The sequence below is a fragment of the Lissotriton helveticus genome, chromosome 9, assembly GCF_964261635.1.
Source record: "Lissotriton helveticus chromosome 9, aLisHel1.1, whole genome shotgun sequence".
Lineage (NCBI taxonomy): Eukaryota > Metazoa > Chordata > Amphibia > Caudata > Salamandridae > Lissotriton > Lissotriton helveticus.
Window position 1 is genome coordinate 933,769,397 of NC_136070.1, and position 288,358 is coordinate 934,057,754.

Genomic DNA, 288,358 nt, shown 5'->3' on the forward strand with positions numbered 1-288,358 from the left:
TTTAATTAATTATAATTAAATTACTTCCCACCCTATTCCCCTATAAACCCACAACCCGCTACAGACATATTACACAAAAAATAAAAATTATTATTAACTTACCTTAAATTCGATATTTTTGTTGGCTATATTATGTCTAGTCGATATTATGTCCATTCTATATTTTTGATTCGATATTATGTCCATTCTATTCGATATTAATTTTCTCTAGTCGATATTTTTGTTGTCTATATTATGTCTAGTCGATATTATGTCCATTCTATATTTTTTACTCGATATTCTGTCCAGTCGAAATAAAAGACTCGATATTATGAGTGCACACCCTGTAGAGGGGGCGGCGAGGCAGAGGGGACAAAAGGGAAAGGGTGCAGGCTTATCAAACTTCAGCAATCCCTCCTCAGTATGAGATCCGGGAAAGTCAGAACAGATCCCACAAACAACCGGAAAAAAAGAAACCAACAGCACTGCAGAAACATTAGCGAAGGAACAAAGAAAACTGACGAAGATCCAGGAGACGCGCAAGACAATATTGTCAGGTCCCCCACCGTTAAGATGCTACAGTCAATCTCAGGCCTTAAAAACTCAAAGATCACAGACTTCCTTATTTCCTCTACATCACCGGCGCTCTTAGCACATAATTCACAGTCTGTTATCGGCATCAAAAGAATGTCCTAGTCAGTGGGCTCGTTATCAAAAGCTTTTCTGCCTCGTACCACCATCTCACGTGTGATTAGTCAAAGTCAAAGTCCAGGGAAAACTCCAATCAAAATATCCAAGAAATTAACGGTGCAAGCACAAATAAACACAAGGGAAGTACCAAATAATGGTAATGCCGAGAAAGAGTCCTATGCTGAACGCTCGGAAGTCCCGGGCGCAAAAACACCAAAAGCGTCAGAGATGCGTCGCTCCTTAAGCTTGGGCTCATATTTCGTCTCCGTGGAACCCGACCATGCGGCCGACTATGTGGCAGACAATTTACCAGCACTAAGTACGGACATCAAGGACAAATTGGACAAGGACCATGCGGCTGACAATTCGCCAGCCCCAAGAACGGACACTATGGGGTCGATTCCGATTCGGGAATAAACACATCCGTACGATTTGTGTCCGGAGCCCTCGCCGTACGAATCGTACCCGTCCGTCCGAGTCGCGAAGTACGATCTGTATTCCGTGAATCCGTCCGAATCGTCGCGATCCGTACGTATTGAAAGGCTGAAACCGTGAACCGTACGACTCGTACACATACCGTACAACTCGTACACATGCCGTACGACCCGAAGAGTATGATCCGGACCGGGGTATGAGGACGCGATTCGTACGGTCCACGTCAGGTAAGGGCGAGTCGCACAGAAAAGTACACAAACACATACACACCGTACGGTCCGTACCTCCCATGATCGCAGGCGTACGCACCGTACCCCTGCAATCATGGGGTGTACGAGCCATACCCCCATTGTACGATCGGTGTATGAGCCGTACCCCCATTGTACGATCAGTGTACGAGCCGTATCCCCATTGTACGATCGGTGTACGAGTCGTACCCTCATTGTACGATCGGTGTACGAACCGTACACCCATTGTACGATCGGTGTATGAGCCGTACCCCATGTACGATCGGGGTACGAGCCGTACCCATGTACGATCGGTGTACGAGCCGTACCCCATGTACGATCGGTGTACGACTCGTACACCGATCGTACAATGGGGGTACGCCTCGTACACCGATCGTACAATGGGGGTACGGCTCGTACACCGATCGTACAATGGGGGTACGGCTCGTACACCCCATGATCGCAGGGGTACGGTGCGTACCCCTGCGATCATGGGGGGTACGCACCGTACCCGCGGGGGGGGCGTTCCGTACCTGTTTAGGCGCGAACTCTGCTTTTACGGCTGTTTTCAGCTCCCGTAGAAAAAGGGCCGTATGGTGCGTACCCGACACGTATCGTACTTGCTGGCACGTAAAAACCAGCCGCAAACCATACAGATGTCGCGTACAGCGGGTTCCGAGGGAGAATCGTACAGAGATTAGAGTCGTACGGTGTCTTGTACGACTCGTACGGAGTACGGCTCCTGGTACGAATCGTACTTCGTCGTACGTACGGGGGACATTGCAGGGTACGATTCGTATGGGAAAAAAGCTCCGAACGGCTATTTGGAGCGGTTTTTCACGAATCGGAATCGACCCCAATGTATAAACTGGACAAGGACTCCACAGACAAAGAAATCGCAAAACGGCAACAAGGGGAACAGATGAAAGCCAATGCTCACATATATCCGAAAGGATCATCAAGCGAAGAGGACGTACCAAAGGACGAAATAATACCAAAATGCCCTTTTGGTACAGAAACACAGGAAACATTCGTCCGCTCAAGTGTAATCAGTCCATCAATTCACCATGTGGCAAACAACCAACTTTCGAATGGCCCGTCGGGGCTATTTCCCCTTCATTACACCATTTTTTCACCAATTAAAACATTCTCCCCAAAGGGCCCTGATTTCAGGAAAAAAAGAGAAAATCAAACTCCCCCCCAGGAACTTGCCAGGGCGAAGACCCACGAGTCTCAGATCAGAGCAAACTAGGGGATAAGCCCGGGACAAGTCCCCAAACCAGCCGCCATCAAACCGCCAACTTTCTTCCAGCACAGGCTCCATTGTGGTCCCCATTCATAAATATCATGGAAACTATTTCGTCAGCTCTACTTCAACATTCTGAAAAACTGGAATCACAGATAGATCTACTACAAATTCTGGCATCCCACGTGGTGGGCATAGACAAAAAGATATTAGAGCTAAATTCCCTGATAGAACAGGTACAGAAAGACCCGCACGCAATGTACCACGAATGCCAGTGCTTTGAAACAATGAATCAAATTAAAGGGCTACCGACCATTCTAACCGACATCTTGGAGGAAGTACAAACCAACACAAAGGAGTGTCATAAAATCATTGAAACTCCTGGTATGGAAAATCCTCACGAACATTCAATAAGCATAGTTAGTGGCGATACATTAACCAGCGAGGACATAAAAGTGGACCCAATGGAAGGCAGCCTTATAAATCAAACATCAACTGTCCAGATAGTAGTTTCTGAAAACACCACAGTCCAACACAAAGGCTCTGATGATACAGTCAATTCCTGGAGAGAATACCCCGGCCCACTAACCAACGGGCAACAAAAACAAAATAATCCTTTAACAAAACGAGAACGCAAGAGAATGAGGAAAGCCAGACAAAAAAAGCACCAAGGAAAAAAAACAATAGTACTGCCCATTAGGCATCTGGATCGAGACCCCTTAACGGTTAGCAACCTAAAGACAAATTTGACCTTAGTAATAACATCTCCGGGACCAAAGGCCAAAGAGTCAGGCATAAATGATTATGAAGAGAAAGAGGATTCTCGACAGGATCCCCCACCACCATCTCTGCCCCAGACAGTTATAGCAACTGAAAACCTCAGTAGCCAAATAGCCGGCAACTCAACACAAGGTTACACAAATAAGCGACCGGCGGTTTGCTCACCGGTGCAGAATCCACAAGCAGAACAAAAAAGCATCCCGTACTACTTCTCAAAAATGGTCAAGGTGCAAAAAGAAAAATCTTTGGCAAAGGAGCAGCAACAGGGTGCCCCCTTTCAAGGCCCAGAGGGCTCAAGACTCCACCAGTCTGCAATCAACCCCGAGCCTGCAGCCCAGCCCATCCTCTCAAATCAGGGCCATTTAGATAAGATATCTAAAAAAAATATTCAAAGCAGGCACAGGGATCAAAAAGAAGAGTCAAACCCAACTTACCCCGTAGGCTCATTGAAACACGAAATTATCCCGCTCTATAGCTCCAGGGGGAAGCACGACATTCTCAACCGGAGCGCTATTTTAAAATTAACAAATTTGATTGAACACTGAGACACGTGAATTCAAACCATATAGAATGCATCAAATTCAAGCCAATATCGAAAGCAATCGGGAGAGAAATGACAGAGGTAACATGGAAGGATCCCATGATAGCCAAAGAATTCTGGCAACACAGAGAAGAATTCGCAAAATGGGCCATCGAAATCAGACCAGTAGTAGTAGAAAGATATCCTGCCCCGTTATCCCTGCTTGCAGAGGAAAGAAGTCAACCAGAGGATGGAATTCTTCGGGGAGCAGTTGGTCGCTCGGACAGCATCAAAGGAAGATGGTCCAACTTACGCATCATCCATCAAGGCTCGTCAGGAGGATCCTGCGAGAGCCGGAAAATTATATCACTAATGCCAAGCCCCCAGGTTTATATGACGGAGGAAGCATGAACACCAAACTTGAAAATATGCTCATGGAATATAAACGGACTGAGGAGCAAAACAAATGACGCGGATTTACTTGAATTTTTAAAAAAATATGAGATTATTTTAGTCCAAGAGACCTGGTCAACCACACCTGAACATATAGTTGGTTTCAAAGAAATCCAACAACACGCCATTAAAATAGGCCTTTCAGGTAGGGCTGCTGGAGGCCTATCGATTTATCTGAACACTAGTATTCCTTGGTCCTATGTCATCATTGAAACAGGACAAACATGGATTCAGTGCATCAAAATTAAGCCACCACCTGACCCAAGTCCAGGACTGCAGGGTGCACAAGAGGCTCGGTCACTGATCATCTGCAACATTTACATACATCCGGAACGCAAGAATAAATCAGAGAAAATTCTGACCCTGAAAGCACTTGTCAAATCCATACAATTCATTTACCCACAGGCAGGGCTGTTGGTGTCAGGTGATCTGAACATGTTTTTACTTCAAAAGGACCACGCACAAAACATCACACAAAACAAGCAGATGGGCAAATCCATTCCTCCAATAATAACAAACCATCGGAAAAAGGATATGCACGGCCTGCAGTGCGCCCAAATGTTCGCAGACATTGGAATGATCCTTTTGAATGGCCGTTTTCCGCAAGATCAGCCAGCATCCTCGACCAGAATCACCAAACAGGCTCAAACGGTCCTAGACTATACCATAGTGGACCTAGAGGTACTACAATCAATCGTCACCTTTAGAATAATCCACAAATTGGAGAGCGACCACAGTCTACAGTCAATCGAGCTCAGCTACCAACATACAAGGGCACCAATATGCAAAGCCCTGAGCCAATCCCAGAGTCTCTATAATCTCAAACGATTGGTATGGAATGGAAAGACTGTCGACGAAATCATGATACACGTGAAAAAAGTGCATGAAGAAATCATTGGGATAAGCCCCTCAGAACATCAGGGCAACTGGGAAAAGATGATCTTAAGCCTATGTGACAGTTTCGGCCACCAAACTCATAGTAATAAAAGGAATGTAAGTAAAATCCTGCAGGCGCCCCTGGGCTCAGTAGCGTGCAAAAAAAAGGACATTAAACCGAGAAATTGGAAAGTTATTGGGAAAAAATAAGACAAAGTGCGATGACATCGAGCAACAAATCCATAACTTAAGACAAAAATACAAAAAAGACGTTTGGTCAGAAAAGTCAAAACACCTCACACAAATTTGGCAAAAACTATTAGAATCCAGTGACTCTAGCAATAACAGGACATTTTGGGCAGAAATTAACAAAGTGGCAAACGGAGCGGCCCAGGTCTTCAATGCAAACATCCTACAAGAAGACTGGATCCTGCATTTAGAGCAAACCCAAAAGAACAAATCCCAAGCATGGAATTCAGACCATCCGTCCAACCAACAAAATGAAAAGCAAGAAGTGGATCAAAACTTTGATGAAAATTGGATCACGTCATTCCAAGTACAAATGGTCCTAAAAAAATTGAGGTCAAAAGGGGCGCCAGGACCAAACGGTTTGCCCAATGGGCCGTTCAAACATGACCAACTCTTCTGGGCGGAATATCTAACCCCAGTATTCAACAACGCCTTTCAAACAGGAAGCATACCTCCGTCATGGAGAGGGAGCATTTTGCATCCAATCTTCAAAGCAGGTGTAAGAACTGACCCATCCAACTACAGGATGATTGCTCTCATTGATGTGGAAGCCAAAATATAGGCATCAAATCTTTTAAGAGCACAGGAAGACTGGGTCTGCTCGAACAAGATCCTTCCAATCACCCAGACAGGGTTTAGGCCCGGAATCAATACGTCATGCAATCTGCTCGCATTAAACCTTCTTGTCGACAATGCAAAGGTAAAGTCAACAAAACTGTATACCTGCTTTGTCGATCTAAAAGCGGCGTTCGACACAGTACCAAGGGAGATCCTATGGCAAAAGATGGCCAATTGGGGGATACCATCGAAGCTGCTGCGGGCCATCATAAACCTATATACATCAACTTGGGTTAAAATAAAAATAGGCAATGGCGACAGAACAACAGCAAAAATCTCCCCTCACGTCGGCCTCAAGCAGGGATACGTATTGGCCCCAACTCTTTTCAACATCTTTACCGCGGACCTTGACAAGTGTATCTCGGAGATACAAACCGACCCTCCAAAGCCAGCTTCCCTCCCTCCCGTCGCCGCAGCCCACAGCCACCCGCAGTCGCAGTGCGGAGGGTGGATTACTTCAGGACTACTGGTCCCAGACGCCCCAGCGGCAGCGGAAGCCGCAACACGCACTCTTCGCGCCAGGAGGCGCACAAAAACGGGACGCAGCCTCTGTGGAGCGGGGGCCTAAGTTACACCTTGGGGGCAAGCCGAGCGTCTTATCTGCTGCCCCGGAGACTCCCGCACTTGGTTCCAGCTTCCCTCCCTCCCGCCGCCGCAGCCCACAGCCACCAGCGGTCGCAGTGCGGAGGGTGGATTACTTCAGGACTACTGGTCCCAGACGCCCCAGCGGCAGCGGAAGCCGCAACACGCACTCTTCGCGCCAGGAGGCGCACAAAAACGGGACGCAGCCTCTGTGGAGCGGGGGCCTAAGTTACACCTTGGGGGCAAGCCGAGCGTCTTATCTGCTGCCCCGGAGACTCCCGCACTTGGTTCCAGCTTCCCTCCCTCCCGCCGCCGCAGCCCACAGCCACCAGCGGTCGCAGTGCGGAGGGGGGATTACTTCAGGACTACTGGTCCCAGACGCCCCAGCGGCAGCGGAAACCGCAACACGCACTCTTCGCGCCAGGAGGCGCACAAAAACGTGACGCAACCCCCGCGTCGCCCGGGCAAAGGGCGGGCCCTCTTAGGCCAGAGGCCAGAGGAGGCCGGACTTTGGACTTGTACCCAATGAACTATATACCCAAGTGAGTCTTTTACTGCTGTGAACAGAATAAAGTGCATTTGAAGTCCTTTCCCCTATCTCAAATTTGGACTATGTCTAAACCCAAAATTGATAAGATGGCATCCGGGTTGGGCACTATGGACAATTACCTGGTAAAAAAGGTGAATCAAATTAATAGCGAACGTAGGGCTTCGCTAGGCCGAGGGAGTCATGTGGTGCTAGATGATGATATGCCGTCCCCGTCCCCAGTTGTAGATTCAGCTGTAGCTGATATCCCTGATGTGGGCAATAGGGCTGTCATAGCGGCTGAAGTACAGGTCCATGCTGAGTTCCAGGACAATGTACTCGACACATCTATTGAGGCATTAGAACAGCCATTACCTACCCCTAGACCAGTGAGATCCTGCAGAAAGTCACAGACCAAACGCGCGGGGAAGCATGGTAAAAAAAAGAGTAGAAATAGCGCAATCAGTCCCACATAGCCAAGCTAGTGGAACTGACCTACATGAAGGTAAAAATGTAGTTGCCATAAATATGAATCCGGAGCAATTTGCCCTTTTGATTAGCACCTTTGAAGCAAAAATAGAGGCAAAGATAGAAGAGTTAATGAAACCCCTAACATCTAAATTGGATACGGTGGCCCTAGAAGTTAACAGACTAGGTGGACTGTTAGCAACACATCTGGCCTCGGTCTCAGCCGTAAGACCTAAGGCTGTGGACAAGGGCCATAATGGAGATGGGCAGGGTAATGGTAGAATGAACTCACAGCAAACTAGCCAGCAAATAATTGTAACTGAACCCGCCCCACTTGATCTTGCACCTCCAATCAGTCAGAAAAAACAGGCTATAGTAGTCCCAGAGGGTAACCCGGATATTAGACAAATAAAGAAAAGTCGCTACATCAACCTTCCTCCTGACTGTGCACCTTATGTGGCTGTCCTAACAAATGTCCCGCCCATTGAATGTCAATCTGCTCAGCTTTATTTTTTTTATTTATTTATTTATTTTTATTTTTTATACCAGGCGAAAAGCAGGAATCATTTTACAATAATGTAACATAAAATACAAATACATAATACAGGTAATACAAACAATACAAACAAACAGCAGGTATTAAAATTCAAAGAGTGATTCAAAGATCATGATGAAGCAAGGAAGATGAAATAAGAGATCAAAAGTAGATACAGCACCAGACAAATAAACCCTAAGATCACTTAAAAACATTTTTTAAAGTCAGCCTGGGGACAATACAATTTTTCCATTCAGTTATTGGACGCCAAAGTATTTCCCCGCGTAGCTTAGAGTGTATTCCTCTTGTTTCGAATATAGCAATTTCATATCTATAAACTGCCAAAAAGCGTGCTAACCACATCTGGAAGCTTGGAGGATCTACCTCTTTCCATCTTGCAGATAAAATTATCCTAAATACTGCCATACCAATAAAGATTAGTCTTTCTTCAGATTTCATTAGATTTAGAGAATGGTCATGGCCGAGTAAAAATAAGGTTTCTGAATCTGGTATTTTGTGCCTAAATATTTCTTCCCAAAAGGAAATTATCATATTTTTGATTTGGATCAAATCGGGGCAAGTGTAGAACATATGAGTAAGATTTGCCGGCCCTTGAGTACATCTAGGGCATAGATCATTCTCACGTTTACCCCACATAAACAGTTTAGCAGGGGTGAAGTAGAGGTCAAAAACAGTTTTATAGAGTTGTGCTTTAAGATTACTCGCCATCAGTAATTTTTGACTCATATTTAATACTTCATTGATGTCTACATTAGGATTATTTAATTTTAAGGCCCACTTTCTTTCCGTTTTATCAAGATCATCATTCTTCATGCTTAAAAGGATATTATATAGGGTTCCAATTCTAGTATTTGATCTAGGTATTACATCCATGATTTCAATTTTAGATAGACAAATTAGGGACTCTTTGGCCTTTAATTTAGCAAATATCTGTGCAAATTTTAGAAAATCTCCATTGGGTAATGTGAGAAGTTGGCCTGGTAGGGGATGTTTCCAATTCTGGAACCACCTACTACCTGACCAAACAATCCCTTATGGTGTCTGGTTGTAAGTCAACCTTATTAGACAAGCTATCCTAGGGGTAGCATGGACTAAGCAGCCTAAAGGCTTAACTTAAGAGGTCGTGTTAAGCGAGCTGTTTTACCACATACAATCCTGTAATACCAAATGAAAGGACACCACACAAGTATATATTATAAAAATATATGTGTTTATTACTAAAAACAATCCCCAGTATTCTTTATGAATAAAGGGGCACAAGCGTTAAATCAAAAAGCACTGTTTAAACATACAAGTTGCACAATTATGGATGAGGGCGGGTGGCCACTCAAACCATATACTAAACAAGTGGTATAAGAGATGCCACTCGAGCAGTGGTTAGGCCTAGGGCCTAGGGAATCGCTGGGAGCAGTCAGGACAAGCAATGCTGAAGTCGGGAATGGCCCTCGGGATTCGGGAGATGTGCGGAAAGCGCACGCATGCACCAATGTTAACCAATGGTGCGTAAAAGTCAAAGAGTTAAAGTTTAAGGACACTTCCGCTGAACCTAGAGGAACAAAACTTAACACACAGACCCTAGAGGTGTGCACCAGTGTGGGAACACCGGCGGAGCAAAGTTACCTCACCCACAGGAAGTGGGTGCACAGGGTCGAAGTGGCGTCGGGTTTTGACACGCAGGCTCTTGGTGCTTGAAGCTGAAAGGGCTGCAGGCGGGTTAAAGATGAAGTGTCCGGTGGAGTCCAAGGGTGGACTCAAGTTGTAGAGTACCTGAAAGCAGAGGGGACAGAGTCTGGGTCACTCAGCAGTGACCAGGGTGGAACCAGGACGGAACCAGGCAATGTCGGGCGCAATCAGGTGGTCGTCGAGGAGCTTCTCTCCGCTGTCACGTGGGCTCTGGGGCATCTGCGACGTCCAGGAGCAGGTCACGATCTGTCCCACGCAGGCTCTCACCGTCGGTGCAGTCGGCTTCAAGTTTGGAGCAAACAAGCCTTGGTAAGAGCAATCCACGCAGGATCGGAAGATTGCTTCTCACTCGGACCAGGAAGGTCAGAGTCGGGGCTCCTTTTCAGGGGAGCTGGTGTGGATCTGGAGCAACCAGAATCACAAGTCTTCTTAGGTAGTTCGTCGGCACAGGGACCACAAGCCAGCTGGCAAGTGACCGGGCCAACGCGTTGAGCCAAATCGTGCCAAAGGGCCCCACGCAACACTCGTCGAGTGTGGAGGGCTGAACTTCGGCTCAGGAGTAGCTCAGGGTGGGGGCTTCTCAAACCCCGGTGCACAGCTTCGAGGATCACTCGTGGGCTGCACGGTCAGCGTCTCGTGGTCACTTCAAGATGGCGTGCCCCACGCTTCCGGTCGCCTCCACGGGTCTCAGCTTTGCAGGGACTGTGGATCGGGCTGTTAGAAGCTGGGCAGGCTTGATCTCGTCGATCTCAGTCGCTCGAGTTCCGGCGGGAACTGCAACTAAGTAGACGTCGAGGGCTGGATGGTGCCTGCTGCTGCAGGGTGGTCACTCCTTGACCACAAGGGAGATTCTTCGGGCTTCCACGTTGAGATGGAGGGCGAAGGGTCCAGAATATCGTTTCAAATGTTTCTTCCAGGAAATCTGATGTGCATTGGCACTGCTCCCACTCTTATTCGAATCTGGTGGGCGTGATTACCTGCTAGGTCCCCTCCTATGGGTGGGACCCAGGAAGTGGGTGGATACACCCCCTTCCTTTGATCCAGGCCGCCCTGGCACGAGGGCTGGAGTGCCCCAGAACCGGTTTGGCCGGATTATGCAAGGGGCAGCCTTGTGCGCCCCAGGCAGTGTCTGGTTTCTTTCAAACCTCCCTGCTACAATACACTATCTCCTGTCTGGAGGGCGGTGACACCCTCCTGTGACAGGAAGCCCTTTGTCCAGGACCCCCTTGACTGAGTTTCGGTCAGCTCCAGGGGTCCAGACATTTGTCTGTGGCAGAGGCATCCATTTTGTGGATCTTAAGGCCTTTGGAGAAATCAACCGTATTAAAGTGAAGTAACATGTCTTACCCCTCTAGAGGGGTGGAATGCCATCCCCGTCGCCAGAACTGGCGAGGGGATGGTATTCCAAAGCGTATGACACCTTACACGACATGTTTTGATAAAGCCAAACCAAAGTTGCTAAATAACCGCGAGGATTATAAGGCACTTAATAGTATATGGTATGGCATTATCCTGAAACAGCTTAGGGATTTGTTCCCGACGGCTGCAGACAGGCTCAGCTCATGCTAGAGCTCCATCTCACATAAAACCATGCACCCAGCCTCCAGGATTGGTGAGGCCTGACTATAGGAGTGGCTCACAGGTTTACATGTGTCCAGATATAGGTTTAGACATAGGTATACTATATCTAAGCAAGGGGTGTGTACACCACCTTACCCCAGCTGAGTGATCAGCCAGTTGTGTCAATTTAAGAACCAGCCAGGGGTGGCAAAAGATATGCTGCAGCCCCTGGTAGGCCTTAGTGGCTCCTGTGCCCTGTGCACCTATAGTGCATTCTACAGGGGCTGACAAGGAGTCCATTTCCAATTGGTATGTGCCTATAGCACATGTGTCATTAATTTAGTGAGAGAACAGCAGGCTGGGGGTCTGATCAGCAGGCCCACAGCCTCAGTAGTCGAAAACCAGTGAAGCAAAAAGCAAAAATTTGGGGTGACCATAGGATAGCAGACCCTACTCTCCTACACAACCCCCCCCCAAACGCAGGGACATTAAACTAACCTTGACCAGATAAGTCTTCATGTTCTAAGTGGAAGTACCTGGAGAGACCATCTGCATTACCATGGTCAGTCCCTGGGCGGTGCTCCACTGTAAAGTCCATCCCCTGTAGGGAAATGGACCACCTGAGTAGTTTGGGATTTTCACCCTTCATCTGATTAAGCCATAAGAGGGGCTTATGGTCTGTTTGCACCAGGAAGTGAGTTCCAAACAAGTAGGACCTCAACTTCTTTAATGCCCAAACCACAGCAAAGGCCTCCCTCTCAATGGCTGACCAACGTTTTTCTCTTGGGGTTAGCCTCCTGCTAATGAAAGCAATTGGCTGGTCTTGACCATCTTGATTAAGTTGTGAGAGTACAGCTCCCACCCCCAACTCAGAAGCATCTGTCTGAACAATGAACTGTTTGGAGTAGTCAGGACTCTTTAGGATAGGTGCAGAGCACATGGCCTTCTTCAGGTCTTCAAATGCCTTCTGACAGCTAACTGTCCACTGAACCTTTTTTGGCATCTTCTTGGATGTCAAGTCATTTAATGGTGTCACTATAGACCCATAGTTTTTCACAAACTTTCTGTAATACCCAGTCAGGCCCAAGAAGGCTCTGACTTGTGTCTGGGTAACTGGAGGAGCCCAGTCCTGTATGGCCTGGATTTTGCTTTCCAGTGGCTGAACCTGGCCTCCACCTACTAGGTGGCCCAGGTATACAACCTTACTCTGCCCTATCTGGCACTTTGTGGCCTTGATAGTTAGGCCTGCCTTTTGCAGGGCCTCCAAAACTTTCTTCAGGTGGATCAGGTGATCCTCCCAGGTGGAGCTAAAGACAGCAATATCATCTAGATAAGCTGCACAAAAGTCATCCAACCCAGTAAGGACTTGGTTCACCAACCTTTGGAAAGTGGCAGGTGCATTCTTCAAACCAAAGGGCATTACCACAAACTGATAATGTCCACTAGGGGTAGAGAATGCTGTTTTGGCTTTTGACTCCTCAGCTAGTCTGATTTGCCAGTAGCCAGCTGTCAGATCAAATGTGCTCAGAAACTTGGCAGAAGCCAATCTGTCAATGAGCTCATCTGCTCTTGGAATGGGGTGAGCATCTGTCCTAGTGACAGCATTGAGACCCCTGTAATCCACGCAAAACCGCATTTCTCTCTTACCATCTTGGGTATGAGGTTTTGGCACCAGGACTACTGGGCTGGCCCATGGGCTCTCTGATGGCTCAATCACTCCAAGCTCCAACATCTTTTGCACCTCAGCCTTGATGCAATCCCTGACATGATCAGGTTGCCTGTAGATCTTATTCTTGACAGGCAGACTGTCACCAGTGTCCACAACATGGGTACACCAGTCAGTTTGGCTGGGTGTGAGTGAAAACATTTGCCTGTGAGCCTGCAAAACTTGTCTGCAGTCCCTCTGTTGTTGGTCAGTGAGGCTGCCTGCCAAGGCTACTCCATCAACTGAACCATCATCAGGGTTCTGAGAAAGCAGGTCTGGGAGAGGGTCACTCTCTTCCTCCTGTTCCCCATCTGTGGCCATGAGCAAGCTCATGTCCTCCCTGTCCACAAATGCTTTCAAGCGGTTCACATGGATTACCCTGTGAGGGCTCCTGGGTGTTCCAAAGTCTACCAAGTAGATGACTTCCCCTTTCTTGTCAATAATAGGATAGGGTCCACTCCATTTGTCTTGGAGTGCTGCTGGAGCCACTGGCTCCAGTACCCACACCTTCTGTCCTGGTTGGAACTCTACCAGCACAGCCTTTTGGTCATGCCAAGCTTTCTGCAATTCTTGGCTGGCCTCCAGGTTTTTGGATGCTCTTTCCATGTACTCAGCCATCCTGGAGCGGAGACCAAGTACATAGTCCACTATGTCTAGTTTGGGCTTTTTGAGAGGTAACTCCCATCCTTCCTTCACCAAACACAATGGACCTCTCACAGGGTGGCCAAACAAAAGTTCAAAAGGGCTGTAGCCAACCCCCTTCTGTGGGACCTCTCTGTAAGCAAAGAGCAGGCAGGGTAAAAGAATGTCCCATTTCCGCCTGAGCTTCTCTGGTAATCCTTTTATCATGCCTTTAAGGGTCTTGTTAAATCTCTCCACAAGCCCATTGCATTGTGGATGATATGGGGTGGTAAACTTATAGTTTACTCCACATTCCTTCCACATTGCTTTTAGATAGCTGGACATAAAATTCGTCCCTCTATCTGATAGTACCTCCTTAGGAAAGCCCACTCTTGAGAAAACTGCAATGAGGGCCTTTGCCACCACAGGTGCTGTGGTGGTCCTTAGGGGAATAGCCTCTGGATACCTGGTGGCATGATCCACTACCACCAGTATGAATCTGTTCCCAGATGCTGTTTGGGGGTCCATTGGACCCACAATATCAATTCCAACTCTCTCAAAGGGGACCCCCACCACAGGTAGTGGTATTAGGGGGGCCTTTGTTGTGCCACCTGACTTACCACTGGCTTGGCAAGTGACACAGGAGCGACAAAACTCCTTGACATCCTCTGACATGTGAGGCCAGTGAAAGTGTGGAACAAGCCTGTCCCACGTCTTGTTCTGGCCTAAGTGTCCTGCAAGGGGAATATCATGGGCCAAGGTAAGAAGGAACCCCCTAAACTGCAGAGGTATGACCAACCTCCTGGTCATGCCAGGCTTGGGGTCTCTAGCCTCTGAGTAAAGGAGTCCCTCATCCCAATACACAGTATGGGTACCTTTAGCATCCCCAGCAGCCTCAGCAGCAGCCTGCTGTCTGAGGGGTTCAAGGGAAGGGCAATCTAATTGAGCCTGCCTCAGGTCTGCCCTTGAGGGTCCCCCTGTCCCCAGAAACTCAACCTGGTCAGGTTCAAGTTCCTCTGAGACAGTCTCCTCTTGGACTGCAGAATCAGTTTCCTCTGAAACTTGATCCTCAACCTGGGGCAAGGTGGAAGGCTGGGCCTTTCCTCTCTTGCTCCTTCTCTTGGGTTGTGGCTGGTCTATTGTCTCAAGATCCACCACTGGTTCAGGAAGGCACTTCTTAGCCTGAGCCCTTGTCATGGCAAGGACATGCTCTGAAATCCCTAGCATTTCTGCATGAGTCCTGTACTCCACTTCTGACCATGCTGAGCTTTCAAGGTCATTGCCTAACAGACAGTCTACTGGTAGGTCTGCACTCACCACAACTTTCTTTAGGCCATCAACCCCTCCCCAGGAGAAGTTCACAACTGCCACACTATGGGAGGTAGTGGAGTTGCTTGCATTGGTTACTAGGTAGCTCTCTCCTAGTACAATCTGTCCAGGGTCCACAAAGTCAGGTGTCACCATGGTGACACTGGCACATGTGTCCTTGTATGCTTGAGCCAGTTTCTCATTAATTAAGGGAGTCTGCCTGTATTTGCCCAGGTTAGTGGGACTTACTGCAGTGGGCAACTCAATGTCCACATCATACAGGAGAACTGCCTGTGTAGGGACTCTGACTAGGCCAGATCCTACTTCAATACCCAGGGTCAACCCAGCTACACCCTTGGACTGTGTTCCACCACTGCTTACTGTACTTGGGGTGGCAGTTGCTTTAGGAGCTGTAGTGGTGGGAACTGGATTTGCCTTGGTGCACTCACTGCCCCAGTGTGAAACTGATTTGCAGGTATTACACCAAGGTGTCTTTGGACCTTTGTTCTTCTTCTTCTTGTTACCATTTTGGGAACCACCCTCCTTACTATTAGTTTGGGGGCCTGAAGACTTCTGGTCTTTTTCTTTATCTTTCTGATTCTGATTACCACCCTTCTGGTCTGTTTTCTTCTGGTCACCACCTTGGTTCTGGGGTTTCTGCTTAATCCTTGTTCTGACCCATTTGTCTGCCTTCTTTCCCAATTCTTGGGGAGAGGTCAGATCAGAGTCAATAAGGTATTGATGCAACAGCTGGTTTGTACAGTTATTAAGGATCTGTTCTCTCATCATAAGATTGTACAATCCTGTATAGTCTGAAACTTTACTTCCCTGCAACCAACCCTCCAAAGCCTTAGTGGCACACTCCACAAAATCAGTCCAGTCTTGAGTCTGTGCTTTCTGGGTGTCTCTGAACAACAACCTGTATTGCTCAGTGGTTAGGCCATACCCTTCAATGAGAGCACTCTTCAAAACAGAGTAGTTTTTGGCATCCTCAGGTCTAACTGTGAGGAGCCGGTCCCTCCCTTTCTCAGAAAAGGAGTACCACAAAATTGCAGCCCACTGATTCTCAGGAACCTGCTGTACCATGCAGGCTCTCTCAAGAGCAGTCATCCATTTGTGGATGTCATCCCCTTCTTTAAAGGGGGGCACAATTTTGGTCAGGTTTCTATTGTCATAGGCCCTGTCTTTTTCTCTTGGAAAATTGCTGCCACCAGTGACATCTAAGCCACTTAATTTCTGCTCTCTTGCCAAGGCAAGTCTAGCTTGAGCCAAGGCTACCTCCTCCCTCTCTATCTGGAGTTTGACAGCCCTCATTCTGGCCCTATGCTCTAGCTTTTGAGAAGCATTCATGCCTCTCTGTGATTCTCTGGAGGCACTAGAAATATGAGAGTCCCCTGAGGGGGATCTCACTCTTCTGTTGCCTGGGAGAATAACATGTTGGGTTCTGGGGAGGTGCTGGCCCTCTCCATTCCCCAGTAGGTCCAAGTTGGCCTGGCTAAGCCTACCAACTGGAACCTGGCTACCCTGATCCTGTACTTCTAAGTCCTCAACCTCTGAGTCCTCATCCAAGTCATCATCATCCTCCTCTTCAGGGGGATCAACTGCAGGGGGGTTCCCTCCAGTTCCTGTGTCTAGGGAAGCTGCTTTTGCCTTCTCTAAGTCATCCTGTTCTAGGATTTCTACCAGGATTAGGCAGGTGGGGCTTCTGCCCCTTTTTAACCCTCTTGCTTTGCACAAGGCAATCAAGTCTCTGCGGGTTAGTTTGTCATATCCAAAAGTTGCCTGGGTAGGGTCAACTGTCACAGGACTAGACCCTGAGGCCTTTCCTGTGTCAGACATGGTTACTAGTGAGGTGTAAGTGGTGCACTTACCTACACTAAGTGTTTTCCTACTGGACCTTGCTAGTGAGTTGTAGTCAGGGGTGTGCTACTCCCTTCAACCTACAACTACTAAGTTCAGTAGAACTTAATATGCTAAGCTTTTGATTTTATATGTACCTAGAGGTACTTGATGTGATCTTTCAATTTGATATAAAGATTGCAATGGTAAAACAACAGCAAGCTCAAATCCGCACCGCTGCTCACCAATGTGAGAAGTTGGCCTGGTAGGGGATGTTTCCAATTCTGGAACCACCTACTACCTGACCAAACAATCCCTTATGGTGTCTGGTTGTAAGTCAACCTTATTAGACAAGCTATCCTAGGGGTAGCATGGACTAAGCAGCCTAAAGGCTTAACTTAAGAGGTCGTGTTAAGCGAGCTGTTTTACCACATACAATCCTGTAATACCAAATGAAAGGACACCACACAAGTATATATTATAAAAATATATGTGTTTATTACTAAAAACAATCCCCAGTATTCTTTATGAATAAAGGGGCACAAGCGTTAAATCAAAAAGCACTGTTTAAACATACAAGTTGCACAATTATGGATGAGGGCGGGTGGCCACTCAAACCATATACTAAACAAGTGGTATAAGAGATGCCACTCGAGCAGTGGTTAGGCCTAGGGCCTAGGGAATCGCTGGGAGCAGTCAGGACAAGCAATGCTGAAGTCGGGAATGGCCCTCGGGATTCGGGAGATGTGCGGAAAGCGCACGCATGCACCAATGTTAACCAATGGTGCGTAAAAGTCAAAGAGTTAAAGTTTAAGGACACTTCCGCTGAACCTAGAGGAACAAAACTTAACACACAGACCCTAGAGGTGTGCACCAGTGTGGGAACACCGGCGGAGCAAAGTTACCTCACCCACAGGAAGTGGGTGCACAGGGTCGAAGTGGCGTCGGGTTTTGACACGCAGGCTCTTGGTGCTTGAAGCTGAAAGGGCTGCAGGCGGGTTAAAGATGAAGTGTCCGGTGGAGTCCAAGGGTGGACTCAAGTTGTAGAGTACCTGAAAGCAGAGGGGACAGAGTCTGGGTCACTCAGCAGTGACCAGGGTGGAACCAGGACGGAACCAGGCAATGTCGGGCGCAATCAGGTGGTCGTTGAGGAGCTTCTCTCCGCTGTCACGTGGGCTCTGGGGCATCTGCGACGTCCAGGAGCAGGTCACGATCTGTCCCACGCAGGCTCTCACCGTCGGTGCAGTCGGCTTCAAGTTTGGAGCAAACAAGCCTTGGTAAGAGCAATCCACGCAGGATCGGAAGATTGCTTCTCACTCGGACCAGGAAGGTCAGAGTCGGGGCTCCTTTTCAGGGGAGCTGGTGTGGATCTGGAGCAACCAGAATCACAAGTCTTCTTAGGTAGTTCATCGGCACAGGGACCACAAGCCAGCTGGCAAGTGACCGGGCCAACGCGTTGAGCCAAATCGTGCCAAAGGGCCCCACGCAACACTCGTCGAGTGTGGAGGGCTGAACTTCGGCTCAGGAGTAGCTCAGGGTGGGGGCTTCTCAAACCCCGGTGCACAGCTTCGAGGATCACTCGTGGGCTGCACGGTCAGCGTCTCGTGGTCACTTCAAGATGGCGTGCCCCACGCTTCCGGTCGCCTCCACGGGTCTCAGCTTTGCAGGGACTGTGGATCGGGCTGTTAGAAGCTGGGCAGGCTTGATCTCGTCGATCTCAGTCGCTCGAGTTCCGGCGGGAACTGCAACTAAGTAGACGTCGAGGGCTGGATGGTGCCTGCTGCTGCAGGGTGGTCACTCCTTGACCACAAGGGAGATTCTTCGGGCTTCCACGTTGAGATGGAGGGCGAAGGGTCCAGAATATCGTTTCAAATGTTTCTTCCAGGAAATCTGATGTGCATTGGCACTGCTCCCACTCTTATTCGAATCTGGTGGGCGTGATTACCTGCTAGGTCCCCTCCTATGGGTGGGACCCAGGAAGTGGGTGGATACACCCCCTTCCTTTGATCCAGGCCGCCCTGGCACGAGGGCTGGAGTGCCCCAGAACCGGTTTGGCCGGATTATGCAAGGGGCAGCCTTGTGCGCCCCAGGCAGTGTCTGGTTTCTTTCAAACCTCCCTGCTACAATACACTATCTCCTGTCTGGAGGGCGGTGACACCCTCCTGTGACAGGAAGCCCTTTGTCCAGGACCCCCTTGACTGAGTTTCGGTCAGCTCCAGGGGTCCAGACATTTGTCTGTGGCAGAGGCATCCATTTTGTGGATCTTAAGGCCTTTGGAGAAATCAACCGTATTAAAGTGAAGTAACATGTCTTACCCCTCTAGAGGGGTGGAATGCCATCCCCGTCGCCAGAACTGGCGAGGGGATGGTATTCCAAAGCGTATGACACCTTACACGACATGTTTTGATAAAGCCAAACCAAAGTTGCTAAATAACCGCGAGGATTATAAGGCACTTAATAGTATATGGTATGGCATTATCCTGAAACAGCTTAGGGATTTGTTCCCGACGGCTGCAGACAGGCTCAGCTCATGCTAGAGCTCCATCTCACATAAAACCATGCACCCAGCCTCCAGGATTGGTGAGGCCTGACTATAGGAGTGGCTCACAGGTTTACATGTGTCCAGATATAGGTTTAGACATAGGTATACTATATCTAAGCAAGGGGTGTGTACACCACCTTACCCCAGCTGAGTGATCAGCCAGTTGTGTCAATTTAAGAACCAGCCAGGGGTGGCAAAAGATATGCTGCAGCCCCTGGTAGGCCTTAGTGGCTCCTGTGCCCTGTGCACCTATAGTGCATTCTACAGGGGCTGACAAGGAGTCCATTTCCAATTGGTATGTGCCTATAGCACATGTGTCATTAATTTAGTGAGAGAACAGCAGGCTGGGGGTCTGATCAGCAGGCCCACAGCCTCAGTAGTCGAAAACCAGTGAAGCAAAAAGCAAAAATTTGGGGTGACCATAGGATAGCAGACCCTACTCTCCTACAGGTAACTTATATTTTACTTTTAGAACAGGAAAGGTTGTGTCAAAATCATTTATTAAAAACTCACCAATTGTTCTAATTCCCCGCTTATCCCATTGCTTTAGGATGCCAGTGAGGTCCTGTCCTTGCATGGCGTTAGAGTGCAAAAGCGGTGTATATCGATTAATTTTCTCAATTTGCATATATTTAGCAATTTTATTCCAAGTTTTCCATGCATTAACCAGAATTTCTCCTTTAAAATCTTTATAATTTCTTGTCTCGGTCTTTCGTAATAGTAAGCCCTTAGCCTCCTGACCTACAAGAAGCTCATATATTGAAGGTATTTCAGCAGGGCCTTCTGAGTTCTCTGAGTTATAACCTCTAATCATAGGTGTAAGTTGTTTTATCTGTGCTGCCCAGTAATATAGTATCATATTGGGTATAGTAAGGCCACCTTTATCAAGAGGAAGTGATAATAACACAAGGGATCTCCTAGTCTTCCCATTCTGCCACACAAACTTGGATATAAGTGAATTAATCAATATTAATGTTTCATGTTTGATAGCTAATGGAATTGCCCGAAACAGGTAGAGGCATCTAGGTAGCGTATTCATTTTGACATAATTAGCTCTTCCTATAATGGAAAGATGAAGACTGTTAACCCTTTCAAAGTCGTTCTTGATCTTAATCAGTAATGGATCAAAATTAATTTTTGCGATTAACTTAGTGTTTGCGCAAAGTTCAATTCCCAGATATGTAGCTTTTTCAGTTCTTCGTTGGTCCATACAGGTTGTATTATCTGTTCTTATAATAATCGTTTTTCCTTTATTAAGAGAGTATCCTGAATAGGGCCCAAATTCAGATGTGACTTCCTCTATTTCACGAATAGCCTCTATCGGTTCAGATGTAATAATCGCGATGTCATTGGCGTAGGCCAGTACTTTTGTTTCAAAATGATGACTAATAACAGGTTTAATATTAGTACTTTCTAGTAATTTCAAAATAAGAGGATTAATATATAATGCAAATAGTAGGGGCGAGCATGGGCACCCTTGTCTAGTTCCTCTCGTTATGTTAATATATCCAGAAAATAATCCTGCTGCCAAAACTTTTGCTTTGGGGCGATGATACATTGATTTAATAGAGTTAATAAATTTAGGGCCAAAATTATTGCGTATCATAACTTCCCAGAGAAAGTTCCAAGTGACACGATCAAAAGCTTTCTCAGCATCAAGCAGGATCATCGACATTCGTCCCCCCTTGGCCGCCATGGCGTCAAATAAAGCAATTGCCCTGCGGATATGTTCTGTGGTTCCTTTCCCAGGAATGAAGCCATGTTGCCAAGGGGACACGAGATGTTCAACGACCCTGCTGAGTCTGAGCGCTAGTACCTTTGCATATAATTTAGAGTCCGAATTAATTAGAGATATGGGGCGATACGAGGTGAGATGTTCAGGGGATTTTCCCTTTTTAGGAAAAACGATTATATTAGCCTCCTCCCAGGAGATTGGAGGTACACCATTATACTGTATCCCAAGGAATAGATCATGCAAAATAGGAACTAATTGATGGCTAAGAAGCTTAAATAACTCAATCGGTATTTTATCGGGGCCTGCTGCTTTGCCGGATGCCAATAATGATAATGCGGCACCCACCTCTGTGAGTGTAATTTCTCTTTCAAGATCATCCTTTGTAACGTCATCTAGTAATTTCGCGGCCTCAGGATTAACAAGAAAATTATCTAAATAATCTTTTATATCCTCCTCAGAGATTAAAGCTTCCTCAGTATACAATTTCTGATAGTACCTCTGGAACTGAGAGTTAATTTCGACTGCATGAGTAAAGGTCTGCCCATTTTCTATTATAGCAGTAATATCTTTTCTTGTAGTTTTTTGTCGTGTACTAAGTGCCAGTTGTCTGCCCACTTTCTCTCCACTTTCGTATACTTGTTTCCTGTGTGATTGATATGTTTGGGCAGCTTTCTGGCTAAGTTTAGAATTTAATTATGATTTCAGTACTGCTACCTGCATCATCACGTGACTAATATCTTGTTTTTGTATGATTTTGAGAGTATGTTCTTCCTCGGCTTTAGCAAGAGCTGCTATTCTTATTTCATATTCTTTTTTTCCTTTTTTCTGATTTTGGTTTGGTAGCTGATAGTTTCCCCCCTCAATGCAGCTTTATAAGTATCCCATACGGTGTTTCTTGATGCACTAAAGCGATTCATATTAAAGAATTCCTCAGTCCAGATTTTAATATAATCAATATATTCTTTGTTACATAGCAGTTTCCTATCAAAAGACCATGATGTTTTTTGAGTAAAATTAGTACCATAAACAATTAGTAATATTAAGGGATTATGATCCGAAATTATCTTTGGGAATTTATTTATATGTGAAGAAGGTGCTAAGTCTCTAGAAGTAAAAATATAATCTATTCGTACATGTTTTTGGTGGGGATGAGAATAGTAAGTATAGCCAGGATCAGTTGGATTATTTTGCAGCCATATGTCAGTTAGTCCAAGGCTGCATATTAAACTACTAACAGCGCGATAAACCTTCGGTTTCCGGCCCGTATATTTCAGTTTAGATGAATACGGCGATAAGGGTGGTATCAAGGAGATGTTAAAATCACCGCAGAGAATTAGCGGACCTTGCCACATAGCTAGTTCTGTTTCCAAAGTTTCAAAGATTGTAGGATCATCCTGGTTTGATAAACAGTGCATATAGTGATTCCATTTGCTAATTTAGCGATCGCCCACCTTCCATGTGCATCAGATAAAAAGCGTGTTCCTTGCCCATAACAGTTTTTAACAAAAATTGCCACACCCCTAATATTGGTCGATTGTGATGAAGCTACCATTAAATTATACCCTTAAGTCTTATTAACGCTCTTTTATTCCAAGGAATATGGGTCTCCTGTATACACAAAATATCCACAGGATGTCATTTTACTAATTCCTCTAACCTTAGGCATTTATCTCTAGACAGTAACCCTCCTACATTCCAGGATTGTATACTAAGCTTACCCATTGTTGATATGGTAAAGTTGACTAATAGCATTGCTCAAATAGTACTCCATATCCATGTCCTGCTGTTTCTTCTCAAAAGTTAATTTTATTCCTGCTATTAAACCTGGTTTGTTTTTCTTATTTTCTGCCTCCCCCCCTTTCTCCACCCCCCCTCCCTTCCCACTGTCCCTCCCCCTGACCCGCCCACTGCCCCTCACCTTTTCCCTCCCCCCCCTTACACAGGCATTCAGACTCTACCAGAGTCTGTGTGATGAAGTTGCTGCACTTCTACTGAGCTACCGCTCCTTGCCATAAATAACAAAGAAAACTTTTTAAGTGAATAAGATTAACGCTTAACATAAACAAGAAAAAATGGCGTTATATATCATATATCATATGTCATAACTGTGATCATCCTGTCATCCACATCTAATCTATGCCTAATCAGACTAATCAGGCTTCTGCCTAATTTAAACCAACCAGTTTTTTAAAGTATCAGACAAGCTATCAGAAAAGAAGCAAAAAGAGAAAAAAAAAGGGGGGGAAATACTGAAATCTCATTCTTTCCCTCCCTGCACATTTATAAATTATGTAGTATGTAGTATGTATATTATTGCTGCAGTTATCGGTGACTTATAACCAAAATTGTCTAAGATATTTCGTCTAGATACTCTTTTGCTTTTATCTCAGACTGAAAAAACTTTGTCTGACCACCATGAATAATCTTAAGTCTAGCAGGGTTGTTCAAAAAAGCCAAAGCACCCTTTTCCTGAAATAGTTTGATCAGCATTCGCAACCTCCATCGTCTTTCGACGGTTGCGTGACAAAAGTCAGGTCTTGAAAAAAAGGAAAATTCACTAAAAGTTAATTTGCGATCTGGTCTCGCTTTCTCCGCCACTGCCTGCCGAAGTAGAAAATTGCCAAAATATACTAAGATAGCACGTGGGTATACCCCTGGCTTTGATGGTGGATTAAAAGGGACTCGATGAGCCCGTTGGATTTCCAGCTCCCAGTTCCAATTCTGTATTTCAGGCATAGACTCGCTAAAGAGTTTGATAATGAAAGCTCGCACATTCTCCCCTTCTATTTTCTCCGGTACCCCTAGGATGCGGAGATTATTGCGACGTTGTCTGTTTTCGAAATTTTCAAGCTTCCATTTAATATCCATCAATTCTGCCTCCTGAAGCTTGATCTTCTCATGATTTTCTGAGGAATCTTTCTCCGCTGACATCACCCTTAGTTCCATTTCAGTTACTCTTTCGCCAATATGAGTACACGTTTTAGAAAGTTTTTTGACAACCCCCTGCATTTTACGCAATGCTGCGCGAGATCTTCTACTATCTAGAGCAGTCTCTTCCCTATGGGCTGCTATTGCTTGTAGAATGGTCTCCACTGCCGTGGGAGTTATCTCTTGAGTGTCTAAGCCGGCGCCTTGATTAGACTCAAGATGACCTTTAACTAATTTATTCTGTGTGGTTCTAGAGTTTTAGGCTTCGTCTTTACAGTATTGAGATTCTGTCTTCCCTCTCCGTAGCTGTCTTCTGAGGAATATATATGTGGTTCTGATTCCTCATCATCATCCTCGCCCTCCGTAGATTCAAAGCTCTCTGACCACTCCCCTAGTACATCTACTTCGGCCTCCCCGGTTTCATCGGAAAAGGAGTAGAACTCGCTGAGGTCTTTTTCCCCCTCCGGTTGTTGTCCAGTTTGCCCAGTTTGTAGCAGAGCTGTACTCGGTAATAAATCATTAATACCTTCGCTTGTTATAATCTGTTCCGAGGTTGGTTGTGGGGATGCACATGATATCTCTTCTGTGGCTATTAAGCATGGAGTTAGTGCTGATGATATAGATGCAATCTGGTTAGTCATTAGTGTTGCTTCTGCAGTCAGATTAGCTTGATCATTTTGTACACCTAAAATATTGCCACCGGGGCCCGAGAATGACATTGTGCGGCCCTCCTCAGTTTGTTTCTTGCCATTCCCTGCTCCCACTATTGATGCATCAGTCTGCCCAGGATTCGAAATCTCGATAGCCGTAGGATTATTAACATTAATAGCGCTCAGGTCTTCCGTACTAGCTGCAGACAAAGAGGTGGCAGGAGCATTTGAGGGGCCAGAGAACCCTTCCTCTAAATCTTGAGTGTTATTTGATTGTAAAGTGGTTAAGCTATTCCGCTCGTCATTCATTGGTGGGGTAGACACAATCTCAACCTCCGTCTGTGAACTAGTTTGAATCGGTGTTTTTTTTAGCAGTAAATCAAGCACAGTCCTCCCGCCTGTATTACTTAAATTTCTGCGTGATGCTAGGATTTCTTGCCTGGAGGTGCTGACTGGGGACACAATCGCTTGCTTCTTTGCTCTTACAGACGCTGTTTTTACCTGTAAGTGATCAGAGTCTTCCCCGTCCAATAAGCCTTCTCGTTGTTGTCTTTCTGCTTCCTTTCGAAGCACCCTTGCTGCCTTTCGCGATCCTGGCTCTGGTTGCAGCAGCTGAGGTGCTTTTCGGCGGCATTGCTGCTGTTTTTGTCTCCCTCGGCGTTCTTCCCCTCACACACTGCCGCGCTCGCCAGACAAAGCCACACACCGTAGAACCGGCGTTTTGCCGTGAAGATTGCAGCGTCTGGCACACCCCCTGAAGCACCACTGACAGCGTCGATCCAGAACCCTCGGAAACGCCATGTGAAGAAGCCGGAGACCACCAAACAGGCGTGAGTAAGTTTAAACGTTGTTGTTGATTTTTCCTTGCATTGTAGCAATATATCATTGTACCAGTCCTCGTGGAACATGTGCGGGTTTATACCATAGAGCCTCGGAGCCGAGAAGCCGTAATCACTCGCAGTCAGTGTTTCAGCAGAACAGTAAATCAGCGTGTTTGTTTATTTTTGTAGAAACCCGGCCAGAGGTTTTCCCCCATCGCTCTCCGTATCTCGTAGTTTAATCCTCAGTTTCAGAAGCCGATTCTATTCAAGAAGTCATTCGGTCATTCAAAAATCCATCGGAGCTCAGTAGAGTGCTGCAATCGGTCTAACGCTTAGACCGCCATCTTGCCAATTCATTCCTCAATCTGCTCAGCTTTATGAGGAATCCCATGACTCATTAAAAGACAAAACGGTCTCATGGTTGAATAACAAATGTGGTTTTCCAATCACAAACTCTGATCAAATTTTGTCAACTAGAAGGGTGAACTGGATTGGCCCAGGAAAACATCTAGTGGGGATTGCATTATTGTCAACTTTAAACATCCGCAACATGTGGCAACAGTTCTATTAAGAGCAGCCTCCTTAGTTTACAATATGAACAGTGTATGTGTACGCCCACTTGGTTACTTTTATACCCATTTAATTAAAGCCCCACCTAATCCTAGGAAAATTAGACCATTTATTCCAATTCAGCCTCCGGCTCCTGAAGCAGCATATCTGTATAATGTTGATAGCCATTGTATGAATGGGTTCAATGTTGCAACGCAGAACAGATTTGATTTACTTTCAGGCCTGGAGGCGTGTGATTGACGCGAGGAATCTGAGGGTCAGGAAATAGACAAACTGGCTGAAGTGGGTCACACGGAAATCGCACTAGTAAAACTGAGTGGAAACAATTTAATTTTCTGGAACATTGCTGGACTGGGTTCTAAGATGGAGGATTGCAATTGGACTGGGTATATCAAGCAGTTTCAGATCATCTGTTTGCAGGAGACTTGGTCAGTTGAATGTGACTATTTTCTTGAAGGGTACAAGGCATTTTATGTCCCTACAATAGCAACAACCAGGGGAAGACCAAAGGAGGGAATGGTTACGTTAATTTCTGTTGCGTTATCATGTAAAATTCGTAGAGTCCTAACAAGCAATTCTGGTATTATTGGTTTAATTTTAATGGGAGAAAACTGTATGGCTGGTATGGTCAATTTTTATAATGCTGTCAACTCATGCTCAGTTATCAGTCAGATATCAGCACTGAACGATTTCATTAGTAATTCAATGAGGGATTGTATCCATAATCTTATGATCATGGGTGATTTTATTGTTCACCCTTGTGGTGATCCCCTTCTGAAAAGTATCTCGGATTTGCATTGTTCACGTTCCGAGGGTATGCATTTGGAACATACGACAGAGGGGGAACTTTTTAATGACCTATTGAATGATTTAGATCTATCGCTGACCATGGCACTGACGTATCCTACCAAGTGTTTTGAGGTCCCGACTTTCAAAGGGCATGGAAGGGGAACTTTTATTGATTATATATTATTAACATCCTCAATGCAGTCCTTTGTGGATTCTTTCGCCATCGAAGACAGTGAATTCAGTGATCACAACCCGCTCACTGTTCATTTGAGGGGTCCTTGGATAATTAATGAAGGCCCAAATCTTACTTCCGGTAGGGTGTGCATAGCTGATGGGAGACGGCGTCTCAGATGGTCTAAGATCACCCCAGACTTGTTGTACAAAGACATTAAAGCCATTTGCGCAGATGACATCATGGTTTGCATGCAAGAAGGGACACAGCCGAGGAAGGCTCCTAAAGCCTTCAAAAGTCTATCAAACAAGGTGACACAGCTGTTGTCGATTCCAGCAAAGAACCTAGAGACTGCGGGACCAAAGTGGTTCAACCGAGATTGCTCTAAAGCGGCTAGAAATCTAAGGTTGGCACTAGCAGCCAAACCTAGAATAAAGGCGACAGTTCAATTGTGCCATAAAAATAAAAAATCTACCGTCGCTAAACATAAGGAATTCCTAAGAGAGGAAGCATGGAGAGAGATTCTTGATCCTACTACTTTGCGGTGTAGCTCCAGATTTTGGGCGGTAATGAAGAAACCTTTCCTGGTCCAGGTACCGGATGACGGTCTGGAATGCTACATTTCAAAGGATGAGTGGGAAGTACACTTTAAGCAACTTTATTGTGGCCTGATGGATGACACGCCCAACCCTGCCCCTTGTAATAATGGACAAATGATTAGTTTTTATAGAGGGGAGGTCAGTGAGGGTATTGAGGGACTAACAGCTGGGAAAGCGCCCGGTCCCGATGGGATCCCTCCAGACCTATTCAAGTCTGATCCAAGTTTCTGGGCACCTATATTAGAGTCTGTTTTTAACGCTGCGGTGAAATATGGCTGCCCACAATCATGGGGTGTCTCCATGATTGTTCCGGTCTTCAAGATGATGCGGTTTTAATTTCTAGAACTGAGAGGGGTCTGCAAGCTTTACTAAACGCATTTAAACTGTTCATGATGGATAGAGACCTTATGGTCAATAATTCGAAATCTTTTGTCATGCAAGTTGGCCAACAACCAAGAAGGAACTTTGTATTCAAAATTGATGATGCAGTAATTCCCAATACAAAAACATTCTCATATCTTGGGGTCCTTTTTGATTCTAAACTCAACTGGGGTCCTCATCTTGCAAAAAAGAAGGGGGAATTGGTCAGGGTTAATGCCTCCATTTTTAATTTTGCAACGAAACTGGGGAAAAAACCTACCAGTGCCATGATGAAACTCTATAATGCAAAAATAGGTGGCACACGGCAGTGAAATCTGGGGGTACGTTGCCGGTGAGCAGCTACAGATTGCTGAAAACTTTTTCTTGAAGCGTATCTTGTGCGTTCCTGCAGGTACGCCCAATCTACAGTACACGAAGAATTAGGGACGCAATACTTAAGTGATATCTTCTCCTTACGCCTGTTGACCTGCTGGCTAAAATTGTGGTTGAACCAGGATATACCACTGACACATCTGATTGTGAGGGACTATATGATCCAGGATAAGGCAATGGGCTCCCCTTGGATAAAATATGTGAAATCTAGCTTTGCTAGGCTTGGTCGTTTGGAACTGTTTGAACACTCAAGTCAGATTGTAAAGGGGGATCTGGAGGTAATTAAACGGGACTTCCTCTTGGATAGGAAGATCCAGAGGGAAGAAGTGGAGCTCCAGAAACAAAGTGTGAGAAAAGTTCCTATGCTGAAAACATGTGAAACTGCAGAGCCGTACCTGTTGGGCTCACTGACCGCTCATGAAAAGTTCCTGTTAACAAGGTTCAGGTTAAATCTCTTTCATCATCTGCTGATCAGGCCAAAAACTGTTGTTTTTAATAAACTGGCAGCACCCTGCGGCTGCGACGGAAAGTCTCCGCAGGATATGCTGCATTTTATATTTTTATGTAGATTTTATGAATACCCACGCAAGCGCTATCTGGCAACTCTTTTACAAAAACTTAATTTTACTCAGATCAGACCGGCTTTAATGCATTTACAACTTTTGCACAATGACAGTATTCTCCATATTACTGAATTTTTAAAATTGACTGTTAGGCTGAGAAATTGTATGGACAAGTAATGGTCTCCTTTTTCTTTTTTTGTGATGAATGTACTAGTCCTTTTCTCTCCATTGTAAAGATGATACCGCACTTTTGCACTTCTGGCACTTTATCTGATACGTGTTTATAATTAATGTGTTTTTAAATTGTTTATCTGTACTTTTATGGTTTGTGCAAAAAACTGAAATAAATTCTTTATTGAATAGCGCACTACAAAATAAGGAGTATACAGTACGCAGATGACATCGTACTTTGCAGCAGACCCCCGTGGGTCTACAACGTTCCATCACAAGGCTGCACGAATACATCCGTGCGCACGGGTTGTCATTCAATTATAACAAAACGAGGATCGTCTGCTTCGGATCTCGGCCAGGGCGGCAATCACTTAAATGGCATATTGCAGGTAACATCATAAAGCAAAGCCTCTCTTACAAGTACCTGGGAGTAGTCGTCGTTTCAAGCTAGTCCCTAAAAGAGCACCAACAGCACAGAAAAGCCCAGTCCAACAAACTACGCTTCGCTCTAAACTTATTAAAAACAAAACTGAGGGGGCGTGGCTTGGACACGAATGTAAGCAGACGTGCCCTTTGAGAGCTCCGCAGCCCCGCTGCTTTAATAAGTGATTATAGCGGTGTTTCGGGGGCTGTGAAGGGACCCCCTACCTACTGAGGGGTCGCGGACGCTAGCGTGGTCGCTGGTGGGTTTGCAACAGACCTGAGAGCTGGTTTGAAGACCCTGCAGGGCTCCGGGCGCAACCTTCCCCCGGACCGCCATCTTGTCTTCTCCCGGCGGGCAAAGACAAAACCCTGGATGACATCTGCAGGAAGGCGCCCGGCGGCTTGATGACGGTGCCAGGATACAGCACAGGGATACCAACGGCAGCGCCTGAAGGCTGGTGAGCCCTGCACCATCCGAGCGACCGGGAGACGCTCCGGAACCCCCCGGCGGGAGGAGCGGCCGGACCGGAAGTCGAGGCAGGCCGGCCGGGCACACGGGGCCAGACCGCGGCTCCCCACGAGGCGTTAGGCCGCACTGGCTGCGGCGGATTGACAGAGACGTCGGCGACCACTGGAGAGCGGTTCTGGCGTGAGAAACCAGGAGGTGGAGCCGCGGACTGGGCTGCCTCGATCCAGGCGATTCCTTGTTTGGGGCCCGTGGTTGTCTGCATACCAGCACTCCTCCGGACTCTTGCGGAGCGCGCCCAGACGTTCCCCGGGACCCAAAATGGCGCCGCCCACTCGCCGTGACCTAGCCTGACTGCATCCAGACCCCCACACCGGCGGGCGCCCCTTGCGCAACAGAGAGGAGGGGAGAACCACCCACCCGACGCCTCAACTTGTCCAGGAGGTGAGAATCTCTGTGGAGGCTCCCCGCTGCAAGCCGGGGTCAGCCCGGCTTGCCTGACCTCAAGATGGCGGCGACCTCTAGGGTCCGCGATGGTCTCCGGTGCTGCAACTGATCACCCAGGCGCATCGTTTCAGCCGCCCCCGCCCCATCCTGCACTGGGAGAGAAGCTCCTTGATCGGCGCCCTTCTGCTTCAGTACTGAGGAACTGCCCCGCGCCTCGCTCCCATCTTCTACAGTGAGTGCCTCCCCTACACCCACAACGCGAAGTGAGAGGCCCTGTAGTCCACGCCTGCAGGCAACAACACATTGGGAGACTGCCCTGTGCCTCGCGGCCACCGCTTTGGGGTGAGTGCCAAAGACCTTCGTGGGTCCCAAACGCGGGAAGAGGAACCCCTGGCCCTGTGCTTGCAGAAGACCTGCGTCTGTTCCCACCTCCAGGCTGCCACCCAGTGGACTGTCCATCATCAACCTGTGGACTACCCTGCCCGGCAGACCCCTCCCAGCACACCCTGGGGCATCGTACAGACTGGGCGAAGGGAGGCTACCGAGGCGCCCCAGGCTAAGCCGCAGCACATCGCAGGGCACCGGGCCGCATCGGGTGCGGTGGGCAGGCAGATCCGCCCGAGGCTGCAGGTGGGCATACTCCCCCATTGGGGGCACGACGGAGGGAGTGAACAGCGAACGTGGCGAACAGCGACTGCGGCCCATGACCGGGGCGAGGCTGGATGCCTGGGAGGCCTGCTGGAAGTGCCGGAGGAGTATAACTTTGCGACCCTATCACGCGTGGGAGCTGCTGTGTGGCCCTCTGGAACCACGGGCCCCAACCTATCCCCTGGGTGCGGCGGGCCTGCGTCTGCGTAGGAACACGAGTGGGGAGGAGACTGCTGGTGACCTACGAGACCGTCCCCAAGCTACAGCGGCGCCATCGAAGACTTACACCCATTGAGACGCTCCGGGTGGCTGGACGCTGCGCCCCGGTCTGAGCATGACGCGCGGCAGAGGGGGCAAGGCGGACTCGACGGCGGCGTCCAAGGACACGTCGGTGGTTGCCATGTGGGGCAAAGCGGGTGCATCGGCGCCGACGGAGGAGACACCGCCACCTCCTACCTCCTCCCCCCCGGTGACCCAGGCCTTCATGTCATCCTTCATGGCGGACCTAAAATCGGAGATAGGGTCCCTGAGGTCGGAAGTGCACTCATGCGTCAAGGAGCTGCGCAAGGAAGTGACCGAGCTGGGAGACAGGGTTGACGGGCTCGAGAAAACCGTCGATACGCGCACGGAAGATGTGGAGCAGCTGTGGCAGAGAGTCGCAGCCCTGGAGGAGCAAAACATCGAGCTCCAGATCAAGCAAGAGGACCTAGAAAATAGGGGACGCCGCAACAACCTCCGTATCCGGGGCGTGCCTCTCGGGGATGAAGGGACGGACACCATGGCCTACGCGGCCCTACTTCTACACGAGGTGTGGGGAAACGAAGACGCCCCCCCACCACTCCTAGACCGTGCCCATCGGACCTTCGGTGCGGGAGGTCGGTCGGGCCTCCTCCCGGACATTATAACCCGAGTGCACTACTTCACGGAGAAAGAGGCCATACTGAAAGCGGCGAGAGACAAGCAGGACCTGCGCTATGGAGGGCACAAGATCCAAATCTTCCAAGACTTGGCCCCCAACACGCTGCACAGACGGAAGGTCTTCCGCCCGGTGACGGAGAAGCTGCGGGCCCTCGACATACCCTATCAATGGGGTCATCCCTTCGCTCTCATCTTTCGCTGGGAGGACAAGCGCAGGACCATCCGCTCCTACCGCGAGGCGGCGCAGCTGATTGGACTCCTGGAATCCCCGGAGCGCAGCCCCTCCCGCCCCAAGCGCCAAGAGAGAACCCCGGCCCGACCGGACTGGACCACGGTGACCCGCCGTCGCCGAACACCCCCAGTGGATGCATGCTCCGCGTCACAGGCCAAGCGAGATCTCATAGACCACATTCGCCCCCTCGAGGATGACCGCGAGGGGCGACCTGCGAAGCCCCGCACCCCGTAGCCTGCGGAGGACTGACCCTCGGCGTTTGATACTCAATGGCCTGCGGGGAAAACTCCGCCCCACCTCCTGAGGTTGTTCTACTCACTTGTTATGGCTCGGCGCTCCCCTAACAACGATAAGTCGATCCCCCCACTACGGCGCCCCTATGTGACTGCACTCCCAGACACCACAGGCGGAAAGCGCTCCCTGAACTGAACCTGCCTCCCCACGAAGTGAGGCCGACTTGACACTGGTGGAGGCCTCATCGAGTTTCTGGAGGGAGCAGGGATTGCGGGGGAAAGACCTGGGGAGTGGCTGTTCTCATGGAGAAGATAGCGAGGATTGGTCCAGGTGGGCCCGCAGTCCGGGAGTGCTCCCCTCGCCGTTGGGACTGGACGCCTCAGAGCCGATCGATGTGATACGACTGCCTTTGCGCTACACCTGTGGTAGCGACCCCCCGAATCCGCCCTGGGCAGCGGGGCAGACGGGCCTCGGGGCAACTGAGACCCATCTCTCTACCAGAACACCCCTCTTACTGTCCCTTAGGAAGTGACATTCCTGAGTCCATCCAAACCCTCGGGTAGAGGATGCCCGGAACCTGGGACACTATTCTACGGCCACGTTGGCCTGTTGTGGTTATGCACCTTCTATGTGCCCTTCCTTCTCCTACTTGTACTATTTTTCCTACTTCTCCTCTGAGCCTTCTCGGTACTAGACCTCTTCTCTCCTGGTTCAGAGTGGTGATTCGGAGACTCTCGGGGATGCCTGTGCAGCTGCGATGGGAGGGGTGGGCTGCACCCCTCCGCTCCACGGAGTGGGAAATGCTGGGTGACGGGGCGGCTCTAATCCCCTTAGTGCCATGGCGGTGAACGTTCCTACACCCCTACAAGTCCTGACGCTTAATGTCAGAGGCCTTAATTCCCCCAACAAGCGTAATCAGGTATGGCGCTACATTCACCATCACTCCCCTGACATTGTCTTCCTCCAGGAGACGCATCTTTTGCGGGGGGACACTAGACGCATGGCGCACCCCAGGTACCCCACACAATTCTGGGCCTCGGCTGACACTAAAACAGCGGGGTGGCGATACTGTGCAGGACTGGCTTTAGGCAGGGATCCACCAAACCCTACAAGAGTGGCGACGGACGCTTCCTTCAGGCCACGGTACAGGTGGGAGGGATGCAGTTCACGCTAGGCAATGTATATGCACCCAACCAGTCGCAAGATAAATATCTCCAGTCGCTCTTGCGGGAACATTTTCGGACCAGCGAACCGCGCACGATACTAGGCGGGGATTTTAACCTAGTCTGGGACCCGGACATTGACCGCGGGGACAATGCGTTTAGCGGCACGGGCGCGATGTCAGCCATGCTAAGGGAGCAGATTACGGACCTAGGACTCGTCGATGCGTGGAGATATCACAACCCCGGGATACGCGATTATACCTTTTACTCGCACTCCCACCGCACCTACTCGCGCATCGACCACTTTTTTATCTCTCTAGACCTGATGCGGGACACGCTGAAGGTTGCTATATCGGATATCTCGCTGTCGGACCATGCGCACGTCGAACTGACTCTCCAAGACCCAATGGCGCACACCCCCCGGGAGCGCAGGTGGACCCTACCACCGAGCGTCCTTCGAGACCCGGAGGATGTCAATAGCATCTGAGAAGCCATAGACTCGTACTTCGCTATCAACAATATCTCGGAAACACCGTTCCCGGTAGTGTGGGATGCCTTCAAGGCCACCATACGGGGACACATTACCTCCCTGGCGATAGCGAGAAGCAGGGCGGCTTATAAGCTGGAGGCTGACCTATCGGGCGAGATCAAGCAGGCGGAGGCGCTGGACAAGGACCGGCCTTCCCTGGCGTCCAGACGGAGGTTGACGAACCTTAGGGGACAACTTCGCCTCCTGCGCACCAACAAGGCGGAGCACTCCCTACTGGCGCTCAAACAAAAATACTACGAGGGGGGAGACAAGGTGGGACGTCTGCTGGCGGGACGACTGAGGGCGACAGCGGCTAGGGCCCATATTGCTACTATACGACGCCAGGATGGTACTAGTGCCGTCACTGAAAGAGCCAAACAGGATGCCTTTGTAGCTTACTACACCTCCCTCTACGCGAACGACCCCATGTCGGTGGAGGCGCGAGCGGCTGTCCTCGCTGAATACGAGGGGACTCCGTTGTCACCGGCATGCGCGAGGGAGCTGGAGGAGCCCATCCTGGAGGACGAGGTCTCTGCGGCTCTTAAAGACCTCCCCGCCGGGAAAACCCCGGGGCCAGATGGCTTCCCACTGACCTTCTACCGAATCTTCCAGGCTCAACTTCGCCCTCATTTGCTGAGGCTGTTCCACTCTTTCTCGGACACATCTGGTCCGTCCCCTGATATGGGAATGGCGGAAATTGCGTTGCTACCGAAGCCGGGGAAAGATCCTGCGCTCTGTCCCTCCTACCGCCCCATCGCCCTCCTAAACACCGACCTGAAGATCTATACCAAGATACTGGCCAAGCGACTTGACCCTTACATGCCGGGACTGGTGAACCCGGACCAGGTGGGGTTCATCCGGGACCGACAGGGGGCCGATAATGTACGCAGATTGGCACACCTGGTGGGCAAGGTGCAGCACTGGGACATCCCGGCCTGCCTTCTCTCGCTTGATGCGGAGAAGGCCTTCGACCGGGTGGACTGGACCTTCCTAAGAGAGGTCCTCCAGAAATTAGGTCTAGGCCCCAAAATGATAGCGAATATCATGGCCCCGTACCTAGGACCACAGGCCAGAATCAGGGTGAATGGTCAACTAACGCCACCGCTGACGATACACAGAGGCACGAGACAGGGGTGTCCACTCTCGCCGCTCCTGTTCGCCCTCGCAGTAGAACCCCTTGCGGCACTGATAAGACGAGACCCCAGAATACATGGAATTGCCCATGGGGGGAGGGACAACAAGGTGGCTTTATTCGCGGATGACCTGATCCTCACCCTTACACGCCCCCGTGAATCCCTCCCAGCGGTCCATGAGGTGCTTTGCCTATTTGAACAAGCGTCGGGCCTTAAAATAAACCACACTAAATCTTGGGCGCTTAACCTCACCGTACCCGCGGCGGATATTCCACCCCTGAAGGAGGCCGTGCCCTATCAATGGGCGGAAAGCCATATCAGGTATCTGGGCCTTACTCTCGCCCCCCAACTAGACTCCTGGTCCTCGGTGAATTGGACGGAGTGTCGCAAAGCGGTGTTGGAGGACCTTCGGAAGTGGAAGCCTCTGATGCTTTCATGGCTGGGACGCCTTAATGCGGTCAACATGTCGATCCTCCCTAGAATTTTATATCTGTTCCAATGCCTACCCACTCCTATCCCGCTCCACTGCATTCGGAGCCTACAACGCGAGCTCACGTCCTTTATCTGGGGCGGAAAGCGCCCCCGATTTTCGCAGAAGGTTCTCATGGAACCGAGGGACAGAGGTGGTCTGGCGTGCCCCAACTTGGTGCACTATTATTGGGCTGCACATCTCCGCTTCGTGGTAGAGTGGGGAGCACGCGAAAGCGACAAACACTGGTTCCATATGGACCGAGCGGTCACGGGACGTACCATATGGGATCTGCCCTGGCTACCGCGGGCGGCACGCTCCAGAAGTGCATACCTCGCGGTCCCCACAAGAACGGTTCTAGACATCTGGGATAGCATAGCCGTGTCTAGAGGTCTCACCACGTTTCCATCCCCACACACCCCGATAACGGGGAACCCGCAGTTTCCCCCGGCCCATCAATCTCGGGCGTTTGACAAATGGACGCAAGGGGACTGCAGAGTAGTCGGAGACCTTTTTCTTGGGGGCTCACCCAAGACCTGGAATGACTGCAGGGAGGAATTTAGGGTGCCTAAGACGGCTAGCTTACAGCATGCCCAGCTGCGCCACTGGACCGCGAGCGACGACATGTATCAAGCGGCCATCCGGGCATTTACACCCTTTGAGAAGTTAGCACGCTGCCTTGGGGGGCTGAGGAGGCTAACTTCGCAAATATACCACGTACTGCAACACCCTACACCGGCGCCCGCTCATCCCTATCAGAGACAATGGCAATTGGCGACGGGAACCGACATCGACCCCCCCCAGTGGCACAGACTGTGGAGGGATATACCCAAGGTGTACCGCAGCATCCCGCAGAGGGAAAATGCCTACAAACTGCTCACGCAATGGTACTACACCCCCCTGCGCCTTAGCAAAATGTTTCCCACCACTTCGCCGATGTGCTGGAGATGTGACTCTGCGACTGGTGACTTTGTGCATATATGGTGGACGTGTCCGACCCTGACTGTTTTCTGGAAGGAGGTGCTTAGCCACATCAAAGGGGTGCGGGGGTTCCCCCTGCCTGAGGAAGTGAGCACGATCCTCCTCGGCATCTATCCCACTGCGCTCAAGGCACTTACCCGCAGCGACTGGATCCTTACGCTCCAAATGCTGGGTGCAGCTAAACAGCTCATTGCCTTATATTGGAAGCGAGCAGAGGCACCACCCATAGCCTCCTGGTTCGTGCGCCTCTGGCAGGTCCTGGCGATGGAGCTACTCACAGCAAGGTTGCAGGCGCGAGATACGCGATTCAAAGCGGTTTGGGAGCCCTTAGTACGCCACCTCTGCTCTATAGAATACGCGCGACATATGCCCCCTAGACTCCGCGCGCTACACCTCTTCGAGGATGCCATTGTTCCTGCAGACCCGGCCAGGCTGTGTCCTTGATCACCATGCACACTATAGATGATCCTGATGCTACCACACACGGCTCTCTACACTTCACTTATCACCAGGCTGCGCTTATCCGTCACCCACTCTCCTTCTCTGCCTACCCTCAGGCTTCTTCGTCCTTCCTACTTCCTTCTCTCCCACTTGCCGCTCTGGCCCTCGTCTCTCAACGAGACAGTTGTGCCCTGTTGGGCAGTTTACGACAGCTGGGCTACTTCCACGCCCTACGCCTTCCTCGCATAAGCGGATACTCTCTCACGTGCGACAGTCTTCTGTGATACGCCCCCTCAAGCCACGCGGCCGGCCCTCCTTGGAGGGTTGTAGGCAAGGCGCTGTGTCGAAACCCCTTCCCCATTCACGCTGGCACTACAACACGAGAGTTATCATTTACGCGGCCGGCCTCGGCATGAGGTTGTAGGCTTACCGCTGTTTTCAAAAATAAAACAGATTTGAATTTAAAACAAAACTGAAATGTCCATCCAACTTACACCTACTGAAGGTGATCGCGGCAAAGTTTCTACCATCCCTTACGTATGGCTCTGATCTATATAGAGGCAAAGACGCAAACTTTCTGAATTTACAACAGTCAGAGCTGTTCAAATACATCTTTCAGATCCCGAGGTTTGCATCCCAAGCGCAAGTACAACTCAAATTTGGGTTACTAAATCAGCAACCAGTCAGACGAGCTGCCATACTGAAAATGTGCTGGAAACTAAGAGCAGCACAAGAGGACACGCTGATGGCTTTTTGCTGGACTGAAATAAACCACCAAACAAATGCAATAAACCTTTGCGGCATTTAAAAAAGTAGCCAACAGTGCAGCAAAACTAAAATCCTGGATGATAGATAAAGCCGCCCTAGCAAAGAAAAAACATGGCTGGATGGTGCTCGGCTCGTATGAGAGATGCGCTCCTCAACCCTACTTATTCACCCATATAACTGCACCCGTCCAACAAATGCTCCTAAGAGTTCGGCTGGGAACCTTCATTTCAAAAGATCAAACCCCTGCATGGAAGCAAACATGGCCGACATCACTCTGCAGACTCTGTGGCCAATCAGATGAAACACTGACTCATATATTGTGCATTTGTCCATCTTTGACCAATTTGAGACGTTATTATTTATTGCATATATTTCGTTTATTACAAATCAGATCATGTCGGCCTGCGGTCATGTTAGCATTGAACAGTCATCAGCTGCAGACAGCTTGCAGGGCCACCAGATTCTTACAGAAGGTGAGCCTCCTAATTCTGAAAACCGAAAAAACGGTGACCAACGGCACAAAGCAGAAGGCATGAACTGTAATTAATGGCCAAGAATATAGACTAAGCAATATTGCTTTTTATCTTTCTTTCTTTTTCCTTCAAAGCATAAGGACATCATAGAATGTAACCGCACTTTTATTCAATGTTAGTTCTAATTCATTATTAATTCTAGCAAAATTGTAAAGGTTTTGATTAACCATACACAATAAATTTACTTTACTTTACTTACTTTACTTTACTTTACCATCCTTCAGGTGGCTCAGGCAAAGATCATCACAAGCCTAACAAATGGGTGTGAGGTTCTAAAAGGGCGGGACAGCAGGCAACTAGACAAAATAGTTGCAAAAATTTACAGAACAATCTTCCAGCTTCCCCCTTACACGTCACCAGCACAAATCAGACTGGAATTCAGTATTGGCAGAAAGGCACTGGCCCGTATGGCGGTCTTCTTAATAAGCTGCCACAAGCTTAGGGCATCCAAGGAAGGCAGCCTGGCCCACTACTTATGGATTCAGCTGAACAGAAGACGATGGTCGGCAGGGCGTCACTACCTGTTCCGCAGCCTTAGTTCTCTTCGCTTGAGTAACCTTTGGACTTACAAGTCAGCCAACACAAATTCAAGAGGGTAGAAAAAATTAGTGTGAAGATACTTTCTTCATTAGACGGTTGGATGACTCTACACGCTTACCTACAGCTGAAACCCCAGAACGTACTAAGCTCTGGTTCTTAAGGCTGAAAATGGGGGTGATTTCCCTGACCTGTCACCTCCCAAAATGTAAAATAGACTGTGCCCAGGAAATGCGTTGGCTCTGCGGCGAACACAGGGAAGACATAATACACATTATATGCTTGTGCCCTAATCTCTTAGAAGATAGGAGGACCCTATTATGAAGGGGTTGGATTGCAAAGGACAAAATACCTTGCAGAGGAGCAGTGCTGGCTTGCCTTGACCCCTTGAACACTACCCTTAACTATGCCTTGGTCAGATTTATGGATCACTTTACTAAGAAGCTACAGGAGGCAAGAAGTGCGCATGACTGGTCGGGCAGGCAACCTGACTCCTTGCTTCACTGAAATTACCGTCCCCGGTCACAGATCTACAGACATGTTTTATACCCATCACTAAGGCATGGCTTTAAGCAGAGGAGCCTATTTGTCCATTCTGTCTTCTTACACAAACCCTCCCCACTCTACTAGGAAGATGCCAAACCCTCCTCCTTAATTGATCACAATCCGCAGTGTGTCATGGACAGTGCATCAAGCTAAAGAGCTTTTTATGTCACAACAACTTACTTTTTTTAACTATCAACTGTTTAAATTGGACCTCAGAGTCTTTTTAGATTAGGCCCTAACGATGCTTTAAAATTTTATATCAAAGCTAAGCACTTAGCAATGAATCTCTGTTATTGTATATTGTTGCAAAGGTTTTTAACAAATCACGCAATAAAGACATTTTCCCATTAATTGAACACCACAGTTATAGGGCGTACCCCAGATCACAACGATATTAGAAATATGTACATACAGACTAGAACACTTAAACAGCACTGTGCACCAGGGCCACACAGGTCAAACAAATGTCAAACGTAGTATTCTTTTGGCAGGGAATCAATGTGTAAAGTAACACCACCTTGCGATGTAATTAATAACAGGCAGTCACTCCCAGACACTCACTCAGTACCGATACGCTGTGCCACAGATATCAGGCAGGTCAATATTGAGCACACTTGCATACAGCACCGTAATGCGGTGCAACTGATATCCGGCTGGTCAGTTGCTAATGCACATGCAGACCCGTGGTCCAAGCCCTCCTCTACCATTCAGCAAACCCCTACTACCCTACACCCATGGGCTGGAGATAAAGAAAACCTTCCTCCTTGATTCTAGGCTGATCGCGGCTGGAGTTACACTTAGGATCTCAGGGAAGAAGGTGGGGGGGGGGTAGGTAACAGGACTAATTAGGCAGCCGACAACAAATCGGGGTTTGGCCACTACTCAGGAAGTTCACCCATGGTATGCGGAGCAGAAGCGGTCTGAGGGCGATAGTCATTCAATTAAAGGATTCCACACTGTGCCTTCCGGCACAGTCCAGCTCTGGAAAGCACAGGGGGAGTCATGCAGTCTCTTGACCCACTTCTGATCACTTTCAGAAGCGTTCCTTAGCCCAGTCAATTACTCTTGCCACCTAGGCCTGATCCAGGCAATACTACTTGGCAACACAAAGTCGTCGGGCCGGGTGAGGAGAGGGCTGTTGGTCTGCCGCACTGAGGGCACAAAAGAAACAATCAGTGAATGGAGGATGAAGCAAGGGGAGCCTCTAGGAAGGAGGCACCCCATCAGACACACGTCAATCAAAGTAGCACACAGGCAATCCGGGCACCATAGAACACAAATCCGATCCTCTGCACCTCCCTGGAAATGAGGCACGACTGTTGTGCATTGATATGAGTTGCACCAGACAATTCTGGTCATACACAACTAAAAGTTGCAAATTCTGCGCCTCCCTGGAAATGAGGCACAATGTCTGGTGCACGTTAATCCAGGTTGCACCAGACAGTTCCGGTCAAACACACAGGCACAAGTTCAGCAGTGCACACAAAGTAGAATGAGGCACTGCTATGGGTGCGCCCTTATCTCCAAGGGTCGCAATTTGTGAATCAGACAAAGCATGCAATGAGCATGCAGTCAGCATGTCGTATGATAGAGATGCAGCATGATCAACGAAGCGGGCCACGTCGGGTCCTGCAACCGGTGAATCCGCTCAACACCAACAAGACGCTTATGCATGTTGAGGCCTCACTCCTTAGATGCTGGCAGTACTTTTGGGGCTCTGCACAAAACAGCCAGGTCTCCAGGCACAATACTTAGTTCCACTCTCATTCCACGCTACTAGTTGGCATCCAGCAGATGATGTGGGCCCTTAAGAGGGCACCACTCTCCAGGGGTCACAAGTAGACGATGTGGGTCCCTTGCGGGAGGTCTCTGATGTCCCTGAGACTTCCACAAGAGAACAGGGAGCAAGCCAACAAGCCCTTGGAGAGCACACTTCAGGGTGCGACACAGTATCAGTTAGTCAGCCCAGGCCAGCACTATTCAGGAAGGGCGCACGGCCCCTTTCAATGGCAGTAATCCTCTTTGTGCACAACAGATTCCTCTGGCAGTGTACACCATGAAATTTCCGGATCTCCAGTCCTATGTCCCTACAAGTGTATCTCTACCCTGCTGGAGTATGGCACCAGTAGTTATACTGTAGTGAGTAGGGGGTGGTACAGAGGGTTTCCCTTTGAACCACAGATGGATCCCCTAAATTTCAGTCCTGTCTGCCATGGGGCCATGGAATGCAGTTCTTAATCTTTAGTTGGGGTAATGATCTGCCTTCTGAGACCAAGTGTCAAAAATCTCTCCCTCAAATCTATCCAGCCATGCCCTCAAATGGCAGAGGTCTGTCATTCCAGATGCATGCCCAATGTTCATAGCGGTCTCTGGCAGGGCCGGACTGGCCGTAGCGGGCACCAGCATTTCCCTGGTGGGCCGGTTTTGTGCCCCTTGGGCCGTTTTTTTACAGGGCTGTTATTGCAGCATAGCTGCAATATTTGCCCCAGAAACAAAATCGTCCGAAACCGGCCTTGGCAAATAGCTCGTCCACACCCAAACCCGCCAGGAGCTGGCCGAGCTCTTTGCCAGGGCTAGTTTTGGTTCCCAGTCCGGCCCTAGTCTCTGGGTAATGCATAGATGTGCTCCTCAAGTATGGAATGGAGTAAAACTAAAAGGCGCACAAAGCATTTTAGAGCAGAAAAATGCACATTTTCTAGAAGTGGCGTTTCTAAGCTATTAATGACAAATCTCTCTTTACGACAGGAGAGCGTTTGTATTGCAAATCCAATGATAGGAAACATTATGAGGATGATCCACGTACGCCACTATTGCAGCTTGAAGTAATTTCAACCATTTCCCCATGTTAACCTATGGGAAGAGTAAACCTCATAGGTAGTAAAAACACACATGGGTATTCTTCACAACCAGGGATGGGAACACAAATGTGTACCTGTCCTGCCTTTCACCTACCACTTGCTTTACCCCTTAAGACGTACCCCAGGGGTGCCCTAGTGGTAGTGAAAGGTCCCCTCAGGATTGGCCAGTGATTTAAAAAAGACCAACCTGGGCAGAAGTGTAACTGCACACACACAGGCATGCAATGGCAGACTTGACACATGTTTAAAAACCTCATAGGTGCAAGTGCGCACCCACAGGCCTGCAATGGCAGGCTTGAGGCATGTTTAAAAATATCAGGTAACAGGTAAGCATCACTTCCTAACGTGTGTAGGAAAAGTGTATGTATGTTCACACTACATTTACAGTGTGAAAGTGTCGAGAGCCCCAACGCCACTAAAAGAGAATCAGTAAAACCCCTGAGAAAAATGCAAAAAGTTTAGGGAAACACTACTTCAAGCGGGTAAAGTCTAACACTTATCAACAAGCATAGACAAATGTCTAATTTTCACATCATTCATAGCCACCATTGGCCATTTGCACAGAATTTCCCATCATCCATCTGCACAGAAAGTGACATCACAGTACCCTACGCCCCTTCCTCTTAGGACCTATTTAATGGTGGTTGAAGCATAGACGCACAGCAGATGCACCACTGGTACGCCAAAGGCAAGCCCACCTGGACCATACCTAGCACCAGGAACCCCCATTCTTGCTCTACCCACTGATACCCTGCTGCGCTCCCCCATGCTCTTACTCCCGCCCGCCACTCACCACACTGCACCATACAACACGGAAGGAACATTGAGATATACATCTTGCAAATTCTCATGCACTCTTCGACATCCCACCACTCCCGCACCAACAGTTCCCAAGACCCACTCGCTCATACTCACACAAACCAGACACCCACTCATGCTCACACAGATAAAACACTACCCAAACAACACCACACTCGCATGCACGCTCCTCAACACAAGCTCCTTCTCAAGGATCATCGCTCAGCCCCACCCTCTAAAACACATACATGATCTCTCTGGCCAACGTTATCTGCGCAAGACATTAACATCCTCTCCTACACAGATGCACGCAACTCATACTCTCCTTCTCGGACAAGACCTCCCAGCACAAGAAACAAATTCCCCACCTGCATGCCTGAAGTCGCTAACTGGATGAAAGACATCTTTCTAGCTGGTAAGACAGAAGTAGTGATCTTCGGCGAGAACGTCTCACCACGGAACTCCAACTGGTGGTCGTCCGAATTCGGACCCATGCCAGGAACCTTGGAATAATCATCGACAACAAACTGGCAATGACAGCTTAAGTCAATGTTGTAACTGCATCCTACTTTCACACCCTGAAGATGCTGAGAAATATCTTTAAATGGCTCCCAAGCAATGCTAGAAAAACTGCGACTTACGCCCTATTCACCAGCAAGACTACGGAAACATCCTCTACGCCGGGATCACCAAGCAACTCACTAAAAGACTACAAGCTATCCAGACCAGAACTTGGCAGCCAGACTCATCCTCAACCTCCCGCACAGAACTCTCACCACATCTCATGGCACTACCCTGGCGTACGTTTATTTGCACTGAAACAACTAATGTGCTTTGGAAGAAGCCTGCATGTAATATTGTAAATGTTCAAGGTTGATGTTGTTTGCTGGTTAAAAATTGTCTCGTTCATTATTTCAATTGTTTATTATTTAGTAGTGCAATGTCATTTCCCCTTGGATGTAGGTTAGAAATACGCAGAGACTTAATTTTGAGAGGGTATCTAGAATGAGCCTGTTTTACAACATTTAATTTCTATGCTGTTGATTGGTTTCTGTCAATATTTCTTTATTAGTCCAGACCAAGGTGTCATTTCAGAATAGGCAAAGGGCATGCTTCTCATCTCCTATAAACCTATGAAATGTGCTATTTTCCAGATGTTTTGCACTCTTTTGCCCTGCTCTCTTCAAACGCAGACTCTATGTAAACTCGCTTATTGGTTTCGTACTAAGATATTTTACACAATTTCTTTGCCTTTAAACTGAACAGTCCTTATGACAGCTTGCTCGTTGGCTCTGTACTTAAAATATTTTTATAGGTCGGCCTTAGGTTATCCTGCTGCTGATTTTTAATTATTGAATAACCTGACTAACTTACCTTTTTGCTCTCTGTAATGATTTCTAAATTATAAATATTCCTCCCTACTAGCACTAACAATTGTTTGGCTTTGTCACACTCATTTGCTTGCTTCTTATTCCACAGCTTTCATTGTCCCAGCTTGCCCATCTTGTGTTTGTCCCTCCTCTGCAGTATAGCATCTTTACCATCTCTCTGATTAGCTGGCTTCTGTCCTTCCACTGCTCACTTTTAGCAAACTACTTTTCAGGTCTTGCTTGCACGAGCATGCAGTAATGCAAGACTTATGTTTAGCACTGGGCTTGGAACCCGCCCACTGCATACCATTCATTGGCATTATTGTTGCTTTTCTTTGCAGCCTTCTAATTGGGCAGCACTTACCATACGCCTCCACTTTTTTTGTGGCGCATGGACAAGCACAGTTTAATTTACCTTTACCGCTGTCCGTACACTGCTCGTGCTGTTATTCAGTTACGATTTGTTTTATCCCTCCCACCCTCCATCCATTTTTCTGTTATGCCTACCACCCATCCTCCATTCGTTTTGTTTTTACCCATTACCCCCACTTGGCTGAATTCCTTTTTGTAGGCTGGATAGACAACAAAATCAACTGTTACTGTAAAGATGCAACATTCTTAGTGCAGTGCACACCTCAAATTGTAGCCCTTGTGGGGCATCTGGCTGTCCCTGCTGTTTAAGTGAATCATCAGTAAACCGAGGCATATGCTAGTATAATCAATTACAGTGCAGAGTACCATAATCAATTACAGTGCAGAGTACTTTCACGCGGACCCACTATTTCTTATTTACATGAGTGGCCACGTCGAATACTCACTCTTTAGTGCGGTGGGATAAATCCCTCCCGCTCACTCAGACTGTACTTTGTTTACTTATACAGCAGCAAAAGACAGGTATGATTGTGCACCACAGTTTTCTCTGCTGCAAGGATGCACTCAATGTCAAGTTGTCCCGGCAATGAGATGCTTGCCTACAGACTTTGCCAACTGATTGCAGTTTAGTTGATGATAGAACTTCCACCTTGGGTTGAGCGGTTACTACTTCTGAAGCTGTTGCATTGCATTATGAGGTGTACTTCACCATACCAGCGGAAGTTTGAGGTAAGTCTTATAATAAAATCAAACCTGCCAATGCTTTCAGACACATAGTTGTAACTTTTAATGGTAAGGGTTTTGTAGACATTTTCAATTGATTGATGGACTTGTTGATGATATGACTGTCACCAAGTTATTTGTTTGCTGATTATGCAACATAATAATCAATTTATAGCGTACCATAGAATTTATATTTTTTTTTATCTTTGCTATAAATCAAACCTCCCAATTAATGTACCACATGGTGGGAGCTTTAATTCGATGCTTGATCAAGTTTGTAATTTAAGTCTGTTTTTCTGAACCCTATAGTTTCTATGCCACCCAGTTTGCACCTTTCCAATTAAACAAATGTGATTACTCTATCCTGGGCATCCCTGTTTCTTCTCCCTTCCACCCAGGTCCATGTTTTATCTACAACTTCTTCTCCACCTCCCAACAGACAGGACAAAATAAAAGCTCTAGGATGCGGACAGTACTGGCAGCTTCATAGAGCTTTTTTCTAACACCCTGCCTTCCACCAACCACCTGCCCTCCTGTTCACCACCCCCACATCATTGCCAAAACCGCTAAGCCACTAGCCCACCTATAGACGAGACCTATTGGCTTTGCCAATGCTTGTTCTTTTTGCTTAAGCTCTCCATGAGAGAGCGTGTGTTTTCCAGCGGCCCCTTATGTGCTTCTCTTCCACACCCCTGTGCTGTGTGTTGCTCTCATGCCTGTGTTCTTCCCCCCGTCCTCAGTGTTTCGCTTTCCCTTGTGTGCTTCTCTTCTTGCATCTGTTTTCGCTCGTGTGCTTCGCTTCTACCTCCACAGTGATGTTGCTTTCGTCTTTTTTGTGCTGTTTTCCACTCTACCCCCACTTGCCTTCAGTTGTACTTACCCACCCATCCTCCTCCCAGCCACTCATTTCTTTCCCGCACTCTGCCTCTCCATGGTACCTAAAACCCTTTGCAGACCTATTCACTTTAAACAATAAAAAAAATATATATATATATATATATATTCTGAAGGGCTTAGCATCTACTATTTTCCCCAGGCTCCCCCGCGGAGCATTAAGATAACTTTTTATTTACTGATCCATGTGGCATCCCACATCATAGAGCGGTAAATAAAGTAAAGAAAATGACACCCACATCATGACGCTGGCACATGCAGGCCTGGTGATGTAGGCATGCATAAGTCACCACACATACACACGTATTCATATTGAGGTACACCTGCAACAGGACAGTGGGAAAATAAGGGACGGTTTTCACACTACACAGGAAGATTTTGGCATCTACTCTGTTCCGGGAAAGTTCACATACATGGAAACATCTAGGAGCAGATAAGGGAAAAATAGAAGAATTTTATTTCCCCATTACCTTGTAAAGTAGCTGAGAAGTTGTAAATGTGGCATAGCTATAACAGAGCCTTTTTGGCTATAAAATATATGGACTCTTTTGCCAAAAGCAGGAGCGTTGGACTGTACACGTTCCTGTGTTTCAGCCAGTAATATCTGTTAGCACAACATTGGAAGCTGTGAATAGCTAGACTAACATGACTGATGTGGCATCTATGAGAGTTTCCTATATCAGAGTCACTACAGTAATGCCATCTTTATATTATATATGAAGTACTTAATTGGTGTTACTTGGTATCTCTGAGAGGAATGGGCAAGGACCCCTAACCCACAATGAAATTACATAACAATTGTGGTATTGATATTCACACTATTAATTATACCATTTATTTAGAGCAATTATGACATATCAAATTTCTAACGATGTTCAGTTTTTTTAATAAGTTTTGTTTTTCTCCTGTAGGTTCATTCAGCTCTGCTCATCTTAACTTACAGCCAGCACATATTTAGCTCTAGAGTCTTTATAAGGACAAGATTAGTAGCGACCTATAATGATTAAACAAATTCAGTAGTATGGTAATACATCAAACACCAAAGAACACAGTTCCCTTTAGGTCGAAATCATACATAAAACAAATATAGAAAAGACTAATGCAATTTGACTTCAAGCATAAAAGTGCACGTTAAGCCTATGCCAAAGGAGAAGGCATGCATCATCAGTCTGACCAATAGTAATGGGAAATGAACACTGGAAGCAAATGCACGAACAAGCCACGCACAGTATTTTATTTGGGAGGAACATATTTTTATTATAGCAGTAAAATACTTGTAGACAGATGTCAGGTGTGTTAGTCTGTCTCGGGCTCATGCGCCAATGGTGCAAGAGAAGTTTTCTAGCGCCTCTTTAAGTGTCAAACCAATGTCTTTCCTCTTGTTCTTCTCACCCTATTGGAAAAGGTGTCAACTCCACAATGACTGGAAGCCTTTAATTGATGAGAACAACCCAATCGAGCCTACCCCCATGGCATGTTAGTCTCCATTTCCATCAACAACTTCAGCCTCAACAATGATTGTTCAATATAATGGTCAGGAATAACATCTTTGGTCATCCATGCGCCTGTGTTCGTAGGTCCATTCGTAAGCATCCATTTTCAAAAGTCAAATACCTACATCTTCCATATCTTTGCCGGGCTTTCTTCTTCGTTTAGTTCCATCATGGCCTCTGTGCCACTCTGCAGATACTTCCACAGGGAGAAGAGCATAGAACTAACAGTCGGTGTAGCCAGAGTCCCGTTTTCACTTCAGGCACACAATGATGTTCGGGTCATTGTCGAGACGCTCATCCAGCTCCTTGTAACTCATTCCTAAAACAATTTGAAAGAGCACATCAGGTAATCCTGGAAGACACTCACCTTAGCAAGGATACAAAGCAGTGAGGAGAAGACATCCAGTTGTTAATAAGAACTCACATAGATTTAGACTGAATTCTAGCCCAGAGACCTTTCATGCTTTTCCAAAATTCGGGCTCATACTGTGCAGGTATCTGCAGGACATCATACTAGTCTACAACTATGATACCATACGAATCAGACAGCTTTAACAGCCTCAATGGTAAAATTCAATATCCTATCCTATTCGTAAACTGTGACCCCAGGCATTAGCAGGGAAGACTTCAGTAAATGTGGCAGGTAAATGGACATTCTAGTAGAAGTTTGTGAAATCCACTACGTCAAACCAAACTGTATACATTTTGACTTTGGTATCCCATTATAAAAAAAAAGCTTCATTTATGTAGTACATTTACTGTTCACAGTTGTATGTTTTTTTCTGATGAAAGGAGAACTTTTACTTTTTTGAGGAAGTGACACTGAATCACAAATACCTTTTATAACTTACTCAGCAACAATTTGAGTGTTTAAACTCCTAAGTAGCATTACCAGCACTTTATTTTATTAAAAAGTTGGGTTTGTTTGCTGTAGTTATAAATACTTGATTAAATATTAAACAAATGTGCATCAATACTTAAAAAAAATTAAAGTTAGCAATAGGTGTAAACTGGGATATATCTATAAATAGGGCGAGAGAGAATACTTAAGGGGTAACTGTGTAATATAGGCCTGTACTGGCATAAAGGGGTTCTGGTGACATTGGCAAACTATGAGGCCAAAGGCTGAGTGCTTTTTAAATGTCATTGAACTATGCATTTTTTATATTACACAATGTATTACTTGATTACAGTAAACCATAGAAATATTTTGAATATTTGAGTGTCATATGCTTACTATTCATTGTTTGCCTGCAGTTATGTCTGTCTAAGTTTTGAGAAATGTGTGTTTTTGTTGGAGGTAATGTTCTAATATATAACAAGAAAGAAAATACAGTGCAGTGTGTTCGGCATACATTGGGCCTGATTCATAAAGGTACCTTACACTTTTGAGTTAAATTTACACTTTGGAGTAAATTTACTGCTTTCGGTATTTACAAACTCAGAGTGTAAACTTACTACAAAAGTGTAAGTTACATGTCTCCACTCAGAGAGTACTGCAAATGGTTTACTCCTTCCTAAACCAATCCACTTTTGTCATAAGTCTATCCCTTTTATTATCACCCACTCCCTCCCTCCAGTCCTACCCATGTTTACTAATAAAACGTATACTTGGGTCTGTGTAGACGCCATAATCTGGGCGGATAACTACGCCCACATAATTAGAGCTAATTGTGGACACAAACTCCACACATTGTTTGTGAATAGCACTTTGCAATACTACAAAACGCACTACAAAATGCAGTTTGTGAATCAAGTCCATAGTGTTTATGTTCACATACTTTGGGGAGATTCGTTGGTAGATGCTTACATCAAGGCAGAGCCTACAAGGGTGAGCTTGTCAAGTGTGCTGATTAATGTTCTAAGAGCAGCACTGTAAGAAAGGCTAAATATGGTGTGTGTATCTAATCAATATCTCTATCTCTAAACACACACACACACACACACATATAAGGAATTGTGAAATTTGACTGCCTTCGCTGATTAAAGTACCTCCCCTTTTTGAACGTATTGTCTATAGGAGAATGCTTATATCCTGTTGATTATGATTTATTTATTGGGAATGTAGCTTTTGTATCAAGTTCTTTTTTTATATTGCATTGAGTGGCGTATGTCGTAATGAATTATAGAATGAGACAGTACATTTCAAGATGGCTGCCACCTTGAGGCGCAATTAAGTAAAATATTTTGAACATCGTCGCTTTCTACATTGCACCAACTGTAACGTATTCCTCCAATGTTTAAATGGCGTTTGTTTTATGAGGAAACTGACATTGAAGAAGGCATCGTTCCGAAACACGTTTGGCAGTGACATGTGATCTAGCCTAATCAATTTTTATTTTTATCATCATCCGTGGAGTGCATCCGTCGATGACAGCGCGACTGCAGGAGTTCAAGTATAATAAATATACATATATATATATATATATATATATATATATATATATATATATATATATTAATAATAATTACCTAGTGGCGGTTGCTATAAGGTTGTTATACTTAGGTCAGCAATTCCATACAAAAATGTTTTTTGTGTTGCTAATAACTTTGGCACCGTTTGACAAATCTTCATGAAACGTTCCAAAAAGGTGCTACTTTTTGACTAGTTTATGCATGGAAAGTTTCGGGTTGATCCATCAAGCATGGGCCAAGAAAAAAGGTGGGTCCCAAACGCAAAATACCCATGAAAGTTCCATTAACTTCTTTAGACAAGTCTACAGCAAAAACTGCTGAACCTAATAACATCAAATTTGGCAGGACGCTTGATCTTGGTCCACAGATTGTGCCTTTTTGTGATTTGGTTTAAATCTGTTGGGTAGATTTTGAAAAATTAAGGTTGAAAAATAATTTCTTATCTGGATGGTTGAGTTTCAAGACTCTCGTGGAGCGCCAATTAAAAAAAAGAGCGTTCTGATTTTCCCAGGGAGCTTCTTTACCCTCGGGCCTTCTTGTCCAGTGATGTCAACAATTATGTCATCAGTGATGCCACAAATGATGTCATAGAACTTGTAATGAGTGGTGTAATATGTGAGGTCATAAGCAGTGCATGGCGGGCACAAGTTATAGTTAGCTTAGGTAACCTTTGTTTATTTCAGTGAATTTCTAAGGTTTTTTAAATTGTATTTCCTAACTAAAACGTCCCTGTAACCATACTAAGATCTGAGAGGTAGATATGCTCCTTACTGTGTGTAATGCTAAAGTAGTAGTTCACATAGGTAACTACAATATATCTTTTATAATAAAAACTTTTGAGAACCGCTGAGCCTTCACAGCACCGCAAACATAGACAGGCGAAACTTTGTATGGGTGTAAGTATGAGTGTGACACTATGTGTATGGATATGTGAGCGTGTGTAAGAGTGTCTCTATAGGTATGTAACTATGTGTCTAAGCGTGGGCATGAGAGTGGGTGTATGGGTATGTCAGAGAGTGTACGAGTGTCTGTATAGTTGTAAGTATGGGTGTGAGAGTGCCTGTATGGGTTTGTTACTGGGTGTGACACTGTCTCTATAATATAGATATGAGCGTGACAGTATGTGTATTTAAGAGGGTGTGAGAGTGTCTGTATGGATGTAACTGTGGGTGTAACAGCGCCTGTATGGGTATGTAAGCGATTGTGAAAGTCTCTGTATGGGTGTATGTGTGGGTGCAACAGTGTCTGTATGGGTATGTGAGCATTTGTGAGAGTGTCTTTATGGCAATGTAAGTAAGTGTAAGAGTGTGTATGTGTGTAAGTGTGGGCGTGAGAGTATGTGTATGGGTATGTCAGAGGGTGAGAGAGTGTCTGTGTAGGTGTAAATGTGGGTCTGAGAGTGCCTTTATAGATATGTAAGTGGGTGTTTAAGTGTTTGTATGGGTGTAGATATGAGCGTGACTGTGTGTGGCTATGTCACAAGGTGTCAGTGTCTGTTTGGGTGTAAGTGTTGGTGTGATAGTGCCTGTATGTGAGTGAGTGTGACAGTGTAGGTATGGGTGTAACAGTGTCTCTATGGGTATGTGAGTGTGTTTGAGAGTGTCTGTATGGCTATGTAAGTGGTTGGGAGAGTGTCTCTATGGGTGTAAGTATGGGTGTGACAGTGGGTGAATGGGTATGCCAGAGGGTGTGACTGTGTCTGTATAGGTGTACATATGGGTGTGGCAGTGCCTGTATGAATATGTAACTGGATGTAACAGTGCCTGTATGGGTATAGGAGTGTGTGTAAGAGTGTCTTTATGGCCATGTAAGCAGGTGTCAGAGTGTGTATGTGGGTGTAAGTGTGAGCGTGAGAGTATGTGAATGGGTATCTCAGAGAGTGTCTATATGGGTGTAAATGTGGGTGTAAAAGTACTGTCATATATTTTTTTTGAGTTGCGCTGGATCTGCAGAGCCTTTACAGAGTTGCGCCGGGGGCCTCGCTGGGGACTGCGAGGGTATAGCGGATCTCACGAGTGGAGAAAAGGAAAATGCATCTGTTCTTGGTATGTAGAGCTGTATAATCTCATGCTTATGCATGGATCGCCATCTAGTTTTGGGTCCGGATGTTTGCACTTAGTCACAAGTTAGGGGACTTCTCCTTTGGGTGATAGTGCGCATGGTCATTGACTCCATCTTCAGATTGTTTTCCCGCAGAGGGTGAGAGAATGGAGCAGTAGTAAAGAATAGAGATGGCCATGTGCAAGTATGTATAGTATCAAGAGAACTACAGCAGCTACAGGTACCGGGGGAGGTGGGTGGGTGCATGAGATTCTATAGCTCTACATGCCAAGAACAGATGCATACTGGGTAAGTAGCATTTTCCGTTTAAGGCATGTGAGCTGTAGATCGCATGCTTACACATAGACCTTACAGCAGCCTCCCCTAAGCGATGGCTATCCTGTAAATTATTAAGTTGTCTGAAACAGCGTTTTAAGTACTGCTTGGCCCACATTAGCCTGTTGTCTGGCTAACACATCTACACATTAGTGTTTGGTGAATGTTTGTGGTGTGGACCATGTTGCAGCTTTGCAAATATCAGTAATAGGGATGTTGCCTAAAAAGGCCATAGTAGCTCCTAGTATACGAGTGGAATGTGCTCTAGGAAGTACAGTTAGAGTCCCTTTGGCTTTCAAGTAGCAAATCTGGATACATTTAACGATCCACCTAGCAATACTTGATTTGTATATAGGATTACCCTTGTGAGGTGGTGCAAAAGCTACAAAAAGTTGTTTGGCCTTACGAAAAGGTCTGGTTCTTTCAATGTAATACAATAGTGCTCTTCTAACATCTAAGGTGTGTAGAGCTGTTTCTGCAACAGAGTCAGGTTGAGGGAAGAAAACCGGTAATTCAACCGACTGATTAATGTGAAATGCAGATACTACCTTGGGAAGGAATTTGGGATTGGTGCGAAGTACTACTCACTCTCCTCAAGGAAGTGATTGTAATGAGGAAAGCCGTTTTTCAAGTAAGGAACTGTAGCTCACATTTGTGCATGGGTTCAAATGGTATCCCCATTAGCCTTGTGAGGACTATATTAAGATTCCACACTGGGGCAGGTGGAAGTCTTGGTGGTATAACTCTTTTTAGTCCTTCCATAAATGCTTTGATTACAAGCGATAAATGTTGCCTATTTTGAAGATAGGCTGTAATTACAACGAGATGCAGTCAAATGGATGTATAGGCCAATGACGACTGCTTTAAGTGTTACAGGTAGCAAATCATGTTTTGTATGGAATCATCCAGAGGGTTGATGTTATTGTTAATGCAATAAATAGAAAATCGCTTCCATTTGGCTGCATTGCAAGCTCTTGTGGTAGGCTTTCTAGGTTCCCCGACAATGTTCATACAGATTGGTGGAAGGTTCAGATAACGAAACTCTATGACTTCAGGAGCCAGATCGCAAGGTTGAACTGTTTAGGATCTGGGTGTTTGATTTCTCCATGGCTCTGTGTGAGGAGACTGGGAGTTAAATGTCATTTTTGATGTGGCACCAGAGAGAGTTCCAACATGGTTCTGAACCAGGGTTGACGTGCCCATGTTAGAGCTACTAGTATTAGCTTGAGAGATGTTTGTCTGAGTTTCCGAACCCCTGATGGAACGAGTGGGAGAGGCGGAAAAGCGTAGGCAAATATCCCTGAACAGGTCATCCATAGAGCATTGCCTTTGGACAACGGGTCTGGATGCCTGGAGGCAAAACTTTGGCATTTTGCATTTTTCGGTATTGCAAACAGGTCTATGTGAGGGTCTCCCCAGGCTTGGAAGTATGGGTGGAGAACTTGAAGGTGAAGTTCCCACTCTTATATTTGATACCTCTGGCTGCTGAGGAGGTCCGCAATCTGATTGTTGACTCCTGGGAGGTGTTCCGCTAGGAGATAAATATTGTGGTGAATAGCCCACTTCCAGATGTCTTGGGATCAGTGGGGCAGTTGGAGAGAGCGTGTCCCCCGCCTGTTTTTGTATGTAATACATAGCTGTCATGTTGTCTGTTTGGACTAACATAGCTTTGCCAGACAGGTGATCTTGACAGGCTTTGAGAGCTGGAAAGATTGCCATGAGCTCTAAATGACTGATTTGGAACAATCTTTGTGGGTGGCTCCACAGCCCTAGCAATGAGAGTTGTTGAAGATGAGAACGGCCGTACTTTTGACAGATTTTGGGTGTTCCACCACTGCAGAGAGGAATGAGTACGGCCGCTTACCAACACAAGATCGGTTAATAGACCGTGTGACTGGTTCCACTGACTGGCTAAGCATTCTTGAAGTGGACGCATATGTAATCTGGCGTGGGGAACAATCATGATGCAAGATGCCTGTATTCCCAACAGCTGCATAACCACTCGAGCTGGAAGTGATTGAGTGGCTTAAAATTTGAGAATTAGCGCCTGAATGTTTCGAATTCTGGCTGCATTGGGAAATGCTAGAGCCCTTTGAGTATCCAGAGTGGCTCCTATGTAATTTAGAATTTTTTTGGCTGAAGATGTGATTTTAACACATTGACTAAAAATCCTAGCTGGTGAAGCAGCTGAATGGTTACGGAAGTGTGCTTGCGGCATTGTTGGTAGACTTTGATGAGCCAGTCGTCCAGATAAGGGAAGACATGTATGCTTTGTCTTCTGAGATGCGCCGCTACTACCGCCAGACATTTTGTGAAGAATCTGTGGGCAGTGGTGACTCCGAATGGGAGGACTTTGAATTGGTAGTGTTGACCTGCTACCACAAACCTGAGAAATTTGCGGTGAGCCGGATGGATTGGGATATGAAAGTAGCCGTCCTTTAAATCTAGAGTTGAAAAAATCTTGCCCTTTTGCAAAAGAGGTAGTAATGTTGAAGTGTTAACATGTGGAAATGGTCTGACTGTATGTAAAAATCTAGTTCTCTGAGATCTAATTTCGGTCTGAGAGAGCCGTCCTTTGTGGTGGTGCGGGCTCTATAGCTTGTTTTAGTAGGAGGGATTGTACCTCTTGTTTGAGAAGGTATAGGTGATCCGGTAAAAGTTTGTGCGACTTTGGGGGAATGTTTGGAGGAGTGTTGATGACCTCCAAGCAGTAACCAGAATTGATAATTTGTCTGTTGTTATTGATTGCCACTTTGGTAGAAATTGTGACAGTCGTCCCCCCACAGGTGTTAAATGGTCGGGGGGAACTATGGGCAAGTCACTGCTTTGTATTGGAGGAAGAGGTATGTGTATTAGAACCTCTACCTCTGCCCTGGTTTCCTCTATAATTGCCCCTAAAGAAGGTTTTGGAACCTGAGGGTTGGTTATTGCCCATATAGGTGGGCGCAGTGTCCGTGGAAGTATTTTCTGGACCCCTGCTCGATAAAAGGAGCGCCAAAAGGAACCACAGGTTTTGTGGAGACTGAAGGGCTCCCATGGATTTAGCCACTTCGGCACCCTTCATTTTGTCAAGTGAAGAGTCAACCACCAGCCCTAAAAGGTGTTCCTTATCAAAAGGTGTGTTTAATATTGAGGTCTGAACCTCCGGTTTAAACCCTGATATGCACAGCCAGGCGTGTCTTCTTAAAATAACACTAGTGTTAACCGCTCTGACAGATGTATCAGCAGCATCTAGGGAACATCTAATTTGATTATTAGAAATTAATTGTCTCTCACGAACCAGGTCTTGCGCTTTAGATTTGTGTTCTTGGGGTAGGAATTGAATGAGCTGTTCCATTTCACCCCAGTGCACGCAGTCATATCTAGATAACAATGCTTGAGTGTTACATATATGCCAGAAGCATCAAAGAGTTTTGACTCCTTATCTGGGGGTGGTGCATCTCCAGTAGTCTGGGAGTTTGCCCTTTTACGTGCATTAGAAACTACTAATGAGTCTAAGGGTAGTTGCCCTCTTATGTAGACTGGATCCGATGGGGCAGGTTTGTATTTTTTATCTACCCTAGGGGTAAGGATACGTGCTCTGACAGGAACCTTAAAGATGTAGTCTACATGTCTGGTCATTCCTTTCAACATGGGCAACATGTGTGTAGATTTCTGTGAGCTATTTAATGTCTCAAAAAGGAAGTTCTCTTCAAGGGATTCCTTATGGAGTTGGACACCATGGTAATTAGCAGCCCTGCCTAGTAGTTCAATATAGCCTACACTGTCATCTGGTGGAGAGGGCCTGGTAGGATACAGGTCCGATCATTGTCAGTGGGCGAGTCATCCCACTCACCTGTAGGTCCGGGCTGATTGTCATCATCATCCTCCCCATCCCCATCACCCTGATTGTCAGGTGTATGTGGTGGTGAGTACTCAGGAGAAGTTGGCACAGGCAGAGACGGGGGTAAAGGTGGTGAAGGAAGAGGAGGGGGGGGAGGATTTGTCCCAACAGTTCTCTTCTTTAATGGAATGTGGTATTCCTCTTCTGTAGTAGCACCCCTCTTTAAATTCACTTTGGTGGTAATATGTCCAGTTTTTGGATGTAGGACCAGAATTTTCTGTTTCGGATCCGTTTTTTTGAGCGGATCACCGAAAGCATGCTTTTTAGGTGATTTTTGAGTCCCAGTCTGTTTTGGCGACGAAGGTTTCGGTGCCAATGGTTTTTAGGTCTCGGCTAGCCGCGCGAAGCGCGTCTCCGCCGAGCCCCTTTTGTCGGCATGTGTGCTTCCCAGGAGACAGTCCTGGCCGCGCGCATCGCCTTGGAGGCGATTTGAAAGTGACACGCGCACGCGAACGAGCGCTGCGGCCAGGCGCTGTCTCCTGTGAAGCACACACGCATGCGCATACACACATCAAGTGCTTCGTGAAATTACAGATGAAAGTAAGTGTATTTATTCACATTGCGTGTGTCCTCTTTTCCCGCCTCCACCCCTGGGGCAATCCCTCGTCTATCCTTGCTCCCCGAACACCAGCCCAGCTCCCTCCCAAGCTCCGGCTGCGGCTTTACCTTTGCAGCGGCGCCGAGCCGGATGCGCGCTCAGATCCACGGAAATGTAACCGGGAGAGCTCCGCCGGGAGGCTGACATCGAGAGGCGCGGGGAGTGGGGCAGCTGCAGTGCGCTTCCACCGACTGCAGGGGGGCGTCACCGAGCGGCTTGCCGAGGAAAGCGGTGGGAGGCAGGGGCCGAGCTTGCGGGAGGAGGTAAGGAGAGGAGGGAGGAGAAACGAGAGCGCGCTCGAGACAGAAGCACGAGGAGGCAGGACTTCTCACGAAAAACAGAATTGAGCTCTAGGTGACACCCCCGGGGTACCAAAGAGTTGTCGGCGTGAAGGAGTAGAAACGTCTCACCCTGGGGGTATTTACATTTTAAAGCTTGGTGACGCTACTCTCGTAAGTTAATAAAACGTTGCCCATCGCAAATCGTACCCAAGCCACCACGCGTAACCCCAAGAAAACAGACCCCTCAGCTTGTGATATACCACACCCGACCCTTTAGTGAAGATATGTTAGGAGCTCAGGCTCTTAAAGTTTTAAGGCTAGCCTGACTCAAAGAATGAAGGCGGTGTTCTTACCCTTGTGCAGAGTAGTGAGTGTAGAGTGAGTGTGCAGAGTAGTGAGTGCAGAGTGAGTGTGCAGAGTAGTGAGTGCAGAGTGAGTGTGCAGAGTAGTGAGTAGTGAGTGCAGAGTGAGTGTGCAGAGTAGTGAGTGCAGAGTGAGTGTGCAGAGTAGTGAGTAGTGAGTGCAGAGTGAGTGTGCAGAGTAGTGAGTGCAGAGTGAGTGTGCAGAGTAGTGAGTGCAGAGTGAGTGTGCAGAGTAGTGAGTGCCGAGTGAGTAGTGAGTGCAGAGTAGTGAGTGCAGAGTAGTGAGTGCAGAGTAGTGAGTGCAGAGTAGTGAGTGCAGAGTGAGTGTGCAGAGTAGTGAGTGCAGAGTGAGTGTGCAGAGTAGTGAGTAGTGAGTGCAGAGTAGTGAGTGCAGAGTGAGTGTGCAGAGTAGTGAGTGCAGAGTGAGTGTGCAGAGTAGTGAGTGCAGAGTGAGTGTGCAGAGTAGTGAGTGCCGAGTGAGTAGTGAGTGCAGAGTAGTGAGTGCAGAGTGAGTGTGCAGAGTAGTGAGTAGTGAGTGCAGAGTGAGTGTGCAGAGTAGTGAGTGCAGAGTGAGTGTGCAGAGTAGTGAGTAGTGAGTGCAGAGTAGTGAGTGCAGAGTGAGTGTGCAGAGTAGTGAGTGCAGAGTGAGTGTGCAGAGTAGTGAGTGCCGAGTGAGTAGTGAGTGCAGAGTAGTGAGTGCAGAGTAGTGAGTGCAGAGTGAGTGCAGAGTAGTGAGTGCAGAGTGAGTGTGCAGAGTAGTGAGTAGTGAGTGCAGAGTGAGTGTGCAGAGTAGTGAGTGCAGAGTGAGTGTGCAGAGTAGTGAGTGCAGAGTGAGTGTGCAGAGTAGTGAGTGCCGAGTGAGTAGTGAGTGCAGAGTAGTGAGTGCAGAGTAGTGAGTGCAGAGTGAGTGTGCAGAGTAGTGAGTGCAGAGTAGTGAGTGCAGAGTAGTGAGTGCAGAGTAGTGAGTGCAGAGTAGTGAGTGCAGAGTGAGTGTGCAGAGTAGTGAGTGCAGAGTGAGTGTGCAGAGTGAGTGTGCAGAGTAGTGAGTGCAGAGTGAGTGTGCAGAGTAGTGAGTGCAGAGTGAGTGTGCAGAGTAGTGAGTGCCGAGTGAGTAGTGAGTGCAGAGTAGTGAGTGCAGAGTAGTGAGTGCAGAGTGAGTGTGCAGAGTAGTGAGTGCAGAGTAGTGAGTGCAGAGTAGTGAGAGCAGAGTAGTGAGTAGTGAGTGCAGAGTAGTGAGTGCAGAGTGAGTGTGCAGAGTGAGTGTGCAGAGTAGTGAGTGCAGAGTGAGTGTGCAGAGTAGTGAGTGCAGAGTGAGTGTGCAGAGTAGTGAGTGCCGAGTGAGTAGTGAGTGCAGAGTAGTGAGTGCAGAGTAGTGAGTGCAGAGTGAGTGTGCAGAGTAGTGAGTGCTGAGTAGTGAGTGCAGAGTAGTGAGTGCAGAGTAGTGAGTGCAGAGTGAGTGTGCAGAGTAGTGAGTGCAGAGTGAGTGTGCAGAGTAGTGAGTAGTGAGTGCAGAGTAGTGAGTGCAGAGTAGTGAGTGCAGAGTGAGTGTGCAGAGTAGTGAGTGCAGAGTGTGTGTGCAGAGTAGTGAGTGCAGAGTGAGTGTGCAGAGTAGCGAGTGCCGAGTGAGTAGTGAGTGCAGAGTAGTGAGTGCAGAGTAGTGAGTACAGAGTGAGTGTGCAGAGTAGTGAGTGCAGAGTAGTGAGTAGTGAGTGCAGAGTAGTGAGTAGTGAGTAATGAGTGCAGAGTAGTGAGTAGAGTAGTGAGTAGTGAGTGCAGAGTAGTGAGTAGTGAGTAATGAGTGCAGAGTAGTGAGTAGTGAGTAGAGTAGTGAGTAGTGAGTGCAGAGTAGTGAGTAGTGAGTAATGAGTGCAGAGTAGTGAGTAGTGAGTAATGAGTGCAGAGTAGTGAGTAGTGAGTAGAGTAGTGAGTAGTGAGTAAAGTAGTGAGTACAGTAGTGAGTAATGAGTGCAGAGTAGTGAGTACAGAGTAGTGAGTACAGAGTAGTGAGTAAAGTAGTGAGTAGAGTAGTGAGTGCAGAGTAGTGAGTGCAGAGTAGTGAGTAGTGAGTGCAGAGTAGTGAGTAGTGAGTGCAGAGTAGTGAGTGCAGAGTAGTGAGTGCAGAGTAGTGAGTGCAGAGTAGTGAGTGCAGAGTAGTGAGTAGTGAGTGCAGAGTAGTGAGTGCAGAGTAGTGAGTGCAGAGTAGTGAGTGCAGAGTAGTGAGTGCAGAGTAGTGAGTGCAGAGTAGTGAGTAGTGAGTAGTGAGTAGTGAGTGGTGAGTGGTGAGTAGTGAGTAGTGAGTAGAGAGTAGAGTAGTGAGTAGTGAGTGCAGAGTAGTGAGTAGTGAGTAGTGAGTGCAGAGTAGTGAGTGGCTGGCCCTGTTTCTAGCTCAAGCGGCACCGGCACCTGTAGTCTAAAGATAATACCTCTGCCTCAAGTGAAGTACTCTGGTACCCAAGGATGACTAGCAAACAATATTATTCACAACGTTGCTTACTATTCAGCAACATTTGACAGTTTGCAATCAGTCTTTATAAAACAATTCAGAGTTTGATAACAAATTAATGCAACACATTGTAATATACAATGCCAATAGCTCAAACTTTAATGCTGCGAGACCTATTGCATTGTAAATGCTTGTTTAGTTAGAGTTTTTGGTGCCTGATTTGGCATGGGGCTTTTCGGAGCCGTAAGGCTTTTTGGTAGGCTTCGGTGCCGAGCCTGGAGGCGGGGCGTCGGAAGCGTGATCTCAGTGCTGACCGGGGCCCGAGGGCACGGGTTGGTCCGGTGCCTTCTTTTTCGATGGAACTGGAAGTTGGGGCGAGGTAGGGACTGTACTTGTGGAAGAGGTGTGGCTCAGTGGAAGAGGTGTGGAGCAGCAGCCAGGGTGCCTGACTAAGGACCACAGGGTTCACGGTTTGTTCCCCGGCTCTGGCGGTAGGTTAGCCCAGCACCATGTGACTCTGGGCAATAGCTTGCTTAATCTTACTGACGGCCCCCAGCGCCGGGATACCTCCGTTGGACGTAGCTGTGCACTTTACAAATGCTGGCATTTACATTTACTTACAGTACGTTGTCCATGCGGGATGTCTTCATCCTGGTTGGAGCAGTCGTCGGAAAGGGAGATTTTTCCCTGTTCCTCATCGGCTCCAATGGGGTCGCTGGATTCTTCTTCCTCCGATTCAGGACCAAAGAGGTCTGGAATGGAGCCTGTGTGTTGGCTCTGCATGTCGCGTAGTCGGGCCTGACGGTTGCGAACAGTCTTTTTGGAGAGGAAAGCTAGGCACTCGTCACAGTCCTGTTCACTGTGTTCTAGTGACAAACACAGATTGCAGAAGGCGTTTGAGTCGGTGCGTGGGTATTTCGCGTGGCACCGAGGGCAGAACTTAAAGGGAGTTTGTTCCATCGACTGCGAGTCGAACCAGGGGCTAGGCCTGACGGCCTACCATGAGCTCTCCGATCGAAATGAGTTTTTAGAGATAACACGATCCGCGAAGAAAGGAGAACGTGATCGGAAACAATACTGTTGAGGGTGAATTTTGTATGCACCGGGAGGAACCGAAGGATCAACGTCGAACCGGAGCGTAGCAAGTCACATCAGAACCCGATGGCGAAAACAATATGAAGATGGAGTCGATGACCATGCGCACTATCACCGAAAGGAGGAGCCACTTACCTTGTGACTAGGAAGACTTCTTCGAAGAAAAACAAAGTGCAAACATCCGGACCCAACACTAGATGGCAATCCATGCATAAGCATGTGATCTACAGCTCACATGCCTCGAACAAATGGTTTTTGGGTATTTTGAACCCCAGTGCAGATGCTTGCCCCTCTTTTTCAACAAACACAAGGGACTGTCGTTTAGTTCCTAAAAATCAGCAGGATCTGCGCATTGTTCGGACAACATAAACAAAGGGATTGATGTCTAGACTGATTCCGGACACCCCACAGGATATGTCAACCTATATACCAGCTAGACCACAGTGCCACTATAAGCCCCGTAACCTTACTGAGGAGCGAATAGTCTCTGGCAACCACAGAACATGACAACTCTCAACCCTTCAGGGATCGTGGAAACATTGCAGTACTTTTCGCTCAGTCACACAGAGATACCGAATGAACATTGGGGACATTTTCAATAAACATTTATTAAACCAGTGTCATTCTAGTATAAAACATGTTTGCTGCGACAATTATTATACCGAAACAAATAGAAAAGATTACGAGCACCAATAGAATAAGTAAAAGGTATAGTTCTACCATGGTGCTAAACCAGTGAATATATGCAGGCATATTAAGGTATCTGTTACCAAGCGTACTCCTACGATGCTAACCCTTCCAAAGTGTACCTAGCATGTATGTGGGTGTAGCACCAAGAATACCCTAGGAAAGAGCCAACCCAATTATCTGATGGGAGAGAATGAAGGACCCTCTCTTGGTCTCAAGTTGGACACCCCATGAGGGATGTCAGACCGCTGCATGTTGTAGCTTCTGCAGGCCGGGACCTCAGTGTCTTGTGTCAGCGTGTAAGCTTCTCCTCTGCCTATCTTGGGAAGGTATGGTTCTGGTATACCATTAAGATAGCCTCAGGGTCCCTACCACAATCGATATGTTGTGAATAGAATTATGAAAATTAGCCTAAATCTATACCTGCAATTATGTAAAGTAGTTCTTTCACCCTTAGATGAAGATGACCATGACTTTTATACAGAGTATGTTAATCCTGTTATGTACGTCATGTGAAGGAGACTTTTCTGAGAATCCTAATGCTTAATAAATGAGGCTAGATATACAAATTTGGATTTTGGTTAATATCTCTAAAACTACTGCACCGATTTACACCAAACTACCCAAAGGCACTACACTGGACCAAGATCTAGCTTTCTGTCAACTTTGGTGTAATTCCATTCAGTGGTTTGTTCTGTAGACCTCCTCAAAGATCCTATGGGAATTAACATGGGCCAACACGTTTTGAGACCCCCCCTTTTTTCTCAGCCTTCACTCCACGGATCACCCGAAACCTTACAGACAGCAGCTGAAGCAAGAGTCAAATTTGTTTGGAAAATTTCATGAAGATTCGTCACCCAGTGCTAAATATATAGGCAACTGAAAAACAGCTTTTTAGTAGAAATTAGGTCCCAATTATAACTACCAACTGGCGACTGCCAATAGGTGTGAGAAAGTGCCATCTTTCTTGCATGGTATGCCCCCACTTTTTGCTGAATTGCTGATGTGCTTTGACTGAGTGTGCCCTGGGCTACTGCCAATCAGGTGCCCGGGGCCTGTGTTCCTTCCCTAAAACTGTATTGAAGCTAAAACCCAACTGGCATCCCTGGCCACATGTCAGCCCCTAGTAAATGGTACCCTAGGTACCCAGGGCATTGTGACCAGGGAAGACCCCTAAGGGCTGCAGCACTTATTGTGCCACCCTTAGGGACACAGTACCATGACACACACACTGCCTTTGCAGGCTGAGTGTCCTGGTACAGAACTAAACAAAGAGTCGACATGGCACACAGCCCACAAACCCACTGCCCTAGCATACATCAGTCACCCATCTAGCTGGGTGCCCTATGCCAGTGGTGTGGGCCCAGGTGCATGAGCCCCCCTGTGCCCCCACAGGACCCAGGGCCATTCCTGGGCACTGTAAGTGCAGTGATGACATTAAGAGTATATGGTGCTGGGAGGTTGTCATTAAGAACTCCACAGCACCATAATGGCTACACTGAAGACTGACAAGTTTGATATCAAACTTCTCAGCACATTAAACCCACACTGATGCCAGTGTGGGATTTAATGTAAAATGCAATACAGAGGGCATCTTAGAGATGCCCCCTGAAACCTAACCTACAATTCACGTCTTGTCTGAGAGGCTGCCTAGGCTGCCACATAGCAGACATGTTGTGGACTCCTGGGGGAGCGCCCCCCGCTCTCCTGGGCCTGCAACAATGCACATCCTGGGTGAGGTGCTGGTCTCCTCCCCCAGACATGCTGCCTTGTTGAGCTTCTCCAGGCCAATTGCTGTACTCAGCAACTGGCCCCCACCAGTTCTGACCCCCACTCTGGCAGGAAGACTGGCGGGAAACCCTACGTGAGGAAAGGGGGTGTGGCAGCCTGTGCCAACTCCACCCCAAAGGTGGGAGAGGCGAGGTGAAGCACAACTCCGGGCTCTGGCCATCTTGAGGATGGGGAGCCCTGCCCAATCAGAGATAGGCTCTTGCCCCCCTCCCACAGGAGAGGAGCAGGATAGGGGGTGTACTCACCCCAGGACAGGGACCTAGTGGTCCCTGCCCTTCCCTTACCTGTAACGCCCCTAAATTTAGTATTTAGGGGCATGATGAACCTTCCTTCCGCAGATCCCGATTTCGAAACAAGAAAGAAGACTGCTAACAAGAGGACGACTCCAACTGACTTGACCCAGCCCTACAGGCCTGTTGATCCTTGAACCTGCTCCTGCTAAATCCCGGCGTCTCCTGCGGACAGCAACCTCAAGAACCCCAGAGGCCCTGCCTGCCTTGACCCTCTTAGAGACTGAGACTCCCACGAGCAGTGGTTCTGCTCAAACAGCAATACCCCTGGTGCCAGCCAGGAACCGCGAATCCAGCCCACTCTGCACCCGCCCAACCCGGCCTGTGTCCGAGTGGACAAAGACCCTGAGGACGTCCCCCCAGCGATTCTGACCTGGAATCCAGTGCCCAAGGACCCTCCTCAATGACCCCGACAATCCCTGCAGCCTCAGAACCAGGGACCCCTCCAACTACGACCAGCAGAGGGTAAGATTTCCCGACGTCAAAAGACACCCCTGCACCCGGTGTCCCACGGCCCCCTGTGCCCTACTCCGGGGTGCCTACCTATCCTCCAAGATCCCAAATTACCCCTCGAAGTGTTGGTCGCTCCTGAAGATCCTCCGTCCCCGAGCCTGCAGCCTTTGTCCACTTTCCAAGATCTCCATTGAATAACATCGAGCGCCCGATGGCTCAAAAGCACCCTGCACCCAGCCGCCCCAGTGCCTCTGGCAGTGCAACCTTTGTCCTAACCTACTTCCCCATTTGCTCTGAGCAAGTGACCAGGAGCCCAGCTCCCACAGCCGCGTGGCCTGCTTGACAGCAGCCACCAACCGAAGGCCCCCTGCCTCTCATTGGATAACATTGGGCCTAACTACCTCTGCACCCGGCTGCCCCTGTGCCGCTGAGGGTGTACCAACTGTACCTACCTGACCCTGGGAGACCCCTGAGTCTATGCCCAGAACCTTAACTCTGCCAGTCGTGTACTTACCTAAAAGCCGATAACCCACTTTTCTTCCATAGGCTAACATTGACTGGTTTCACTTAAAATATTCCTCTAGGGGGCGTGGCCAGGCGCCTGCAAAGATGGCTGCCTGAGACCCGAGCTCCGCCGGGACCGAAGCTGCCCCCGTACATATCCGCTCAAAATCCTGGCCAGGGTGCTCCTACATCTGCGCCCTGACCCCCTAATTGGTAGTGCCAGCGACCGGAGCAAGAACCGGAGCACCGCGACTCAGCGCGGCCGGGTCGCGGCCGTTTTCCCAGCCGCGGCGGACCCGGAGCTGTCTGCCTGGAGCCCCGAGCCGGGTGAAGCTACACCCGAGGCCCCGGCTTGGGGCCTGCTTATACCACGAGGGCGGGAAGAGGGCCGCCGGCCTGTCCAGAGGCCTGTGGACGCGGCGCCTGGACCGCGCCATCCTTCAAGCACCCGGTGAGGCCTTAGAGCCGTGACGCAAAAGGGGGGGGCACGAAGGCCCCCCCAGAAGCACCAAGACCCGTCCTGTTTGCGCCGATGCGCGGCCCGGGTGGGGGATGGGCCCGGGAGCACAAAGAGAAGGGAGTGCATGGTGAGCTGCGCGGGCCCCCGTGAGCACCCCCGAGCGGGGAGAGGGCCCCGGACTTGAAGACAGGGCAACTGTGAACCCGCGGCTGCGGAGTTGACGACCGGCATAACAGGGCAACGTCGGCCAGGTCCTGCTGGGCAGTCCCGGGGAGACGTGTCCCCTGCAGCGTGAGGAGGGACGTGGCTGGGCCCTACACAGAGATTTGGGCCCGGACGAGGTGACGAGGCCTGGACGTAGTGTGCAGGCCAGTGGTGACGTAGTCCACATGTGGATGCAGCGGTCTGGAGCTAGACCCCTGGTGGCACACTCCCTGAAGTGGTGGCGCACTGGACCCGTGGATGGCATGATTGGACTGGTGGGGACCGGGAGAGGACGCCCCTGGCCGGTGTCCGCAAGCTGGGGCCAAAGGTGGTGAACCTACCGTCGCAATTCTGTTCCGAGTAGACAAGTTGGGGTTCCCCCAGCCACAGGAAGGCACCTTCCATACGAACTAAGGAGCGGTAACGCCGAAGCTCCCCACAGCCGTCCAACACTCAGGCGGTCCTGGCGGCTGGGCCGCGGGAGCGCCGCCTGTTCACCATGAGGCCAAAGGGAGGTACGTCCACTCAGACGAATAAACTGGATAAGTACGCGGTGCCGCTGGGCCAGGGATCGACAGGAGCGGCTGGTGAGGACCAGGCGGGCCAAGTGGAACCCTCCTTAACGTAAATAATGGCCGCGATCCAAACGCTAGCTACCAACCTCGAAACCAAAATGGACAAAATCTCCATAGAGGTAAACTTGCTCCGCACAGACCTGAGTAAGACCACTGAGAGATCGAAATCAAACGAGGCGGACATTAAAGTACTGCAGACCTCTGAAAAACGGCTGGAAGGTCGGATTAATGAACTAGTGCACCAACATCGCCAAATGGCCCTCCGTCTCGAGGACCAGGAAGGGCGGGCCCGGAGAAGTAACATTCGCGTAGTAGGTGTGCCGGAGGGAACGGAAGGGCCAAGTGTAGAACTGTTTTTCGAAGATTTAATCCTCCAACATTTGAAGCCTAAACGCTTGTCAAACATTTTCACAATTGAACGGGCCCACCGTGCACCGGTCCCTAAACCCAAGCCCGGGGCGCCGCACAGAACGATAATAGCCAAAATATTGAACTTTAGGGACCGGGACGCTATCCTCCAGGTTGCAAGGCAACAGGGCGACCTGCAGTACGAGGGGGCCACCATCCGTTTCTTTCCTGACTTCACCCTACAGGTCCAGCAGGAGCGGCGCTCATTCTTGGGGGTGAAGGCGGCGCTACGGGAACGGGGCATAAAATACATGATGCTTTTCCCAGCCAAGCTAAAGATCATCGTGGGAGGCAAGTCACTGTTCTTCACCACCCCGGCGGCGGTCCAGGAATGGCTTGACACGGCGGCGGCGGCTGCCCAGGAGCGACAGGATCAGGGCACGTGGCGAGAGGTTCGGGGCCCATCTCCCGGGTCGGCTGCGGACAAATCGGAAGGAGAAACACGAAGCCAGCAATTGTGGCGCTCCAGATCGGCGAGTCCCCGGTGGGATTCAGGCCGGGACGCAGCTGCACGCTGAGGACCTTAATGGAGAAACTGTACCATGCTGAACTGTAACGTATACTGTAATTGTGATGTTTACGACCTTTGAGTTAATGTGGGGAAGGTCATTATAATTGCCGAATGACTCCGGGACTTTGCTGCTGGCTAATGGTGCTCCATAACGGAAGGGACTTTCTAGACAGGGGGCCGCAGAGGCACGGCGGCCGGAGTCGGGGCCGGCACACGCTCTCCCTAACAGAGTTTGCTCGGGAGGGGGGGTTTCCCACTCCTGGGTCGGGGTTGGGCGAAAGGCGCTCTGCTAATTGGGGCAGTGGGCAGTTTTGAACCTACAGAGCAGGGAGCAGGGAGGGGGGGTTTGTTTTGGGGGGGTCCATGAGTCCAGTTGGGCTAGGAAGGGACGGGGGAGCGGAGCTGTGTTGGGGCGGAGGGGGGTGGAGCCGAGGGGAGGGGGGACGGAGGGAGGGGGCGGGGGTGAGAAGTTGTGGGGAGTTGAAGAAGGGGGGGTAATGTTTGTTTGGTCACAGATGAGAGGTCCTCAGCAGATCTGGTGGAGGAGAGAGGTTCAAAGGTCTACGCCGGGTGTGAACGATGGCTATGGCTAAGAAATGGGATAAAAGCCTCAAGATGGAATGTGAATGGGCTTGGGGATAAACTTAAACGTACAATGGTACTTCAGTTCATCAAGCGCAGCCAGCCTGACGCTGTGCTATTACAAGAGACTCATTTGTTGGGCAATGCTTGTCAAGCTCTGAATAGGTATGGTTACGCTTTGGCAACCCACTCTGGTTTCACCACTGGGTCCCGGGGTGTGGGCATCCTTCTTCGACGCGCCTTCCCCTTCCTCCCCGACCACACTGACATGGACCCGCAGGGCCGCTTTGCCACAATCTCAGGTAATTGGGAGGGGCGTAGGCTGACTCTAATATCCACGTATGTCCCTCCGGGTCTCCAATCACAGGCATACACTGACCTTGGTAAACTCCTCCTATCCCTCCCAGACGGGCAGTTGTTCATAGGGGGGGACTTCAATGCAGTAGTCTCCGGTATGCTGGATAGACACCCACCCAGGGAGATAACTTGGGGACAGAGGTGGTTAGGAGATTTCCTAGAGACGTTCGGCCTCACAGATATATGGCGCCTGGCACACCCCGCTGACACACAATACACGTACTTTTCGGGACCGCACCACTCTTTCTTCCGCCTAGACCACATCCTTACTCCTCTACACCGAGATACGACAGTGCGCACTGCCACGCATCTGGAGAGAGGTATCTCTGACCACTCGCCGGTTATGGCCCACTTAACTGTGGGCAGCAGGCGAGAGGGGTGTGTGGCACCGATTAATGCATGGTACCTCCGCAATGAAGACCTACGTAAGGCACTGACCCTTTCAATTACTAATTATTTTGATAGCAACGACGGTTCAGTGGAGTCGGCAATTACACTATGGGAGGCCTTTAAAACAGTTCTCAGAGGGGAGGCCCTGTCGGCAATTGCGGGCCGGCGGAGGGAGAGGGAGGCGCAACTCGTGACAATCGAGGCAGACTTGGAGGCGCTGGAGGTGGGGGCACGTACGGACGATGCGCCCGGGACGCGTCATCAGCTGTCCCTCAAGACAGCGGAATACCAGGCGATGGTGTCAGAGGCAGCGAAGAAGATGGCCGCCACCAGGGAGAGCAGGATATACGACCAGGGAGACAAGGCGGGTAAGCTTCTGGCATGGCTCGACAAAAAACAACAGGCGAGCAAGGTAGTGGCTGAAATCCGTACACTGGAGGGCTCTGTTGTAACAGAACCGCATGACATAGTCACAGAGTTTGCTCGCCATTTTCGGACAGTCTATAGCAGGGGGTCTGACCGGCCGGAAGAAGACTCGGACGCACTACTAGCGGACCTTAAGATGCTGTCCCTCTCAGACGTGGAGCGCGATCTCCTTGAGGCGCCGCTCACCACGGCGGAGGTGGAACGTGCCATCGGGGATCTCCGTCCTGGCAAGGCGCTTGGGCCTAACGGCCTCCCGATCGAGCTATACAAGCTCAAGCCGGATGGCATTAGCGCTTATCTAAAGCGCATGTTTGAAGAAAGCAGGGCCAAAGGGATATTACCCCGTGACCAAAGGATAACAACCATCGTAGTGATTTCTAAAGAAGGGAAGCATAGGGAGCTGTGCGCCTCGTATAGGCCTATCTCCCTGCTAAACGCGGAACCAAAAATACTGGCAAAAGTCCTTGCTAATAGGCTCCAGCCAGTCCTCAGCACCCTGGTTCATCCGGACCAATCCCGTTTCATGCCCCACCGTAACACGGCGCTTAATCTCCGTCGGCTAAATGGGGTGTTGGGAAGATGCCATAGGATGGGTGAGGATGCAGTGGTGGTATCGCTCGACGCTACAATGGCCTTCAATGCCCTCAAATGGCCTTACATGATGGCGGTCCTTCGCAAACTGGGTTTTGGCCCCAGTTTCATCTCTTGGGTGCGGCTCCTTTACTCTAAGCCGCTTGCCCAGGTGGTCGTAAACAACAAGGTCTCAGAGGCCTTCACTTTGGAGAGGGGGACCCGCCAGGGGTGCCCACTCTCGCCCCTTCTTTTTGCCCTTTCCCTTGAACCGCTGGCCACCTGGATCAGACAGGACGTCTCTCTTAAAGGACTACGATGGGCTGACGGCTGGGAGGACAGGATCTCCCTGAACGCAGACGACGTCCTCCTCTACCTCTCGAGGCCCAGGAAATCTCTTATCGTGGCTCTAGATATCTTTACAAATTTTGGTAAGAACTCCGGCTACAGCATCAACTGGAGTAAATCCTTATTATACGTCCTCAGTGGTGCCACCCCCGTACTTCCACGTGACTGTCCAATAAAGGTGGTCACAGAGGGCTTCTTGTATTTGGGCATCTTTGTATCGAAAGACAAGACCGCCATGTATAATACAAATCTGCTCCCGCCCCTTACGAGGCTCAAGCGCAACTCTGCTGCCTGGCAGAAGCTCCCGGTCTCCCTGTTGGGCCGAGCGGCACTTTTTAAAATGATGGCACTACCCCGATTTCTCTACGCCCTGCAGAACTACCCTGACTTGGTTCCCTCCTCATATTTCACTGCGGTTGAGGCGGAGCAGAGAAACCTCCTGTGGTCCGGCGCACCCAGAATAGCTCTGCAGAAGATGACGCTGGGGTGGTACGACGGAGGGATCGCTTTGCCTGACATACGTAGGTACTACTGGGCCGCACACCTATCGGCCATCAACCAGGGCACCTACTGCGACGGTAACAACCCCGGGTATGGCATGGACAGGTGGCTCCTGCCGGGGGGGGAACTATGAAGCGGCGCTGTACTCACGGCCAGGCAAACATGCGCTTACTGGGCCGACGCTCCACACAGTGCAATTGTGGCACATTGTCCAACGCAATATGGGCTGGTACAATAGGCTCACCCTTGCCACCCCTCTCTGGGTTTTGGTTAGACTTGGCCTCTTGGGCCGTACAAAGGGGTTCCGGAAGTGGGACCTTACCGGTATCTCCCGGATAGGGGATCTCTGGGACTCTAACGAGGTAAAATCCTTTCCATCCCTCCAGACATATGAGCTAGCAGACACTGACTACTTTCGGTACCTCCAAGTCCGTCACTCACTGCAGAAAAACATACCACAGGGCACTGTGCCACCACAAGCATCCCCCCTTGAAGGTAGACTGTTGGACGGGCACATTCAGGAACACGCAATCTCACTCGTCTACAAGAAATTGATAAATAATCTTCCCGATCTGCTCCATGACCTCAAGGGAAGGTGGGAGGCTGATGGGCTAGAAATAGACGAGGAAGAGTGGAGGTTTGCGCTAGCCTCCCCTAAGGAGGTGGCTATCTCTTCAAGGCTGCGGGTCATCCAGCTTAAAATTCTGCATAGAGTGTACATATCAAACACGCGGCTAAAAAGGATGGGCAGATACGAGGGAGACGAGTGTAGGAGGGGGTGCGGAATGACTGGCTCTTTCTTTCATATGCTATGGGAGTGCCCACTATTACAGGCCTACTGGGTGAAGGTGGTGCGATGTATGCAAGTTGTTTGGGAGATGGAGCTGCGCCCGGAGGCGAAGCGATGCATTCTAAATATTTGGAAGCCAACGGACTTACCAGTTAGAGGCAGGCTCTGGGTAACGCTCGGCCAAATGGTGGCTAAGCGTAACATCGGAAAACTGTGGGGGGCAGCCACGCCTCCACGTCTCTCTGAATGGAAACAAGATATGGACTGGTGCATGTTGCAAGAGAAGACGGTGTATGTAGCCCGAGGGTGCACCCGCAAATGGGGAGAAATATGGGACAAATGGAATGAATACAGAGGTAACATCTGCGAACCCCCCCAAACTCTGCAACCGGTACTTGAGGTTGACGACTAATTGTTATGATTAATTGCAGTTTTTGCCACAATGAAAATGTAACACTGGACCCTCTGTAGATCTGCTGTATACATGTACTGCCCTTAAATGTGACCTTGTTGGCCGCCGTTTGGTCTTAATTTCAATAAAAAGAATTTATATAAAAAAAAAATATTCCTCTAAAATCAGCCGAACAAAGAATTATGATGTATTCACCTGTTATCAGGAGAGACCTCAGTGCTGCATCTTGTAGCTCAGTACTGACCCTGAAAAGTAATTTTAACCGTACTTACCAGTAACTTGAATTTTCTTCCATAGGATATCATTGCCTGCTTTTCACTGAAAAAGTTTCTAAGTGTCGATTTTTGAAACTTTCAAATATTCTTAAAAAATAGTGCCAACGATAAAAACGTAATTATTTGCCTGTTTTAGATAGATGTCCCAGTGCTGAACCTAGGAGCCCAGCACTGGATGACAAAAGTAACGTAAACATACTTTACCTGCAAACTGAATTTCCTTCCATAGGATAACATTGGTAATTTCATCCAGAAAAGTTTCTGTCAACTTTTAAAATACAATAATATTCCTTAAAAATCCATACTGTAACCAAAAAGCTTTTACTTAACGGTTTACAGCACATGTCCCAGAACTGAATCTAGGATCCAGTCCTGTGGTTAGAAAAGTAATCTACAAAGTAAATAATTGCATTTAACTAGAAATTCCCATTGAGCTCAATGTTGCATTGCGTTTGCCTATTGCAGCAACTGTAACTATTGTATCCAAAGTGTCTATTGCCTATCTGAAAAGTATTTAACTAAAGTAATCCATTCTGAAAAATTATGTTTTGATACCTTGTTGGTTCTAAAATAAAACAACTATATATTTTGATACAAAACAATTGGCCTAGAGTTCTGTTTTTGAGTGTGTAAGACCATTTGCTGATTGAGTGTGTACAACAAATGCTTTACACTGGCCTCTGATACTGCCTTACTGCTCGACCAAGCTACCACTTTAGAGAGTAAGGTTGTAGGACTTGGCCCTCTTGGCAGGGTAATCCCTGAACTTTTTGCCTTCCTCCAATATTCTCTCTGACCTGTTTTTGTTGGTTTAATGACTCTGGGCACTTACCACTGCTGACCCGTGCTAAAGTGCATAGGCTCTCCCTGTGCAAAATGTATATGTGATTGATTTCCATGATTGGCTCATTGGATTTGCTGTCAGTCCCCAGTAAAGTGCACCAGGAGTGCCAGGGCTTGTAAATGCCAATACTGCTAGTGGGCCTGCAGCGCTGGTTGCGCCACCCACAGAAGCAGCCTTTTAAAATGTGTCTAGGTCTGCCATTGCAGAACCTGCGTGCAGTCTGGTACTGTCATGCTGGCTGGGCAAGTGCACACACTTGCCAGCCTCTAAACCTTCCCTTTGCTTCATATTAGTCATCCCTATGGTAGGCCCAAGGGCAGGGTGCATTGTAAGTGTAAGGTGGGACATGCCCTGATGTGGGTGGCATGTCCTAATAGTGAATTACAGCCAAATTCGTTTTTCACTATTGTAAGGATACCTGTTCTCTTAGGCCAAGATGGGCTGCTGGAATTATTACACTCTATAATCGCAGCAGGCTCAGGGAACAAGGTAGAAAATAAAGTTTAGTATGCCTGAACTCAGAATAATAAAATACTTCTTTTAGTAAAGTTTATTTTAATATCCTGTGTTTGCAAATGCTACTTTTAGAAAGCTAGCCTTTGCTTGCCTAACCATTTCAGCCCGCCTCTGCTAGGATGTGTATCTGACTGTCTGGGATATGTGAGTGACAGGGCTGGGGGATGACAGGTGGTGAATGCAAGGATTACACCTTAGTGGGAGGTGGGAGTGCCCCTGGACTCTGAATAGGGCTGTGCTCTGCCACCACAATGCTGGCTCCACCTCCTGTGGAGCGTCTGATGTGCCATCCCTGCTCCCTGAAAGGAGAGACCAGAGTACACTCAACAAAGTGCTCAGAGACTGAAAGAAGTTAGGCAACGGCCCCCCTGGCCTGTAAGAACAAAGAAAATGCTGTATAAAAGTAGGAGCACTGCTCCTTGCAAACTAGATCTTGTTTCCCACAACGAACCTCTGCCCAACTAGAAGGAGAAGAAGACGCTGGAAGGACTGGCCTGCTGATTGCCTTGCTGAGGATGGAGAGGACTTGCTGAAAAGACTTTGTAGACTTGTGCTGAAACTTTCTCCAAGGGCTTGATTGAGCTTGCCCCCTGACCTGAGCCACCGGACCATCTGGCTCAACCTGTGCTTTGCCCGTCTGTGATCGCCGTGAGGATTTCTTCCCCGCCGGAGCCGTGACCCGGGTGCCCCCACAGCCCCTCCTTGGCCGTGTCTACTGCCGCCTGATCGTTCCCGCCGGGAGAGAGCCCCGCTCTGTTGAGCCGCTCTTCCCCCGCTGTGCCAGGCCGCCCCTGCCAACTCGCCGCTGGAGGCTCACTGAAGGCCCCCCCCACGCTCCCGCTGATGCCCCCACCGTGACCGCGGATCCAAAGACCAGACTCCGTGAAGCTTCGGGAGCCCCGGACGCCGCCTCGCCCTTTTCCAAGAGCCGCTGTGCGCCCCGCACCCGCCTTCACAAGAACTGCGGTCCCAAGGTACGTCTCTCTCACAACGGGCTCGGGGCCCGCAACGCCTTCTTTCCCCGTGGTGCTTCAGCAGAGAACGTTCCGTATTGCTTCAACAGAGTACGCTCAGTAGTGTTTTTAAAACAGAGTACGCCCCGCATTGCTTGTGAAACCGAGTGCGCTCCGCATTGCTTAAGCGGATACGTCTCGTAGGGCTGGTACGCCTCGCATTGCTTGTTGATTGCATCGGAAGCGGACGCTCACCACGAACCCTGGTCCACCTGGGTATCGTTACTCTGCTGCATTGTGCCGCTGTATTGCTCTGCTACTTAGAAGTAATTCTGGTGCCTGCGCTGCTCGCATTGCCTCCCCAGCTGCTTCCGCCAATATAGCGCTCAATACTCAGCTGTTTTGTTTTAGTGTGCTGCTCGCTTTCTTTGACCTTAATTAAATCGCATTGCCTCGGTATTGATTTCCTAGGGCTGTAGAGATTGCCCGCTTTGCCTGCAAAGTGTGTAGCCTGATTGTGCCAGTGCCAGTGCCCCTGCCGACAGCGTAACCATGTCTGTTCCCCGACCTGTTCCGGTTTCGTTTTGCCAGCCATTTTGTGTTGTTGTGCATCGGAGCCCGTCCCCTCCACCACGATCCCGCCTCCCAGCTGCCCCTTCCTCGCCCCCGCCCCCTCCACTATCCATATATGACAGATGCCATAGCGCGCAGCGTTCACGCGCAGCGGTCGCGCCCCATGCGCGCCGAAGGTGCGCCAAAGGTAATCCCGTCTACGCCTGTCCGCGCCTGGACCGCGCCCAGCACCAGACCCCCTGGCCCTCGCATTGCCCACTCCACTCGCTTTACGTATGACGCCACTACTCTCTTTGCCCTTAACCCCGGACGCACCCCTCAATACTGCGTAGCTTCCCCAGGACACACCCACGGACCATTCGCCTGCCACTCCTGCAAGTTCGCCTGCATCAGGACCCATGCCAAACCCTCCCCCTCCAAACACAACTCAGACTCTAACCACCTAAAATGTATCCTGCTGAACACCCGATCCATCCACAAACATGCCACTGAACTCTGGGACCTACTCGACACTACATCACCGGACGTCGCCTTCCTTACAGAAACCTGGATGAACGCCTCATCAGCACCCGACATCGCCATATCCATCCCGGACACCTACAAGATCATCCGAAAAGACCGCACCAACCAAACAGGAGGAGGCATCGCCATCGTCCATAAAAACACCATCCGGATCACGACCAGCTCCGAAGATAACCTCGCGTCCGCCGAACACCTTCACTTCCAAATCCACACCGGCCCCAGGACCACACTCAGAGGCACCCTCATCTACAGACCACCAGAAACCCGCACAAAATTCAATGAAGACATCACTGATTTCATCAGCCCACATGCCCTCATCTCCGAGAACTACATTCTACTGGGAGACCTCAACTTCCACATGGAAAAGAATAACGACAACAACACCACCAACCTTCTGGACAACCTGGCAAATCTCGGACTCAAACAACTTGTTGACACCCCCACCCACCTTGCCGGACACACGCTCGACCCCATCTTCACCTCCAGCAAACACATCTCCTTCGATCACACCACAGCTCTCCATTGGACGGACCACAGCTGCGTTCACTTCAGCTACAAAAAACCACAACTCACATCCCACCACAACCTATTCCACGAAGAAACTGGAACAAAATCACCACCGACCAACTCTTCACATCGCTTAACCAAAACCCCCCCAACATAGCATCGGACCCACACCAAGCTGCCACCAATCTCACACAATGGATCACCCATTGCGCTGACGAATTAGCACCCTTGAAAAACCACCAGATCAAACCAGGTATCAAAAAGGCCCCCTGGTTCATCGATGACCTTAAGAAATCCAAGAAGCTATGTCGTACCCTCGAGAAAACCTGGAGAAAAAACCCAACCACCAACAACATGACCACCTTCAAGGACGCCACCCGCAAACACCACCAACTGATCCGATCTACCAAGAAATCAGCAATCAAGGATCGACTCGACAACAACGCCCAAAACAGCAAAGAACTATTCAACATCGTCAAAGAATTTACCAACCCCACCGCCGGCACCAACGACATCACTCCCTCCCAAGACCTCTGCGACTCTCTATCATCTTTCTTCCACAACAAAATCGCCGACATTCACAACAGCTTCGATATCCTGTCCGATGAACAACCCACTCCACCCACCTCCGAACCAAAACAGCATCCTCACAACATTTGCGCCTGGAACCCAATCACTACTGAAGACACCACCCGTCTGATGAACTCCATCCACTCAGGCTCACGAACTGACCCATGCCCCCACCACATCTTCAACAAAGCAGACTCCATCATCGCACCCCACCTCCGCGATGTCATCAACTGCTCCCTCAACTCCGCTACCTTCCCAGAAAGCTGGAAACATGCCGAACTCAGCGCCCTTCTGAAGAAACCCACAGCGGACCCCTCTGAACTTAAGAACTACCGCCCCATCTCACTCCTCCCCTTCCCGGCCAAAGTCATCGAGAAAGCCGTCAATAGCCAGCTCGCCGCCTTCCTTGAATCCAACAATTCACTCGACCCATCACAGTCCGGCTTTCGAGCCAAACACAGCACCGAAACCGCCCTCATCGCCGCTACAGATGACATCCGAAAGCTACTAGACAACGGAGAATCAGTTGCCCTTATCCTACTTGACCTCTCCGCCGCCTTCGACACAGTCTGTCACAACACCCTCATACAACGCCTCAGCAACGTCGGAATACAAGGAAAAGCATTGGACTGGATCACCTCATTCCTCGCCGGAAGAACACAGAGAGTCCGCCTCCCCCCATTCAAATCAGAGGCCACCGAAGTCATCTGCGGCGTACCACAAGGATCATCACTCAGTCCCACCCTCTTCAACGTGTACATGAGTCTCCTCGCAACCATCGCGCGACAACACAACCTCAACATCATCTCCTACGCTGACGACACCCAGCTGATCCTCTCCCTCACCAAAGACCCAAACACAGCCAAAACCAATCTACACGAAGGAATGAAAGAAGTAGCCGAATGGATGAAGAACAGCCGTTTAAAACTAAACTCGGACAAAACGGAAGTCCTCATCTTAGGATCGTCCCCCTCCGCATGGGACGACTCATGGTGGCCTCCGGCTCTGGGCACAGCACCCATACCTACAGGTCACGCACGGAACCTGGGCTTCATCCTAGACTCCTCCCTCTCAATGACCAGACAAGTCAACGCCGTTTCATCATCATGCTTCAACATCCTACGCATGCTCAAAAAAATCTTCCGTTGGATCCCCACCGATACAAGAAAAACAGTCACACACGCACTAGTCACTAGCCGACTAGATTATGGAAACACCCTTTACGCCGGAACCACAGCCAAACTACAGAAAAAACTCCAACGCATACAAAACACCTCAGCCAGACTCATACTGGACATCCCCCGTCAAGCCCACATTTCCGATCACCTGAAAGATCTCCACTGGCTTCCCGTCAACAAGAGAGTAACGTTCCGTCTCCTCACCCACGCACACAAAGCCCTCTATGAGCTAGGACCCGAATGCCTCAAACGACTGTCCTTCTACACACCCACCCGCCAACTACGGTCATCCAATCAAGCCCTCGCCGCAATCCCGCGCATCAATAAATCCACCATGGGAGGAAGATCTTTCTCCTACTTAGCGGCCAAAACCTGGAACTCTCTCCCCACTCAACTCCGCCTTACACAAAACCACCTCTCTTTTAGAAAGCAACTAAAAACCTGGCTATTCGATAAATAATGCACCCACCCTCCCCAAGCGCCTTGAGACCCTCTGGGTGAGTAGTGCGCTATATAAATTACTGAACTTGAACTTGAACATTGCTTGGAGAGCGGGGTACGGCTCGTACCTGTAGAGATTGCCCGTACGCGACGTACGCTGCTCACGCTAGATGCGTGAGGATTGGTAGAGCCGCCCTTCGTGATCATACGGAGCTCACAGGAGCGTTCCCGAGGGCAGGGCTCTTGAAAGTACCATACCGGGGCCCTGAAAGGAGTACCTAAACCCCAGAGAAGGGGTGGTGGGAAGCATTTAATCCCTGTAAGACTGACCAGGACTAAGAAGTGAACCAAGAAGAAATATCCCAAAGAGAACATTGCCATTATTTAAAATCTGGTGGCCCCCCACTGAAGTCAGCGTGTAAAAAGGTCTTGTGATAAGTTATCTGCCTATATATATTATTTTTACATAAAGAGACCGTATTTTTGATAATCACAGCCTGTCCATTTGTGGGGGGATTGGTACATTTACTGTGTGTGTGATTACAAATGCTTAACTCACAAAAGGCCGGAAGAATAGCCTTGGCTGCTCACGCCACGCACCTAGAGGGTGAGCAAGGGTAATTCTAAGGGGTCATCCTTCGCCCTGACTTATAGGAGCGGGTCCCTGCTTGTCACAAGTGAATACTTGCGCCAACCAGAGACCCCCAATTCTAACAAAGGTTATATCTAACTTTAGCCTCTGCCAAACCTCTGGGGACTGTGGTCTCTGTACTCACTGTACTTTACTTTGGTCCAGTATATACAGAGTCACTTTCTTACAATAGGTAACATATATAACGTCCAATAATTAGAGTTTTTTAACAAAGAGATTTTTGTTCAAGGTATATAAATTAAGGAAACAGTTTAAAGCTTTAAAACTGCAAAATAACTTTTACAATATAGAACAGTACAATAAGGAATCCACACTTAGGCAAATCTGTGTTACTTGCCCCAGTATTTTGGTTGTAAGCATAACCTTGACTGTTGAAGGAGAGATGCTTCCATGCCTTTTTCCATCAGACAACACATATGCTTTCCTGTCAGACCACATTCTTCCATGGAGATGACCTCTGGGTCTGTCATACTGTATACATTATTAGATCTGACATTATGCTGTTTACCAGAACCCTTTGCTGTTTGTTAGGCATTTACACAACCTAATCCATGCCATCCTTTGGGTGTCATTCACATTAATTAAGGCCACCTAGCCTTCACATGAGGGCTTAAACATTCACAGGCATGACGTCCGGATTGAAAACTCACATATATGCTGCGAGGATGATGCTTTACCTTACACATGTCACGTCTGTATACACACTGACATCACATCAAACTGTAAGGTACTCTTTGCATAAGCAGACACCAGCCTCCTAAGTCCCTCAAGCTTAACATAGTATCATATATTAGTTCATGCACTCTTTCTAAATTTACAGACTATATATCCAATAACCACAGATTGCGGGTTGTATAGTTGTAATCTAGTTTTGTCTATTAGGCTGTACCTCTCCACGACACAGCCTCAAATTGGATCAGCTGACTAAGAGATGAAAGACACTTCTGTGTTTTAATTATCCTGGAGGATTTTTATTGAAAAATATACAATAGAGCCCTATTCTTCTGCCAATAGTTGGGTTTCTGGATATTAGTGTAACGTGGCACCAACTGGCAAGGTGGACTGATGAATAATTCTATGTTACTGGCTTGACTGACAGCCTGTGTCTCAAAACTAGTTTTTGAGATTAAACTTATTGTACCTGTTTTACAGCAAATCTCATCATAGCTATGCGAGCCAGTATATAGCCGAGCAGGATGGCACCTTCCATCTCGCACGATCTTCACTGGAAACTTTTGCAACCTGCGGATCAGGCCCTTCATCAAGCCAAACTGGATTAGCTTCCTAAAACACAAAGACACATTGTCACAGCCTCGCAGGGAAGGTGATTACTGCATTACAAAATATAAGATATTGGACTGAAAACACAAAACAAATCCCACAGGCAGGAACAACGGATTTAAAACATATTGCTTTCAGAGTAAGCAAACACTAAAGAAAACATCACATATTCCTTGCAAAGGATTCAAACATAAATCACACTCCAGAGGAACCTAGAGTAAACCTTTACAATTTGATTGCCAGGTCCCACAGAGAACACAGAATACCTTCGCTATCCAATTGGATGGCGATACTGTTGTTGGCCCTGCAGCGCCCATGGAAAACAACCTTACCCACCTAGGATACTGCATGGTAAACACTGATAGCCCCGTGACCCTCTAAGAGCCTTTCAATATAAGTATAAGATGCTAACTAAGGCAACAGATCATGTAGCAGTCAATGCAGGAATAAAGGGTACATCTCAACATAGGAGCAGCTATTCCACAAGCATGGCACTTCTAAACCATGTCAGGGATGATGGGTTATATCTTCTCCTTTATACAAGTAATGAATTTCACATACACCATCGCATGGGGAGAAATATCAGACTGATTAACCAAACAATGCAACAGAGGGGATGCCAGACTCACAAAACAAAATCCATATACAATAGGAAGAATCAGATATACACTAAATTTCCACAAGGAGAAACCCTAGGTATATACCACAGAATGCCCATCAAAGAACCACTCCACGACACAGTACGCCATCTCCCAATAAAAACAAGTTACTTACCTTCAGTAACGCTGGCTCAGACCAAAAAGTCATGCAGCATCACACGGGCAAAGGGGCTCTCCTGCGGGGCTTGGTTATCAAGGAAGTAGTGCTTCGTGAACGTGTGCCGACGTGTTGCAACCTGTGTGATATTCTACACAGGCACTCCCATGTGCCAATGCCATGGTGGCAGCATTGGCCCGGGTGGAATTGTCCACAGGAGTTCTTTGGTATGATTATTATAAAAACGTACTTTTTTTGAGGGGTCCAAGTGACAAGAATAATGTGGATTAAAGAACACTGGAAGGGTGAGGAACTGCCTGACATGAAACAGGGTCAAAACTTTGGTCAGAACGCCACCTTGGCCTTGAGCAGTAGGATGTCTTTGAAGAAGATGGTGTACGGTTGCTGGACAGACAGGGTTTGCAACTCACTCATGAGATGAGCTGATGTTATTGTTATGAGGAAAACTAACTAAAAGATGCAGACGGCAGCTATGCACCGTCTCAAATAGGGCATGCATTAAGAACGAAAGGACCAAAGTAAGACCGTGGCGCAAAGGGTTTGAGTGTGAGGTTGCCCTTTCAAAAACGCATCAAAACAAGTGAGTTCAATGGACAGAGACTGCTGCCTGAGTAGGACTGTGTCCGATAAGGGTGGCGACTAGGGGAGGGGGGCGGTCTTAGGGGCGGATGGATTCCCCCTTGGTTAGAGTTCGTTTTCGGGGGGGGTTGGTGGGGGTTTGGGTGGACTGTTCATGGGGATCCATTGGGATGGGGGGTCTTCGGCCTCCCGTTGGGGGCTGGGAACCTACTATCCCACGACAGGTACTTCAATGTTGTTGCTGAGGTATGGGGGGGGGTGGCGGGGGAGTTGAGGAGGAGTTGAAGACGTGGGTGCTTCGTTTGGTTTGTTGGGGGGGGAGGGGGAAGGGGGTGAGACGGGAGGTTGATGGGCCAGGGGGAGGGAAGTTGTACTGCACATGGTTGTCCCGAGTGGTGCTGTTGCTGTGTTTAGGCTCACTCCGCCTGTTACTGTGCCTGATGTTGTGTCTGCGTCTCGATGGTGGCTGAGGTTCCTGAGCTGAGGCCCGCAGGTGCCTCAATGAAAGTGCTGAGTTGGAATGTGCGAGGCATGCTCGATAAGATCAAGAGGGGTGCAGTACTAAGGCTGGGGGAAAGGGGAAAAGCAGATATTGAATATGCTACTTACCAGTATGCATCTGTTCTTGGCATGTAGGGCTGCTAACATTCATATCTTAGCATTAGATCGCCGCCTAGTGTTGGGCTCGGATGATTGCACATTGTTGTCCTGGAAGAGTCTTCGAAGTATCCTGAGATAGGTGGCTCCTCCCCTGGACTACAGTGCGCATGGGCATCGGCTCCATCCCCAGATTGTTTTTCGCCATTGTGGCAGAAGATGGAGTGAAAAGTGTAAAGGATGTCCATGCTAATGAATAAATACAATAGTATATCTGCAGCTGCGACAGGCACCGGGGAGGAGGGCGGGCGATATGAATGTTAGCAGCCCTACATGCCAAGAACAGATGCATACTGGTAAGTAGCATATTCAGTTCGAGGCATGTGGGCTGCTAAATTCATATCTTAGCATAGAATACATAGCAGTCCCTCCATCAGCGGCGGTTGCCCGTGCCAGCTGCAGAAACCTGAAAAAGTGTCTTCAGAACAGCCTGTCCTACAGCAGCTTGCTGCTTGGAATGCACATCAACACAGTAGTGTTTAGTAAAGGTGTGTGGTGTAACCCACGTGGCTGCTCTGCAAATATCCTCTAAAGGAATGTTCCCTAGGAAAGCCATGGATGCCCCCAGTTTGCGTGTGGAGTGCGCTCTGGGGGGTATTGTTAAAGTGCGCTTGGCTTTTTGATAACATATCTGGATGCATTTAACAATCCATCTGGCTATCCCTGCTTTGGAAATCGGGTTGCCTTTGTGTTGTGGTGCGAAGGCAACAAAGAGTTGTTTTGTTTTTCTAAAGGGTTGTGTTCTGTCTATGTAGTACATCCACGCCCTCCGTACATCTAAGGTATGGAGCATTCTTTCCGCCACCGTTTGCGGGTTTTGAAAGAATGCTGGTAAGTCAATAGTTTGGTTTAGATGAAACTGTGACACCACCTTCGGAAGGAATTTGGGGTTAGTGCGTAGCACTACCCTATTTGGATGGATTTGAATGAATGGCTCTTGGATTGTGAGCGCCTGCAGCTCACTGACACGCCTCAGAGACGTAATAGCTACAAGGAAAGCTACTTTCCACGTAAGGAACTGGAGTTCACACGAGTGCAGTGGCTCAAATGGCGGTCCCATCAGTCTGGTGAGAACGACATTGAGGTTCCACACCGGAGCTGGCGGTGTTCTTGGGGGAATGACTCGTTTCAGACCTTCAAGGAAGGCTTTAATGGCAGGCACCCTGAAGACAGAGAGGTGCTGCCTGTTCTGGAGATAAGCCGCTATGGCGGATAGATGTATCCGAATGGAAGTGTACGCTAGATTGCACTTGTAAAGATGCAACAGATAGCAGATGATGTTGGGGATAGATGCATCTAGCGGGTTGATGTCATTGGCTGTACAGTAAATGATAAAACGCTTCCACTTTGCAGCATAGCATGCTCTAGTAGTTGGTTTCCTCGCCTCCTTGATGATGTGCATGCACTCCGGAGGTAGGTTAAGGTATCCAAACTCTAGGACTTCAGGAGCCAGATCGCCAGGTTGAGCTGTTGTGGATCTGGATGCTGAATGTCTCCATGGTTCTGCGTCAAAAGACTGGGCGTGAGGCGCAGTCTTTGATGCGGCACCACTGAGAGTTCGAGGAACGTGGTGTACCAAGCCTGGCGCGCCCACGTTGGAGCAACCAGGATGAGAGTCATCTCGTGCTGCCTTAGCTTTCTTGCGACCAGCGGTATTAGAGGGGCTGGCGGAAAAGCGTACGCAAATTTGCCTGACCAGTTCATCCATATCGCATTCCCCTGCGACTGTGGGTGAGGGAACCTGGCGGCAAAGAGTTGGCATTTTGCGTTCTCTTTTGTGGCAAACAGGTCTATCTCCGGATGACCCCACTGCTGGAAGTACGGGTGGAGAACAGATGGGTGTATCTCCCACTCGTGCATTTGATGGCTGTATCTGCTGAGCAGATCCGCCATCTGATTGTCCTTTCCTGGGAGGTGTTCTGCCATGAGGAAAATGTTCCTCTGAATGGCCCACTTCCACATGCTCTGAGCCAGATGAGACAGCTGTGGCGAGTGGGTGCCTCCCTGCTTTTGAATGTAGTACATCGCGGTCATGTTGTCCGTCCGGACTAGCACGACTTTGTTGCACAGATGTACAATGAAGGACTTGAGCGCCATGAAGATTGCCATCAGTTCCAGATAGTTGATGTGCATCTTTTGTTGCTGCGTCGTCCATAGTCCCTGCACTGTGTAAGTGAGCACATGAGCTCCCCATCCCTGGAGAGATGCGTCCGTTGTCAGGACAATCTGCGGCACGGGCTCTTGGAACAGTCGGCCCTTGCAAAGGTTGTGTGGAGTCCACCAATGCAGAGAGTCGTATGCCCGACTGGTAACCAACACTAGGTCTGTCAATTGCCCACGAGCCTGTGTCCACTGATTCGCTAAGCACTCCTGGAGCGGGCGCATATGTAGCCGTGCGTGAGGGACTATGAAGATGCAGGAGGCCATCATGCCTATCAACTGCATGAACACTCTCGCTGGAAGCGAGTGTTGTGGCCTGAACTTTTGGATCAGAGCCTGCATGCTGTCTATCCTGACTTGGTTTGGCTGAGCCATGGCCGTCAGGGTGTTGATCGTTGCACCTAGGAACTGCCGGACATGCGCCGGCTGAAGATGCGATTTTGGGTAGTTCAGGGAGAAACCCAGATCGTGAAGAAGGTGAATTGTAGTCGACATGTCTGCGGCGCACTGTTGCTCTGACTTGGCTTGCACGAGCCAGTCGTCTAGGTAGGGGTAGACATGGATGTTCTGCCTCCTGAGGTGCGCCGCTACTGTCGCCAGACACTTGGTGAACACCCTCGGGGCTGTTGTGACTCCGAAGGGTAGGACTTTGAACTGGTAGTGCCTGCCTTGAATAGTGAACCTGAGGTATTTCCTGTGTGACGGGTGTAGTGGAATGTGGAAATAAGCATCCTTGAGATCTAAGGTTGCTAAGAAGTCTCCCTGGTTTAGCAAGGGAAGAATTTGTTGCAGTGTAAGCATGTGGAAATGTTCTGATAGTATGTACAGGTTGAGGGGACGTAGATCTAGAATGGGCCTGAGAGATCCGTCCTTCTTTGGAATAAGGAAGTACAGGGAATATACCCCCGTGCCTTCCTCCCCCACCGGCACGAGCTCGATTGCTCCCTTTTGCAGCATCACCACTACTTCCTGCTGCAATAAGAGCAAGTGCTCTGCGGACATAGGCCGTTGCCTTGGCGGGATGTTGGGTGGAGTGGACTTCAACTCTAGGCAATAACCATACTGGACTAGTTGTCGCACCCACCTGTCTGTGGTGATGTTTCTCCAGACGGGCAGGAACTGCTGCAGTCTCCCCCCGACAGGTGTTAGGTGGTCGGGGGGCAGTGACAGAGAGTCACTGTTTGCTTGGAGTAGAGGTGCGGGAGCTGTTGTTTCCTCTGCCGCGACCTCTGTTGCTGTTATTCCTGTAACCTCCCTTGTTCTGTTTAGTGAACGAGGATTGTGCCCCACCTTTTGCGAACTGGGATTGTTGACCCATTTGTCCTCTGGTGACTCCACGTGCACCTGAGCGACGAAAATTGCTGCCACGAAACTGTTGTGACTGTAGGGCCCCCATAGACTTAGCAGTTTCTGTGTCTTTCTTTATTTTCTCTAGGGTGGTGTCAACATCCGGACCAAACAGACTATCAGGATTGACTGGCTGATTAAGAATTGTTGTCTGAATATCCGGTTTAAACCCTGAGATGCGGAGCCACGCTTGTCGTCTCAGCATAACGCTAGTGTTGATAGCTCTAGCAGCTGTGTCCGCAGCGTCAAGTGCACACTTGATGGCTGCGTTTGAGATTAGCTTTCCTTCCTCAATAAGCAGTTTGGTGCCCTCTTGGAACTGTGGAGGCAGGTGTTGTACAATCTGTTCTAGGGTGTCGTAGTGCGCCCTATCATAACGCGCCAAGAGCGCCTGTGTATTGGCGATGCGCCAAAAGTTTGATGCCTGTGCAGCTACTCTTTTGCCCCCTGCCTCTAGCACTTTGGATTCCTTATCCGGGGGAGGAGCTTCACCCGTAGTCTGGGAGTTGGCACGTTTCCTGGCATTGGCGACCACAAGAGAGTCCAGTGGCAATTGTCCCCGAATGTATGCGGGGTCTGCAGGTGCAGGTCTGTACTTTTTTTCAATGCGAGGGTTGACCACTCTCGCTCTCGTAGGCTCCTTAAATATGTCCCCAGCATGCTTGAGGACTCCTTTAAGCATAGGCAGTGTCTTTACTGTCCTTTCAGAGACTGAAAAAGTGTCGAAAAGGAAGTCTTCCTCAACAGGGTCGGCATGCATGTCCACATCGTGATTGGCTGCCGCCCTTTCGAGTAGTGCATGAAAACCTGCTGAATCCTCAGTCGGGGATGCCCGTGCATTAAAAGGCAGCGGGTCCTGCCCCGCACCTTGGGTGTTCTGGTCACCAGTGTCATCATATGAATCCGGTTGCACATCAGGTTCATTGATTGGGAAATTGTACTGCTCGTCCTCATCATACCCCTCACCCGCAGAGTGTTCTGGGGAGGGAGTAGGGCTCCGTCTCGGAGGAGGCTGGATTGGTTCCGTGAGGCCTGAGGCGTCAAGGGGCACCCTCTTCTTCTTTAGTGGGATGACATAGGGGTCCACTGGCTCCGAAGTGATTTTCCTCTTATAGAGGGTCAGTTTGCCTGTGTCAGCGTCGATGAAATGCTCCGAATCGTCCTCGGATTCGAGTACCTGACGTGGAAGTGGGCCAGTCGGTGAAGAAATCACCTGTTTCGGTGCCGATTTGGTTGAAAATGCTTTTGGCGCCTCCTTCGGCGGCAAAATAAAGAGAAGTTTCCCAGACGGCTTCTCTGGAGTGTCTTTTCGCGGCTGCGTTGATGGTATCGGAGCCGACGGGGCAAAGGCCTTCTCCCTGATTCTTTTCAGTGATTCGGCTATGGGGGACGGCACACTCACAGTTTGTGTCGGCGCTGACGAGGATGGTCTGATTTTCCCATCGGATCCGACGTCCTTGTGGGCCTTGTGCGTTTTGGGCGTGGATCCTGTCTTTACCGCCTCCGATTCCTGCGTTCGGGGCACAGACTTCTTTCCGTGTGCCTGCGTAGCCTCCTTGGAGCCGACTTTGGCGGGTTTTGACGGCGTCGTAGCCGCTGTCCCGTGCCGACCATCTTTCTTGGAGGACTCCTCCTCTGGCGTCGGTTTCGATTTCGCAGCATCGGAATCGACGGACTTCTTCGACTTCTGCGGACCGGAGGTCGACGGAGTCGATGGGGTAGCGGGCACCGTCGTTTTCACCGGCACGGTAGCCATCTTAGGGACACTCGAGTCCTTAACTTTCGGTTTCGTTTTCGGGTCGGCCATTTTAGGTGTCGTCGATCCCGATGGTTTCGGTTTCGGTTTCGAAACAGTCTGCCCAGCAAGTAAGTCCGTGGCCGGGCCCGAAGGCGGGGCCGTGGCTTGCGGCAACGGGTCTTGGGTAAGGCCGACAGGCGATCCCGTGTCCCGGTCGGTATCCTCGTAACCTTCGGGGCAGAGCTCGTCCCCTGAGCTATCCGCCGCGGCCCCATAAATCTCATCGTCGTCTCCTACCTCGTCGACGTATTCAAGGCCTTGACCCCCGACTCCGTCGTCGTCTCCCGGATCCGCCTCGACCTCCGTCTCGGGTGGGGAGATTTGGAGATGATGACCCTGGTCCTCTTCGTCTTGGTCGCCGAAGATGTTCTCCGGATCCGGGGCCGCTTGTTTAGCTTCCATGCGCATCGCGTGCCGAAGCTTGAGAGTCTTCTTTGAGCGGAACTGTGCACACAACTTGCACTTGCCGTCGTCGTGGTCAGGCGAAAGGCATTTGTTACACACGGGGTGTAGATCGATGTGTGGGTACTTGGACCCACAGAGCGGGCAGTACTTAAACGGGCTCCGCTCCATGTCCGAAAAGGCTTGCAGTCGTGTCGCGATGAGAAGGCCTCAAAGTTCCGAGAGCGAAGAAAACTCCGCTTATTCCGGCTCCAAGAGACGGAAGACTCGAGACCGTGCGCAGACAATACCGACGCAAAAAAATCGAGGCCTTTTGGCCGCTAAAAGTTAGTTTTTCTTGGTTCCGACAGTAAGACGTCGAGACCACATCCGAACCCAATGGCGGAAAAAAACAATCTGGGGATGGAGCCGATGCCCATGCGCACTGTAGTCCAGGGGAGGAGCCACCTATCTCAGGATACTTCGAAGACTCTTCCAGGACAACAATGTGCAATCATCCGAGCCCAACACTAGGCGGCGATCTAATGCTAAGATATGAATTTAGCAGCCCACATGCCTCGAACACTGTTGTTGCAGGAGACGCACCTGCTGGGCAACAAAGCACTCAGCCTGCAGAGATACGGATATGACCAGGTCTATCATGCAAGGTTTACGAGGGGATCACGGGGGGTGGCGATTCTGGTGCACCGTAGACTGTCCTATGTCCACACGAAACAATGGCTTGACCCACAGGGTAGATATGTTTTCATACAAGGGATGCTGGGCACGGAGCCGCTGATAATTGGGAGTGTGTACGCTCCGCCCTCACTACAATGGGCCTTAATTGAGAAACTATTCACGATATGGGCCGAGATCCCGGAGGGGCTGGCAGTGATTGGAGGTGATTGGAACGACGTTATGCAAAGCCGGGTGGATCGGTTCAGGTCCGGGGGCGAACCCAGTACAGATACTCCCACCAAACTGGGTAACATAGTACAAGGCATGGGATGGGTGGACACATGGCGCTATCTCCACACACATGAGCGTGAATATTCGTATGTCTCGGCGGTGCACAACTCGTTTTCAAGACTAGATTATATTTTTGTCCCTACCGCCGCGATCCACAGGGTTGCCTCGGCGTCCATCCTACCGCGTGGACTGTCGGATCACTTCCCGTTCATGATAGAGGTCACTCTTGGCAAAGAGAGGCAGCCATTTCGATGGCGCCTCTCAGCTTGGAACATGCAGCAGGAAGCCTATCAGCAGAAGATGGGGGAGGCTATTGCACACTACTGGGATGAGAACTTAGGCACCGTGTCCGACGCGAGGACGGTTTGGGAGGCCCTGAAGCCTACGCTCCGAGGGGTGGACATTGCCTGGTGTGCGGCAGCGCGCCGGGAACGGAAAGAGGAACGAGTAAAGGCCGCAGCGGCCGTTGAATTGTTGGAAACCTAATGCGGAGTGGCGGGCCGCCAGGAGGGAGGGGGTCAGCTCCTTCTAGCGCAGCAAACGTACGCGTCACTGCTGATGGATGAGGCTCGGCAGGTGTGGCTAGCAACAAGGAGCAGAATTTATCAGTGGGGCGACAAATCCAGCACAATGCTATATAGACTCTGTCAAGCCACTCTCCAGGCCCAGGTGTTACCGGGCCTCAGAGATAACACTGGGGCCACAATCTCAACCCCGAGGGACTTGGCGGAGAGCTTCGGCGCTACTTCGCGACCCAATACGCTCCGCAGGAACATCTCCCAGCGCCGGACGTCGACAAGTTCATAGTTGACCTTCCACCCTGAGCGCTCCCAGACGATGTGCGGGAACGTCTCGAGACCCCTCTATCGGCGGAGGAGCTGGGTACTGCTCTGGGGAACTTAACACCGGCAAAGCCCCGGGACCTAATGGGTTCCCAAGCGAATTTTTCAAACGGTACCATCTCCAGCTGGGATTGCACTATAAGGCTGCCCTGGAGGCGGCGAGGGAGGATGGCCTACTGCCAGCAGACTGGAGGCATGCGGAGATTGTGGTGTTCTGCAAGCCTGGGCGACCCCCGGACCGACATGAGACTCATCGACCGATCTTCCTTCTAAATACCGAGGCCAAAATATTAGCCAAGGCGCTTGCAAATCGCCTCCTCCCATACATCACGGACCTGATCTACCCGGATCAGGCGGGATTTATGCCTCATAGAGAGATGAGACATAATATTAGACGCGCACATGTAGCAGTGGAGGCGATGGGTAGGACTGGGGACCAGGCGGCGCTGCTATTGGCCGATATTGACAAGGCTTTCGACTCTTTGAGTTGGACATACCTGTTCGCACTCCTTTCACGGCTCAACCTGGGACCACGTTTTATATCATATATACGGTTGCTATACACCGATCTGACGGCCTCTGTGAGGGTGTTGGGGGCGCCTTCAGCGGCATTCCCAATAGGACGGGGCACCCGACAGGGATGCCCGCTCTCGCCATACCCGTTGGCTCTTGCTATGGAGCCATTGGCTGCGTGGGTCCGGGTGGATGCGCAGCTGCGGGGCTTTGAATGGGAGAAAGGACCGTCAGACAGAATAGCACTATATGCGGACAACGTCCTGTTTTTCCTCACCAATGTGAATAGATCCGGGCCTCGGGTTCTGGAGGTGATGAAAATCTTTGGAGAGGTTTCAGGATTGTACCTCAACCCACGGAAATCCACACTTTGGATGCTGGATAACAGCATGGAAATCGGGCCGTGGGTATCGCCACTTCGAATTGCAGTTGGAGGTCTTCAATACCTGGGGGTGTTCCTGACGGTTTCACCGGCAATTGCTTGGGAACGCAATGTCGCCCCGGTGTGGGATAGGGTACAACAGGACATGAAGAGCTGGTCTCGTATGCCCCTTAACATCTACGGCAGATCGCCAATTTTTAAGATGGTTGCCCTCCCGCGCCTATTATATCAATTACAGAATCATCCATATTCAATTCCGATGCAATGGTTCCGACAGGTTAACTCGGCGCTGGGCCGATTCCTGTGGGCCGGGGGAGCGGCACGAGTGGCCCTGCGTACCTGTTTTTTGTCCACATACTGTGGTGGCTTGGCGACATCGGATTTGTTGTCATACTACCAGGCTACCCACCTCGTAGTTTTGAACGAATGGTGGTACAATGACAGAGGGGACCCCGCATACGCCCTAGAGAGGTACCTGATGGACCCAGATACACTGCACACTATTCTGTATTCGGCGAGGCTGTGAAAGGGGTTACCAAGGGCGACCCAAGTGGTCTTCCAGATATGGCGGCAGGCACTGCGTCCTATGGGATGGTGGGGGAAGCTGACGGAAGAGACCCCGCTATGGCATAATGGGCAACTGCCGGCACTAACACAGTTGCGGGGCTTTCACGGATGGGACTTGATAGGACTATCCACGCTGGGACATGTCTTGAGGGGCACAACGCTTAAATCATTTCAAGAACTTAGCGATGAGTTTTGTATGCCCCGAACACAGTTCTTCAGGTATCTGCAGTTTCGGCATGCAATTACACCCACACTGGAGGGATTAGACACTCTGCCCGAATTCAGCCCAATAGAGGCAAAATTGTTCATGGGGGACCTGGGGGAAAATAAAATATCCAGAATTTATCAGACATTAGTTATACACTGCTCTTCCAATCTACAGACACTGCGGGATCACTGGGTGAGGGATGTGGGGGAACTGGAGGAGGAAGATTGGCGAGAAGCCCTTGAGTCCCCCAGGGGAGCGGCTATTGGCATGCGCCTGCGCTTTATACAGTTTAAGTATCTACATCGCGCTTATTATACTAGGGAGAGGCTGTGGAGGGCAGGCCTGATTGAGTCCCCGACGTGTCTGAGATGTAATCACGAACTGGGGGATTTTTTGCATACAGTGTGGGATTGTGCTGGTCTGGTGAGATTTTGGACAGGAGTGTGGAACTGTTTGTCGGAGGTGCTGGGTTGGGACCTCCCCCGTACCCCTAAATTAGGCCTACTTCATGTCCTCGAAGGGGTTGGGGGTAACATCTATAAGAGACACCTACTTCTGCTGGGCCTTACGGTGGCGAAAAGGGATGTGGCTCAGGCCTGGAAGGACCCCAGAGCTCCCAAAGTGATTGTGTGGAAAAAGGGCCTAGACTTCTGTATGGGTCTTGAGCGGCCGATATTTGAGGCCAGAGGCTGCCCCACAAAACATTATAAAATCTGGAAAAGATGGACGGACTACAGGGGTCTGTGGCTGGAACCTCCGGCACCGACTAGAGATGTTGAAGGGGCGGATGTGACGGGCACATGAGGGTGATGTTTAATACCTTACTGTCATGTATGTACACTTGATACAGTACGGGAGAGACGCCGTGCAGGGGATAAGTAGGGGAGGGGGTGGGTCAGGGAAGTTGAGGTAAGGGGTTGGGGGTTTCTTTTCTATATTACTGTAAACTGAATCGCTGATTATGCTGTACTGTATTTGCCACAGTTCCTCCGGGGTACGGAGAGCTGTACCTTTTATGCGATTTGTCAATAAAAAGTTGTTAAAAAAACAAGTGAGTTGGATAATGATGGCTGATCAGGTACCAGTAGAAGTCCTAACAAGTAACCTTTAATAGGGGTCACAGCAAGTCCTTGATGTGCTAGAGAGACAACACACAAAACATCAGGCAACCAGGCTTCTAAAGGTTGGATGAATCGACAAGCATCACATCCAATCTTTACAACATCAATCATCAAATTGTCCAGCACAGATGGTTTTGGTGGATGGACTCCTATCTGCCAAGATGACATCAAACATCTTGGGAGGGAGGTCAAAAGCAGAACAGAAGATCCTCCTGAAGAGGTAATCGGATCGGAGGACAGATGGTCATGGCAATAAGTTCCGAGTACCACACTCTCCTGGATAAGTGCGGGCCACTAGGATAGGTTGGGCCTGGTCATTCCTGATGATCTTCAGAACTTTGGGCAATAGAGGTGGGAAGGCTTACAAAAGCACCAAGCTCCGCTCCAGGTGGAAACCATCTCCGAGGAAGAACCACCTTGGAATATCCAACACGCAAAAGCGTGGACACTGCACATTCTCAGTTGTGGCGAAAAGATTGGGCTAGGGTTTTCCACATTGCTGGAAGACATCCTGCGGCTCCTCTGAATGTAATTGCCATTCGTGACCTCTAGGCAATAAAGACAGAGTACGTCTGCCCTGGCGTTTAAAGATCCAGCCATGTGAAGTATGACCAGGAAAATGCCCTGATGGCTCAATCAGTTCCAGAGGTGTGAAGCCTGCTGGCACAGAACCCATGACCCTACCCCACACCCTCCTTGTTGTAGTACCACATGAAAGTACTGTTGTCTGTGAGGACCTGCAACCATTCCTCATTAATGGACGGGGGAGGCTTTTATTGCCAAGTGAATTGCCCAAAGAACCAGCAAATTGATGTAGACTTGGGTCTCTGCCAGATATCAGAGTCATCTGACCTTCACATCTGCTACGCGGCTTCCTCAAACCAGAAATGAGGCACCTGTCACAACGGTCAGCTCTGGGTAGGGAGATGGGTGAGACACTGGTCCAATTGCAGTTTAGCAACCACAACTGCAGATATTTTGAAGTCTCCTCTAACACCTGTTTGGAACCCGATAGGTTCCCTTGGTCCTGAGCCCACTGAGACATCTGATCCCACTGCACAACCCACATTTGCTACGTGGCGTTGTCTATTAGTAGGATTCAGGAGTCCACAGGGTCAAGAAAACTCAGAACCACTCTCACTGAGAACCAAGTTAAAGGGTCAAGAAAACTCAGAACCACTCTCACTGAGAACCAAGTTAAAGGGTGAAACATTGGGATCCTAGCCAGAATGTCCAGGACTCAGAGTGGAGGGAAGCCTCGAAACAGCAGTTTCTAGGATGGCCCCAATGAAAGAAAGCTTCTGTGAAGGAGTCAGGGGTGACTTTGGTCTAGACTGCGGGCAAGAGATTGGCTGGAGGTGGTCCTTGACTGTTTGGGGTGAGCTCGCCTTCAGAAACAAATCGTCGAGGTAGGGAAATATTGGTATTCCCAAACTTCGAAGATGTTTAGCGACCCCCACCATCACTTTTGATAACACCCGAGGGGCACTGTGGAGGCTGAAGAGAGCACCAAGAACTGAAAATGCATGTGTCCCACTCAGAACAGCAGGACACATCCGTGTGACAGCAGTAATGGGATGTGGAAATACACATCCTGCAAATCTAACGCCACCATCCAGTTGCCTGGACCCAAGGCACAGACAGAACTTGGGCCAGGATGAGCATCTTGAACTTGCCTGTTTGAGGAAGAAGTTAGAGGGCAAAGGTCTAACATAGGATAAAATCCTCTGTCCTTTTTCAGCACAAAGAAATTAATGAAGAAACATCCAGTCCCTATTTCTGATGCAGGCACTCTCTCAACAGCTCCCCTTTCCAAGAGAGCCTTGATTTAGCTCTCTAAAAAAAAAGTGGTCCTCCGGGATTTGCTGTAGTATAGATGGCATATGGGGAGGGTGGTTAGGAAAGGTAAGGCATATACTGATTATCCGAAGAACTCATCAGTCCAATGTGATGCTTTGCCAGCCACCTGCTAAGGTGATAAATTATCCAGCCTCTGACTGAGTGTTAATGTGCCACTGAGGGCAACTAAAGGAGTTTTGAAGATGTGACAGGAGGGGCAGGGGATTGGGTAGTGTGTTGCCCCTGGAAGCTTGGATGTTGTCGGCTGGATCCCTGACCTCTGCCTCAAAAGGACTGGGAGGTCTGCTGTTGAAGAGGCTGGCCTTGGCGCAGCATCTGCTGGATGACCCTTCCAAAGCCTCGAAATGGGTGTTACTGTTGAGGATAGTGCCGTCCAAGCACTGAAAGGCCACAGGAGTGTGCTGTGGTTCTGCTTCCTTTGAAGTACTCCAGGGCAGAATCCTCTCCTCAAAGAGAGGGTTGCCACCATCTGACATGGCCATAAGAAACACTTCAACAGCACTGAAAAAGCTCATGGATCTCTTCTGGGACCACGGGCAAGATCTCACTCACCATGTCCCATAACATGTATGAGTAACTGCCTAAGAGGTAACTAGTGCTGAATGATTTAAGAGCCAGTCTAGCAGAGAATATCTTGTCCCCAAAAGCCTCCACCCATTTAGATTCTCTAGGTATAGTCGGGAAAGAATTAAGGGCAGGCTGCTTGTGGAAGCTCACACCACATGACTCTCAAGAGTAGGGGCTGGAGGAGAAAAGATGGGTCCACTGGAGCAGGTCTTTGCCATTTAGAATTTTCCTGTTCACAGGTGGGCAAGATCCAGGTTTTGCCCAAGGGCACATTAAAGGAATCCATTAGGTCCTCCCTAGCGGGGAGGAGTTCTGAAGAGGTCTGCCCAGGCTGCAAGACCTCAAGAGGACATTTGTTTGTTGACCTCCAATTGCCATCTCTGGAGGTAAAATGTCTGCAGCACTCTTATGACTACAGCAAAAGACTGTGATTCCTCTGTGAAAGGTCTGACATGACAATCAGTTCTTCATCTGACTTTTGTGCTGGCATCGACACAAGGGGAATCAGCGAGGATTTTGGTGCAAGATGGGAAGCCCATACAGGCATCCCCAGAATCGGGACTGACTCTAGAATGGGGTCAAGAGGCACAGTCAGAGTTGACCGGCTGGAAGCCTCTTCAGATCCTTGGGGACTGCAGGCACACCAGAGGGAACCAATAAGATGTCGACTATTCTTAGCTTGGCCTTATTGAAAGCTTTGACTTGTTGCTGTGCCGCAAAGGGACCCGGGAATTTGGGCTAGATTGGAAAAAGTGAGTGTAATCGACTCTGCGGGGGGAGCAATATCGGGAGGCACCCTGACGTCCGTTTGGCTTCTCTTGAGAGGGTATCCGTGAATTTGAGCAAGACTGGCCCTTACAATGTATACAGCAGTTTTCAGCGACATAGAGCTTGGCCTCGTGGCCACAGATGGCCTTTGGGTTCATCCAGGCATAGTCTTCACACAAAATCAAGTCATGTGAAGAGCTTAGACAACAGAGACATACCTGGTGTGGGTTGTTCACTGACATCTACTTATGAATCCAGAGATATTTTTCAGCTCTTCCCTTGCACGCTGGTAGGGGGCATCGTGCTGCTTTGCATCGATTCCATGCTGCCCCAGTAATTACGCCAGAGCCGCAAATAGCTGCCTCCCCTGCACCCGGACGTCAGTATCTTTGTCTGCACCGATGCATGCAGAGTTGCAGCAAGCTGGCTCTTTATATGGTTAATGAAAATTAGATATGTTCTGTAGAGTCTAGGGGCGCCCTAATAAATTGACAGGGGCTTGCTATGGCAATTCCAACATGCTCTTCTAGGGGGTAGTGTGGTCGAGCAGCCTTAAGTTATCACAGAGACATCGCAAGACATCTGAAAATACACACAATGGTCAATAAACGACATGACTCAAGAAGGAGATCCACCCCAATTGATAAAAATAGCAAGTATAAATATGTTTAGGCATTAGAAGAAAATCGTTCAGGTAAGTACATTTTTAAATAGGAATTCATTTTAGTTCAAAAAGTCAGCAGTGCAATTTCTGGAACCTACAATGTTAGCCTGTGAGAGGAAAAGTCAATGCGGCATTCAGGTATAGTACAGCGACTTATGAGACCAATTTCCAGGAGCGAAGGTGAATGGTGGGCAAGGTTCAAGGCAGCACCAGCAGAACACCACCAGTGGCAGTAGAGCGGCCAGGTGCAGAGGTGCAATACAACTTCGGGTGCCCAATGTTACTCTATGGGCATCGGTCTTCGCATAATGAGGCTGCAGGCTTGGACTGGGAGGACAATCGGGCTGAACCAATAGAGGGGCTCAGGCCTCACGATGCTTGGGGACATAGGACACCTCTTCTCCATGGCCCAGGGGCGACGGATGTAGAGGTGTCTTTAGGCGTCAGGTTTTCCTTACCGGAAGCAGTCGCGGTAGAGGTGGTCTGTGTGCAGAGGTTGCAGGTGACGTCTTGGAGTTCACCGGGGCAAAGCCATGGTAGACTCGGTCTCTGGAGGACTGGAGACCATGATGGCACCATTGGCCCAATTCAACTCAGGCTTGGAGCGACGGGTGCAGTGGTGTCTTCAGGTGTCGGGTTTCTGCGGTCACGGGGTCCTCACAGGAGTCTTTGGATGCCTGCAGGGAAGCAGGTTTGTTACTTCTCGGGAGGTCTTTGTTCCTGGGCGTAGTGCTGGCAGGTCTCCCGGGATTTGGGCCCTCAGCAGCTGCAGGACAAGTCGACTTTTGGCGCAATTGTCGAAGTCAGCAGACAGGCCGGCAGGGTTGGTGACAGGTCAGTTGCTGGGTCTTCAGTTCTTGCAGGATGTGACTCTTCACGTTCTTCTTTGACTTTCAGGTTGGCAGGATCTGATTTCCTGGTGCCAGGGGCTCCCCTAAATACTGAATTTATGGGTGTTGGGGGAGTGTAGGGTGGTAGCTAATGGGCTAGTGACCCTTGGGGTCACGACGCCCCCTACATGACAACTTCCTGTTGGAAGTGGGCATAACCCTTACCCAGAATTCCTACGTGTGCCAACACAATGATGGTCACTTCTGAAAAGTCGTACCCACATGAGGTTAGGCCACCTTAGGGGTGGTACTAGCCTGTGGTTAGGCACGCCTACCTGACTAGCTAATTTCTCACCTGTTCAGGTGTCAAATGGTTCCGGACAAGGGGGGGCGGGGGAGGGGGGGGGGGGTCGACCGCCTCTCTTATGAGGGGAGCCAGATTCACATTTCAAAGGCAGGAGCTTCTTTGACGCTCACTGGCCTAGGAGTGCCAATCAGTAGGTCATCCTGAGGGAGGGGGTGTGAAACACCCTCTTCCTGTGCAGGATTTGTTTCTGACCTCTTGATAGAATAGGCAATCAGAAATCTGTCTCGGGTGGCAGGCTGGTAGAGACCTGTCAGCCAACACACCAGAGGCAGGTAGATTTTCAGGGGGCACATGTAAGGTGCCCTCTGTGTGCATGCAATCAAAAATCTACCACTGGAACCAGGGTGGGTTTGTGAATACGAGATGTTTGATACCAAACATCCTTATTCTCAGTGAAGCCATCAAGTAGCTGGGGAACTCATTTTCACCAGTGTCCAGCACATGTTCTAAAATGGCTTCCCTGTTCACTTGCACTGGCAGTAATGTAACTGATCAGCACAGGGGCATACATGCTCATGCAGGTATGCCCTCACAAGTAACATTAAGCACCCTGATTTTGGGCTGTAAGGCCTGCTGTAGGGGTAACTTACAAATGCTACATGCAGTGTTAGGGGACATGGCACACAGGGATGTGTGTCAGGTTGTGTTTTCACTTTTGCCTGCACCAAAACACACAGCCTGTGATGGCAGCCCTGCATGAGTTTGGTGAGGGGTCCCTTCGGGTGGTACAATTTGTGCTGCAGCCCTTAGGGACCCTCTTTAGTACCTCATTCCGTAGGTACCAGGGGCACCAGTTAGTACGGACTTACAGAGAGTGCTAAAGGTATTACCAATTGGGTAAACAATGGTAAATGTTTAGGGAAAGAACACTGGTACTGGGGACTGGGTAGCATGAACCCAGTACACTTCAGTCAAAGTTTCATCAAATAACAGGCAAAAAGTGGGGGGTTACTGCAACAAAAACCCAGTTTCCTACAGGAGCCCTTAATAATCTCTAATTGGAATTATTTAATATAGATCAAAGACGTCCACTCCACAGAACGGGGAGGTGGGTGGGTAAGTGAGCAATCTGTGATTAAATAGAGTATCCATCAGAAAGAGCATTATTGAAGATAATTAACATGTTCTTCTGATGGTTACTTTTCTAACAGCAGATTCCTCACCTTATGAATGGATACCAATGCAGTACCTTTCCAGTTGGTGGATCTGTGGAATGACTCAGACCAGGAAATCCTGAAGGTCTGAACAGGCAAAGTGCTACTCCCACCAGACCTGACAATCCAGGCAGTAGAGGTATGTGAATGTGTTAACTGATGCCCATGTTGCAGCCTCACAAATATCCAAACCAGATAATCTGCGCACCAGTGCAGTGGTAGAAGCTTTGGCTCTGATGGAATTATCCTGCAGGCTTTCCAGAAGGCTATTTCTTGGCCCGTTCAATGCAGATCTTTACACAAAGGACAATCCATCTGGAGATGGTCAGATTCTGCACTGATCTTCCTTTCTGCTCTGCTCTTCCTTTCTCAGAAAAACCTACAAAGAGCTGGTCATCTACTGAGTCATCCTTGGAACGATCTATGTAGAAGCTTAGAGCTCTCTTTAGGTCCAGGCAATGGAGTCTCTCTTCGCACGTGGGTGGATGAGGTGAAGAAGGGAACATCGACAGGGTGATACACTGCCCAAAGTGGAATGACATTACAACCTGTTGATGCTGAGGCAAGGTTGGACACAACCTCTGCTGCAAACCTCTTCTGAAACCTCGAAGGGGTGATACAGCTGTGGAAACTGCTGTGCAGGCGATACTATGCTGAGGGAGTACACTGTTACTTTGCTCTCTTCGAAGTTCTCCAATGCCAAGTCCGTCTTGTCTCCAAAGAGACAGGTGCTATCAAAGGACATGTCCATGAGTGATTGTTGGACATCACTCAAGAATCCAGAGGAGCATATCCAGACGTGGCACTGAAGCACCATGCTGATACCAACTGCCCTATGCAGACAGCCGGTAATGTCCAGACTCAACCTAATGTTAAACTGCATCTAGGCCATCCTGAATAATTATTTGAAGGTTGGCACAATGGTCATCTGAGTTTGCTAGCAAAATATTGGTTACAATGTTCCACAATTCATGCGAATAACACCCTAAGAGGCAACTTGAATTGACGGACCTAATTGCAAGGCTTGTGGAAGAGAACATGCTCTTTCCAAATTCTCCCATAAATTTCGGCTCTCTGTCTGCAAGAGTGGAAGGGAGAGTAATTGCGTTCACTCTCAGGGTGTTGCAGGAGGAGAGCACTCTAAGGGTGTTGCAGGAGGATGGTGGGCCACCCGGAGCTGCTCTGTCTCTCCTGGCTGTTTGGCGGTTGACAGGAAGGAAAGATCCTAGTTTCACCCAGGTGCCTATGAGAGTGTCTGTGAATGAGTCACTGAAGGTCGGGAGTGGCTTTGCTGAAGTATAGCCTGAATGCTGAACTTTGCTTTCACCTTTACTGTGGGCAGCTGTAGGGTAAGGACTTTCACTGCCCTTCTTATCACCATAACAAATTATGCAGACTCCTCCATAGAGGGACCAGGCAGGGAGGTGAGGCCAGTATCAAGAGACGTGTGTCAAGGCCAGTGACCTCCAGAAAGGCCAAAAACAGATTTTCATCATAAAAAAACCTGGGATTCATGATCCCATTCAATGTCACTGTGTTGATCGGATCAGAACAATTTTATGGTAAAGGAACCATTCAGTATGAATCGAAATTTGCCTAGCAGTGTAACGGTAAGTTTCAATTCTATTAAGGACACGGAGGCGAGGATTATGCTTTTGTACCTTCTTCGCTGTTTTATTCACAAAAGTCACAGCAGCCAAAAACAGAAATAACAACAGCCCTACCACAGAACAAAGGGTATGGGCAAACAAATGAAAAAATGTCCATCAACTACAACTCCCATGAGTATCATAAGGCAGTCCATAACGTAGTCCTTTCTCAGTATCCACTGCAGCTAGGTAGGACATCCCCCTCATGACCACTTCCTCTTTCTTCGCTGCTTCGCAGCCAGTTACGTGGTTTTATCCCTCTCTCCTCATTTTCCTTCATGGTTGAGGTTTGTTGGGGTTTTAAACTTGACAATTCTTTATTGTGGGATTTACTTTGATGCTCCGTTTTCGTTTATGTTCCTACGCGACTTTGCCCGTTTTTTGGCCGCCTCCGGCCGCTAGGGGGTGCTAGTGCGTCTCGTTCTCCTCAGCGCGTTTTCTGTCAGGGAATCGCGCTGAGGAGAACGTGGGGAGGTGACGAAGGCCTGGTCTGTTAGGAGGGCCTGCGCGCTAGTGGGGTGAGTTACCCCCATTATTCCCGGTTTCTACTGGGCACCATCTGCCGGCAGCTTCGAGAAGGGCGCAACTTTCTCCGAGGTCGCCTTTGTTAGCTTCCTATAGAACCTTCGGTTCTTCCTCCAGCAGTGTTAACACACCGGGACTCAATAATGGGTTTCAGCGCCTTGTGAGAGTCCGGGGAAGCGTCTGCTCAGGTATCAAGGGGGGCACAGGAATGGGCTCGGGAGGTACAGTGTGCATCAGGGACGGAACCACCGGCAGAAATAGAACTGGACCTCCTCGAATCAGTGGGGCCCAGAGACGCAACAGAGGGAGCCAGTAGGGCACCAAAAATGCACAGCATGGCTTCTTCGAATGCCTGGATCTTCTACGGCATTGCACATGGGCATTGAAATTTGGGGTCTGTTGGGACTAACTGAAAACCGGATCTGTGAGCTGTGAGAGGAGACTAAGGTGTGGAGTACCCCAACGTCTTCTCAATTTCTCCGGACGAGAGTGGCAAGAAGAGATGGAGTCGCACTTTGACTTATTATGTTGCTTTTTGGATTTGGACTTGCCTTACTCTGATGAGTGGCAGTGAAAACACTTATGAGCTTTACAAGCTTTCTATGACAGTCTGCAACATGGATTTTGGTGTCATGGACCCAGATGGCTTTTGGATTCTTCCGAGATCATGTGTTGTGTGATTTCTATTTATGTAATGAGCCTAGACACCAGAGACCAAGTTCGTAGGAGTCAGTCACCAACATATGTTTACGGCTTTAAACCTATAGTATGCGGGAGAGACATGTCCTTGGTAAACTAGAAACATTTTGGATACAAGTTTTTTGTCAAGCGTTTGAAGTAAAGGAGCAAGTGCTGGATCAGATTCAGAAGGCACCGCTGACGATCTCCAGAGGTGGCAGTTATATTGTGGCTTCAACATCACTTTGGGGGCGGGATGGATCCAATGCAGAGCCACATGACACCACCAACAATAGGGTGAGAGAACTGCTGTGAAAGTCTCTGCATCTTGTCTGGCATCTGGGGGACTCACAAGATGAAGAATCTGTGGTTAGATGAATCCATCACAACATTTATTGTTCACACTTCTGCTTGTACATGCAGCTTTTATGCCACACTAGAATGGTCTAACAGTGCTCTCTGTACAAAAAAGTAACACAGGACAACTGCAAGTGAGATGAGACAGCAAACTTCGTTTGCCTTTATTAATGACTTACTGTAGGAAAGTGTCCCTTTTTGACATGGTCACCCCGCTTGTTGCTTGTATTTGATGTAATATTTTTTGACTCGAAGTGCACTGGGGTCTTGCTAACCAGGTCCCCAGTGCCAGATCTCTTTCCCAAAACTGGGCAACTGTACCTCAATTGGCAATAACTTTAGTACCCTCTAAGTCCCTAATACATGGTAGCCCTGGTACCTAGGGCCTGAAATACTACAAATGGTCCTCCAGGGCTGCAGTACGATTTATGCCACCCTAAGGGACCCCTCCCCAAGCTCATGCAAACTGCCACTGCAAGATGGATGTCTTGGTGCAGACTAAAGTGTAAACAAGTCATGGCACACAACTTGTGTGCCATGCCTGCAGACACTGCATGCAGTATAGGTAAGTCACCCTTACAGCAGGCCTTGCATTTCTAAATCAGGGTACACTATACAACTTGTGAGGGCATAACTGCATGAGCAGGTATGCCCCTATGCTGGTCAGCTCCATTTCTGCTGGTACAAGTGATCAGGGAAGCCTTTTTAGGGCTCGGCTGAACGCGCGGAAGCGCGTCTCCGCCGAGAACTTATTGTGGCCGTGTCTCCTTTCCAGGAGACATTCCTGGCCGCGCGCATCGCCTTGGAGGCGATTCGAAACGAGCACGCGCACGCGAACGCGCTCGCTGCATTCTTTCAGACACACACACAAGCTCCCATGCACGCACGCACATACAGGCCCCCCCCAAGCTGCATTCTCTCACACACACACAAGCGCACATACACACGCGTACGCACAAGCGCACCACCCCTCCCGCCTACAACACTGCTTGTTACTATAGCGATCGCACAACGCTGCCCAAAAACAAACTGAGGAAACCAGTGGGACTCGATGCAGACATCGGCAAAAGTTAGCGTATTCAATGGCGAAAGCGGGCGAGGGCAGAGCGGGGCTCCATGGCACGCAACAGCATACCGTTATGTTGCAGAGGACGGAGTAAGTAGCGCAGCCCCTTTCTGCCCCCTCAAGCAGGCAGCGGCACCCTCACCTACCCTCACTCCCGTACTGCTTGCCATTGTTCGCTCCCATCCTGAACTCGTAAAGGAAACGTAGGGTACATGTTGCTCCTAGCCCGGCTGCCCCGCTCGCCTTCAATGCAATATCCAAGAGGCTTTCCTGAAACATCCAAAGAGATTTCCTCCGGCACCCGAGATCCCTATAGCTCCTCTGCCTTTGGAAGCGCACTTTCTGTTTCCCTTCGACATTACCGTAATACTCGAAGTGGGCCGCCTCTCGCAATTCTGCTCCGTACCGAAGGAATGCAGCTAACAGGCACTAGCGCAGAAAACGTCCAAGATTTTGAGATAAAACATGTTGTGGTGCGGACCAGAACCTCTTTGATATAAGCTACTGTTTCTTGTAGAATATGAAGCTTTAGACTAACTGCTTGACTGCCTATTGTTGGCGTATGTTTATCTTGTCAATGGTATGTCCAAATTACAATATTTCACACTAGGGAGACATAAAATAATTTGCGCTTAACTTTAGTACATGTAACACCCTAATCTCGAGCCATTCCAACAAGTCCCTGCCCTCCACCCCACACCACCATGGCCTCCTATCAACCGGATACAGCATACACCATTATATCGTCAAAGTCTGGTATAGCAACAGAGATTCCAATTTCCTTAACCAGCTGCCAGACAGACGCAGCTGTTGCCCTACCTCCGTATCCGTTAATAATAATGACATTTCCCTGCAAGGCCTTAGGAAACAGCGAGCATATCCACAAATTCATGTGCTCTGAACCCTTACTGGAAAATTATTTTCTATCCATATCCAGAGGGCAAAATTAGTCTGACCAGTATCTAGCAAAAGCAGTGTAATCCATTCCTGTGGTTGACCGTGTGTGTGACTGTACGTGTGATTGTGTATGCTTCTCTGTCTGCCTCATTGTGTGCCTGTCTGCGGCAGTGCCTTCTATCTGTGTGTCCCCGTTTGTTTATGTGTGTGCGTTTGTGTATATTCACCACCGAGGATGTTATCCAGAGTCTTTCCTCTCAGCCTGGCGCTCACTGTTTCCTTCTCCTATTCGTCGGTCCCGTCTCCACAGTACTCTCTCTGGTTGATGCAGCCCTTTAACGTGTAGCGCTTTAGAGTCCCTTGAGGCGCTGTACAAAGACCGCATGATTTTATTTGTGCGATTTTATATAGCGCAAACTTTACCCGAAGGTGTCAAGATAAGATACACCGAGTTTTCCTGCTTTCAGTTTGCTGCGCTGCTTTGTGCAAGTGCCCGAAGCATCTGCGACCGCTATATGTCATGCCATAAACCTAGCGACCTTTAATAGGATGCAGGACATTACCTCCTCATTACACCCCCCACAAGTAATCACTTAATGAGGCCGCCGTGCCTCCCAAAGAACGCGTGAATTTATTTATGCAATTTTATATAGCGCGGACTTTACCCGAAGGTGTCAGAGCGCTTCACAAAAGGACCAATAGTCGAATGATATGTGTTGTGGGCAGTTCAGTGCATTCTCCCACATACCATACACCTGGGGCTAAGGACAGCTCATTGCCTAAAAATGTTTCGACAATCACGTGTTAAATTAATCATGTCATGTACAATGCTAATAGCTCTAACTTTTGCAATGCCGAGACCGTTGCATTGTAAATGCTTGTTTTAAATATGTGCTGGACACAGGTGAAAACGAGTTCCCCAGCTACATCACGGCTTCAATGAAAATAGGGATGTTTGCTATCAAACATCTTGTATTCATAAACCCACACGGATGCCAGTGTTGGATTTATTAATACATGCACACAGAGGCAACCTTATAGGTGCCCCCTGAAAACGTACCAGCTACTGGTGTGCTGTCTGACTGGTTCTCGTCAGCCTGCCACCAGAGACAAGCTTCTGACCTCCTAGGGTGAAGACCTTTGCTCTTAGGAGGTGAGAAAACAAAGCCTGCTCGGGCAGAAGATGTTTACACCCCCTCCCGCAGGATGATCTGCAGATTTCATTACAAGACCGGAGGCTACCATTATGCATTATTCCTTTAATGAAACTTCAAGCAGCCATTTTAAAGTTATTACATCACAAAGCAAAGCTCTAGAATAGAATACTCATATGTTACAATGACAACAAGGCTAGATAGATCTGCCTCTTTTAAATGTGGCTTCCAACAGATAAGTTCTGTTTTTCATTACTCTTTATGCTTTCTTGTCACTGTTACATTTGTATTGCGTTTTTAATCTTAAATATACCTAATATTATGCCATACCATTTCCTGCTAACATTGTTGCTTTCTGTTTAACATTATTACTTTACTGTTTATTAATATTTTGGGCTTCTGGTATTCCCAACATACCTCAGCGCTCCTGTTGTGTCCACCGAACCTTCTGCACCCTTTCGGAAGAGAAACCCCACTCTTCCTTTCCGCTTTTCTTTCACTTTTTTTCCTGTGACCGCAAGACTTTACAAGTCGTTGCAGCCCGGGCGTGGCCCTCTTCACGCTCCAATTTACGGAGCGTGGGCCGCGCCAGGATACCTTTGCTTTCTGGTCCCCTTCGGTTCCTTCTCTTGGCCAATACGGGATTCGCCGCTTTTCGGGCCTTCAAAACCAAGGGTCTCTCCTAACTTAGAGGAGAGACCCTTAGTAAGTACTACTACATTAATAGATTTGATTTACACATTAATACTATTTTGAAGACTTCTATTTGGAAGACAGCATTAAGAGATTTACCATTATCTAATCAAGTGACTAAACTCTTGGAGCATACATTTTATTCCACTATTTACCCAAATACCTATCTTTAACTCCCCTACCCGGGAGTTAATCAGTGTTAACACCTTTTATTCAACTTTTACTATGTTTGACTTTGAATCAGATGATTCACAAGCCCAGGCCCCTACTCCCAACCCTAATGAGGAGATTATAAAAAAAACTATACAAAAAGAAATGCGCTCATGCATGAGGGAGCCTAGAAGTCAAATTGTTGCGGAAAAGAGAATCCTACCTGAAGCTACCAACCCCACTGCGCCCCATGGAGTACATATTGACAATTTAACTAAATGTGGGAGCAAAAGATTAAGAAAAAGCAACACTTTAGAAAGAGAGAGCACATTGAGCACACGGGAGGTCCAAGCACCTCGAACTTATTGGGAGGCTTACTCACCTCATACCCTAAAGGAGGACTAAGAGCCTCAAACACTAAGGGACGCCTACGTGCCCCAAAAACATCAGGTGTCCATAGCGGCACAACCTATCCGGACGCCCTAAGCGGCTCACTTTATCCAAGTGCTCTATCTGACTCCACTTAATTGATGATGATCAAGGAACAACGGAATCCTTGGACAAATACATCCTTGACCTGGACCAGGATGATAATGATCCCGATTTTGCTCTCTCAGAGGATGAACTTCCCTCTTCCTCTAAGGAAATAATCATTGATCCCTAAGGTGAGGAAATGTTCTCCGCTTATAACATTCAACACCCTAGGAGCTCCTAATGGTGGCCTCAAAACCATGTGGCCAAGTTTATCGAGAGGTGGATAAGAAACCCCCTTGATAGAGACACAAGGAATATCCTTAAAGCAGAATGCCCAAGACCTATGGTTCAACATAAAATTTGTCTCACTCCAAACTTGGACCCAGAACTAATTAAGTTCTTATTTAAACTGGGCAGGCACCCTAGGAAGGGGATGGAGCGCTCCCTCAAAACCTGCCAAGACCGCATGCTCGATATGCTAGGTCCCTTGTGCAGAATGATTGATTCAATCGAAGAGAGCCACATTAACTGCTCTTTAACCAAACATCGATTTGTTGAGGGGTTGGAGCCAGAGGACACTAATCCTCCTCAGCAACGCTAGCGCAACAATTAACACCAAAAGAAGGAAATTTGTTTTATCTAAAATTGACCCTAAACTCTGTGACATGGCCGAAAAGGAACCCTGTGTGAACCCAAACTGACTTATTTTTAGGGAGGAGGTGATCAAGGGACTAGGCAAATACATGGCAACATTCACAGCACTCGATAAGGCGCAAACTAACATGCGCAGAGTTTTTAACCTGCGTGTTTTTGCCAGGGCCACCAGACGGGGTAGCTCTGCCGGCCGCCCCTACCAAAGACCCTTCTACAGACAGCGGGGTTTTAGTCGTCCCTATCAGAACACTCTCTCCTTCTACCCTCAGAGAGGAAGACCCTTCCGTTCAAGAGGCTCAGAACTCTTCCAATATTCCACGTAAGTACCGTTTCACCTCATCCTTCCTTTTCAACGGCGAAAGTGGGAGGTCGCCTAACACCTTTTACATACCTGGAAACAAATTACGGAAGACCCTTGGGTTCTACAGACTGTCCAGGGTTTCAAAATTGATTTTATAGAAAAACCCAAACAATTTACAACACCCAGAGTGTTAAATCTGACCTAAAAACAATGTTTTATTGTAGCAGAGTAAATAAACTCTATGTTGGTGAAAGGTCCCCTGGGAATGCCTAAATTTCCTGAACAATATTTTTCTGATGGAGAAGAAAAACAAAAGGAGGAGACCGGTAATAAATCTCAGAGAAGTGAACAAATCTCTCACCTACAGACCTTTCAAGATGAAAGGTATCCATCTCCTCAGGGACATACTTTTAGAAAAAGACTGGTTAGTGAAACTAGACCTAAAGGATGCCTACTTTACAATTCCAATGGCGTGAGAATAACGGTCCTTTTTTCCAATTTGCATGGAACAATCACCTATACCAGTTCCAAGCCCTTCCCTTCAGTCTATCCTCTGCCCCCTGGTGTTTCACCAAAGTCATGAGGCCAATTGCCTCAGTTCTGATGGAAAGAGGTATCTGCCTTATAATCGATCTAGACAACATTCTCCTCATGTCTCAAGAACATTCTCAAATTCTGAAAGACTTGAATACTACTGTAAACTTACTAGAGAGTACAGGTTTTATTATAAACAAAGAAAAATCAATCATGACTCCCTCGAGGTCTCTAGAGTTCCTGGGCTTCACAGTAACACCAGGAAGTCTATGCTGTTACTTCCCCCGAAAAAGATATCCAAGATTCGAAAAGAGATACGTCATGTTCTGAAACTCGATCTGTTAACCTTAAGAGGAACTAGCCAGACTCCTGGGCCTCCTCACATCGACAATCCAAGATATTTTATGGGACTAATAACAGCCTTCTGGCCGTCCCAACCTTGATTTCCAACGACCTTGGACTTAGCTTACGAAATACCCTTTCTTCTCCCATCCTCACCAGGCCTCCTAAGACACATAGACGGTTTGGATCATCCTCTTCTCCAGGGCGGAACTTTGGACCTTCTTCCCTGGAAAGTGTCAGGCGAGCCAATGAAATCTCTGACCTTTCGGCATAGGCTTCTTCTCTCCTCCAAGAATCCTGAGCCCCCGGTACACACTATAGATACAATGGTATATGAAAAAGATGGGTTTGTTGGTGCTTGGAAAGGAACCTGGATTCCGTGGAGGGTCCTATCGTACATGTAGCAAACTTTCTTGTTGAACAATTTGAAAGAGGCCTTACCTATAGATCAATTAACTGCTATAGATCAGCCATTTCTGCGGGTCACTCCCTTTTAAATGGTAGATCTATTGGTAAGAATTCAATAATATGCAGAGACCTCCTAAACCTAAATACGAAACACTATGGGACATAAAATTATTACTTGACCTATTTTGTAACTGGCCCAATAATAACCTGCTAGATAATAAAAAACGTTCTATTAAACTAGCTTCTCTCCTATGTCTAATATCCCGTCGTAGGGTTTCAGATGTCAAAGCACTGGAAATAACCAATAGATCATATGACGCCTTCGTTGTCAGATTTGAAATTATCAAAAGAACTAAAACCATGTCTGACATTATTTTTCTCCCTAGATTTAATGCTTGCCAAAGTTGTGAGTTGTAGACTGTATGAAGGAGTATGACGCAAGGATAAACAAACATCGCACTGCTGGTGTAAAGCAGCTTCTTATTTCTTTTGTTAAACCCTTCAAACCTGTCTCCTCCTCCTCTATAGCTAGATGGTTTAAACTAGCTATGCGAATGGGAGGCGTTGACCTCCAAAGATTTCAAGCACACTCTTTAAGAGGCGCTATGGCTAGCCAATCTTTTTAGAAAGGAGGTAAGTTAGATGATATTTCTAAGGCGGCCGACTGGTCCAGTGTCTATACTTTTGCAAAACACTAATGCAAACCTGTGGAACACACGTCTGATGTAGTTTTACTAGACTACCAACATGCATAATGGTAGCCTCCGGTCTTGTAATGAAATTGTGATTCTCCTATTACCATGACCAGAAAATCTGGATTTCATTAAAGACATGGAGGATAACATTATCCCAACCCTTCCCTCTCAGGAGTAGACTCTTATGATAGCACGTTATTAATTTATTGTAATTTACTTTGTTGCATTTGTTTGAAATTAAGAATAAAAAAGGGGATGTATAGTGAGGAAACATCTCAGTTATATAATTGTATAATGCCTTTTTATTGCTCTATTTAATATTGTTAATTTTCTCCCTTTTCAAAGGGATTATTAGTGCAAATTATTTTCAATAATTTATCCTTTTTCAGATAATTCAACGTAATTGGTTCCTCCACAGGATGCAGGATCTCACCTGGAGTAGTAAGATTTCCTCCTCTTCCCTCCAAACAAGTCTCTGCATCGTACCTTTTGTTCCTTTGGAATTCATCAGTTCCTAAAGAAGAAGCTTATATTTTTCAAGAATATTTGAAGTACGACTTTCATTGCATTCAAAGAGGCAGATCTATCTAGCCTTGTTGGTTGCCATTGTAACATACGAGTATTCTATTCTAGAGCTTTGCTTTGTGATGTATTAACTTTAAAATGGCTGCTTGATGTTGCATTAAAGGAATAATGCATAATGTTAGCCTCTGTGTCTTTAATGAAATCCAGATACTCCGGTCAAGGTAATAGGAAAATTGCAATTAGCATTCTAAGGCAGGGGAGCTTGAAAGAGCCCACCACCTTTGGTATGCGAATCTGGCTTCTCTCACAGGAGAGGAAACCACCCCCCTCTGTCCAGAGCCCTTTGGATCCTGGACAGGTGGGAAAATTATTAGTCAAAAAGGTGTGTCCACCCTCAGGCTAGTATCACCCCTAAGGTGAGCTACTGGATGTGGAGGCGACTTTTCAAGGTTAGCCATCATGGTGATGTCAAACTTAGGAACTCTGCAACAGGGTTATGCCCATTTCCTACAGGAAGTGTTCATAAAGATGGTGTGGTGAACCCTGGGATAAGTAGCCAATTGGCTACTATCCTACACTCCCTAACACCCCTAAATTCACTTCTTGGAGGATCCCCTGGCATATCCTGTTGACCTACGAAGAAGGACACTAAAGAGCCAGGAAAGCACTGAAGAGCTGTGAAAGCAAAGATTGACATAGGAGTACCACACGTGGCCCCAACCTTCTCGCCTGTCTGCTGTTCCTGTCGAATTTGCGCCAAAGTCATCGCGGTCTGCAAGCTGTTGTGCCTCCCAAAACCTGGGAGGGCTCCCTGCCTTCAACAAAGACCCAGAGACTCCAGTGGAGCAGCAGAGCTGCTCTTTTGCGTACTGCAGGCACCACAAGAAGAAACAGTGAGGACTTTAGACCTGCCAAAACCCAAAGCCCCCAAGCACCACTACACCGAGCGCCCCAGCCCGAGTCGAAGTGAGCCAACGATGTGATCTTGGTCCCCAAGCCCTTAGGATCCGCCCCTTGTGAAGTCTCCGATGCCGCCTGCAGTCTCTGTGTGCAGGCCCCCTCAACCACGATTGCTCCAGGACGAAGAAACTTGACACCGCAAAGACCCTCTGCACCCGGCTGCCCCGGCTCGAGAAGGAGAGGACCACCAGTGTCCCCAAGTCCCCTAGCATCGCAAGACTTGAACCCTCTGGTTGGTTCAGCCCGACTGGCCTCCCAGTCCAAACCTGCAGCCTCTTTTCAAGCAGACCAATCCCAATTGACTAACATTGGGCACCGGAAGCTGTACTGCACCACTGCACCTGGCCACCCTAATGCCGCTGGAGGTGACCTTCTGGTGCTGCCCTGGACCTTGCCCCTTATGCACCTTAAGTGCAGGAGATTGGTCTCATAAGTCGCTGTACTCTACCTTAATGCCGTACTTGTTTTTCCTCCTATAGGATAACATTGCAGCTTCTGAAAAATGCAGTGTCAACTTTTTTTAAACAAAGTATTTCTCTTACAAAATGTACTTACCTGATCGTATTGATTCAGGTGCCTAAACATAAATAAACATATTTTATTTTTATAAATTGGTTTGGATCTCCTTATTGAGTTGTGTGCATCATTTATTGACTGTGTATATTTTGCAAATGTCTAACATTCCTCCAGTGGCGGATCCTCCATGGGGGCGTTTGGGCGCCGCCCCCCCTGCTTTCTCGCCGTGCGAGAAGGCAGAAACAAATGGTAGTTATTAACTACCATTGTTTCTGCCTTCTCCCTCGGGGAGAAAGCAGAACTTCCTGGTTTAGAGTGGGTGTTACTCGAGGGCAGGGGGGAGTGGCTTGGGGGAGTGGCTTGCCCACTGTTGTTAATACTGACTGTTTGGGCAGCCTGAGGCCGCCCAAACTGACAGTATTACCAACAGTGGGAAAGCCACTCCCCCAAGCCACTCCCCCCTGCCCTCGAGTAACTCTCCCCTGTTCTCTCTGTATGCTGCAGCAGCAGCATACAGAGAGAAAATGACGTAGCCTGGGGCAGCCGGCCGCACCAATGAAAAACGCGGCAGTGGAGAGGGAGGCTGCCTGCTGCGCCGCCTTCCTGATGACGTGCAGGACTTGAACCAGGACGGCGGGAATCGGGATGGAGTCTCTACGGACGGTTACGGTAAGTTTATTTTATGTATATATTTGTAATCTCCAGGCTCCCTGATCGCACCCTGTGCGCTGCAGCTTCGAGGTGCTAACTGCTCGTCCATTCTTGTTAATTTAGTGCGCATACTTTTGGAAAATTCTTAGAAGCACACAGAGGGGCCTGTGTTACCAGTATTGTAGGGCACTTTAATCCGAATCTAACGTTGTGCTGGATGAGACGAGAAGGTGGGGGCTACTACAGAGAATACAGCTTGAACTAAGAGGGAGGGGAGGGGTGTGGGCTCGGGTAGAAGGAAGCTGACAGTACACCGCCACGCAGCGAGGGCTCTTTGGAAAAATAAGTGGTAAAGAACTGCGGAGATCTGTTTGTAATCAGCAAGTCCCCCCCTCCCCCCGGTTTAATCTTCATAAGCCAGCTCAGAGCGTTTACATGCCTGTTGCAGAGTGTGGTGCTAAACCGGCATGTCATGGCTACGAATCCGAGCAGGATAGCTCATCTGGTTTAGGCATTTGTTGTAAACATGCATGTACGACATAAAGCAGGTCACATCACATGTCTGTATTCAGGCAACGAAGGCCCACCAGGTTCCCTGCTGGCTGCAAGGTCTGAGAGTGATTTATAGGCCATAAATCTCAAACCCTTCTGGGCTGAATTCGAAGTGTGTTTACATATACTATTCCGGGATAGTGATGTGTGTTTTCAATATTGTAGCACAGCAGCAGCTCACTACTATTAATGCAAATAGTCTCAGTGACACCATCCCATTTCTATTTGGATCTAAAAGAAGTTTTTTTTAATGTTACATGAAACTGTTCTTCCTCAAACGAAAACACCCTTTCTTCCTTTTTATCTGCATGCGCAATTCAAAGCCTCGTTCCTCTCTGTGACACATCTGCAGAAGCACTCTCATCCAAAATCAGCTCTAGTGCAAATTAAAAAAATATATAAAATCTGCTTTTAAATATGCACGAGATTTTTTTTTCGAAAATACAATTCTTTAGAAAAAATTGGCACCCAAAAACGTGGCATGCACCTTGCTTACTGAATAAACACTTCAACTTTCACGAGGAAAGCATGCCCACTGAGGCGTGTAGGGCTGTCTGCTGCTATTGGTGATAACGCAGCGCCATCTTCGCGCTGCTCTCAGAGGGGCGTCATGCAGCTACTCAGAGCTAGTAAGTGGCAGTGCTACTCTTATGGACTGTTGTTCAAGTACTGTTATTTAGCAGTGTGACTGCAGGTCTTTTAACAGCAAGTGAGCCTTCAATGTTTCCTAGCGCTTTAATTGTGCACAATATTAGTCACGGTTTGAGAGCTGCAGAATCCAAATTTCAACAAGGATTATTTTGTTTGCACACTGGCCATCACTGAATATGGTTCATGAGGAAAATGGTCCAAGAATCCCCAGTAAAGCGGCGATCGTCCCCGGGAATGGTGCAGGCAGTTTGGAGTCTGACTGAGTCCTGCCTGCCTGGGGTACGGATGGACCAAGTAACGACGGGGTGGAACTTTCACTGAGCAGCGCCAGAGGCCCAGAGTGTATTTTGTTGTTTCAGACCCACACAGTCAGGTGGGGGGAAAACGCGATAGAAATGCAGGTACCATACAGTCAGTCAGGGCTTTAAGTGGGATGAAAAAACTGTTGGCGGGGGGGGGGTCTCTCTCAAAGGGGCCTGGCCAGTGGCCGTGCCTTACAACTGCTTTAAAACACGTAAGCTAAAAATCGGTGTTTAGCATAGTGTGCTGCGCTGCCTGACTTGTATTTTGTTGCTTTTGTCATTGCATCCAGATATATAAAACAAGTAACATTACTCCTACAACAAGCCAGGACTGTTGGCTTTGTCAATGGTTGTTAGTTGCATAAAATAAATTAGCAACTACTACTGCTTCGTTGTATATAATATTGAAAAAGCTTCAATTCTGACATGAGACTGTGAAAAAAGTAAAACGAGTCTCTTATAAGTTATATCAAAGCCTGTGAAGGATGGTACTGCTGCAGAGTGAAGATTTTTATTTTCACCCTGAGGGTGAAGGCAAACATTGGAGAGCCTAATAGGATTCTTCTCCGCACCTGCTTAGCACCGGCAGGACCCGGCCCTGCATACAGTGTATGTTTTTGGAGGGGACGCAAAATTCGTAGAAACATTATTATCTTTAGTTGTATCCAGCGTTTGCAATCACCAATTTGCTGGTTCGTAGCACCATAAACCGTGCTGCCAAGTATTTCCATGTAACGTCTTATCAGTAAGTCATGACTTTTCAACCAACTGCCTGTTACTTTATGGGACTTTCCTTTTTTTTGTAACATTGTAAGTGTAGGTTAAAGAAAATCCCAGCACAAGTAGTGGTCTTGAAGTAAAAGCCAGTACTAGCTGAAGGTGTCACACATTACATGAGAAATGGGCGGTTATGACTGAAGTGATTCATTTTGGATAGGAGCCACATAATTAATATTTTTTCTAGTGCTTCAAACAGGGATAAATAGCATGAAAAGTTGGAAGGCTATACAAACTCAGATACGAATAATCCTGTTAGTTGTGGCTCAACAAGCGTAAATCAGAAACGTGTTAGGACCTTGTCATTTAGGTAAAATAGCGCAATCACAACAAAAGACTGTCAAATACTGCTCCCCTTACCACCTATAAACAATCACCTCACCAATTCATAGATAAAACTATGCCCAAACCGCCCTATCCCTCTGGGACTCCTAGGCGCAAAACCCTCTGTAGCATTTGTAATTGCATTTCACCTTCTGTCTGTCATCTATCTGAATGCTATCACATGTGCTATGCCACTGTTTAGTAGAAGCATAGTGTACACTCTTTTAACATCAACAAAATCAGGCAGGGAAAAATGTGGAGACTGACAAAAACAATGTCCTTTTTATACGTATGCAATATTACTTTCTCTTCAATTTTCTTTATTTGCGCTTTTTTTTATTGTCCTTGTGAACTCGGCAACCAAGTACTTCAACAGTATACACTTTAGCGGTCATTATGAGTCCGGAGAGGGCACAGATGTGTACAGTCTGTTACTGAGATAGCGCTTGCTTGTACTACTACTACCCCAAACTACTGTCTATGACCCTCATCATAATAATAACGGCGTCGTAGTAGTGTACAATACAATATCACACCCACCCACTGCAAATCATGGCATTCTCTGCGAGACACTGGTTGTGGTGTGGAATAATTTTGTCAAGACGCCAGATGAAAGTCATGATGGGGCTCTTCAGTAATGCCTCTCGGGCTCTCATAGTGCCAAAGTTTCCGCTCAAGGCGCTTCCTCCGAAGCAGACAGACACCCTCATTTGTAAGTGGCAGCACTACCTTTATATGCAACATGTGATGCCACGAAATTAATATTTATACTCAGTATAGTAATAGGTGCATTTTTTACCGGTGCTTAATTTGTACAGCCTGCATACATCTTTGTGAGCCCAGCGATTTCCAGGAGGAAATAATAAAGGCAGGCTCATATGCAGGCCAGGGTGTGTGCACTGTGCAGGCGTGACGTCGTGCTGTAATTGGTGGTGGTGGCGGTGCATCGTGCATGGGAGCAATCTTAGGCTGTGCCAGCAACACTTTTGATCCCCTAAGTTCTCTGTCTCTAGTGCTGCGCAACAGCTCTGATGTTATGTAATTTTTAAGTGTGTTATGCTGCAGGTGTTATTTATTTGTAATGCTATGTTTTGGTCTATTATGTTTTTAAAGGTGGACAGGCCGGGCCTAATGGCACTATGGATACGGTAGTTTTAGAAAACGTATTGTGAAAAATACTAAGCTAATGCTAAAAACTCAGCTGGAATGTTTTATATCAGAAGTTGCAACACTTCTGATTTATGTTTACGAAATATACCTTGAGATACTATTTTATACTAGTATATGTACTCCGCTCAGGAATGTTTTTGCTGATGGCTGCTGTAGGTGAAAATAATGAACAAGCTATGCCATGGCAAAGCCAATTGGTTCGGCCTTTCAAACCATGCAATTTTGATCGATCTATTGTATCTTGAAGTCTGTTATAAAGCTCTGTAGTTATACTGAATAAGCAGCTACCTATGTTATATGACAGCTCTTTAATAATGTAATACCTGCACTTTCACATTTGCTTTATTAACCTTCCTGCTTTCTCAAATTTGCTTGAAAATGCACCATTTTTTCAACATTTTTTCAAAATTTTCTCCGGGGGAATTCCCCCCGAACCCTCCTTAGGGGGTTCGGGCTCGCTCGCTACGCTTGCTCACTAGGTTACAGTATGATTATCAGTTTCTGCCGCACCACTTTCAAATTTCACCAGCCGCCACTGCATTCCTCTCTGATAAGCCTACGGCTAATTGACCACAGTAGCCCCTAGAAGAGCACCTTGGGATTGCTAGAGCGAGCCCTATCCACTCATAGGGGAATACCTGGACTCTTTACACAATATACCTCTTTTGGTATATCATATAAAGAGCCAGCTTCCTGCACTTACACTTACTGTTTTAAATGTAACACAAAAATCGATTGAGTTTCTGCTGCAGAAAGTGACGGCTACAGCTAGTCAATGACATTGCTTGAAAAGCCAGCATGGAGGAATGCATTTTGGCAACGCTACATTTCCAGCAGTAAAGTCAAGAAAGAGGACAATTAGTGCTGCCTTATCCTTCTAAATGTACATTAAACTTTGAGCCTGACCTTTCATCCACTCTTTGCAGCTGTTGGGTATAGCGGCAGATGAGGTCCCGCACTGTGGTTCCAGGGCTCAGCCCGCAGTAGAGTTGGAAGACATCACGGAGACTGGCTCGTTTGTGACCTTGGGGAAAGAGAGGATGATAAAAGTTACGGCCAATGAAAGCAAAATACTGGCAGAGCTGACTAATTACATTGATATTGACTGAAGCAGCCTGAAGAGCTAGAAACATCTTCAAGACAACCGCCTCACACTGATGAGCTATTCTGGAACCAGCTACGGTGCCACAGCCTTAGGCAGGCATGACATGCTAAAACCAATTACATCCTCATGTGGACAAGTACTCCTGCAACTCATTACAGTACAACAGTCTGTTGCAGATAAAAAATGCTTAAAAATAACAACATTACTACCGCCTCCTTCAGACCAGCAATGCTACAACCACCTATATTATCCCAGGCAAATACACAAGGGTAGTGTTGAAAGTCGCTACATTAACAAAGTTACATACATACAGCTAATGCTGGAAGCAATTACAGTAACCACGTTGAACGTGTAAATGGTGGAAGTCACTTTATTACCACAACTTCACAAAGACATGAGAAACAAATAGATCACTACTGCTATACAGGGATTACCATTGTGGGACCCAAAGTTGTGTTCCCTGCCTCAAACTGGAAATGCAGGGAAGAATCACTACTCTCCAGTAGTAAGAATTGCTGCATTTTCATTTCTAAGCAGCCCTCCATTCAAATGTGGAAAAAGAAAAAGACACATTTACACACAATGTGTACATGCAGAAATACAAAAACAGCATGAAGTCCTCATCTACAGCTGGTCTTTTATACACTATTTGTGTGAATCATCGCTAAGATCCCCATCAACCACAGATATTTAGGATACTTTTAGTTGGACCAAGCTCAAGGTGGCACTAAGGGGATAGAAGTTACTTCAACATGTGAGTAACATGTTCTGTCTCCTCTTACGTCCAACTTCCTCCATTCTGAACATATGAGAACATGTCAAAACAAGGTGATGGCAAAAGTAATGCCCATTCGTGTAATACCAGAATATTGTGGTCAGAATATGGGACTAATATAGCGCCCTGAACATTGTTTACAAAAATATTGCAACACTGGAATTAATAATCCAAAATCCACACCCAAAGAGACGATATTTATGTGAGGGATTATTAGGACAAAATAGGCGACCGTGAGCAAGCAAAATGACATCCTTGCAAGACTTTTTCCTTGTTCGCGATCAGCAACATCAAGTTGCCGATCGCGAGCATGGAAAATAAACCTCCCGGCGAGATTCTCAACGCGGGGAGGTCAGGTTTCTCATTGCGAGTGGTCGCGCATGCTCGCGACCGCTCGCAATGAGAAGCTACCAGTCTGCATTGAGAAAGCTGCAGCTCGAGTAAAAATCTACTCGAGCAGCAGAAAAGTACAGCTCGCACTGTGCAAGATGCCGTTTTCAATGACTGCACAGTGCCGGATGCTTGTCCGCACTGTGCAATCATTGAAAACGACATCTTGCACAGTGCGAATATGCTACTACGCAGTTCGCGTAGTGCTACGCATAGCTCGCGTAGTGCGAAGTGCACTTTGCGTAGCTACGCGTAGCCCTACTTCGCGAACTACGCACACCCCTACTTTTAACCTCCTTTGGCTTTGATATTGTATGGTTATTATCCCTGTAACTCAATGTTAAATTCTGTCTTAGCCTGCTTGTTAGAGAGGGCGGTAGGACTCATACTTGATACTGTCACAACCTGGAAATTACCTTTTCCAAGCCATTTTTGGTGTGTTGCCTAGGTGTGATCCCAAGAATGCCAGCACAACCAAATGACTGACACTGACTCCATTCCGCAGAGCTTGGATGCGATCCTGCCCGATAGATGCAAGTTGTACAAAATTCTGTGTTTTAATTCTGTATCTGAAATTATGTCCCGCTCACCTATTTGCTAATGACTTCATGAATATATAATAGTTGTAGACATTTCATGTTTTGTTTGCAGGTTTGGATGGGCCCTATTCCTGGTGGATAAGCACTAAGTAGGTCAAAGAGTCCCCAAGACATATGAAAGACCCACAAGGACAGCATATAATCCAGCCGCACTTTAACCACAGAGAGCAAAACAGTCTTGTTATTCATTGCGTCAGAAGCACCTACATAACATAAGTGTTGCTCTCCACCCAACTAGACGCAACATCACAAATAAAGAATTGTGCATTGAATAAGAACCAGCTTCAATACCTCTGCATGATTATTCACAGGACAAACCCAATATAATAGCAGTTTTGCCATCCAATGAATCAGAATAAACTACACAACTCAGTCTTCATTTAGTTAGACTTAATGTGCCACAAGCCACACTAAACATTACCTTAGGCTTGTTATCCATAGTCAATGAAGGCAATACCACAGCCACTTATTAGACAGACAAACCCAACCACATTAACACTTTACCTATCAAGAGTGCAAAGAGACCATTACAGAAGAAAGCATCAATCATTTTCTGTACCAATCCCCCAATGACCATCACAATTACAGCAAATCTGCTTTCCAACTTTCCTCTTCCGTCTCTGCTTGTGGTGATCCTACCTGGCTTTGTAACATACGGTAGGCACTCCTCCTGCAAACATTTGTCATCTACAAGATCCTGAACCAGAGGTGTGGTACAGTATACATTGGAGTACTGGAAGAGTAAATAAGAAGAGAGAAAAAAGGGTAGTAGATTAGTGAACAATAAATGGAAACTACATTTGAAAACAGCTTTCAATAACTATAACAAACACGGATCGTCAAAAAAAGGGACCCTTCCTGTGCCCCAAAGCGAACACAATCAAGGTCCTCATGCTAAACCAGGTAATCCAACCTGACCCAAAACTCAAAGGAGAGAAGCTACCCAATGGTGTCTACAAGTCCTTCAAGTAAAACTGCTCCAAAAACAAAGATTCAGCAAAAGGAGCTATGCTTGGCTCACACTTAATCCATATACACGCCTCCAACCACAAAGCTATTTCCCAGAGGCGTTCAAGGGCCATTTTAAAATAGGTCTATTACAATTACGTTTTGGTCAATTTTCCTCTAATGATCTATTGCCAAAATGGTGTAATAAGTCTAACTCAGGAGCATGTAGATTGGGTCTAAACATTCGTTTACTATGAATGTACACTCCCTTGTCGAATAAACGCAAATATTGGTTTCATAATTGTTTTTACCAATATGGTAGCAGAACGTGCTGCCATGTGATCATTTTTAGTATGAGAGGAGAATCTGCTGTTGTGACCATACGATTTATTCAATCTATGAGCAAATTAGACCGATTATTTAGCAAAAGAGGTGGAATGAGGAATGTTTGCTTAGCAGTGATAAGCTATTGTTTAATATGTAAATTGGCTGTGTTTTGGTGTTAAACTGCTAGCAACATAAGATTCTGATGTTCTTATAGGAAGATATATTTTGGCACATGCCTCAACTGCATACGTACTTTGAGCTATGCTGCCCCCTCGCATTTTGCCGATCATCATGAGATTTAATTTATCTTTATTCAGCCGTGGTTTTAAAATATGCGGAACAGTTTAAAATATTTTATATCAATTTTAATAATTTGCCTTTTTGCACTGATTGAAGCCATCTGTTAATTTCTGTGCCAAAATGCCCATCACAGCACTTTCTTGAGGCTTTACTTTAAACTCTGGTTAGCGCCAATTCTGCCTGTGCATTTTTACAACCCACTGAGGCAAAATAATTAGGTCTTTTCTGAACTTAAATATTGAAATCATTTTCTTCTAAATACGGACATAAATTGTCTATTTTCCATGAGGACAAATTATATATGCTAACACTATTCCACCAACATTTTTAGTCTGTTAAAACGTAGGTCTTTTTATGGTGATTTGTAACCGTAAACATTTTCAACTGCTACTTAGCTTTTGTATACCTCGTTCGAGAAATATTTTGTAGAAATTGTTAGTTACTAGAACATCAAACTTAAAGGTATGGCTGTGATTCTTTCTAAAAATAAAATAGGGGACTTTTAGGTGCTTGGGATGGTAGTGCAGCTGAGTGGCTTACATGCTTTCTACCTTGAAGAGCAGAATCCTAATTGGTACTGCAAATATATCTTTTCCAATTTTAATCAGTACTGCTAAGGCAAACTGATGAAATACATGATCTGTTTCTATGCTTACTATGGTCAAAGGGGATAGACGCCATCTTGTTTAATGAGTTGTGATTGTCAGTTTGTTTTGGATGATTTGGAAGGGAGTGATCTCCCATTCATCAATGTAGTTAAGCAACGCAACATATTAATTTCAGAGTTTTACCACATTATCGTGGATGAAATATCACCCACACATATACCATGACAATAATATTGACCCACAGAATGTCACCATAGACTAGTTAATAATTAAAAAAAAATCACAATTATCTTGACAGTATTTCGGAGTCCAGATCATGGTCACAACATACGTAGAGGCCGATATTTTGGCCATGGGAATATGTCCTGCAACCATCAATTTCTTATACAAATTAGGAAAGAACAGACCCAACTCACAGGGTCACACTGCCTAAGTATTCCTCAGGTCTCAAAATTAGCATTTAGCAGGAGGAACGTTTTCTCAAGCGAGCCATTTGAAGAAGGGGCCATTCATAGGCTTTGCGCAGTCAGTTCCGCAGCACCTAAAAGGCCAAAATATTCGCACAGAGGTTATATCCCATAATGCTCACCTGCAGTATTGACACCAAGGTCACCACTCCATAGTACCTACAAAAACAAGAGACTGTCAGCAGTGTTTAGACTCTTGCATCAACGTGCCGTTTTTTTTATTTCAGAGATTCCATCCAATAGGAAACACAAAACTGTTATCTAACTCTAACCAAGAAGATGCAGTGTACGTCTTACAAAAGAAGTAGGTCCACCGTTCTAAGGATGCTAATAAAATGTATTTCTCTCATGAACAACCGTGGAGAATGTACACATCCTGACTATGCAGCTTATAAACGAAAATACTTTAAAGGGTTTTTTGGATGCTGTTTGAGGACTACTGTTAACCTTTCCACATACCAGTTCACAGGGCTCAAGTCCCACCTGCCATAGACCGGCGTCTGTGTTGTACGGGGAGCATTAATGCCCTTAAGAAAACAGCTTACAGAGAGAGTTGCTAATACTAAGAGGTATAGGTAAACTATTAATTAAGTTTCCCGAGGATTCATTGGCACCATTTACTTTGGTAAGTCGAATGTATTCATCTTCTTGCACATCTCAGGTATAGGTCACCAATAACATGACAACTATCAAAGCAGTGTCCCACCGGGGCTAGTGTAACTAGGATAAAAATAGCCTCAGATGAGAGTCTCTGCAATAATGGTCTGATGATCCGGACATCAACTCTAGCATTAGGATCAACATGTTAATGCTTACCAAAAGCAACTGGTAGCTTTTTCCCAACAAAAAATTAGAGGTGAAAGCATGGAAGCTGCTTTGGTCTTTTCAAAATTGGAACTTTTCTGCCACAAAACATGAAGGATGTTACTTCCTATTAACTCTGATAGCATGTGAATACATTATCATATTGTAAGTACCAAGTGCTGAGTTTCCACTGACTTTGCATGCAATGCACACAGAGGGTTCACTGTAGTCCTGTTATTACTGATATGCTCACGGTATGAATGCACATATCATTTTACATTCAGGTTATGCAGCCTCCTCCTTCGAATTGGGAAGATGAGGCACTGGCAAAAGCACTAACAGAGACTCAATTTAAAAACAAGCATTTGCAATGCATAAGGTCTCGCATTAGGAAAGTTTGAGCTATTGGTATTGTAAATGACACATTTTTTATATATGTGTTGGTTTTGAAAATAGCAAAAATAATAGTTTTGTCATTTACAATGCCAATAGTTATAACTTGTGACACCTATAGCATTTGTAATGCAATATGTGTTGTATTCACGTGACTTAGATGTATTGATATTACAAATAACAATGGCTTTGAATTTTTTTAATAATTAATACTTAAATAAAAGTTATTGTAATTTATAATGGCAATAGCTTTCACTTTTGTAAATAACTTTTGTGAAGAATATGTTCAGTGTATTTTATTGTGACGAAAATCCAAGAACAGAAGTGAAATACTAACCTCTTTTTGTGACATTTGTAATAAAGCTTGAAACATTGAGAGATCATATTTGACCCAGTTGTTGTTGAATGGTTGCACAGATTGATGCTGTGGTGGCGCTGAGTGATGTTGTGGTGGCGACTAGTGATGCTGTGGCATTCAATGATCCTGTGGTAGCGCATAGTGATGTTGTTGTGCCCCTTAGTGATGCTGTGGTGGTGCTGAGTGATGCTGTGGTGATGCGATAGATAGAGTGAGTGGGATAGATAGATAGAGTGAGGGCGATAGATAGATAGAGGGAGGGTGATAGATAGGAGTGAGGGCGATAGATAGCTAGACAGATAGATAGAGTGATGGCGATCAGTATCTAAATAAATAGATAGAATGAGGGCGATAGATAGGTAGATAGAGTGAGGGCGATAGGTAGATAGAGTGAGGGCGATAGGTAGATAGAGTGAGGGCGATAGATAGATAGCGTGAGGGCGATAGATAGAGTGAGGGCGATAGATAGATAGTGAGGGCGATAGATAGATAGTGAGGGCGATAGATAGATAGAGTGAGGGCGATAGATAGATAGAGTGAGGGCGATAGATAGAGTGAGGGCGATAGATAGAGTGAGGGCGATAGATAGAGTGAGGGCGATAGATAGAGTGAGGGCGATAGATAGAGTGAAGGCGATAGATAGAGTGAGGGCGATAGATAGACAGATAGAGTGAGGGCGATAGATAGACAGACAGAGTGAGGGCGATAGATAGATAGTTGTGTGTGGTTGTGTGTGCGTGGTGTGTGTTATGCTTTGTTTTGCTATGTTTTGTTATGCTATGCTATGTTTTGTTGTGTTTGGTATGCTATGCTATGTTTTGCTAGGCTATGATATGTTTTGTTTTGTTATGCTATGTTTTGTTTTGTTTTGTTATGCTATGTTTTGTTGTGTTTTGTTAAGCTATGCTATGTTTTGCTATGTTATGCTATGTTTTGTTGTGTTTTGTTAAGCTATGCTATGCTTGGTTAGGCTATGCTATGCTTGGTTAGGCTATGCTCTATGCTTGGTTAGGCTATGCTCTATGCTTGGTTAGGCTATGCTCTATGCTTGGTTAGGCTATGCTCTATGCTTGGTTAGGCTATGCTCTATGCTTGGTTAGGTTATGCGCTATGCTTGGTTAGGTTATGCGCTATGCTTGGTTAGGTTATGCGCTATGCTTTGTTAGGTTAGGTTATGCGCTATGCTTGGTTAGGTTAGGTTATGCGCTATGCTTGGTTACGTTAGGTTATGTGCTATGCTTGGTTAGGTTATGCGCTATGCTTGGTTAGGTTAGGTTATGCGCTATGCTTGGTTAGGTTATGCGCTATGCTTGGTTAGGTTATGCGCTATGCTTGGTTAGGTTAGGTTATGCGCTATGCGCTATGTTATGCGCTATGTTATGCGCTATGTTATACGCTATGCGCTATGTTATGAGCTATGTTATGCGCTATGTTATGCGCTATGCGCTATGTTATGCGCTATGCACTATGTTGCGCTATGTTATGCGCTATGTTATGCGCTATGCGCTATGTTATGCGCTATGCGCTATGCGCTATGTTGCGCTATGGTATACGCTATGCGCTATGTTATGCGCTATGTTATGCGCTATGTTATGCGCTATGCGCTATGTTATGCACTATGCGCTATGCGCTATGCGCTATGTTATGCGCTATGTTATGCGCTATGCGCTATGTGTTGCGCTATGTTATGCGCTATGCGCTATGTTATGCGCTATGTTATGCGCTATGTTATGCGCTATGCTATGCGCTATGTTATGCGCTATGTTATGCGCTATGTTGCGCTATGTTATGCGCTATGTTGTGCTATGTTATGCGCTATGTTATGTGCTATGTTATGCGCTATGCTATGCGCTATGCTATGCGCTATGCTATGCGCTATGTTATGCGCTATGTTATGCGCTATGTTGTGCTATGTTATGCGCTATGTTGTGCTATGTTATGCGCTATGTTATGCGCTATGTTATGCGCTATGTTATGCGCTATGTTATGCGCTATGCTATGCGCTATGCTATGCGCTATGTTATGCGCTATGCTATGCGCTATGTTATGCGCTATGTTATGCGCTATGTTATGCGCTATGTTATGCGCTGTTATGCGCTGTTATGCGCTATGTTATGCGCTATGCTATGCGCTATGTTATGCGCTATGTTATGCGCTATGCTATGTGCTATGTTATGCGCTATGTTATGCACTATGTTATGCGCTATGTGTTGCGCTATGTTATGCGCTATGCGCTATGTTATGCGCTATGCGCTATGTTATGCACTATGGGCTATGTTATGCGCTATGCGCTATGTTATGCGCTATGTTATGCGCTATGTTATGCGCTATGTTATGCGCTATGTTATGCGCTATGTTATGCGCTATGTTATGCGCTATGTTATGCGCTATGTTGCGCGCTATGTTATGCTATGTTGCGCTATGTTATGCTGTGTTTTGCTATCCTATGCTTTGCTGTGTTTTGCTATCCTACGCTTTGCTGTGTTTTGCTATCCTATGCTTTGCTGTGTTTTGCTATCCTATGCTTTGCTGTGTTTTGCTATCCTATGCTTTGCTGTGTTTTGCTATCCTATGCTTTGCTGTGTTTTGCTATCCTATGCTTTGCTGTGTTATGCTTTGCTGTGTTTTGTTATGCTATGTTTTGTTGTTTTACTATGATATGCTATGTTTTGCTAGGCTATGTTTTGTTTTGCTATCCTATGCTTTGTTTTGCTATGTTTTATGTTCTGCTGTTTTGTTCTGCTGTTTTGTTGTGTTATGTTATTCTATGTTTTGCTATGCTATGCTATTCTATGTTTTGCTATGCTATGTTTTGTTTTAAGTTATGTTTTGCTATGCTATCCTATGCTTTGTTTTGCTATGTTTTGTTATGTTCTGCTGTTTTGTTCTGCTGTTTTGTTGTGTTATGTTATGGTTTGTTTTGTTTTACTATGCTATGTTTTGTTTTGCTATTCTTTGTTATGTTGTTTTGTTTTGTTATGCTATTCTATGTTATGCTATGGTTTGTTTTGTTATGCTATTCTATGTTTTGCTGTGTTATGCTATATTTTGTTATGTTCTGCTGTTTTGTTATGCTATGTTTTGTTATGCTATGTTTTGTTATGCTATGATGTGTTATGCTATGTTTTGTTATGCTATGTTTTGTTATGCTATGTTTTGCTCTGCTATGGTTTGTTGTGTTATGTTAAGCTATGTTTTGTTGTTTTACTAGGATATGCTATGTTTTGCTATGCTATGTTTTGTTTTGCTATCCTATGCTTTGTTTTGCTATGTTTTGTTATGTTCTGCTGTTTTGTTCTGCTGTTTTGTTGTGTTATGTTATGCTATGCTATGTTTTGTTTTATTTCACTATGCTATGTTTTGTTTTGCTATTCTTTGTTATGTTATGCTATGGTTTGTTTTGTTTTACTATGCTATGTTGTGTTTTGCTATTCTTTGTTATGTTATGCCATTCTATGTTTTGTTATGCCATTCTATGGTTTGCTGTGTTATGCTATGTTTTGTTATGCTATGTTTTGTTATGCTATGTTTTGTTATGCTATGTTTTGTTATGCTATGATTTGTTCTGCTATGTTTTGTTCTGCTATGTTTTGTTGTGTTATGCTATGTTTTGTTGTTTTGCTATGATATGCTTTGTTTTGCTATGCTTTGTTTTGTTTTGCTATGGTGTTTTGTTGTGTTTTGTTATGCTATGCTTTGTTGTGTTTTGCTATGCTATGCTATGTTTTGTTGTGTTTTGCTATCCTATGCTTTGTTTTGTTATGCTGTGCTTTTGCTATCCTATGCTTTTGTTTGTTATGCTATGCTGTGTTTCGTTATGCTATGCTATGTTTTGTTATGCTAGTGAGGGGGGTGAGGGTGTGTGAGGGTGAGGGTGTGTGAGGGTGAGGGTGTGAGGGTGTGTGAGGGTGAGTGAGGGTGAGTGAGGGTGAGTGAGGGTATGTGAGGGGTGTGAGGGTGAGAGTGTGTGAGGGTGAGTGTGTGAGGGTGAGTGTGTGAGGGTGAGGGGGTGTGAGGGTGAGGGGGTGTGAGGGGGTGAGGGGGTGTGAAGGTGAGGCAGTGTTAGGGTGAGGCAGTGCGAGGGTGAGGGGGTGTGAGGGTGAGGGGGTGAGTGAGGGTGAGGGGGTGTGAAGGTGAGGGGGTGTGAGGGTGAGAGGGTGTGTGAGGGTGTGTGAGGGTGAGTGAGGGTGAGTGAGGGTGTGTGAGGGTATGTGAGGGTGTGTGAGAGTGAGGGGGTGTGAGGGTGGAGGTGTGTGAGGGGTCAGGGGGTGTGAGGGCGAGTGAGGGCGTGAGGGTTAGTGAGGGTGAGTGTCTCCAATGCCTTCTTTGAAAATGTTCAGTGCTGCAAATAGAGCATGCCGCCCTAATTATCACAGCATGAGGCCCCAAAGTGATAAATATCACAGCATGCAGAGAGCCGCTCCACGCTGCTGGAGCACTCAACTGCACATTAATTATAGTTGAGTGCTCCAGCAGCCTGGGGCGCCTGTTGACATGCTGTGATAAGTGGGTCTCATGCTGTGATAATTGTTGCGGCGCCTGAGGAAGTGGAGACTCCTGCTGGGATAATTGGTCTTGTGGCGCCTCAGGAAGTAGAGTTTCATGCTGGGATAATTGGTCTGGCGGGCTTGCAGCGCCTGACGTCCAACAAATGTGCACAAGCTGCTCAACCTTGAAGCGCGTTCACAGACCTGGGTCGGCTCGTGCCCAGGTCTGTATCGGGCTCGTTCACAGCTGTTACTCCCTTGACAGGGAGGAAGGTGACTATAGTCTTGCTGGCGGGAGCGCTTCGCGCTCCAACGCCAGCTCGACCTAAAGCGCTTCGCGCTCCAACGCCAGCTCGACCTAATGAGCAATAGTGAAAAAATTAAGCTAAATGTAGAAACTAATTATCAGCACTAGCCTGTCCAGTGGCGAAATCTACATTATTTGAGGAGACTTACAGAGCTCATGAAACCATTCATGCCTAAGACACTGAAACCCGGTAGATCGTTTTCAAAATAATGAATTTAAAGGAGACCTATCAATTTGAGTCAAACTTAGCCACATTAATGCATCGAACACCAAGCTGAAAAACAGTGTATTATAGTAGTAGTTAGTAACCTGAAAAAAGAAACAGCATGTCATGGACATCATAAAATGGCCAACTATATACAGAGAAGCCAAAGAACCTTCACATATTTTCTGTACCTAACTGCCCACAAGCCACGGATACCATCCTATGCTTCACAAAGATGACCAGTGATTTAAGTCTAAACCTCTTCGAAGGAAGCCCTGGAAACTGAGGTATTCTAGCCTTGGTGTGAAGCACCCTTCGCTTTGAAAACAAGCACTGGCAAAGCCAATTGGTCGTGCCTTTGTGACCTATTGGCTTTGCCAATGCTTTACTAGTAGAATATTTCGCGGATGCTATGTAGTAAAGGTGAAAAGAAAAGAACAAGCATTAAAAATGCAATAGGTCTCGCCTTTCATTAAGTTAAAGCCATTTGCTTTTCTATAAAATACCATTAGCAAAGCAAATGGTTTTAACTTAATCAAAGGCGAGACCTATTGCATTCCCAATACTTGTTTTGTTTTGCTATTGTTTTTGAAAAACGTTATTGTTGGAGAAGCTGCACAAACTTTATCTAAAAGAAAAAAATCTCTAAAAAGTACTCATAGCTATTGTCTGTGGAACTTTGAAGGACTATGTTGTGTGTTGGTGTGTCCTTTGAAAGGGCCGCACACAGTCATTCAGAGGTGTGGCGCCGCGGCCAGGGTGACTGACGCTGGAATCTAGGGATCACGGTTCGATCCCCAGCTCCGGCGGCAGGTTAGTCCAGCACCATGTGACTCTGGACAATAGCTTGCTTAATCTTCCCGACGGCCCCCAGCGCCTAGAGACCCTTACGGGTGATTGTTTGCGCTTTACCAATGTGGATTATTATTATTGTTATTCACAGGGAAGTCAGCCAATGGCGGAAGAGAGCTGACCCACTGCCCCTTGCTGTATGCTGTGATGGGCAGGAAAAAATGTGTGAAGGGCACAATAAGAGACCTAGAAATGTAGATATCCACTTCAAAACTCCTATAAGGAGGTATAATATATATATGTATACTTTTAGTAGAATCAAGAGATTTAGGGTAACATGAGACCTAAGAATTGGATTAATAGTTGAAAAACACTCTCTTAGGTAGGTCTACAGCAGAAGAGAAGAACTTTATGGGGGGGGCTTCAAGAGCGTACACCTTACATCACGCCATTAATAATTAATAAAAGAAGTCGAGCCTGCTGGCCTCAGTTTATCTACTGGGTATCACTTCCGGAACGTACAGGGAAGGGTAAAAGTGTCAGCAGAGATTAAAGTGACGGGTGGAAGTGTCAGAGGAGAGTAAAGGGATGGGTGGAAGTGTCAGCAGAGAGTAAAGGGACGGGTGGAAGTGTCAGCAGAGAGAAAAGGGATTGTGGAAGTGTCAGCAGAGAGTAAAGGAACGGGTGGAAGTATCAGCAAAGAGCAAAGTAATTGGCGGAAGTATCAGCAGAGATTAAAGGGACAGGTGGAAGTGTCAGCAGAGAGAAAAGGTATTGTGGAAGTGTCAGCAGAGAGTAAAGGGAAGGGTGGAAGTGTCAGCAGAGAGTAAAGGGACGGGTGGAAGTGTCAGCAAAGAGTAAAGTAATGGGAGGAAGTGTTAGCAGAGATAAAAGGGACAGGTGGAAGTGTCAGCAGAGAGAAAAGAGATTGTGGAAGTGTCAGCAGAGAGTAAAGGGACGGATGGAAGTGTTAGCAGAGATTAAAGGAATGGGCGGCAGTGTCAGCAGAGAGTAAAGGGACGGGTGGAAGTGTTAGCAGAGATTAAAGGAACGGGCGACAGTGTCAGCAGAGAGTAAATGGTCGGGTGGAAGTGTCAGGGGAGAGCAAATGACCGGATGGAAGTGTCAGCAGAGATTAAAGGAATGGGTGGAAGTGTCAGCGGAGCGTAAAGGGACGGGTGGAAGTGTCAGCCGAGATTAAAGGGACAGGAGGAAGAGTCAGTGGATGGGCGGGTGTTTAAGCAGAGAAAAGGCCCAGATTGGCGTGTCTCCAGGGGGAAGAGATGTATACCTGGCGCTTGAACACGCCAGCTATCTCATCAGCCTAATTAGTAGAAAAACTGTCAGACCCTGAACGGATGGACATCGCACCCTCCCCCCCCACACACACACACCACCCCCACCGACCCCCGAGCGCCAACACAGCAACCTTTAACCTAGAATATCGCCCCCACATTTCTTCGCTTGTCCCTCAACTACTGACAGCCATATACCAGATCTCCGTGAAGGGGACACATCCCAGGCTCCATGCCTATACAATCTATTGCCTCTCTGCTGCCGGAGGCTAACAGCGGGTCTGCTGCATATTGTTACTTTTCTGTTTACACATAGTATATAGTACAGTATATATGAGAGGTCTCGAATGCTCGACCTAAAAAGGCACCTAAAGTTACATCTGCGGTACGTTTGCCCCAGGCCAGTCGGGTTTAGAAACAGACATGGGCTAGAAGATGAGGTTTGGCAGTGGGTGGGGACTTTAGGAAGGGGGGGTCACCGTGTTTTTCCGCACTAGGCAGGTTGAAGCTGCCACTACACCGCCTCTGATTGAAGCTTCCTGGTGCCCTCTCGGAGCCTCTTTTACATGGTGTGGGCTAAACCGGCCCCGCTACCTGTGAGGGCCAATACCTGCTTCGGGGGTCACTTTGGGAATTACCCGGTGCAGCATGGTTTGCATCCCCCCGCAAATGAGGCAGCTCTCTATGAGGCAGCAGGCCACTAAGGTGGCCTCCGTATGTTTTGCCACCTTGAGATGGCTCCAGAAAATCCTATGGATGCTGCCCCGTGCCACCCAGAGAACCGTAGTCCAGGCGCTAGTAATTTCCCGCCTGGACTATGGAAGTGTCCTCTATCTTGGTGGCGACACTTTAACCATCAACAAACTTCAGGTGGTGCAAAATTCGTCGGCCCGACTTCTTTGTAACGTACCGAGGAGATCTTCGGCCTCGCAGGCTCTTCGTGACCTACATTGGCTTAGGGTCCCGAGCCCAATCAAATTCAAAGCCCTGTGTTATCTTTTTAAAATTAAGCAGGGCTCGGCCCCAAAATATTTACAGAGTCTTGTCCAAACCTACAAACCCAGTCGCACATTGAGATCTTCTGCAAATGGCGATTTTGTTGTTCCAAGATTTAAATTTGTAAAGATGGGGGGGTCGGTCCTTCTCCCATCTAGGCCCCAAATCCTGCAACGCACTACCTATCGCCCTGAAATCAGAGACTGATCTATTTTGCTTTCGGAAAAAACTTAAGACCCTGCTCTTCTAGCAGATCTGCCCTCGCACTAGCTGGCTCATTGCACTGTGTTGTGTTTTCTTTTTCTTCTTTTGTCTATCCCTGGCGCCGGGAAACCCACTGCGGGTAGCTGTTGCACATTATAAGTTTAAATAAATAAAAAGTAAATGTCAGCAGCTCAAACCCGCGGTGTGTAACAGGGCAGAAAGGCAGAATTAACACAAGCACTTGCAGGTGTTAGCACAAAAAGCACTTGTTTGAATCAGCGCTCTCCATCGCACCCATTCACTTCTGAGTCCCAGCTCTCAGACTCTGCGAGGTGTGATATAAGGCACATGCCACCCCGGGTGGACTTGCAGCTAGGAACCTAGGATTTCCTGTGGAGATGTTTCCCCTAGGGTCCGCAGTAACAAGCCTTGGGACAGAACCGTGACCCCTCCGGCCCGGCCGCGTGCTCGCCTTTGTGGTATCTTTGACCTCTACTGTTGTAAATCAGGGCTCGATACTTTCTTTCCAGAATACTTTTTTGCCGTCCACATAAACCTCTAAGCAACATAATACAATTTGGTCAAGGTGGAAAAGTTCTCCGTGACGGTGTTTTGTGCCCATGCATTTGCATCTTCTCTCTTTGTTTTTTTCTTTGTCTCAAAGTCTTCCTTGTGCTGTTCTTTGTTCTCCCCTCTAACCTGCCCTTACCCTTCATGTGTTCCACTCCAGCTGGGTTTCCTTCCAACTTGTTTCCCTTCTCCTTTTTGTCCCCTCAACGGTTTCTCATTATTTTGTACTTTCTTATTGTCTTTCTTTCTGATTCCCTCTTCTGCCCCTTTATCTTTCTCCTTATGTCTACACTCTGGCTCTCACAGTTGTCCCCGCTGGCTGTGTGTGTGCTATCGGCTCTCCAGCTATTCATACCACTAGTAAAATGCAGGCTTTGTGGTTGGAGTGACCATCACTGCCGCCCGGGGTGGATTAAAGCGCCTCTGGCGCTTCTTGGGGACTCTAGGCGGCAGCTCCTCCCATGCCCCTCTTCCAGGCCCGTCTACGCGTCCCAAGTACAGGGGATGCAAGCGCTTAGAGGCAGGCGCTGGGAGGGAGGCGCAACTATGGGCAGGGCGGGTAGGTCTCTCTCATTAACGTCCTTCCGAGCAGAGCCCCTGACCCTGCCTTCACCCCCCACCCGCCCGTCCAGCTCCTCTGCTGCTCCCCGGGGACTCAAGGTGCCCTCCCTTATGTTTTGGACTCCTTTGGTATTGTTAAAGGAAGGGCTGCGTGACCCTAATAATTACCCCAGGAGAGAACCCCTCACCTGTGGGGCTCCGGCAGGTACGTGATCCGGGGGAGCTAGCCCCCCTCTGTGGGACAAGAAAGGCGGCTCTGCAAGAAACACTAGAGGGGAAAGGTGTGGGAATAAAAGAATGAACCCAAGGGAGGGTGATGGAAGGGGGAGTAACGCTACTGGAGGCGGATGCGAGGTAAGGGTGTGATTAAAGGGAGGCTGCGTGACCCCCATCCCTGCCAAGACTCACCTCCAGAGTCCAGCCGTGCGCCTCCAGGCACATTCACGTGCCCCACGAGGAGCTGCAGCCGAAGTTTAAAAGTCACGCCCGGATAGGAAGGTTTAATCTCCGTGGATCAACAAGTGCGTCCGAAAACGAAAGAGGATCATGCAGGAGCTTGTCTTTATTGGGCCATGTGTTTAAACACATGGCCCCATAAAGATAAGAAACCTTTCATGGCAGAAGGAAAGCAGGCAAGGCCGTCCAAGTGGGTCGGCCGAAAAAGCCTAAAGTATACGTCATAAAGAGCTCTTTTCCAATGGCTGGCCATCGTTTAGCATAAACTGTGATGCAAGCCAATGGTAAAGAGGGGCGGGGCTTAAAGCTCTTTACTGAAACTACTCTAAATCATTAAATCTCGCCGAGCGAGCTGCGCATGTGCGCAGCAACGCTAGCCGAGACCTAAAAAGATGTGATGACATGATGCTTGTATGAACACATGCATCATAATGTCATGCAGCTTTATGCTCGCGAGATGGGGTATGCACGTGCATGCGTCACCACGCATACTAAATTACACAGGCGTCATTTTATTTATTTGTGTATTTACTGATCTAAGATGGCGGATGTCACTTGAAGTGATACATTAAAAAATGAATTTTCTGAAACTTCAGTAGTCCAGCAGCAAATGGGTGGCCCAGGGCCCTCAAAAATTGTAAAAATAATAATATATATTTTTGAGGACCATTAGCAGCGTTGGGGAGCATCTAAGAAGCAGTGGCTATGAAGGGATTAAATATACATTTTTTAAATAAAAGCCCAGGAAAGTGGGGGGGGGGGGGGAGAAACATAGATGCGGGGGTTGGAGGAGGTTATCAAATGGGGAAAGCTAAATGGGTTTTGATACATGTAAAAAGCCTTTTTTGCGTTCACAAGCAAGACGATTCTGCGAATCGGCCCGTTTGCGAACGCAAATTTGGTTGATACATGTGGCCCTTGGTTATCTCTCACTAGAGGCTTTGCAGAACCTGCAGAATGCAGTGCATTGTTTGACAGTAGATTCATCTCTCAGGCATTAGCAACTTGATGTATGCTATAAACCTTAAGGTACCCACAGGTCCCATGCCAGTTGGTGAATGCAGTGCTATATAACATTTAAACGCAACAAGTAATTGGGGGTTTTAAACAAATGTGGAGATTCTTTAATCTGAAGGAGCACCCTGTGAAATTAAAGTATAGAAGCTGAAGTTATTCAATTATGTAAAAAATCTTTTAACATCACAATGCCCTCCTTATGAGTGACCTGCAAAAATCATAATTATTTCCCAGCCCTGGCATTACCATTGGTGGATGTCTCAGTAACTTAAGGGATGAGGGAATAATGGGTTCACATGTTTTGGGGGAATAATAGGCAGGAATTGGGGTTACCGCTATATTTGCCACTCGTTTTCCTCATGGAGATTTTACAACTTCCAGGAGCCAAAATCTCAATTTGAAAAAAAAAAACTTAAAATGTTGATGGGCTGGGTGACTCCAATTACCAGGCCACTGGATTTGCAGGTCAGTTGTGAAAACAGCCTCTTTACTATTGGTATATTTTACTATTTTATAAAACCGGATATATATACTAATAATTTTTAAAAAAAGGTGATTTTGATGAGCTGTCACCAAAGGCATTTCATAACCAGTCTTAGAGCAGACTTTATCTCAATATCTTTACTATGAACTGATCATGTTCTCTAACTACCACAAATATTTGGCGATCCCAGTAAGCAACATGCATTGGCATGTGAAAGTGGGTATTCTTTAAGTCATGCAATCTCCCAGCTGTTGCAGAGAAATTACTTCTTGCCAGTTTACTGTCCTACAATGGAGTGTGCGTGCATACCAGTTCAGTGTGTGCAGGCCCAGGATGGGAAGTTATGTTCTTTGACATCATGAAGTAGTCACCGTACACTTCTTTACCCCAAATGGAGTAGCAGCATTTCCTCATGTCTCCTTTGCTAACCAATCATGCAACTCGTACCTGCAAGATTGGCAAATCAGCTTAGGTGTTTCAGTCTTCTCCTGGTGGATACTGAATTGGTATTTTGTTTGTAAACGGATTCCGTACCCATTTCTGACTGCTGTGAGTGCCCACCGATTAAAGTTAATGTCCTGCAACTGGTGAGGAAACAACATTGCTCTCCTTCCGATAAGAGTTATATGGCCAGGGGAGGAAATATGCAATCACCACTTGGTGACAGAAGACACTCTGTCTTGATGCCCTTTGGCTTTAGATCCACTGTAGTCTCCATAAATCACTTTTGTATATCTGGGGAACTTAGACTACTGTTGAATTTGTTGTTGTGAATCCTGAAGACCCAGATACGGTTTGCCCTTTTGCCAGGAGTCTTTCAGTGTCCTTTGGAAGTATGGTCAATGTTGCTGGAAAACACCAAAAGAGTTTGCCCTTTTAATAAATAACATTTTACTTTTGCAGCAAATCATCTGCCTTTGAATCAAGTGGCATGTCCTGTAAATTGACCTGGACCTCAGGATGAAACACCAATACCCCGAGGTCTGCTAGTGTGCATAATAATAGTATACTAATCTGTCAGGAAAGTGTGTCTCAAAAGACAATTATTGGCAGCAGCAGCTGAAATCGACTTTCCTACTTGAACAGTTTACTGAGCTCACCAGAAATGCAGATCAGGAAAATGTTGAAGACGGTCTTCCATTTTATTTTTTTGATAGATTTTAAAAATAAATGTATTTTGTTTTATACATAAACAACAAAAAGGGCACACACTCGTACCATCTACAATACAAACAGTAGTATGGAGGAGCAGCAGCATAATTTTAGCAGTTGCAAATTTCACAAGCAGGTACATTGAGTCAGTTGTGAATCGTGGGACACCTCCATCATGTCAAGGTCATAATACTTTATCCTGGGATCCCAGATCTTCTAAAATGTCTTCAGACACCCCCTGTTTTTGTAGGTGCCCTTTTTGATATATATCTATTCCGGCCCTCAACTTCTGAATCAATGGTATATCGGGAGCACCCCAGTGTTTGGGCATGTCTCTCTTTGCCACCACCAGGCCCAGATTACAGAAAAGGAGGTTGACACATAGTACATCTACATCAGTGGGTATACCCAGTAGAAGATATTTAGGCTCTACTGGAAAAGTTGCTCCCAGGATCTTGCCCAATTCTCTTGGTATTGGTCGCCAGTATGATTGCATGTATACAGTAATTTGCTGGACAACAGTTTGTGGCTGAACAGTGTATCGTACAGGCTGGCTTGTCAGTGCTGACTGATCAATTTGCTGGACTAAAATGTGATGTAGTTTCACTGCTGCGGTGGTGACCATGTGAACAGAATTATTTCTCCTTCGAAGGCTATTTTTCGACATTTTAAAGGGATATTTTCTATTACTCTCCCTCTCCCGAACCGGAGTCATTCTCATGCAGCCTAATCCATGCAACAGCAAAGATTTGAAATTGTCTTTCCATTGTTTCTGATACCCGAAATCTGTTTTTTAATGCCGATGCTGAAGTTATTAACAGGTGCGCATATTCTCTCCCAGAGCACATGCATACACCAAAGAACCTGACCTGAGCGCAAAAGAAGGAGCTCAAGGGAACATTATCGAGGACAAGTGTATTCAATCAAGCCTGAAACGGACAACAGAGGACTTCAAATGGCAAGTTATATTATTTCAAACCCAACAGCACTTGGCAGCACAGCACACATAATGAGACACATGCTACAAACGGGAGTTATTTTTCATGTATCTGGCTTAGAAACCGGAATTAGCACCCTGCTGCAGTTCAATCACACTTCAATAGTTCAATCTGGATGCATGTCAACAATTTGCATCTTTCATGCGTATTGGCTAGTACCCAAAACAAAACTCTGATTGGTCCATGGCTGATTAAAGCAGGAACTGAACTCTGTTCAGGTTTTCCTAAATTAACTACATACAGCCACCTTCAAGTCAGCACTACAAAGTATCTCCAACCGTAAACTTAATCTTGTTTGGTAACTGTTCTAGTACACCCTGGAACCATCTTTTCAGTCTTCACACACAACAGGGACAACCACCGGCGAAGATGTGCTACAGACCCTTTAAGACACTTGTAAGGGTATCTGAGAACAAGAACATACCCACCCGAGACACCAAGGGAACACTAAGATGATTTTATAATTTCAGTCAATGCCCCAGCGAGCCACTGAAAAGACCTGTGGGATAACCAAAAACCCAAGCAGAGACGAGCAAGGACAGATTTTCACAATTATAACAGAATGAATTAACCTAAAAAAGTGCTCCCTGCTTGAAGCAACATCTACCACAATGAGTTCCCCAAAGAGTCAATTCAGTAATCAGCAGGTAAGCTAGTATTATCTACAGCCATAAGTCTACTTCCCTGTTCACTGATGTTATGTTATGTTATGTTATACTTGGTTTTGTATAGCGCACGGCTACTCAAAGAGTGTCCCGGCGCTTTGATTTGCACAACTATCTCACAACATAACAATTAAAAAAAGCATAAAACGAAAAAGAGCGAAGATCCAGAAAAAAAACCCAGGGGAAACTAAGAAGTAAAAAGCCAGGTTTTGAGACCCTTCCTAAAAGCCAATAAGTTAGATGTACTACGCAATGCCACTGGGAGCGTATTCCACAGCTGGGGGGCCAACAGTCTAAAAGAACAGCCTCCAATGCGAGCCCTCTTTACACGAGGAACCGTGGCGAGGAACAGGGATCCTGACCTCAAGGGCCTGGCTGGATGGTAAAAGACGAGCCTTTTTTGAAGGTATTTCGCCCCTGAGGCATGAAGAGCTTTATGCGCTAGAGTCAAGGCCTTAAAGATTATCCGCTTCCGGACGGGAAGCCAGTGCAGTGACTGCAGGAGGCCCGAGACTCTGGCACGGCGAGATAGCCCAAAGATTGCCCGTGCTGCCGAGTTCTGGACCACCTGAAGCCGTTGAAGCAGATATTCTGGCAGGCCGAGATAAAGAATGTTCGAATAATCAATTCTCGAGCCAATTATAGCCTGCACTGTTATCTTCCTATGCTCCTCCGATAATAAGGGGAGAAACTTGCGCAACATCCGGAGCAGGCCAAAACACGTGCCAGTGAGACCGATTATCTGAGAGCGCAGCGTTAGGCCGTTGTCGATCTTAATTTCTAGGTTTTTGGCCACCTGGGACGAACCTGCTGGTGGAAACATGTTCTCTGGCCACCACACCTTCCAGTCCGGATCTGAACTACACCCAAAGAAGAGGACCTCGGATTTATCACATCTAAATTGCAAGTTATTCCTTACTGGCACCAGATCAAGCAGTGTTTGTCTTTGGTGATTCACACATCCACAGTGGACATCTCCTAGAGAAATAAGTGGCTGCATGTTAGGCTATACTAGTATTTACCTCTGGAATGCACTGACAATCTAACTGTGATTTAAGGGTCCCTCCAGGGTACCAAGCTATTATTGCTCTCGGGATAGGGTTTTATCTGGTGGATTAAAAGCATCTCTAGGGATTCCGGCTTCTATTCCTCCTGGGTGGACTCTGTATTGCGTATTTTCTGGCGTCTTAAAAGTGCCTGCAGTGTTTTGGTCTTTTATTGAATCTTAGTTTGCTCCAATTAGCATTTTACTTGGTGGATTAACAGTACCTCCAGAATTGTATGCCTCTATTGCTCATTTGTCCACATCCAGGAAAACCGCACTGGTAAGCTTTTTTCCCAGTGCGTACACCACAGTCTTAGAACATGGATCCTCACAAAACTACGTAAAATGCAGTGACTCACAGCACATCTTTAAGCATGACACCGAAACAACACTAATAGAGGATACTGCAACCAACATCTTTTCTTTAACCATGCACTGGAAGTTTTGGGAACCACCTACTAGACCAGCTGAAGAGTGCTTCGGAGCCTTGACAAGAAGTGGCAAAGCGCTATAGATATGCCACAATACAACACAACACACAAATTAGTGACCCTGGCTGGAGGGGAAACTTCCTTCCATGAACCATGTAGCTAAGGCAAATCCTTCCTCCTTGCACCGCAGACGCAAATGCTCCATATCACACTGCATCAAAAGCAAGTAAATCACCCCTTCTACGGGTGTGAGAGATCTTGACTAGATAGAAATTGAGAGGAAATGTTCATCTGGACGTAAGCTTATATCAGAAATTGGACACTCTCTATGGCCTCCATAACACTAGAAATTAAATGACGCTACTATCATTGTAATATGTGTTACACATTAATACCATCCTTGGTAATTAATTTTCTGTTATTCATGTTTTTTGATCCACCTCATTTTTTTATTTCGGTTAGATCACGTTTTGTTTCTGAAAGGATGTATCCGTTTTTTAACCTGAACGTAAAATTCTCTGCTGCTTTATTTGGGGTCTAGACGTATTGAATTAAACATTTAAATATCATCATAATGCATGTACCAAACCACATCTTTCAAGATCCTTGAGAAATTCTGTTAGGGCTGTACAGTAAACTACAAAGTGCTCAACTCATCAGAGATTCAAGTCTGACTTTTGATCTGACCAGATGAAGAGTACAAACGTTTTTCTGGATGTTAGGGAGGGTTCTATTCACCACCACCACAGCAAGAGAGACCTCCTAGGGAGTGAGCACCATTTTCCCACAAGGCTACCGCCCACAGCTCTAAAATGTAGGAGTCAAAAGGTTAACAAAAACCCATATCTAAAGGAGAGTAAGAACTGAAAGTATAGTAGGAAATCCAACTATGTCCAGCAGTTTAGAAAGTTTAACATTTTCTGTTTGAGATCACCTAAACAAATGGCTACCAAGAATACTGTGAGTATTCACATTTTTTACCGCTATCAGTACGTCATGATCAATTGGACCTGTAGCAACAGTATGGTCTATAAACGAACCCGTGGGAACTGAAATAAAGTTACTTATTCAGGTTCAAAGTTTGGAATTTAGTTCACTTCATTAAAAACATAGCAAATAAGACAGACACAATGGATTTGAAGATCACCCTTTGGCCGGCAACCTAGCACTTTCTTTTAACTGGATTGGGTGGCATTGTTTACTCAGGATCTACTATGATAATTGGTAGCAGCCTGCTTAGCAACATCCTCCAAAGGGAATACAATGGAGAAAGTATCTGTGAGACTTGTAATACAAAGATGTGATACAAATAACAAAAAAGCATGAATATCACAAGATCAATTGTAGAGCTGATGTCAACTGCAGCCTCTAATGATACTGTAATAATTTATGTCAGAAAATTCTGTGTGACTGTCTAGCAGCCAAGTGAAAGAAGGAAGCCACTGGATACAATGTGATTCTAATGGGGACAGACTGGTTATAAAGCAGTAATAAAGGTGTTACAAAATGTGGCTCCAGTTGATTCCTGGGAAAGATTTAACTGTTCCTGCAAAGCTTGGGACTGATGGAAATTGGAACATTTTAGGAGAAGCCCTCCTTGCTTCACAGCCATTGGCACATTCACGACTTGAATACTCTGTCTTTTCAACAACCAAACAGTTACACAGCAACCAGGGAACAGGAGCCTTCAACATCCATTCATCAAAGTACTGTTCCTGCTCTCCTTGCTCTACAATATCCTATCTGTGAAAAAGCTTGGCAAGGTTTTGAGATTGGCCCAGTACAGCTGGCTAGTCATTGCTCAATGTACCAAACTTCAGAAAGATCACCTGCCAATTTGTTTCTTAGCTCCAGTGTTGGTCTACTGATAGGTATTGAAGCTGTTCTGTACCTCTGATTCAAACATCATTAGTTTTATGCACACTGCACGCCCCGATATCTGCAATTTTTAACACTACTTCTCACCCAGATGTTTTCAGCTTTTGTGTAAAAGAAAACCAATGTTCCCAATCAGATGCCTGCATCACAAAATTCTAACAGGTTCAAAGGTACTGCAGATCTATAGGACTCCAAAATTAACCAGATTTGTTATAAAACTCACAATTTGCATTGAACACTCTGCTTTCTGTTTTATTATTCTTCTCACTCACTGCAACCCTCATTTGCCAACTTTTACAAGGCTTCTCTACTCACAGAAGGTTCTGCGTGGCTATCCGAACCAGATTCAGTTCTACATCTGCTTCAGCTGCAATTTTCTGAATGTGCCGAAATCCATCAATATACGGTAAAATCTGAGAAAACAAAGAAAACGTTGGCTATTTTTAAGAAGATAAACATGAAGAATACAACAAGGTAGGAAAACATATTATGGGTGACTTGGTTAGGTTATGTGGAAGTACGTCCTAGAAGCACAGGAGTAAGGGATTTATAAAGCAACATTGGAGGAGGGTGTACGGGCATTGGCTAAAGGGGAGGGTGTGGGAAAAACTATACAGCAACAAAATCAAGGGTCAATGGTTTGAAAGTACCAATTGTCACTAATTTGGATAAGCTTGTCATGTACAGCGTTTGTAAACAACTAAATTGTGAGTTGACGGGTCAGATAAAAAGCCATTTATTACAGTTTGCGGTAAATGGTGTAAATAAAAGTTGTTGAGTGATGGAATGGTTGTTGTGAGTGCTGATGGAAGGTAGCTGGCTTTCAGACAAATGCAGGCGAGCTTACTTTGGAGATAATGTAGGAGCTATGGCTGTCTGGGTGAAGAATAAATTCCAGCAACGTATGTGCTGTTCATAGTGATGGTGATGGTGCAGCGATAATAGCTGTTAAGGACGACTATGCTCGAATGCAAGCTTTAGAACAAACGCTGTACTAGCTGTGAATGGTGGTGTAAGTGTGCATATTGATGTTTTGCAGGACAGACGTTAAAGTTACACTTAAAAGTTGTTTGACTGTTTAAACCAGCATTAGTCCAATAAAACATGGAGAAAAAGAACCTCAGAATTGTCCTGAATAAGTGATTTTTAATGAGCATGCAGAGTGAACTGAATCCCTCTCCACTGAGTGTTCAGTGTATGGATGTAAGTACTGCTAAGTGTACATGAGTGTACATGATTAAAAGGAAAGAAACACAGGCGCACCACAGAAGTACATGCTCCAACATATTATCAGCCGGTGTGCACTAAAGCTGCTAAAGAGGTCGTCCAGATACATTGTTATTTAGTCCTTAGCTTCTTAGCAGAGGTGGGTGGTGATAGGAGTGTTAGTTTGTGATAATTGGGATAAATGTGGTCCTGTGTAGAGATTATCCAGAGCACTGGAAAAGGGATACAAAACACCAACTATTTCACAGACCATCTAAATAAATCATTGAAAGGTTATGAATTTCAAGCACCACCAACCTAGGTCAGATTCACATTGGATACACAAGAGAGGCATTTCTCTAAATCCATGTCAAACAGTCAAGTAATCAGACACAAATGCTAGCTCATACAAGTGCTCTCCGACGACCCCGCAACCTGTCTTGCAGCAGCGACCTCCAAAACCCCTGGGAGGACTGTTGCCTTCAATAAAGACTCCAATCTCCTGAGGACCTGCGGACCTGTCCAGAAAAAACAGACTCCAAAGACTCCGGATCCCGGCGGATCCGCATCCGTAGCCCACTCTGCACCAGACGCCCACGTCCCGAGTCTGAGTGGCTCACCTGTGCAGTGAAGTCTCCCGGGCGATCCTGACCTTGTGTCCAGCATTGGCTGACCTCTCCTGCCCTCCATGACAGCGCCTGCAGAGTGAATCCAGAGGGTCCCCACAACTGGACCGGCTCCTGAAACAAGTCTCTGACAGCCAAAGGCACCCCTGCACCCGAAGTCCCTGGGTCTTGTTGAGCTAAACGGACAGTGCCCCCACGAGCCACTATCCCAACTTACCTCTGTTATTGCTGGTCTTCCTCCTGCAACCTCCGGTACCACGCCTGAGGCCTCTTTACCGTCAAGAAAACCCCCATTGAAAAGCATTGGGCGCCTGACGTCAAAGTTGCGCCCTACACCCGGCTGCCCGTGCCACTGGTGGTGTAGGTTTGGTGCTGCTTTGTGGCCCCTCTTGTCCTTAACCTAACCTCCAAAGCCTGTCCCCTGCAACCTATTTACCTATCCGCAAGCAGTATGGCTCCAGGACCCCCTGTCTCCACTGGAAAGCATTGGATCAAAATCTGATTTCCGGTCTGCACCTGGCCTCCCCTGTGCCACTGGTGGGGCAGTTTTGGTACTTACCTGACCCCTGGCACTTGCTGACTTTTTGTTCCAAAGACTGAAATTGTAAGATCAATATTTACCTAGTGAAAACAAACAGTGGTGTGTTTTTCCTAGTGTTGCGCTGGTGCCTCCTGAGTACTCGCAATTCTATGTAACTGATCCGTGCGGTGCAAAAAGGTGAGGGAAAATAACACCCTGAACCCTTAAACGGGACCCATGGCGTGGTCCACTATTGATATGTGACACAATCCTATGCACACACTAAATTCATCAGCACTCGTGATATGGTTTTATCACTGTATTGTGACTGCATATTAAAAACACAATAATAACAGTTATTATTAATTTCAATGATTATGGTCGCTGGGTGTTCTTATGTTCTTTATTTTAGATGGATTGCCCAGCCTGTTCATCGTGGGAGATATCCCAATCAACTTCTTCAGGGCTACAAAATAAAATGTATTTGTGGGATCAGCTGATCCAAGATTCAATTGTGTGGAATTAACATTTATAAAGTGAACAGCCAGTGACTTCCCAGTTATACAAGCGACATAGGAATCCAACTGCGTTCTGTGCAAAAAATTTAATATGAGTCTTAGACCTGGCCACCATTGGCGTTGGTCTCCCTTCCATTTTTTGTTGTTGCCTCATGTGTTTTTGCTGGTTATAGATGCTCTGGGCACTGTGCCACTGCTATTCAGTGCCACAGTGCAAGTGCTACCTATGGTACATTGATGTATGGATTAGTGACTCCATGATTGGCTGGTTTGGTTTACTTATCAGACCCTATTACAGTGCACTGTGTGTGCCCAGGGCTTGTAAATCAAATGCTGCTGGTGGGCTTGCAGCACTGGTTGTGCCACCCACAGAGGCAGCCTGTAAAGTGGGTCTCAGGTCTGCCATTGCAGTGCCTGTGTGCAGTCTGGTACTGCCATGTTGACTGGGCAAGTGCACTCACTTACCAGGCCCTAAAACCTTCCCTTTTCTGCATATTAGTCACCCCTATGGTAGGCCCAAGGGCAGGGTGCATTGTAGGGAAAAGGTAGGACATGCCCTGATGTGTGTGGCATGTCCTGATAGTGAATTACAGCCATTTTCGTTTTTCACTATTGCAAAGCTACCTGTTCCCCATATGCCAGAATGGGCAGTTTGATTATAACATCTTACAATCCTAACGGACTCAGGGAACTAGGTAGAAATTAGAGTTTAGTATGCCTGAACTCAGAATGATAAAATACATCTTTTAGTGAAGTTGGTTTTAACATTCTGTGTTTGAAAATACCACTTTTAGAAAGTAGGTATTTTCTTGCCTAACTATCCAATACTGCCTCTGCTAGGTTGTGTATTCCTTGTCTGGAGTTTGAGTGACAGGTGCTGGGGGGTTACAGGAGACAGGGTGAGTCAGCACAGGGCTGAATAGACCCGTCTGCATGTAGAGTGAGGGGAGGGGAGCACCTGGGACCTGAATAGGGCTGTGTCTGCCTTTCACAATGCTGGCTCCACCTTCTGTGGTGCGTCTGATGTCCCTGGCCCACACTGTCAAAGGAAAGAAGGAGTCTTGTCAACAAAGTGCTCCAGGACTGACCAGAACTGGTTTGGACTAGGTACAGACACTCTCTACCTTCAGAGAACAAAGAGAATAGGTGTATAAAAGTGGGGACCCAGATCCCAGAAGTTCAGATCACTTTTGGGAAACAAGAAGAACTTTTGCTGAGGAGAAGAACCACAGAAAAACTGAAGGAGGAGACTATCCCTAAGCGGAGTGCTGTTTGGGGGATTAGCCTGCATTGGTTGCCTGACTGCCAAAGAAAGGAGAAAATAACTTTGTGCTACTTTCATCAACTTTTAAAGGATCTCCAAGGGCTTGGAAATTGAGCTTGCCTCCTGCTGAAGTCTCGGGGATAACAGACTTCACCCACCAGATCCCCTGAGTTCTTTTTAAGTGCCTGCTGTTGCGCGGGGCCTTCTGAGGGACTGCGTGTCGCAAGGAGCTAGACGCACGACTCACAAAGAAGCGTGACGACAACGCTGTCGCAGCCGCTCTTGTTGTATCACTGAAGAAGGGTGTAGTCACTGCCGCTGTCGTATCGCAGAAGCACCTCGCATCGCCAGAGAAGAGTGTCGCAGTCGCAGCAGACGCCGTCACATCCCCGGAGAAACTTGTCGCAGGGCCTGTCGCGGCTCAGAAGATTCGTTGAGTCGCCGCATGGGCGCCGGGCGTGCACGCATCGTTGTCACATCAAGAAGAAGGCACCATTTTGTTTCATTGCACAGGATCTTCATCGCATCATCGCGTTGAGGGTCGCACCACCATGGAAGTGCAGTAAGAAAGTGACGCATCACCTCCCCATGCAGAGACGAACCGATGCATCACCGTCCCCTACACAGCAGTAGGGAACCGACGCATCACCGTTCTTGCATGTAAGGAACCGACGTATCACCTTCCCTGCAACTCTTTCGTTGTATAGCATTACGCATCCAAAGGTACATTGAACTTAAAGTGTCGCATTTACCATCTAAAGAGAACTAAGCTATTTCTACAATTTTTAAAGTACAGTGTTGTGGATTTTTGTCGTTTGTGGTCTTATGTTAAGTCTACATAAAAAATACTTATTTTATACTACAACTGGTGTGGTGTCCATCTGTAGTGTTGTCACTGGGTTACTGTATGTGTTCACAAATGCTTTACACACTGCTTCTGAGATAAGTTTGCCTGCTCGTGCCAAGCTACCAAGGGGGTGAGCAGGGGTTATTTTAGGAGTGTACCCCCTTACCCAGACTAGACACAAGGGCCCTATTAGTTACCTACCTCCGCCAACTAAAGACCCCACAAATCTAGCACTGAGCATAAGTGTCGTCCATACAATGCAGTCCAAACGGTGGATGCCAGCAACCTCATCTGGAGTTCAGCAAGGATCGCCCCTGAGCCCGACTCTCTTCAACACACACATGATCCCTCTAGCCAGCATCAACGTCAAGCAGGCAAGTCATCGAGTAGGCCTGACCTTATCATGACTCTTACACAAACTTAACCTTTCGGCGGAGTTCCTGAAATCTAAACAGCATTGCAGTACAGCTCAATACTTCAGATCCTGAAAGATGCGGTTCGTATTTTAAACAAAATAGGAGTTACCTTTGATGAAGAAGTGTAGAAGAAGGCCATTAGCCATGTTTCTCTTAAAACATCCACACAATCATGAGTTAAGAGCTGAAAAAGTAGCAGTAAGACAGGCTAAAACCAAAGGGTGCTTGTCTTACTCATCTTCGGTGCACCAAACATTTAGACTCTAGCTCAGTTGGTATAACAGGGCTCGACAAATCCACTAGCCCGCTCGCATTTGCGAGGGAGAATTGATGAGGACGAGCTATTTTTAGGTCCTACTCGCCCTTTCTGGCGAGTAGGAAGACAAACTAACTTTTGTCCTCTGTCTTTGAAAACGGAGCAAAAGTGACAAGATAACAAGATTTAAAGGCATTTTTATTGCTCCCAAAGGGAATGAGCAATAAAGATGCCTTTAAATCTTGTTAACCTGTCACTTTTGCTCCGTTTTCAGAGACGGAGGTCAAGTAGGTTGCAGTTGGGTCGAGGGGATTTTCCACGGTACTAGACCTGCAGGACTAGTACAATTTTTCGGATTTTTCGAGCCCTGTATAAGCTCATTCTTCATCAAGCTAAAATCACTTACGGAGAGAAGTTCCATCCAACTCAGCTCATAGCCTCTTTAAAACAGTGTGAGAACTTACAAGTCCTCATACCTATTAAATACTATCCCTTTAATTCAAGTCTTTGGTGATAGGTTCTCCACATATTCCGTAAGTTCTCCACATATTCCGTAGATAAAATATAATCAGTTTATATCATTCAAATGGTCTTGACAAAAAGAAGATCCTTCTGATATATATCTCATTTAGCAAGAAGTTCCTGTAATTGACACCATTTGCTGTATTCAAAAGGCTCTTACTCGCCAAATGCTGATATCAGTTAGGTCAGGTTCTCCTGATTACATCTGCCCCACCAAGGCTTTGCATGATTTGACTACAATGGTTCTTTCTTCACCATCTGCACGACGGCACTCCTAAATCCGTCTTTATCGTCTGGGATAATTCTCTATGGATGGAAGAAAAGTGTTATAAAGATAACTAATCTAGATCCATCTTTAGAATCCTATTATAGACCAATATCACTGCTTCCCTCTATTGCTAAAATAGGGGAGAAATACTTAGTCAAGCATTTGCCCTACCATGTTAAGCAGCATATGATGGACCCTACACAAATTGGAATTCGCCCTGGCAAGCGCACAGACGGTCCTAGTGTCAGTCTTGAATAATCTTAGAATGAGTGTGGACAGAATAAGGCCATAAAAATTGCTTTTACTTGCTGAAATCAAATCGGAAGCTACACATAAACATTGGCTAGTGGAGGAGAAAAGAATCTGTTTTAAATCATTTTGTTTCGTCCACAGAGTCTTGCATGGAACGCGGGCCTCTGTGATCCAAAATCTTATCAATAGATATGTGCTGCCCCACGTCCTACTTTGAGCTAAGAAGATCAAGGCATTAGTTCCTCCATTCAGATGTTCCCATTTAGGAGGAAGATCTGATGGAGGTAGTAGTGAAAAAGGATACAGACTGTAAAGGGGGAAGTAGATGGATTGTTTACACTGTTGGCAACTGAACAAAAGTATCCGCTGCAGATAACAAATGCTGGATGGCGAGACACATGCACCCAAATGGTAACGCTGATCTGAACTAGCTCGATTATAAGCTGTCTTGATATGTCTGATGGTGCATGAGAATTGTACTCACACAGTAATGATGAGCTTGGTCCACAAATGATATGCTGATGCATTCAGTCAACTGTACCACCTCCTGTGTGGTGAGTTGCTCCTACCCACTTACTGGGTGTTAAGCTGTCTGGATGCACATGCTGGGAGTGTATGTTCCTTTGAGGTGGTCAGCTACTTCAATCCACCTTATGAGTCTTGAGATGTCTGTACCTGTATGCTGCCAGAACCAACTTGTAGGGCTAAGGGCTGTACACTGCTTGTAAACCGAATCTGAAGGTTTCTTGTTGGGTTGTGATGTGCCTACATTCACCTGATGTCCCTCTTTTGGTGATCTGTCTGTATCCTCTTACTTCATGGTAGCATTCTTAACCCGTGGCCTGAACCCACCTGCTGGGTGGTGAGGTCCCACTGCGAGCTGATGAAGTCACCACGCTCTTCTGTAAAGACAGGCACGTCGTATTCTTGCACAATGGGTGGGCTTGACCGCTGTTCAATCACTTTAAGGTGGATGGTATTAGATTCATCTGTAAAGGGAAAAACAAATAGTGTTATTTCCAGTGTTAGAAGCACTTCCTTAGATTCCAACCATACTGGAGCATTAGATGCATGAATAAGTGAGCTTACAAAGGAATCTATAACCATGAGCAAGATGGATGACACTATGGATTTCAAACATCTAAAAATGGAAACATGGTAAAGCACTATGGGGGTATAAATTAAATTGTATATTAATGGTGGTATTTGGATTTTGAAATGGGTGAATGTATTTCAGTGCCTGGTATATCTCTTTGACACTAGGTATTGTTAAAACAGACACACTCAGCTCATAGAAGAAGAGTTAATTATTTGCCCTTACAACTTGGTTTACAATCTAGGCATGGAAAATGTATTCATCACATTTTCACAGCAGTACAAGGCGAAGGCTTTGATTAGGTGTATCTTGTAATTTTGCAGTACCCGGAACAAGATGTGACAAGTTCCCCCTGTTCGCTATTTGCAGGTCAATACAGCCAATATTTATTATTGGAAAATGTCTGGTAAGTAGCAGGACATGCAGAATTTGGGAGGTTACCTAAGGTGGTAAATACATTGGGGTAGATTGTGCGTGTAAAGTGTGATCAGTCAATGAAACATAAAACTTTGCTCAGTGCATGGCTTGGCGTCCTTACTGCTTAGACCGCACCAGCATTTTCACAATTAATCTGAAGGGATGCTTCTTTACTTGTGAGGAGCAGTGAGCAGGAACTGCAGAGGTGGAACTGAGGAGCCTGGCATTAGCAAAATATGTCAAACTCTATTCTCTTCTTTGTGTGTCTCAATGACGCCAGGATTGGCAGACTTTTTGAGTTCATTTGAAGCTGTCCAATAGTTTTTGAAAAAATACTTAATTCTGATTTAGCAACTGAGAATGTAGCTGAACTATTTCATACATTTAAAACTGTAAATCAATTTGATTGTTAAGGAATACCTCGCTACACAAACCACAATGATGAGTTACAAACCTGCAGTAGAAGGACTGGGAAATTGAACAGCTGTTTTGGTTTATTTGTTTTACAAGGAAAGTATTACAGTGGACACGGACTATTCGCAAACATCTCACAAGTACATTTTTTCTTACTGTCGCTGGGCTTAGTCAGCCTATCTGTTTCATAGTTATAAAGATATGGTGGTACACTCCAGGCTTAAAACAAAACCATGATTGCGATCATGGATTAGCATTGGGGCGGGCAGCCAAAATAGATGGTGCTGCACTAGCCCAGGTCTAAGCTCTGCTCCCAAAACTCGCATTTGTCCTTCGGTAGTGCTACATAGCTTTAACTGAGCCGCTTAACGGTTGTGACGTGGCAATGCCAGAAATCTCTGGGTTTCATCTCATCAGGCAGCAGTCGGAGCCACCACCTACAGTTTCTTCCCCTATCTCTTCTCTGCCAAAGGATAGATGATATACCCCATGTGGCTGGGATGGTCAGCAGCAGTGGGGAAAATTATATGTTCTCTAGATTTTCTGGAAACACAGAGGCTGGTTTTCTAACCTCCTTGGCACTAAGAACTCAGTCAACGTGCCAACTCAAATCAGGAAACTATTAGCACTGCATCCAGTCCACAAACCACTGAACGTTACTTCAGCAAGATTTGTTTCAGGCAACAATCAATCCCATGAAACGTTAGTGGAACTTCCAAACCTTCTTTCATTGATAAACAAACTCAAGAACACTAGAACCACCAAGGATAGATTTTAAAGATGTATTTTAATTCAAAATCCTAGTCTAGTGTACACAAGATGAATAGTAACCACAATAAAGACAAATAAAATGGCGATACCAAAGGGCAGCAGCAATGTTAACCAAAAGTGGAAATAAGAGGAACTGCTCCAACATGATAGCTAATATATATTTATAGCAACACTACCCTAGTTCTCCTACTTCTAAGCACTGATCTCATTCTAGCACCGCAAAAAAGAAAACATATTTTGAGTTTCAGGGATGGGACACAGCTGCATATCTGTTTCAACAATACAGCTCTATGTCCATTGATATAGCAAGGTATGCTATTCTTGTCTCACAAGGCCAGCACTGTAAGTCAGTGAGCCAAGCCTAAGTGCCTTCAGTCCCAGTAGCCATTTATTTATTTATTTTATTTTGAGAGTTTTTCTGTGATGGGTGACTGATGGAGTTGTCCAGAGGAATAGAATCTTTTTGGAAGGCATCTGTGAAGACTTTGGATAACTCTCTAAAGATTTAGCAGTCTCAGTTCATGTCATTGACATTTCCCAACCAGAGAATGAAATGGTCAGTACAACAGGCTGGAAAGGTAAACATTAGGTCATGGCAATGGTATTTAGCATGTGTGGTCCGGCAGAGCTAAAGAACTGGGAGCAGACAGAGTAAAGCTCAGTTATGAGTTAGCAGGTGGAAGAAAACGTTTCAACAACGACACTACTTTGCCTACAAGTTACATAATCTATATTCCTCTGAGGTGACGACTTAGTTAACAATGAGTAAATGTCATGTTTCTGGGAAATTTGATCATCTCATTCTCAGCAAGGCAAATGTCATTGCACACATCAGAGCCCTGTACGGAATTAGCTACATTTACAGAGAACTATGTTGTTGATGGTGGACTACTTCTACATAATAGCCAAGTGAACTCGAGGCACTGAGGCAAACGGAAGGAAAATAACTTCTGCAAGATCGAATAGACAGATGGGCCAAAAAAGTCCTATTCCTTGACATGTTTCTGCAACTGAGATAAGAGAAGGGATTCTGTACGACCCGTCCCAAATTCGCCTGGCGTGAAAATTCACTCTATCTTTCAGTATCCGTGCCCAAACGTTTATAACAATCTAATTGTTGTTAAAAACTCTCCGCAAAAACAATTAACAGAAAGTGGCCTGATGCCCTTTAAACTATTTTTGTTCAATGAAACTCTGCATTTTCTGAATAACATCATAAACGACACACAGTTGTCAATCTTCCAGAAACTCTCAGAAATCAAAAACAAGATAATGTAGAATGAAGTAGCTAGCTTTTAGATTAACCCCTTAACAGCTGGGCAGCCCTCTCCCCTCCCCCAGTGCTGAACCTTTTGTTGACTATTTGGGGTAGTTCCCACTTAGGGTGCCATAACTGTTTTCCACATAAGGTATCTAAGCCAAATTTGTGCCCCCCCCCCCCCCCCCCAACATCCCAGGGATTCTAAAGGTACCCAGGGTTTGTGCATTACCCTGGAGGGGACTAAGACAGTAGGCACAAAGTAGCTACATTTTGAGTGTTGGGGGAAATACAGGAAAAAAGTACTCTGGATAAAAGTGACTTTTTCCTACCTAAAATGGCATCAACAAACGTTTGCTGTGCTAAAATCTCCATCTTCCCACGTTTCAGGTACATGCAGGGGTGAATAAAAAAATTTTACTAAAATGTTGGCATTTTTCAAAGATGTAGCCCATTTTCTTTATTTTGTGTGCTCTCAACCTACTTTCAGGTTGTGTTGGAAACCAGCGTGAAACCAGTGAGTATGTCAGGAAAGCTATAGATTTCTGAAATGTAGACAAAATATCGAATTCAGCAAGGGGTCATATGTGTAGATCCCTCAAGTTTTTCCCAAAGAAACTAACTGTTGAAATAAAGAAATATTGAATAGTAGTAGGAAAACAGAGCCATTTGTGGCAAAGATTTAATTTGTTACTTTGTGTCACTATGCCTGATTTATAAAGGCAATATACCATAACGTACACTAGAGCCTTCTGGTTGCGGGCATATACAGGGTTTATACATTCTTCAAGAACACAAGAGTACCCAGAGCCAACAACAGCTGCTCTGTAGAATGGTTTTCATTGTGTTGAAAGTATAGACCAACTCATATGGTGAAATATGTAGAGTGAAAAATGAATATCAAGGAAACCTACGTATTTCTGAAAGGGGCACAAAATAAGGTGTTTAGGAGCAGTAGTTATTTGCACATCACTGAATTTTTGTGTACCCATACTAGCATATGATTTGAAGGACATTTTTCCAAATGTCTTCTTTATTACACACTGGCTTACATTTGGAAAACAAAAATGCAGAGAAATCCAATCGGTAATAGCAAGTGTTCTACTATTCTATGCTTCCACATGTCTTCCAATAAAAATGGTACCTCACTTGTGTGGGTAGGCCTAGTGCCTGCGACAGGAAACGACCCAAAGCGCAACATGTATACATCACATTTTTCTACTGAAAACTGACCATGTTTTGTAAAGTTGGTAGCTGTGGATTTTGGGCCCCAGCTCAGCCGGCAGCTAGGGAAACCTAGCAAACCTCTACAATTTGTAAAACTAGGCACCTGGGGGAATTCAGTATGGGTTGGCTTGCGCGGCTCTCATCAGTTATTTTTAGCCCAGAATCTCTTGCAAATTTAAACTGCGACTTAAAAAAACACAAATTCCTCACGTTAATGTGATGGAAAATTCTGGAGTCCGCGGGGACCCACAAACTTCCTTCCACCTAGTATTCCCTCAATTCTCCTAATAAAAATAGTACCTCACTTGTTTGGTTAAACCCATCATGGATACACCACATTTTTCCACTCCATGGCTCAAAAAATCCACTCACCTGCTCGCATTTGCGGGCCACATTTAATTCTGCTGAGCTATTTTCAGGTCCTACTGGTGAGTAGGAAGACAACTTGACTTTTGACCTCAGTCTCTCAAGGCAGAACAAACGTGACAAAATAGCAAGATTTAATGGCATCTTTATTGCTCACAAAGTGAATGAGCAATATAAAAGCCTATAAATCTTATTAACTCGTCACATTTGCTTCGCTTTCAGAGACAGAGATCAAGTGCATTACAGTTAGGTCGAGTAGATTTTTTAAGTTACTAGACCTGGAGGCCTAGTGAATTTGTTTTGATTTTTCGAGCCTTGCACTCAAAAATGACTCTCTGCAAAGGGGGTAGCTGTGGAGTTTGGGTCTAGCTCTGCTGGCATCTAACGAAACCTAGAAAACCTGTACTTTTTTGAAAACTACACACCTGGGGGAATCCAAGTTGGGGTGACTTGTTTGGCAAGCACCAGGTTTTTTTTATACCCAGAATGCCTTGCAAGCCTCAAACTTTGATCAAAACAACATATGTTAGTCATATTCCTGTAATTACATTTTCTATATTCTGTAGGAGCCACAAACTTTCTTCCACCCAGCATTCCCCCAAGTCTTCCGATAAAGATAGTACCTCACTTGTGTGGGTAGGCCTAGTGCTCACGAAAAGAAACGACGCAAAACGCAACATGGATACATCACATTTTTCCACTCAAAACAGATCCTTTTTTTGCAAAGTGGGTAGCTGTCGATTTTGGGCCCTAGCTCAGCCGACACCTAGGGAAACCTAGAAAACCAGTACATTTTTGAAAACTAGATACCTGGGAGAATCCAAGGGGAAGTGACTTGTGTGGATCTCATCAGTTTTTTGTTTACTAGGAATCCCTTGCTAACCTCAAATGTTAACTTAAAAAAAACATTTGCCTCATTTGTGTGATGGGAAGTTCGGGAATATGCAGAGTGGCCCCACAGTATGTCACAAAGAGAAGGGGCCACAGAAGAAGCTTGACACTCAAGTCCCAGGTGTGTCTGCAGGAGAGGAATTCAGGGGCAAATAAGACCTCAGCAAAGAGAGTGGACAGTTGACCGTAATATCAAAAACAAAAGTACCCAAGATGGCAGGAAAAAAGTCCCTGCAGCACCACCACCTGCACAAATATACTTTTCTGTGATATAATGGTGAATTGGAAAGACACAACAATCCTTGTCGGAGGAAGTGTGCCCAATGAACCAAGATACAACATTAAGAGAAGTTCAGCTGGCGTCAAGAGACACCTAACCAACTGACTTGATGAACATGCTGTGAGCCGACTTCTGGGAGAAGAGTAAAAATGTAGATCATACGAACAAACTCTACTGAGCAGTACATCCAAGGTTAAATTACTGTTCAGAAGGTACTTTGGTAGAGAAACTACAGTCAGACAACAGAATCACGCAATTAAGAAACAAAAAGAAAGTCATGACAGAACTTTTTCTGACAGGTGAGGTGCTACAGCGAATTGCAGGCCCGCGCCTTTTGTGGAGAATTGAATATTCAGTTCAAGCATCTAGAGCCCAAGGGCCTATCAATTGTTTTTCCGCAGAAACAGCTGAAACCCAGAGCTTTTCTGTAAATAATTGCAGTCAGGCTTTTCAATTATCGAGACAAGGATGTCATATTCCTAGCATCCTGGAAACATGGCAGAATGCAGCTTCGACAGGGTGAAGAGGGCCTTGAGGGAAAGAGATATTTAATACATGATGCTGAGCCTCGTATATCTGTAAATAATTGCAAAGCGGAGATCTATCCCCATAAGAGGCATGGGACTGGTACAAAGGTTGGCTTAGGGTCAATCGAAGGAAGTTAGGGCTCAAAACAAGCAGCAACAATAACTGGAGAGAAAGGAATGGCTGCAACGTGACAGACCTGGAGAAGAAATTTCGAGGCTTCTCTGGAAAACAGAAAGATGACAGTGAAAGGCCAACCCAGCCTCTACAGACAAACACAACAAGCAATGGCGAGAGGGATACATGAAACTCAATCGGAGGACACTGCACAATGATCACAGAAATGTTAGGGGCAGTGATACGTAAGGGTCAGATTGCAGAACGAACCATCTGGTAACAACTGAACTCCCCAGTGACAAGACTGGAGATCGGATGGCTAATGTCCTGGGGAAGAGTAGGGATAGCTAGACTCATTTGGCTCATTATCCACCACAGAGACTTTCCTAAATAAAAGAACTGCAAGTACAAAACGGACCAGGATTTGAGGGCAGGGGCAGACAAAAAAGCACATTCCTCTGAGCAGGCGGTGGGGGGCAAAGGTGGTTCTGATCCACAAAGAAGGGAGAAATGCAATTTGTATCACCCATTTACCCATATCAGTTGTGAGACCAATATCCTGGGCAAAGGTGCTTGCCTACGTATTAACATCTGTAATTCCCAACTTGATTTATCCAGATCAATCAAGATTTATGCCAAATAGATCCACCAAACTAAGAAAGTGTTTGATTCAATAGAATGGATATTTATGCTTTACATAGTGAGAAAATTGACTTTGTACCCTACTTTGTAGCCTGCATAGTACTGTTCTAAAATGGCTGCAAGATAGAGTACAAGTAAATAGTACGATATGAAGGACATTCAAGATTCACGGGGCACCCAACACGGTTTCCCTCCATCCCTGATGCTTTTGCCTTGAATATCAAATTTATGAGACAGCAAAGGACACATGAAAGGGAAGATAGAATCTCACTCTAGGTGGAGGACATGCTGGTATACATAGCCAACCCTGATGAATCACTCTCTAGACTGAAATGTATATTTGACCAATTTAAAAGGTATTCAAGTCTCTGGATTAATTGGGATAAATTCATCCTGGTCACCTAACCAAAGTGGATACTTCCTACACCCCATAGAGTGAAAAACACTTTAGATAACTTGAGATTAATAACCCAAACATTCAAAGCCTATAAGCTGGACTCATTGGTGCAAAAGATGGAGACTGATGTCTCCCACTAGAAATGACTACCTCTATCTGTCTGTTGGGCCACCATCCCCATCCCCTTTCAAAATGATCACACTCTAGAAAATCTTGAATATAATGCACAGAAGTCTACTGCTGAAAGAAGGCCTTCAGAATGGCACTGGATACCCTCCAGAGATCCACATTCTACAGGGGTGGGAGATACTACTTCCTAATACCCAGAAATAGCATAAGGCTGCCCAACACATTACAATCAATAGATGAGTCTTCGTATCACAAGGCAAACCAGCTATATAGAATTGACACAGTTACGAAAGGGGAACGGGGCTATATACACTCCAATGTGGAGGTTCCCTGCTCAGCAGACCTTGCAAGCCACTACAGTGGTGGCAAAGATGTGATGTAATGTGATGTAAACTCAATAGAAAGACAGGTTGAGCCAGTCAATTGACACCGAGGATGCCTCAATGGGTAAGTACAAGAAAAAATGTAAATAATCTGGCAGGGTTCAGGTATGGAACACAACACAGATTTGAATGAGGTCAAGGGAGTGAATGGTGTAGCCACGATTTTACAGCTAAAGGAGGAATACACGTGGTTGTGCCCACAGATCCTCAGATACCTGCAACTCCAACATTCCCTGCAGGTGTGTTTTTGGAATTTAGCGAGATGGTGAAATAGACATCACCACTAGAGAACAGATGGTTGGAAGCAGAAATAAACTGCGGAGTAATACTGAAGTCCTGCGCAAATTGCTATATTAAAGACTTGATGAAGCTGAGAGGCATTTGGCCCCAAGAAGTAGGTATCATTGAGGATTACAAATAGATAGAGGTCTCAGGATTCACCAGGGGTGTGTTGATCAAAGCCAGCTTAAGACTCGTTTAGTTAAAACTATTGTATAGAGCAACTTACACCAAGTAACAACAACAGATGGAGGGGTGAGGGGGAGCTAGGACTTTTTCCATACAATATGGGAGTTCCAAATGATTGGAAGCTATTGAGATGCAGTACATAAGGAACTAGAATCCACAATGTGATTGAAAAAACGAGAAGGCTGCTTTAACTGTGGCCCGATAATCAAAAGATACTAGAAATTGCTTGTAAACGAGAGCTTCATAATACCAAAGAGGGACATAACCAGAAACTGAGGAAGCCCTGTAACACCAACACTGGCTGTGTGGATTACAGGTACATACTGGTGTATGGGCACAAGTAATCTATCACTGGCAGAGATGTCCAACCAAAATTGAGAAAGTCTGGTGCTGCTGGGGAGAGCAAACAGATTGGTTAGACACACAGACGGGAGGAAGGGTGACAGTGGAAGTGAAATCCTAAAGCCCCCAGGATCTACAGGTGATGTAAGGTGTCACAGAATCTAAATGTAGGGATCAGAAATATGCAGTAATCTATGTGCCTAAAAAATATCAGTGCAGCACAGCACACGATTATAGGGATCCCTTTATAGTTTACGTAGTGGATTCCCTGCTACAGTGAACATAATCAACATAAGTTGGCAAATGGTTCACAAGCAGAACAAAATCAATGTAAAAAACTTTTTGTGATATTCAAAAAAATATATAGAAAACTAAAAATCAGTTAAATTGACTACTTATGTTTATTTGTACCAGAGGAATTGGAAAATACGGAAGGTCAAATTTCAAGAGAAAGAAGCAGACCTTTCATGTGTGCTAGAGTTAGTATGTGACTTCATAGAAAAACAATTTAATGGAATACCATTACTGACAACTATTTCATCTAAACAGTTTAATGGAAATTTTCAGGATGAATGGCATTTACCATTTCATAGAAACCAATTCATAGAATGTCTTTTTTCCAGATAATGGCGTCTGCATACTTAATTTTTTAAGATGTAAATACAATGCTTGAAAGCCTTACATTCAGAAATATTTTTGCCAAAGGTATTAATTTTAACCCTTTACTTCAGGGAACAGTATTTCGGATTAGCATCTTTTACATTGCTAAACAATTACTTTGGATGCTTTTAATTCGCGGAACCCTCACCACTCCTAAACACTATCCATCTCTGCCCCCTACACCTAAACTCCACTCATCCCTGGCCCATAAACTCCACTGATCCCTGAACCCTAAAATCCCTTTCTAACCCTAAACTACACTCATCAATGAACGCAAAGAAACCCTTACCACATCTAAACTCTACCCATCCCTAAAACCATAAAGACCTTTATACTCCTAAGCTCTACTCATCTCTTAACAAAAAAAAACACTCACGACCCCTAAACTCTACCCACTACGGAACTGTAAAAACCCCTTTTGACTCCTGGTCCCCATCCATCCCTGACCCCTTAAAATCCCCACACTACCCCTAAACTCCACTCATCGCAGATCACCCCAAAATAACCCACTCATGACCCCTAAACTCAACCCATCCCTCAACCCTAATACTCCTTTCTACATATAAATTCCACCTATCCCCCAAGCCTAAAACCCCAAATTACCCTAAAACCCACCCAGTCCAGAACACTAAAAACCCTTCACCAAACCACAAATCTACCCATCACTGAACCTTAAAAACATTAGCCTGCCCTAAACTCCATCCATCTTTGAACCTTGAAACCCCTAAAAAACCCTCATAGTTTTTCGCCCATCATGCCACCTTAGCTTACACCAAGCCACATGCAAATAAGTCTTGACTCTGCTCAAATTGGAACACTCCAGTCTGAACAGCCACGACAGGTCCTCCCTGTACTGGAATACAAGCAACCTAGGACCGGTTTCGCCCTGATAAGGGTGCATTAGCCAGGTATAGCTTCATTCCAGAAGCACATTAAGTACGGGACCAACATCTGGGCTCAAATATATGGGCTGAATATATATAAACACAAGTATACATATGAAGAATAGTTGATTGATCTACAGATAGTTGGCTTTATACCATCCATAGCCCATAATGTAAAATTCTCATATTTCTGACTCAACCCTCATTTAAACATTTAATCATATAGTGAACACATTGTGAAAGCATCCAGAATGATTCCTCTAACCTTAACAAAAATGACAGCCCCCAACTCCAATCAACAGAACATTGACTTATTGCCCATGCATTAACTCATCAATGATTTTGGGAGTGCCAGTCTAATTAAAGGGAGAAAAGCTATCTTAAGACCCTTTAAATTATTTCTCCACTCTGCAACCCAGCGAGAAAGCGTGTCATTGAACCAGAGCTGGTATAATAATGTGTGTTAATTAATGGAAAACAAAAAACTGAGAAATCACATTGGAGGATACAAAATCATGGAAAAACTATTTTATGGAAAGACAATTTTTAGGAAATCCAAAGAAATCGAAAATTAAAGGAAACATTTTAAAGGAAAGTTAGTTTTGAGGAATTCCAAAACTATATCAAAATTGAGTAGTGTTTAGGACTACTGTGTGCTTTTTGGGTTCAGGGATGAGTAATGTTGAGGGTGAGGAAGGGTTTTTAGGAAGCATGAATAATTGGAGTTCGGGCATAGAAAAGGAGTTTTAGGGTTCAGAGATGGGTTGAGTGTAGGGGTGCTGAGGAGGTTTTAGGATTCATGGATGGGCGGAGTTTAGGGCTGGGAGGGGTTTTTAATGTTCAAATATAGGTAGTGGTTAGGATGGAGAAGAGTTTCTAGGGTTCAGGATGGGGTGGAGTATAGGGTGGTCAGGGGGTTTAAGGATTCAGGGATGGCTGGAGTTTGGATGTAGAAAGCGGTTTTGAGGGTTCTGGGATGAGTAGTTTAGGGTGATGCGTTCTTATGGGTCATGAATGGCTGACGTTTAAGTTCAGTGAGGGTTTTTTAGGGTTAAAGGATGGGTGGAGTTTGGGTGGGCTGAGGTGTTTTAAGGGGTAAAGGATGGCGGGGGTTTAGGCGTAGAAAGGGTTTTTTAGAGAACAGGGATGGATGGAGTTATGGTTAGTGAGTGCTTTTATGGTTCAGGAATGGTAGGTTTTGGGGGTTGAAAGGGCTTTTAGGCTTCAGGCATGAGGGTAGTTTAGGTTAGGTGAGGGGTTTTAGGGGGCAAGGATTGATTGTGTTTAATGGTTGCGAGGGGTCTGTAATGGATGGTGTTTACGGGTGGTGATGGGTCAGCGAATTAAAAGCATCTAAAGTAATTGTTTGCAATGTGAAATATATAACTATAAAATAATGTCCCCTGAAGTAAAGCACTGAAATAAATAGCTCAGACAAACTGTTTCTGAAAGTAAGACCTGCAACCATTGCATTTACACGTTAAAAAGAAATAAGCATTCAAAAGACAATTTCGACCAAAAAGATACTCTATGAATTGGTTGCCATTAACAGTTCAGATGAAATGGTTACTCAGTGTTTGTATTCTATGAAATCGTTTTTCTATGAAATATTCACGTCTGAACCATACAGCGGAGAAAAACAATATAACTATGGAGCCAATGCCCATGCGCATTTTCTACAATAGGTGTATTCACCAAACCTTACGACTTGAAAAGACTTCTTCAAACAAAAACAAGTTGCACATGTACAAGCCCAACACTAGATGGCAGGACAATACACTAGATTGTATCTAGAGCTAAACATGCCACAAACTTTGTATTTCTTCCTGAAGGGGTCAACAGAATGTAACCTTGTTTTAAAAAATAGTAGTAAGAAAGACTGGTGTAAGATTATTTTGCTTTAGTTTTGCTGTTTAGGGATGTCACTACAATATTGTTTCTTCTTCTTGTTTCATCCAGTTCTGTGTACTTGAATTAAAGGTGCAGGGTTCAGAAGCATGTTTTACGCCTGATCTCATTATTTTATACATTAGAGAGAATGTGGGGATATTAAAGTTATATTAGATTTTTTGGCAGTGTTTAATTCTTTCACGGATTTGTGAAATGAAAGGCTCATACGAATCTTGCAGAAAAGGTACTGGTGTCCCTATTTGTGCATAGACCTTTAATATGGTCTCAAAAGAGGTTAACTCTTTAATTACCTGGTTTTTGGCAAACCTACCAACCGCACAGAAAATGAACCTTCTACAATTTAAAGGACTCACAATGAGGGATTCTGATATCTCTAACGTGTATACGGTATTAAGGCAGCATCAAACTTATAATGTCAAGTCAGCATCAAAGTTACACAATTATTATGAAGAGTTATGAAGTATTAAAAAATTTTGATATAAAAACTATGATTTGAAATAAAAAACATACATATGTTTATTATACGTCTTTGCGTTGTGTCAGGGTTTAAAACCAATACATACAATCATACATTCATAACACCAAGTACATATTACAAAAAACATTAAGACAATTTACAATAATAATTAAAATGTTCATGAGAACAGGTGTCGACGCGGCGTTTCGGTTATGTGCAACAAGAACCTTCTTCAGGACGGTTTCTATAAAGAAACACAATTACTATATCATAATGATACATGCAGTGCCTATGTACATCAATGTGTTTTATTTAACTATTACTTGATAGATGTCATCCAAAATACATGTCATACACTCGGGAGAGCAGGAATTATTCATTCTATGTTATTGCTATACATTGTTGTTACTATACATTGGTGCCCTCTAGTTTCATGTGGTAGTTTTGCCAAAAAACGGGACTAAATAGGAAAAACAGGGACCGTTGAGTACAGCCCTATATTATTTATATAGAGAGGTAGATCGATTAATGTAGTCTCTTTATTCTTACCTCAAATTACAAAACTCAAGGTTGTCTCTGAGATGCAAGAATGAACCGGGTCCTGATTTGGACACACCGGACTGGCACGGATACCCAACTTTGTTGATTTCGGTGTATCTGCGCATTAAATTTGCTGTAAAGTTGATGAGTATCATGTTTTAATGTTATAACAAGCAATCTGTTCATGCTTATTTTTTTTAAAACGTAATTTGATATAGTACCTTAAAACAATGTCTTTTACATGAACGCTGCTTGGGAGGAGCCACTGATATCGGTTTCTGTTGCTGGCTTGTTGCTAAAAGTAAAATTAAAATACGACTTTATCTATCTCTCTTTTTTTCTCTTTCCTATGTATATTTATCAATAAGTGAGAAACTCACCAATCATGTGAGCCGGAGAATCGCTGTAGTCGCAGGTTTGGTATACTTAATTCGTCGACTTTACTAGTTTTGGGGGTTGACCTCCCGTTTTCTAGGCGATTTCTAATGAGAAAAATAGGGTGACATATTTTCATTCTATCCTTTCGCATCGTAAGTTCCATTTTTGGCATACCCAGATATCTGAGGTGCCTATACACTAACCTTGGTTTCTATCATACTACGACTGCTATATATAACGTTTTTCTTACAAAGGCTCACAGCCCTGTTTTGTATATCAGGCTCCTAGGATTAGGAGTTATTATTTTTATATATGGTTCACCTTATTGAAGATATACGTTTTACCATGACCCGGATTCAAAAATTACATCTTGGTAACCCTAGAGTGATGTTCATCGTGTCAATCTGTGCGCATTCTATATTTATGACACACTGACTTAACCAACCTTTTTTATACAGCTATAGTTGCTATTACAGGCCTCTAGTTTCTTTAATTAGGCTACATATATCAAACACGGTACATATTGGTAGACCATAGGATCTATGGGGTTTCTTTTTATTCACAGTGATGGAAGCTCTATTCAAATAAATCCAAAAATACACGCCCATGGCGCCCTCCATCTATAGAGCAAAACGACGGTACTCTAAGCCTTTAAGTTCGGGACAGGATATACATATATTACAGCCTCCCTCCTTACCAAATGCTCCAGAGTCGGCCTCCCTGCTCCTACCGATGCAGCGTCTCGGGGTTCTGTTTTCATTCAATGGATAAACGCTTTGGCGGGTGAAATTGCAGTTTAAATAAGCACTTCGTCTCAAGTGGCTTGTACCCACTTCGTCCGCTATTGGGTGATTCAATGTCACATGACAGCAAGCCTACGAAAAACTTTATTCAATTTCTGTAACTTAGTATGGTTTATTCTAAATGTTTCAATTTAAGTTCGGCCGCATCTCACCTGTCTTACATGGAGTTGTCTACTCGTGATCTGCAGCTCATGTTAAAATAAATTTCGAAAATTAATCAGAATTACCTATCGCAGTACATAGACAGATTGTACCCGCGCTGTCTAGCAGAATCTCCCTTCTTTCTGCACCATTAGATATAAACATTAAATTTTCATTGACAGACCGCGTCCCGCGTACACATTTACCTATTTGTATCTAGTATTATACCATCACCACTCTAAGCTGCAATATAAGGTATTAGTGTGTCTACACCACTACATCTGCTCAAACGGAATGCAGCAGTTTATATCAGCAGACATAGCGCACAGTGGTGATTATCCTATTATGCGTACTGCGATAGGTAATTCTGATTGATTTTCGAAATGTATATTAACATGAGCTGCAGATCACGAGTAGACAACTCCATGTAAGACAGGTGAGATGCGGCCGAACTTAAATTGAAACATTTAGAATAAACCATACTTAAATATATAATTAGATGCAATAACTGTGGAGGAAAGTAATAAAGAAATCAGGGTTACAACCATTAAGTTACAGAAATTGAATAAAGTTTTTCGTAGGCTTGCTGTCACGTGACATTGAATCACCCAATAGCGGACGAAGTGAGTACAAGCCAATAGAGACAAAGTGCTTATTTAAACCGCAATTTCACCCGCCAAAGCGTTTACCCATTGAATGAAAACAGAACCCCGAGACGCTGCATCGGTAGGAGCAGGGAGGCCGACTCTGGAGCATTCGGTAAGGAGGGAGGCTGTAATATATGTATATCCTGTCCCGAACTTAAAGGCTTAGAGTACCGTCGTTTTGCTCTATAGATGGAGGTCGCCATGGGCGTGTATTTTGGGATTTATTTGAATAGAGCTTCCATCACCGTGAATAAAAAGAAACCCCATAGATCCTATAGTCTACCAATATGTACCGTGTTTGATATATGTAGCCTAATTAAAGAAACTAGAGGCCTGTAATAGCAACTATAGCTGTATAAAAAAGGTTGGTTAAGTCAGTGTGTCATAAATATAGAATGCGCACAGATTGACACGATGAACATCGCTCTAGGGTTACCAAGATGTAATTTTTGAATCCGGGTCATGGTAAAACGTATATCTTCAATAAGGTGAACCATATATAAAAATAATAATGCCTAATCCTAGGAGACTGATATACAAAACAGGGCTGTGAGCCTTTGTAAGAAAAACTTTATATATAGCAGTCGTAGTATGACAGAAACAAAGGTTAGTGTATAGGCACCTCAGATATCTGGGTATGCCAAAATGGAACTTACGATGCGAAAGGATAGAATGAAGATATGTCACCCTATTTTTCTCATTAGAAATCGCCTAGAAAACGGGAGGTCAACCCCCAAAACTAGTAAAGTCGACGAATGAAGTATACCAAACCTGCGACTACAGCGATTCTCCGGCTCACATGATTGGTGAGTTTCTCACTTATTGATAAATATACATAGGAAAGAGAAAAAAAGAGAGATAGATAAAGTCGTATTTTAATTTTACTTGTAGCAACAAGCCAGCAACAGAAACCGATATCGGTGGCTCCTCCCAAGCAGCGTTCATGTAAAAGACATTGTTTTAAGGTACTATATGAAATTACGTTTAAAAAAAATAAGCATGAACAGATTGCTTGTTATAACATTAAAACATGATACTCATCAACTTTACAGCAAATTTAATGCGCAGATACACCGAAATCAACAAAGTTGGGTATCCGTGCCAGTCCGGTGTGTCCAAATCAGGACCCGGTTCATTCTTGCATCTCAGAGACAACCCTGAGTTTTGTAATTTGAGGTAAGAATAAAGAGACTACATTAATCGATCTACCTCTCTATATAAATAATATAGGGCTGTACTCAACGGTCCCTGTCTTTCCTATTTAGTCCCGTTTTTTGGCAAAACTACCACATGAAACTAGAGGGCACCAAGGTAAAATAACAACAATGTATAGCAATAACATAGAATGAATAATTCCTGCTCTCCCGAGTGTATGACATGTATTTTGGATGACATCTATCAAGTAATAGTTAAATAAAACAAATTGATGTACATAGGCACTGCATGTATCATTATGATATAGTAATTATGTGTTTCTTTATAGAAACCGTCCTGAAGAAGGTTCTTATTGCACATAACCGAAACGCCGCGTCGACACCTGTTCTCATGAACATTTTAATTATTATTGTAAATTGTCTTAATGATTTTTTGTAATATGTACTTGATTTTATGAATGTATGATTTGATGTATTGGTTTTAAACCCTGACACAACGCAAAGACGTGTATGTTTTTTATTTCAAATCAAAGTTTTGTCTGTATTATTTTTTATATATTTTTTTTAATTCTTCATAAATCTTCATAATAATTGTGTAACTTTGATGCTGCCTTGACATTATAATTTTGAAACTGCCTTAATACCGTATACACGTTAGAGATATCAGAATCCCTCATTGTGAGTCCTTTAAATTGTAGAAGGTTCATTTTCTGTGCGGTTGGTAGGTTTGCCAAAAACCAGGTAATTAAAGAGTTAACCTCTTTTGAGACCATATTGAAGGTCTATGCACAAATAGGAACACCAGTACCTTTTCTGATCGATATCCCCTGGTCCCAGACCTTTATAAACAAGGGGGCCTCCTCGACTTTTATTCATACGAATCTTGGCCAATATATGCTATCACATATAATCACAGTCTCAGAATGAGTAAAAACCCTTTTATACATCTGCCTCATTGTCTAACAAGTCAGTATTGATAGCAGTTGAACAGCCAAACATCCCAGGCTGTAAACATTCAGTGCATGGTGTAAGGCAGGTACATATGAAAAGAGTGGTCACCATGTACATGGGGTAGTGGTGAACAAAACGACATGAGACTTTCCACATACCAACAAAATTCATAGCTGCAAGGTGTTCCATTGTAATGTGTAAAACTTTCAGCTAATCACAGCTTTTCACACAAATGCATTTTCCTGCTTTTTTTTAGCCCATAGTTCAAATATTAACAGGCCAATTTCAAGTCCCAGATAACAATGTGATATCTGTTAACAGGTGAGGACTGTCTTAAAGTAAGATATTTGCCAAGGGGACACTTGGCAGCTATGAACATTTACCCAACAGCACCACATTCTTAATGTAGTCAAGCAAAGAATGCAGAAAAGCAGACTCACATATTAGGGGCCCTAATAATGCAGGGTTACAAACTAACATGGTGCAATTCAAAATGTTAAAAGGTTTTACATGGTACTATGCTGTTAGCAGGGTTGACCACCCCTACAATGTCGTAATATTCAGTAAGTAGTAGGTGAATGACCCCCAACTGTGTCCAGAAATATATTAAAAAGTTGACTAAAGCACTCTTACTTGTTTAATCAATTAATAGTGCTATAAACCAGAGTCCTGACAGATTAAGTGTGAGAGGTAATGAGATGTGAGAGAATGTAATGAGATAGGAGTGCGAGAGAGAGTGCATTGCACATACTTTCTATGCTTAAATAACTAACATAAGTACATAGCAACATTGGCAATGGCAGTACACTACATAGCCTGTATTTCTTCTCCTTTAAATTAAATGTGTGCTTTATAACAAATCACAGCAAAAATGTTTTTCTATTTTGTGGATGCAGCAACTGACTGTACACTTATAAGCACTGATTTCAAAAGGTTTGGAAAACACTGATGAAACACCACTCAAATTCTAAAAAAAATAAACACTGAAAACAAGACAGCCTATTTACCAGCAACAATGACTATTAGTGACCTACCCTCTCATTGTAAGCCCGTGCCTCCAGAATAGTGACTATAATTGTGTAGGAGGAGAATATCACAATTTTTTTCCAACAGATAAGGCAAATAACACTTAATTAGAGTGTTGGAACGATGGAGCTCCATTGAAAACAACTGAATGGTGGTGGCCTATAAACAGTAGTACAGGTCTGCTGCCCAGACATTATAATGCCCTAATTCATAGTTTCCATCATTCACTTTTTCTTTCCTCCCCTCTGGCTTTGTGAAGCTCAGCAAAAGAATTAGAAAGGCAGAGCCTATGGGTGAAGGGGAAAAAAGTGGAGCAATACCCCTGCCTGCTACCGTGGCGCCAAATGTCAACTAGTCATGGCGGAGTAAGGGTGGGGCCTCTAGAGTCTGTCTCTCCATCTGCATCTGTTAAACAACGCAAAGTAATTTGGTAGAGGCAAAGGGGACTCGAGCTGTAGATGCTTTCCCCTTCCTGTTTCATCTACTGTCCTTTACCGTCAGTAAATGACATGGCCAGGCACGCCCCAGTAACTAACAAGAAAGAACAGCTGCGGCTGCAAAAGATGGGAGAAGGAAGCTGCTTAGAGTTGTAGGGAAATTTAAACTCCCATACCTCCTTTCAGACTCATTAAGTAGGGAATTGGGCCATTATAGGCTGGAAAATAAAACACTTATGGCTCACCACAGCAAGCCATTCAACCATTAAAGTCTTGCTCACTTGCCCACCATTTCAGTTAGACCAAAACAGTTGGAGCAGGCTCTAATGGCCAGTGTAATTCTGAGAGTCAATCTATGAGGCTATATTCAAACATTGTAATTTTGGAAGTCCCTCTACAGACAACAGCTTTGCAGAAAGCTAATAATGGCTGTTCTAAACTGTTTCCATTTGCTCAATTCAGAATATATGGAACTCATTGGGTGTAATATTTTAGTGTAATCATCATCCTTCTGCCTCACCATACAATTGTTAGTTGCAGTCCCGGCCTTAAAAAAAAAAAAAAAGGTCCGCAGTGGCATTTAAGGACTATAACTCAGGGTGTCTATCACCAGTAATTAAGCCATTTTAGAAGTTTGTCGACTGTGAGCTAATTGAAATGAGTGAAGTCACAGCTTTCAGCAAGGGACTGTTCCCAAAGAAAAGAACCTTGGTGCCTTTTGAAGTCTCCTGTGATTGAGAATTATTCCACTCACTGGGGAGTCAACGTTTTAGGGGGCAGAGAAGATACAAACGAATCAAAGCTACGGGGTTCGTCAGGGCACAAATGGCGATGGGCTTTTAGCCATGTTCGATTACACACTACTTGTGTGTTTGATTACCTATGGGCAGTGTGCACTCCCCTGTCGCATTCAGACTCTCCAGCAGGATACTCATGATTGGGACCAGCTTCTGCTTACTCTCCTCGTTAGAAATGAAGCTGTTTTCCAACTGCAAGAAAAGATAGTGCTAGTGTGAACACAGTGTGGTACAGTGGGATGCTACAAGACTTAACACAGATAGCAATACCAGAGTCTGAAGAGTGTGCACTGACAGAAAGAGGAATCTTGTGTTGAGGAAAATGCTGTGAAGGCCCACTCAGAACTATGCCTCATGTTTAGTACAAAGGGCAAAGAAACACAGAGTTTGTACTGAACATGAGACACAGAGAAACTGCAGCAAAATCCAAAAGAGGAATTCTCGCTGTGTATTGATCTCTAAAGGTATGCAACAATTATATCTTTCTATATTACACACATATTTTCACATCCTTGGTAGTCCTACAAGCTCATCGTTCTAGTGATGAATCTTATTTTATGAAGGCCCCCTTTAAGAAACATGGAAAGTTCACTTCTGGAGGTAAAACACAGAACACATTATTTACCTAGAACAGTTGTTTTGCAAAATGTATTTATTACATGAGCAGCGGCATCATATAGTGATTGGGTCTGGAATATTATCTTGTTTATAGAAAAAGAAAAAACAGTTGGTGGCAAACACAGATGTGTATATTACGACTCTTAATGACGTTGGCCAAAGTCCTTGAGCTCAACCCCATCTCGATTTTTTTCTGATACACCCAGTTCATGTCTATAATTAAGGATTCCACCAGTTCAATAGAAACTAAATCAAAGCAGTGACCTCATCAGTTCAGATTCTTCTTTTCCTTGTTTTGGTTGCTGAGGCGTACCAGAGAACATACTATACACAAAAGGAGGTCCCAGGGGTTGTTTAAAGACTCTAAAAGTTGGATCCCCTGAACAGAATTGACACCAACAAAAACCAACAGAGAGTCTACAGACACTAACAAAGTACCCAACTACAATTACACAATATTACAGAGAACTATCTTAGAATGAGTTCCCATCAGTACACCATCGAGACCGCCCTTCATCATCTGGGATCTCTTTCGACACTAGTGCCTGCTGCTGTTAGAGGTGAAAAAACCTGCACTGGCCTGATGACAAGCCATGTACCAGGAAAAACCACAGCAGTTGTATTTGATGTGAGAAAGGCGTGTCTAGTGGAATACTGAATAGCAGTGCAGTGAAAAGGTGTGGGTGAAAAAGAAAAGATAAGAAAAGGAGTTCTAAAATTAGGTAGTGTTCAGGGACAACAAATTTAATAACCACCGTCACACTCCTAAATCAATAAAAACAGTGCAAATAAATGGCGTAACAAATAACCACTTAATAGTTGTATAAGGTCGACATGTTTCTGCAGTCTAAAAGAGTCTCGAGATCTCGTGCTGCTTCCTCAGGACCAAAAAATGCTACTGCTAGATAAAAAATAAATGAACCATATCACCTGAATAGTGTAGGTAACTGTGTAACCATCTTCCCATCCTAAATATAAGAAGAAAACGTGTAAGTATTCAAAAAGTAACTGAGTACTGTGTGAGGTATATACAAAGCATGCAATTTACGCATACAATGACATGTAGAACCAGTCACAAGAACTTATTGACCGGCACAGGGGCTGTCTAAATCAGTCACCACTCAAACAATTGAGTATCTTAAAGAAGGTTCACTCACCCACTCGATGGGAAGGAAAAACCCCACCTCACCTGGCGCGAGCTCAGGTAGATGGATGCACCGCACTATAAAGAAGATAACATAGATAATCATTATTGTAAATAACACCTGCTAGTACTCCCGGGCAAACTGGCTCAAGCGTACGCCACATCTAGCACCAAACAACGCAACCCAAACAGTCAACAATCTGGCTGATTACATCTCAGTGTTACCACGAGTGTGTTCCAAGGAGCTGTAAGAATCCACAGCCTCCCCTTCTAATTAAAGCATTTTTTTAAATTATGCACAGGTAGCTCGTGATAGTACTCATCTCTGATGCTGCACCTTACAACAATAGCCATAATCCCCATAAGTCTAAGGGCAGAGATGCTTCAATATAAAGACACATGTAAGGGCTACAAGCGCTCGTTTCTGTTCACAGCCGTTTCTGTGAACCATCGGCGAGATTGCGCTACCAAGTTCAATCACTCTCATTGCGCACCCAGTTCGCCTTATTCACTTGCTCCCATGACAAATACCAACCAGTAAAACAAATCAAGGCTGGACCGCTCACCTATCCGTCGGTACACCGGTCGTCCCTCCGAGCTCTATCTGGGGGAGGAACCGACTCGGTGTACCGGGAAGTCTAGAAGTAAACAAACTGCTTCCGCGTGAGGCTGGGGGCGTGTGCAGGCGTCCGCCTGCCGCGATGACATCACCCGCAGCGTGATGCGCGCTGTGCCTGAATGGGAAATGTAGTTCCACACCCGTTTAAGAGGCATAATACAAAGTTCGAATCCCGGCCGGGATCCCTATTACAACAGAGTGTGACCGTATTAATAAATTGTAATTCTGTGGTCATGTTAGCCCACCGTACAGCGCTAATATTGTAAAAACGCAGTCTGCCATCCATTATGTTAATAAATACTGATACTGCGGTCATATTAGCCCAATCATGAGCGCTGATGTTAACAACAAGTGACGACGCAATCTTCCATGAATAGTCATGTTAGCCCAACGTTCAGCGCTAATATTGTGAAAACCCAGTCTGCCATCATTAACATTATTATGTTATTAAATTCTGGTAATGTGGTCATATTAGCCCAAGTTGAACGATGATGTCGTCAAGGAGTGAATCTGCCATCCTTGGTTAGAGGAGAAGGGCATGTAGTCCCCACAGCGAATGCAACCCATCAAGTCACAACGCCAGGCTGAGCTTATCAGGACTGCACCACTAACATTGTAGAGAGTGTGCAGGTGAGACCAATGAGTCTAGGAGCAATGAGTGAAGCAACTGAGCTACTATCACACCTTGGATTACATGGTACTAGATGCTAAGTATACTCCAGGTGGGGATGCCACGTAACGTTTCTTGCAGAGTAATTGGAGAATAGTTCAAACATATGTGTCGGATGACGCATGCACACAGGCTCACTAATCCTTTAGTGCCGGAGCGTACTCAAAACTAGACCAACTAGGTTCATCAAAATGTGTTGATCAAGCTCTGAGGTATGTGAAAGGATGCCTCCTGTCTATAACGACATCCACGGTATTTCATCGTTTAATCCACATACATCACTACGAAGCCTATAAACCCATTTCTGTTCACACTTAAAGAGGAATTTAGAAGTGTCAGTGACAGAGGGAGGTATCCATGGTTGATCCAAAACAGTCCACGAGATGTCAGTGGGCTGGTGACCAGCTTGTAAGAAGTGGTTTGTCAATTTCGTTGCTTGCTTACCACAACGGATTGAACTCTTATGCTCAGAAATTCTGGTTTTAATTTTTCTGGTGGTCATCCCCACGTAGTTCAGCTTGCAGGGGCATGTTATTAAGTAAATTAGATTCACGCTATTGCAATTGGTGAACCTCCTCAATTGCCAAGGTCTGTCGGTGCCAATGTCAATGGTGAGAGTTTTCTTGGTTTGCGGACAAGCCGCGCAGCTCCCACAAGGATGGTGTCCATTAACTGCTGGTAAGTCCCATAGGGTGCCAACCGATCGGGGAATTGCAGTTTTAGGTCTGGTATGAACCAGCTGGTCTCTCAAATTACGGCCTCTCTTAAAGGCAAACAGGGGGGGAGGTATTGTGTCCGTTCCGGTATTTAGGATCTTCCAATGCTTGGACACGATGTTTTTGATTTTATTGGACAGGGTACTGTATGTGTTCACACAGGTAATCCTCTCCTGTTGTACTTTCTCGGGTGGTATTTCTAACAGGCTTTCCCTGTTGTTGTTAGCTGCCCGTTTTCTTGCCCGACTGATGAGATGTTTAGGATATTTCTTTTCCCGTAGATGGACTTCAAGTGTATGGGAGTGTTCACGAAAAGCTACCCTGGTCGAACAATTCCTCTGGATACGGAGAAATTGCCCAAAGGGTAAATTGTCCCTCAGTGATTTGGGGTGGAAACTCTCATAGTTGAGCAAGGAATTCCTTGCCATAGGTTTCCGATATAATTCGGATTGCAGGCCTCCTTGTGATGCAGAAATTAGCAAATCCAAAAATGGCAATTGATGTTTGTGAAACTCCATCGTGAATTTAAGGAATGGATTCCTTTCGTTCAGCCATGTGTGAAAGAGACGGAGGTCGTCTACCGTACCCCGCCATACGACAAAGATGTCATCAATGTACCTCTTCCATACTCGCAGACACTGAAGATGGGGATTAGTGTCTGCGAGTACGTGTGTCTGTTCAAAAGTATGGACATACAGGTTAGCGAGACTGGGAGCAAAAACACTTCCCATGCTCGTCCCGCTAACCTGCAAATAGATGGAATCTTCATACTCGAAAAAATTCTCAGTCGTACCAGAGAACATGTCTATGATGAGTGAAGTGGTCTTATGTGAGTAGGTCAATATGTTAGGAGAGTAGCTGAGCTGCTGACTGCAAACACAAGCGATAACCAATGAACCAGATCTACCACAGAGCGAGGTCGTCAACTGAAGTAAATTGTCAACAAGCATTTGCTGTGCAATAGGTCTCGCATTTGTGAGAGTTAGAGCGATTGGCATTGTAAATGATCATGCCTTTTACCTATGTGTTTTATTTTGGAGTGTAGTGGATGTATGTGGTGTGGAGTGGAATTGTGTGGGTTGTATTGGAATTGTTAGTTGTGGAATAGTATGGTGTGGAATTGTATGTTGTGTAGTGTATCTGGGTAGTGGAATTATGTGGCATGGTGAGTAGATAGTGGTGGGAGCTGCAGAGAATAGATGGAAAGGAAGAATGAGAAGGATAGGTAATTTGTGTAGGAAGTGACTCTTGAACTTGAGACAGAGGAGCATAAATAGTGTGTGAGAAAGATATAAAGATCTCAGGCCTACAACGCAGGCATCTTACCAGAAACACAGCCAGGATCTGGGATACAAGAACCTGCCAACGCCTGCCAGGACAGCGGTCTTTACTACATGCGTCTCAGCTATTCATTACAGGTTTTTGAAATGCGCTCACTCCAACTTTTCAGGAGCTTCAAGGTGTTATTGAAAACAGACCATGAAAGAAAATTTGCAATTTGAGAAGGAACAACCCGGTGCTCCCAGTGTCCTAAAGGTGGAGTCTCCAGTCACTAATAGCACAACTTTATCCCAGGTGATTCTTTGATTAAAAAAAAAACTCACCCATCAGACCAAACCACAAAATGTGCCTCCGACTGACATGACAGATGTAGTCTCCGCTTGAAACCTATCCTGAAATATCTTAGTGACCTATAATCAGTGTAGCTTCAGCATCATCAAATCCTAAGACGTCACCAAGACAGCTTTAACTGAGGCCCAGAAAACCCATCAATGCTGGTGTAGCGGGCTCTTTCGCTGGCTTCACCACATGCGCTGGCCGCAGGAACTCTCACCGCTCCTGTTAGGAAACTCCATTAAGGATTAGACATCTATGCTGCTGACGTGTCAGATTATCACCTGGGAGCAAGGTGTGCAAGCCTGATATTTGTATAGCGAAAAGTTCTTGTGTGTTTTCACAGATAGTCACGTAAGCACAGGGCAAATACCAGGTGAAGGAGAAGAAATGGGGGCAAGGAGAGTGCATTTATGAAGATCTTCTCCGAGTACTTGGGGACAAAAAGGGCAGGCTCTCAGTCCCGACACATGCAGAACACAGAGGCACAAAGGCACGCAGGAAATAAACTACTTGGCTGCACTGAAGCTGCATGGGACGCTCTGTTACAGCGGTCACAAGAAGCGGGCAATACTGCAGACATCTGTAGTAAACCCGCAGGCCGCTGGTTCTAACCCATGAAGCAGACATGGCTGCAAGTGCTGCCGTGGGGAATTGTGTAAGGCGCCAAGACAGCACGAGTTTGCTTTGTGTGTCTGTTCGCTAGCAGAAGTACTACTGTGCTGCATGCTGTAAAAATGAGGAAACAAGTTTGATTTATGTTTTTTGTGCGCATGTGAGCGGCTGCACACTCCTGAATCCAGCTCGGGGGCTCCCACCAAGCAAGTAAGGTGGCGGGAGTGGTGAGGGACAGGGCTGGAGCACCGGGCACAAGGGGGAGTGGGAGGGGCCGAAATGCCTCATGGCTCCATGGAAACCAGGAACAACGTACTATAAAAAGCCGAACAATGTCTAACTAAACTCCGGTGAAAAAATGGGGATGCTTAAAAACAAAAGGACTCCTGTTAAACAACCCTGGAGGACTGCGGGAATGAGGGAGCGCAGTAACAGCAGGATGCCGAACTTGAGTTACATTTTGATAAGAGCGTCTCTTGTCGCCATTCTGAACCTGAAAACGAGCCAAACAGAGCAAAAAAATAATGCACCAACAAACACATACATTAAGAACAGATTAAGTGTACATGTAACAGGGGCAGTCTCCATGGGAGGAAACCAAGCAATGAAAGGAGGGACAAACACAACTAAGTGACCAGTAAAAAAATACGCATTTACAAGAGGCACTACAAAGAACCAATGGCAGCAATAGGCGTGCATCTGGGGGTGCACTTACTCCAGAGTAGATACAGCAGTCTCAAAGAGATAGAGCATGTGCTGCCTATGCAAGACCTACAAATATGAGCCAGCGAGTGTCCAGAAGAGACAGAGAAAGAATGGGAGTGTCCTTCATATAGGCATGCACCCAATAAAAATCTGTGATTCCCTGAGCAGTAGTACTTATTGTGTATGTGAGGTTTCTGAATGGATGAGGAGCAATCATTGAGTCTAGTGGGAGTATGAGAGAAAAACACACAGAGGGACCACTTCTTGCTTTACTAAAGGCAGAAAACATCCTGGGAGAAGAATGTGATCGCTATGGGATGGACAGGGAAAGAACATGAGAGGAACAAAGAAAGAGGCAACTGACTTAAAAAAAAACAGTAAGTTAAAGCTCCATGCACTATACTTTTAAACTTTTCTGCATTGAGAAACATCAGATAGCTGTAAGTAAATTAACACTTAGTTTACTTAAAAAGATATTACTCCTGTTTTGATCATCCTGTTTTACTCCCCAAAGATGTTTTTTCTGATCCAAATTTTTAACTAAGGAAAGCAAAACTTAATTTATAACACATTGAAGTACTGTGCTGGTTACACCAAAATCTATCTTATGGAGTCAGGAAGTCCAGCAGATTAGTGGCCATATCCAGAGGCCTTGAAGCCATAAAAAACTGGATAAGCCACAACAGCTTCACACTAAGGAGCCTATTAAAACAGCGGGCGGACTGCATCAGAGCACGGGACCGACTGCCGATGATGCGGCAGTCCCGCCATTCAAATTAGGATGCGCCCGCCACACTGGCGGTCGTATCCCGCATTTTTTACATTATGCTGGGCGGTGCTGTAAGCAGCACCCGCCGCAATGTACAAAATGCATTTTGTGCATTTGCATGCACAACGTGACAGGCACCGAGCGGTGCCTGCCACCTTGTGCATGCAAATGTAGGGGGGTACCATAGGTACGCCCCCCTCCCCCCAACACCCTCGGGACCCGCAACGGGCCCCCAAAAGCATGAACCGCCTGCCTGTCCATGGCGGTAACGCTGCCATGGAAAGGCTGGTCTCTGCCTGCATCATAATATGGATGGCGGTGTCTTGCACCGCCACCATATTATGCCCCTTTTCTGCCCGGTGGACGAGTCGACCGGCGGACGGTCTTTCCGTGTGCCGCGGACCCACGAGCCATACTAATATGGCAGGGGGTCAATCAGGCATGGATAGCCGGCGGATCGCCCCCGCCGGGCCAGCGGTGGCAACCGCCGGCCCGGCGGGGGCGATCCGCCTGCCATCGTAATAGCCCCTAAGTGTCTCAAAACCCAAACATCTCGTCCTGGGCCAACAACAACTCCTCAAACAAACAATGTCTTAATTCATTTCTCTGATACATTCCGTTACCAAATGGGTTCCATCAAATCTACACTAAGAAACATGGGACTCGTTTCGGAAGCTGAACTGAGCCTCAGTTCACAGACAGGAACTGCAGTAAAAGTTACTTTCTTATTAATTAAACTACTACATAATCTTTCCACTTCTCAGTCCTCTAAACCACTCCTGTCTTGACTAAGTTAACGCCTTGTTATTCCAGTCTCCCAGGCATCAAAGATCAAGCGACGTCGTGGCAGGGTGGCTCATACTTGGGCTAACAAAAAAACCAACATAAGGACCACAACTAAAAGCCTCTACTTGCTCCATGTACAGAAAATAATACAATTTAAGATGCTCTGCCTAACCTACAGGTGCATGCACCAAAATACTACCAAGATAATATACCGACTAACCTTCTCACTATGAGCCTGAGGAGAAAATGTCTGGCCACACCAACATCAATAAACAAGATTAGGAGTGATATGGGCTCTGCAGCGGTGGCATCCCACTTCTGGGCCCACCTTCTCTATGACACTTGCAATGCTCCATCCCTCATACTCTTGAGGTGCAAATCAAAAACACATCTTTTCCAACCCTAACACTAACATAACCCTTCACAACAACTGCTAAAATTGCAATTTTCTTTTTTCAATGCAGGCCACTTCCGTTTCTCTCTCTTCATCCCTGTATGCAACAGTTTTGCTAGACGAACCACCCTTACCAATCCACATGTAACTGAACCTGCAGGTTCCTCTTCCCTCTAAGCCCTGGCACACTTGCCCTGTTATTCAGCGCTATCAAGCAATCCATTTGTGTAATGTGCGTTGTACAAACAAATACATAAACCGAACAACAATAGACTGAAGAGATACACACAGGATCAGACCTCAAGGGTGGTGAGATATCCAGCCAACTTCTTCACTAGTGGCTCCAGATGGCAGGTCTTAGCCGTGGCATCACAAACAAAACCCAGATTGAAGAGTAGAGCATTACGACTGTACTTCTTGTGTTCAATGCATACCGGGCAACCAATCAACTTCTTCTCCATGGCAGTTCTATCGGAGGACAAAAGGGTGCACAACTGAGGTCAATTAGCAGCAACATACTCTTTCCATCAGAACACCAAATCATGTATTATTACTTAATGAGCATTTGTAAAATGCTACGTTCAGATCTAGGGACTATTTAAAAGTGTTGAAGGACAAGCAAGGAAGGGAGGGATGGAATGAAGGCAGCAGGGCATGATTAGTGGAATGGGTGTAAGTAAGTGACACAGGAATGTGAGGGCTGGGGTAATGAAGAGGGTGCAAGGAGGAGTCAGAAAGGAAAAGCGTAAAAGCAACGAGTGGTCCAGGAAAATTATTCAAATCACTGCAAGAAAATGAGCCTTAAATTTACTCTGGAATTGAAGCAGGTTGGCTCTAATTCCTGAGCAGGATGCTTGTAATGAAAAACTGTCAAAGCATTTTCTGGTCAATTTCAAAACAGAAAGCATGGAGGGATTTGAAGACCTTTGATGACATGCTTGGGGGTGTATGTGGATGCTCTTATGTTGTTACGCTAGTACGGAGTTGAGGAGTGATCCAGAGAGTTTTGAACTTGATGTATCCACAAGAAACCAGTATAAATTCTGTTAAGCCTGGCTGAGCATGCTCGAGAGGGGGGAGACAGTATATCCATCTGGATGCTTCGTTTATGTTGAAGCTTTGACACAAAACAAAGATAGGAGGCCCATGTACAACGCACAGCATAATCCTGTTTTAGGAAACGTATGGTCAGATTGAAGGTGGCATAGGTATTGAGAACGGAGTAATATTTTTGGAAAGATTAAAATGGTCATTCTAGTGCTTCACTGGGTAATTTATTTGTTTAGCATGAGTGGCTGGGGAATAGAATATAGCATGCAGGTCCTTGACCCAGTCTGCTGGTGTAGATGCTGCTCCTAGACCATGACACCAATTCAAAGTAAGTACATGTTATTAATGTATGCTCAGGAGAATTAGTTTTGCATTCTCTCCATTCAATACAAGAAAGAAATAGGGCTTTTACAGCACACCAATTATCATTATTCAGTCAATTGCATGTATGTCACGTCTATGGGTATGAATAACCCCATTAAATCAACTTTAGAGACAGTTTCAACAATAATAATCCAAAATAGAAAATCCAGAATAGTCAGTCATCTTGCTGTTAGGTAGCCTTTATTCCAAAATTAGTATTTCCGTAAATAAAAATCCCAGCACACGACCTGCCGACACGTGTTTAGTCTTTTCAAAAGACTTTTTCAAGGCAGAAAAATAGTATGAGTCACAGAGATCAGGGCCATGTAGGGACCAAGCCTGGTCACACCTACAACGAAACTTATGAGATCACCACCTTGTAACTGCGGTCTCTCGGGCTCCCAATAAAATTGTATAGTCCTAATATTCCATGAAAAGCACCCCGATGGACGAGTGACAATCTGGTACTGAATTAGTCAGTTCAGTTGCCAGTAGATAAACTGTAACTGCTAATGATGGAACAGATATGTTCCAATCTCACGATCCGCGGTGGAATTCAAAACACCAACACTCAAGTATGGGTTGGTCTAACTCTTTTCTCAAAGTCAGGTCGGTGAAGTCACCATTAATGCAATAGTGCCCAAATTAATGTACTCGGGCCGGCTTAAGAATATGTCAAATATGTAACCTTCCAGATGCCCAGCACTACTAGCATTGGTCAAACCATGATTAGTAAAGACATCCTGGGTAGCGTAGCCCGCAGAAAAACGTACGTCCCTCCAACACCGAATTCTCTCCATTCAAGCCTTTTTAAGATGTTGTGAGCAATCCTGCCATGAATTGAACTGATGCAAGGTGAGACTGGATCTGAAGGTGGAGAGATGCCGTTTTTGAAGACCGGCCATATCCAACTCAAAGAAGAAGCTAGTTTGTTTTGTGTGCGTACATTTGGAAAAGAGGGCCGGAGTGTCTGAAAATAACGACAAAGGTAGGTGCTGAACAGTGCTCAGGAAGCAATGAGGCGAGGTGTGCATCTTCAGGTCCTCGGAGGGGTGGACTGGGAAAGTAGGAGGAAGCAATTATGAGTTTATGAGAGTGTTTAAAGAAAGAAGCCAAGCATTGCACAGCTGCATCCAAGATCTTTAACCAAAAGGTGACAAAGTAAAATGTGCTGGTTGACCATGTAGAATGCTGCTGATATGTGAAGCAGTCTGGTGTTTGTTCACACTTTCTAGAATGTATTCTCTTACAGATTGACATCAACTTGTATCCATGTTTGGGTCAGAATCTACATTTGTTCTTGTCCCGTAAGCTGTTGCCCTCTATCAAGTCCTACATTTATTTTATAGTTATGTTTCCATTATCGAGGTGATGGAGAAAGATTGCAGATGAGTTGGTAGTAGGCCAGGCCTCCTAATACAAGATGTTTTTGAGATATGGGTTGACAGAGAACTTCTTTAAGTCCGATGGACTTACACCACCTTCCAAAGTTTCCTCGATTACTCGAGGCACTGAGGCAAACGGAAGGAAAATAACTTCTGCAAGATCGAATAGACAGATGGCCCAAAAAAGTCCTATTCCTTAACATATATTTTTTTTTTGGCAGAGTTTTATTTTATATAGCGCGAACTAGACCCGCCGAATCAGGAGCGCTTTACATATTTTCCAGTTACGTTACACTTTCATTTTTAGGCACGGGGAGATTAAGTGATTTGCCCAGAATCACAGGAGGTTTTTGGCGTCGTTACCGAGACTCGAACCCAGATCCCCAGGTCCGAGGTCGAGCGCCCTAGCCGTTAGGCCAACTACTCTCCCCTGCTTGTTTGCTTCCTCTCCCCTGCTTGTTTGCTATGCAGCCACTAACGAGACTACAAATTCTATTCAATACTTTTTTCAACCCTTTATTTGTGACAGCACTACCCGCACTCACCGGAGAACCAAAGAAATTGTCCGTTAAGATGAAAATTTGGAAAGGAAAGGAGCAAAAGTAAGTCTAGCAGGTGTGAAGAAAACACTATACACTTGGGATCTCAGGCAGATGGTAGTTTCAAATACTTAATGTGCTCTGGTAAGGCTCTTAAGTTGTAGTACTGTAAGCCACCCTAAAATCTGCTGTGGGAATCCTCAAGTACACTGCCTTCTGAAGAGTTGGGTCAATGGTAAGACACGTAGTTCTTTATAGAGGCAGTGATTTTTTGCATTTGTGAGGAAATTGGTGTATTATATGCTGTGGTTGTGTGACCTCCCCAGGTAATACACTCACAATTCTGACTGGAGTCCAGTCAGGCTTGTTTGCTAAACCTTAGCTCAACCCTGGGAGGCAGTGGATTTGAGTCTTAAGGCATAAACAAACAAACGTAAATAATTTATCAGTACCAAAACAACAGTAGCACACTATGCAAAGTTCCTGGCCTTATAATACTGTGATATTGCAAATGTAATACTCTATTAAGCGAATTAGCGGAGACCCTTTGGTGCAAAAGGTGGTGTTATAAACCCGCTATGATCTGTAGACTGTGTTACGTGCACAAGATGCACCCTGTTTATTTGTCTTTATCAAAACGACAAAATAATAGAGTCACACAACACAAAAGGAATAGACACCAATTTATAAAAATGGATGTGTTTTTAATGAATTTATAGACACCAAAACAAACAAAATTGACTGGAGGGTTCCAGAGGTATAGATTTTTGAGTACAACGTAAATCACAGCTTTCCACTCCAAATGCAAACAAGCATTGACAATTACTGCAGTTAGAGTAAACTTTGGAAACGTTGTAAAACTTTTAAAGATTTGTTTCAGGTACTCTGGCCTGCTTTGGGAAACCAACTCTGACAGGGAACAGGTCAAGGAGGCCTAGTAAAGAGTTGTAGGAGAGTTACTTTGCCATCATGCAGTCTCCAGTCCAGTTCCAAGCTCTATGGTGAACCGCCATAGACTACAATGGAGTAGTCCTGATGCAAGGAATACAGAATGCTGCAGATGCTCTGAGGTCGACAGGGGGCTTCCTGGGGCTGCTACTCTGTCCACAGTCTTGGTGGGGTGACTTTGGTCACAGGGGTTGGTGTCCCACAAAGTAATAGTTGGTCCAGCAAACGTTTAGTTGCCACTGGTGTACTGGTCACTGGTCACAGCAAAACCATCAGTTCTCTTTGGTGGAGACTATTGTCCTTTTTGGGTGCAAAACTGCACCCCGACTCTCCCAGGTCCAGCGGACTTGGGTGTAACTTTTGAGTGCTAGTAAATGGTCTCACAGACTGCACATCGGCAGTCAAGTGATTGTGGCTACTGACTTGCCAAGGTGGACTACTTCAGCTTTTGTGGCCCTGTGAGAGGTTGGCCTGGTGTATGATGTTCACTATTCTAGTGAGCACCTTGTACCAGTCCAAACAACCCTTATGGTGAGTGGTTGTAAGTCAACCTTATAGACAAGCTATCCTAGGGGTAGCATGGACCTAAGGAGTCTTAGGCTTAACTCAAGAGGGCATGTGAAGCCAGCTGTTTTACCATATGCAATCATTTTAATACCAAATGAAAGGACACCACACAAGTTATATATTATAAAGTATATGTATTTATTACTAGAATAATCCCCTGTACTGTTTATGAGGACAGAAGCACAAGCGTTAAACAAAGAACTTCATATAACATACAAAAGTTGCAGAAATATGGATAGGCCCTGGTGGCCCCTAATACTAAAATAGTGGTATAAGAACTCCGTCACGAACAATGGTAAGGCCTAGGGCCTTGAGAATTGCTGGGGCTACACTGGACTAACTGAAGTTAGGGCGGGAGCGGCCCGCAGGTGCAGTGTCTAATGCACACGCGTGCACCAATGCAAAGTCAATGGCGTGTAAAAGTTACAAAGTTGCAGATTTAGGAGTCTTCCGACTGGACTAGAACTTAGCCACTTAAAACTAGGACACTAGAGGTGTAAACCACTACAGGAGCACCGGAGTACTCGCGTTACCTCACCCACAGGAAGCGGGTGCATAGGTGTCAAAGTGCGTCGGGTTTCTTCGTGGAGTTCTATGGAGCCTGGAGGTAAAGATGCTGCAGGCGACCAGGAGAGAAGAGTACGGTTGGATCCAAGGGTGGATCGAAGATGTAGAGTACCTGACAGCAGAGGGGACAGAGTCTGGGTCACTAGCCAGTGACCAGGATGGAACCAGGAAGAAACCAGGCGATGTCGGGCGCAATCAGGTAGTTGTCGAGAAGCTTGTCTCCGCTGCCACGTGGACCCGGGGGCATCGACAATGACCAGGAGTCAGACACGGACTGTCCCACGAAGGCTCTCGCTGTCAGCGGTGTCGGCTTGCAGATTGGAGTCAACAGGCCTTGGCAAATGCAACCCACGCAGGAATCGAAGATGGCTTCTGGATCAGATCAGCAAGATCTGATGGGCTGCTCCTTTTCAGGGGAGCAAGGGCCAGTCTGGAGCAACCAGACCAGCTGTGTAAATTCAAAGGTTCGTCGTCACAGAGGCCACTAGCCAACGGGCAAGTAACCGGACAGACGAGTTGAGCAGGAAAATGCAAAAGGGCCCCACGCAGTACTCGGTGACTGTGGAGAGGTGATCTTCGGTGCAAAACCTGCTCGGGGCTGGGGCTTCTCAGTCCCCAATGCATAGCTTCGAGGTTGCTTCGGGAGCTGCACGGGAAGCACTTCGCAGGCTTTCCAAGATGGCCGGACTCACATCTCACGTCGCCTCCATGGGTCTCAGCTTTGCTGTGGCTGTGGATCGGGCTGTTGGATGTCTGGGAATCTGGTTCTTGTCGATCTCTGTCGCTCGAGCTCCGGCGGGAGCTGCAACAAAGCAAACCGTTGAGCGCTTGATGGTGCCTGCTTGCACAGGGTGGTCACTCCTTGACCACAAGGGAGATTCTTCAGTCTTCTACGTCGAGTAGGATGTCGAAGGGTCCAGAGTTATGTATCAAAGTTTCAGTCTGGATTATCTAAAGTCTATGGACACAGCTCCTACCTTTATTCCAAATCAAGGGGCTGGATTACTTGCTAGGTCCCTCCTATGGCTGGGACGCAGGAAGGGGGTGGTTACACCCCTTTCCCTTTGTCCAGTTTCGCGCCAGAGCTGGGGCTGGAGTGCCCCAGCACCGGTTTGAACTGGGCTATGCATGGGACATCTTGTGTGCCCCAGGCAGTGTCTAGTTTCACTCAGCCCTCCCTGCCCCAATCCACTATCTCCTGTCTGGGGTGGTGCTAGCACCTCCCAGTGACAGGAAACCTTTTGTCCAAGCCTCCTCTGCCAAGTTTCGGTCAGCAGCAGGAGGCCAGACTCGTGTCTGTGGCAGTAGCATCCATTTTGTGATGCTGAGGCTCTGGTTAGTTTTAACCGCGTTTAAGTAAAGTAACATGTCTTCTTCCTCTAGAAGGGCGGAATGCTACCCCCGTCGCCAGAACTGGCGCGGGGGTAGTATTCAAAGTGTATGACACCTTACACAACATGTTTTGATAAAGCCAAACCAAAGTTAGCAATAACCGCGAGGATTATAATGCACTTAAGAGTATATGGTATGGCAATATCATAGAACAGCTATAAGGACATGGTTCCGAAAGCTGCAGACAGGCTCAGCTCATGCTAGAGCACCATCTCACATAAAACCAAACACTCTGCCTCCAGGATTGTTAAGGCCTGCCATAGGAGTGACTTATAGGTGCATATGTGTCTATATGTAAAGGTAGATATAGGAATACTATACCTAAGCAAGGGGTGATTACACAACCTTGCCCCAGCTGAGTGATCAGCCACTTGTGTCAGTTTGTATGTCCAGCCAGGGGTGGCAACAGATATGCTGCAGCCCCTGGAAGGCCTTGGGTGCACCTATGCCCTGGGTACCTATAGTACACTGTACAGGGGCTGATAAGGTGACTCAATATCCAATTAGTTATGTACCTAGGGTACATGGAGTCCATTTTACAGAGAGAGCAGATAGCCTGGGGCCCTGATTAGCAGGGTCCCAGGCCAACTAAGTCAAAAACCAGCTAAACACAAGGCAAAAAATCTGGGGTAACCATAGTCAGATATCCATCCTCCTGCAGGCCCTGTAACAGAAAGTCAGTGAACTGACTCTTGGTGTTCATCACTTCTGTCTGGTGCTTGGAGGTGACGTTTCCATGAGGCAGGCACTACAAGCACAGTCCTTTCTTTGCAAGACCAAGGAGCAGCAGGTGCAGTCAAGCGGTTGGTGCAGCCTCTCTTGCCAGGTCCAGGGAACAGCAGGGAAGTGGTTCAGTCCTTTCTCCAGTGCCGACGTGATCTGAGGTTAGGGTGCCAGGGGTGCCATATTTATGCCAGAAAGCGCCCTCAGGGATACACCGGTCACTAGCCAATGGGCTACCAGATCCTTCCTGCCCGATGACTACTTTCTATGCAGTGCGGCATCTAGCTATCTCAGAGTGCAACAATCAGCCCACTTTCAAGATGGCAGGATCCCTCTCTCGGTATCTGGAGCTTGGCATCCCACCTTATAGGTAAGGCTACCTGAGGGCTACATGGCCACGAAAAATCAAGTTCGGCAACAGTGATCCCCTCTCTGTGCCCGATGCCAAACTGTCTAACAGAACAAAAGAGCAGGCTTTCAAAGGCGGCTTCCCCTTTGAAGCTCGCCTTTTGGGCTCACACCCTGTGTGGCTTCTTGCCACTGCGAGGTGACATCTCTTTCAATGGCTGGCCTCTGTTGCTTCCTTTCCTGTAAGTCGTTCACACCTCTATCCAGGAAGGCAGAGGGCTGCCTTGTGGCCAGCATCCTCGAATTGCAATTTGAAAACTTGGGCAACAGATTGGCAATTTTTTACTTTTAGTTTGAAAATTATATTAAATTTGACGTGGGCATCAAGTAACCATTACTTTCATACTATAAAGTACCAACTTTAGGAGTCTCATTCAGGAAAAAGCACAGCTGAGTTTCCAGGACTTAACCCTTTAATTGCCAGTGGGGCTACTAGCCTTTCAACAGTAAAAACGGCAATTTGTAGTTTTTACTACTATGACATATAAAAGTATGTGTCTTTCTTGTTAATACACCCACGCTTTTTTAGGACTCGATAGGCCTGCTGTAGTGGTGACTTTTTTATATTAAAAAGAGAAGTCTGGGCTTTTCTATTAGGTTAAACCTGTAGCATTAGTCCAAAGCTTATTTGTGGGGAGAAATCAGCAAAAACAGGCATGTCCTTATAGCATTGAACTGATTCATGCATAAAGCTAGCCTCTGATCATGCCATAACATCTCCTAATATGTTTGTCATTATGGTAAACTGCTATGATACACCGGATTCCTCTAATGTGATGTAAACTTCCAGTAGCCATTTCTACATAAGCTGGGGATTCTCGTTCAATCAAGGGGGAAAATACACATAAAGAATATAAAGTAGTGCTCGGACTCAAGCACACGTTTGACCTCTCTAGCTACGTTCCTCTGATAATACTGGGGAGATGTTCCATGTGACATGAAGTTCTTGAGACCACTATTATGGAGCCATCATGTTACACCTCTTGGGGAGGACTGTATCATGTCTGACACCAAGACACCAGTTGTAGTACTTACACTGTGATCAGCTTGTTCTGAAGTTCAGGCTTGGTGATTATATAGACTTGGACTGTGTCGAAGAGCTCTCGAGATATGTACTCTTCTGGGACCTGCAGTGGAGAACAATGTTCAGTAGACTACACAATGCAAAAGAGGCATGAACATCTAGAATGAAAAATCATCCAGTCTTCTGAACCAAATGCAGGGATCTTTGAGAGCTGTAATGCATAAGAAAGCAGGCCTCAAATGGAGTAAGTATTATGTGCTGCACCACCTTTAAGCCTATTAGTGCTTCCCAAATTTGGGTTAACACAGCCCTCCTCCCTCATGGTTTTATGGTTCCATGTTTATCTTCACGCTCTCACATATCCCTACTTTTGCCCAAATCCATCTCTAAGCTTGCCTCACTCCATGCTTGGTGTGACATCTTCTGGGTTTGTAGAGAGTAAAAAAGAACGAGAGAGGGAGGGTGAGATGGAGACAGACAGACAGACATACGCCCAACCTTGAGTGTGTTCATTCAGTCTGCAACTATCTCTGCTCACCTTATTCGGTTTCATCATTCTTCGGCTCAGGTCTCTCTGTATTTTTACTCCTTCCTCAATCGGCATTCTCCTTTCTCTGTTCTCCACGTGTCTCTCTTTCTCTTTCTCTCTCTCTCTCTCTCCCTAACCTCATTCCTACATCTATAAAAATATACTAGTTTATCTTCAGGATCTGCTCACCTGGTATGTGATTTTTGGTCCCAGCGTAGGGTGGAATTCGCTGAAGAAGATACACTCAATCTGTCTGCTGTTCGCCATGGTTAGTCCAAGAAATCACTATAGGAAATTTCAGAAATGCAGCATTCCTGATGGGCATAATTAACAAGACTATAAACATTCAATTCTTGTACCTTAAATGGACTTAAACATAATAACAGAAACACGTGATTTTAAAACAACTTACAATGCTTACATTCAAATATTAAAGAAAAATCAAAACATTTTATTTCTACATAACAAATGTCATTAGTCTTAGCTTCCAGCAAAAGAGCAAGTGCTTTATTACATATGCAAACACAATAGTAAAAAAATGTAAACTATGGTTAGTGCACACACGTCGATAAAAATGACTTCTGATATATAGATATAAAAAATGTATGTAATAGCTCTCTTTTGTCTTAGCTTACATCACAAGTGCGTGTGCTTTACTTCATGTAGAAGCATTATACCTCAAGAAGAAATCTTTCAGGTACTTCAGCCTTGTAGGTAAAAAATATACAGGCAGATTAAAAAAACATATGTGCAAGAGCCTCGTTTGACATTAATAATATCTTCTGCTCATCTTTTCTTTGGGAATTGGATACCAACCTCATTCAAGAGAAATGAGGGGGGACATTTACAAAGAACTGTCGTAGAGCAGAGCTTTGTCAAATTTGGCAAGCGCCCCACTCCAACATTTCCAAAACGCAGTGATGTGCCGTATTTAAAACAATACGGCACACCCCTGTGTTTTCCCTAGGGCTGACGCTAAAATTAGCTGCCTAGCGCAGACATAGGTAGACTTGCACTATAATGCAAGGGTGCCTGCATTGAAGGGAATGATTGTTTATGTACAGGAAGAAACTTTCTCTTCGAGGAAAAATAACCCTCTTTCTTTGACATTTTCATGCGGATTACGTTTATTAGTACAATGTATCCTATATCCTCTACAGTAAATAGTCTCAGAAACAATGTCATCCAGACAAAATGCAAAGTTTGACACTGTGTAAATAAAAAAAGAAGAAGTAGCAAAGAAGCCATTTAATATGAGCGCTCCAGTCTTCCACCACTAGGTAAAGGAAAGACATTGTGATAATTTGCCATTACGGAGGAGATGCCCCAGAGTTGGATAGACTCACATGGGCAAGAGGAACACAGACTGCACTGATGGGGGTGAGAAGCACGTGTGGGAGGAGGTGGGAAAACAAATGCATTCTCGTAAAGTGCTGAAATAAAACGAAAGTAGCATCTAAACAAGCATTGGAAATGCAATAGGTCTCGCATTAGGAAAGTTTGAGTTATTGGTCTTATAAATGACTTTTTTTATTTATGTGTTCTTTTTTAAAATATCTAAATTAATAGCTTTGTCATTTACAATGCCAATAGTTTTAACTTTCGCAAATGTGACACCTATAACAGTGGGGAAGAAAGCAATGCAAGAAAGTGAGAACAACAAAAGAAAGGAGACTGGGAGAAAGGGAAGAGAGAGAAAGAGGAATAGTGAGAGATAGGCAAAAAGAGAACTGGAGAGTGAGAATAAGGATGTAGGGACAGGTGCAAAGGAGAGAAGTAAAGAGAGGTACACAAGAGAGTGAAGACAGTGCGGACACTATTGAAAGAGAAAGTAAAATAAAAACGGAACACGATGTGGAAGGTATGGGAAACACCGAGCCAAAAAATAAATGGGGGCACGGAAAAGGAGAAAAAAGACTTATCAAGAACAATCCATAGGGTGCCTCTATGTCACCTTGACAGCATGCTTCCTGTATGCAAACGCCATCTAACATATCAGCGCATTCTGGCAGATGTAGTCTTTCCTTGGTTGAAAGGAAACCATACGATTTAACGAACCTTGTAATGATGCCACCTAAAAAGGAAAGGCCAGGGCTGCGACAACGTTGGCCCCTTGGCGTGTTGCTAGCCGGGCACCCTAAACATACCTGCACTGAGTCATGCGTGTAGAACTGGAGGCAGGCGGTGCCCTTTGATGCAAGGCATGCGATAAAAAAAATAAGGCTGTGGTTTGGAATGCCAATAAAGTTTATCAAAATGGATCAAATTGTTTGCTTTGGAATTCCCAAAAGTCGACGTAATGCATCCCTCGCTTCAAAGAAAAGTGCACTCGCAGTGGGAGAGCTGAGGGACTCGCAATAAGATACAGCGTGCCAAATTATAATAAATAACAAGACGGAGGGAAGGCAGAGAAGGGGAGGGGGGAGGAGCGCCTGGAGAACAGGAAGACAGAAAAGACTGCGAGGCACCGGGTAAGAGAGGAACGAACGGCTTGTTGTATGCGTCTGTTTTGCCTGCATTTGGAAAAAAGTCCGATACTGAGTGCCTGGAAGCGAGTAATAGCGCCCCGTATAACAGTGTACCAACACTGCCTATTTTCTCTCACTTAAAAACTGAATGTGTTACCAACGACATAAAGAAAAAACGTGCCAAATTGAATAAACAGTGCACTCACAGTGGGAGAGCTGAGGGACTCACAATAAGATACAGCGTGCCAAATTATAATAAATAACAAGACGGAGGGTAGGCAGAGAAGGGGAGGGGAGAGGAGAAATGTGACACGGCGGGCAGGGGAGGGGGCGGAGCGGGGAGAGCGGCGATGAGGGTGTGAAGCAGCAGGGGCCTTTAAAGTGAAGCTAAGCTTCACTTCAAAGGTGTGGGAGGAGTGCTGCTGGGGAACAAATGGCGATTTGATGATGTGCACGCGCATTATAGAAAAGCGCAAGGGTATAGCACCAAATCGCCAGTTGGGATACTAGTTGGGTAAAGTCTGTTTAAGTCGCTATAGTCTCGCTCTGCCAGACCTAAAAAGTGAGCAGTGAAAGAACACAGAAATGCGCCAACTCTCCAGGGGCGGAACAAACACAAGAAAAAGGTAAGTCAACACGCTAACTAATAAGAAGCAGATAAATGAGAGTGACACTGAAGCCAACTATTGGTAATCAATGACAGGGCTCCTAGCCCACTAGTAGCTATCAATATGTCTTTCTAGCATGCAACGTTTTAGGCGAGACCTAAAAACAAGGACTGGTTGTGCTACTCACCCATGGCAATGTACAACTTGAGTACTCTGCCACACCACACACTTATTCATAGCGACAATCACCGCACCATGTTTAACACACATCTTAGAACCCCATGCACCTTATCCCCCACACAACCCAAACTATGTCTCATTGTGTGTGGGCGGCGGGGATTATCAGTACCTGTGTGTATTATTTTTTCAATCATGTGTGAAGATATTCAGTGATAAAGGTTAAATGAGTCCTAATTAAGTTATTCAAAATAACTGCATTAACCACCTACCCCTCGCCTCCTCTCTGTTCCACTGTAAATTTACATCACGGCATTAGCTAAAACGCTCAGCAACAGGCAAAGCTTAATACTGGTCGTACTCCTACAGAAACAAGAAGAAATATGGACCCGCCAAACCTGCGGCCATCTTGGCATAGCGACATTTCACAGACCACAACATTAAAGGTGGGCACAAGGAACCACAATTTTTTCAAAAATAATAACAAATAAAGAGCAGCTTTGAGTCTTATTTCTTGGAGCTCTTTTTTTATGTTTGGCTGTTTTAGTAGTAAACGTCTATAGGTTTGCAATAACAAACATTTCTATGGATATAAAAAATTAAAAGCAATAAGTATAACTAATTCTATTTAGTAAAAATACAGAAACTACGTTATTTTCCTTGCATATTCAATCTTTTTTTCATCAAGGCGCAACCTAAGCACACACATTCAACGATGGCCGCCGGCTATTAAGCAAATGTTCCAGTTAGAACAAGGAAATACAGAACATCGCCCGGGGATACGTCCCAAAACGAGGCTTGAAGTCTTCTTTGCAGTCTTTTACAGAAATCGCCTGTATAGTGTCTCTTCTACGATTTTGCGCACAAGGATGGGGCGGAGTTTTAGAAAACATGATCACAAGGTAAATGAAAGAAACCTTTCAGTGAATATTCCGTTCTTCCGGACCTTTATTTGTTATAATCATTATGAGCGTCAGGGACTCCGAAACGGCGTCTGTCTGCAGGAAGTTAATTGTTCAACGTTTGTAGGTTTTCATCTGTGCTTCATCTAGAGGTAAGTTTCTGTAGGTGGTACAGTTCAGAGAATGAAGCTTATTTATTTATTTAGTTATGCCTTTTTATATAGCGCAAACTTTAGCCAAAGGTGTTAGAGTGCTTTACAATAGAACCAGTTACATTACATAAGGACTAGAGTATACGAATTTCATTAAAGACACGAAATAGATACATTCTAAACTCGCATAAGAATGTTAGTAAGTACATACATACGTCTACTACAGTAACTAGTAGTTGGAGTTGCGTATATTAAAGTTGCAGATTCACTCAAGGTTACATTTTAAGAAAAGCTGAAGCAATTATGGTTGGACAAATATATTTCAGATTTACAGAGCAAAATGTTCTCACCATTGCGGGGGGGGGGGGGGGGGGGGGGTTTGCGGTGCTCGTTCAGGTGTCCGAGAAGGCCGGTCCGTCAGGCATCATATGCAAACAAAGACCGAGAGGCTAGTATGTATATTGGAGTGGGTGACTTAGTCTGGCTTTCTTTGGAACTACTTTTTTTTCAAATGTTAAGCAAGCATGTACCTTTAGTAGTAGTAGTGACAATGGATGCTGGGTCGGATGGATTGCATCACTGCCTGGACACCTTTGGACTCTCTCTCCTTTGTCCCTTTCTATTTTATCTTGTTGGCATATCACCCATCGCAAAGAAGGTAGAGAATCGGAGGGAAGAAGTCGATTTGTTTTGGTTGGTGCTGGTTACTTTCCCTACATACATTCCTGGCAGCACCCAATTCTTAACTAACAACACATTATGATAAAATGCCTGTTGGCGAAAAGATATGATTTTCTCATTGTTGCTTTAAAAGGATGTGCACAGCATTTCAAGAGCAACCACCTGATGCATACTAGCACACCAAAACTAAAATAAATTGCCTTTTATGTGCTTTTAGCGTTGTTACGGTCGTACATCAAACCTCGTATTACCCTGAACACTAGAATTGCCTCTACCGCCCTCGTCCCAGTGATTACTTCCTGAGGAATGTAACCTTTTCTTAGGACACGAATGAAACAGGAAATGGTAACTATAACCAGGGACGGTTCTAGGATTTTGAGGGCCCTGGGAAGAAAGGGAATGGCAGGCCCCTCTCATTCAACCTGACACATTCAGGGCTGTTTTGCATCTCAATAGATGCGCTTCCTCCTTCAGCTGCTTGTGCAGACCCCTCCTGGCCTGGAGCCCCACTTTCTCAGCCACCTACAAGCACCACTTAGCAGCTCATAAAGGGCTGAATGTGTGAGTTGCTTTTTATCACAAAGGGTTAAAACTGCTGTGGGACAATGGGCAGCAGGGCAGGAGGCTTGAATGCAGGGCAACCCTGCAAAATGTGTCTCCTTGCAACTGGGCTCATAGAGGGCCTCCACTCTGCTAGGTCTCAGCTCACTATACCATGGTTCTGAGGATCAGGAGCGGGGGGGCCCTCACCAGAGCACATTTGCAAGGAGACACCTTGCTCTCAAATTAGATGAGCAGGGGTCAGGAGAAGACCAGTGTGGCAAAGCCTTGCTGTGATGCGCTGAGAGCGGTGACCTGAGCAGCAGCCCAGACTCCTCATGCCTAGCACTGGCCTCGACTATAACCCCACTCGCCCTCAGCTGCATACTAGGTTAGAATCATGCAGCTCTTCGTGTTTTGTTTCCTGTCCAAATGTGTAATGTGGTACAGCGATGTAGAGGTTCTAACTGGGCTTCAACCTTCAACGACTGTAGACCTTTCTCTCCCTGCTGGGGCTGGGGAGAACTTAAACTGCTGTTTTGGGAGGGATATGAGCTTTACTTCTGCCCTGGAGTGGACTGATTTGGTCTGCACAGGAGGTCAGTCTAGTTTTCTACCACGTGCAAAGAAGCACAGAGAATAGGGAGCTGCTTTTATAAAGAGGTGAGATTTTTGGCAGGTGTTGTGTAAGTTTTAATTTTGAAAAATGCTTGCGATTTCAAACTCATTTCTGATGGTTAAACACACTGAATGAAAAACAGGTATTGCTCTCCATCGCCTTCTTCAAGTGGGTTTGCTCCGCCATCACCACCTGCCAAGGGGGCAGAAAAAGAGGAAGGGGGGTCAATGAGGATACTTTTGGAGACTTTGTCATCCTTAAAGAAGACGAATGTGGGCAAAGTATGTCAGAGCAGGAATCGATGTATTCTGATTTAGGAGCATCATAGTTGTCAGATGAAACTTTTTTTTTCTTTTCCACTAGAGCCAAAGGGAAAGTATATTACCCTGGCTTGCTGAACCATGTCAGGGAACATATGTGTTTCCCTGTGGAAGAGGTGACTGCTTCTTTGAGAGACACTGTTTTGCACCAATGTAAGAAACCATAGAGTGTAGGCTTGCCAATACATCAATATGTGGTGGATATTGTACTGAACAAGTGAAAAGATCCAGACCGTATTAGCTTCCCGATCTTTAGGGCAAAGCTAAAGGCCTTCCCATGGCAAAACATTTGTTTAGTAACTTGGGCCTAGTGGTGGCCAAACGTGATATAGCTAAACACAGGGGTGTACCTAGTCCCCCCCCCCCCCCCCCCCCCACACTCCAAGAATGATAAGCTGGGATGGGCCTCTTCTTGGCTGCTCAGAAAGTCACAATTAAGGCTTGACGATGCCTGAGAAAATTCACCAAGGTATGCAGTCCCTGGTTGAACCACTATGGAATTGAATTAGGATGTGGCGTTGAACAACTTAGACACACCCAGCCTCATGTTGAGTGATGACTTGTTCACTAATGTATTATGGGCATGCTACCTGCCAGTGTTATGTTTGTGGTCCCCAAATGGGATCGATGTAACTTGTGATCTCTGTAACCAAACTATCATTGTTGCATCCTCCTGATTGTCGCGTTACTAACAGAAAATCAAATAATTAAAAAAAAAAATCTTCACAGGATCTATCCAAAAACAGTGCTACTCTTGATGTCTATCCAGATTTTATTAAGAGACAAGCCTTCCAAAGCACCAACATCTTCTCACCCTAAGACGCACGTGGGTCAGTGAGCAAGTGGGTGAAACAGATGTCCACAAAGATGCAGGGTATTTGCTTGCACTCAAGGTAGGCTCTGAGACCTCTCTGACATGGTTAGTCTAATGTTTAACACACTTATTCTAGAGTGCAAAAAGCCTAGAAGAAAGTCCACTGAAGCCCACCACTAGAAAAGCTGTTATGTTTATATAGGTAGAAAATATTGGCCAACGTGAACTGGAAGCTGATGAGCCCAACTTGCCACGCCCTATTAACTGCAGTGTCTGTCGTGGGGAGTATATGCCTCGCAGGATGCATCATCACATGGGCAAACTCTCAGCGTGAATTGATGGGGAGGGGTTTTGTTGGTTTATTTACCCCATTCGATTTAGGAGTTAGAAGAATGAATGAGGATGATGCACATTGAAAGGTTCCACCGTCTCCAGGTAAACTGAATTAAAGTTACACTTACTCAGCTCTGTCACATTCCTTGTGGGATCTTACATAGCATGCTGCCCATCACTGCCTTGGCCTCACTCCAGTCATGCTACAGACTTGGATAACACTTTTCCCAGTAGATTAATTCAACCTCAACTCTTCTGCTGTCTTAGAGATTGACACTAGATAAATAGAGTTCTGTCTCTGTACACCACTCTAAACCCAGCTCTGCTACTGCCTTTCTCTGAAGTATCTCCAGGCAGCATGATGCTTTCCCACCTTCCTCCCTTGTTCGCACTAAATACTTATTGTAAAAGGTATGCAATGTCATCTCTTAACCAGAGGTTATTAGCAAAGACTGCTTAACATATTTGTGTCTAACTTCATAGTAAGCTTTGTGAAAAACATTTGCTGGTCTGCCTTCCTTGTTCTCTCCTGCAGAACGACCTGCTCTCCTTCTAAGTACTTTTTTGCTGGCAGCATCAGCATCAACCAACATCACACACAGTTATGAAGCAACCCTGGTTTGGGGGAATAACTAGTTATTCTTTGACCACTCTCATTATCCAAACCCAACACCACAACCCCTCAAAGCATACACTGAAGAGAGCCTATAAAACATGCACATAACGCACCTCCGATATTCCATATATTTTTATTCCTTGGACTAAAAGTATTCTGTTTTCAAAAATAACACCACATACTCACTATTCTTCTGGTTTCTTCTACAAATTAACATTCTGTAACAGCACATGTTAGACACAGCTTTCACAATTGTGCGCTCAGTATAGCACCAAACTTATGTAGTAGGCAAAGCTGCTAAATCAACAGCACTGTCATGAACAACATAAGCATACACTTTGGAACTACACACAAGAAAATATGTATATGTGTGCTATGCTCTTGCTCAGACCACATCTCAATATGTGGACCAGGCTTGTGATGAATATATAAAAAGCACTGCCTTTGGTCGAGCAACGGTCAACAACTCCGTTCTAAGCAAAAACAAAAAAGCGGTTTGATGCACCCATCCATTCACATAACATGCATCAATCTTTCCAGACCAACATTATTTTATTTTTGATCTAACTGACACAAACAGTTTCAAAATGAAATAGTGAGCAAACTCTAAACTAACTATCCACAATCAAATAAACTGCACTAGATATTGAAGGTTCATCCAATTTCGACTAAAGCGCACCCAAATGGGAAAAAGTGCTTAAGTGCCATAGCAATTGTTTAAAAGAGTCATACAAATTTCAATTACATAACGGACCACAGTATGCAGTCACTTTTATCCACATGATGCAAATCTGAGTCCCCCCAAAATCTGGGAGTATTTTGCGAGTTTCCATTGGCGGGAGATGCTGCTGCAAAGGAAATAATTCTCTTAGTAATTGACAGAAGTTCATGTAGTGGACTAACCGTTCACCACTAAATCGAAGAATTTCTGGACTCCACATAATTATTTTCCTTCTTTTCCAGTGGTATTTGTCAGGCACTTTACTCAATCTCTACTGTGGTTTACCGAAGCCCAAGGACACGGACAATAGACGTGGCAAGATCCCATTCAGAGAAGCAATCTAATAGTAACCAAGTGACCCGGATATGGCTCTCAGCATTGAAACAGAGACCTGGCCCTACCGCTACCTGCGAGCCCTCTCTGGTGTGGCCGCACACGTCTCTGCTCTGGCCTTGACCATCTCTGTGGGTGTGGTGGCCAGGCCAGGATCAAGTGAGTAAAGAAGCAGCATGACTTATTATAATTGTTATATTTTTGAAAATTCAAAATAGGTTGTTTATATTGTTACAGTATTTTTAAATTCAAAATAGGTTATTTATTATTTTATAATTAAATCAGAATGAATATGTACTGTTTTCACATATTTTCTAGCATTCATTTATAGTTATTTATATTTAAAAATTAAATGTAACATTATTTCCTTTGGGGTTTATATTAAGGCCCTACCTCCATTATTTTCAATGGGAAGTTGTTGGAATATCAGTGGCTGACCATTTGTAGTGCTGGACTCACTACAAAAGTTCAGTTTGAGAATACCAAAAAGTAATCACCTTACTCAAAATTGTAAATTTACTCTAAAGGGCAGTTTGTGAATCAGGTCCTATGTGTGATGTTAGGGCCTTGATGTAGTTTTTACCTGTGGTTGCTAAGACTCTGCCTGGCACTAGGATCTAAAATAGAGGGGTAATTTACCAAAGCTTGTGTGGACACTCGTGTTAAACTGCACAATTTTGAAATGCACCCCCTGGCTTTTATAATAACACTTGCTTACCACGTTGCTTCATGCACGTGCTTGCTCAAAATCCTAGGGAATAAAACCTGTAGTGTCTACATTTACTGCACCATGATGACCTTGTAACTAACGACCAGGTTTCTTGCCTAATGTAAATGTCTACTGGTGAGATTCAAGGTGTGTAACTGATTAAGTGTAGTGCTCAGCACTAAGGTTGACAACTAACACATGTAGGCACTGCTCAGTCAGCAAAGTGTGTTGTACAAGACTACCCCTGTCTTAAGAAATAGCAGAACTCCTACCTCATAATCTTCCCTCCACACATTAACCCCTTCCATGCTGCCATCGAACGCTACCTCGCTGGTGCTGCCGTCGGCCAATGGCCGACGCGGCCCCGCCCGTTTTGCAGAAGTGCCGCACTCCCGCAAAATCGCGGGCGCAGTGGAGGGGTTAAAACAATAACTTGAAGATGTCTTAAATATGTGCTCATAATTGCACATTAAGCCTGTTACATGAGGTAAGTTCCTTCTTGCACAAAGCATACTGCTTTGGATTATGAAGAGCTGTTCATTTGTCAGAGTTGCTTAGTATTTTGTAAAGTTTGTTGAACAGAATAATAGTGCTTGGATGAAATGATCTTGACTGTGGCAGGTATTGTCTGTTGAATGGTAAGGGATTGCAAAGTTGCAAACTTTTCTCTTGACAATGTATTCGATCTTGGAAAAATATGCCCCTCATAATCCCCTATGTCGGACTTTATTTGCAAGTGCAATTTGATGTACGTTTACCCTGTGAGACATTTGTGTGGAAATACTATGCAAGGCATGTAGTCACATCCAAAACTCTTGCAGGATTTAATATTCACAAGCAAAAAATTGTTCTCGGGCATAGGTGAAGGATAACCAAGAAAACTACTAAAAACAGTGTGCAAGCCAATAATTGGGAGCTACGTGAAATGTCACTAGCATAATCAAAATACAGTACAGCCCTGGCAAATAGTTATCTTAAGGAATTATCTACAGAACAAGTCAGTGTAATTTGAACCTCCGTTATTTCCCATAGTACAGAAGCCTAACTCTGTTTGTTATGTTCCAGTTTGGGTCTCCAGCCTCTCTTGGTTCCAGAGAGAGCACCAGAATGGTTCTGAAGTTGAAGACCCTGCCAGCAAATAGTGAATCAGAGTGAATAGTTGTGGTAGCTAAATATTATTAAGCAGCTGCATCACTAGTCCCAGAAAAAGAGTTTGGGGATGAGATTAAGGATTTGATTGTGAGACCTCCCCTCTATGATTCGCCCATTAATTAGAAATGTCCACAGCTATTCTTTACATATATGATGCTGTTTGTCTACAATGTGCAAGTCTCCCATCCTCCACTCTACTGTATCACCCTTGCATGTAGTGGAGCCATATTTCTATCTACAAAAGGCAGGCGGCCTGAGCCCAAGGTGAAAATACAGTATGACCTCTCCTCAAAAGGTTTCTGTATGCTTGTGGCCACAAGAAGTACCAAGGTGGTCTACAAATTAGTTTAGGGGTGTAGTAATGTAACTGGCACTTGTTTTATTGAAATTCAGTACATAGTATGTGTGTGTGCTTTAAAGTCTGAGGGTATGCAGCCACATGTATGAGGAGACTGCACAGGAACTGATGTGGACATCACACTCATGAATGGTCATTTTCATGTTTTTTAACAGGTCTTTTCTCCTGGCATCCATTTCTGATGTCTATGGCTGTGAGTAAACAACATTATGGAGATACTGATGCTTTGTTTGTCTAATGGAAATTAAAGACTATACTTTTCCTGTCCTGATTTCTGTTCTGTGTAGTGTAATGGAATCAAGGGCCTGCTCTTTGTGTCTGTCGAATATATTTCCATGCTTGTGTTTAGTTTAGTTTTGAAACAAGCCTATGTTTCTCATTTTATCCATAGCAGTTTGTCTTTTTCCTTAGCCTTTTCTGGTCTTTTTACCTTTCTATTTGAGATTTTTTCACTCTTTCTTATCTATTCGTCATAGTTTGGTTCCAGGAGGTGCCCTCTATTTTATACTTGTAATAGAGGAATGTGAGTTCAATATTAAGATTTTTGCCCAGACGTGGGTCCCATGCTCACTGTGCCACTGGATTCAAGGTTGCCTGGCTGATGAGTGGTGATACCCCGAAACTGGTCCTAGAATGCTTGTTTCCGTTCTCGGGAGGACCTGGCCTGGCAGTTCAGGTTGGACTGTTCCCATGGGGATCAGGGTGAAGACTGATTTGCATATGGCTGGGTCCAAACTGGGTTGGTGTGGTGAGCAAAAATCAATGGGGTAAACTCCGATCTATGACTGTGGGTGAATGTTTGATTTGTTCAGCATTCCATTCATCATTTGTTATTTTTACTTTCTAAAAGTGACATTTTCAGACTTGCAATTTCAAATCCAACTTCACCATAAGTTGAAATTTAAAATTGTGAGCCCAAAGACACCAAACTCCAAATTTCTATCTATTCCCAATTGGAAATTACATTTATAAAATGTAACAAGGTAGTCCCAATGTTAACCTATGGGCGAGATCGGTCTTGCAGTAGTGAAAAGCGAATTTAATAGTTTTTCACTATCAGGACATGTAAAAATCAAAAGTACATGCCCAACCTTTTAAATACACTGACGTATATGTAATGAAAGGGAAGGTTTGGCCTGGCAGGTAGGTTAACTTTTCAGGTTGAAGTGGCAGTTTAAAACTGCACCCACAGTCACTGCAATGGAAGGCCTGAGACCTGTTTAAAGGGCTACTGAGTGGGTGGTACAATCAGTCCTGCAGGCCCACTAGTAGTTGTTAATTTACAGGCCCTAGGCACATAACAGTTCACTTTACTAGGGACTTGTAAGTAATTGAAACATATAAATTATGGATAAGCCAATGTTACCATATTTAGAGCACATGGACTTTAGAACTGGTTGGCAGTGGTAAAGTGCCAAGAATTCTTAAGCCAGCAAAAATGAAGTCAGCAAAACAGGAGGTCAGAAGACAAAACGTCAGGAGAAACAAAGCCAAGGATACCAGGTCTTGCAAGAAGAATTTAACAAGCATTTACAATGCAATGGTTTCGCCTTTGGAAAAGTTAGAGCTATTGGCATTGTAAATGACAAAATTTGTATTTATGTGTTGGTTTTGAAAACAGATAAATAAATGGCATTGTCATTTACATTGTCATTAGCTTAATCTCGGCAGTCACTCTGCAGTCCCTAGCACTCCATAGCACTCCCTAGTCACTCTGCAGTCCCTAGCACTCCCTAGCACTCCCTAGTCACTCTGCAGTCCCTAGCACTCCCTAGCACTCCCTAGTCACTCTGCAGTCCCTAGCACTCCCTAGCACTCCCTAGTCACTCTGCAGTCCCTAGCACTCCCTAGTCACTCTGCAGTCCCTAGCACTCCCTAGTCACTCTGCAGTCCCTAGCACTCCCTAGCACCTCTGCAGTCCCTTGCAGTCCCTAGCACTCCCTAGCACCTCTGCAGTCCCTAGCACCTCTGCAGTCCCTAGCAGTCCCTAGCACCTCTGCACTCCCTAGCACCTCTGCACTCCCTAGCACCTCTGCACTCCCTAGCACCTCTGCACTCCCTAGCACCTCTGCACTCCCTAGCACCTCTGCACTCCCTAGCACCTCTGCACTCCCTAGCACCTCTGCACTCCCTAGCACCTCTGCACTCCCTAGCCACTCTGCACTCCCTAGCCACTCTGCACTCCCTAGCCAGTCTGCACTCCCTAGCACTCTGCAGTCACAGTCGTAGCCATCGCGCCCATATACGGCGCCTTCTGCATCCCTGAAGAAGAAACATATAGTTATCACAGTACCAATAACGACACAAATTAAGGTGGGTGAATGACATTTAGCCAAAGGACTACGCAGCCATTTGTTGAAAGGAAACACGGATGCTTCGGCCATGGCGCAGGGACTGACTTTCGCACAAAGCATATATGATTTATAAAAAGGATGGTGGAAATATCTGTACATTTATTGATGCAAATATACAAAGCTGAAACATTTATGTTTGTGGCTAAATGGTGACACATACGCGATACAGTAAGCAATTCGACATTGAAGACACAAGTATCGAGCACTCCAATATCAAGAGCTTGCATATGCAGCTTCCTATACAACATTACAAAGTGCAGAGCCCGTAAGGAGAAAGGGCAACGGGCCTGCGATAGCAGCCACCGGGAAGAGTCCCTCCGGCCACAAGAAATAGGCGGGTGCATGCAAGAGCGAGTACGAAAAAGGAAGACATTCCATTAAAAAAATTAGTTTAAGATTGACGTGCAACACATGCTGTACCAGTAGTACGAAAATATATTGTGTAGTTAATTAAAACCATAATACAAAACGTTTAAAAGGCATGTTAAAGAAAGAGCAAAAGAGTACGTCCCTGCGATACCGTCTAACGTGACTGACATGCTGTGTGTTTAACAGAATGAAAACCTCTTGACTAAACATTAATTGGAATTAGCGGTTTACGTGTGCAAGCTTAGGTACCCTGGTTCTTTGTGAGTCGGGTGTCCCTTGTTGTCCTTACTTGCCTCCTCCGTCAACAGGGATGATCTGTGGTGCTGCTGCGAAAGGTCACCGCTCAGGCATGTGTGCCCCCTGGTCGGGTGCCGTGAAGATGCAGCGCCTCGTGCCTGCCAGTGCCAGCCAAACACACACTGCGCATCACACAGGCTGATGCAGGGACCCGGGGCAGCCTGTGCACACAGGCGCAGGGTGCACACACAGGGAACAACCAAACCCAACCCTCCCCGCCCCTCGGGTCACCGGGAGGCCCTCGGCGCGCCACGCCAACACAAAATCTCCATTCAGCCTCTCAGGCGGGCTGCAGGAGGCACGGCTCTTTAGCAAGCGTGGCCCACTGACGCGGTGCATCCGACTCGGAGTAACAGAAATGACGACAGGCACTTGCACTGCGCACACTACAAGGCGGCGTGTCCCTCAGTCCTCCGGTTATCTACACCATAAGGATGAGAGAGTGAACCTGCCCTGCATGGAGTCAAACCTGCTACCTGTGTAGCCTGTGTGTGAATCGATGAGATACAGAACTGATATTGCCACCTGTAACGCACTGGTTACGCACACCACAGGCATCCCTCCCCTGAGCTAAGATTGCAATGGAAAGAAAGGCCGGCTGAGCGAGTCCGAGAGAAAGGGCAGTTTTATTTTAATACCATGTGCGTGATACACGGGTTTCCAACCTGAAATATGTTAAATTCTGGGTGAAGGAAGGGTGACCGATGCAATTAAGGTCACCCGCAGTGCTTAATTTGAGCCGGGAGTGTCCGGTACTCGGCACCAGCACTCAATTGTCAGCACTGGCGCTGTCTGAGATGTATACGACAACCGTGTTTATTAAATCAAATGAATGGCACTGAAAATGAATAATACCAGCTGCTCACACCATTATAGCTTTGTATGACCTGACATAGTCCGAATTGTCACACTTGTATGAGTGCAATGGTTAGGTGTTATGTGTTGGTACTGTCATTGGCACCGGTGGCAGGGCCAATGCGTAGTGCAGACTGCAGTGGCCTTCCAAGAAGGGTCCTCGCACTTCATTTTTTATTACTAATTAAGCACTGCCAGTAAGTAATCGGCGCATTTGTCGACTCCCTGCCCTTGAATCATATAAGTGGCTCTTACAAACAGTGGTTCAGCGCTGAACTGCTAATTGTGGACACGGAAAACCTACTTCTATTCCCGACTTCTCCTCTGCCTTTTACTACATTGTGTGATCCCATACAGAACATTTAATCTCCCTCGGCTTCGGTACTGTAACTGTTTACAGTGGCTAAAAAAAGCCCGCGTCCTTTAAACACCCGTAGTAATCTGCCCCTTTCGGTTTGCAGCCACTGCCCGACGGAGGATGCAGCCCTACAGCGAGATTTGAAATTGGCACCGAGGACAGACGTGCTCTCAGCGCCGCATGCTTATTCCTACGCCATATCTGAATGCGAGGGTGAGACAGAGGGGGGTCAAATAAACTGCAGAGCTGTCGTGATTGACAGCTCAATGTTAACCCACTTATTCACTCACTTCGGTTTACTCGCTCCCTCACGCGCAAATGTGGGTGAGAATCATCCGAGTTTAAAAACCACGCCTCAACACACACTCCTCCTGATTCCAGCTATTTAACTCTGTACTAAACAAGCATTGGCAAGCACATGCCTCTCCTAATTGAAAGCCTGTCCTCACAAAATGAATACCACACTGAGCCTAGAACGTAATGTAGGGATGCTTTAAGCGGCAGACATAAGATAGGATTAAAACGGACAGCGGGAGGGGGGCGGGAACGGCACGGAGAGCGGGAGGGGGGCGGGAACGCAAACGGCAAGAAAGGAACTCACCTGGACCTCCTCCGGCGGCGGTCGGCCGCGGAATGGCCAAAACAAACATGGAGGACAAAAAAAAATAAACCCCGCCCACGGCCGCATGACTTTGTCAGAAGGGGCAGGATGAGAAAAACATTGCCGGAACGCCCACCAGTCGCCTCGGGATTTGACGGACGCCTCTGTTTGTCAATGGCTAGCGTCCATTTATGGAGCTAGCCAATGGGAAACAGAGGCGTGCCAAACATCCATACTGTTGACAAAAGTTTCGCCCTGGGCGGGGCACTTGCAGTGCCCTCGCCAGGTCGAAACCTAAAAAGGGTGTATTTGGTGCCAAGCTATTTAGATGGGATTTTTGTGTTGCACAAAATCACTGAATGGCACTGCACAAATACAAGTACTGGATCCCACCATTGAACAAAAATGTGAGGAATTGGCTTTTTGATTGAGCGGGGCTGAAAACCCTTCCCAGGCAACAATCACAATCCTTGTCAGGTTGAACCATGTCTGAGCAGAGCCCCAATAATCTGAACCCTGATATTTGATCACCCCAAAATTTACATAAGTAATTAGTCTACAGCATATTCACTTGATCTAGCTGTTAGACTACATTCCTCATCAGAATATCACAATTTAGCAGACTTAAACAGAAATAAATATTGGGGGCGTAAAGTACTGAGTTCAAGGTCAACAATAAAGCAAAAGGTGTATTTTTATACAGAAATTTTTAAATGCCGTACATAGAAAATATGCATGAAATGTCAAAGTCTCAAATTACAGAATTGTAAATAAATGGAAAATCAGAGATCCCATGAATACCTAGTTAACAGAATCTAAGTAAGAATTCTAAATGTCAAGCTCATAATGAGTACAGACACATCACATAGAGAGTCGAAGTCAAATGGACGTAGACAAATAAAGTCTCCAGTAACTGCATTCTCAATTGTAGCTCTACAATCCAATGGAATCCAAATAGGTACAGCCTAATGAAGAAAAGATTAAACTTTAAGTGCTAGAGTCCAAGAGTTGTTATACATAAACCACACTTTCTAAAAATAGATTCTGCAAATTCAGCATAGTACAATCCTGGTTGGGCAGATCAGAAACATCCTCATAATTAAAAAACATTCAACACTAACCCATTTCTTAAGGTAAGGGAAATCTTCCATCTTCTCCCTCGGCAACTGTCCTCCGTAGATGATCAGCACAAAATGAAACATCCATCTAACAATGACTTATAGAAGACTCTGCACATTCACACTAACACTTCCAGTGAAAGTCCTTGAAAGTGATACTTTAGGTACATGATGGAAGCTTCATTTGCAATACAGGCAAAGATTGTACATCGCTATTACATTTATGTCATTCACTTGATGAAACAAGGGGGAGATGGCTTGACAGCGGGGCACTGATTGGGAGGGAGGCATGAACAGGAACAATTTGAACAGAACATCAAACACTACATCCCTATCAGAAAGAATCCGTCTTACACAAAAATGTGGCATAACTATTCATCTCATCATCTACTTATCTAGGTGACTGGGTAACTCATTTCAAGTGCAATATAATTAGCGTTACAACTCTGCCTCATAAAAAGACACTATTTATGAGAAATAAGTTTTACATGATATGTGCACATTTTACATGTTTTTGAAAATGCAACCGCAAAAGCCACTAAATTAACATGCGCTTGACCTTCTGGTAGAGTGGCGGAAAATGCAGTGAGGCTTAACTTAGAGCCACTGTGTTAAGTTTTTATGCATTACATAAGCAGTCATAAAGTGAAAATAACACAAGAAAAATCTCAAACCAATTTTGAAACTAGAGTAAATATAAAAAATAAAATGAGATTGAATGACAAATATCCAACCAGCAGAACCCGAGATAGACAATTTTAAAGGTTTAAGTAAAAATAGTGTAAAGAGCAGAGAGTGCTAACTATGGGTATCTGGTAGTGCTAGACTGGGACAAAGTCAGCAGTTGAGGCCAAACCCGATGGACTGTGAGCCAGATACAGGGACCAGGCTAGTCCCCTTGAAAAAGTTACCTTCTTAAAGTCCGACACGCAGAGTTCAAAACTTCAGGATTTCACAGAAGGAGCTCAGCTAATGCCAGCCAAGGGTCCAGGAGCTGGGCAGGCACCTCTTGGGGATCAGGAACTCACTCGAGCAGAGGCCAGCAGGGCTTAGGCAAGGCCTGTTGTAGGTTCAGGCAGGGCCAGTGGCAGTAGGTCAGCTGGGCCATTGCAGGGAGGCTTCTGGCCTTCTGGAGCATGTGTGCCTGTAGCTCATAACAGGAGGTCAGCCAACTGACCCTTGGTGTCACTCTGGTAGTCCTGGGTTCAGCGAGGTTGTCCTCTCTCCTTCAAGCAGCAAGGCAGTACTCAGAAAAACAAGGCAGGCCTCAAACAGCAGGGCAGTCTTCTGAAGAACAAGGCAGGCTTCATGCAGCAGTTCAGTCCTCTGAAGTACGAGGCAGTCCTTCTGTAGTCTTCTGCAGGTCTAGGAGTATACTGAAGAGTGGTTCAGAGGGTCCACTATTTATACCTGTTGCCAACTTTGAAGTGGAAGAAACTTCTGTAGTGTTCCCCACCGAGGGTGTAGGAAGCTGGCTCTGTATATGGTATGCCACTAAGTGGTTATGCCATGCACAGAGTGCAGGGGTACCCCAAAAGTGTAAAGGGCTCAATGTAAAACCCAAAGTGCTCTGAGTGATATTGTGGGCGAGCAGACTTAGGCCTAACACAGAGGAGTGTATGACATATATTGCACACCTTTGCCCAATAATGGACAAAAGACTCAAAAAAGGAGATCCACAGCAATTTAAGAAAAAAAGCTTTGTTTGTACTTTATTTTAAGACCAAGATCTTCGCAATAAAGTACCAACTACCACCAATGTCAACAAGTTTCTGTCAAAGCCCCCTTATGGCAGACTCAACTTCAAGTGCCAGTCAACAGATTTCTGCATGCAGCCACGATCAAAATATTTCACCTGTGGAAATAGTGGCACTAGAGCTTCAGCCCGGCACTGAAAAATCAAGGGTCAAACCTAACGAATTAACCACAACGATGATGACAGTCATGATAACCCAACCCCAACTAGTTTCCCCTTTAAGTTCACCCCAGTCTGAAAAATTAAATATTGGACCCAATCCCTTAAAAGTAATTTACAACAATATATCAATTCCACTTAAAAATACTCGGACATCCAGTCAAGGCTTACGAGATCCTCCCCAAACCCAACTGGGATCAGACTTAGGCTCCTTAATCGATAAAACAACTCGGCCTAACCTAAGCTCAAGCACCAAGAGTGCTAAAAGTGATCCACAGTACTCCAAAATACTTCTTGCCCCTTAATATAAATCAAAAGGTCGGAATGATACCCTTAACAGATCAAATATAATTAAATTCGTGAACGGTGCTCCGGGTTTTGAGGCCTTGACGTCGGACGACATTGAGTCCATTGAATTCCTTCCACCAAGAGGCATACAACCCTCCGAGGTAACTCTGGTGTCATTCAGGTCCGTTACTTCGGCACGAGCACTCTTAGACCAAAAGGATACTTTTCGGCAATGGGGTATTAAAATCTATCCTTATTCCATCCCAGGTTACCCCACAGTGCTACTAAATCAGCCAGCCACCCTGTCAAAAGCTGAATGCCCTAGGATTGGAGTTAAAAACAGGCCATACTCAATCTTAAAAAATGCCTTAGGAACAACACAATCAACTGAAAATGTATGGTCTGAAGCCCCTAACCCTGATAAAACCCCAGATTGGGGATGGCTTCCGGCTGCCCTGTCCCGCAAAAAATCAGACTGACCAATGCGAAGCATATTCTGCAGACCCAAATTACAAGGACCTGGCCAATTAAGACCCCAAGCATCTTCTCCTACAAATCTCTTAAATTCCCAGTCGCAGTCCTCCTTTACACTGTGTTCATGGAACATCAGTGGTCTCCACCAGAAAATTACCAACTTGGAGATGCACTCCTTTACATTTGGGCACAATTTAATAGCCCTTCAGGAAAAATGGGCCACCCAAAATTGTCCAGTGACAGGCTTTATTGAATTCTGGAAACCAGCAGTTAGAGACTGTCTTTATGGCCACCCTAAAGGTGGTCTGTCAATCTACGTCTCAAATATCTTAAAAGGCCTGATCGTGCTATTGAATTTTGATGAAGACTGGTTACTCTGAGTTAAAATCAGTTCATGGAGTAAACAGCGTCCACTCCTACTCCTTAATGTCTATATCAATCCAAGCACACGCACGAAAAAGGACCATCTAACACGTTTAATGAAAATCGTGTGTGACCTGGCTGCGGATCATCCCCATTCAGACTGTATGATCACCGGAGATTTCAACACCAACCTCTTTCAGGGAAACTCTGCTGACTATGAAGGGCTTTTTCCATCTACATTAACAGAAGTAGAGGCACAGTCCAAACCACCAAATCAAGCTTATTGCGGTCTGGGAGAGCTTTGCGTGTTGCAACTTTACAGTGCCGGATTTTTTGTAATGAACGGTAGATCTATAAATGACACTCCACCAAAGTGGTCTAGGACAAATGGCCGCAAACATTCCTATCTTGACTATACCATCTGCAATTCAGCCCTGTTCCAACACTTGGGCAACTATAGTATTCATCCTCGATCGGAAAGCGACCACCGTCCACAGGTCGTTACTCTCAACATACAGCCAGAGCATCATAAATCCACCTCAACAACATGTATAGGAACTTATACTGAAAATCTAAAACGTTTAAGATGGAGCGAAGACATCTGCTCCAACGTTATGAAGGCATGTTTGGTCTTCATAACAGGAGGCACTGACCTGGTGGCCTCTCCCACTGTCGCATGGTCGATGTTCTGTTCCCAATTGATAAGCCTCTTCCCAGCTAAACAGCATTCCCATAAGGCTTCCTCTAGTCGCCAGTTTTCAATCTCAAGCCAAACAAGGGTACTGAAGAAATCCAGAAACAATGCCTTGCGGACCTTCAAGATATCCCCAGGAAACAACGAGCTCCTGAATGCGTACAAAAAAACCGCCCAAAAATCATTTAGGCAGGCTCTACAAAAAGATAAACGACTTCACCTAGGCCTATTCTGGTGCAAACTACTATGGGAGAGCAAAAACCGCAATTCAAGAAAATTCTGGGCCTTAATCAATCGTCATAACTCTAGTTCATCGAGCTTTGGGTCGGCAAATATTGCAGAAGCTGATTGGTCCGCCTTCCTGACAGACCACTTTAGGTCCTCAGAGGGAACAGCGCCTATAGACACATGTGCTCCTAACCCGACGAAAATAAGCCCGAGTAAGAGCTGGAGCAGGCTCACTGGATGTTTAGACCCTCGAAGTGAAGATCTGCAGACCACCCAAGAAATGGTCACCAAAGTATTATTAAAAGCAAGAACAGACGGAGCTCCGGGTCCAAATGGCCTACCACAGAACTTGTTCAAATCAAATATAGTCCTTTTGGTTGGGATACCTAACTAACCTTTCCAATTTTGCATTAAGAAGCTCAACCATACCGGACTCTTGGCGAGATGCAATAATCCATCCGATCTACAAGTCAGGTTCTCATGCCTCGCCAAACAATTATAGTTTAATTGCCCTTTTAGACATCGAGGCTAAGCACTATGCAGGTATTCTATTAGAGGAGCTGAGAACATGGGCAGAGCAGAATAACCTGATCCCAATGAACCAAACCGGCTTCACCGCTAATTCCGGCACTCTGACCAGCTTACTGACATTGTCTATAATTGTTGACAAAGCACTTACTACATCCAGGGCTGTTTTTTGTTGCTTTGTAGATTTTAAAGCCGCCTTCGATCGGGTCCCCAGGGCTGCTCTATGGGAAAAGCTAAAAAATGGTGGATCCCAGTTAACTCCTGGAGGCGATTTTCCAACTGCACTCAGGCACATGGGTTCAAGTGAAGTTGGGGTCCGGCACACATCTCTCCCGGAAAATCATGACATCTAGAGGTGTTAAACAGGGATGTGTGCTGGCCCCACTTCTTTTTAACCTGTTTATAGCAGACTTGCCCGCCACCCTAGAAGAAACGAATAGCCACCCACCCAAGATGGGAGGTTTGCCAATAAGTAAGCTTTTATACGCCGACGACTTGGTCCTTTTCAGTCTCACACGGGTAGGGCTGCAAAGGCTTTTAAATAAACTACACAGTTATACCGCCATGAATAGCTTAGAGGTTAATTTAAAGAAAACCCAAGTGGTTACCTTTGGAAAAAAAGTAACCTCGGTGGTGGATGGCTGTATAACAACATGAGCCTTTCAACAGGAATTACATATAAATACTTAGGGGTCAACTTTGACTCCAGGGGTAACTTTGCCAAACAGCGCAATGAAATTTCAGTAAAAGCCATGAACCTTCAGGTGACCCTCTCTAAGCTTTAAAAAATCTGTCTGGCCCAAGTTTATCACCACTATTGGAAGTTATGAGAGCAAAAATCGGGCCGACTCTGTCATACGGCATTGAGATTTTTAGGGGTAAACTAAATATCAATTTAAACCAACATGTGACCAAAATCTACAAAAAAGTCCTCCACATGCCTAAAACTGCCTCTGCCGCCCAGATCAGACTAGAATTGGGCTTATTAAATTAGGACATTTCTAACATCGGCACACATCTAAATCTGTGCCACAAACTTAGACAAGCAGACACAGGTTCATTAGAGTCATTAGTTTGGTTAGATAACTCTTAGAAAAACCCAGGTGTCTCTTACGGCCGTTTGTTTAAGGATTCCATCGAGCAAATGTCTGCGGGCGACCTATGGGTCCTCAATCCCAGCAAGACAGTATTTAAAGTCAGCATTAAGAAATGTATCCGAATGAGGTCCCTAATTATTGATAAAGCTCATTTTGCCAAACGCAGACACGCATGGGCAAAAATTAATTCTTACGGGTGGATATCTCCCGCTTCCTATCTGTCCTGCACTTACTCCTTGTACTTAAAACTCAGCTGCATGGCTGTCAGACTGGGCGACTGGCAATATCTAAAAGATTTGCCCTCTTGGCGTCGTACGTCAGAGGATTTATTGTGCAGAGGGTGTGGCAAGACGGCTGAAACCTTGGAGCATGTGGTCTGTCTTTGCCCCGCTCTTATGTCACAGCGCAGATGTAAACTGAAAACTGAGTGGAATAGGTTGGGAATTCGGACCTGCAGACAGGCAATTATCGCAGCTCTGACCCCTGAAAATACAGCTTTAAATATAGGCCTTACAACTTTTATACGTCCTGCATACCGTAATTTTACTCAGTAACCGGAAGAGCTCGCCAATGCCTTCTTCTTTTAAGCAATAGTCTACACTAAATCGCACTTTATTTTATGCTGCCAAAACTGTTTTCATCTGACCGCACCTTTTCATAACCTGCTGCTACTTGTTGAACACCAGATTGTATCTACTAGCTCAACATTGCTAATTATTAGTACCACAAACCTCTTGTGTTTTAACGCCATGTTGACTTTGCTGTGTTGCACATTATGTTTTTTAATCACCCATATGTTATTGAAGCCCCCTAATGTAATTTGGAAGATTCTTATCTAATCATTGTTTTTATGTCGAGTTCCCTCTTTCTTTCTCAATAATGTGTATTGCTGTTGGACTCTCCGAAGTGCTCTTTTAACCCCTTCAGTGCTGCGCGAATTCCGCTGCAGTGCTGAAGGTTCTAAAGAACCTATGGACTCATGACGGAACGGTTCCGTCATGAGCACAGGCCAACCGACGCTCATGACGGAACCGTTCCGTCATGAGCACCCAAGGGGTTAAGGATACTTTATATCCAAATAAAGATTATTATTATTAAAAAAGGAGATCCACAGCAATTTAAGAAGCTTTGTTTGTACTTTATTTTAAGACCAAGATCTTCGCAATAAAGTAAGTGCATTTGAAAATATAAATAATTTTCACTTTCAAAAGTCGACACTTAGAACAGTTTCTGAGCAGGTCAATGTTATTCTATGGGGAAATCGATATTGAGAATAAACAGGTAAGTATCACACTTAAGTTCCAGTCTTCAGGACCAAAGGTCAGCAAGGGTCAGGTAACTATCAAAAGCTTTCGGGGTTAGGTTCAACACGGGGGAGGGGGGCACAAATTAGCACCAAAATCAGCATTGGGCGCCCAATGCTTTGCAATGCGGTTTCTGCTTTCGACAAACAGGTTGCATGAGGGAGACCAATGACAGCAGAGGTAAGTAGAGATGTAAGGGCACCATTGATTCAGTTCACCAAGACGCTGGGGCTTCGGGTGCAGGGGTGCCTTTAGACATCAGAGTCTTCTTACCGGTACGGGTCGCGGACAGGGGAGTCTCTGGATTCAGGCTGCAGGTGTTATTGTGGGGTTCAGGAGATATCAGCCAACGCTGAATTTGAGTTCAGGATTGCTGGGGAGACTTCAATGGATAGGTGAGCCACTCGGACTCGAGCCGTGGGTGCCCGGTGCAGAGTGGGCAGAAGTCGGGATTCCAGCTGGATCCCAAGAACTTAAAGTTGGATTCTTCTGGACAGGGCCGCTGTCCTCTGGAGAGCTGGTCTTTGTTGAAGAGCTGGCAGGCTTCCTCTGGATTCTGGAAGTCGCTGGTCACAGAAAAGGCGTTGTCTTCTTTACAGAGCATTTAAAGATGGAGCCAGGCCAGTAGGGTAGGGACCAAGCCAGTAGTCTTCTTCAGACTTTGCTGTATGGTGTCTTCTTTGTTCTTCTTTGTAGGTTGCAGTAATCTATTTTCTTTGTCAGGGACAGACACCTAAATTCTAACTTTAGGGGGAATATTAAGGGAGTAGTATGTTGGGCCAATGGGCTCCTTACCTGGGGTGACTACACCCACTAATATGCCACCCTCCTGTGGGAGGGGCAAAGACCTAGCACTGATTGGAAGCCTCCCCTCATCTTCAAGATGGAGGGACTGAAAAGTGAGCTTAACTTCGCCTCCTCCACCTGAGGGGTGGGGTTGACAAAAGTGGACTTCTCTCCTAGCCTTCCGGAGTTTTCCCGCCCAACATAGGCGTGTAAACCGGGGGATGCCATCTGCTATTCTCAGCCGAGGCTGGGGGTTGCATTACCAAGGCGGCAGGCCTTTGAGGAATCCCCTTCGAGCACTGGCCCATCCTGGGGCAAGGAGGTGTGACACCTAGGCCCAGGTTGTGTATAGTTACTGGTCAGAGAGCAGAGGCTTTTCACCCAGGGGTCTAGAAACGTGTCTAACATGTCTGTGTGTGGCAGGTTGCCTAAAGCCAGTACGTGCCCACACCAGGGTTGGTAGGTTTCCAGAGGGCTCCTCTTAGGAGCCCTCTGAGTACATGTAATAAATCTCCTAATGGCATTAGTGTTGATTTATTACAAGAAGCGGTTTGGTATGAAACACTCCTGGTTTCAGTGAAGCCATCATGGTGCTGGGTAACTCGAGTTGTCAAGTTTCCAGCCTATGTACTCCTTATGGCTTCTCTGGCACTTACAATATTTAAGAATTGATTTAAGTTTTGTAGAAGCATATCTACTCATGCAGATATGTCCTCACCTGTGGTATAGTGCACCCTGCCTTAGGTCTGTAAGAGGGGTGACTTACCTATACCTACAGGCAGTGCTGACTGGCATGGCACCCAGGCAAGGTGTCATGTCAACTTTGTCATTTTCTTCCTCACAGGGTCATGCAAGCTGCAAGGGCATGGGCAGGGTCCTAGTGAGGGGGTTCCCAGGGGACCGTCTTCAGCTTCCAGGCCCTAGGTACCCAGGGTACCAATTACTAGGGACTTACAGGGGGCAGAAGTACCAATTGTGGATATGTTTTAGGGAAGAAGCACTGGCGACCTGGTTGGCAGGGACCCTGTGTAGTAAAATCAAAACCATATCAAATACCAGGCAGACAGTGTCATGTCAAAAGAGAGACACTTTCTCATAGATGGTTCTGGAATTTCCTTCCTGCTTGCCCAGGTCCCAAGATGTCTACGGTAATAAAAGCCTGGTGTCCAGTTCTTGGTGGGTGTACTGAGGCTGCTCCTTTGAAATGTAAGTTCTGGCAGGATAGCCCTCTCCCCAGCCACACCCATGTCATATTTTTCACTGTGTGTGCCCAATATGCATTCCTGATAGTGGAGCAATTAAAAGGCCTAGGCAGCTGGAAACTCCTAAAAGGCCTAATAAAGTTTAGGGCTGGAAAATGGCAAATTTATTAAAGTTTCATTTTCAGAATTTTAATCGAACAATCTGGAGCTGATGCTCGAAGGATTGGTAATGAGGCAATGAGGAGTGCTGGGGCAGAGGGCTATTTGTCCGGTTGACAGGATTTTGATGGATAGGCAAACTGTGTTGCTGTTGAGCAAAAAGCATTTCAAAGTGGGAAAAATACATGAAACGCCATGGATAAAGAAATGGGCAGAAGAAGAAATTTGCTGTTTTCGGAGTACAATAATTAAATCTTTTTTTGGAGCGCATTAGCAGATTGAAAAAAATCAAACCATCTTAAATGTATGTTTGTGGATTCAATCTCACTTGTCTAAGATTAGGAACTCTTAGCTTTCTTCTTTTTACAAATATTTTCATAACTAGCACAGTCAGTGGAAATCCATTGGTTTCAAGGACATACAATTCCTGGTAGTGGGGGTAAAATGTAGCAGAATAAAATTGTATTCACTGTTTCGGGTTAAGATTTCATGGCCTAGAAAATGGCAGCCATTAAGTTAATCGAGAACCCTTTCAGTTTTTCCATGTTGTTTTGGTGTGCGACAACACTTTACTGAAACCTAAGGAGCCATTTATTTTAATGCTGTATGTTTCAGAAATGTACATCGGAGCTTCCATTAATGCTAAATATATCCTTGAAGTCAGCAATAACACCAGCTGTTTAGCCTTTAATGTTGAGTCGTTGAATGCCTTGTAATGAGCAGAGTGAATATAGTGGTGATAATCTCAAAATGTTTTCAATTCTGGCCACGATGAAAGGCTTCTATCTCAGGATAAATGCTACATAGTATATTTGGTGATTGTGTGATCCATGACAATTGTTCTGTCTGTCTTTCTTGATCTGTGCTGCAGATCAACTGGTCATACTGCTGTCTCTGCATGTGCCTCTTTTGTCTTGATTTAACTTGTGTGATTACCTTGACTTGACCTAGTTGTATCAGCCATTTAATTGCTTCTATTTCTTCCCACAGTTCTCTTTCTTCATGACCGAAGCCCTATTGGTCTTCTCTCCAGACAGCTCCCTGCTCCGCTCCTTCTCCCGCAATGTTAAGGTCCGCCTCCATTGGGCCGCCCAGCTCTGTGTCCTTCTTTTTTCTGCACTGGGATTGGTCATTATCAGTTACAACAAGTACCTCAATGACAAGCCGCACTTTGCCACCTGGCATGGTCTTCTGGGTCTGATCACTGTCATCTATGCTGCTTTTCAGAGTTTGGGAGGTGTCACCCTTCTGTACCCCAAGCTAATCACTCGCTGGAGCCTGTCGAAGCGGAAGGTGTACCATGGTACATCTGGTCTGGTGGGGTACCTGCTGGGCTGTACCAGCCTCCTCCTGGGCATGTGCTCGCTCTGGTTCACTGCTACGGTTACTGGGTTTTTGTGGTACCTGGCTGCCCTCTGTCCAATCATCACTGGCCTAGTGGTCATGAACCAGGTCAGCAATGCATATCTCTACCGCAAAAGGAGTCAGTTATGAGAAAACACGCAGGAAGTGGGTGCGCCTGGAGCCAAGGGCTATGAGACATTTTAAAGAAAAAGTGACGAAAGTGGAAAAGTCTGCACTTAAACTGTTTTTAACTATACCAAAATACGTATTTTTCTACTTCATAATGACAGTATTATGATGCTTTCAAAAATCTATTTTTTGATATTTAATATTCTGTGGAGGTACTGGTCCATCTGCAAGCCTCAGATCTGCCTAAAGGTCTCTAATTTACCTCTCTCTACCGGCCCACCTTGTTCCCTCACCCTTTCCTCTATGTATCCATAACTTCTTCCATTCAGTTTGGACTCCCCTTCTTCTACACCTTCATCATACAATGAGCAGAGACCTTCCAAAGCACAGCTGAAGAAAACTCCAGATGAGCTTCAAGGCTCTGTCTTTGACATGTTCTTTCCCCAGTACTACTGCGAAAGAAGCATCCATCTTGGTTGTACCCTTTGGAAAGCACAATGTTGGATGATGGTCCCTCTTTCGCTGTGGTTTCTTCTTTAGGAATAATTGTAGGTCTGCGAGCCTTGCATTCAACGACAGTGCACATTTTATGAAGATGTTTTGGAGGCTAGAAGGGGGAGTTACTGGTCCACGGCTCCAAAACAATAGTACAGTTTGCAGTGCTAAGTAATATTCCTCCATACTTACACTTGCTTTCTGCATTAAGCTTTGTCACTGCCTGACTTTGTGTTTTTGCCTTGCTATCACTAATCAAGGTATTATGTAAATTCACAAGGAAACTAGTGGCAGGGGCTAACACCAGCGGTGGAAGTGTATAATGGATTATTTGTTAGTTTTCAAAATCATTAGTAATGACCCACAAATACAAAAAAAAAGTAAATTCACCAGATAAATCCATGTCACCAAAGATATGATGCTCCTGTCCCAGGTTTTCATTTACCAACCTGCTACATATTGACTTCATTTAAGCTGATTCAATTGAATAATGACCAGGGGCTGCTCCTCCACTAGGGCGGAGGAGCGTCGCCCTGCTGCTTTCTCGCAGTGCGAGAAAGCCAAAACATAAAATGAAAATAACTAAAAAGTATTACCATTTTATGTTTCCTTTGCGCATTGCGGGTGGGCGGTACTGCTCTGCTCTTTGAGCAGGGCAGGGTAGGAGTGGTTTGCCCGCTCCTGAGTGCGCAAAGACTGTTTGTTCAGCCCTCTTGGGCCACCCAAACCAGTAGTGTGCACTCTGCCCTTCTCCAGGCAAGCTGCAGCCTCCAAGAAGAACATGGCCACCCCATTAGCCCCTGGCTGGGCAACATCCCAACCAATCACAACGCTGCTTGCATCGTTGTGATTGCCTTAGGGGAGAGAGCCTAGCTGCCTGCTTCCTGTTCCTGTCGGAGGCAGAAGAGAAGGAGCCTAGAAGACGCGGGACCCGACAGAAAGGTACATTGAATTTTATTTTTTTACATTTCCCCGTGGAACACTGCCCCCCCCCCCCCCCCCCCAGCACAACCCACGACCCCTTGCGCCCGCCACCCACCCACGAGCAATGCTGGCCACTACTGATAATGACTAAAAACAAGGATTTATATAAGAACACCTCAAGGCTGCAGCATCGTGTCTCCTTGTGACATGGAGTTATCTGGTATCCTTAATCATGTTGCTTCCGATTTTGGGTCTGATTGTATTTTGTATTTCATAATCATGAACTGATTTGTATTGGAAATTTTATGTTTTTTCTCTGAAGATTCTCTCTCCAAATCAGACAACCAAAGCTGTGGTCCGTATGGAGCACTCTAACTGGAACCCTTATGACGTTCGACCTAATGCTTCTTTCCTTGATGATGGTAAATGTAACCGTGGGGTCTTCTATAGGAGAGTGATTCCGTTTTGGACTGAGGAGGCTGGAATCAAAGATAAGTTACAACAAAACAATGCCTCCCCGACCATGGATCAACAGTTATTTCATCAATGGAGAGCTCAAAAGATATCGCCATTTATGTTCAATTATTGAACCCTTCTTGCTTATTTAATCTTTGTGGAAAAATTGCTAGCGTTTTCCCTTTTTGGGTTTAATATATACAACTCAAGAGGTTATACCAAATCATTACTTGTGTGCCAGGTAAGTTACCTATATCAAATATTTATCTTTGAGGGTAACAATGAAAAGAAACAATAAAATGCATATTTACATTTTGGACGATGATAATACGTTAATAAAGACGGTACACAAATGTAAGTCACACAGAATAAATTAATACATTCTACACAATAGACATACTAGACATTACATACATTTTACAAAGTAGACATACTGGACATTACAGGTGATTCTTGCCTACGCCGTCTTAATTATGCTTAGGCATTTAATACTTCTTGATAATAGTTGAACAGGGTAACTCTTGGCCTCAGTAAAATATGTGCTGACGTGCTTCGACCTTTGTGGTTGGATCGGAAATAGTTTTGATAGGTCTTCCTCAGGGCTGGTGGTACTTTTGTAGGAAACTTGATTGTTCCTAAGCGTGTGTTTGGAACCCAACTGGAATGGTGATCTATCCGTGAAGGAGGTTGTAGACTTGATGTTGTCACATTTTTCTTGTCTTTTATTCTTTATTTCTTACGATTTTGGCTCCGGTAGTTTCTCAAGGAGTCTCGGGTGAACTGACTGGCGGCTTTGGTGCTCGCCGTAAAGGATAGTAACTACCGGAGCCGAAATCGTAAGAAAAAAGAAATAAAGAATAAAAGACAAGAAAAATGTGAAGACACCAAGTCTTCAACCTCCTTCACGGATAGATCTCCATCTAAGGTGGGTTCCAAACACACACTGGGGAACAATCAAGTTTCCTACAAAAGTACCCCCAGCCCTGAGGAAGACCTTCTATTAAAACTATTTCCGGTCCAACCACGAAGGTTGAAACGCGTCGACACATATTTTACTGAGACCAAGAGTTACCCTGTTCAACTATTATGAAGAGGTATTAAATGCCTAAGCATTATTAAGATGGCGTAGGCAAGAATCATCATTCTTGTACTCTGACCTCTCCCACACCCCACACTATAAAGGGTCGAGGACACAAAGATGATAGGTCCCGAGATTAGAATTTAATATGGCATATAAGATGTAACACATGGAATAATTGGCACAGTCCAACAAGACATATGTAATGTCTAGTATGTCTACTTTGTAAAATGTATGTAATGTCTAGAATTTCTATTGTGTAGAATGTATTAATTTATTCTGTGTGACTTACATTTGTGTACCGTCTTTATTAACGTATTATCACTGTCCAAAATGTAACTATGCATGTTATTGTTTCTTTTCATTGTTACCCTCAAAGATAAATATTTGATATAGGTAACTTACCTGGCACACGAGTAATGATTTGGTATAACCTCTCGAGTTGTATATATTAAACCTAAAAAGGTAAAACGCTAGCAATTTTTCCGCAAAGATTAAATAAGTAAGAAGGGTTCAATAATTGAATATAAGTGGAGATATTTTTTGAGCCTTCCATTGATGAAAAAACCGTTGATCCATGGTCTGGAAGGTATTGTTTTGTTGTAACTGGTAAATGTAACTGTGGCACAGGGCACTGGTAGTTGTGTTACTTTGTCAAAATGCACTGATTTTCTGGAGACGATGTCCTAATTCGTGACTATTCCGAACAGTTATCATGTAAGTTGTTCTTCTGTGGGGCTGCGCTGCCATCTTCTGGTCAGACGTGGGATTAAAGAGGCATTGACTGCGGTGCGCCACCTCTTCCTGTGAATGGCAATAGCATCCAGAGAAGGTCGCTTTAAAGGAAGTCTCAACGCCTCATCCTTTCTTGTGATGTTTCAGGACGATCTACACTAGAAAACCTTCCGAATTATCTATTTTCATGCATATATTTTAAACGAACCGAATCAGTGAAATCCGTCCACAATGTCTCACAAATAAATAAATAAATACTTTTAATAACTGCAAGTGCCTGATGTTTTTTGCCACCCTTCTTCTTTTGAAGGTACAGGGTTGTTTTTGTGAATTAGCCAATAAATGTACTGTGCTATAAATATGTTCTCGACTAGTATTTGGAAACGTGGCACTGCCCTTTTCCACTGCCTCTAGATCATGGGTACTCACAAACTTTCTCTCAGGGCCATATTTACAGTGTAGTTTGTGACCGAGGGCTGCACCAATAGGGGCAGGGTCAATGGGGGGAACTAGGCTAGAGCAAAAAAAAAAAAAAAAAACTGTGACCCTGAGGTTGAACACAGGCCCCTGCAGTGGACACATTAGTCCACTGAGCCACCACACCCAGCATGCACACATCTATCTATCTATCTATCTATCTATCTATCTATCTATCTATCTATCTCTCTCTACATCTCTCTCTCTACATCTCTCTCTCTCTCTTTCTTCATCTGTCTCTATCTCTGGCTCTGTCTCTATCGGTCTGGCTCTATTTGTCTGTCGCTATCTCTTATCTGCCTCTATCTGTCTCCATCTGTCTCTCGCTATCTGTATTTGTCTCTATCTGTCTCTATCTCTGTCTGTCTTGCTCTGTCTCTATCTGTCCCTATCTCTGTCTCTATCTCTCTCTATCTGTCTCTGTCTGTATCTCTGTCTGCCTCTGTCTCTCTCCGTCTCTGTCTGCCTCTCTCTGCCTCTGTCTCTCTCCGTCTCTGTCTGCCTCTCTCTGCCTCTATCTATCTCTGTCCAAACAGGAAGCTTTCCAAAAGGGCCTTGAAAAGTCAGCTGTGAAAGCGCATACAGCTGACTTTTAAGGGCCTTTTGGGACGTTTTCCGACGTTGCCGTGACTTCACAGAGGCCAGCAGTAAACACAGAAGATGGCCGCAGGAGCATACGTAGTGAATACCTATTTAATAGGTATTCACTACGTATGCTCCTGCGGTCATCTTCTGTGTTTACTGCTGGCCTCACTTGAAACGTAGAAACTGCAAGGCAAGGTCTGTAGGCTGTCAATGAAGGCCTGCCTGACTGCTGTCGGCCTGCGGGCCGTACTATGACTACCACGGATCTAGATGATTTTACGCAGACACGTTTTCTACGCTTTTTGTCTGACTTTCAGGTACCTATATTCAAAACAAGGTCTCCCTGTTCTGATAAGTTGCAAGGTCAACAAGCAAAGACTAAGGGCTTTAAAGGCACACGTCCTTCAAACCAGCATTTGCAAAGGCATAAAGTCTGGCATTGGAAGGCACTTTTATGTTTTTGTTTTTAAACATGGAATGTTTACTAAAAGTAATCAATTTGAAAATGCCACCTACTAAAGGTGTACTATGCAAAACCAAAGGTGGTGATGGACGGAGCGTTGACAATACAAACACTCACCCCCAGTCAACTGATCTGGGTTTAATCCATCACCGTTCTTTAGCTCACTCTGCCACCCCAGTTCAGACATGGCTATATGCAAATCAGTCTGACCCTGTGCTTCATGGGAACAGTCCAGCCCGAACTGCCAAGCCATGCCTTCCCTGGACCGGAAACAAGCTTCCGAGGACCAGTTTCTGGCATTGCAGCCGTCTTCAGCCCGGCTTGCTTGAATCCAGTGGCAAAGTGAGCAAGGGACTCACGTCTGAGCATACCTTGCCAACTTATGGCGAACAAAGCAAACCAAAGGTGGTGATGGACGGAGCGTTGACAATACAAACACTCACCCCCAGTCAACTGATCTGGGTTTAATCCATCACCGTTCTTTAGCCCGAACTGCCAAGCCATGCATATGTTTGCAAAAACACGTAAACAATTACCCATCACAATAATAATAATTAAAAAAAAAACTAAATGAAAAAGATTGACACACCAGCGTTGGGAGCTGAAGTGTTCACATAATTTACGTGGATGTGCACAATCAAAATTTACTCTCAGTTGAGACATTTTGTGTCTGAAGGGGGCTGGCCACTACTCCATATTGTGTGCTTTAGTGGGCAGGAACAAAATGTGAACTGAACAGACCAATGGATTAAGTGGACTGACCAAACGCCCTTGTATGTATAGATGTATGTGCATTTATATTATGATTTTGTTTGGGTGGCAAAACATAAGACTGGTGAGACAGCTAAAGCTCTCTCTAGGCCAGACTTAAAAAGAGTGGATGGGGTGGAATAATTTGTACATACAATGATGTGTCATGCTTTAACCTCACACCCACGTGGCCTACCGTGCAGTCAAACCTGAGGTGCTAGTTTCCTCATACACAAAATGCACATTCCTAGAGTGTTTGACCAAAATTGCCTAAAACAGAAGAAAGTGCTGTCATGTGCCCTATCATGAAGGCACACATCTAAAGAAGGAAACCAATATCTAAAACACTTTGGACAAATTAGAGGTTTCTAATTAAAATTAGGCAAAACTTCAAATCAAAGCATGGATGTCATAGGAGATGGCAATCGTTGAGAAAAAATCCACCAAATTTTGGGACTTGGTCAGATGGGGGGTTTGAGGGGTCAAATAAGAACCTAGAATCAGGGATCAACTGCAGCGAATGGGCTAAGCATTTCTCCTCTTTGCACCAACTTAAATCTGCCAGCCTAGTGGCGAGAATGGCCAGTGAGGGGAAAATTATAAATCACCTAGAAAGTAAGCTCCGAACAAGAATCACATGACCTGAAGAGACCCCGACCTCGATTCTCTTGACCTACCCACTCGCCAACTGCGATCCCTAACCCATGTGAAGAAGCCACCAGTGCTCTCACATCAGAAACTCTGCGCAGCCACTTCCTTTATCATTAAGAATTCACAAAAGACGTAGTACAACTGGCAATATTCAGCCAGAAGCCAAGAAAAGGCCCCCAGGCCTAGGAAAGGTTCCTGCAGACGTTTTTTGAAGCAATTCATCCTTGTGGGTTCCAGCTTAGCCACATGGTTTATTGCTATATAGCTCCATCAGCAATTCCAGTCTTCATTGAACATAGCGATAATAATTCCTATACATAAACAAGCATTGGCAAAGATAGGTCTTGCCTATGCAAGAGCTATTGGCTTTGCCGTGGTGTTTTAGTCGTTTTGTACACCAGATTGACTGCTGTTCAGCATGGTTAAAAGTTAGAAATGTAGAGGAAAGGGGCTGAGAGTGGGGTGTTATGGACAGGAGTGTCATGGAGTAGAATGCAGGGGTGTAGAGTGAAATAAAATGCTGTAGAGTGGTGTCTCATAGAATGGCATAGAGTGATGTAAAGTAAAACAGTGGAGTGGCATACAGTGACCTAGAGGGAATTGGAGTATGATGGCATAGAGTAGAGTAGAGTTTTGTAGCGTGTCATACATGTTAGTGGGATAGAGTGGAGTAAAGTTGAGTGTCATAGAGTTAGGGGTGTAGAGTGGAATAATGTGGCATGGAGTGTCGTAGGGTAGAGTGCACTAGGCTGAAGTGGATTCGAGTAGAGGGGCATAGAGTGGAGTGGCGTAGTGTGGACTATGCATGGTGTGGTAGCACACTGCCAACACACAACATATTTTCAATTGAAAACACATACATTTGCACATACAGTTTTAATGATAAAACTATGCGTGCACAAACGATAATGTGTGGAAACGGCATCACCTAGTCTACTGATTTGTTTTGATCATATTAAAATATTTATTTGCTCGACACTTCCGAATTGCAAAAAAAATGTGCTTCATTTGTGCTTTCCTCATTCTGATACATTCTAAAATATTTGCATAGTCTATTTACAGACATTTGAATTTTGATGTGTGCTAGAAAGCAAACATTTTTTCACAGTACCTGGCAAGATTGTCACATAAATTCTCTCAATTTGAAGTCAGAGAAAGAAAAGTAAGCACCAAGCTCCCATGAAAGACAGTCTGACATTTGACATCTGTCTTTGAATGGCACAGCACATTTGACAAGATGAGAACAACATTTAAAGGGCTGTTTACAGAAAGCGAGGAATTGTGGAATTATACAAGAATCAATGATGAACAAGCTTTGCTCCATGGGAGGGTCAAAGACATGTTGTACCACCTAACACAAATAAAACCAGCAAATAGAAATTAGAGAATGTGAGTTGCAAACCACAAAGCTAATGGTAAGCAATCATGGGAGGAACGCTTTCCCAGGGTAGCTTTCAGAATGCCACACAAAGTCTTTTCACAACCAGGCAGCTGTGTTGTCTGGTAGGCTTTGACCTTAAACGGGAGCTGCAGCGATCCTACCAACTATAGACCAATATCACTCCTAGATGCTATGTGGAAAATTTACAGTAAGCTGCTGTTGAAACGGCTAGATAATTTGGCTGAGGAAAATCGAATACTGTCTGATCATCGAGCAGGATTTTGAAGGTTAGAGAGTACATTTGACCAAGCCACGAGGCATTTTCTGAACTTGAAATACACAGTGATCAAAAAGTGCCCTCTCTATATGGTATTTATTATCCTAATGTCAGCCTTGTGAGTTCTTTGAAGGTTGCTGGCCTAGGAAGGCTAATCAGAAGGCCATCCGGTGGGAGGGGGTGTTACTCCCTTTTCTAGGACAGCCTTGTCCTTCTGAGAGCAGAGGCTCTCACCCTAGGAGGTCTGAACAGTGTCTCAGGTGGCAGGCTGTCAGAAACCAGTCAGAGAGCACACATGAAGCTCGTAGGTCTTCAGCGGGCACCTCTTAAGGTGCCCTCTGGGTGCATGTATTGGCAAATTCATCACTGAAATCAGTGTGAGTTTATCAATACGAGATGTTTGATAACAAACATCCCTATCTTCAGTGAAGCCATCATGTGGCTGGGGAACTCGTTTTCACCAGTGTCCAGCACATGTTGTAAATGGCTTCGCTGGCCATTTATACTGGCAGTAACAGGACTGACCAGCACATGGGCATATCTGCTCATGCATGTATGCCCGCTCATGTAATATTTGCACCCTTCCCTAGAGCTGTCAGGCCTGCAGTAGAGTTGACTTACAAATATTACATGCAGTGTTAGTGACATGTTTTTAATTTTTTCTGCACCAAGACACACAGCCTGCCTGCAATGGCAACCTTGCATATGCTTGGTGAGGCCCTGTTGAGTCAAAATGCGATTGCAATCATCCACTTATTCAACTACTTTGGCAACCGATCCCTTGAACCTGCCATTAATGCCTCAAAGCAAAGGGGAGCTTGAATTGATCGTATGGGGCAGAACTATGGGGTTGTAGGAAGCCTGAGAACCTCAAAGTATAAGAGAATAAATGGCAGCTAATAAGGGCAAGGTGGGTCTTTTGAGTATTGCATCATGAATTCTCATCAGGCTTATCTTGCATTGGGTCAGGCTGTGGATGCATAAGACCATGTCTCATTTCAAAGACGCTCTCTTGGACATTCCTACTATTCAAGGGCACATAAAGGTCCCGTGGCAGGTCCATGTATCCACAACTATAGTCAACATTGGGTGTACAAATTAATGGACCGACCCAAGCACATTCTCCATTCAGAGTGTCAAAAAGCACTATCTGACCCACGTGTAATCAGAATGGGAATCAGTGACCAGCCACTTACTCAAGTCATATTTTCGCATTGTCAACTGCGATATTTAAACTATATCTAATATCCATATTCACGGAGGAAAAACTGATGTTGTTTTTAAAATCCACCCAGTTTTTTAAAGTGACTCTTTATATACTCTGTTTTGGAAACTGACTAGATCGAATCATTAACTTGGCCAATAAAGGTTTCCCACTGCTCTTACATGAACCTCACATAAGTATTGGGCAGAATATATGTATTCTTTTAATCTATCCTTGTTTTGGACAAACTAAATATTTTTAAAGTTGTCTCTTCTTTCTATTTGTTCTTGTTTTTCAATTCCTCTTATTTGTATGGCCTTTGGCTGAAACACATAAATATAATGAAATGAAACTAATCTAAATGCTGCTGGAACTCTTTCCCACCTCAACTCCAGCGAATGCAGGAATCCAGTCCTGCTCTCTTCTGGCCTCCTGTAGCTAGACCAGCAAGGTTCAAGGCAGTTTGCATCATCCACAGAGCCGCTCAAGGAAAAGGACCATTATCCCTACTAGTGAAGTTCAAGCAATAAAAGCTAAATGGAACCCTGCTGTCCAGGCTTGAATCACTCCAACTTCCAAAGCTTTACCATAAGAAATGTAAGCCACCACTTTCTCTGTATAAACCTCCAAAATCTGGAACTCACTAGTAGTTAAAACATTGAAGCATCTAGGAACATTTACAGTTCCAATTAGAGGTGAAAATATGTCTGTTTTCAAGATAACTACACCAACGACCCAGAACTATAACCATTCTTTCAAGTACTGTCTACAGTCCACACATATGCAACAGCCCAATCAGCACACTCTTATATTGGCAAACACTAATAACAACTGCCTGTGTCCAAGTGAGTTATGATGGCCTGATCTCTGCCTAGCTTGTGTATTACATACTACTGTAAATTCATACATAACCTTCGTGGCCCTGTGTAGGAAAACAGGATCTACTTTTATGGTTACCCCCACATTTTGACTGGTGTTATGCTATTTCTGATTATTCTGACTGGGGTCCTGCTAATCAGGACCCCAGGCTCTGTGCTTTCTCCCCTAAATTGGTTATGGTGAGTACTTAGGTACATCTCTGATTGGCTACTGGTGTACCATTATAAGTCCCTAGTATATGCTACTCAGGGCATAGGTACACCAGGGGTCTCCCATGGGCTGCAGCATGTATTATGCCACCTATGAAAGACCACTCCTATTGCGATTGCAGGCTTGCCAATGTAGCCTGTGTAAGCTGATTCTAGCACCACTTACAACACATATAGGTTTCCCACTATCTGGGGTCACTGCACTTAAAACCTATAAGTCACCCTTAAGGCAGGCCTTTCAATCCTGAATGTGCACGTTTCTAAGTGTGAGGGTGCTCCTGCATGAGCAGGACACCCTTACAACATTCGGAGTCCATTTCCCAGGTTGTAAGTGCATCAGCCATTACGATATATAGAGTGGCCATTTGTCATTATGCGATGGCTAACGATAAACTGGGTGTAACGAACCCTGTCATGTTTGGTATCAAACATGTTGGAATCATAATCATAAACTCACACCGTAAACGATGTGGGATGTATGATTCCATGCACTGTAAAGCTCCTCCGGGAGGCCTTTAGTGCTTGCGGTGCCAGTCCTCTAGACCCAGACAGAACAACGTGGCTACTGCTGACCAGAGACACGATTCTGCCCTCCTGCTGCTAAGCCAAGCTCAAGCAGGGGAAGGCCGAACAATAAGTATCCTGTCACAGGGAGGTGTGACCACCTCCCAGACAGAGTTTAGTGTATTGGGGCTGGGTGGGAGCACTTGCCAGCGCCACTCAGTCTGCTTGAAAGGCACATTTGGTGCCCTCATTGCATAGTCCACTTCAAACCAGCTCAGCGAGTCATTGCCTCCTGCTCTAGCGCGAAGCAGGACAAAGGACATGGGAGTATCCTCCCCACTGTCCAACCCCTCCCCCTCCTCTGAATCATCCCAACCCTTTCCTTAGGGTATTTTTAGGGCTTACCTGAGGGTGGGTCCGTAGATTTGTTGTGGGACAAGATTCATTTCAAGATATCACTACTTCTTTGACTGTCTGGGCAAGCCTGCAACTGGGAAGACTCCGGCTGCTCCTGATCTCGTCGCCCTGCTCGTCTGCTGCAAAGTTCATGCCTGTGCTCCATACAGGAACCTTCCAAGGCCTGTCGGCATCCAAGACACCTGAAGGAATCTCCCTTGAAGTGAAGGTGACCCTTACCTGCATCTGCAGGCACCGCAACTAAGCTGACCCGACTACTGATCCTGGGCTCCCACAGACTCTGAAAGGCTCAGCAACGCAGATGCTGATGCGTCACATCCCTTGAGTCCTACCTTGTCCTCTCACCAACTTTGCGGCCTGTTTCCCTTGTCTGATCCGCAGGAAACTAACCCCTGTGCACTGTGTCGACTTGCCATTGCAAAGGCTTGTTGGCTTTCTTCCTCCAAGATCTTTGGGCTCCAAGTATCCCCAACTGCAAGCATCTTCTGTGACCAAGATCTTCATCCTCACCACATCACTTGCACTGTGGGCCTGCATCTGTGGTGAGCTCCTTGAGGTCCTCTTGCATCTCCAGTGCCTCCGGCCAGTGGTTTTTCTTGAGGGTCTTCTTTGAATTCAACCAGCTCCCCTGATTGCTCGGGCCTGCTCTCCCCTGCTTGTGGTGAGTCAACTTGGCCTTTGCTGGTCTCAACACTGCACCTTCTTTGCTTTCTACATTGGTTGCGGTTGCCAAGGCTTGTTGATGCTCCCGCGGACACCGACCCCTCAACTCTCGATATCCAACATGGGACAGCTCCTGAACAGCTCCTGATCTTCCACAGCGTCGCCTGGTCCCCACAGCTGCAGTTCCATGGTCACCGTCAGCTCTCCTGCAACACCCAACATAGGTGGGCATTCGTCTTCCATGCCACCCGGTCACTCCTGAGTGGCATAGACTCTGTCCCCTCTGCTTGCAGGTACCTCTCATCTTGAATCCACCTTTGGGTTCCACCTGACACTTTGACCTTTTCCAGCAATGGCATCTTCCTGAAGTCCTCAATTGAGTTTGACTGCGGTTTCCGATGCTGCTTCACACCAATGCACCCGGCTTCCCTGGTGTATGTATCCTGGTCCTGGGGTATCCACGGATGGGGTGGCTCTCCAACCTTCTGCCTTCCACGGGATTTCTTCAGGGTCCACTGGAAAGGGTCCTTCTTCTTTAAAATTACAACTGCGACCTCCCTAGTGACTTGTATGAAGCCTACGGTCGTGTTCCCACTCTGCACACGGCCTCCGTGGGATCCCTGGTTACTTACCTCTGGTGGTTCCTTGGGTCCCCGGCACTTCTACGTCTTCTGAGTAAAGTCTTGACTTGAGTCGTGGTTTCCATACCTCTATTTTAGTATATGGTTTGGTCTCCCTCTGGTGATCACTGTATATCCGTGATACTTGCCCGTTTCATTAATAAAGTATTGTGTGCATTGCGTATATCTTGGAGCAGGAGATATTTGTATGTGTTAGTATGTGTCTTATAATTAGGGCTCCCAGTTTTATGGTATTTATTTTTTTAACAATTCTGTCTGTGTCCATATTTTTTGGGCCATTTTACCTGGTTTTACCCATATTTATTTTGTGTTTTGCGAATAAATGACATTGTAAAACTGTACATTTCCATATTTATTTAACTGATGGACTGGCGCTAATACTTTGAGGTCTGTTGTGTTTTAGCTATTTAAGCTGCCAAATATTACATAACCATACATCCACTGGGAAATACTAGCATTATACCTCAAATGTATATTGACACATGCCGTTTATTAAAGAAATGTAATCTTGTTTTAAAATTTCCTGTGCTGTCCATCTGTTCAGCTGTTGGGCTAGAAGTCATGAAAGACAGCATGGGCAGTCACTTAAAAGCTGCACAATTTTCTGTATTTATCCACTTTTAAAAATTAAATCCAGACAGAACGCACATTGTTTTCAGTCTGTATTAATCTGTAAAAATCTGTAAAAACGGAAAACAGGGAGCCTTACTTATAACATATACATATTTTTATGGATACACTGTTTGGTTCCTTTTCACTTAATCTATACCAATGAGATTATGTTCTGGTTAAACAAGCTGCTTTACACTCCTGGAATAAACCCGTAGACTGTTCTCCACAGCTACCACTTAGTGAGCTTTCTAAGGTTGTCTAAGACCACTAAAATCACCATAATGGTTGTCTTTATTAGTGCAGGGTGTTAAATAAGTGAGCACTATATACTCAGCCAGCTTCTCACACCCTAACTGATACCATAACACTTCCCAGTCGTACAGCTGATTTTAGTTCAAGCAGGCTGCATATCAGTTTCTTATACAACTTGACCCTCTTACACTCACAGAAGACAGAACTGCCGCAGGTCGTGTCTGTGACTCAGTACTGTACTAGTTAATAGCAACAAACCTTCCATCATCAACTAAACAGATCTAGAATAAATGAACAGATAGAACACATACTGCATCTGCCGGAGAAATCTGATTTATCCACTCTGCTAGTCTCTACTAACTCCATGCTATGACTGCTTCTTAACAGTTAACAATGACAAACGCAATTGAGATGATTGTAACAAAGTCCATCCCAGCAGCTCTCCTGACCAGCTTTCCCTCAAGCATATGCATGCTTTTGACCATAAACCTAAACAAAAAAATCTCATGTGCAGTTATTAGCTTCGTGGACTTTGATTGTAAGAAATACCATAGAGGGACCTACACCCTGCTTTTTAAAGCTGCCAGCCTCCTGAAAATGATAAACTAGACATCTATCATTCACTCTTCATCCCTCACACTGCTAAGGGCTGCATTCCAAAGTATGATAATCATACCTGGGTAGTTATCACACACAATAAGGAATCGCTTCCCATATTGGATCAATGCAAATATATATATATATATATATATTCACTGAAAAAACCATAGGTTATAGACCATATATAGTTAGGAATTAGCATTTAGAAAACCTTATTTTACTCACACAAAACCATTGAAATTCCATATATAGTTAGTTGCACTAACTATATATCGCGCACCCGCAATCCACTGCTGATGATGTCACATATTACATCATTCATGACATGGTCAGTGACATCACTGATGACATCACTGATGACATCTCAAATGACATCACTGATGACATCACTGATGACATCTCATTTGACATCATTCTTGTGCTAATACGATAAACCTCTTCAGACTCTAATATAACCTTAGATACACTCAGTGTATACAGACACTCACACACTGTCACTCATCCATGGAGTTACTCACACACCTAGTCAGTCATGCAAAGAAACAATCTCACCTCCATTTCCTCAACTATACAGTTATACACACCTTACTTATTCAAACATATACTAACACATATTTACTCTCTTATACAATCCCTGATACAAGTTCACAATGATCCATACAGCCACTCACACATTCAGTGGCTCTCATGCACAGTTATTTATATATGCCAACTCTCACATGTACTGTGTTTTACATATGTACTTACTATGACATGTAGCATTGAGATATCCATTCACTCATCAATACACTCATGCACACAGTCAACCGCCCATGTAGCTTTTTCCACATGCACTCTTGAACTCATACACCTAGTGAATCAACTGCTCACACATCTATGCACAGAGTCACACACCTCCCAGCCACCCCCACACAAACTCAATCTCCCATAGAAATACTTGGGCAACCAATTAATAACACATATAGCCTCTCGTATAGCTAATGATCAACACATGCAGCAGTTTACATCACAACAGACATAATGATGCACAAATTAAGACAGTTTAGTCACTAACCCATGCATTCAGTGAGACACATTTAATCACTCACTCATACAGTCAGTCACGCACCTACTAAATCCTTCATCCAGACACTTATACATCCACTCATTCTTCAATATCTAAGACATATTTTAACTTTACAGAAACATACAGTCACTGGATGTTGTCATCAGTGATGTCATTTGAGATGTCATCAGTGATGTCATCAGTGATGTCACTGACCATGTCATGAATGATGTAATATGTGACATCATCAGCAGTGGATTGCGGGTGCGCGATATATAGTTAGTGCAACTAACTATATATGGAATTTCAATGGTTTTGTGTGAGTAAAATAAGGTTTTCTAAATGCTAATTCCTAACTATATATGGTCTATAACCTATGGTTTTTTCAGTGAATTTTCAAGGTTTTGTAAATGCTAATTCCTAACTATATATGGTCTATAACCTATGGTTTTTTCTGTGAATTTCATTGGTTTTTTAACAGCTAATATCTGTAGCTGTAAAATGTATTCTTCTTTAAATCCAAAAATATATTTTATATGTTTATGAATAATTTTTTTTTTAAATATTTTTTTTTCTTCGTTCCCGCTTCGCGAATCGGGAAGCTTCCCGTTAGCTGACCTTGATGCCGCGAAATAGACCGCGAGCCGGTAAACGTTTCTTTACCGCAAGTGCCGCGTTAGAAAACAACATCGTGACGCCTCCCGTCCGCATGACGTTCCACGTTGTCGCGTGATACGTCATATGACGTGCTACGTTAGCGAACTGGTACGCGAAGCGAGTGCCAAAGCGCAGGTTTCTGGAAGCAAACCGGGAGGCCCTGCAAAGCGCTTAACGTAAACACAGCAAGTCATGTGACTTGGTAATAACACTTTTCATTGGTTCATTTCACTTTTGGTTTCCTAATGATGTAAGACTAGGTCATATAATCTAAAATGAACACTTTTGATTGGTTGAGAACTCTTGTTTTTCCCAAATGATGAAAATCCCTCCTTCTTTCCTCACTCTGACTTTCATCATTGTGAGAGAAAGACCCTTTGTGATCACTGAGCAATGGCTTCTTTAGTAGCTTCAGCTGGTGCTTCCCCACCACCTCCACCACCTCCAAGGAAGAGAGGACCACCTGCTCAAGTTGTAATTCAACAAGAAGAAGAAGAAGAGGAACAGGAGGACGAGCACGAAGAGAGGCAGTTTTTGCCTGAGCAGCCCAAGACGTCTCACCGGAAAGAAAACTTCATTTGGCAATTTTTTAAAATTCCCAAAGGTCAGAAAAAAGTAAATGCAAGATACGTAACTTGCCTTATATGTCAAGATAGACTGTCCAGAGGGACCGACAAAAAATACAGTTTCGGAAACTACACAATGCATCGCCATATGACTAGGTGGCATCCTAACAACTACAGTGCTGCACAGTTTCGGAACGACCTAGATAATCTCCCTATTATGGCCAGAAGATCTGTTGTACCGGAAGTAACGGGACCAGAGGGCAGGGAGATGGTGCCAAATATACAAATGAGATTTGGTGAAGTAAAACACACCTGCGTATTTTGCGATGGATTCATTTCCTACGGAGAAAGAAGCATCACTCTGATCAACAGAGCTATTGACTATCATATGCAAGTTTGTCCGAAACGCCCAAAATAATAAATACTTCTTTTTTTTGTTTTGTTGCTCCTGTTGAGCCCTTTACAATGAATCGTTTTCATTGCCCCCTCCAAGAAAAACCCAAAAAAATATAAAACTGTTCCGAAAAATTCAAAAACATTAAAAAAATGTTCAGAAAAATAAAAAAAAAAGTTCTTTTCAGAACTACCTCCCCGTTATTAAAAAATTGGTACAATATTTGGAACTGTGCCAACCTCTATTTCTCTTAGTTCGCTTCCTAGTTCGCTCGCTGGTACGCGAACTGGAAGCGAACCAAAAACAGTAAGTATAAGGGAAGGAAACACACACTTATGTTAAAAGAAAGACAGCTATAGGGGAGTAAACTAGAGATACTATTACCCATAATCCACTACTGATGATGTCACATATTACATCATTCATGACATGCTCAGTGACATCATCAGCAGAGGATTGCGGGTTTTTTGGCAACATGCCTTATCCACGGTTTAATAACGCTGCCTTTTGCTTTATATAAGTTTTCAAATTGTATGAAATATATACCAATAGGTCTTTATGAACCTTTAGGTAGTGCTTTTGTTCATGAGGTCTGGTCGCTTCCATACACATACAGATGTTTCAAAGATGATCAAGAAGTTTATCTGAATGGAGAGGAATGCACTGAGACGCCAGATCATTCACTAATGTGTAGGCACATACAGTTACACGATTCATGCAACAAACACCGACCAAATATGGCTTGCGTGTTGCAAGGCACGCCAGTTCCTGCTATCATCCCCACGTTCAAGTTGTTGGAAAATGGTAGTTATTTGATGCTCAATAATGAAGATTGTTCTGAGTTAATTAAAAGTATTCCTTTTATCGTAACAGTAAGTGAACGGGTTATTTGCTGCAGAAATGTTCTATTTCCTCCCACACATGAACATAGGGAGTTTTCAATCTGGCCACAAATACCAACCTTGGGACACGTTTCAACGGCATGACAAGAATAAGAGCTCTTTTGTCTCAGAGAGAGGTGGCCTTGAGTTCGGCCCGTGAAACTTTCGTACTTCACATAGCGAACACCCGTACACAGGTTTGCCTTTCAATTTCAGCAACATGTTTCCGACTATCTTTAACGCATCCTCCACAAAATCCCTGGCACACTTTTTTAAAGTTGTTACCAGTGGTCTCGTGACTTCATTTGAGAAAATCTTTGGAGTCATCCCTGCTCCCTTTCATTCCATTTTCTCCACTCTGGTTCGTGGATTGCATTTTTACTTGCATTACCAGCGGACGCTCTTGTGCTTTTTTACATTTTTAAATATGGATGTCCCTCCTATGCAACCTCCGACCCTGCAGCTGCTGACACTGTTCCGCAATCGCATGCTAGAATATTATGGCACAATGCCGTTGGCGATATTAAGCACGGCATATGGATTATCTTTTCGGTTCTCCTACTTCACCTGTGTCCAGCCTGTATTTCACTGCCTGACCTGTGATTTCGATTGGGCCATTGATTTGTGTCTCTGCGGACCGGTTTCTCCTGACGTCGACTTTAATCAGCTGATGACTCCTATCATTACTCACGAGTTGGTTTGTCCTGGCGAAAGGATTATGGCTGTGGCATTGATGCATGGACTACTTGGTCCCTGGAATTTACTGGCGGCAGCACAGTCTTTCTTGGAACACAGCTTTCTTGAAAACCCACCGAGCTGTCCTCTGATGGTGATAGAGGATCCGGTGCTGGGAGAGCACGTATGTTCTTTTCCGCTTTTAAATTGGATGGCTGAACTGTTTTCGGATGAAGACGGTGACTTCCTGTTGGAGGCTGTTGCAGCTTATTTTGCATACACAGTTATGTCATAGACCTTTTTCATGTTTCATATGCTGAGTACTAGCATTTCATTGACAATTCATTGACTTAATTGTCAAGTTTTTATTATTTACCTTGCCTATTGGCTTAAGACTCGATAAAGTACTTGGCTGTTTTATTTTTCTTTAGCATTGAATTTTCCTAGTTTTTAATGCTTTACCTTGCGGACCGTCCACATATAAACTTGCAATCTGCTCTCATGAGATGGCACTTCTATTATCTTATTCAGTTCGTTTCCGGATCATGGGGAGGTGTCATCTAGGTCCTGGATATCTTTACACCGTGTTAAGTTAGCATGGGCTCATTACCGGTTTAAACGCCATTTTTCCTTTTTTGCAACTTCTGCACACGACATTTAGTTGTTGCTTTAGCTTTCCACCTAGTAGTTCATCGTGGTTTACATGAGAATAATATGTTATTGGTCTACTATCTGCTTTACTTGTTAAACTATATCTGTACAGCGAGTGCTAAAGTTTCAAGAACAACACGATACAGAATTGTTATGAGGTCTGATCTCCACGACTTCATACTCATAACATAAGTGCAACTTCTGCCAATTCTGGGCATGAGGCGGGTTTTATATTGCTTTGCCGAACACACATACACAACAGTTGATGCGGTTCACATGAAGAGAGAGCTGGTGTATGCTGATGTGATTCCTTCAAATCTAAGACACTAAAGTATGGGCACGCCCTAAACCAACACAAAGAGACCTTCTTAGCAAATAATATAATATGTGTATTAGGGAGGGTGAGATATAAGCAGCCGCGGGCCGTGGAGGGAGTTACGGTGAGGCAGGGAGGCGGGGAGGGGGAGAAGCAGGGTGGAGCCCTCTCTACCTTGCCCCTCCCCCTCCCCGCCTCCCTGCCCCACCGTAACTCCCTCCACGGCCCGCGGCTGCTTATAAGTGTTGCTAACTCTTATTCATTTACAGCATGTTAACATACTGTCACCATTCGCTTTTTATGTACTAGTAACTATGCTGGTAATTTTGCTACTGATAATATGTGTACTTGTATTCTCCACCCTGCTTCTCCCCCTCCCCGCCTCCCTGCCTCACCGTAACTCCCTCCACGGCCCGCGGCTGCTTATAAGTGTTGCTAACTCTTATTCATTTACAGCATGTTAACATACTATCACCATTCACTTTTTATGTACTAGTAACTATGCTGGTAATTTTGCTACTGATAATATGTGTACTTTTATTATCTAAGGTACTACGCCTGAGAAGACGGCATTAGTAAATAAACATTTCAAATACACATGTGTTCTTCTTAACTCCATGTTCTGGTTTCTAAGAAATATATAACGACCGACTGTTCATGAGTTCCACGTATCCTGAGGTACTATAAGTTCATATTCTGGATTGTCTAAACATTGAGAGTTTGTTATATCCAATGTGACACTGTACCTAGCTTGCTAAATAGTTTTTGATTACTAACGTGAGTTTTGGGACACCCTAATTCGCCGAGGTTCCAATCCTCTGTCCACAGTTCTGTGTGAGAACAGAAACCCTGCGACAGGGGCACCCCCGACCCTTGCTGGAGCTTCATCACACTTGCGATACAACTCCAGCAATGCGCCACCTTTACGGCACAGATACATCACGCATCTGTGCTGTTTTTGCCCCATGATGCGCCGCATTGTAAATGCAGCACACCATAGGTGACGGAACAGCGGCACAGAATGACTAACACATCCCTGGTGATGCGCCAGTCATCATAAATCTATCCCTATGCTTCTTATCTTGTTAGAGATGAACCGCCATATGTATCATCAAAGTTATTTGCATTTCCTAAATAGCGAACTTTAAGGAATAAATAGCGATTCTTTACCATTCCTAGTTTGCGATGAGCTATTTGCTAATTAGCCGAATGTAGCCCAATGAAGCCCAATGTAGCCCAATGTAGCCCAAAGATGGCCGCCAGACACACAAAAAAACAAATGTAGCCCAAATATCAGCCAGATGTAGCCCAACTATAGCCCAGTGACAGAATGACCAATCAGCTTCGCAAACCTCCGTTACGCGAAGCGGAGCGCTGTTACAGATATATATCTTTTTTTGAACGTTAATTTCTCAAAATCCACTGGAGCACATATATTGAGACCTAGCAAAGGCACATCGGGCTACCAGTCCCTAATATTTTGCCAAGTTTCGTGCAAATCCATTCAGCCGTTCAATTATTATTTTTATTATTTTTTTTTGCCCCGCGGGGCCCTTTTAAAACCTCCACATCAAACCTAGGGGGTCAGCGAGGATCTACTATGCCCCCTTATAGTTATTTCCCCCTTTGTTTTGACCTCCTCTTGTCTCTCGATCCTACCGAGAGACAAGATGGCGGCCGCTACGGACTGTTTGGAATGTTGACAGACGCCGGAGAACCAATCAGCTTCGCTTCACAAAGCTCCGTTGCGCGAAAAGTCCGCGAACCAGAGCGCTAACCGGTCCGCTGTTACAGATATATATCTTTTTTTAAACGTTAATTTCTCAAAATCCACTGGAGCACATATATTGAGACCTACAAAAGGCACATCGGGCTACCAGTCCCTACAATTTTGCCAAGTTTCGTGCAAATCCATTCAGCCGTTCGGGCTAAAAGTGAGGCCAACCGCCCTATGGAAAACTCAATGTTAAAAACACGTTTTGGGACCCCCCTTTTTTCTCGGCCCCCACTGGACGAACCCCCCCCAAATTTTCAAGGGCTGCTCAGAAACAAAATGTGCCATTTTCCTGAAAATTTCAGCCGATTCCGTCCACAAACGCCAAAGTTATTAGACATAGAATTTTCAAAAAACCCATAGAGAAAAAATCCTAACTATATATACCTACTGGCGACCGCCAGTAGGTAATATATATACACACATATATATTCATACGTAAGCTGAACATACATATAGAGCAATTTGTGAATGCAAAGCAGACAGTTCCATGTTTAGGGCGTAATCCGTGTGTTTATAAACATTTGCATAGCATGAAATAATGTACTCCAAATTATATTCTTAATGAATGAATATGAAATAGAATACAGATAATTAAGAAACTGCATGCTCCTAATATTGTTATGTATATTTGTAAGTAATGGCGGGGGAATCAAGAATGGTACATGAAATTAAAGTCAATAATTGGCGATACCTAAAAAGAAATCTGACATGGTGCATGAGGTTTGTGATATGCTGTGCTCTCCTGACTGCATGTACACGTTTCAAAAATATAAGATTAACACAGTAACGGAGAAATGCAAAAACATTTTTACAATAAATACTTGGAAATACCTTTAACTGGTCTGGAATATTATGTAGGCGACACCTGCCAACTCCTAGGGTGCTGCACATCCCAGGGAACTTTATAGCTGACTGGATGGATGTGGTTGAAAGTGGAGTGGTATTCTGCGGTGTTGTGAGTGGCAGGTGAGGCAGATTCAATGTACACATTTAGTCAGTCAATGCAAAATGCCCTGCATCAGGCAGTGTTCCGCAACAAACAAAATACAGCGGGTGTGCAAGTGCGATACACTACTGGAGGCATTTGCATAAGGTAATAAAATAAAAATGTAGTGTATAGATTCAGTGTGCTCAGAGCACCAGTAGGTGTCGAAACACATTCACTTTATGAGCTAGCCTCAACTATTGGCAAGGCTTGTTTTAAGGAGTGAATCACTCGCTGTTCATGCATTTTTGACCTGCATTCACGCATCATTAGGACATGTCAGGGTGCAAGGAGGGCAGTGACAAGACCCAAAGATAAACTCCTGCTAAGCCATTGTCACTGGTGGAGAATGCTGCCAATGTGATAGGAGGTGGGGGAAAACCCTGAGGCATTAACTTTTTACAAACTGCTAGTAGACGAGGTGCCGGAGCAAAAATTATCACCACAAACACCTCTCAGCCCCCCTCGGACGCTGGTAGTGGTGATGGAATCCACCCTCTAAAACATGGGTGTGAGAAGTTGGCCTGATATGTGATGTCCAATATTCTAGTGGGCACCTCGTATCAGTCCAAACAACCCTTATGGCGATGGTTGTGCTAGGCCCTTTGGTCTACAATAACTAAGTTCAGTAGAACTTAAGTATTCTAAGTCTTGTTTTATATGTACCTATAGGTACCTGTATGATCTTTCAAATGATATTGCAAAGATTACAATTGGTAAAACAACAGCAAGCTCAAATCCCAACCGCTGCACACCAATGTGAGAAGTTGGCCTGATATGTGATGTCCACTATTCTAGTGGGCACCTTGTATCAGTCCAAACAACCCCTATGGTGATGGTTGTAAAGTCAACCTTATAGACCAGCTATCCTAGTGGTAGCATGGACAAAGCAGTCTTAGGCTAAACTCAAGAGGGCATGTGAAGCCAGCTGTTTTACCATATGCAATCCCTTTAATACCAAGTGAAAGGACACCACACAGATTGTATATCAAAATATATACGTATTTATTTCTAACGCAATCCTCTGAACTCTTTATGAGGTCAGAGGCACCAGCACAATACAAGATACTTAATTAAAATACAATAAGTTTTACAAAATACAGTATTGCCCTGGGGGCACTTCGAACCATATACTAAAATAGTGGTATAAGGACCACGTCACGAACAAAGGAAAGGCCTAGGGCCTGGAGAATCGCTGGGGCTACACTGTACTACCAATGGTTGGAGAGCAGGAGGCCCATGGGATGCGCGTGCAGTGTCTTTACACGCACGCGAGTTACCATAGAGTTAGAATGGGAACGGAAGAAATGGACACTAGTTCTTTTAGGACACTTCCGGATGGACTAGGGAAAAGCTACTTGAAACTAGGACACTAGGATAGTCAATACCCACAGGAGTATCGAAATACTCGCGTTACCTCACCCACAGGAAGCGGGTGCATAGGTGTCAAAGTGTGTCGGGTTTCGTCGCTGATTCGTATGGAGCCTTGGAGAAAGATGCTGCAGGCGACCAGGAGAGAAGTGTCCAGGTGGATCCAAGGGTGGATCGAGGATGAAGAGTACCTGAAAGCAGAGGGGACAGAGTCTGGGCCACTAGCCAGTGACCAGGATGGAACCAGGAAGGAACCAGGCGATGTCGTGAAGCAATCAGGTGATGTTGTGAAGCTGGTCTCTGCAGCCACGTGGACAAGGAGATGTCGATGATGACCAGGAGGTGGATACGGACTGTCCAACGAAGGTTCTCGCTGTCGCCGGTGTCGGCTTCTGGATTGGAGTCAACAAGCCTTGGCAAAGGCAACCCACGCAGAAAAGGAAGATGGCTTCTTAATCAGACCAGCAAGGTCTGATGGGCTGCTCCTTTTCAGAGCAGCAAGGGCCAGTCTGGAGCAACCAGACCAGTGTTGGAAATTCAAAGGTTCGTCGTCACAGAGGTCACTAGCCAATGGGCAAGTGACCGGACAGACGCGTCGAGCAGGAAAATGCAGAAGTGCCCCACGCAGAACTCGTGGAGTGTGGAAGGCTGATCTTTGGTGCAGTTGGTGCTCGGGGCTGGGGCTTCTAAATCCCCAATGCACAACTTCGAGGGTGCCTCAGAAGTTGCACGGAAAGCAATTCGCTGGCTTTCCAAGATGGCCGGTCCCACGTCTCGCGTCGCCTCCACTGGTCTCAGCTTTGCTGTGGCTGTGGATCAGGCTGAAGGAAGTCTGGAAGTCCGGGTCTTGTCAGGCTCTGTGCTCGGGCTCCGGCAGGAGCGTTGACAAAGCAAACCGTTGATCACTTGATGGTACCTGCTTGTGCAGGGTGGTCACTCCTTGACCACAAGGGAGATTCTTCAGTCTTCTACGTCGAGTAGGATGTCGAAGGTCCAGAGTTTCCTATCAGAGTTTCAGTCAGGATAAATCTAAAGTCTTGGGACTCGGCTCCTACCTATATACCAAATTTAGGGGCTGGATTACCTGCTAGGTCCCTCCTATGGGTGGTACCCAGGAAGGGGGTGGTTACACCCCTTTCCCTTTGCCCAGTTTCGCGCCAGAGCTGGGGCTGGAGTGCCCCAGCACCGGTTTGAACTGGACTATGCATGGGACACCTTGTGTGCCCCAGGCAGTGTCTCATTTCATTCAGCCCTCCCTTCCCCAATAAACTATAGCCTGTCTGGGGTGTGCTAGCACCTCCCTGTGACAGGAAACCTATTGTCCAAGCCTCCCTCGCTGGAAGGACTCCCAGCAGCAGGAGGTCAGACTAGTGTCTATGGCAGCAGCATCCATTTTGTGATGCTGAAGCTCTGGTTAACTTTAACCGGGATTAATGGAAGTAACATGTCTTCTCCCTCTAGAAGGGTGGAATGCTACCCCCGTCGCCAGAACTGGCGAGAGGGTAGTATTCCAAAGCGTATGACACCTTACACAACATGTTTTGATAAAGCCAAACCAGAGTTAGCATTTAACCGCGAGGTTCATAATGCACTTAAGAGGATATGGTATGGCAATATCCTAGAACAGCTATAAGGACATGGTTCCGAAAGCTGCAGACAGGCTCAGCTCATGCTAGAGCACCATCTCACATAAAACCAAGAACTTTTCCTCCAGGATTGGTAAGGCCTGCCATAGGAGTGACTTAAAGGTGTATATGTGTCTAGATATAAGGTTAGACTTAGGTATACTATATCTAAGCAAGGGGTGATTACATGACCTTGCCCCAGCTGAGTGATCAGCCAGTTGTGTCAGTTTGGATGGCCAGCCAGGGGTGGCAAAAGCTATGCTGCAGCCCCTGGTAGGCCTTGGGTGCACCTATTCCCTGGGTACCTATAGTACTCTGTACAGGGACTCACAAGAGTGACCCAAATCCCAATTGGTGATGTACCTAAAGTACATGGTGTGAAATTTAGAGAGAGAACAGCAGGGCTGTGGGTCTGATTAGCAGGCCCACAGCCACATTAAGTCGAAAACCAGTGAAGCAAAAAGCAAAAATGGGGTGACCATAGGAAAGCAGACCCTACTCTCCTACATAACCCCCCTCCCCAAACGCAGGGACATTAGACTAACCTTGACCAGTTGTGTCTTCATGTTCTAAGTGGAAGTACCTTGAGAGACCATCTGCATTGCCATGGTCAGTCCCTGGTCTGTTCTCCACTGTAAAGTCCATCCCCTGTAGGGAAATGGAACACCTGAGCAGTTTGGGATTCTCACCCTTCATCTGATTTAGCCACAAGAGGGGCTTATGGTCTGTCTGAATTTTGAAGTGAGTGCTAAACAAGTATGGTCTCAACTTCTTCAGGGCCCAAACCACAGCAAAGGCCTCCCTCTCAATAGCTGACCAACCTTTCTCTCTAGGGGTCAGCCTTCTGCTAATAAAAGCAATGGGCTGGTCTTGACCATCTACATTAAGTTGTGAAAGCACAGCTCCCACCCCCAACTCAGAAGCATCTGTTTGGACAATAAACTCTTTGGAGTAGTCAGGACTCTTTAGGATAGGTGCAGAGCACATGGCCTTCTTCAGGTCATCAAATGCCTTTTGACAGCTAACTGTCCCCTGAACCTTTTTTGGCATCTTCTTTGAAGTCAAGTCATTAAGTGGTGTCACAATGGACCCATAGTTCTTAACAAACTTTCTGTAGTAACCACACAGGCCCAAGAAAGCTCTGACCTGTGTCTGGGGGGTTGGAGGAGCCCAGTCCTTGATGGTCTGGATCTTACTCTCCATTCTCCATTGGTTGAACCTGACCCCCACCTACAAGGTGGCCCAGGTACACAACCTTACTCTGCCCTATCTGGCACTTTGTGGCCTTGATAGTTAGGCCTGCCTTCTGCAGGGCCTCTAAAACCTTCTTCAGGTGGATCAGGTGATCCTCCCAGGTGGAGCTGAAGACAGCAATATCATCAAGATAAGCTGCACAAAAGTCATCCAACCCAGTGAGGACTTGGTTCACCAACCTTTGGAAAGTGGCAGGTGCATTCTTCAAGCCAAAGGGCATTACCACAAATTGGTAATGACCTCCTGGGGTTGAGAAAGCAGTTTTGGCCTTGGCATCCTCAGCTAACCTGATTTGCCAATAGCCAGCTGTCAAATCAAATGTGCTCAGAAACTTGGCAGAAGCCAATTTATCAATGAGCTCATCTACTCTTGGAAGTGGGTGAGCATATGTCCTAGTGACAGCATTGAGACCTCTATAGTCCACACAGAACCTCATCTCTCTCTTACCATCTTGGATGTGAGGTTTTGGTACAAGGACTACTGGGCTGGCCCAGGGGCTCTCTGATGGCTCAATTACTCCCAACTCAAGCATTTTCTGTACCTCAGTCTTTATACAGTCCCTGACATGGTCAGGTTGCCTGTAGATCTTACTCTTCACAGGCAGACTGTCACCAGTGTCCACCTCATGGGTGCACCAGTTAGTCTGACTAGGTGTTAATGAAAACATATGTCTAAAGGCCTGTAGAACTTGTCTGCAGTCCTGTTGCTGGTGGTCAGTGAGGCTGCCAGCTAAGGCCTCACCATCAACTGAACCATCATCAGTGTTCTGAGTCAACAGGTCTGGGAGAAGGTCACTCTCTTCCTCCTGTCCCTCATCTGTAGCCATGAGCAAGCCCATGTCTGCCCTGTCAACATATACTTTGAGTCTGTTGACATGGAGCACCCTGTGGGGGATCCTAGGGGTTCCAAGGTCCACCAAGTAGGTGACCTCTCCCTTTTTCTCAACAATGGTGTGGGGTCCAGACCATTTGTCCTGGAGTGCTGCTGGGGCCACTGGCTCCAACACCCACACCTTCTGTCCTGGCTGGTACTCAGTCAGCACAGCCTTTTGGTCATGCCAAGCTTTTTGAAGTTCTTGGCTAGCCTCAAGGTTTTTAGAAGCCTTCTTCATATACTCAGCCATCCTGGAGCGGAGACCAAGTACATAGCCCACTATGTCTTGTTTAGGCTTTTTGAGATGTAACTACCATCCTTCCTTCACCAGACATAGGGGTCCCCTTACAGGATGCCCAAACAAAAGCTCAAAAGGGCTGTAGCCAACCCCCTTTTGTGGGACCTCTCTGTAAGCAAACAGAAGGCAGGGTAGAAGGATGTCCCATCTTTGCCTAAGCTTTTCATGTAAACCCTTGATCATACCCTTGAGGGTCTTGTTGAATCTTTCAACAAGCCCATTGCACTGTGGATGGTAGGGTGTAGTGAATTTGTAATTAACACCACACTCTTTCCACATAGCAGTCAAGTACCCAGACATGAAGTTTGCACCTCTGTCTGAGACAACCTCCTTTGGAAAGCCCACTCTTGAGAAAACTCCCAGGAGGGCTCTTGCCACAACAGGTGCTGTTGTGGTCCTTGGGGGAATAGCTTCTGGATACCTGGTGGCATGATCCACTACCACAGTATAAATCTGTGCCCAGAGGCTGTTTGGGGATCCATTGGTCCAACAATGTCAATCCCAACTCTTTGAAAGGGTACCCCCACCACAGGTAGTGGTATGAGGGGGGCCTTTGTTGTGCTACCTGATTTGCCACTGGCTTGGCAGGTCACACAGGAGCGACAAAACTCCTTAGTATCTTCTGACATATGGGGCCAGTGAAAGTGAGGGACAAGCCTGTCCCAAGTCTTGTTCTGGCCTAGATGTCCTGCTAAGGGAATATCATGGGCTAAGGTAAGAAGGAAACCCCTAAAGGTTTGAGGTATAACCAACCTCCTGGAAGCACCAGGCTTGGGGTCTCGACCCTCAGAATAAAGGAGTCCTTCATCCCAGTAAACTTTGTGGGTACCTGTAGCATTCCCAGCAGCCTCAGAAGCAGCTTGCTGTCTGAGGGGTTCAAAAGAGGGGCAGTCTAACTGTGCCTGCCTCAAGTCTGCCCTTGAAGGTCCCCCTGTCCCAAGAAACTCAACCTGGTCAGGTTCAAGTTCTTCCAGGACAGTTCCTTCAGGAGTCTCAGAATCAGCTTCCTGAGAAGGCTGATCCTCACTTGTAGGCAGGGGGGAAGGCACTGCCTTAACCCTACTGCTCTTTCTCTTGGATGGCACTTGGTCCATAGTTTCAGGATCCAAGGCCTGTTCAGTTTGGCACTTTTTGGCCTGTGACCTGGTCACAGCAAGGACATGTGCTGATATGCCTAACATCTCTGCATGAGTCCTATACTCCACTTCTGACCATACTGAGGATTCCAGATCATTGCCCAACAGACATTCAACTGGGAGGTCTGCACTTACCACAACTCTTTTGAGGCCAGTTACCCCTCCCCAGGAGAAGTTAACAACTGCCACACTATGGGTAGTAGTGACATTGCTAGCATTGGTCACCAGGTAATTATCACCCAGTACAATCTGTCCAGGGTCCACAAAGTTAGGTGTCACCATAGTGACACTGGCACGTGTCCCTGTAGGCCTGAGCCACTTTGTCATTAATCAAAGGTGTTTGCCTGTACTTGCCCAGAGTACTGGGACTCACAGTTGAGGACATAGCCATGTCCACATTGCAGACAGGAACAGCCTGGATTGGAATCCTGACTAGGCCAGAATCCACCTCAGTACCCATGGTTAACCCCACTATAGCCTTGGGTTGGGAACTACCACTGTTAACTGTACTAGGGGGTGCAGGTGCCTTAGGGGCTACAGTGGTAGGGGCTGTACCTTTCTTGGTGCACTCACTAAACCAGTGAGAGGCAGATTTACAGTAATTACACCAAGGTTTCTTTGGACCTTCTTTCTTCTTCTTCTTAGAAGTTTGGGACCCCCCCTTCATTAGAATTTTGGGGCCCTGATGAAGACTTCTGGTCTTTTTGTTTCTGATCCCCACCTTTTTGGTCTGCCTTTTTCTGATCACCACCTTGGTTCTGGGGTTTCTGCTTAACCCTGGTTCTGACCCATTTGTCTGCCTTCTTTCCCAATTCTTGGGGAGAGGTCAGATCTGAGTCAATCAGGTGTTGGTGCAACAACTGGTTCTGACAATTATTAAGGATTTGTTCTCTCATGATCAAATCATACAATCCTGTATAGTCCTTAACCTTACTTCCCAGCAACCAGCATTCCAGAGCCTTAGTGGCACAATCAACAAAATCAGTCCAGTCCTGAGTCTGTGTCTTCTGGTATCTCTGAACACCAACCTGTACTGTTCAGTGGTTAGGCCAAACCCATCAATTAGAGCACTCTTCAGGACAGTGTAATTGTTAGCATCATCATCACTAACTGTGAGGAGCTTGTCTCTTCCTTTTTCTGCAAAGGAGAGCCACAAGATTGCTGCCCACTGACTTTGGGGTACCTGCTGTACTTTGCAGGCCCTCTCCAAAGCAGTTATCCATTTGTGGATGTCATCCCCAACTTTGTAGGGGGGCACTATCTTACTCAGGTGTCTATTGTCATAGGACCTGTCTCTATCCTTAGGGATATTGCTGCCACCAGTGGAATCTAATCCACTTAACATTTGCTCCCTTGCCAAAGCAAGTTTTGCTTGGGCTAGTTCTTCCTTCTCTATTCTGAGTTGGACTTCCCTCATCCTAGCCTCGTGTTCTCTCCTTTGAGAGGAAGTCATTCCACTCTGAGAACCTCTAGAGCCATTGGAATGGAGAGATTCACCTGAGTGAGATCTGTCCCTCCTATACCTCTGGTTAAACCCGCTTGAAGGCCTGAATGGGGCTGTCCCATTCTCAGCCCCAAGTTGGCTTAAGCTAGCCTGGCTAAGTCTCCTGACTATAGTTTGGCTGTCTACCTCTCCCTCAGAATCCTCTTCTACCTCCTCTTCCTCCTCTTCTGGGGTTGGAGATCATCTACTGTGGAGGGTACACCCTCACCTGTATTATCTGGGGGGTCTGGTTTAGAGGCCTTCTCAAGATCAGCTCTCTCTAGGAGTTCTATCAGGTGTGGGATGGTAGGGTTGGAACCCTGTTTCAATCTCCTTGAGGTACACAAGTGTCTCATCTCTTGGAAGTTGAGCATGTCATATCTGGAGGGTGCCCTGGGAGGGCCACTCACCACAGGTAGAGATCCAGATGGTTCACCTGCGCCAGACATGATCTAGTGAGGTGTGGTGTGTGCACCTACCTACACTAAGTGTTTTCCTACTAAACCTCCCTAGGAGTTGTAGTCAGGGTGTGCTAGGCCCTTTGGTCTACAATAACTAAGTTCAGTAGAACTTAAGTATTCTAAGTCTTGTTTTATATGTACCTATAGGTACCTGTATGATCTTTCAAATGATATTGCAAAGATTACAATTGGTAAAACAACAGCAAGCTCAAATCCCAACCGCTGCACACCAATGTGAGAAGTTGGCCTGATATGTGATGTCCACTATTCTAGTGGGCACCTTGTATCAGTCCAAACAACCCCTATGGTGATGGTTGTAAAGTCAACCTTATAGACCAGCTATCCTAGTGATAGCATGGACAAAGCAGTCTTAGGCTAAACTCAAGAGGGCATGTGAAGCCAGCTGTTTTACCATATGTAATCCCTTTGCTACCAAGTGAAAGGACACCACACAGGTTGTATATCAAAATATATATGTATTTATTTCTAACACAATCCTCTGAACTCTTTATGAGGTCAGAGGCACCAGCACAATACAAGATACTTAATTAAAATACAATAAGTTGCACAAAATACAGTAATGCCCTAGGGGCACTTCGAACCATATACTAAAATAGTGGTATAAGGACCACGTCACGAACAAAGGAAAGACCTAGGGCCTGGAGAATCGCTGGGGCTACACTGTACTACCAATGGTTGGAGAGCAGGAGGCCCACGGGATGCGCGTGCAGTGTCTTTACACGCACGCGAGTTACTATAGAGTTAGAATGGGAACGGAAGAAATGGACACTAGTTCTTTTAGGACACTTCCGGATGGACTAGAGAAAAGCTACTTGAAACTAGGACACTAGGATAGTCAATACCCACAGGAGTACCGAAATACTCGCATTACCTCACCCACAGGAAGCGGGTGCATAGGTGTCAAAGTGTGTCGAGTTTCGTCGGTTATTCCTATGGAACCTTGGAGTAAGATGCTGCAGGCGACCAGGAGAGAAGTGGCCGGGTGGATCCAAAGGCGGATCAAGGATGAAGAGTACCTGAAAGCAGAGGGGACAGAGTCTGGGTCACTAGCCAGTGACCAGGATGGAACCAGGAAGGAACCAGGCGATGTCGTGAAGCAATCAGGTGATGTCGTGAAGCTTGTCTCTACAGCCACGTGGACCAGGAGGTGTCGACGATGACCAGGAGCTGGATACGGACTGTCCCACAACGGTTCTCGCTGTTGGCGGTGTCGGCTTCCGGATTGGGGTCAACAAGCCTTGGCAAAGGCAACCCACGCAGAAAAGGAAGATGGCTTCTTAATCAGACCATCAAGGTCTGATGGGCTGCTCCTTTTCAGGGGAGCAAGGGCCAGTCTGGAACAACCTGACTAGTGTTGGAAATTCAAAGGTTCGTCGTCACAGACGCCACTAGCCAACGGGCAAGTGACTGGACAGACGCGTCGAGCAGGAAAATGCAGAAGGGCCCCACGCAGAACTCGTGGAGTGTGGAGGGCTGATCTTCGGTGCAGTTGGTGCTCGGGGCTGGGGCTTCTCAATTCCTAATGCACAACTTTGAGGGTGCCTCAGAAGGTGCACGGAAAGCAATTAGCTGGCTTTCCAAGATGGCCGGTCCCACGTCTCGCGTCGCCTCCACTGATCTCAGCTTTGCTGTGGCTGTGGATCGGGCTGAAGGAAGTCAGGAAGTCTGGGTCTTGTCAGGCTCTGTGCTCGGGCTCCGGCAGGAGCGTCGACAAAGCAAACCGTTGATCGCTTGATGGTGCCTGCTTGTGCAGGGTGGTCACTCCTTGACCACAAGGGAGATTCTTCAGTCTTCTACGTCGAGTAGGATGTCGAAGGTCCAGAGTTTCGTATCAGAGTTTCAGTCAGGATAAATCTAAAGTCTTGGGACTCAGCTCCTACCTATATACCAAATTTAGGGGCTGGATTACCTGCTAGGTCCCTCCTATGGGTGGGACCCAGGAAGGGGGTGGTTACACCCCGTTCTCTTTGTCCAGTTTCGCGCCAGAGCTGGGGCTGGAGTGCCCCAGCACTGGCTTGAACTGGACTATGCATGGGACACCTTGTGTGCCCCAGGCAGTGTCTCATTTCATTCAGCCCTCCCTGCCCCAATACACTACAGCCTGTCTGGGGTGGTGCTAGCACCTCCCTGTGACAGGAAACCTATTGTCCAAGCCTCCCTCGCTGGAAGGACTCCCAGCAGCAGGAGGTCAGACTTGTGTCTGTGGCAGCAGCATCCATTTTGTGATGTTGAGGCTCTGATTAACTTTGACCGGGATTAATGGAAGTAACATGTCTTCTCCCTCTAGAAGGGTGGAATGCTACCCCCGTCGCCAGAACTGGCGAGGGGGTAGTATTCCAAAGCGTATGACACCTTTCACGACATGTTTTGATAAAGGCAAACCAGAGTTAGCATTTAACCACGAGGTTCATAATGCACTTAAGAGTATATGGTATGGCAATATACTTGAACAGCTATAAGGACATGGTTCCGAAAGCTGCAGACAGGCTCAGCTCATGCTAGAGCACCATCTCACATAAAACCAAGCACTCTGCCTCCAGGATTGTTAAGGCCTGCCATAGGAGTGACTTATAGGTGTAAATGTGTCCAGATATAAGGTTAGACATAGGTATACTATATCTAGGCGAGGGGTGATTACACAACCTTGCCCCAGCTGAGTGATCAGCCAGTTGTGTCAGTTTGGATGGCCAGCCAGGGGTGGCAAAAGATATGCTGCATCCCCTGGTAGGCCTTGGGTGCACCTATGCCCTGGGTACCTATAGTACTCTGTACAGGGACTCAGAAGAGTGACCCAAATCCCAATTGGTGATGTACCTAAAGTACATTGTGTGAAATTTAGAGAGAGAACAGCAGGCCTGTGGGTCTGATTAGCAGGCCCACAGCCACATTAAGTCGAAAACCAGTGAAGCAAAAAGCAAAAAATGGGGTGACCATAGGAAAGCAGACCCGACTCTCCTACAATGGGTACTCTCACACATTTTCCTCGGGCCAAAAAGTTTGGTCTGCGATGTGACGGAGGGCCGCATTGATTCCAGTATGATGGTGGTAGGGGTTTGCGGGAGGTGGGAATGGCAGTATGGTTGGTGTAGGGGAAGCAAGGCATATACATCTAGCAGCTGAATTGCACAATTAGAAAACCAGAAAAACTGGGTTTAATCCCGGCTTTCCCACTTTACCAAAATACGTGATTCTAGGAAATTGTTTTATTTCACTTTCCCTCATTTTTAATCATTATCTCATATTAGAGGGTGTTGAAATAAATAACTTCCGGATGTAACCTGTACAAAACCTTCCCCTGTATTTGATTTAATAAACTATTATATTCATGTATATTAGGAACCCAGGCCATCCAAAGAGTGCCCCTTAAGAAGTAGCTTGCTTCATAGTTAACTTGTTGGGTGTGTCGGACTGCCCCCGGCTGTCCGACGTCACAGTGGGCGTGTGCGGAGGACGGCCGGGGGCCGTCCGCAACACGCCCACTCAATAATTCCCCAGCACCGCAGCAGAATTTGCCCGCGGTCAAGGGGTTAACTAAGGCATTGTTGTCAGAGTTGGAGAAAAAATTAATGCTTCTAACTTCATGTTTGAAAACTATGTGGCATATTATCAAGGACAGGCGATACATTATCGCCAGGAAACTGCCGATAAAGCGGCGATAATGGCCTTGATAATATGCTCTATGAATTTCAATCGAAGCCCATGTTAGATGTGTTCACATCTAACATGGGCTTCGATTGGAATTCCTTAGAGCATATTATCAAGGCCATTATCGCCGCTTTATCGGCAGTTTCCTGCCGATAAAAGCGGCGATAATGTATCGCCTGTCCTTGATAATATGCCCCTATAACTTAAAAAAAAATGCTTCTCAATGCACTGATATCATCTGATGTACCAAGGTGAAACAGTTCCGTGTGTCAATCAAATTTCTTTTGAATTTTGAAGACTTTGCCATATTTTTACACTTTTTCTGAAAAATGTCTTTAAAAATGAAAGTGTTCCTAATGTTGAGTGGTGCTGGACACCCTAGTTACTTTCTTTCTTTAACTTCAATTAACCTTTAAGTAAATACATGTTTGTTAATGTAACATCTTTTTAATGTGAATGCTGAGTTGAATAAACATTAGCCCAGTGCTGCTGCTGACCATGGTGCACATGTCAAGGTTAGGAGGGCCGGATGTTGCACCCGAGCCGCACTTTGAGTATCTTTGCTCTACACCCATGTTTACTCCTGATTTGTGCTCAGGGGATCTTAATAAATGAAAATCAATGTTTCATTGCTCCTAGTGGGGTGAAGAACTAGTGAAGGATGCTCTCAAGCGATAGGAAATAACAAATACGGGGCATTGCTGTACAAGCATAAGTAACTGAGGACTTTTTATAGAAAGTGTAGCATGTCTAATAGAGCTACTAACAGTTGTAGCGGAGAATCCTTTGATCAATTTTAATCAGACATAACCTACAGTTGATGACTACAACCAACAATTTATTATTGAACATATACATTATACCCTTAAAAATAGCCAGGCGCATAATACATTTGTTTAGATACATGCAGATTTCTTAACTCTATGAAAACCTCCCAGCACACAAATGCTGCCCCCGGTCCAGGCGCTCTGGTGGATCCACATAATGCCAGTGGATTGCATCCTTCTCAGTATCCTTCTCCATGCATCATTAACTGCCTGATGGCTCTAAACAAAGAGTGAGGGCCAGCACTTCTACGATACCACAAAGAAATGAAGGATTTCAGTGCTAATTGGAACTCACCTTTAGGGTAGTGTTACAAGTGCTCCTAGATGCATACATAAAGTCTCTGATTCCATTTGTGGAGCTAGATGGGGTCTAAGTAAACATTAGGTACTCTTGATGTCCTCAACCCCAGCAAAGAGAGTTTCTTGAAGACCAGTGGGCCTCAGATTCTCTGAGTGACGGTGTCGTGCATGCCGGCATTCTGAATCTAGTTTTAGAGTGCAGCAGACGCTGGACCAAGTCTTTCTCACTGTGGTGCAAAATCCTAGCACTGTGAATCATACGTACTGACAAAGGAGTATCCTCACTACTCATTATCAAACAGATGCTAAACAGGTGGTAATAAAATGGGCAGCTGTGATTCAAGGTGTAGGTGGCTGAGGCAAACAAATTAAATTATGTCTTGGAGGAAACAAGAGGTAAAACAAAAACCCTGGTTTATCCTCTGTGCAGATTATGAATGTGCGACGAAAGAAACCAGGTGTGAAACTGGAGATACGTTTTCTTTTCTTTTAACTAAAGTACAAGGGATTAACAGTTGTTATAATAAAGGCCCCAGATCCTCCAAATTAACAATGAGGAAGGTCTTCCCTCCTTGCAAGATTCACTCCTATCTCGCGCCTGTATATGAGGTTGACAATACCGCTTGTTTTGGAACATCTAGAAGAAATTGTACAAGAGTAAATGGAATGATGACTTTAGACTCCTTGAGCTTGCAAAAGTTAACGGCATCTCCAGCTGAAGGCATGTAGATTTACTAGTCACAAAGGGCATCTCCAAGCTAAATCTAAGGCTGTAGGGTTGTATGGCTTCTCTGCTCTTTTCTTTAAAACCTGGGTTAATGCTTGCTCCATTTCTCACCGATCTCTTTAATTTGATGATTGTAAATGGTATGGTCATGAACACCATGTGAGAACCTTAACCTCTTATATAGTTGATTCCAATATCCGTAAAAGAACCCATGCTCTGCGGTCTTCCATAGACATATTGCACTTTTAACTAAATTTGTGGATGCCCAACTTGTTGACTGGGATCCAGAAGGGATTCTCTTGGGTAGACATACAGGAGAAAACACCAAGAAAGTATTTAATCTGATATACAATTGGGCGCTAATGCACTAGCACCCCATCCTTCTTTCTCTGGATGCCAAGAAGACTTTTGACTGGGTTAGCTGGACGTTTCTGGAGTGGGTATTGTGAACTATTGGGCTAGGCTCCAGGTTTTGGACTGGGAAGGAGGGCTGATGGCCATTCACCTAGTACAAAGGCATGAGTGAGTGTCATGAGCCCATAACTGTTCTTTATGGAAAGGGGGAGCTGACTGAGCTACCTTCTGCCACTCCTCCTCTTTGCATTACCAGTAGAACTCAGGGTGAGCTGAAATCACAACGACAACAGAGTGACGGGTGTCAAAATTGGGTAAGTTACTTTAAATTCACAAAGTATGTGAATGATATTCTAGTATCACTCGCTGACCACTTGTAGTCTCTGTCCCCGCTTATGGATGAATTGACAAATTATAAAAAAGTCTTGGGATTGAAAATGAACTTCTGAAGGGCTGCAGCTTTATATCTAGCATCACCAAAGAGGAGATGAGGTCCTGCCCCCCACTAAAATGGGCATCCAGATCCATTAACTATATGGGGATACAGCTAGCCTCCTTTTGTATTTGTAAGACGATCCTGCTCAATTGCACTCTGTTGTTCACGGGGACACACCAAGAATTGCACACCTGGCGTAAGTGCTGGGTTGTACCCGTAGTCAAGGTGTCTACTATGCTCAAAACACTTTTCTAATTTCAAACCATCCATGTTGTAGCCACTGGCTTAATACTTAAGACAGGGTGACAATTTCACCGGAGAGGTAAAGTCCAGATAATCGGAAGGGGGCAAATAGCCCTTTATCCGCAGAGGGGAGGCTTCGCTATCGCAAACATCAATACATACTACAAGGTGGTACAGTTGCATTCATTACAGGGTTGTGTATTACAAAAGCTGAAAAACAATGACACTTTCTTACTAACACAATATTGAGCACTCCCTTTGTATGATCATTTGGTTGGAAAGAAGGGAGAGGCTTATAGAATTAGCTTCTCCAGTCGCAAGGACCACATAGGGCAATGGAAGGAAAAAGGGCAGTGTTCCAGTGGTGAATCTTTACTCCTCAATCAATCAATCAATCAACCAATCAAAATATTTGTAAAGCGCCCTACTCACCCGTGAGGGTCTCAAGGGTCTAGGGGGGAGGGGAGAAGCAGCTACTGATCGAACAGCCAGCTCTTGAAACGTTTCCTGAAGTTCAGCAGGTACAGGGTTTGTCACAGGTGGGTGGGGAGGGTGTTCCATGTCTTGGTGGCGAGGTAGGAGAAGGATCTTCCGCCGGTGGTTGTTCGGCAGATACGTGGGACGGTGGTGAGGGCGAGGTCCGCGGAGCAAAGCTGGCGGTTCAGGGTGTCGAAGGTCACATTAATAAATGATATGGGCCTAATTAGTAACCGAGTTTTAGATCAAAGGAAAGTCAAAGGGTTTTATTACAGAATTAAAATAATAAAGCAGTACAATTTCAATGCCATGAAGGCTCTCAATGCTGAGTTATACAGGGAATACAAACATCTGAAATTATTATAAGTCCAAATGAGCAGCAAAATTGGAAAAGAAATAAACAGCATCCCTAGTGGAAAAGGAAAGTCTTCTGGCTCAACCCCATAATCAATGGGTTATATACATTATTTTTTCATAGTAAATTGCAAAATCTGCAAACTTACTTTGGTGTGAGCAAAAGTAACATTTCATTAGCAAATGAGGTCAAATGAAAAGCAAACGTGACATTGCCTTAACACATAAGCACTAACCCACTACATCAGTACTATTGAGCACATTCAATGCTAATGTCGCCTAGAGCTGCTGGAACATTACGAGATACATAAACAATAATGTGTTATGTGAATTAATGACTACAGTGAACCAATAGAACATTGGGATTTTTCAAGTTGTGACTAAAAGGTCATCAAGGGCAGGACAACAAAAACCGTCAAAATCAACCAGAACATTTCAACTTGACTGCGTACCGTAGAGTTTGTGAGGAGAGAAGGTGTGAAGGGGAAGAAACGTGAGCGCCAGGGGTGATTACCAATTTGTAAAAGATGGCATTTGTATTTAAACTGAGGGCTAGTTAACATACACCAGAAACAACCCATTTTTATAACATTATAAATAATTTGTTTCAAAACCAACAGTACTATATCAGTGTATACATGAGTAATCGAGTGTCAAAATGCATTATGCACTTTAACGATGTACAAAAATATAAACCCACAGAAATCTTCTACAGTCTAGTGGCCATGATGGTGGGTAGTTGTGTTTTTTTTAAACCTTAATGAAATATTTACGCCATAAAAAAGCATCACTAATATGAGTTCAGGAGGTCCAGAATCAAGCTAGACTTTCCGGATGACCACAGACTATTTAGATGAATTCTATGTTCATCTATCTTAAGTTGGAGTCTTAACAATCTGGTCTCTATCTGAACCTCATGGATCTGCATTGCCCCTTCACACTAACTCTCGCTTTAAAGTTTGAATTAGTTTCCTTTTTTTAAAAAAAAACATCCTTAATGATATCTGAGTTTTAAAAGGAGCTCACAGTGTGGAAACAGGGGCTGGATTACTGTATGGGGCTGGAGCGTTCGGTGTTTGAGGCCCGCGGCTGTCCCAGGAAGCACTATAAAATTTGGAAAAGGTGGGCGGACTACAGGGGACTGTGGCTGGAGCCACCGGTGCAATACGACATAGAGGCTGCACAAATACGCTTAGATCCTGGGTGAAGGTGAGTATGCCTTACAAGACTCATCATTGTTTTCTTTATTAGAAATTAGTGGACATCGTGCTAGGGGTTTGGGTGGGATCCGGGAGGGAGACATTTTTATCGTTGTTTTTAGGGGTAGGAGGGCGGGAGAGTTGTAGTAACTATGCCATCTTGAAATATTGTATTGATTGCTTTCAGTGCATTCTGCTTTTATGTTCACAGCTTCTCCGGTGGTCGGAGCGCTGTGATTTTCTTGCAATCTCTCTCTCTCTCGAAGAAAACAATAAATTTTGTTCTGGAAAAAAAAAGGAGCTCACAGTGCAAAGTATTTGTATATAGTTTTAATAGGTGAGCTATCAGAACACTAATAAACAGCCAAGGCAATTTAGATTTTTCACAGCCTGGTGGGCAGAAAATCTGCATTTTATTAAAGACACGGAGGCTGAGATTTTGCAAATATCCTTTATTGCCAGCTCACAGCAGCAGGGGCGGCTCTAGGCTCACGGTGGCCCTGGGCAGGGAGCGTAGGTAGGGGGCCCGGAAGAGGGGGTCCGGGCGGGGCGGAGCGCGTAGGCCAGGAAAGAGGGGAGGGGGTCAGGGTGTTTAGAAGTGGAACAGAGCCGGAGGCCGCCAAATCCCTGCCAGGGGCCACCACACAAATATGTATCCATCCTCAGAGGATTAATATATTAAGGATATATATTGGCATGGTGGCCCCTGGGGTTTGGTGGCCCTGTGCAGGTGCACAGCTTGCACATGCCTAAAGCCGGCCCTGACAGCAGCAACAATTGAAGAATATAGAACTTCAAGTAACACTATACAGTCTATCTACGAGCAGCCATCTTCTGTCTTTCCAGAAGCTACCTACAAGATAACTTCCAGATAAGAAAACTTAAATTTCGATGGAAAATAGTTCACCTTTACCAAGCAAACCCATAGGAGACTTCTTAATCTGAAACAGAAAAAAACACAGTAGATAATATCTTTATGATTCCTGGGGTGGGTCACGCTAACATGTGTAGGGTTGATCTTAGCCTCTGTGTCTTTAATAAAATCCAGATTTTCTACCCACTAGGCTGTGAAAAATCAAAAGTTTATTGCATGACACGGTGACTAACATTATGCAAGTTTAAAGTATATTTAACACATTGTCACTCACATTTGTGATTGGTCTGAAATAACAGTTTTTAAACATATTGTCATTCTACCTGTCTGCTGCTCTAAGGATATCTTGGAGGCTTCCACCCTATATAAAAGCTTTGGAAGCTGATGCACCACTAAGGGAGTGTGCTCCAAAAATAGAAATATCCACGCCAGTTTCGCTCATAAATTATTTCGCCCGCCCATCTCGCTAGTGTAGGAGAAGAAACTGCCTTGTGTGGCCATTTGTGAGAAAGTAATAATTTGGTTGCATCTCTTCTCAAGCTTTAAGTTCTCTTTTCATACTCTTTCAAGCATTTCACAACACAGTCTTTCATTCTGTGGAAAGAAAGGATAGAAGATAGAAGACAACATAATTTTGGTTCTCTTTTTGAGGTGGAAGCAAACTCTCTCAGATTGATAGGCCCTGCTTGTGATGTCTAAGGCTCTTATGTCTGAAGTTCGCCTGAAAGACACCAGGCAGATTAGTACTGTAAGTTGATAGGAAATACATTTAAGAGACAGGTTTGAGTTGTCACCCCAAGAAGACACATCCCGTAAAATGATTTTTTTTTCCACAACACATTTTTATTGATTGATCAGGTCAAGGCATATACACAGCTCTCCACAGTCAGGAGATCACTGCCAAATATCAACACATGGCTCAGCATCTTGTAAACCCAATCAATAAAAAGAAAGGAACGACCCTCCCCTAACTCCCCCCACCTCCCACAGCCACCCAACAACCCCTCTACCCACCCCTTAACCCTCCCTAACCCAGTGCACGTGGTCACAGTAAGCCTCCAGTAACAGTTTGTATCATGCCAGGCACCATGCGCCTCCCTAGGCCTGAGGTCCAATGTCCAAATCCGGACTTTCGTCAGGTTCTGCTGGAGGCTCCAGAGTCAAATCCCTATAGTCGGCCCATCATTTCCAAATTTTGTAGTGTTTGCGGGGGCATCCTCTGGCTTCAAACACTGGGCGCTCCAACCCCATAAAATAGTCTAGACCAGCCTTCCATGCGCACAGTGGGGGAGCTCGCTCATTCTTCCATGCTCGCGCCAAGCCCCGCTTGGCCACAACCAGACCCAGTAACAAAAGGTGACGTTTATAGATATTCCCTCCCACACCCTCCAGTACATGGAGAAGGCCCAAGCGATGGGTGCGGGGGAGATCCCAGCCCAGTACCTCCGACAGACAGCTCCATACACCATTCCAGAACCTAGTCAGGCCAGCACAAGACCATACTGTATGCAACAGAGTACCCCTCTCAGCTCCACATCTCAGGCACTCCGGGGACGCTTTCAGGCCTGCCTTCCACAGCCGCTCCCGTGTATAGTAAGCCCTATGTAGATATTTAAATTGGATCAATCGGAGTCGTACTGCGATAGCGGTCCCACGCGGGGACTCCAAGGCCTCCCTCCAATCATCATCATCTAGGGGTCCGACATCCTTCTCCCAGGTTGCCTTTAACGGAAGTAGGGAAGAGGAACAGTGAGTGACCAGTGTTTGGTCGAGGTCTCCCATGAAAACTTTCGCTTCCACTGGGCTGAATTCCGGCAGCGACTCCAAACCAATCAGACTAGGCGCAAGCGCGTGACGAAACTGCAGATACCTGAAAAATTGGGTTTTGGGCATATGGAACTCGTTCCTAAGCTCCTGGGATGACTTGAGAGTCACTCCGGTCACGACATTTCCAAGCAAAGAGATCCCGATAGAATCCCATCCGCCAAACCCCGCTAGGAAGGCCAGTGCGGGGAGCCGCCCGTTATTCCACAACGGGGTCTCCGCTGTCAATCTACCCCACCAGCCCATGCGACGCAGAGCTTGTCGCCAAATCGCAAAAACCACTTGTGTGGCACATGGCAGCTGCCTCCGCAGCCTGGCCGAGTATAGGATTGTGTGCAGCGTGTTGTCCCCCATCAGCGAGCGCTCTAGGGCGTATGCCGGGTCCCCTCCGTCCCCGTACCACCATTCATTTAGTACTAACAAGTGGGAGGCCTGGTAATATGACAGTAAGTCCGACGTAGCAAGACCACCACAATACGTGGATAGGAAGCAGGTACGCAGCGCCACCCTAGCTGCACCCCCAGCCCACAAGAAGCGGCCAAGGACCGAGTTGACCTGCCGGAACCACCGAGACGCGATCTGGTGCGGATGATTCTGAAGCTGATATAAAAGGCGTGGAAGTGCGACCATTTTAAAGATCGCAGACCTACCATATATGGTAAGAGGCATCCGGGACCACGTTTTAATATCCATCTGGACCTTCTCCCACACCGGTATCACGTTGCGCTCCCATGAGATCGCCGCGGACTCGGACAGGAACACTCCAAGATACATCATGCCTCCGGCCGCCACCTGCAGGGACGACGCCCACGTGCCCGCTACCGCCCCACCACCCAGCACCCATAGGGTGGACTTGCGCGGGTTAAGACAGAGGCCCGACACCTCGCCAAAGATGCGCATGATCTCCAATACTCGGGGCCCCGATCTATTTAAATCCGTGAGGAAGAAAAGGACGTCGTCCGCATAGAGTGCGATCCTGTCAGTGAGTCCCCCATTCCACACGAAGCCCCGTAACTGCGCGTCAATGCGTACCCAAGAGGCAAGGGGCTCCATGGCTAGTGCGAATAAATACGGTGACAGCGGGCACCCCTGACGGGTCCCCCGACCGATCGGAAACCTTTCCGACACCGCTCCGGAGACACGCACGGATGCCGTAATATCAGTATATAGCAGTTTGATGTACGAGATAAATAAAGGGCCTAGATTAAGATGAGGCAGGAGCGCAAATAAATAGGTCCAACTCACAGAATCAAAAGCCCTATCTATATCTGCCAGCAGTAGGGCTGCTCGCTTCCCGGTGGCTCCCATTGCGTCCACAGCTGTCTGCGCCCGTCTAATATTGTGTCGGGTCGCCCTACGCGGCATAAAACCAGCCTGATCCTGGTGGACCAGTTCAGCTACGTAGGGGAGAAGGCGGTTCGCCAACGCCTTAGCCAGCAGTTTAGCTTCAATATTAAGCAACGATATAGGGCGATACGAGTCATGTCGGTCCGGGGGCCTACCCGGCTTCTGAAAAACCACCACTTCAGCGTGGCGCCAGTCCGCTGGCAGCCGACCCAGCTCCCGCGCTGCTTCCAGTGCAGTCCTCTAATGGGACCCCAATTGGAGGTGGAATTTCTTATAGAATTCACACGGGAAGCCGCTCGGCCCGGGCGCCTTCCCTGTGTTGAGCTGCCCCAGTGGTCCCCCAGCTCCTCCGCCATAAGAGGAAGGTCCAACGCTGCTCTCGTCTCAGCGGAGACTGCCCTCGGGGGCAGGTCGGCAATAAATATATCGACCGCGTCGACCGGAAGGCAATCCTGCGGCGCATATTGCCCCACATAATATCGGGCAAAACTCGCTGCCAATTCAACTGGGTCCGTTATAGCGACACCATCTCCATCCGTGAGTCCAGGTAGGGTAAGAGGCTGCAAGGTATGTTGACATAACCTATGGAGCATAGTACAGGACTTGTCTCCCCACTGATATACTCTACTCCGCGTGGCCAGCCACGCCTGGCGGGCCTCATCAATCAACACGGACGCATAGGACTGTTGCGCCTGCAGGAGCAGCCGCACCGCTACATCGTCTCCCTCACTCTGACACCGCCGCTCCAGAATTTCCACTTGCGCCGCAGCCGCAACTATGGCTTCCCAACGTCGGCGACGGGCCGCCGCGCACCACGCTATGTCTATCCCCCTCAAGGTGGGCTTCATGGCTTCCCAGACCACCGTTACGTCCATGTTCGCCACAAGGTTTTCTTGCCAATAATGGGCGATCGCACCCCGCATGTGCCGTATATATTCAGCTTGCTGAAGATGCCACGAAGACATCCTCCATCGGAACGGTTGTCTCTTCCTATATAATTCAACCTCCACGGCCACCGGGGAATGGTCAGACAATCCCCTAGGTAAGATACCCGCCTCCCGCACTCTACTCAGATACACACAAGGCACAAAAACATAGTCCAGGCGTGAGAAGGAGCCATGCACAGCAGAAACATAGGTGTACTCACGGGCCCCGGCATGCATGTGTCGCCAAACATCTACCCAGCCCAACCCTTCCACCATCGCACTCAGCCGGGTAGGGGCAGCAGCAGTCAGCAGCTCCCGCGGTCGCCCACGGTCCATGTGTACATCCATCACATCATTCCAATCTCCTCCCAATACTGCTAGGGAATCTGGGATTTCCGGCCCACACCGCAAACAACCTCTCAGCCAGGGACCACTGCAAAGGGGGAGGGGCATATATACTCCCAAACACATTGGGTTCCGTACCCACCATTCCTTTTACAAAGACGTACCGGCCCTGTGGGTCAATCCACTGTCGTTCATGAATGTAAGCCAACCTGCGATGAACCAAGATGGTGACCCCCCTGGAGCCCCTGGAGAACCCAGCGTGGAAAACCTGTTGGTAACCAAATCTCTGCAGGCTAAGCACTTTCGTCCCCATCATGTGTGTCTCTTGTAGCAATAAGACATCTGCCGCCTCCCTCTTCCCCCACCTCAAAATCGCCCCCTCTTGATTTTATCCAGCATCCCTCTGACGTTCCAACTCAGTATGCGCATGGACTCCCTGGGGAGCCCCGGAATTGATGTATCAGCCATGATCCAATGGGACCCAACACAGAAGCACCCAGCCCTAGGCCCAGGCCCAGGCGCACAGCACAGTCAGTAGTAAGGCATTAGAGATCACGTGCACCCCCCACCCACCACCCCCAACCCCCCCATCCACTCCCCCCGAACATTCCCCTCAACTCCCTATCCCCCTTCCCCCTTCCCCCACCCCTATACCTCATAGAACTCTGAAGTATCTGTCGCGGCATGGGCAACCTCGGGCCCAAAACAGAGCGCCCAAGGCCAACCATACCAATGGATCCCAACTACCCACTCAACCAAAAGAACCCCCCCGCCAACTCCCACACGTGTAGGAGGCAAGGAGCCCCTGCATAAAAGCACCCCGAACCCCACCCCGCCGCCTCACACAATCATCGGTAGATAAAGCGAGTGGCGGCCAAATGCTCAGTGTTCAATTGTCAGCTCAGCAAGGCACAGCTATGCAACTCCTCCCAGCGGGAGCCTGTGGTATCTGCAGACAAACTCGCTCCCCTGAGGTCCCTCAATTATCGTTTCCGGAGTGGGCAGAGTCAGTAGGCGCGCCGTCCTGTTTTCCACTTCGAGAAGAGGAGCGCTGCGATGGGCCCCTCGACCGACCCGGGTTCAGGCCCGGCTGGGCATGCGGCCTGACCCTCACCATCTCATCTGTCCATTCGAAGACCGCCTCCGGCGTATCAAAAAAGTGGGTCCATGACTGGAACACTACCCGTAGGCGGGCCGGATAAAGTAGGGAGTATTGGATCTTCAGACCTCGCAATTTCGCCTTGGCAGCTAGAAATGAGTGTCGTTGTTGTTGCACTATTCTGGTGTAGTCTGGAAAGATCATGATCTTCTGACTTTCAAATAGAAGAGAGTCCTTTGCCCTCGCCTCTCGTAGAATAGTGTCTCCATCATGGAAGTTCAGAATTTTAGCTATCACCGGCCTTGGCCGCTCCCCCACAGGCGGCTTCTGCGTTAGGGCCCTATGTGCGCGCTCTATCACGAAGCAGCACGATAGAACATCTGGAGGGATCCAGCTCTCCAGCCATTGGGACAAGAAGCGTTCCATATTCCCTTTCTCACATCCTTCGGGAAAGCCCACAAAGCAAGGTTATTCCTGCGCGCCCGCCCTTCGGCATCCTCCACTCGGAGCGCAAGACCTTTTTGGATGTTTTCCATCGCCGCCAGTTTCTGCTTCAGGGCCCCCATGTCGTCCTCCACAACTGAGATTCTGGATTCTGCCTCTGTGATACGCGTCACTGCATTGCGCAGGTCCTGGCGCAGCAGGGTCACATCCGCCCCAACCGCTCCGATTTTGGCGTCCAGCATATCCCTGGATTGTGTAATCGCTGCCATGAGTGCTGCATTGTCCGGCCCTGTCCCCTGACCGCCTCCAGATGCTCTGGGTCCCCCACTCGGCCCGGTGAATTTATCAATGGGCCCCTGTTTGGCTGGCCCGCTGCCCCCTCCGCCCCATGTCCTGTCTGAATCGCACTGGGAGGCTGTTGTCCTCAAGTCGGTAGCACCACCAATAATGACCAAGGATACGCCACTCGAGTCTCTCCTGCCCCGGGTTCACAACTCTTCCACGCTGTCGTCGTCTTTTGCTGAGGGATACCCCGGGTCTGTATACTGTTCCACCCTCCCGTCTAGGGTGCACAGCGTGGCCTCAGCCGGATCCTGTCCCTTCGCTGTAGGACCCCTGGTCTGGACGCCGCTCCGCAGGGGGGCCTCGTGGCTCCACTCCAGGTCACCCCGTGATCGGCTGCCGGCCCTGGACTACAAGGGGCCCCCTCACTGCACAGTCCAAACGCACTGGGGCGCCTTCGGGCGCTGCAGCTGCGGGTCGCGGCCCCCCTTCCCCGTCTTCCGCACGCACGCACGGTAGGGGCCCCAGGAATCACTTACGTCCCTCTCCAGCACTGCAGCAGGGCCACCCAGGGCTTGGGTGGCACACCCGTCGGATCTTCTGGCCGTCCACCGGCCCGTGGACCAAGGAGGTGCCGCAGCGCTATGCCAGGCTCATTGGGCAGGGTCGCGTCTCGAGGGTCACAGCACCGCTGGTCCTTCTATTTCGCCGCCCAGGCCGCCACCACTCGCCGCCGGGAGCCTCCAAACTCGAGGTCCCGGTCTCTCGGTCCTCGTGTAGGCCGCAGCTCTCTTTAGTCGTCCCCGCTGCACGGGCCGTCACAGGCTCAGTCAGGGACAGCTCCGATGCATCCCCCACCGCTCCGCCGCCAATCATGGGCACCGGGCCAGAAGCATACGTTGGCGCGGCCGGCCCGCTCGAAGGTCTCCCGTCCGGAGGGCGCCAAAATTGAGGCGCCGGCTGCACTCACCGGGACTAGGCCGCAGGCTGCTACTGCCGCAATCACCGCTTCAGAGGGCCCGAGAACGCCACACTCCGCACCGGATGATACCCCTCGCTGTCTGGTACAATCACTCCGGGTGTGGGCTACAGGCCGGGTCCGGGAGCCAGGATAAATCGTCGGATGGATGTCGGGCTGGTGGGAGCTCTAGAAGGCTGAGTCCACCATCTTCGCCCGCGAAGCCACGCCCCCCCCCCCGTAAAATGATTTTAACGTCCCATTAGGCAGCGTATTTAGCAGTTAGTGGGTGTAGTACCCGCATACTTCTCATTATTTTCTTATACAATATGTTTTGGCCCACAGAGACGCCATCCACCAAGGCTTGTCCTGCAGCTATGGCTGATCTTTAAACATTAACTGTTCTGTAACTTAGGCCTGATGTGAATAGTTCTGATAGGAAGTTTATCACATATACTAGATCAGTTAAAACGGGATTGTAGTGTCGTTGAAAACACCAGTGAATCCATTTGTTCCAGGCCAGTCTATATGCCTTCTTTTTTGCAGAAGCCCACGTTTCAGATTTGAGTCCGAAAGCATCTGGCAAAAGCCCAGGGTTTGCCATTGTCTCCTGAAATCCTCCTGGCTGTCAGTACCAGTAGTCCCTGTTCTATGAGTGGGTGTAACTCTCCTTCTGGGCGTAAGAGTATTTCTCTGAATGATGGTATTAGGATGTGGAAGTCTATTCCTATTTCCAGAATTATTGGAACCAAGCCTGTGATCTCCATAGGGGAGTTATTACTTCCAGACTCTCTCTGCATTATCGTGCATGCAGAAGTAGTCGCTGTAGCATGGCAAATAGAGGAAAGTATGAGCCTTAAGACTTTCTAGTCTTGGAGGAATGAGTCTATTCCTCGAGCTTGAGGGTCCGGCCTCCAGTTGAAGTAGTTCAACTGTGTGTTCACTCTGTCCGCAAAGAAGTCTGTCCCCAAGGGACCTCATTTGGCCTGGATAGTCAGGAATATCTCCGGTCTAATCTCCAATTGCTGGAGTCCTTGGAATTCCTTGAGGACCAGTCCGCCACACCATTGCTTAAACCAGGAATGTGTTCTGCTGTTACTGAAGATCCTTTGTTCAAGCAATGTCCCCAGAAACCCTTCACTAGTTCTGTAAGTCCCTTTAAGTAAGGTCCCCCCATCTTGTTGGCATACCTTACTGCTGATACATTGTCCATGCGTAGCATCACATAGCATTTCATCGAATTCTGGGTGAAGCAAAGAACTGCAAATGAACCTGCTAGTAATTCTAAGCAGTTGATGTGCAGTTCCTTCTCTTGATCTGTCCCGCGACCTCCTGTTGATGTGTTGCCACATCTTGCACTCCATCCCTCTAAACTCACGTCTGATTCTATTATTAACTCTGGTTCCTCCCAAAAGATGTCTCTGCCATTCCATACTTCTGCATTTTTAGCCACCACCACAGTTCCTTTTTCGAGTCTTCGTCTAAAGATGTCGTTTGGGAGTACGATTGTGCTACTCTCAACTTCCTTGCTTTGAGTCTCTGTACAGCTCGGTAGTACAAGGGGCCTGGAAAAATGGCTTGAATCAGTTGGGTGGGGGTATTCAGGAATTCTAACTTGTATCCCCTGACTGTGCTCAGGACCCAGGGGTCCTGCATCACTAGGTTCCAGTTCCCAGAGAAAAGGATGTTGAAGGGATAAGGATAGAAAACCTGGAGCAGTTGGTTTACGGTTCCCCTGCAGAAGTGTCAAAACAAGGAACAATTAAAAGTTGGAAAATACCAGCAAACCTAAACCTCGCATAGCAGGACAGTGCATAAGATGGCATGGTGGGGTCTATAGGACCCAAGAACACAATATATATTATCCTAAATATAGTTACAGAGTACATACAAACTCAAAGTAAATGAGAGGTGCTTATGTTGTGAGCAGCAGCAACAAAGAAAGAAGATGGCTGCGCGTAGATGGACTTTATAGTGTGTTGGAATGTTACTTGAAGTTCTATATTCTTCAATTGTTGTTGCTGTGAGCTGGCAATAAAGGAGATTTGCATAATGTTAGCCTCTGTGTCATGCCATAAAAATTAGAAACAAAAGGCCTAATTTATATCTTGGCGGAAGGCCTATATCTCCGCCGGGGGGAGGGAGAAAATTACTCTGTCGCCTGATGAAGATACTGCCTGCCAGATTTAGGAATATCTGTCAGGCTGGCATACATTTCTAACATTGGAAGGAACTGCTGTCACAGTGGTTCCTGTCAGTGAGTAATAACTTTGATGGAAGATTCCCTCAAATTCAACGTTAAAAAGTTACTTTTTAAAAATTTTAAACAAGAAAATTCCAAAGCAGTTTGCCTGGTGATGACGGACAGTAAAAAGCCGGCTATATGTCCGCCCATCTAAATTGTGCTGGGGGACAAAGAGTCAATTCTCCGATGGCCCACACTCCGTCAGGCCATTGGAGATGTTTGGCCATGGCGTTGACAGAGTGTCTCTGCTGTCATCAAACTATGGTCCACCTGCTTCTAAATTTGGTCGGTGGGACATGATGTTGGCAGAGAGGGAACTCCGTTGCTGCTGCAACGGAGTTCCCTCTCCACCAGCATATAAATTGTCCCATTGTCTTAGAACTGTCTAAAACATTCCCAGGGTATAATGTAAATAGCTTAAATTAACATTGGAATTTTAAACAAGGATGTCAGTCGCATGTTATCATCTCTACTGCCCTTCGAGATGGTCAATACATAATCATTCCACTGCCTAGCTATATGATGCTTTCTCAGTCCTCTTTTTTATCTTCCCCATGTAATGCATCACTTTCTGCTTCAGACCCTTGTAGCAAAGCCTTGCCCCTTCTGGCCAGCGATGGGGCAGAAGAGCCTTCCATGATGAAGAAATGCCTCTTACGTCCAAGAGTAGAGTTAGAGTCAAGAATTTTGGTACGCTTTACTCAGTTTTGAATGTATATAAAGCCCTAATATGCACACCTCTATGTTAAACAAATGTATGTGTTATGTTAGTGAGAACTTCAGTGACTCTATGCCACTATCTGCTGATTTCTGGACATACCCACTTCAGGTATATGAACCCAGCTTGTGATTTATAACATTTTGGGCACTCAAAGAGTATGCCACAAGGTATATTTTATTGATCTTAATTGGAGTTAGGTAATCCCTGGTAAGAAAGTTGAAGTAGATGTATTGAAATCTGGTATTGCGGGGTACTTTGTATGGGTAGTTTAGGACTAGCTCCCATTTTCTCTTGATAAAAATCTTGGGCTCCCATTTGTCCCTAAGTGTAGCACTAGATGTACCTGCATGTTCCAAGAGCAACTAACTATTCTTCTACCATCCTACATCATGTATATATAGAGTTTGCACAACTGCATGCATTAGTGGCTCACAGTTTACGATCCATCAGTATTTATCAATCAATCAATCAATCAGGGTTTTGAGGAGTGCGACTACTCATCAGTAAGGGTTTCAAGACGCAGCAGGAGTGGGAGGGAAGCCTGCTGTTCAGTCGAAGAGCCAGGTCTTGAGGTACTTCCTGAATTGAGGCAGTGATGGTGATTGCCTGAGATGCAGAGGAAGGGAGTTCCAGGTCCTTGCAGCCATGCCCTTTTAAATTCCTCTCTGCCTTCTATGGAGCTCTCACTCCTGCACCAACTATTTGAAATGGGACAAATACACCTTTCCTGAGCAGATCTAATTATACTGTAATTCCCACTTCCTCCCAAGTTAATACTCTTGAGGTTTGGGTACGGTAACTGGTGGTATCTCTGAGGCAATAAGGTGTAAGGTTGTGTGAGTTTAAGGGAGAGGTGTGACGCAGTGGCTAGAGTGGCTGAATCCAGAGCGCAGGGCTCGCGGTTTGATCTCCGGCGGCAACTCAGCTTAGCATCATGTGACTCTGGGCATTAGCTCACTTAATCTACCTGACGGCTGCCAGCGCCAGGATACCCTTAGGGGTGATAAGTCGTACTTTACAAATCTAGAATTATTATTATTATTCTCTACAAGGTATAGAATTTCCTGCGGAGCTTATGTATGGGTGAAGAAAGTTTTGCTCAGTAGTCCTTCCAGAATTTGGGATGGATTTGTGTCATTTCTTTCAGCTACTGAGCTACCCATTATAGTTGGGTGGTTAAGCAATAGAAGCCAAAATAGTAGGCCCTAGAGCATCGTGGTTCTTTCTCAACGTGATCTTCCCTTTTATCTCTCATGCCCTCAACCCCAACTCCTTCTCTCTCTTTATCTCTCACCTTCCTCTTTTTGTTTTGCCTTCTCCCTCCTCGCAAACTTTATTTTCTTCTTGTGTCCTTCTCTCCTCCCCTCGCATCCCTTTTCTTTGTTTTCCCATCTTCGTAGCTACACTGCACATTCCCAAGGAATCTGGTTCATAGCTGGTGCTCCTGCCTTTTTAGATATAAAAAGGCATTATATGTATCTGCCACGTGCTCAAGTGAGACACGTTCTGGGAGCTCTGACATTAAACCAACATCATTTTGCAATTAAGGACTTGTGGTTTCAATTAAAAGTTTGAATTTATTTATTTTATTTATTTATGGTAGATTGTGGGGAGGTAGAATCACAAGGACAAGGGCATAGGTTTGGGGACCAATCATTTTGAAGAGGGAATGAAAGCAAACGGTGGAGCAAATTGAACCTAAAGCGGGTCAGCAAAAATTTCCCATATTGGCTTATACTGTAATTTAGATATGGTTGAATTGTGGGCACAGTTTGGATTAATAGACAGTGTTGGACTGATGTTTTCCCAGCCTCCTTTAAAAGGCGCAGTTCGCTCAAATGCGAAAGTGCAAGCTGTTCTTAGTTCTGTTTTTGTTATGTCCACTATTGCGGGGGGATCGTCAAAGTATTTCTCAAGGCCCATGTCCATAAGGAATGTCTTAACGTAGGCCAGCCATTTGATCCTTCTCATATTATGAAGCTTGTGTTGACTACTCGTTTTTTCAGGGGCAGTGTCTCTCACTCTCATCCGATTGCCCTTGTCAGGTGGCACTGCTCCGTAACCCAAATCTGCCGCCACAACATGACTGGTTGGATTTTTATTATATCCGAGAGATAATCTAATCCCAGTTCGTTATGGCATCCATATGTAGTCGTGCTTCTTGGCATCGATAGCAAATACCTTAGGAAAGAATTCTCAATTAATTGAAGCTGGTCCGTGTTCGCTTCTCCCCAAACCCCTGCCCCATAGGTTGCTGCGCTTATACACTTTGCCTTATATATTTTAATAATTTCTGTCGGTGGTTTTTTCCCTAGCTTTTGCGCAAAGGATTTGAGCGCTTTTACAGCCCTAAGAAATACTAGCTTGCAAGAATTAATGGCTTCCCTCCACTTGAACTTATTATCAATTAAAATTCCTAAGTAAGGATATGTTAGTGTTTGTTCAAGGGGCTCTTTGTTAACGCAAATTGTCTTCAGATTTCTATATTTTGGGCCAGCATGCATCACATACGTTTTTTTTATATTTATTTTTAAGTTCAAGCCAGCCATAAATGAACAATACTTGTCCAGGAGTGGACCCGTTGAAGCTGTACTGGGGTTCGGGCAAGGAGAACCGCGTCGTCGGCATATAATAAAGCTGGAATATGCCGACGACCAATGGCTGGGAGATCATCCGTGCCCTCTAGCAAAGCGGCCTCAAGCCCATTAGTATACAGGGTAAAATGAAAGGGGGCCAGAACTGTTAGGACACTAATCCAGGGCTCCGCAAAGGAGTACGACCGCCAAGCCCTAGGAACTACAATCCCCAGAAAAAACGCACGCAGAACTACAATACCCAGAACGCCCTGCCCTGGGCATGCGCAGATCGCGCCACCATAAAACCAACCCGGAAGACGCCGACCGCGTCAGATATTTTGGATTCATGCCGAACTCCCGTTGCTCTGAGGCTTCAAGCAAGGTGAGAGATGCTAGTTGTATTGTGTATTTGATCCCGCCGGCACCGAGGAGACAGGTCCGTTTCCTTTGCCGTCAGTTGTAAAACTCCATACACTGTTGTATTGCCAGTCCCTGCTCGAGGGTGAAATCGAGCTCATTGACTCTGTGGCAGTTCCAAACCAAGCCGTCCCCGCTCGAGGGTAACTCGAGCGTATTGACTCTGTGGCAGTTCCGAACCAAGCCAGTCCCCGCTCGAGGGTAATTTGAGCGTATTGACTCTGTGGCAGTTCCGAACCAAGCCAGTCCCCGCTCGAGGGTAATTCGAGCGTATTGACTCTGTGGCAGTTCGAACCAAGCCGTCCCCGCTCGAGGGTAATTCGAGCGTCTAGACTCTGTTGCAGTCCCAAACATTGCCAGTCCCCGCTCGAGGGTTATCGAGCGCTTGGGACATCGTTCCCTTCTCTTCCTTTGCCAGTCCCCGCTCGAGGGTTATCGAGCGCTTGGGACATCGTTCCCTTCTCTTCCTTTGCCAGTCCCCGCTCGAGGGTTATCGAGCGCTGGGACTTTATTGTTTACCGAACCTTGCCAGTCCCCACTCGAGGGTTATCGAGTGTGAGGGACACCGCGACCTTCTTTGCTAATACCAACAGCGCCTTGCCCTCCGTTGGAGTGAGTGTCGGGACCGACACCACTGCGGAGGACGAAAAGAGGAACATATAACTATACCTTCTCGAGTGGCATTGTCGGCCACTGTTTAGCACGGTGTCCTCTGTTGGGGAATACCGGGACCGGTATTCATGCAGAGGACGGTTTGACCTGCCTTTGGCCAGCGTAACGAAGAGTTATACGTGATTCCTCAATTGGCCTTGTCTGTTGTTAATAAAGAGCCATTAACAGAAAACGTACGGTTTTGTACGTACTTCCGTTAAGTCAGGGGGCCAGGAGGTATTACCCAATCCTGAGGGAAAACAGGATTACAAGAACACACCCTTGTCTGACCCCCTTCTCTACCCGGAAGCTATCCGTTAACTGGCCGTTGGTTCCATATCTTACTCTCCCTGTAGCCCCCGTATACAGCTCTCGCAGGAAGTCAACAATCGATGGATCAATGCCCATCTGTAGTATGATTGTCCACAGCCTTGAGTGCACGACGCAATCAAAGGCTGCGGACAGATCTACATACACCATATGGAGGGAAGCACCTTTAGCATGTATATATTTCTCAGCCAGAAGCGTCAGGTTCAGTGCCTGGTCCACCGTACCCAGTCCCTCCCTGAATCCGTATTGCAAGTCCGAAATCAGATTTTGTTGATTTGTCCACTCCTGGAGTCGCTCGAGAAGGATGCGTCCAGCCATCTTCCCGAGCGAGTCCAGGAGTGAGATGGGTCTATAACAGGATGGACTGTTCCTATCGCCCTTTTTATAAATGGGGACTAGTATCGAGGTTGACCAAGATTTTATCAGGCCAACCTCCTTAGACGCATTCAATACATTTGTGAGGATCGGTGTCCAGAGGTCTGGGTTTTGTTTGAACAGATCTACTGGGACCGTGTCTGGACCTGGTGCCTTCCCCCCTTTAGATGATTTTATTGCATTAAATACCTCTTTGTGGTCAAAGCAGAGAGTTAGTGGGTACTTAACATGAGGGAGAGCTTCAACTGGGCCAATCTCATGAGGATTGTCCCTGCGGAAGACCTCCGAGAAATACTCAACCCATTCTCTGGCGTCAATGGCAACGTCCAAAGTTGGTGTGTCTGCCTGGGCAAGCAGAAAAAAAGATCTCACTACCTGCCAAAAGGCAGAACTATCCTTTAAGGCGCTGCTCTTCTGTAATTGGTCCCACAGGTCGGCTTTAATCTCCTTTTTTCTATTTTTTATAGCCAGGGAATAAGCCTTCCTAAGGCTAATAATCTCGCCTCTATCTCTCATGTCCTTGGCTAGGGCCTTTCTTAGTAGTGTGTATGCTTTAGTGCATTCAGGACTAAACCATCCCTTTCTAGGCTTCTTTTTGTGTTTACCGACTTTGGTCAGTTCTTTCCTTATGACTTCAACAATCGAGGCATAGCTAACCAAGATTTGGGCCGGGGTAGCCAAAGGATCAAGGCACTTCATTATATGAGAATGACTTGCCTCCACTATTTTTGCCACTACAGCCATCTGATCTAATTTACCCCATTTTAAAGTGTAACCGTTCAGACGGTCCAATACTAATTCTTGCTGGTCCAGCACGTTTAACTGCAGTGAACCTTCACTGGTTTGACTATGCCCAATCTGCAGGGCCACACTTATGGGAAAGTGATCGCTAAGTACGTTGTTAATTATTCGAAAGATCTTGATGTGAGGGGCTTTATTAGCGGAAACTAGGATGTAATCAATCACGGTTTGTGCGCCTCTTCCATTGAATGTTGGCGCAAATACAACTGCTGGAGTTTTTAATTCATTGGCGAAGCCCATCTCTAGTTCCACCATTATGTCATACATTTTTATTCCCTCAGGCGTGTGTATAAAATGTGTAAGCCCATTCTCTTGTTCGTCGATGATCCCGCAATTAGGGGTATTACTTTTTGTGCATAAGTGCAAGTTGAAATCCCCTCCCCAGACTAAAGCGTATGTCTTACTTGCGTATCTTAGACGCAAGGTTTTGAGGAGATCAGAGATCTCGGTTACCAATATTATGAAATCAGATGCATTCAGATTATTATAAAAATTAATTAAGAAGTACACTTCCTGAGTAGATCTTTGGAGGATAAGTAGTTGGTAATTAGGCTCTACCTTCACAGGGATAATATCATTGCAGGGCAGAAGATTTGAGATATAAGTGATTAGCACTCCCTTGCTCCTACCAGCAGTGGACTTTTTAGCTGGAGAGAAATAAGTCTTGTAACCTAACAGATGTATCGGTTCATTAAGCCACGTTTCTTGTAAGCAGATAATATTGCTTAAGTTGACAGTCTGCAGGTAGCTAATTTCCGTGTGCTTAGAAGCTAAGCCTGCTATGTTCCAGAAGAGAAAGGTGGCTTGCTTATCGGAGGTTACTGGAGTAGGTAAACTAAGTGGCGTCTGCAGCACCTCGCTAGTCAGCGTCACAGGAGAGTTTACCCTCCGTGTCTCATTAGTTACTTTCAAAGTACTCTCTGTGATGGTGGAACTACCCTTTACAGGTACTGCAGTAGTGGAGCAGTTCTCGGGGACATCTATGGTATAATAGTTTTTAATCGAGCCTGTAGTTACCTTCACTGTATGTGAGGTTAGCTTGGTTAAGTGCATAGGACCTGGACTATCATGATTATTTTGTAATAGTGGTCAGTCGACCATCTCCAGACCACTGTATCTGTTAAATGTTGGTATACCTCCCCAAGTATCCCTATATGGTGGATTTCTTCTGTCCCTACCTGTCCATACTGCCCAATCGTTCCTCCCCTGCCTGGTATATTCTGAGTCCCCACCCCATTGATGATTTACTGGTTCGTGCCAGGGCCAATATAGTCCTTCATTATAGCGGGATGCTGGTGGGTAGAAATAAAATAGTCGTTTAGTTGATATCCCGTCAGGTTTACTTATCGAGCCCCAAGAGCAGCTATGATCTGCTGTATGTGGGTCATCGAAATTAACTATGATGCAGTCACCTGAGATTTTTTTTGGTTGATAGCCAATCCAAGGGACTCTACGCACTGCAATAATCCTGCTGGGACAGTTTTGTGGGAGTGGTCTATTATTGCTCAACCAATACTGGACCTTATTTTTTAGGGACCAGTTGGTTCCTCGCTATTGTGAGTCAATTCAGGGACCCCTGTCATAATGACTACAAAGGGGGTTGCTTCAGGGGGGAGATTTGTCAGTTTGCGCCCCCCTCCCTTAGGTCTTTCTCCCAGGTGACTCTGTCTTGGTGGAGGGTCATGTTGGACAGTGTTAATCTGAGCTGGTTTAGAAATAGAAAGAGTTGGAGCAGGATTTGGAATTACCGGGGTGGCAGCTACAGGGGGTATCTTTTTCTGTTGTAAAGGGACCTTGTTAGCGATTTCTTTTAGGGCATTAGTTTTTGAGGTAGCAGATCCTGAGGCAGGTTTGTTAGTGCCTACCGGTTTTTTAAGATTATTGTCTGTGCTTTTCAGTTCTCCTACATTTTTCATCCCCAAGTTCTTCTGATGGGTAGATGTCTTCAGAGTTAACGTTAGGACTGCTAGTTGTTTTTCAATAATTGCTAGACTCAATTGGAACGGCTGTAGTTGCGTTGTTATTAGTTCTCTAATTTGAGCTAGCAAGAATTGATCAGCACCACATGTATGGTTGCTATCCCCCATTTGATTACCTGCTATATCGGGGTTAGCACAATCGTCTGTTGTTCTATCTGTTATACTAAGATCCACAGCCATGGAGAGGTGGTTTATACTATCATTATCTGTATTAGGTAAATTAGAATTGTACAATTTTGATCCTAATGTAGCATTACCCTTCCCCTGAATGTTAGGTTGCAGTTTGTGTCGGGTATTACCTGAGCTTAAATCTATTATTCTCTTTCTCTTATTAGATGGCTTTTTCTGTTTTGGAATAGCACCTTCCTTAATTCCCCTATCTGCAACTTGTGCCTGGTCAGTTAACAATTGTGTCGCAAAAATATCGGGGGTTTTTTCAAGGGCCTCGGCGGTTTGTGAGTCCGACATTAATGATGTCACAGAAAGATCGACTGAACTGGGGATACCATGGACATCAGCGTCTACTTCTACGATTAAAGCCTTCTTACGTTGAATGGCGGGAGTCTGTGCCAACGCCAGAGACCCAAGTGAAGATCGTCTTGCCTGTGCTAACTCCTGTGAGACTCTTCTATCCAACAATATTATCCCTTGATCTATGGCTTCATTAGCTTTAGTAATAAACTGGTCGATAGGACCTACAAAATCTGCCATACGTTGCTTTGTTTTGCTACGGCTACCTCTAGGTGACATGTTAAAGTTTACGGGCACAAATAAAATTAAAGATATTCGTTTTAGAGTGGTTTACACCTTATATGTCTGTATTCAAACCAGCTAATTGAAATGAAATGAAATGAAAAATTACACTTCTATAGCGCATAACTACCCGGAGGCCTCGCAGCGCTTTAGACTGATTACTGTGTCGGGCCAGCGGGTACTTAATACGCTTTTGCAAACAAGTGGGTCTTCAAGGCCTTCCTGAAGGACAGTAGGTTGCTGTTTTCTCTCAGGGTAAGAGGCAGAGAGTTCCAAAGCCTTGCCGCTGTGTGGGTAAAGGAACGCCCGCCCCATCTGGCCTTTTTAATTTTGGACGAGGTTGCCAGATGCAGTGTACCAGAGCGGAGAGCTCTGGAGGGGGTGTAAGGTAACACTAGAGAATGCAGAATAGCAGGGCCTGTTCGATGGAAAGATTTGTGCAAGATGCACATGGCCTTAAACTGCGTTCGAGCAGCCACAGGGAGCCAGTGGAGTTCTTTTAGAGCCTTCCTGGCTGATTGCCAGCGAGGAATGTTGAACAGCAGTCGGGCGGCACAGTTTTGGGTGACTTGGAGCCTGTTGACCACTGCCGCAGGGGCTCCCAGATATAACACATTTCCATAGTCCAGGCGAGAAAGTATAAGGGCCTGCACCATGACCCTCCTCGCCTGGATTGGGAGCAGAGGGAGCACTTTGCGGAGCATTTTCATCAACCCGACGCAAGTGGAGGCAGTTTTACTGGCTTGAGCTGAAAAATCCAGTGCTTTGTCGAGCCAGATTCCCAAGCTCTTTATCAGGGGTTTAGGGGGAGGGGGGGCACCGAGACATGAGGGCCAGATGGAAATTAAGTTGGTCAAAGAAGGATTGCCCAATAACATGATCTCGGTCTTCTCCCCATTGAGTTAGAGGTGGGAAGATTGCATCCACTTAGCAACAGCCTCTAGACAGGGGCCCAAGATGTTAGATGAACCCTCCGAATGGTCCAGGGAGACCACCAGTCGGGTATCATCTGCGTAGGTGATAATCCGCACGCCAAACGGGTGGACTATCTCCTCTAGAGGCTGCATGTAAATGTTAAAAAGGGTGGGGCTCAGGGAGGAGCCCTGAGGAACACCACAGCTAAGCGGATGCTTAGATGATACCACCTCACCCTCAAACACCCGAAAAAATCGCTCGTCCAGGAAGGAGGTCAGCCAAGCAAGGGCCGCGCCCGACACACCCATGCTCTTCAAACGATGTAATAATGTGGCATGGTTAACTGTGTCGAACGCGGCACTTAGATCGAGCAGTATAATGGCTGTTTTTCCTCCCTGGTCCATTATGGCTCTAGCTGCCTCCGTTACTGCCAGAAGGGCAGTTTCAGTACCATGCTGAGGGCGGAACCCCGTCTGGGAGACACGTAGTAGATTATTAGACTCCAAATAATCCACTAAGACCTTATTGACATGTCTTTCCACCAGTTTACTCATCCACGGGAGCAGCGAGATGGGACGAAAATTGGACAGGTTATTCTGATCCAAGTTCGGTTTCTTCAACAGGGCCCTAACCATCGCACACTTCCATGGGGCTGGAACGGAGTTAGAGGTGATGGAGGTGTTAAGGACATCTAAGATGTACGGACGGATAGTATCAATCACTTTAACTAAGGCCTGCGGAGGAGCCGGGTCATTAGGAGATCCAGAAGTGACTTTATGGACCAATTTATCCAGTATACCGAAATCCAAGAGAGGAAAGGTAACCAGTGAACAGGACAAGGGCAAATCAGGATCTGACGTGGGAGTAAGACCCGTGTCATTTCCACCTGTTGGGAATAGGGAGTATATGGTCTGAATCTTTTGAAAGAAAAAAGTGGCGAGATTATCACATCGGGCCTGTGCACCATCTGATGCCAGGAGCTCAGGGGGAGGAGAAATGAGAGATTTTGCGATTTTAAAAATTTCTCTAGGAGCGTTCGCTGCCCGAGTGATTTTGGTTCCATAGAACTCAACTTGGGCAAGTTTTATTTCATTTTTATAGTGCCTAATTGCAGTTCTGTACTCTGATTGCTTCATCTGAGAGCGATCTTTCCTCCAAGCTCTCTCCGCTTTGCGGCATCCTTGTTTCAAAGTTCTAAGAGCAGAATACCAAAGAGCAACTTTGGATCTTTTTATAGCTTGCAGAGAGCCTTTCGGAAGAACTTGGTCGAGAGTATCAGAAATCCAATTATCAAAGTTAAGGGCTGCCCTATTGGAGTTGCTCGTTTTCTGGGGTGGATGTTCAGAGAGGACTTGTTCCCATTTAAGGGGCGATAAAGAGCTCCATTTCCTACCCCAATATTTGTCCTCGGTTTGTAGTGCAGGGGGAGTACCTACGGGCCAGGTAAGGGGAATTAAAAAATGATCGGTCCAGGGTAGTGGAATCGGTACTTCGGCCGAAAGGGTGTCTAGATTACTATAAACATGATCTAGAAGGTGTCCTTTATTATGTGTTGCATGGAACCCCTTTTGAGACAGGCCAATCGCCTGAAGATTTGAGCGGAGGCTATTGGCGGCGCCATCCAACGGATCGTCTAGGTGCAAATTTAGGTCACCCAGCAAGGTAAGATTTGCTCCGGTGAGCACCAAGTTAGCAGCTATATCCGTCATGTCAGTGATGAAATCGCCAAGGGGACCAGGTGGTCGATAAACTAAAATACCAGAGAAAGTGAAGGTATGGGAAAGTTCAAGGGCAAAGCATAGGCTCTCACAGGATAATGTGGTAGAGGAGGTGACACGACATGTATAGATATCTCTATATATGATGGCCAGTCCTCCACCTCTACCAGACTGGCGATCCAGTCGTTTGATGGTATAACCCTGCGGAATGGCCCATACTGATGCTGGGTCATTTTGTAACTGGAGCCATGTCTCGGTTAGAAAGAGGGCCTCGGGGTTAAGCTCCTCAATCAATAACGCCAGTTCCGTATGGTGTTTGGGCAGGGACCGGCAGTTGAGGAGAAACATATTCTTGTTGTGTGTGGAACAATGTATGGCTGGAGTCAAAGAGGATGAACACCAGTGACATGTTTTACAGGCGGCGTTTATAGTGTTAGGAAGGACCAAATGTAGACAAAGTGGGTCAACTATGGGCCGTAATGAGTGCAAACAGGAAGGAACAGGAAGAATTGACAGTCCCGTGTCTGTAGGTGATGGTAGACGTTAGGGAGGGGGCCCAGCCCAGTCTATTCCGGTCTGTGATGGGATAGGACGGGCCCGCTCTTGGCCCGGGCTTTGCCCGGCGTCCCGCGAGACGGGGACGATGCCGCTTTTATGCACCTCCTGGTGCTGGTAGATGACACGGCAGAGCGCTGGGGCTTCTGGGAGATGTAGTGCACCCCTCGCTCGTCTCCACTCGGCGGCCCCGCTCCAGGTGGTCATAGAGCATAGGGCGGCGGGAGACAAGCGGTGCAGGTCCACGAGGCTTGGCAAGGGTCTGCAGATGGTTCCTGTGAAATCAGTAAGTGGCAATACGGACTGCAAAATAAACGGCAGGCAAAATGTTTCCCCCGCTCAATGGGGACGATGCCGCTTTTATGCGCCTCCTGGCGCTGGCAGATGACACGGCAGAGCGCTGGGGCTTCTGGGAGTTGTAGTGCACCCCTCGCTCGTCTCCACTCGGCAGCCCCGCTCCAGGTGGTCAGAGAGTGTAGGGCGGCGGGAGACAAGCGGTGCAGGTCCACGAGGCTTGGCAAGGGTCTGCAGATGGTTCCTGTGAGATCAGTAAGTGGCAATACGGACTGCAAAATAAACGGCAGGCAAAATGTTTCCCCCGCTCGATGGGGACGATGCCGCTTTTATGCGCCTCCTGGCGCTGGCAGATGACACGGCAGAGCGCTGGGGCTTCTGGGAGTTGTAGTGCACCCCTCGCTCGTCTCCACTCGGCGGCCCCGCTCCAGGTGGTCAGAGAGCGTAGGGCGGCGGGAGATAAGCGGTGCAGGTCCACGAGGCTTGGCAAGGGTCTGCAGATGGTTCCTGTGAGATCAGTAAGTGGCAATACGGACTGCAAAATAAACGGCAGGCAAAATGTTTCCCCCGCTCAATGGGGACGATGCCGCTTTTATGCGCCTCCTGGCGCTGGCAGATGACACGGCAGAGCGCTGGGGCTTCTGGGAGTTGTAGTGCACCCCTCGCTCGTCTCCACTCGGCGGCCCCGCTCCAGGTGGTCAGAGAGTGTAGGGCGGCGGGAGACAAGCGGTGCAGGTCCACGAGGCTTGGCAAGGGTCTGCAGATGGTTCCTGTGAGATCAGTAAGTGGCAATACGGACTGCAAAATAAACGGCAGGCAAAATGTTTCCCCCGCTCGATGGGGACGATGCCGCTTTTATGCGCCTCCTGGCGCTGGCAGATGACACGGCAGAGCGCTGGGGCTTCTGGGAGTTGTAGTGCACCCCTCGCTCGTCTCCACTCGGCGGCCCCGCTCCAGGTGGTCAGAGAGCGTAGGGCGGCGGGAGATAAGCGGTGCAGGTCCACGAGGCTTGGCAAGGGTCTGCAGATGGTTCCTGTGAGATCAGTAAGTGGCAATACGGACTGCAAAATAAACGGCAGGCAAAATGTTTCCCCCGCTCAATGGGGACGATGCCGCTTTTATGCGCCTCCTGGCGCTGGCAGATGACACGGCAGAGCGCTGGGGCTTCTGGGAGTTGTAGTGCACCCCTCGCTCGTCTCCACTCGGCGGCCCCGCTCCAGGTGGTCAGAGAGCGTAGGGCGGCGGGAGACAAGCGGTGCAGGTCCACGAGGCTTGGCAAGGGTCTGCAGATGGTTCCTGTGAGATCAGTAAGTGGCAATACGGACTGCAAAATAAACGGCAGGCAAATTGCTCTGATTCTTTTGATACCAAACAGTACAAACCTTAGTAGTGCCATTCAGAAGTTAGCACGGTTGGGGTGCCAGCCTGTAAGTCTTTACTTGCCAATGAAGTTACTAGCCTTTTCACAGTAAAAATTACAATTTAGGATTTTTTACTGCTGGAACTTGTTAAAGTACCTGTTCCACTTTCTAACATGCAGCATCCTGCCTTTGGGCTTGTTAGACCTGCCATAGGGATGATTTGCATACATTAAAACGGGAGGTTTGGGCTTTCACGTTACTTTAATAATAATAATAATAATATCCACATTTGTAAAGCGCACAATCACCCGTTAGGGTCTCTAGGCGCTGGGGGCCGTCGGGAAGATTAAGCAAGCTATTGCCCAGAGTCACATGGTGCTGGGCTAATCTGGTGCCGGGGATCGAACCGTGATCCCCAGATTCCGGAGTCAGTCGCCCTGGCCGCAGCGCCACACCTCTTCTGACTTTAAATGGCAAAGTCCAGTTAGCAGTTTTAAACTGCCCTTCCAGTCTGCAGTGGCACACTGGGACCATGTTTTACCTTGTCCCTCTCAGGATGGCACAACAAGTGCTGCAGTTCCTGGGGGACACTCCAACTTGCAGGCCCTGGGTACCCCTGGCACCATATACTAGGGACTTACAAGAAAGTTAGACTATGCGAATTAAGGACAAGCCAATTAAACATGCACCATTTTAGGGTCAGAGACCATGTACAGAGTCCAGTTTAGGAGGGCTCGGGCATTTCAGAGCCATTACACTAGTACCTAGTAGTCAAAATGGGGACAAACAGTCAGGGGTAAACCTGCAAAAAGCATGTTTCCTTACAGGAGCAGAGTGGGGTAGATTGGGCTAGATCTGAGTGGAGTGGGGTAGGTTGAGGTGGAGTAGGGTAGATTATAGTGGAGTGGGGTAGATTGGAGTGGAGTGGGGTAGATTGGATCATAGTGGAGTGGATTGGGGTAGATTGGAGTAGAGTGGAGTTACCTGGGGTACAGTGGAGTCAAGTGGGTTAGATAGTGAATTGCGGTAGAGTGGAGTATGGTAGATTGGGTAAGACTGAAGTGTAGTGGAATGGGTTAGATTGGAGTGGGGTGAGGTAGACTGAAGTGGGGTAGATTGGGGTAGAGTCGAGTGGGGTGGGGCAGATTGGAGTGGGGTAGATTGGGGTGTAGTGGGTGGGGTAGATTAGATTGGGTGTATTGGGGAGATTGGGTTATATTGATTGAATGGAGTAGGGTAGATTGGAGTGGAGTGGGGGAGATTGGGGTAGATTGAGTGGAGTGGGATAAATTGGAGTGGAGTTGATTGTGGTGGGGTAGATTGGAGCAGAGTGGGTGGATTGGAGTGGAGTAGATTTAGGTAGATTGTAGTAAAGTGGGGTGAGGTAGATTGGAGTGGAGTGGGGTAATTGGTGTTGATTGGTGGGGGGGTAGAGTGGCAAGAAGTAGAGTAGCATGATGTGGCGTAGAGTTGAGTGGCATGACGTGTCATAGAGCGGAAGGGCTTAGAGTGAAGTGGCATGGCATAGAATGGCAGGGCATAGAGTGGAGTAGATTGGAGTGATGTAAAGTAGAGTGGAATATGCATGGTGTAGTAGCGCACTGCCATTACAGACAACACATTTTCAAATGAAATGACCATTACATTTGCACCGACATACAGTTTTACTGCACACAATTGATAATGTGTGGAAATGTCATCATCTAGTGTATGGATGCGTTTGGATTGTATTCAAATATTTGTTTCCACCACACTTCAGAATTTCAAAAACATGTGCTTCATTTGTACTTAACTAATTCTGATAAATTTAGAAATCATAAGCACAGTTCATTTTTGTTGTGTACTAGAAAACATAACATCCTACAGCCTCTCCTTTGGCATTGGTACTCAGTAGGACGGCCACATAAATTATCCCACTTTCAAGCCAGAGAAAGAAAAGTAAACACCAGTCTCTCTGGAAGACTGAGTCTGACATTTGACCTCTGCCTTTGAATGCACACCAAATGTAACAAGAACAAGATTTAAAGGCCTGTTTACAGAAAGTGAGGACTCGGAAGGGTACAGTAAACAAGAGGCGCTCTGTGGGAGGGGTAAACTCAAGCAGGACAGCTTAAAGCATACAAAGCCAGCAAACAGAAGCAACAAGCAACTGAATTACAAAGCCAATAGTAAGCATGAGCAAAATGCATTCCCAGTGAAGCTTTCAGCAGAATGCCCACAAGATGTCCTAGGCAAGGCTTCCACCTAAAAATATGTGATCTGCATTTTACCCACTGTGCTCTGCAGCAATCACATTAACCCTCTCTGCTACCTCATGAGGCAAAACTGCGACTACTCACCAGCAAGCACATTAACCACCAGAGTTATCTTACCATTATTATCCCCCTAGTTTTGCTGGGCACACATATATCTCTGCAGCAGGTACCTTAACCTCATAAACTATTTTAAAAATGCACCCTTTGCAACATTCGATCCCTTTTACGTTGCGACACCGTGAACCCCAATTTAATTTTGAGTATTTCTTCCACTTCCAGTACTGTGCCGTACGTATGCACTTCAGCAACGCTTGCTCGGTTTATGTTGCCAATAAAGTTTTTTTGTATTGAACGGCGAGCGGACAGGACGCGGGGGTGGGGCTAGGAAGACTCGGGACGGGACGTGCCCTGTTGAAGACAGCGGGGAGAAAAAGAAGAGAGTGGAGGTGGGGCCTGGGGAAGGGGGAGGCGAGGTCGGCCAGACTGCCTAGAGCCGGAAGGAGGAGCAAGGAGGGAGGTACTCCGTAGACAGGCTTGCACAGACTTGCCCTGATTATACTGCGACGAGCTGCTTTCCCGTCTCCTGCGGCTCCCCCGGCCTGGCTGTCAGTAGCAGCCTTCCCAGGACTTGGCGCGGGCGAGTCTTTGTAACGGAGCTTCAGACCGGTGAGTCATTCCCTGCGCCTCGCCCTGTTCCATGTCCTTCTAACACTCTGCCTGCTGTTCCATTCATTTGTCATGGAGATCTATAAGATATAAGTAACGTGACGCAGGCGCCAGGCTTTTTAAAGGCGTAGCACTTTGGTTGCAAAAGTGTACGAGTTTTCCACTTTCTCATTGAAGGAAAATGTAGTCCAATAACCAGTGTGCCAGCGGATGAGGGGCTATGGTTAAGCTGCATTTATGATGCTCCGATCGGAGTTTTCAGCTGTTTAAAAGTGAGGCACAGGAGGGATGTCTGTGGTGTGTAACTGACTCATCTCCGATCCCGCCGGCCTTTCGGGATGCAGCAGGAAATCTCGCAGGTGGGCTGTTCGTAGTATGGGGTAAGCTGCCAGCACGCACAGATCGAGTGCAGGGAAGTGCTTGCTCACGCAGCCTGGCATCCTGTCAGTTTCAGTCCTCTAGGGATATAAAGAGCATGTGTTTGTCGTGGGCGGGGAGACATGGCTGAGGTGTACAACTACACTATAGTGGGTGTTGCCACCCACGCCGCCCTGATTCCTGTGGTGTTTTATCCCCTGTTGTAGACATTGTTCTGGTATTTTCACAACACCTTTTTAATCAGTGTTTGTGAGGAAAAAACTGAGAAAATGCTCCAAACTGTTCTATTAGAGTTGTTTAAAAAAATCCCCCTAAATATATACCAAGGAAACAGCGACGGAATATCTCAAATTGCTCATCGGGCACCAGTTCTGGGACTAAAACGAGGCAAGGCCTATATTTTCTTGCTATCACAGTTTTGTGCGCGAGTTCGGTTGGACCGGTTGTAGTATTTATTGTTCTTCTACCTGTGGTATTTCCTGGTTGTAAGCGTGCTGGTGTGAAAGGGCGGCAAGCTGACAGGTGCACGGGCAGGCGCCACACCCTCGGGAGCGCACTGCAAACACGGGTCAATGGTTCAAAGCATTTCTAAATCTTCCTCACAGGATCTCAGAGCTGAATAATAAAAAAAATAGACAACACCACCCTTAATTTAGTGTTGCTAGGGGACGTTTACGAAGCAGAAACCTAACTTCCATTAGCAGAGAGGGTTTTACAAAGCGAGAAGTCCGTGTCACAAACAGTACAGTAGTAAGGGTGGGTCGACGTTTAGATTAAGGAAGGAGCTTGGAATACATGGACCGTAACAGATCTGTGCTTGTGACCCAAGGTTGGTTTACTTAAAAAAAAAAAAAAGAGAGAGAGAAATATATATCAAGCAAAAAACAGACTTCCAAAAGCCTACTACTCCCTGTAGCAGGATGTAAAAAAAAAAAAAAAAAGACAACATCAAAAATAAGCACTTATAAATATATACAAAAGTATATATGACTTCAGGTATGAAAAATAATGTCTTCAAGTAAAGCAGGCTTCAGATTTCTTTTTTCATGAAGAGCAAGGTAGATGCTATAAAACTCCACTCTGTGGTCAGGGGGTCCCACTTGCAAATGCACACCTTGCACTAGGGCTTTCATTAAGGTAACTACAAGTTAAACTGTGCAGTGGTCAGGGGCCTTTCCATCTTCACTGAAGTCTGTATTGCACACCAAGAGATTAATTTAACCTGAACGTTTGCTTTGACTAAACAAAAGAATGACGGAAAACCACAAAACCGGAGACAACTTGTATATCTCCTACACTTGACATTTTGTACAAACCGGTTTGTAGACTGGGCCACCCACATTTTCCCTAAAATGCCAGTCTGAGTAGGTCCCTTCTTTGAATGGAAAGCTAGACCCCAGAGACTCAAATATTAGCGAGTCCGTAGGAATGAGATTTCTGGATTTTGGTCCAAAAGGTATTTTATAAGAAAAATGGCAATTGTTTTGTGTTAGACTCCATTAAGGTAAATGTCCTTAAAAATGCCCAAGGGTTGGAGAGCTGCAAGTTGTGCGACTAACATCCAGTGTTTGAGACCCGAGGTGCCCTCAGACGGCATGCAAATGAATGTCTTTCATTTTCACTGGTCTGTGCACATTTGTAATTTTGGCTGGTTTGAGGTTTGTATGTGGGCTGAACTCTTTCCACTGCAGAGAATGGGATGCTAAGTATTTTTTTTTTGTCCACACTCAGACTCTGGGACACAATATTAGTGTATCGTGGTTTTGAGCATTTTTTCTTTCTGGTTGTTTTACAGTCATATCAAAAGTGCTCTTTTCTTTAACAGTAAATTGATGTAAATGTTTATGAACATCATATCATGGTTGTCGGATGTCTGGATAATAAGAATGCATAATAATTTAATGCAGACACAATTTATTTATTTATTTATTTATTTGAGCGATTTTTAGAGCGCGCAAATACCCCAAGGGTGTCTCGGCGCTATAGTTGCAGAACTTCCAATGGATCGGGGAGTATTCAGGCTGGGAACAACCAAGTTTTTAGTTTTTTTCTGAAATTGAGCAGTGTCCGCGCAGATTTAATGTAGAGGGGGAGCGTGTTCCACAACTTGGCTGTAGCGACAGAGAAACGTTTGTCTCCCCAATTAGCTCTTCGTGTTCGAGGGACTCTTAGTAAGTGGGCTGTGGATGAGCGTAAGGTTCCAAGGTGTTCGAGCGGCCGGAAGGCTTGTCTTAAGAATAGAGGGCCTTGATTGTGGATAGCTTTGTATGCTATGCATAGAGCCTTGAATTTGATCCGGCAACCAGTGTAACTGTTTAATGTAAGGGGAGATAGATGCAAACTTGGGGATGGATAGCAGTGTCCTAGCTGCTGCATTTTGCACTGTCTGCAATTTGTTGAGGACCTTTTGTTGTGCGTTTAGTAGGAGGGCGTTGCAATAGTCTGTTTTAGAGAAGACTAGTGTGCTGACTAAGGTTTTACCTGCAGATGGAGGAAGGTAAGGGATTAGTTTTTTAATCTTTTTTAGGATGTAGAAAGAAGAGGAGACCACCGAATTAGCATGTTGCTGGAAGGACATCTTGTTGTCGAAGATGACACCCAGGTTTCGTACCTTAGTCACTGGTTCAGGAGGTTGTCCCATCTGAGATGGCCACCATTGCGGGGACCAAGTAGGTTGCAGCCTCCCGAATGTCATCACTTCTGTTTTATCAGAATTCAATTTTAGGCAATTGGATGACATTCAGGAGCTTATTGCCTTCATTCCGTTTTGGAAATTGGCTCCCACAGAAGTGCCGTCATTGTATACAGACAACACCAGTTGGGTGTCGTCAGCGTATGTAGTGAGTGAGATTCCATGGGATTTTATGACCCTCGCCAAGTCCGACACATATATGTTGAAGAGTGTCGGGCTTAGCGAGGATCCCTGCGGTACTCCACAAGGTAAGGAGAAAGTCTGAGAGATATAGTTGCCTATCTTCACTGTTTGTGGGCGGTTAGACAAAAATGAAGCAAGAAGATCTTTAGCCTTGTCTTTTATTCCTATGGCCGCGACACGGTCGATCAAGGTGACATGATCGACCGTGTCGAATGCTGCGGAGAGATCTAGGAGTATCAGAATCGCTGAGCCTCCGTTGTCCATAGTGGACCTTATCTCATCCGCTGCTTTTAGGAGCGCAGTCTCTGTTCCGTGGCCCTGGCGAAACCCAAACTGGGTGTCGTCCAGCAGGTTGTTGTTATGTATGTAAGTTGACAACTGGATGTTCATGATTTTTTCAAAAATCTTGGCAGGGAACGGGAGACATGCGATGGGCCTGTAGCTAGCAGGGAGGAGGGGGTCTAGGGTAGGTTTTTAGGTCGAGCTGGCGTTGGAGCGCGAAGCGCTCCCGCCAGCGAGACTATAGTCACCTTCCTCCCTGTCAAGGGAGTAACAGCTGTGAATGAGCCCGATACAGACCTGGGCACGAGCCGACCCAGGTCTGTGAACGCGCTTCAAGGTTGAGCAGCTTGTGCACGTTTGTTGGACGTCAGGCGCTGCAAGCCCGCCAGACCAATTATCCCAGCATGAAACTCTACTTCCTGAGGTGCCACAAGACCAATTATCCCAGCAGCAGTCTCCACTTCCTCAGGCACCGCAACAATTATCACAGCATGAGACCCACTTATCACAGCATGTCAACAGGCGCCCCAGGCTGCTGGAGCACTCAACTATAATTAATGTGCAGTTGAGTGCTCCAGCAGCATGGGGCGGCTCTCTGCATGCTGTGATAATTATCACTTTGGGGCCTCATGCTGTGATAATTAGGGCGGCATGCTCTATTTGCAGCACTGAACATTTTCAAAGAAGGCATTGGAGACACTCACCCTCACTAACCCTCACCCCCTCCCGCGCCCTCACACCCCCTGACCCCTCACACACCTCCTCACCCTCACACCCCCTCACTCTCACACACCCTCACACACCCTCACACACCCTCACACACCCTCACACACCCTCACACACCCTCACACACCCTCACACACCCTCACACACCCTCACACACCCTCACACACCCTCACACCCCCTCACACCCTCACACCCCCTCACCCTCACTCACACCCCCTCACCCTCACACTGCCTCACCCTCACACCCCATCACACCCCTCACCTTCACACCCCTCACCTTCACACCCCTCACCTTCACACCCCTCACCTTCACACCCCTCACCTTCACACCCCTCACCTTCACACCCCTCACCTTCACACCCCTCACCTTCACACCCCTCACCCTCACACCTCCTCACCCTCACACCTCCTCACCCTCACGCACTCTCACTCACACTCTCACCCTCACACCCCTCACACCCCTCACACCCCTCACACCCCTCACACCCCTCACACCCCTCACACACCCTCACACACCCTCACACACCCTCACACACCCTCACACACCCTCACACACCCTCACACACCCTCACACACCCTCACACACCCTCACGCACCCTCACGCACCCTCACGCACCCTCACGCACCCTCACGCACCCTCACGCACCCTCACGCACCCTCTCACACCCTCTCACACCCTCTCGCACCCTCTCACACCCTCACACCCCCTCACACCCCATCACACCCCTCACCTTCACACCCCTCACCCTCACACCCCTCACCCTCACACCTCCTCACCCTCACGCACTCTCACCCTCACACACTCTCACCCTCACACACTCTCACCCTCACACCCCTCACATACCCTCACACCCCTCACATACCCTCACACACCCTCACATACCCTCACATACCCTCACACCCCTCACATACCCTCACATACCCTCACCCTCACACCCCCTCACCCTCACACCCCCTCACCCTCACACCCCCTCACCCCCTCACCCTCACACCCTCACCCTCACACCCTCACCCCCTCACTCACCCTCACACACACTCACACCCTCACATACCCTTACCAGCATAGCATAACAAAACATAGCATAGCATAATGAAACACAGCATAGCATAGCATAACAAACAAAAGCATAGGATAGCAAAAGCACAGCATAACAAAACAAAGCATAGGATAGCAAAACACAACAAAACATAGCATAGCAAAACACAACAAAGCATAGCATAACAAAACACAACAAAACACCATAGCATAACAAAACAAAGCATAGCAAAACAAAGCATATCATAGTAAAACAACAAAACATAGCATAACACAACAAAACATAGCATAACAAAACATAGCATAACAAAACATAGCCTAACAAAACATAGCATAACAAAACATAGCATAACACAGCAAAACATAGAATAGCATAACAAAACAAACCATAGCATAACATAGAATAGCAAAACATAACATAACAAAGAATAGCAAAACAAAACATAGCATAGTAAAACAAAACAAACCATAGCATAACACAACAAAACAGCAGAACATAACAAAACATAGCAAAACAAAGCATAGGATAGCATAGCAAAACATAGCATAACATAACTTAAAACAAAACATAGCATAGCAAAACATAGTATAGCATAGCATAGCAAAACATAAAATAGCATAACACAACAAAACAGCAGAACATAAAACAGCAAAACAAAGCATAGGATAGCAAAACAAAACATAGCATATCATAGTAAAACAACAAAACACAGCATAACAAAACACAGCAAAGCATAACACAGCAAAGCATAACACAGCAAAGCATAACACAGCAAAGCATAGGATAGCAAAACACAGCAAAGCATAGGATAGCAAAACACAGCAAAGCATAGGATAGCAAAACACAGCAAAGCATAGGATAGCAAAACACAGCAAAGCATAGGATAGCAAAACACAGCAAAGCGTAGGATAGCAAAACACAGCAAAGCGTAGGATAGCAAAACACAGCAAAGCGTAGGATAGCAAAACACAGCAAAGCGTAGGATAGCAAAACACAGCAAAGCGTAGGATAGCAAAACAGAGCAAAGCGTAGGATAGCAAAACACAGCAAAGCATAGGATAGCAAAACACAGCATAACATAGCGCATAACATAGCGCATAACATAGCGCATAACATAGCGCATAACATAGCGCATAACATAGCACATAGCGCAACGCATAGCGCAACGCATAGCGCAACGCATAGCGCAACGCATAGCGCAACGCATAGCGCATAACATAGCGCATAACATAGCGCATAACATAGCGCATAACATAGCGCATAACATAGCGCATAACATAGCGCATAGCGCATAACATAGCGCATAGCGCATAACATAGCGCATGGCGCATAACATAGCGCATGGCGCATAACATAGCGCAACACATAGCGCATGGCACATAACATAGCGCATAGTGCATAACATAGCGCATAACATAGCGCATAGTGCATAGCATAGCGCATAACATAGCTCATAGCGCATAGCGCATAGCATAGGGCATAACATAGCGCAAGGCATAGCGCAAGGCATAGCGCATAGCATAGCGCATAGCATAGCGCATAGCATAGCGCATAACATAGCGCATAGCGCATAACATAGCGCATAGCGCATAACATAGCGCATAGCGCATAACATAGTGCATAGCATAGCGCATAACATAGAGCATAACATAGCGCATAGCATAGCGCATAACATAGCGCATAACATAGCGCATAGCGCATAGCATAGCGCATAACATAGCGCATAGCATAGCGCATAACATAGCGCATAGCATAGCGCATAACATAGCGAATAACATAGCGCATATCGCATAACATAGCGTATAGCGCATAGCGCATAACATAGCGCATAGCATAGCGAATAGCGCATCACATAGCGCATAGCGCATCACATAGCGCATCACATAGCGCAACATATAGCATAGCATAGCGCATAACATAGCGCAACGCATAGCATAGCGCATAGCGCATAGCGCAACGCATGGCATAGCGCATGGCATAGCGCATGGCATAGCGCATGGCATAGCGCATGGCATAGCGCATGGCATAGCGCATAACATAGCGCATAACATAGCGCATAACATAGCGCATAGCATAGCGCATAACATAGCGCATAACATAGCGCATAACATAGCGCATAATATAACGCATAGCGCATAGCATAGCGCATAGCATAGCGCATAACATAGCGCATAACATAGTGCATAGCGCATAACCTAACCAAGCATAGCGCATAACCTAACCAAGCATAGCGCATAACCTAACCAAGCATAGCGCATAACCTAACCAAGCATAGCGCATAACCTAACCAAGCATAGCGCATAACCTAACCAAGCATAGCGCATAACCTAACCAAGCATAGCGCATAACCTAACCAAGCATAGTGCATAACCTAACCAAGCATAGTGCATAACCTAACCAAGCATAGCGCATAACCTAACCTAACCAAGCATAGCGCATAACCTAACCTAACCAAGCATAGCGCATAACCTAACCTAACCAAGCATAGCGCATAACCTAACCTAGCATAGCGCATAACCTAACCAAGCATAGCGCATAACCTAACCAAGCATAGCGCATAACCTAACCAAGCATAGCGCATAACCTAACCAAGCATAGCGCATAACCTAACCAAGCATAGAGCATAACCTAACCAAGCATAGAGCGTAACCTAACCGAGCATAGCCTAACCAAGCATAGAGCATAGCCTAACCAAGCATAGAGCATGGCCTAACCAAGCATAGAGCATAGGCTAACCAAGCATAGAGCATAGCCTAACCAAGCATAGAGCATAGCCTAACCAAGCATAGCGCGTAACCTAACCAAGCATAGAGCGTAACCTATCCAAGCATAGAGCGTAACCTAACCGAGCATAGCCTAACCAAGCATAGAGCATAGCCTAACCAAGCATAGAGCATAGCCTAACCAAGCATAGAGCATAGCCTAACCAAGCATAGAGCATGGCCTAACCAAGCATAGAGCATAGGCTAACCAAGCATAGAGCATAGGCTAACCAAGCATAGAGCATAGCCTAACCAAGCATAGAGCGTAGCCTAATCAAGCATAGCATGGCCTAACCAAGCATAGCATAGCCTAACCTAGCATAGCATAGCCTAACCAAGCATAGCATAGCTTAACAAAACACAACAAAACATAGCATAACAAAACAAAACAAAACATATCATACCAAACACAACAAAACATAGCATAGCATAACAAAACATAGCAAAACAAAGCATAACACACACCACACACACACAAACACGCACACAACTATCTATCTATCTATCGCCCTCACTCTATCTATCGCCTTCACTCTATCTATCGCCTTCACTCTATCTATCGCCTTCACTCTATCTATCGCCCTCACTCTATCTATCGCCCTCACTCTATCTATCGCCTTCACTCTATCTATCGCCCTCAC

General features: G+C 46.1%; 3 protein-coding genes across 6 annotated transcripts in view; 2 read left to right on the forward strand and 1 right to left on the reverse strand.

Moving 5' to 3' along the window:
- Window positions 1-47,910: 47,910 nt before the first annotated feature.
- Window positions 47,911-189,352, reverse strand: NPRL2 (NPR2 like, GATOR1 complex subunit). Its single transcript, XM_078661150.1, has 12 exons — window positions 189,222-189,352; window positions 185,886-186,010; window positions 185,179-185,270; window positions 176,501-176,669; window positions 167,635-167,743; window positions 147,895-148,031; window positions 140,663-140,760; window positions 121,372-121,408; window positions 119,239-119,332; window positions 116,637-116,754; window positions 80,075-80,217; window positions 47,911-48,509 (listed from the first exon to the last, which is right to left on the reverse strand). The coding sequence occupies exons 2-12, from the start codon at window positions 185,961-185,963 to the stop codon at window positions 48,442-48,444; spliced, it is 1,143 nt and encodes a 380-aa protein (XP_078517276.1). The 5' UTR covers window positions 185,964-186,010; window positions 189,222-189,352; the 3' UTR covers window positions 47,911-48,441.
- Window positions 189,353-189,754: 402 nt separating this feature from the next.
- Window positions 189,755-217,623, forward strand: CYB561D2 (cytochrome b561 family member D2). 4 transcript variants are annotated; one of them, XR_013601101.1, is made up of 5 exons: window positions 189,813-190,003; window positions 194,890-195,139; window positions 197,355-197,392; window positions 213,180-215,657; window positions 217,126-217,623. XR_013601101.1 is itself a non-coding variant. In XM_078661153.1 (4 exons), the coding sequence occupies exons 2-4, from the start codon at window positions 195,013-195,015 to the stop codon at window positions 213,681-213,683; spliced, it is 669 nt and encodes a 222-aa protein (XP_078517279.1). In that variant the 5' UTR covers window positions 189,755-189,851; window positions 194,890-195,012; the 3' UTR covers window positions 213,684-217,623. The 4 variants fall into 4 exon arrangements, 3 of the variants coding, with proteins under 3 accessions (XP_078517279.1, XP_078517278.1, XP_078517280.1); XM_078661153.1 differs by having other exon boundaries at window positions 189,755-189,851; window positions 213,180-217,623; XM_078661152.1 differs by having other exon boundaries at window positions 213,180-217,623.
- Window positions 217,624-279,486: 61,863 nt separating this feature from the next.
- PARP3 (poly(ADP-ribose) polymerase family member 3) overlaps window positions 279,487-288,358 on the forward strand; it is a 506,125-nt gene continuing 497,253 nt past the window's right edge. Inside the window, exon 1 of the mRNA XM_078661155.1 lies at window positions 279,487-279,657. The gene's annotated coding sequence lies outside the window, so the exon portion shown is untranslated. The remainder of the gene's footprint in view (window positions 279,658-288,358) is intronic.

Excerpts from the sequence above, each read along its gene's own strand:
- NPRL2 (XM_078661150.1), bottom strand. The coding sequence starts at position 185,963 with ATGGCGAACAGCAGACAGATTGAGTGTATCTTCTTCAGCGAATTCCAC. Across the intron at positions 148,032-167,634 it reads GGAGTGCACACTGCCCATAG|ATGAATCTAATACCATCCAC; the intron begins GTAATCAAACAC and ends TTCCCTTTACAG. Across the intron at positions 119,333-121,371 it reads CCTTGGTGTCAATACTGCAG|TACTCCAATGTATACTGTAC; the intron begins GTGAGCATTATG and ends TTACTCTTCCAG.
- CYB561D2 (XM_078661153.1), top strand. The coding sequence starts at position 195,013 with ATGGCTCTCAGCATTGAAACAGAGACCTGGCCCTACCGCTACCTGCGA. Across the intron at positions 195,140-197,354 it reads GGTGGCCAGGCCAGGATCAA|GTCTTTTCTCCTGGCATCCA; the intron begins GTGAGTAAAGAA and ends GTTTTTTAACAG. Across the intron at positions 197,393-213,179 it reads CATTTCTGATGTCTATGGCT|TTCTCTTTCTTCATGACCGA; the intron begins GTGAGTAAACAA and ends TTCTTCCCACAG.